Consider the following 288,358-nt stretch of genomic DNA (forward strand, 5'->3'; position numbering starts at 1 on the left):
TGACACATAGAAAAGACAACAGGTTTCTAGATGACACTGCCCAGTGCTACGTGACGATGCCTCCCCAGCATGGCAGGTCACAGTGTCCAGAAAGAAACGAGGCTGCTAGGAAGGGCTGGTGTACACCCCAGTTTCACCACGACTACCTGGCGGGTACGACCTGGTTATGCCCATTTTATGCACAGAGAAACTGAGACTCAGAGAGCCCAAGGGACATGTCCAAGGTCATATAACTAATTAGGAGCAGCTTGAATTACAGGTGGATACTTAGGTTCTCACAAATTTTTTTTCTCCCTTTTAAAATTCCATCACTCATGTAAAAAAAATCACATAGAAAGAATGCAATTCCTATGCAAACAGGAAAATGGCTATTTGGCTGTTTATAATAACTCCCCTCTTCCTTCTGTATGGGCTAACAGGATGAGGGGTTGAAGGGAAGTCTTGAACATAGAAAAGCATTTCCAGTGACATGGGAGAAGACATATGAAATAAACTTCCTTTAATCGGTTTCAGCACCTGTATTAGTCAGGGTTCTCTAGGGAAATAGAATCAATAAGGGATATCTTTCCATAGTAAGAGATTTATCGGAGTCTCTCACGAAGCCGTGGGGATGCACAAGTCCAGGTTCCACCGGCAGGCTGCAACTGGGAGCTCCAATGAAAGTCCAGTGAAGATTCTTGACGAGTTCTGGGAGATGTTGGCTGTCCAAAGACGAGCTGGGAAAATCTCTTTCAATGCTGGAATCACTTCCCCTTTTAAGGGATTCAACTGATTGGGTTAAGCATCACTCACTGCTGCCGGCAACCTGCCTGAATGATGTAATTATAACCAGCTCTCTATGATTTACCACTGCAGGAAAGTCAATGGTGACTAAAGTCCACAGATGCCCTTGTATTACAGTTAGCCCAGTGCTTGCTTGACCGAACAACTGGGCACAATTACCTGGCTGAGTTGACACAATTAGCCTAACCATCGCAGCACCCATTAAGAGAAATACGCTTGTGACTGAAAAAAACACAAGCAGCTGAGGCCAGGAGGTGATGACTTTTTTATTTTTATTTTTTAAAGATTTATTTTATTTATTTCTCTCCCCCTCCCCCGTTCCTCCTGTTGTCTGCTCTTTGTGTCCATTCACTCTGTGTTCTTCTATGTCTGCTTGTATTCTCATTAGGCAGCTCTGGGAACTGATCCTGGGACCTTCTAGACTGAGAAAGAGGAGATTACTCTCTTGTGCCATCTCAGCTCCCTATTCTGCTACATCTTCTTATTTTCTTTCCCCTGTGTCTCTTGTAGCGTCATCTTGCTGCTCCAGCTCTCTGTCGGCCAGCACTCCTGCACAGGGCAGCTTTCCCGTGCTGGGCGGCATTCTCATGCAGGGCGGCACTCCTGCACGGGGTGGCACTCCCGCGCGGGCTGGCACTCTGCGTGGGCCAGCTTGCCCTCACCAGAAGGCCCTGGGCATTGGACCTGGACCTCTTATTTGGTAGACGGGAGCTCAATTGGTTGAGCCACATGTTTCCCACGGTGGCGGCTTTTGACCATACATCTGCTGAGGTTGACCAAGTCCCTGCAAGGTGCTGGCGAGACGACCCAGGAACAAAGCAGTATGAGCAGTTAGGAGCCACAAGGCACCTGCTTCTGCAGGACACCCCAGCATCTAGGGCAGGCGTGGAGGCAGCGAGAGGTCCCGGTGGATTCCACCCTTGTGGATGCCACTCACCCGCCCAGGCTCCAGTTTGTCCTTTATTCATACACCTTCCCCTTCACGCCCAAATCCCCTTCTGGACCACTTGCCCTGCTCACTTGAGACCCCCACACCAGCCATGGAAGATGACTAAGCAAACGCCCTCAATGTACAGACTCAAATGCCTATAAAAGTACAATACATAATAATACACATGGGATCCGGTAGTTTTGCTTCTCTGTTCTAACTCTGAGTTCTATCCCCAGCCATGTGCTGTATGTTTATAAAGTAACATAACTTTTATTATAGAAACAAACTTGATAGAGCTACAGATTGATTAAAAGTAAAAGGACAACAAAGTTATATCATGCAAACACTAAGAACAAGAAAGCTGCTATGACTATCTTACATCAGATAAAATAGATTTGAGGACAAGAAATACTGCTAGAGATAAAGAGGAATATTTCTTATATTTCATAATGATAAGGGGGTCAACTCATTAAAAAGACATAATAATCCTAAAAGTGTACATATCTGTATTAGTCAGCCAAAGGGGTGCTGATGCAAAATACCCGAAATTGGTTAGTTTTTATAAAGCTTACAGATACCAGGCCATAAAGCATAAGTTACTTCCCTCACCAAAGTCTATTTTCACGTGTCGGGACAAGATGGCTGCCCATGGCTGCAAGGGTTCAGGCTTCCTGGGTTCCTCCTTTTCAGGGTTTTGCTTCTCTCAGGGTTCAAGGTTCTTTCCTTCCCAGGGCTTGCTTCTTCCTGGGCTCAGCATTCCTCTCTTCCTGGGGCTGGCTTCTCTTTGCTCTGTGAGCTTACTTCCAGGGGCTCCAGCTTAAGGCTTCAGCATCAAAGTCCAACATCAAAATTCCAACAGCAAAAACCTTTAACTCTGTCCTTTGCCATGTCTTTTACCTGTGAGTTCCCACCCTATGCCCTACTGGGACAAGAGGTTTACATAATTACTTAATCAAGCTAACCTATGAATCCAATAAATCTAATATGCATAGAGGAAAAGATCAGTTCACAAACATAATCCAATATTTCTTTTTGGAATTCATAACCATATCAAACTGCTACAGTATCTAATAACTGAACTCAAAACACATGAAGCAAAACTGATAGAACTGAAAGTAAAAATAGATAAATCCAGAATTATACTTGGAGATGTCCTCACCCATTTCTCAGTAATTGAGAGAATAGACAGAAAATCACTAAAAATAAAGAACAACACTATCAACGTGACCTAATTGTCATTTATGGAAAAACAGTAGATACACATGCTTCTTAAGTACACAGCAAAATCAAATCAAAGCCCCAGCAGACTTTTTGGGAAAATTAAGCTGAGTCTAAAGTGTATATGGAAAAGCAAAGGACCTAGATGAGCCAAACAATCTTGAAAGAGAAGAACAAAGTTAGATAATTTATGGCATCCTGATTTTATGACTTACTATAACTCTACTATAATTAGAATAGTGTGGTATTACTGTAGAGACAGACAAATAGATCAATGGAACAGAAGGTCCATAAATAGAGCCACACTTATTTGGTCAATTGATTTTCAAAAAAAGGCACAAAAGCAATTCAATGTGGAAAGAAAACAGTTGGTACTAGACCAACCAGCTATGAATATGGAAAAAAATTGAACCCTGATCTGTACTTCACACTATACACAAAGTATTAACTAGAAATGGAACATAGACCCCAATATAAAACTTGAAATTATAAAGCTTTTAGGAAAAAGAATACAGGTGGATGTTTTTGTAACATTGGGATAGGCAAAGGCTTCTTATAACCCAAAGTCACCAACCATAAAGAGAAAAAAGTGACAATCTGGATTTTGTCAAAATTAAAAATTGCTCCTTGACCTGCTAGAAGAGCTACAGTGAAAAGCAATGACAACACTAAATGTTGGTAAGGATACAAAGCAACTGAAACTTTCAAACACTACTGGTGAGAGTGTAAAATAATAAAACATTTTGGAAATTGTTTCAGTAGTTTATCATTAATTTAAACATACCTTTCTTGTGACCCAGCAATTCCACTTCTAAATATTTATTAAAAGTAAATAAAACCATGTGTCCACAAAAAGGCTTTCAAAGGAGCTTTATACATAATAGCCTCAAATGGAAACAACCCAGTGTTCATCCAAAAGCAAATGGATAGACAGGCAGAAACAGCCTGGGGAAAAAATCTTCTAGGATTTAGGACACCCAGAAGAGAAAGGGGCAAAGGAAAGGAATCATGGCAGCAAATGGTGAGTTAAAAACCGCAGCTACAACTGCTGGCATCCTTCCCCACACTAGAGACACTTTTTAAAAAAAGATTTTATTTATTTATTTGTTTGTTTGTTTATTCATTCATTCCCACCCCCTTGTTGTTTACCCTTGCTGTGTCTGTCTTCCTTGTTTCTTTAGGAGGCACTGGGAACTGAAACTGGGACCTCCGATGTTGGAGGGAGGCACCTAATCACTCAAGCCACCTCCATTCCATTTGGTATGTCTCTCATTGTTTTTCTTCTTGTGTCTCTTGTGGCATCATCTATTGTGTCGGCTTGCTGCACCTGTCTGTCACACCAGCTCACTGTCTTCTTTAAGGGAGGCACCAGGTAGAGAACCAGGGACTCCCCATGTGGTAGGCAGGAGCACAATCACTTGAACCACATCTGCTTCCTGACACTTTTGAATTCTCAGGCTTTGGGGTCCCCTGAAGAGATACAGGATTTGAGACAACTAATAGAAAAGATGCATAAAAATTTTGAAAATCAAATTAGTGAGTTGAAAGACAATATGGTTAAAGAGATAAAGGACATCAAGAAGACACTGAGTGAGCACAAAGAAGAATCTGAAAACCTGAATAGAAAAGTAACAGAGCTCATGGGAATGAAAGACATGATAGGTGAAATTAAAAAACACATTAGAGGCATACAAAAGCATACTGGAAAGGATAGAAGAAAGAATAAGTGATACAGAAGATAGAACAGAGAAAGGCACAGAGAGAGGAAAGAATGGAAAAAATTGAGCAGGGGCTCAGGGAGTTGAATGATAACTTGAAATACAACAGCATATGTGTCATGGGAGTCCCAGAAGGAGAAGAGAAGGAAAAGGGGCAGAGAGAGTGTTTGAGGAAATAATAACTGAAAATTTCCCAACTCTCATGAAAGAAATGAACTTACATGTCCAAGAAGCACAGAGTACCCTAATCAGAATAAATCCAAATAGACCTACTCTAAGACGCATACTACTCAGAATGTCAAATGCCAAAGATAAAGAGAAAACTCTGAGAGCAGCAAGGGAGAAGCAAATTATCACAAACAAGGGATGCCCAGTAAGATGTAGTGCAGATTTCTCATCAGAAACCATGAAGCATGAAGTGGTATGATGCAATTAGGATAGTGAAAGAGAAAAACTGCCAGGTGTGAATTCTTTATCCAGCAAAATTGTCCTTCAAATATGAAGGTGAGTTTAAAATATTCACAAACAGAAACTAAGAGAGTTCATAAGAAAGAATCCACCTTTGCAGGAAATATTAAAGTAAGACTTACAGCCTGAAAGAAAAAGATAGGAGAGGCTTAGAGAAGAGAATAGAAGAAAGAATAGCAAAAAGGATGACCAAAAGAATAAAAAGACAGACAAAAATAAGATATGACATACAAAAACCAAAGAATAAAATGGTGGAAGTAAATATGCATTTACAGTAATATCATTGAATGTGAATGGATTAAACTCCCCAATCAAAAGATGGCTGGCAGAATGGATAAAAACACAACAAAAAACCATGAGCCATCCATGTGCTGCCTCCAAGAGATTCACCTTAGACCCAGGGATACAAGCCAGCTGAAAGTGAAAGGTTGGCAAAAGATATTCTGTGCAAATAGTAACTGAAAAAGAACAGGGGTTAGTTATACTAGTATCAGACAAAGCAGGATTTAAATGCAAAAAAGTTGTAAGAGAAAGAGAAGGCCATTATGTATTAATAAAAGGGGCAATCTACCAGGAAGAAATAACAGTCATAAATATCTATGCACCTATTCAGGGTGCCCCAAAACAGATGAGGCAAACTCTGGCAAAACTGAAGGGAGAAATAGACAGCTCTACAGTAATAGAAGTTGGAGACTTCAACACCCCACTCACATCATTAAATAGAACAACTAGACAGAAGATCAACAAGGTAACAGAGAACTTGAACAATATAATGAATGAGCTAGACCTAACAGGTATATATGGAAAGTTGAACCATACATTCTTCTCAAGTGCTCATAGATCCTTCTCTAGGGTTAGGTCACAAGGAGGTCTCAATAAATATAACAAGATTGAAATTATACAAAGCACCTTCTCAGATCATAATGGAATGCAACTGGAAATCAATAATAGATGGGAGAGAGATAAGTTCACAAATGTGTGGAGACTGAACAAAACACTCCTAAATAATCTGTGGGTCAAAGAAAAAATTGTAGGTGAAATTAGTAAATATATTAGGACAAATGAAGCACACAATTTATCAAAACTTATGAGAGGGAGTTGGATGTAGTTTAAGTGGTTGAGCACCTGCTTCCCATATATGAGGTCCTAGGTTCAATCCCTGGTACATCCCAAAAAACAAAAACAAGGAAACAAACAAAAACTTATGAGATACAGCAAAGGCAGTCTGAAGAGGGAAATTCATAGACCTAAATGCTTATATTAAAAAAGAAGGAGGAGCTATAATCAAAGATTTAATTGAACACTGGAGAAACTAGAAAAAGAACAGCAAACCATTCCCAAAGCAAGCAGAAGGAAATAAATAATAAAGATTAGAGCAGAAATAAATGAAATTGAGGGGGAAAAAATCAAGAGAAAGTCAAACAAAACTAAAAGCTGGTTCTTTGAGAAAATCAATAAAGTTGACAAACCCCTAGGAAGACTAACAAAGAAAAAGAGAGAAGATGAAAATAAATAAAATCAGAAATCAAAGCGACAGAGCTATGGCTGACCTCACAGGGAAAAAAAAAAGGATCATAAGAGGATATTATGAGAAACTTTATGCCAACAAGCTAGACAACCTAGATGAAATGGACAAATTCTAGAAATGCACAAACAACCTACATTGATGCTACAAGAAATACAAGAACATAACAAACCAACCACATTTAAAGAGATTGAATCAGTCATAAAAAATCTCCCAACAAAAAAAGGTCCAGGACCAGATGACTACACAGGTGAATTCTACCAAGCATTTTGAGAAGAATTAATACCAACTCTGTTTAAACTCTTCCAAAAAATTGAAGAGGAGGGAAAATTACCTAACATTTTATGAAGCCAACGTCACCCTAATACCAAAGGCAGATAAAGATGCTACAAGAAAAGAAAATTACAGATTAATCTCTCTAGTGAACATAGATGCAAAAATTCTCAACAAAATACTTGTAAATCGAATCCAACAGCATTTCAAAAGACTTACACATACTGACCAAGTGGGATTTATTCCTGGTATGCAAGGGTGGTTCAATATAAGAAAATCAATTAATGTAATACACCTCATTAACCACCGAAGGTAAAAAAACACATGATCATCTATCAATGCAGAAAAGGTATTTGACAAATCCAACATCCTTTCTTTGATAAAAATGCTTTGAAAGATAGGAATAGAAGGAAAATTCCTCAATATGATAAAAGCCATGTATGAAAAAGCCACAGCCGACATTATACTCAGTGGGAAGAGGTTGAAAGCTTTCCCTCTAAGACAGGGAACAAGACAAGGACGCCCTTTGTCACTATTGTTACTCAACATTGTACTAAAAGTCAGGGTCATGAGACTACTAGAAGAAAATACAGTATATACAAGACCTTGTAGTACATGGTGGTTTCTTGGACTTTATACCCAAAGTATGTGCAACAAAAGAAAAAAATAGATAAATGGGACCTCCTCAAAATTAAACACTTTTGCACCTCAAAGGCCTTTGTCAAAAGGGGGAAAAAGCCGACTCAATGGGAGAAAATATTTAAAAGAAAATGCAGACACACCCCACAGTCCCAAGTAGAGCCAGAAGGCTTGGCACAGCAGGGACAAGAGATGAGGTTTTGTAGCAGCTTCCGAGGGTAATTTCAGTCCAGAGATTTAGAGGGCAATTTCCTTTCAGAGCTTACTAAAAGGAAAGCTAAAATATGTAACGTGGGACTGTATAACATGGTAAACCACATGTGAAATATGAATATAGGTAAAATTGCATATATAAGACCATTTTTCTTTGCAACTGAATATATGTATGTTAATATGACAAGACCTTAAAATCAGACAAAAAAAAAGAAACCAGACAGAGTACTACATATTGTATGATTTCATTTATATAAAATGTAAATATAAATCAATTTATAAAGATAAATTAGGTCAGTGTCTATGTAGGGCTGGGGAAGGACTGCTAAAGGGTGTGGAGTTTTTCTTTTTGGCATAATGAAATTGTTCTAAAATTTTTTGTGGTGATGAAGGCACAACATTGTGATTACAGTATACTAAGAGCCATTGATTACACACTTTGGGTAGATTGTATGGTATGTGAATATGTCTCAATAAAACTGCTTAATAAATGTGCAAGAATAGCCAGAAATAGCAGCTGTGCATGGCAGGGGAAGCATAGAGAGATTGAAAGGTAAAGAATTTTGTTTGTCTGTCTGGTTTATTATTGTTATTGAATGTTATTGAAATAATGAAAATGCTTTAATAATGTTTGAAGTGATGAATGTAGAACTATGTGATTATACCATATACCATTGATTGTACACTTTGGATGAACTGTATGGTTTATTAATATGTATCAATAAAATTGATTTTAAAAAAAAGACTACCATTTAGCAATAAATGTGAACAACCTGCAGATAAGCACAACATAGATAAATCTAAAAAATGTTATGTCGCACAAAAGAAGCCAGATAACAAAAATGCACACGCAGTACTTTCACTTATATGAAGTTCTAGAGCAGGAAAAACTAATCTTTAAGGAAAGAAATCAAACAGCAGTTCCTGCTGGGAGGAGTTAGGGGAAGACTGGGCATGAGGGATCTTCGTGGGGTGACAGGGATGCTCTGTTATCCTGATAAGAGCAGGGCTCATTTGGATGTACACGTTTGTCTAAACTCACTGAACTGTACACTGAAGGTGCGTGCTTTTCACCGTATGTAAGGTACACCTCAAATTTTTGAAAAACACCTTGAGATAGGCCCAAGGAATTCAACTCTTTGGATATCTCAAGATTAAAAAGATAAAAAGGCGAACAGGCGCTGCTGTCTGTCAGCAGGAGAGCTGACGCCCTTTCCGGGAAGATGGAGAGACACGCCCACCACCCGGCAGCCCCCGGGGCAACGAGAAGTCCCATAATCCTCCGCTCCGGGCCGGCCCCCTCCGCCCGACTGCCCTGGGGCTTTGGGGAGCAGCACGCCAGAGCTTTGGAGAGCACATCCTCCGCAGCAAAATCTCCTCTGTCTTAGTGAAGCCCTTTCTCCAGCTCTTACGCTCACTTCTCTTGATCTCTTCTGGGCAAAGCACCACGTGGGCCTCCGTCCTGGGGCGCCTGTAGGGTGACTCAAAAGGCAGCCGGGCTTCCGGGAAGTGACTCCAGGAGACCCAAGAACTGAGCTCCGCCTACACCCCAGGCCCTGTCTGCGCAGCAGCAGCTGCCTGAATCCAAACGGGCTGGATCTGAATGAGGGGAAAGAAAGTGGAGGCTTGGCTGGGAAGGGGAAGGAGGCGAGCAGGGCTCAGGGCTCCACGCGTCCCCCAGCTGAAGTCCCATCCGTCTGGCAGAGCTGGTCTTGACCTGACGGGAGGCGACTGAAATTATTCAGAGAGCTCCTGAGACCCCTCCCATGGTCACCAGCCATTTTTCCAGGCTATGCAGAGCACTGGGGTCCTCAGACTTCGGTGAGCCAGGAGTCACCCCAGTGAGTGGGGCTCAGTAGTCTGGGGTATGGCTGGGTGTCTTCATTTTCAACAAACACCTCACGCAGACCTGGGCTTCCTGGATCGTAAAGATGACGAATTTGGGGACCTCTTTAAGAAAAAGAGTGTCACTTTACAATCTTACTTTACTTAATCTTATTTTCAAAAATGGATGACCACACAGGCAAGAGGTGCTCGAACCTGAGCCTCAGCCCTTCCAGGGAGCCCATCTCTGCACCCAGGGGATTCTAAAGCAGGAGGTGTGAAACTCCCTTGAAGGGAATAGCCTAGTGCCTCACTGGAATCATTTACTGAGCCACAGCCCAAGAAGGCAGTGTCCTTGCCCTCCAAAAGTCCATCAGCCATTAGGGCTGGTGGTTAGGTAAAGTGTTAAATGCTTGGAAGGAAGTGTATTCAGCTTTCAGTGGGGGAAATCAGGCAAGTTACTCAGCTTTCCAACCCTCCTCCTCTCGTCTGTAAAATGGCCCCATTTCTTGGGCTTATGTGAGGATTAGATGAGCTAGTGCTCTTAAGGCACTTAAATCGGTGGCTGGCTCGGAGTGAGCGCTCAGTAAATGGAATCTGTGTTTCCATACATTGTACCTGGGGTGACGGGCCTAGATGGACTTCAGAAAGGAGGTAGCCCTTGGGCTGAGCCTTGAAGGATTGTCTTGCCCTTTCCCTGGTCAGCAGGGATCAGGGACAGAAGGGCATGGCCACGTGGCTGAAGGGCAGAGGTCTAGGATGGGATGGTGCTGCGGAAGCAGGCAGGGCCAGAGCGGGAGCTCCCGGGCCCAGGAGCTTGGACTCTTCTCTGAGCACCCCAGGGAGTCACAGACAGGCTGTAAGCAGAGGAATAAGGTCTTCGTTCTGTTCTCGACAGACCACCAGGCAGCAAAGAGGAGGGTGTGGAACAAGTAAGGCTAGAGCAGAGGTTCTTAACCAGGGGTCCACGGATCCCTTGTGGGATTTCAGGGGTCTGTGAGCTTGAATTGAAAAAACTTATTATTTTTATTTTCTCTGACCTCTCACTGAAATCTAGCATTTCCCTCACTTATGAATGTATGAAATAAATAAATTACGAGTATTCTTTTCACCTGGCTGACAAAGGAGTCCGTGGAACAAAAATAGGTTAAGACCCCTGGGCTAGAGGGAAAGAGAGTGGGCAGGAAGCAATGCAGAAGACAGGGTAAGAGGAGAACTCAGCCCTGAGCCTGGGGGTGGGGGGCAGATGGGCCAGGTGGGGGCCATTTGTGCTATGAGGAGGGACTGCAGGGAGGCTGGGTGAGGTCTTAATACAGTAGGAACTTCACCAAGACAAGAGGCCATCTGGCCTGAAACCAGGTCCTGGAGACCCTGGTCGGTCTGGAACTGTAATCCCATTTCTAAGCACATGCACTCAATTCCCATTGGCTGGTCCCATCTGCCCATCCCTCTGTGTGCCAGTGGTCCCAAAATAATGTAAAGCACTCAGGACAGGCAGATTCCAGGATAAGGACCAAGGGACACTGGCTCTCCTGCCACACACTTGGCCTGGTCTGGTTTATTTGAGTTCAATTCTGCCTTTTCCCCCAGGCCCCCCCCCCCACCAGGACCAATATCTGTCCCCTGCCCCTTTGCATTTTAGCATCTGAGTCCCTTAGAGCCTAGAGAAGGTAGAGATATCCCCAGCTGGCTCAAGATCAAAGTTTGTATTAAAAATAAACAGAGCAAAACAAAACCAACCAAAATCCCTCTCCTACACCCAGACTAGACAGGGGTCTCAAACTCTTAAAACAGATTGTTGGGCTCCTCACCCGGAGTTTCTGATGCAGTGTTGGCTTGGGTGGGGTCCAAGAATTTCTATTTCTAACACATTCTGCTGGCCCCCAGAGCACGTTTGAGAACCACCATCTGTCAGGAAAGGGCTGAACTTCTCCCAGCTCATATCTGTGGACTCAGTTGTTTTCGGCTGACATTCTTTCTGATTGGTGGTTTCTAAGTATCTTGACTATCTCATTTGCCCAGTCACCAGGTAAGCAATGCAAGTGGGCTGGAAGAAACACATGGGCCCCCCAGTCCAGCTTGTCATGCTCCACTTTTGAGAGGTGTAAGAAATAGGGAGAAGCGGATGTGGCTCAAGCAATTGGGCTCCCTTCTACCATATAGGAGTCCAGGGTTGGATGCCCAGGGCCTCCTGGTGAAGGCAAGCTGGTGCATGTGGTATGCTGGCCTGCATGGAGTGCTGGCCTGTGCAGAAGTGCTGCCCCCCGCAGGAGTGCTGGCCCATGCGGAGAGCTGGTCCAGCAAGATGATACAACAAAAGAGAGACAGATGAGAGATAATAAGAGACACAGCAGACCAGGGAGCTGAGGTGGCACAAGATAATGAGTGCCTCTCTCCCACCCTGGAAGGCCCCAGGATCAGTTCCCAGAGCCGCCTAATGAGAACACAAGCAGGCACAGAAGATCACACAGCAAATGGACACAGAGAGCAGATGGGGGGCGGGGGGAGAAACAAACAAAGAAACAAACAAATAAAAAGAAATGGGCATTTCCCCTTGACACAAGGCAATGAAACCTGGGCCCCAGCGGTGGGAGGGCCGGAAGTGGTGGAGCTTGTCTTAAAGAGGATGGAGTGGAGTGGGTGGAGCCTCAGTGGTTGAGCACCTGTGTGGGAAAATAGCTTGAATTTGATTGTGGAACCTGGCTTGAAGTTGAAACGTTTCCATAATGCAGATAAGAAGTGTGGGCTTAGGAGCACTGGCCTTGACTAGATGGAACGCTGTCTGGTCAGCACGAAAATTATTTGCATGTGGAGGCATCTGAACTTTGTATGGCCTGTTCCCTAGTATTGCAGGTGCTGCAGCTTTAATAACAAGCAGCCTTGAAAGTAAACATAGATAACTACTGCTTTGTAATTTATAATAAATACGATGTGGAACCTAGGGTCGAGGCTCTCAGTTCCAGAAGCTGTGAGTCCCCTGGTCCCATCTTTATTTTCTCTCCTGTGTCTTTCTTTCGGTCCTTTTATTTCTTAAGTTTTGCATCACCTTCCCTTTGTGCAAACCTATTGCTGAGCTGGCCTCAGCAACTGGCACCCGAACAGGGACTCGAGGGGAAGAAGAATCGCTTCAAGAGAAATTAAAGGCGTTGTCACAGCGCAGAGCCCCACGTGGTTAAGAAGGCCTTCCAAGTCCTCGTTGAGTAAGGACACTCTCCGGTATTTTAGCAGGGTTACAATGGGAAATGGAGACAGTTCAACAAAGTATCAGCCATATGTCTTGTCTCCTAAAACAGCTCCTTAAAGCAGGAGGAGCCAAGGCCAGTGAGCCTCGTATTTTAGAACTCTTACAGATTATAGATACCACTTTGACTATTGTTAAATCTATTTTGGAACCCTTGCAAACAGAAGATGAGGAAGAGAAAAACAAAAATAGAGAATGTGAGGAAGTTCCTCCTACTGAATTTTTTGATAACACTAAATCTAAAGTTGTTTTGCCTTCAGCTCCTTCATTAACTGACTTAGAAAGTCACTTTCCCCTCTGCCGACACCTCCTCCCCCTCCTATACCTGGAGATGCTCAGCCAAAGTCATCAGTTTTACAACAGGGCATTGTACAGGCTAGAAGCAAGGGTGACTTGGAGGTGCTTCAAATGGCCTTTCCAGTCACCATACGAGAAAGAGTAACTCCCAGAGTGGATCCTCAAAACCGGAATAGAGTTTACGAGTTCACTCATGAACCCTACCCATTTAAATTTTTGAAAGAATTAAAAGCAGCTGTGCAACAATATGGTCCAAAGTCTCCTTTTACCTACAGCACAGTGCAGGGGATGGCTGAAGGCTCTAGGCTGACTGCAGCTGACTGGTCTGCATTAGCACGCATCACCCTAGGGTCTGGAGAGTGTTTACAATTCAAAACCGGGTGGACAGATCGTGCAGAGACTCAGGCTGCTCATAATAGCGCCCATAACATCCCTATTTCCTTGGATCACTTAGTGGGGGTGGGGAACTGGGCGGGAGTAGAACAGCAATTAACAATGGATGATCAAGCCATCGCAAAGGTTCATTGCTGTTGCTTAAGTGCCTGGGAAAAAATTGAAGCTAAAGGCCAGCATCTGGTGTCATTTCAAAAAATACTGCCGGGACCTAAAGAACCCTACCCTGACTTTATTGCCTGATTGCAAGAGGCTATCAAAAAACATGTTAATAGCTTAGAGGCTGCTGATATTATTTTGCAGCTAATGGCTTATGAAAATGCCAATCAGGATTGTCAGAAAGCTATTGGGATTAAGAAAGGGAAAGTGGATTTGACTGGATGTATTAAATTGTGCCAGAATGTAGGGACGGAGGGCCACTGCGCTACAATGATGGCTCAGGCTACGGCAGGGATGAAAATCAATAAGAAGTTCTCCGGAAGATGTTTTAATTGTGGAAAAATTGGTCACATGAGAAAAGATTGTCGGAAAAGGTCTGAGGGAAAAACAATGCCACTTGGACAGAATATTTCTGCTCAGAAATGACCTGAGCTGTGTCCCCGCTGTGGTAAAGGAAATCATTGGTCTAGCCTCTGTCGGTCTAATTATCCTAAGAGTGGCACCCCCTTGTTGGGGAAACTTCCAACTGGCCCACTCCCGGCCCGCTCCAAAAGGGGGCTTTCTCGGTTCAGCAGAGCAATCCTAGCACTCCTGGATTCTCTGCAGTGCCTGGATTATCCCCCGCCACAGCAGGAAGCACAGCCATAGATATCCCTATGGCAGAACCTGTTATTTTGCTTCCAGGAGACACCCCCGTCCATGTAAAAATGGGAATAAAGGGACCTTTACCAATTGGCATGGTTGGACTTCTCGAGAGAAGCAGTCTTATGTCACAGGGAGTTAGAGTGCATACAGGAGTAACTGATTGCGACTATCCAGGAGAGATTCTGTTTGGTTTTCATGCTAATTCTGATTGGGCCTATTTAGCCAAATTAATAAAATTAGTACAAAATTTTTATTAAGGTGTTAAAAGGAATTTTCGGTTTTGAATCAATAGCTTACTCCTGAACTTCAAGTCTTAGCATAGTCTTAAAGAGTAGTACCCAAAAAATGTGTGTTAACTGTCTGTCTAAACTGCTAAATAAGAGCTTAACAGCATTTATGCTGCTCAAGTTTTCCTAACTGGTTGCTGATTACTAATAAAAGTGTTTCCAAGAACAAGCTTCCATGTTACAGCCAACATGATTCCAGAAGAAATCGTAAAAGCAGTAAAATCTAAGATGTGAAATGATGGAGAACTTAAAAACAGCTATACCAGAAAAGTAAGAATCATGAGTCAAATCATAAACTTTATGTTTCTGTTGGTGTGTTGTAATTGTTTTGTGTTTGACTGTTTGTTCAATGTTAGTGTATATTTTGATACCTCCGGATGGTAATATAAATTAATAAATAAGAATTTCTAAAAGAGCTCTATTCAAATGGCCAAAAATTAAATCAGCGCTTATATTAATACATAAGTTTAAATGTTAATAAGATCTCTACAATGATAAAAATTGTAAGTCTTGATGAATGAAATTACTATATAGTTCTTGCCTAAATTGAAATGAATAGTTTATTTTTCTTCACAGGATAAAATGAAGGATGTAAAACTTAAATGAATATTTAAAAAGATAAAAATTTTGTGGGAGCGCTGACTGAAGTTTAATAAGTTTGTTCAAAAAGTGTGTTTTGTCCTGGCTGGTTTTTGTAAAATCAGAATGAGCATATGCAGGACGGGACTTAAATGCATGTGGCAAGTTGTAAAAAGTATCGTGGTAACATTAAGTAAGGGAGTGTGTTCTGTGAAGGTGAAATTTGTCTTAAAATAAAATAATTATATGGTTATAAATAATCATAAGAAGTTTGTAAAAGCATTGTTTGAATTATAGTGTTTAAATTGCTAATTCCAGTAAGTCATTTTATTTTATTTTATCTCTTTTAAAGATTTATTATTTATTTATTTCTCTCCCCCCTCCCCCCCCAGTTGTCTGCTCTCTATGTCCATTTGCTGTGTGTTCTTCTGTGACCACTTCTATTCTTACCAGCGGCAACAGAATCTGTGTTTCTTTTTGTTGCGTCATCTTGTTGTGTCAGCTCTCCATGTGTGCGGTGTCATTCCTGGACAGGCTGCACTTTCTTTCGCACTGGGGGGTTCTCCTTACGGGGTGCACTCCTTGTGCGTGGGGCTCCCCTACACGGGGGACACCCTGCATGGCACAGCACTCCTTGTGTGCATCAGCACTGCACATGGGCCAGCTCCACACGGGTCAAGGAGGCCCAGGGTTTGAACCGCGGACCTCCCATGTGGTAGGCGGATGCCCTATCCATTGGGCCAAGTCCGCTTCCCTCAGTAAGTCATTTTAAAAGACTGTTTCTAGTATTGCATGCTACTAGGTATTTGAAATTTTAAAAAGTTGTATTTGCATATAACCAATACTGAATTATTATTTTAACAAGTTTGTTTAGGGTTGATGGTAATTGTATGTTGTAAGAAGTTTGCTTGGAAACAGTTTCCAAAATCATTTTGGTAACTTATGTATGTAGGGTGTATAGAATGTGTTTTTATCATTAAAGAAACAAAATAATTTTGTCCTAAGATAAAATGATTGGTTATTAAAAAAGAGTAAAATGTGGGACAAAACCTGAATAAATACAGAAAGTGCAAAAAGTTTGTGGAAAAGGAATTTTTATGGGTAAAGTTAAGTAAGATTGATGGGTCTATCTATATAGTTTTAAAAGCTTTAGTATCAAATAGTATACTGATGCAAAGTTAAAATTTTGTTCTTTCTCTGTTAACTGTGACAAAGTTTCTCAAGTCATTAGTCTGTTTTAGTAAAAGTTTATAAAGAGTTTTTCTCCTGAATAATCAGTATACAAAAAAAAAAGTCTGTTTTATCAGAATAGCTTCTTATAGTTTAACCTTATCATTTCCTTGGTTTTTTTAAAAAGAAACAAATCTTATCACTTTTAAAGGATAATGGTCAAACCTCCTTTCTCAAAGTCAAATCCTGAAAAGTATCTCTTTATTTCAAACTCTTACAAAAGATTTGTTCTTTTACCTTAGAAAAAATTAATGTAATAAAATAGTTAAGTTCCTTTAACACGTTATAAGTTGAATGGAAAGTGTTTAAAAGTAATATAAAATTAAAAGGATTATTTAACCTCTGTTAATTAAAGTTGTATGAGTAAAAACTTCATATGAATACTTAAAGAGTGTATAAAATTCCTGGAAATTTACCAATGTTTCAGCATAATATTAGATAAAAGTACAATGTAGTTAATCATGCTTTTAATTATTATTAAAAATAGTATGTGTCACAGAAATAACCTCTTATCGTAAATTAAAGTAACACCATTGTAGTATGCAGCAGTCCCAAATATTGCTAATTTGTTGCAAGAAATTAATATCCAACTATGTCACTATCACTTTGTTTTAAAACTTGGTAAGACTTTCTTCAGCATCTTCTTAGGCAAATGAAGTCAGCCTGCATTCCCCTACCTGTAGAAAAACCAACAATGAATTTTTGCAGTGCCTCCCCAAGGCTGTGTGCATAGCCCAACCATCTTCCCTCGCCTGGTGGCAAAGAACCTGGCTGCACAGAAGACATCTATGGCTGAAATCCTTCTAATGACATTACGTTAACCAGTAATCCTTTTTTCAAAATTAAAAGAAACCTAAGAGACAATAATATCTTAAGAGCCTAAAATAGGCAACCAATTGGGACAGGCTGCAAGGTCCCTGTTGCTCTATTAAATTCTTAAATGTTGTTTAGTTGGATAAGACAAAACTCTACCCTCTGCTGTATTTGATAAAGTGCAATGTTTTCTCATGTTAATGTAGTTTGTAATATTGCTGGAATATTAAAAATATTTCACCCCTCACTTCGCTCAAATACTAAAACCATTGTATGTCTTAATTGGGAAAGATCCTTTATGGGAGTAGGAGGCCCTCCAGCAGGCTGCTTTAAAACATAAAAATAAAAAATGAAAGGGAGGGAGAAGGTGGACATTGACTTAGCCTGTGAATTGGATGTGGACAGCCCCAATATTGGCTTTGGGTGAGGTTTGTGGCAAAGGCAGCATTCTAAACAAGTACCCCTTGGGTTTTTTTTGTTTTTTTTCCTCTCCAGCACTCCCCCAAGTTGTCTGCTCTCTGTGTCTATTTGCTGTGTGTTCTTCTGTGACTGCTTCTATCCTTATCAGCGGCACCAGAATCTGTGTTTCTTTTTGTTGTGCCGTCTTGCTGTGTCAGCTCTCCGTGTGTGCGGTGCCATTCCTGGGCAGGCTGCACTTTCTTTTGCGCTGGGCGGCTCTCCTTACGGGTGCACTCCTTGCACGTGGGGCTCCCCTATGCGGGGGACACCCCTGCGTGGCAGGGCACTCCTTGCGCGCATCAGCACTGCACATGGGCCAGCTCCACACGGGTCAAGGAGACCCGGGGTTTGAACCGCGGACCTCCCATGTGGTAGGCTGACGCCCTAACCACTGGGCCAAGTCCACTTCCTACCCCTTAGGTTTTAGTCACAATTCCGAGATTGCCAAAAGTACAGTATAAAAAAGTAATTGTGTGCAGTATACCAAGCCCTGCTGAAAGTAAAAGATTTAACCCAATAGTGTCTGGTCACTCTGAAGACTTACATCCCTGTCTAGGGGTGGATTGCAAATACTAAAAACAAAACAGAAACAATGGACTGTTGTGACCTGCCCTCTGGGGGAGAGCTCTGCGGAAGCACATCTGAGACGCCTGCCAGCAGTGACAGGTAATTGTCATGTCCCTGCCCACTCCTCTAACACCCCTTTCAGGACTACTGCCTCAGATGCCTTTATGAAGATCCAGAGCCCTGCCACTGAAACCTGAGAAGCAGCAGAGTGGCTCCACAGGAAAGGCGAACATTGTGAGTACCAAACCTTGTGGTGCCTAGCCCAGCGGTTCCAGCTGCCTGCTACTTGCCAACAGCTCACGGACTTCACCATGAGTGTCCTTCATGCTCACTCCAATGACTGTGACATCGGACCCCTCCTGCTCTTGGGAGGGATGAGGTATGCTTTCACTGCTAGACACTGCATCGGGACTCTTATAACAAGACAGCTACTATTTTCTGACTAGAAAATGAATCATCACAACAATGGACTAAGTTTAAATTCAACACTGAGTTGTGGCCCCAGGTCCAGTGAAGCTGCTAAGAGCAGGACCAACAAAAGCATTGAAATTATGAGATAAACTTCCAGTTGCCCCATGGCCCCAAATGGGGGAGTAACAATAATTTGTCACTGTCTATGCCTCAGACTATACAAACTGGGGGAAATGCGGTCATTTTTGATCGAGCCCTGGCCTATATAGCCTTGCCGGTTGGGAATCTTAAGCCCATGAAAAATGAAAGTCTATTCATTAAATGTCTGCTAGTTGGAAGTCTTATTGTTTGCTGTTGTATAATCTACTGCAGTTATAGATGATGTATAAAATGCAGTTTTGAGCTTGGGAAAAGAATTGCAAACTGTAAACATTTGCTTATGCCTGCAATGTGATTGGACTATATCTAGTTTTTGTGAGACCCCCTATGTATATACTAGCTGTGATATTCCTTAGGAATCAGTGCAACATCATTTGTGTGGCCATAGAAACAATTTAAGCTTAGATATTTCTCAATTACAAGCCCAAGTGACACGCATTCAACGTGCTCATTTGCAATTGCTTCCTGCCTCAAAACTATGACAGGAATTGCAGGTGGATTAAGATCCTGACCCCTATGGTACGGATTAAGAGTTGGGGAGGGGTCTTCTAGGAGGTATGCTAATTATCTGTTCCTGTCTGTTTTGTATGTATTTAGTCCTCAAACACATGCAACAAACCCTCCAGGGTATGAAGCAGCAAGAAATCGCCAAATCTACTTTTACTGCTTTACAAAAACAAAAAAGGGAGAGAAGCGGGAAAAGAGCTTGAATTTCAATGTGGGAACCTGGCTTGAAGTTGAAACGTTTCCATAACGCAGATAAAAAGTGTGGGCTTAGGAGCACTGGCCTTGAGTAGATGGAACGTTGTCTGGTTAGCACGAAAATTATTTGCATGTGGAGGCATTTGAACTTTGGTATGGTTTGTTCCCTAGTATTGCAGGTGCTGCAGCTTTAATAACAAGCAGCCTTGAAAGTAAACATAGATAACTACTGCTTTGTAATAAATACGATGTGGAACCTAGGGTCGAGGCTCTCAGTTCCAGAAACTGAGTCCCCTGGTCCCATCTTTACTTTCTCTCCTGTGTCTTTCTTTCTGTCCTTTTATTTCTTAAGTTCTGCGTTGCCTTCCCCTTGTGCAAACCTATTGCTGAGCTGGCCCCAGCCCACCTGCTTCACATGATGTACAAGGTCCCTGGTTCAATCCCTCGGAACCTCAAAAAAAAAAAAAAAAAAGACGGAGCCTGCCGAGCAGGAAGGCCGCCCAGTACTGCCCAAAGAGGCCAGATTCTTACGTGAATTCTGTTTTTAAATGTTGGCCACTGAATTTAAAATACACTTCTTAAAATGCAGGTCAAACAAAACGCACTGTGGGTGGGGTGCTCTGAGCTGGGGGGAGAGTGAGGTGTCAGTGAGTGTCCTGAGACCAGGGAGGCTTGGCCCCGCGGAGATGGCAGCGCAGGGCGTGGAGCGGCGAGGAGCGCAGGGAAGCAGCGGGCAACGCAGGGATCGCTCCAGCGCAGCACGCAGGCGCGGGCCGCCACTCCCGTGAACGCGGGCAGCTCATCCTCTTCAACGTCAGTGTCCTCCTCTGGAAACAGAGACAAAAAGGCCTTCGTCGTGGGGCTCTCGACAGGGCAGGACGGCCTGTTGCAAGTCAATGTGCCCGGGATATTTGCAAAGTGCTCTACAAGGTGGTTGATGCTGCACCCTTATCCTGTGAGACCTTGGGCAAGTCGCAGAGTTGGGGAGACATGGGGAGGGGCAGGCACCCCTGCAGCTCTGCCTCAGGCCTCCCACCCTGAGGGAACGGCGCAGCTCCTGAGGGGGGTACTGACTCGTCCCTCCCTCCCAGCAATGGTCCCTTGGAGTCCAGCCCAAGGTCTGGGCTGGTTCAAGGTCATGAAGCCGGTGCCCCTAGTGCTCCAGAAACCTGGGAAGTTGGGTTAAGCGAGGGAGGGAGCGGCTCGTCCTCTGGGTCAGAGAAGGAAAAGGCGAGGGGCCCCGGGGGGGTGAGGCCCGGGCAGGGGCAGAGCACAGCTGCAGGGGGCAGCCGCGGGGTGCAGGCTGCTTTGGATGGAAGCGCCAACTGCCCGCCCTCAGCCTTCCTGGGCCTGGACATGTGAAGCGTGTGTACTGGGGTGGCTGGAGGCAGGTTAAAGGCTGCGGCAGTGAAGCGGGTGATTCCACTGAATAGTTCTTAGGGTCTGGGTGAGTGTCCACCGACTGGCGGCTGCTGACGTGAGCTGCGGCCCGTTAGGCTAGGGGCTTCGTGCAGCTATTGAAAACGCTGAATTGCCTCCCTGTACGTGGACCGGGAGGGCTGGCTCTGATATATGCCCAAACAAGTTTCAGGAAAAAAGATGTGCATGCTCTGATCTGTATGCGAGCATACCATATACGATGTATGGGAGGTGGTTGTTTCCTGAAACCACCACAAACCCGAACCCATGCTTGTATGCAATGCCGGGAAGGAAGAAGCGCCCCAGGCTTAACACTGCTGATCTCAGGACCAGAAGGCTGGGGGTTGGGGGGTGGGGAGGGCGTTATTAACACTTTTCTTGTCATTTCAGTAATGTTTGACATTACAATGGACTTGAATTATTCCTCTAACTTAAAAAAATCTAATGAAGTGGAAAAAAAATTAAGATGCCAGGTGTTCGTCAGGTAAGCCTGGTTTGAATCCTGCCTCTGCCACTTCCAAGCTGTATAACCTCTCTGGGCCTGTCCCCTCAACTACAAAATGGAGCTAATAAAATCACCTGCTCATAGAGCTGGGAGGAATAAATCAGAGCTACGCCCTGCTGTCAGCTAAGTCCACAACTCTACGCTTGCCACTACTATCAGTGTTACTAATACGTTTTAGACTAGTTTAACTATTAAAAGTAGACCCCAAAGGAAGCAGCTGTGACTCTATTGATTGGGCTCCTGCCTACCATACGGGAGGCCCTGGGTTCACATCCCAGGGCCTCCTTGTGAAGGCAAGCTGGCCTGTGCCCGTGGAGAGTTGATGGCCCACGCCCAGAGAGAGCTGATGCAGCAAGATGACGCAACAAAGAGAGACAAGTGGACACAGAAGAATGTGCAGTGAATGGACACAGAGAGCAGCAGCAAGCAAGCCGCAAGAGGGTGGGAATAAAAAATAAATAAATCTTAAAAAAAAAAGTAGACCTCAGGGGCTCAGACTCAATGGAGCTCTCTAACTGCTCACATCCCACCCTGGGCAAACACCTCCCGGCTCACAGCAGGTGCCCCACAAATGTTGACTCCCCTTCTGCTCTGCTGTCCTGCTTACTCCAACCTCCAAAGCACCTCTCTGTGGCGTCTTAGAAACTGGATTTGGAGGAAGGCCCCCTAGCCCCTGCCAAGGCTTCTCTGTAAGGCAAAGACACCTCCCAGCCGCGGGGCCGCTGCTGGCCTGGCTCGCCTGCCCGGGCCCGGGGCCCGCCAGGGCGGGGCCGGCTGACTGCTGCTCTGCGCGGGGGGCCTCCAGAACGCTTTCCTCCCCATTCCTCCACCTGCCCAGAAATACCTGCTTCTCATCCGGGGTAGCCACTCTCCCCCTGGCAGGAGCCCTTCTCCCGGAGCAGTCCCCAGCGCTCCTGAGCCCTCTACTCCTGTCCTCCCTGCCACCTGTCCCAGCAGGGAAGCGTCTCCAACACTCACCTGGAACGCACCAAGCAGACACGAGCCCCAGAGCACCTTGGGGTATAACTTTATTCGCACACTCCAGAGGCCCAGTCTGACGGGACACAAAGGGCGTATTTTCGCCAGTGACAAAACAAAACAATGGATACAGCACGTCTGTTAATACTAACCATTTTAATTTAAATTAATAGCATTTCTGGAAGACAAATGCAGTTGATAGAAAATATAAAAACTTTTACTGTACAAATTTTACATCACATTCAGAAAAGCGAGTGTGTCCCTCATGGCCGCAGGCTCCATGGGGTCTGCACGCACCGCAGACACCCAGGAGGACGTCGCAGCATCACACAAGCTCCCCGACCAGCTTCACATTTATGTCTCCCCCCACTCAGTACAGAACAACAAAGACACAGGCTGACAGAGCTCCGGCCCCTCTGTGACCACAAGGAAAAATGGCACGAGGCCGCAGAGGGATTCCAGAGCCCTGCCCGTGTGTTTGATTTGGCGAGACCTAGGTCAACCTTCTTACACATACAGCTAACCAGCAAGCAGCTAAGATTCAGGCCCCCAGGCTGGCTAGACACCGGGGTGGGGGGCTCTGGTAGTTGAAGGCAGCAGGGACGCAGACCCTCAGGTGCTGGAGGGGAGGCTGAGAGCGGGGGGCTCCACTCTTACAGACCCCGGTGGGCATCTCCACGGCCCCCTCCCAGCGTTCTCTCCAAGGAGGCCCCCTGGCAGCTCCATCCCCTTCACAGTTGGCTGAATTCACAGTATCTGTCATCCGTGTGTTTCCAAGGCAGCAGGCGAGACCACACAGAGGGCCGCGCGCTCCGAACCTCCACTCACAGTCACCCGAAGGCGAGCAGGGAGAGGCGGGACCTTGGGGGGTCTTCAGACATCTCTTAGCCCTCAGGCAGTGCAGGGGCGCAGACCTGAGAGCCCGCGGGAGGCTGCCCAGGGCCCCGGGGTGGGGAGCTCCTCAGTACCTCAGGCCCACCCCCTGGGGGGCTAACGGTTTCTGGGGTGGTGGCAGAGAGCAGGACCCAATCGTCAGTGCCTTAAGGGTGGGGACTGACCTCTCCCATTTCTGGGTCCAAAGCTTCTCAAGTTGAAGTGAACTGAGGATGTGGCATTTACAAGAAAGGGAAAAACGCAACAAAACAACAAAACCAAACAAGCTGCCTCTGTGGGCTGGGAGCCTCCTCTGGCCTGGAGGCAGGAGAAGGGGAAGTTCGAGCCTGGCTCTGTCTCAGCTGACTGGGGCTCACTGGTTCGTCAGTGGGGTCACCCTTGCTGAGGGAAGGCCAGTGTCAGCACTGAGCTGGGGCTTCAGAATGTGACCCCAGAAGGTAAGAGGCCAAAGACATGCAGGCTGCAACCCGTGGAAGGCACAGGTGTGGGGGGGAGACCGACACATCCACGGGGGTGGCAGAGACACACCAGGGGGCTTTGGGGTGGGGTCGCAGGGAGGGCTAGTTTGGGAAGCCATAGGGATGGTGGGGTGACAGGAGCCAACCACAGAGCTGAATCTAACTGGTTTGCAGCTCCTCTACCTTCCTTCCACTCCCTAGCTGGGGTTAAGGTGCTATCGTTTAGGGGTGCTGATGGGGGGAGCTATGGAGAAAGTCTCTGGGGTGTGTTTGCACTGCTGTACAGCTGTGCTCTCGAAGTAGTGGTCAGTCAAGGGGGGCCTGGCCAGAAGCGCGGGAAGGCAACCCCACAGGTTCTGGCTGAAGAGCCCATTTTACGCCAAGGCCAGATTGTGGTGCCTGGGAAGGCTCTAGAAACCGAGGGCCTGGCCAGGTGCACATTGAAAGGGGTGGGTGGGCCACACACCTCCCCATATCCGCTCAGAGCCGAGACTGAGCTAAGGTTTCAACAAGACTGAGGAAGAGGAAGAGGGGGGAGCCTCGGGGCCTTCTGGCATTACTGAGGACGCGTATCTAGAGAGCCAGTCACCACGTGGCTGGGAAGGGTGGGCTTGGGCACCACCCCCTCCCGTCTCCTCTTCCTCCCCTTCCCTTCCTTCTTCCCTTCCTTGTTCTCTCTGATTTGGCCTTCAAGACACAGCTGCTGGCTGGCCCAGGCCCCTGCTCCTTGGGGCCTTCCTGGGGGCCTCACGAAAGCAGCACATCTCTACAGGTAGGTGGGCGCTTCCTCATCTTGCAGGGTCACCTGCCATGAACCACTGGATCCGTCCAGGTTTTTGTTTGGATTCTGTCTGTCTCTACAGGAATGGGCTGGATTACGGGGTTGGAGATGAACTCAAGCTCTCCAGGACCTCCGACCCCTGTGATCCAGCAGGGCTCGTGGCTAGGTGTCCTCTGCAAGATGAAGAAAGGACGGTGTCCCTTTGACAGGCCTGGGGGAGACCCTGTAGAGGGAAATTCCCCACTGGTGGGGTTTGGGGCCAAAGCAGAGGCCAGGTCCCTCCTTGCGGTGTCCCCCTACCCCCAGAAGAGCCACGGTCCTGGTGTCTTTCTTCCTTCTGGCCTGGTATTCGTCCCTCATTGCCTGCAGGGTCCTCCAGAGGGGACGGCCACTTCCGCCCTCCCAGCCAGTAGTGCCAGTGTGCCTTGCAGACTCTGGGTTTTTTATTATCACCTCTTGTAAAACACCGAGTTCATGCAGCAGAAACGTACATGTAAACATTTGCTGTCTGGACAGGTTCGGTTGTAGGTGGCATCATTTTAAGAAACGGCACGTGTGGCTCCATCTCTGGAGTGCTTGAATGGTTCACGCTCTTGGTTTGCAGCGCCGGCTTGGGAGGAGGCTGGCATTTTGAAGAGTGTTTTTTTCCCACGGTGGTTGTTCGGGTGTTTGAGAAACACACAAAAAGAAACTGGCAGTGGAAAACCTGCACACCTGGCTACACCTTTGGATTACTGGACTCCAGGACGCCCAAGCCAAACCTTTCAAACCGGGGCACAACTTTGCTGCTGTTAATGCTGCAAGGAGGAAGAAAAACAAGGGTTACAGCCTCATTGGTCTTGCTCAGAATTAGGCTAACACTAGCTAAACAAGCAGTGGGCCAGCTCCAGAAGCTCGGCAAAGACCACCCACCAAGAAGGGGAAGTGACTGCACGGCTGCTTCTGGTCACTTGTGGCTGGAGGGGCTGAGGCCTCGGCCACTCTCGTCCCACGAGAGCAGGGACAGCACCTCACTCATCTCTGAATCCCTGGCACCCAGTAAGTTCAGGAACTGCAGTAAGCATCTGAGCACTTTTCTCATTTGCAGCCCAGGAAGACTCTTGTGTGTGAAACTGGGGGAGAAGAGAAATGGGAGCCCCAGAACTGAGAGGGGCATCTAGCACTCCTTTTGGAAATGACTCCCAAACTTTGGGGTGCATCAGGGGCATCTGGGGAGTTGGTTGAAATGCAGATTCCCAGAGCCTGTCTCTAGAAGCACAGGCCTCGGGAGGCCAGGGTGGTGCCCAGGAATCTGCATTCAGTAAGCACGCCAGTGACCCTGCTCTCCATGGGCTGTGGCCCACCCTCTGGACCAAGGCTGACTCGGCGTCTAAGGAGCAGATGAATCTCCTGAGCAGATGTAAAAGTGGTAAATTTGCAGAGGGGTGGGGGCAGAAGCTTTGTTTGTATCAGTGAAACTGTTTGGAGACAGGCACCCCTTGCTTCAGGAACTCTTCTGAGGGTGCCTCCAGGACCCAGGCCGCAGCGGGGTCCAGGGCAGCGGGGCATTCTGCTCTACCACTCCTGTGACCACAGCTCTTGGCAGCTCTGAGATCATTCCACTCCTTGTTGGATGAGACCCCCACGTGTTAGAAGCCACGCAGAACCCCTGCCTTAGGTGCGATGGGCACGCCCGGGGCTGGGGGATGCTCAGGGAGGAGGGGTTAATCTCACTGAGCCGTCAGCTCTGAGAGAGGACCACCCAAACAAAAACAAGACCACCCCGCAGAAGGAAACCGGGGAGAGCAGTAAAAGCTCCGTCCTGGGAGGCAGTTCAGAGCTGCTGAAACCACCCTGGGCGGTGTGGTTAGTGGGAGCTTCCTGCTGAGCAGTTAGGCACACGCGGGCCACGCGGAGAGGGAAGAGGCCAGCTGGACAGACAGGCAAGCCAAAGAAGAAGTCTCGGGGGAGAAGACTGGAGCAGCAGAGACGCCATCCCCGGGTTAGTGCCACATCTCGCGCCGCGTTTTAGCAGGAGTCACGTCCCGAGCGGTCGATTAGGAGGAAAGCCCCGGCGCATGCAAGGCAGCCAGGCCTACAACCTACAGGAGAGAGACGAGAGGGAGAGCGGCGTCAGTGCCCGCAGCCCCCACAGGGCCTGGGCGAGCAGCCGGGTAGGGGCCCTCCTTCCCTGCAGCGAAGGGAGGGCCGCTCCCGACTCCAGCACCCAGGCTGGGGAGCGGGGTAAGCTCGGACACAAGGAACCTTTTCTGGAATGCCCAGCGTGTGGTTGTGCCTACAGGAAAGGTGCCCGGCAGAGGCAGCCCCCAGGCCCCCCGACTTACTTTCTAACTAACAAGTTAGAGCTTACAATGTTTGCTCACTGGCCTGGACCTTTGGGCTCGGGCCAGACCAGGCCCCGGGGACTCGGACCAGCCATCCAAGGTTTTTCCCACCCAGGGATAAGCCGTCGGCCCAAGGTGTGGCCGCCACGGCTCGTGAACAGAAAGCGTGCCCTGCACGGGGTCTTTCCTCATAGCCCTTGGAGAGAAACAAACCCTGCGTGGCCCTGCCAGCCATTTCAGCTGAAAGAATGTCGCTTTGGCTGGTGGGTGTGAGACACGGAAAGAGGAGGAAGCGGGGATGCAAAGACAAAAAGGAAGCAGGGTGCGCAACGGGATAACGGCAACAGGCGGAAAACACACTGTTCTTCCAGAACCCGACAGGAGTGCTCAGAAGTCAGGCTGATTGTAACGTCCTCTCCCGCAGTAGCGGCTCCGCCAGCGGCTGGGGTGCCCACACCCATTTTGCCAGGAGTGGAGAGCGTGCAGTTGAGCCCGGGCCGACCCAGCGGGTGACGAGGCAGGTGGAGGGGGGCCGCAGGAGTCACGATGGTGGGCAGGGGGAGAAGATGGGCCAGGCCAGCGCACCCACCACCCCCGGAAAGAAAAAAGCGACGAGACCAATGGGAAAGAAAAGAGAAAGTGAGAATTAGAGGCTGGGTGTGTAGAAAGTGGAGAGTGCGACCAAAGCCTTGGACACAGACCCATTCGGGTCCCCTGGCATGCTTTGGGGCACGTAATTGCCTAAGAAATGACTCGGTTTGCCACCTGTGAAACGAGAAGGTGGGGACGGGCGGTCTTTGGGGAACCCTGCATCGTCTCCTGGACGTCCACACTCGCCTTCCCTTTGGCAGATGAGAAGTCCGAGGTGCCTGCGGTCTGACAGGACCAGGTTCGAGCTTGGCGTCGCCCCCTCACGTCACCCTCCCTGACACGCCTGCAGGTCCAGGACTGTCCCCGGCCCCTGCCTGGATACCCCCTGCTCAACACCCAGCTCCAACGGCCCCTCTTTTGGACTCTTCCTCGACACAGCCCCATGTCTTGGTGCGGCACTCGGCACACTAATCATCTGCCCGTTTGGTCGTTCATCCAAATGCCTGTCAAGCAACTACAATGCTCTTGGGACAGTGCTAGGAGCCGTTGGTTGGGAGGTGACCTGCCACCTGGAGGTTTCATTGCAGTGCCTGCCTGCTGCTCTGCCTCCCGAGACCAGAAGCCAGCCCTGGGTATCCTGGGGTGTTGTAGGTGCTCAGCAACAGCTAACCGGTGCCCTCACCCCAAATGGCAACATCCCAGCACCCTCTGTACTAGACCCTGACCATCTTGAGAGCATTGTAAGACCCGGCCTTCCCTAACTCCACACGGCCATCCATCAGGCCTCCTCCAGCTGGCCTAAATCAACAATGGGGACTATAGCTCTCCTGCTTGCAGCCCCTGTCCAGGCAGCCCTGCAGTGGGAGCCCTGGTTTGGTTCTTTCTCAAGGTGGGGGCTACCAAACTCAAATCTGGTCATAGGCTAAAAATGGATTTTGCATTTTAAATGATTGCAAACAAAACAAACCAAAACCAAAACAAAGAACACATAAATCGGGGGCCATATGGCCGACAAGCCTAAAATATTTACTATCTGGTCCTTTACAGAAAAACTCTGGCAATCCTTGCTCTATGAACACTCACTATTGTTCATCTTAGCTCACTGGTAACATTTTCACATGACGAAAGCTGAAGCCCACCTAATTCCATTAGAGGTTGATATACAGGAACATGACAAATCCAACATAAGCATAAAAGCCAAGAATGCCAAAAATAGGATGGATTTGTGCCAAAACTGCATGCTATTGCCAACTAAGCTGATGAAATGGAGCTACGCCACACACCTGGGCATAGGCAGCTTCTCTCAGGGGCTCTGAGTATAACACTGGGTGTGCACCCACCTACATGGGTACAGAGACTGCGTGTCTCAGGCTACCTGGGACGGTGGGGGATGGCAGCCAGGCCCAGGCCCCCCACCCCTATCCAGAGCAGCTCTGTGTGAGATTTCACTTTTGGAAAGTGCCCTGCACCTTTAAAGAATTTAAAACATTCACCTGGTCCAGGGGCAGCCTGAAGGCCAAATCTGGCCCATGACCTATTTTTATATGATCTTTGAGCTAGGAATGGTTTGATCATTTCCAAATAGCGGGGAGGGGGGGAGGGGGGGAGGGGAGGAATACTATTTTATGACATGTGAAAATGACATGAAATCCAAATTTCTGCATCTATAAATATGGCTTTATTAGAACCCTGCCACACCCACTGGTTTGCATATTGTCTGGCTGCATCCGGGCTGCAGAGCAGAGTTGCATGACCGAGACAGCCTGTGCCAGGGACACGGTTATAACTTGATTTTGCCCTTGGGCGCAAGGGCTAAAATAGTCATCCCCTGGCCCTTTACAGAAAAGGTTTTCAGACTCCGATCTTGCCCCAACCCCCTCCTTTTAGAGACCAGAAAACGGAGTCCAGAAAAAGGATAGGGCTTTCTCAGATTCCCGCCAAGGGCGTGTGGCAGGACCAGGGTCTCTCTTTTAGTGTGCTGGACGACGGGACCAGACGGATAGAGAGGAAAGCCTGCTCAGCAGGACCGAGGGGAGACGACAGTGGCCTCAGGGGTGGCGCCCAGCCCTGCCCAGGGGTGCACAGGACTGTGGGGCTAAACACAAGGGGTGAAGGGGCTTCCACAGTCAAAGCACCACAGAAGCCCAAGTGACCGGGCTCCCAAAATGGAGGCTGACTTTTTGTTCCAGAAAGCTCTTTGAGTCTGTGCCATTTTAAAGGCTACCTGGCGCTGCCTGTTTTGGCGATGCTCAGTACCCACGCGCTCTGACCTCCACCTGGCGCCATCCAGCTCCTTCCTCAGGCAGAATCTTCTTGTCCTGGCCTAGCCTGGGGCCAGCGTCAGCTCTGATCTGATAATTAGCCATGTGAGAACTGGAGACACTGGTCTTTCAAAAAGTCCTCAAAATACACTTGGGTAATTAAACCTTAGTATTACTTGGAGCAAGGGAATTGTTCACCTTCTGGCTAATCTGCTTTATATACTTTCCAGGGCAGAGTCTTGGGCAAACAGAGCAGGGGGTGCCGTCTAAGAACCAGGGCAAGGGCCTGACTCAGCAAGGTGGTACTTACTCAGCGGACTTCCAGAAGTGTCCAGGGTGGGAGAGCCGCCGGTTCAGCTTGGGCAGTTTCTCCAGCATGTCCATCAGCACGGTGAAGCTGGGCCTGTCCTGCGGGTCGAAAGCCCAGCACGCAGACAGGATCTCCTACAGACGGAGCCGGCATTAGTGGGCACGAGGGCTGGCTGCGGGCGCCCGGCTGGGGTCCTCTGATGCTCTCACCACCCCCTGGCTCGTAGGCCCTGAACACCCTGCCGACATGAACAGGAAAAGCCATTTCCTGGACTAGGGATGAGGATTCACTGCATTTCAGAAGAGTACTGGTGCCTCCAGTACAAAACGAAACACGTGAGCTCGCATCCCCTCCTTCCTTCTCTGACCTCACTGAAATAAAAGGAGTGGAGTTTACAGCTGGATAAACTAGAAGTGGGAAAGAGCAGAAATGGGGGTCACTGATCTTCAGTAGGCGGAACGTGGAAGGAAGCACACCAAGGGGTAAAACTGATGCTCGGCGTGTGGGCTGGCTGCAGTGGAGGCGGGGGCCTCGGGTTAGTGAGAAAGGAGGCTGGAGTGGCAGGAAGGCCCAAATATCAGGGCATCAAGTGAGAGTTGGCAGAACAAGCTGTCCCACTCACCCATACCCAGGCCTTCTTCCCACACAGATGTTAGTACCTCCAGAGCAGAGACCTGTGACAAAACAGGTATGGAAGGTGCTCCGAGGGAAGCGGACTTGGCCCAGTGGATAGGGCGTCCGTCTACCACATGGGAGGTCCGAGGTTCAAATCCCGGGCCTCCTTGACCCGTGTGGAGCTGGCCCACGTGCAGTGCTGATGTGCACAAGGAGTGCCCTGCCACGCTGGGGTGTCCCCGGCATAGGGGAGCCCCATGCGCAAGGAGTGCACCCCGTAAGGAGAGCCGCCCAGCGTGAAAGAAAGTACAGCCTGCCCAGGAATGGTGCCGCACACACGGAGAGCTGACACAACAAGATGACGCGACAAAATGAAACACAGATTCCCGTGCCACTGACAACAGAAGCGGACAAAGAACTCGCAGCATATAGACACAGAGAACAGACAACTGGGGTGGGGGGGAGAAGGGAGAGAAATAAATAAATAAAATTAAAAAAAAAAAAAAGAAGAAGAAGAAGGTGATCTGAGAACAGGGCAGAGTGCACCCCACGGCTCAGAACCAGCACTCGGGCCCTTATTCTCAAATACAACTGGACCCATGTCAGGAAAACCAGAGAGAAACCAAAAATAAATAGAAGCACTGAACTCTGAAGGAAGCGGCATCAGGGCAGGGACCTCCAGGAGCTACTGCATTCAAAAAACAAGATCAGAATGTATGGAAGGGCTTAAAATGAAAAACAGGACTTCTGAAACAAAATGCTCTTTGAAGTACTAGGAGGCAAAGCCACGGATACCCCCAGATTGTGGATAGGATGTTGTAGATAAGGATATAAAATCCAAGGTAAGAAACATGGAGACTCACCTTAACAGGACAAATTCTGTTTGATAGCAACCCCTATAAGAGAAAACAAAGATACCAGAGGACAGGAAATGATAAGATAAATAACAGAAGAAAACTTGGAAATTTTCTGAAGGGAAGCAAGAGTCTTCAGATGATAAGGGCCCTCACTGAAAAAAAACCACACAAATCTATATGCAGGCATAGCTCTATAAAATCTCACTGTAACAGGGATCCAGGGAAGATCCTGGACACTTCCAGAAAGAATAAAGCAGGTCACCTACGAAAGCCTGAGAATCAGTCCAACACCAGACTTGTTGACCACGCACTGGGCGGTCACTAGACAGCAGAGCAAATATTCAATGTTCTGAGGGAAAATTATTTTGAACCAAGAGCTCTGCTCCTGGTATAAGGAAAAAATGAGGACTTTTTAGGTATGCAAGGACTCAAAGATGATCTCCCATGTATCCAGTGGGAGGGAGTTTCTTAGGTTATCTGGACTGCAAAAAAAGAAAGGTGAAGACATAAGCTAACAAGAAATAGTACAACTGACCATGAATGAATGAAAATAAACAGAAGGATAACTGCTGTACAGCAGGCCCCAAACTCCTTATAAAAAGAATCAGAAGGCTCTGAGAATAGAGCAGATTCAATAGACAGAATGTGGAAGGAGCTGCAAGATCTCAGGAGTACGGAGAAGGTGTTGGCTCCTTCTCTCACCAAGAAAAAATGAAAGGCAATTAGAAGCCAGCAAAATTGGGGAACAATTGGCAGAGTGTAAGAAAAGAGCTGAACCCATGAAGAAGAAAACGTGGTCCTGGCTAGCCACCAGAGCAGCGGCTAATGACATGTAGAATTGATGGAACAAGGAAGGCGGGTGCCATTGGAGATGGTGCCTGGGGTGGGAAAGAATGGGTTGAAAGACTGCTGGGTTTCATGAACCCTCTGGCTTCTTGGTTCCCCCTAAGTGCAGGCAGACTGAGATAGGAGACCCAAATCATTGTGGCTCCCTCAGCACATGAAGCACTGCCCAGGGGTGAACTACATGGCAGCTGCCACTCAGAAGGCACGCCCTGCTTTTGACTATGACTCAGAATATTTGTATAGGGAAGCGGATGTGGCTCAACAGATAGAGCGCCCGCCTACCATATAGGTGGTCCAAGGGTTCAATACCTAGTGCCTCCTGGCTCATGTGGTGAGTTGACCCACACGCAGTGCTGCTGTGCACAAGGAGTGCCGGCCCACACAGGGATATCCCCGCGCAAGAAGTGGCACCTGCACAAGGAGAGCCGTCCCGCATGAAATCACAACCTGCCCAGGAGTGGTGCCACACACACGGAGAGCTGATGCAGCAAGATGGTGCAACAAAAAGAGACACAGATGAGAATACCAGTGCCACCTGATGAGAATACCAGTGGACACAGAAGAACATACAGCGAATGGACACAGAGAGTGGACAACGGAGGGGGGGGAATAAATAAATAAATCTTAAAAAAAAAAAAGAATATTTTATAGTCATTAGCCAACAATGTCCACCCCGCCCCTGCAAGAGCAACATATTAAAAACAAAAGACTCAACAAGAAAAAGAACTCTCATGAGCCAGCAGTCAAGTGTTGTAACATTTTCTTTCCCCTCACCTGCCTACCCCATTACCCCCTCTCCAAGCTACTCTTCAAAAGCTTCAAAGAAAGACCCATAACCTGGCACTATAGGGAATCCTTCCAAACCTCTAGCTCAATTAATTCAGAACTCTGGTTGCCTAATGGAAGTTACCCGAGGAGATTTGCTTAACAACTTAAAGTTACCAATGACAAGGCCAACTCCATCAGCATCCCTGGGGGTGAGGCCCTGGCACTGATATCTTTAAATCTGTGCAGCTAGCACGGAGCCCAGACTCCCAGTGCTGACAGCTCTGTACTCTGCTCCAGCCCTTCCCACCATGAAGCAGGCAGAAAGGTAGTCAGATTGTTTGAAGAACATTTTTTTTTCAGATAAAGGAAACATATACATACTCTGGCTTATATAAAGATGTCTTTAATAATTTTATTGTACAAGGTAAACATTGGAATAACCTAAAGTCTAATGACAGAAAAGTAAGTTACGATGTCACCATAGGAGAGAAAGCAGATTTGCTAATCATTTGAGGTAGAGTATACAATGCCACATGGGGGAAAAAACCAGGGGCAATGTAGGTAGATGGGGACAAAGGAAAGCATCATAGCCGCCAACTTCTGGTTTATAAGGATTGTCTTTCTTGTTGATTCTTTCCCTGTTCACTGAAATTTTTTAAAAAAAATCAGCTATCAGGTATGATCCTGATTTTGTTAACGATATAAATGTTTTAAATATCTTTAAAGAAGGCCAGGAGGCAGTAGCCGCTTCAGCCGCCATCCGAGCTGAGCCCAGAACCCGGCCATGGAGGCGACATCGGGAGCCTGGAGTCCTGAGCCCATGCCCCGCGCCTGCGCTGCCCTCCTCCGGCTCCCGAGGGTGCGCCTCGGTGAGGGCGGCGTGCACATGGCTCTGGCCCAGGAGGAGGCCCAGAAGGACGTGCCCAAGAGCAGCGAGAAGGTGCTCCCGCCCGCCCCGCCTACCGCCCTGCAGGGCTCCAGACAAAGTAGAACAAGTTGGCTAAGGAAGAGCCTGGTGCTGTGACTCCGGAGGGGAATCCTGCAGACCTCGGAGCAGCCCTGCACGGATATCCTGCCAGATGGCTGCACCACTATGGAGTAAAGCGTACCACCGAAGGGAAGCGCTCTGCAGGTGTCCCTGCTGCTTGCTACCAGACCAACCAGGAAAAAAGCGAGATCTTTGAAGGAGATGAGGCTGCATTCATCAGTGTGCCTGTCCCAGAGTTTGCAGACAGCGATCCTGCCGCCTCTGTGACTTGAACGTGAGGCTCACAGCTACGGTATTCCTGAACCTGGAGAAGTGCCATGTGCGCCCTCTGAACTCTTCCATTATCAGGCTGCCCAGATTCCTACTGGGGTTACTCATTAACATCAAAGCTGGAATCCGGGTGCCCCAGTCCTGCCCGACGTGTAAACACAGGCTTATCACGGATCACACCGCAAATACCGATGCCTGGGATTCTTTTATTTACCGACTGGGCTGTGGAGGAAACTTACTAACCACAATGCAGGGAAACCATGAGAGGCATTCAGAAACGTGCGGTCAGCACGTACCATGAGGCAGCATTTTGAAAACAAATTTGCCATGGAAACTTGAGTTTGCTCTTGAGCAGTGATGAAAACATCACGGAGAAAGACTGGCCACCACGGCATAAGCCTGTTTGTATTTTCTGGGCAGTGTCATGAAAATAACACACAGGGTTCACAAACTTTTCATCATCTAATTAAATTAAAACCGTGGCTCTGGGTGGGTGGGATGAAGACTAGCGGGAAATCCAGAGGCGGAGCGGATAGCTTTCGTGCTCTCTATGCTTCCCTGTTCTTTCCCCAATTTTCAGCAAAAGTGTATGGTTTTTAAGCTCTACCTTAGACCCCTGCGAGGGGGAGCCCCTCACTGGCCCCACATCTCAGGGGCAGCCAGGCAACGCGCCCCGGCCCCGCCCGCTGTCCGGCCTCCCTCGCAGCCCGCACGTGGCTACTCACGCCGACTTCCTTGCCCAGGCTGACCGAGGCCAGGACGCGCCTCACGCCTTCCCCGCTGCCGACCTGCCAGATCAGGGCCTCCGCCGCTTGGTTCTTAAAGGGCCAGTCTCTCGCCTGTAGCTCGTACCAAACGGTCCTGCGGAGACCAGGCACGCGGTGTGAGCCCCTGCCCCGCGGGCTCTGCAGCCAGAGGGCGGCAGCTGCAGGCCAGGAGCCAGCCAGAGGATCCAGGATCCTTTACCAGCCCTTCCTCACCCTGGAGGTGCCCTCCGGCTGCAGAGATGGCTGCTAGGTAGAAAGCCTGAGGCAGCACAGGCGCCGCACCTGACGGGGTGTTGGCGGGTGCTCCCACCCCCGTGTGAGCCCCAGCGCTGCGCGTTCCAGCCATGGGACCCTGTCCCGGCTGTAGGACCTCGTGGGGCTGATGCCAGCCTCGTGGCTGTGGTGAGAAGTAACTAAGTGTCAAGCTGTGCCAAGGCACACACGGACGCTCAGGAGAGGACACAGTTAAAGACCTGGGGATGAGAAGACGAGCCACCGGGTGGGAAAGACATCCTGAGAAAGGGCAGGGTGGCTGGGGGGGGGGGGGGGAGGGAGGCTTTAGGCAGACTCTCCACATTCTCTCGGCCTCCTGGAGTCTTATCGAGGGGAGCCCTGAGCCTGCACCGTCCACTCCAGGGGCTGCTCGCCACGTGGGGCCATCGAGTGCTTGAAACGGAGACAGTCCTACCTGGACCGGGCTGCAGGTGTAACATGCACACCAGATTTTAAAGACTTTGTGGGAAAAAGGATGTAACAACTCAGTGTTTATATTGATGACATGCCAAAGAGGTATTTTGGATGTGAGTTGAATAAAACACACCGTTAAAATGGGTTTCACTATTTCTTTTTCTTTTCTAAGGTGCCTTCCAGGAAATGTTACACTCCATCTGGGGCTCGCCTTATATTTCTGTTGGCCAGCTCCCTCGCTGTGAGTTTGCGGGGGCACAAGAGGCAGCCTGGCAGGATGCCCCGCCCTCCCAGAGTGGGAGGGGCTGAGCTGGGTGAAAGTTTCTCACTTACCCAAAAATCTTGGCCTTGGGCAGGGCTTGGTTAGCGCTGATGAGTGTGCTCAGGGCAAGGGGTGAGGCCAACAAGCAGTATTAGGCATTTTATACAATCATCCAAATTTAATCCCCATGAAACAACCCCAAGGCGGTTCTGCTATTCTCCCCGTAGCGGGTGGGGGGCCACAGAAGGCCAAGGAAGCAGATCCCCCCCAATGAGTGGTGGAGCCAGAACTCGAAACCCAAAGCCTGGGCTTTAAATGCCCCAAAACGCCCACTCCCCCAACCCTCACGGCCACCAGGACCCTCCTTCGGCCCCCTCAGCTCACCCGAACGCATAGACGTCGGCGGCCTTGGAGAACGGCAGCCGGTCCTCGTCCTTCCCGGGCGCCATCTCCCGCACGATCTCAGGGGCCAGGTAGCACAGCCAGTCATGGGACAGCTTCAGCTGGTTCTCGCGCCTGGGGGCCACCAAGCCAGGGCAAGGGAGACAGGCCCTTCAGCCGGCAGCAAGAACCCACCACCCACGCCCGGCCCGGGAAAAGCGCCTGAAAGGCAGCCCCTGGCTCCTGCACTAGCAAAAGCCCCGTCAGCTTGGGGGAAACGCCCAGAAGGGCGATAACCAGGCCTTTTCTAGGAAAGCACCAAAACGGGCCTCGGCAGGGAGCTGCCCCTGAAGGCGCCGGAGCCTCCGTGCGGGACAGCGGGGTGCCGCTCAACCAGGAAATCTCAAAACCTGGCCTGGGGCTGCACCTTCTTTTCTGTGTTCCCAGGTGCTTTGGGAGAGACCTTTCCCCTTCAAGATTTGGGGAAAGTAAAGCTCGATGCTCTTCCTCACACTGGGGTTCTTGAGCCCTGGGCCCTGCCCCAGCGGTGAGGGAGGGAAACAGCCTCTCTCGGGTGCTCTTGCCGGAGAGCCAAGTGCCAGGAGGAACTTTACATTTCACCCAAACCTGACTCTGGACCCGAGTATAGGAGCAGGACCAAGGAAACCCGTTCTTCCCTGCCGGGCTGCCCTCGGGGACTGTAGCAAGCGCCCTGGCCCTCCCAGACCCCGAGGCCCCACCACTGCCAGGCCCCCCAGACCCCAAGGCCCTGCCCTCGCCCAGGCCCCCCCAGACCCCGAGGCCCCGCCCTCGCCCAGGCGCCCCCAGACCCCGAGGCCAGCTCACCGTTCCTCTCGGACCACGCCCGAGATCCCGAACAACCCAAAGTCTGTGATGACCACTTTGCCGTTGTCGTAGAAGACGTTCTTGGATTTGAGGTCCTTGTGCACGATGCCCTTGGCGTGCAGGTAGCCCATGCCCTGGAAGACGTCAGGGGGCGGGTGGAGCAGGCCGGACTTGGAAGATGCGGAGTTTCCACCCTGGGCCACGCACTGGGCTGCAAGCGTTGCCCGAACCCTCTAGTTCAACCTTCCCAAGCCTAGGCAGTACCTTGTCCCCATTTTCCAGAGGAGAAACCTGAGGCTCAGAGAGCAAGAAGTCACTTGCCCCAGGCCACATAGCAGTTAAGTAGCAGCGCTGAGATCTCATCTCAGGCCAGTCGTGTTCTTCGTGTGCTACTGCGCTGCCAAGCAGCCACCTGAGACTGGGTCCTGTGAGGCCGGGGGGTGGGGTGGGGGAGTGAAGACATGTAACGAGCAGGCGGTACCTCTGTGTAGGTCAGGAGGGGCCCAGGTGAGCTGGGGTCCCTGTGAGGCTCTGCAGGCCTCTGGTCTCTGCCCTCAGACTGGGCAAAGTCTCAGGTGGGAGAACAGAGAGGGGGTTCCACAAGGGTCCCAGGTTTGGGCAACCCCAGGATCCGTGCTGTAGAAGCAGCACTGGATGAAGACGGAAGTCCTGGGTTCAAGTTCCGTCTTGGCTCAGCTTCTAGCTCTCTCTGTGACTTCAGACACATTCCTTGGCTTCTCTGAGCTTCAGTTTCCTCATCTGTCAAGTGAGGGGACTCAGTGGGAGGGGGTTGATTTCCAAGCCACGCTCTACTTGGACTGAACCATGATGAGCAGGCAAATGGGTCAAAGCTGCCCTCTAGTGCCAAGCTCAGGACTCCCCTGTCCCCCAACACACGTGGGAACCAGCCAGAATGTCATGACTGGGGCAGTCGCTGCCAGCTCAGGAAGAAGCAAATGTAAATCCACCTCTCAGTCTCCCCAATCACCAGGTCCCTCACACAAGTGCAAAACCTCCGTGGCTTCAAAGTCATCTGGGGTGAGGGGTGAAAAGCTGAGGTCTGGGGCAAGAAAAGCTACTTTCAGGAAACAGAAAGAATGAAAACTGAGGCAGAGCCAGAAAGGGCTCAAGGCCCGGCAAGAGCTCAGTGCCAAGAGGGTCTGGAGCGCATCAGAGAAGAATTCAAGCAAGGCCGGGGGGCACGTTCTCTTCTGAAGGGGACAGGAGGGTGAGGCCTGCTGAGAGCTGTGGTCCTGAAATGGAAGCAGGGAATTCCAGGAAGGAGTAATTGACTCCTTCCAAAATGCCTTCCTGAATGCAAGACAATCCTTCTTAAAATACCTGACCATTTCTCACACCAAACCAAGGCACAAGCCTTCCCCAGTAGACAGCGTCAGAGACTCCACGCCTGGATGGACAGGGACCGGCCGTGTGGCTACAGGCAACTGGCTGTACCTCCCTGAGCCTCTGCTCGTTCATACTTTTAAAAAATGTGCCAAGCCCTCAAAGGCCAGTTGAAAGAGACATGATGCAAAACACCTTCTTCCCTTCCCATAAGTGCACAGTGTTTCCACAGCAGTGTAAAAGTTATAAATCCTCCAGCCAAGGGTTGTGCCCTGTTTCTTTTGTTCTGAGCCTTGAAGCATCAGAGATACATATAAAAAGGAAGTGGCTCAGAAATTTGCAGCAGAAAGAGGTAGTGGGTGATTTCTCAGCAGCACAAACACCAAATAAAGCCAGCGGTTTCTGGCTCTGCAGCTCCAAAACCTCTTAGGGACTTCTCTCCTCCGTCCCGGAGTCTCTCCAGACGGCTCACTCATCGTAACTCAGCCAGTTAGCATCCACGCACAAATGCCCCCAGAGGTCTGGTGATAAGGAGAGCAAAAGTTGGGGGCTGGAGGATAGAGTGAGGGAGATATACAGGAGCAGTGGCTAGCAAGTTTGGGGGAAATGAAGTCCTGCCTCCAACCTCCTGAAATAAGACCACAGTTGGATGCATGCACGTGACCGTTTGGTTGTGGTCTTCAAAAAGTTTAATTCATTAGTTTAGGTGCATGAAAATGACATGGAAATTCTTGGTTAATCCACAAAATCACTGTGATTTTTTATCAAGAAGAAAGGGAAAGAGTGAGGAGAAGAGAGAAGGAAGGAGAAAATGGAGAAAAAGAAAAGGGGGAAAAATCTGGGTAGGGACTGGAAGAGGAAGTTTTCCAAGTAAAACAGTTATTAAAAAAAAGGGGGGGGGGCGGGGCGGGAATCCTTACCCCGCAGTATTCTACTTTTTACTTGGGCCTGTCTGTGGTAAATAAAGCAACAAATGAGCTTTCCTCTCATTCTTTTATTCAATGACTTTTTAAAAATATGATGAAGGAAAGCAAAAAGTCTTCCTGAATTGAGCCCGAGTGCCTTCATGACACTTTGATTCAGAAATTTTAAGAATCCCCTCCCCACCATGTCCCTAAGAGACTCTTCCTAAGTCCAGGCCTGGGGCTAAATGCTCTCTACGTGTATTACTCCATTTTATCCTCACCCCAGTCCAGTGAAGGAAGCTGTGCTGTTACCCCATTTTATAGAGGAGGAAGCAGAGGCTCAGAGAGGCTAGACAACCTGTCCAAGGTCACACAGCGGGTGGGCCCAGGACTCAGGCTTGCGCTTCCTGGTCCTTAAAGCTGACTCACATAAGCCCCTGCCGAGTTCCTCCCCCAGCGATTCAATTCTAAGAGAACAGACTGATACACAGCTTCCAGCTCCAAGTGGACGAGACACAGAGAGAGGGAGGAGATGGGGTCCCGCCCAGGTGGAAGGGGAGACAGCGCAGGGAGGGTGACCAGGACTTCTGGGACTGGCCAGAAGCCCGTGCCCTGGTCCTTGGCAGCTGATGCTCCTTTACCTTGACGATCTCCTGAGCGATCTGCCTCGTCTTGTTGATGTCCAAAGATATCTTAGGATCCCTCACGAATGAGTGCAACGTCCGCCCCTTGCAGAAGCTGTCGAGAGTGGCAGGGTCAGAGTATCACTTTTTAAACACAGTTTGCACCCTGATGATGGGAGTGTAACTTGGTGAACACCTTCTGGGCAATAGTCACCAAAATGTTAAATATGCATACTCTGACCCAGTCCACAAATATTCCCACAGCAGTTCACCAAGGTCTAGGAAGGAGGATGCTCATGACGACAAAGTGTCCGGGAGAAGAGGACTGGCTAAATCAACTACGGTGCAAACAGCAATCGGCTGGCGGGAGCAGAGCCGACTGCAACTCTTTTCCCAACTCCACTCTACTTTCAGCGACACTGTGTTGGTAGCCTGAAATCGACCTTGGAGGAGGATTTACATCATCAGAACTGCCAAATGCTACCGCCTAGGGCTTCCCAAGAGCACACCAGTGGGTTCAGCCATGTGACGGAACACTATGCAGCTGCAGAAAATAAGGACTGTGTCAGACCTGCAATCACGCGAAGAGAGCCAGGGGGAAACAGTATGGTCTTTTCTACCATTTTTTTTTTTTTAAAAGGGACAAATAAAAAGGTACAAATAGGTGACTATATACAAATGTCTGTGCTGTAATGGAAAAAATGTTAAGGAGTCATTTACAGGCTCCACTTTGGGGAGGAGCACCCGGTTGGGGTAGGAGGAGACCAGCCTTCACTTGGCAACTTTCTGGAAAATTTGAATGTTCTCTCACCTTAGAGAGGTGCAGTTTTGTTTTTTAACCTCGATGGGGTTAGGCGAATGGGAGATTATGCCCCACTATTTGTTTCGTCTCTGTCCCACTTTATACTAAAACTTGCACAGAAACAACAGGGCTCCTGGAGAGGGAGGCTGAGCCAGCCCCGGACGCGGGTGGGGGGCGTACCTGGTGATGATGGCCAGGTGCGGGGGGTTCATGCAGGCCCCCATGAAGAGCACCACGTTCTCGTGCCGCGTCTGCCGGTAGTTCATCACCTCCTTCTTGAACAGCTTCAGGTGGTCCTGGTTGTGGCCGTCCATCTCCAGTAGGCGGATGGCCACCTCGCCGTGCCAGCGGCCGCGGTGCACCCGGCCCCAGCGGCCCTGCCCGATGGGCTCGCCCAGCTCCACCTGCTCGAAGGGGATGTCCCACTCCTGCAGGTACACGCTGGTCTGGCTGGCCTTGCGAGAGATGGGGCCCCTCCAGGGCCGGCGGGAGGTCGGCAGGTCGTCCACCTCGTCCTCGTCGTCTTCTGCCTCCGACTTGCCAGCCTCGGGCTCCTCAGCCTGAAAGAAGAGGAGGAAAGGATAGAAGGAGCAGCAAGATCCAGGCTCAGTCAACTTCTCTTTCCTGTCCCAGAGTCCTGGTCGGGCAAGAGAAGGGAACGAGGCATGGGGTCAGAGGAGCCATGTTCTAGCTGCAGCTTGGACTGGTGTGCTGTGGACAGCGGGCAGGTCACTTAACCTCCCTGGACTTCAATTTCCTCATCTACGGAAGAGAACGGTTGGCCCAGGTGATCTCGGAAGTCTTCCCCTAACATTCCAAGACCTTCCTATGAGCAACATCTCATCATTAGAGAAGGGTGTTAAAAAGCCCTGGCAAAGAATTTAACCATGTTCCTCCTTTCTGGGCATTGCTTTGTTCAAACACAGAGTTTCTGACTCTCCCCCGGGCAGGAGTAAATCAGTCTGTAAACCTTCCCTAAGCCACACTTCACTGCAGGGAGCCAGGATTTGTGGACGCTTCTGTTCAAGGCTAAAGACGGTGGTTCTTGGCCCTGGCTGGAAGCAGAATCAACTGGTGATCTTTGAGAAAATACGGACGACTGGCCCCCCCCAGACTGACTGGATCCCCACCAGCAGGGCCGGGGATGAGAGCCACAGGCGCCAAGAGCCTACTGAGTGAGCTTCAAACCAGAAAAGCAAAGGGCATCTCGCTTCACAGCCTCCGCCGCGTTCTTCCCAGCTGTGCGGCAGGCACTGGCACAGCCAGCCAGGGCCCAGCAGCCCTTCACTCCCAGGGCCTCGCACGCCCTGCACGGGCGAGGGAGAAGCCGAGAAGGGGGACTGCGCAGGGCTGAGCTCCATCACGCTCACTCACCTCCACTTCGTGATCCTCCAGCACGCCTGCTTTGGGCTGGTCATCGAGCCTAAGAGCAAAAGAGGCTTTATCAGGGGGACCCCCTCAGTCGGCAGACCTGAGGCAACAGTCCTCGGGCCTCAGGCCTGGAGTCTCCTGTGACCCCCGGGGCAGTGTGGGTGTGTGGAAATGGAAAGGAGGCTCGGGACCAGGTCCTGCCTCTTTCCTTCTCCAGCCCTGGGCCTTCTCCAGGCTGACTTGAGGGTGGTGGGGGCTGAGGGCGGTGCAGGGACCACAAGGCCCCTTTCCAACCTGACACCTCGCTACAGGATTCCAAGCACACACACTGGACCTGTGCTGGAGAACTGGTTCTGTCGTTTCCCAGCTGTGTGAACTTGGGCAATTTCTTAACCTCTCTGAGCTGCCATGAGGATGACACAGATGTCAATACCTACTTCCTGGGGCTGAGACCACAGCAGGGGAGGTGGGTCAGGTGCTGCCATGATCAAGGCTCCAAAAGTAGGGGTGGCTTTTAGCAGGCATTCTCTGACCTCTGGCTCCTGGGGCACAGAACTGCTTCAGGTTCACGTGCAGCCCCACCCAAAGTTGACCAAACGGAAGCAAATACATCCTCCTGAGTTCACTGGGTGAACGCAGGTGCATTTGTGCAAGGAGTTCTCTCCTGGCTGGCTCAGAAACATCTCAGCGTCCACAGCGAGAGGGGCAGGATTTAAAGGTGGGGGGTGGTGGCGTGGATCCGGGTCCAGTCTCATCGGGCCCCTGTTAGAGAGGAGGGCCGCCGCGTGGGGACGCCTACCGGGTACTGTCGGCAGCATCGGAGGGCAGGGCTGTCTGCGGAAAGGCCGAAATGTCTGGCGGAAACAAAACCATTCAAAGTATGAGACCATGTTTCCACTCCTGTAAAGCCACGGTGCCTGAACTCCAGCACATGCAGGGACCGCCATCCTCCCCATGTGTGTTCAGGCTGTGTCTACCAGTGCCAGCGTGTGCTTTCCCCCAAAGCGCTGCATGGGCTCGGCCACTGTAGGACTTGTTTGTGCTCACACAGCTCTGCCCAGGAAGGGACTCCAGGGGTGAGGTGGCCGAGACCCCATCAGTGCCATTCCCCTGTGGCCAAACTGCCTCGGAGGAACAAGTGGTAAAAGCAAACTGGTTATTTACTGGACCTGCGGACCTGACCCCCCTTCCCTGCTGGCTTAGCCCGCAGAGGTGGAATGCAGGGCCTGCGGGCGGCTCACGGGCGCCCCCTGGTGCTGGCACAGCTGCTGGGAATTTCCTACCAGAGTCAGGGGCCTCACCCCTTCGGCTTCTGGGTTTGGGACTCATTTGGAACAGCTCTCCAGGGAGAGGAAGGAATGAATCCATGGGATTGGGCAGCTGGAGCTGACCCCAGCCTAGGGCTTTCCTGTTTTAGCACTGAAAGCCCTGTGTCCCGGGAACTCTCTCAGTCCAGGCAAACCACAAATGGGGATGGTCATCCCTGTGTGGACCCAAAGCGCTGGAGAGGAAACCCTCTGCAGTTCTTTCCTCTCTCTTCCTGTTCAGGGCGGCTGGCAGACGCTGGGGCTGCTGGTAGCTGGGGCTCAAGCTATCAGAGGCCTCGGCCCTGCCACCTCCCTCAGCCCTCAAACCTCCTCCACCCGCTCTCTAGAGCTTTCGCCAAGGCCACCGCTGAAGGGCATCTGAACCTGAGGTTCTCGTCATCCTCAGGACCTTATAGACTTGAGACTGGAGCAGAGGCCGTGGGTTCTTATCAGGGAGGTGCACACATGCCTCCAACATCCTGGGCATGATTTCTGGGGGACCCTGGCTGCTGGGAGCCTCTGCTTTTAAGATCCTCCAGACAGGACTACATCCTGTCCACAGCCTGCTGGGGGCGGCCCGATACGTCTAGTACCCAACGCTGCTCAAATGTCTCCACAGAAGATAAGGACACCTGTTGGGGAGGGGGCTGGGGCCCAGGGAGGAACAGCACTCCAAGGGGGGAGAAAAAATGTCCCTGAAGCTTTCTGGTTTTCCTTCAAGGTGTATTTTTGCATTCTGCTCCCAAATGTGCCTGTTGTTTTAATTAAGAGCTACAATTTCCTTCCGTGTCTTCTGAGCAAAACGGACACTTCTGGAAAAGTATCACGTTTTCTCAATGCGTCTGGGTACTCCCCGGCACACCATCCTAGAGCCAGCAACCAGGAGCCTCCTGGAGGGGAACTGCAGCAAAAACTGGGGGGTGGGCCACAGAGGGACCTCAGCTATTCCCAAAGAAGCCTCTGCTGGGCAGAGCCAGGCCCCTGACCCCCACCACCCTGGAGCAAAGCGGTCTGAGTGGCCCTGCAAGGATGTACAACTGCTCCAAGTCACCCCCTGATGTGCTGGGAGGAGGGAGAGAAAGACCTGGGCGAACCAAATACCATGACCTCAAAACAGGTCAGTCTAATTCAGGAAACACACACTGAGCTACACATTGTTACAGAGAACTGCCCAGCAGCTAAGGTAGGACTTGAAAGTTACAGATTACTTGCACTAATGCTCGTCACCTTTAGCCTGGGGAACAAGTACTAATCTTGTAAATTCCTTAGGGACAGAAACATGGTCAAATGCAATGGTGGGCACATAGGTGTGCAAAAATCTTTTTTGTGGAAGGGAATCAATGAGATTCTCAGTTGAAAATTTTTTTCCTTGAAACTTTAAGCAATGAGGAGGCATTTCCAGTGAAGGCCAGCAGATGGCATTGTGTGGTAAGACTTGAAAAGGTGGAGCCTGCAAACCTTCCCAAACTGGTTCCCCTTCCAAAGGACAGCATAGTAGCTTCCCCGTCATTAGATAGGGAGGGAAGTGGTAGAAGATACTCATAAAGCATCAGCAGAAAGTCTTCTCTCCCCATTCTGAAAATCCAGATTCTAATCCTGCTTCTGTCACTCTGAGCCACTCTGGCTGTGTGACTTAGCAAGTCACCTGCAGTCTCTGTGCAAGAGGCTAGACTGGACTCTAGACCCTCCCAGCAAGGCACTGTCCATGTGAGGAATTCGCCTCAAGGCCACTCCCCCACCACACACACCCTTGCCCAGTCTTGATTGTCAGAATTCAGCTCTCAAAATAGGTGGGCCTGAGACTCAAGCAAACTCCACGGTGCCCAGGGAGAGGGCAGCCAGGCGGACTGGACGAAAGGGGGTTGCAGCGGGGGACAGTTAGTGAAACCATGCACAGGACTCACCTGGAAAGATAAACTGCTGTCTATGATGAATGAAGTAGGCAGCTTTAAACAGAAGAGGAGGTGAGTCACACAGGCAGAACGGCACACACAGCGAGGGGCGGGGGGGGGGCAGGCATCGGCTCCCCTCTTGGGAGAAGGGGCTGGCTACTGCCGGTACAGCTCCCCACCTGCCCCACCCCAGGTGGGCCCAGCAGGAATGGGGCGATCCATGCAGGAGGGAGAGGAAGGGCTGGGAGGAAAGGGGTGCCTGCAGGACCCCCAGGGGCAAAGGGGCTGGTCCTGGAGGACAGAGGTCCACAGCCCATTCCTTGGCCTCCCAGGCCCACTTTTCTGTGAAATGCATGTGAGCCCAGGGGGCGAAATACAATGGAGGAGGAGAAAGTGACCGTGGGAAAGGGTTTCTGTGTGTGTGTGTGTGGGGGGGGGAAATGGCCTCGCCCCCTCAGCTCCCGCCTCGCTGTTCAGGGGTACTGCAGGGCTTCAAGTCACCACGAAAAGAAAAGCCCTCTCTCAGGGGTGACTGAGAGGCCACAGCTCCACCTTTACTGGGCTTGGCACCTTGGGAAGTTGGTTAACTCGTGAGCCTCAAGTGCCTCACTGTGAAACGGGAGGTTTCCCCTGGAAGATAAGCTGAACTGCTGCCCCACGGCACTGAGTGCGGACAGCAGGAGCAGCTACTTCCGGTTAGTGGCTGTGCTGCCAGATCAGAGGGAGGCAACTGTGGACAGAGCAGGGGCTCTGTGCAGCGGACAACAGGGGCCCAGCCCGGGGACATCAGGGACAGCTGAGCAGGTCAGGCTGACATTGGAAAAAGGTCAGTTTCTGTGGCTGTTTTTTAAAGAGGCCCTTCCTTTTAGGAAACCCAAACTAGGAGGTTTGGCAAAAGGCACGGTTTCAGAGCACAATGACAGCAGAATTCGAGAGGAGGTTAATCGAATGGGCCCCACTCATCCGTCGCAGGCAGGGGAGGTGTGCTCAGGACGATGTGTTAACAGAGAGCCAGCCACGTGCGTGTTAAAGCAGAGGCACAGGCAGAGGGGGAAAGGATTCCTACGAAATGTTTCCCTCCCCTCCTTCTCCAACGTCGTCCCTGGAAGCCTGGTGGAGCGGGCCCAGAAATGCTACACGGGGAGCTCGCGTGCGGCCCCACGGAGGAGCCGTGCCTCGGTCCTCCTGGGCCTGGAGCTCTAGGGACTGGCGACTGGTGACAAGCGGTGGCCTGGCCTGGACAAGAGCCCCCTCCCCCGCTGGAGAGGCAGCGGGCCTGGGGCTGCGCCCAGGGCTTCCGGCCACCCTCCTTCCTCCAGAGCTGCACACGCAGGCAGATGAAGCGAGGGCCGAGGCAGGCTCTGCGAGGCGCTGCCAGCCAGGCCGCCGCTCGGTCCTGAAGCCTGCGAGCGGCTTTGCTCTGCTGGACGTCCCGCCCTTCCCCGTGGCCCAGGGCCGTAGGTGCAGGAGGCCGAGGCAGCTCTGGCTCCGCTCCTGTCCCCCAGGCCCCCCTCTGGGCCTGGTCCACACGACGAGGCTATCGTCATCCCGAACTCACGCGCTGTCCCCGTTTTTTGGAAAAGGCACGGACGGTCCCTTTCCACAGCTTGCCCAAACCACAGAGCGGGGAGGTGGCAGGGCCTGGCTTCCCTCTCCTCGCCTGCCCTGCTCTGCAGGCGGCCAGCCCCGCGTGGGTGGACCCCAGGAGATGCCGCCCCAGCCGCGCAGCCACCCGGCGTCACGTCAGCCCGCTGGCTCTATGACTGGCCAAACCGCTTCCTCTCTAGGAACCTGCGTCCCCATCTGTAAAATGGGCGTGACGGCAGCACGACCCTGGAGCCGCATCCAGTTTAAACATGGCGCTGGTTCCCAGCAAGTGCCCCGTGAACCCCGTTCTTAGCGGCGGTAGTGTGTGGCCTGGAGCCTGCTGGGAAGGGCCGGGGGAGCCCCGAGGCCTAGTACCTGGGAAGTTGAATCTGCTGTCCCGCTGTCCAGGCGAGGGGTTCGGCGGCGTGGTGGCACTGGATGGGTTGGAGGACGTCGGGAAGGGTGCTGGCGAGGACGGCGTGGAGGACGTGGTGGACGACGGGTTGCTGCTGGAGTCCAGGTGGTTCATGGCCGGAGGGTGCTCCTGCAGCCCGGAGACGGCGGTGGGCCAGGGCGCTGGCAGCGCAGCCCGCCCCCCACCGCACCAGGCCCTCCCTGGGCCACAGACTCCCTCTGAAGTGGTGGCATCAGGCCAGGGGATCTTTAGGGTCCCACCTTCTCCTGTTGACATTTTACGAGTCTAATATTTGGGGGGGGGAGGGCACAGAGACCCCACCTCAACCCCGCCCCGAAGGATGCCCACATTTCTCCATCTCAGCTCAAATGGCCCTTCTTCCCTGAAACCTTCCCCGACCCCTGCCGGGCCCACGCCTCACCTCGGCCTCCCCTAGCTCCCAGCACCTATGTTGGGGCCCTTGTCTTACTGTCACCCGCAGGCGTCCCCAGGCGCTCACACGACACTGTGTACTCTGGGAGGCACCAAGCCCAGCACACAGTAGGGTTTTTCACTGAATTAAACCCAGCCCAGGGAAATGTCTATTTAGGTTCTCCCACGTGCCAGGCGCCCTGCGAGACGTGGGAAGACGGTCCCTGTCTTTGCAGAATGCGGCTGTCCTGAAGATGGTGGAACTTCAAGAGCCCACACTCAGCGCTAAAACCCTGGAAGAGGGGACAGCTTAGGTTGGTGCCAGCTGACGTCTTAGAATTCCAGAGCTGGGATGAACCTTCTAGAAGATGACCACAGGCCCTGGTTTATCTGGACAGACCTGGCTCATGCCTGTTGTCCTGACCTACATGGACACAGGATCCCCTTCACACCCAGAAGCATCATTGAACAAATGACACGCCCCCAATGACAGATGGTGAGGGCCACAGCCGGCCAAGGGATGGAGGTCTCGCTGGGGACCGTGAGATGACGGTGGGGGCCTCTGACAGGACGTGGAAGGGCACCGAGCCGCAGGACAAGAGCCCCTCTACCCACCGCAACTGGCCAAGGAGAAAGCCCCGTGGGTGCCCATCGGGGCTCCCAGGCCAGCCACCCTCCTTCTTAACAGAGGGCCAGCGGGAGGGCGCAGCCTTCGGGAGCACGAGGCCCACGTGGAACCCAGACGGCTTTAAGTTTAACCTAACAGTTACCTTCTATTTATGGTGCGTGACACTGGTTTTCCTTTATGAGTGACATAAATTGATTAAATAAAAATGAATTCCTGAAAGTAAATATGAGCTCCGATGGTGGTGCCCAGTGAAGACATGAAGCTGGGGCAGCGCTGGTGGCAGGATATACCCTACCCGTACCACCTACCACCCACTGACACCAAGGCCCCACTTCGGAGCTCAGGGAAGTGGCGCCCCCGGGGCAGGGGCTTGCTCATGGGTGGTGGTGGGAGGCCTGGTCGGGACCCAGCACAGATGAGGTCCCCTGGAATGGCTCTGACACACGCAAGTGCCTGGGCGAGAAGATACCAGGCGGCCACTGGGTCATGAGGGGGCTTGCTGTACTAGAAACGGACAAACAGGAGGGGACAGGCCAGCAGAAACGGCACTGGGTTTGGAGGCGCGTGGGCTGGAATTCTCACGCAGCTTCTATCGTGCCCGAGCTGGATGGCTTTGGGCAAGCTCCTTCCCTTCTCTGAGCTTCCATGTCCTGCACCACCACGTGAAAACACACGCGAGGGACAAGCGTGATGAGCAGGGTGACAGCGGTGACGGGGTGTGGCACACAACCGGTGCCCAATACATGCCTGCTCCACTCTTCTGCAGACACTGCTTTGGGCCCTTGGAAGGCCAAAGGACACAGAGTGAGGGTCGTGGGGGATCTCCGTACAGCGGGACCCAGGCCCAGGCGCCGACTCCTCAGGGGCTGGGAGGAATTCCTTGGTCTAAAGCATTTGGGCGAGCTGGGTTAAACCCTGGCCCTAAAAGCCCAGGTGCGCACAGAGGGCTCCGAACCCACCAAAGCTGGCACGGGCCTCCCTGTCCAGGGATGAGCTGGCCCCGGTGTGGATCCACTTTCCTAGACCCTGTCCAGGCAAGGCCGCCTTGAAGTGGGGACACAGAGCAGAGGCCTGACTGCCCCGAGGAGGTAAGTTCTGAAAGGTGCCTGGGAAGGGGTGGCTCAGGCAAGGGGACGAGGTGGCTGGAGCAGGACAAGCAGCTGAAGAGGCCAGAGAGACAGGCAGGCCCCTGTGAGGGAAACGGGATAAACACATAGCCCTCGACACAACCGCGGCGCCCGGTGAGGACCCGGTAAGCACCAGCTCTGTTAGAATGACATCGACAGGGAGACTGGAACAACCTACCCAGCCGCCACCCTCAGAGCCACGCGGGATTCCCAGGGAGACTCCCAGGGAAGGCACGGCGCGCCCCCAGAACCGCGCCAGCTACAGGGTGGAGCAGGGGCGTGCAGGAGGGCTCGGGGCGGGGTGGGGGGTGGTGCTCGGAGGGCCGGGGGGTGTTGGGGCAGGTGTCGGGGCAGGAGCAGACGTGCCAGTCACGAAGGAGGTGGGAAGGCGAGGGCGTGTTTGGGGCACGTCCAGGTGTGCCCAGGTGCGGCTTTCAGGTGTGGCCGCGGAGGGAGGCGGGAGGGCTCGGCATGCTGGAAAGGGGCGAGCGGCACACCAGGGAGGGCCCGGGACCCCCGCTGAGGAACTGGGCCTGTTTGTTGGAGAACAAATACTACTTGGCCTGAGGGCACTGCTCCTGAGAGCACTTTCGCAAACCTCCTGCCACCCCCACAACACCCGAGAAGGAAGCACCAGTACCCCCACTCTGTAGAATAGGAAACTGGCTTGGAGAAGTGAAGCAACTCACTCGAGGCCATAGAAATAAGAAAGGGCGGTAGCAGGACTCGAACCCAGGGCTCACTTTCATGGCGGGAGGCCACTGTCAGAGGGAGGATGTGACAACCAGCAGAGGGGAAGGCGAGGAGGCGCAAAGGCACGAGAGGGGTCCCTGAGGGACAGCCGGGTCTGCGGGGGCGGGCCTCTCTCTTCCGAGGGTAAGATGGCCCCGAAGCTGCACCCTCGGGACGGTCAGGTCCCACCCCCACCCCCACCCTGGCCGCCTACGGGCAGCCACCCGCCTGCTTCCTCAGCGGGAGGGCAGTGCCTGCTGGGCCAAATCCCAGTGTGAGGCGGGGACCCAGCACACGTAAAAGCACCGTGGCCGGAGGAGAGCACTCAGCATGGGGGCAGCGCCGCAGCGCACGGGGCCCCGTCGGCCTGCAGCCCCTCTGAGACTCGGCCGGCTCGGCAGGGGCCTGTCTGCACTAGCCAAGCAGAGAGGTGCACTTAATGTGCTTCTCCAGGGCGCCCCTGGAACGGGCACGAGGACAGCGCTGCTGAACCGCTGACGGCAAACACGCTGCGACCGGGGGCCCTGGGCTCAGTTTCCCCCTCTGTAAAATGGAGGCAGTTATCAGGTCGGGACTTTCAGAACCCTTGTGAGAATCAAATAAAGTTCCACATGGAGAAAGTTCTCGGCACCTAGCAAGCCTCAGGAACTGTGAGCTCAGCGGAGGGGGCGGGCAGGGGGCGGTGGGGACACCGCGGCCACGTAACTGCAGTTTTGATGTAAACATGAGGCCTGGAAGAGGCTGTAGATGTGGTCATCAGAGGCCACCGTCTGGGCTGCAGGGTCCCACTTCCCTGCTGTGGAGCCTCTACTTCGGGGTGCTTTGCAGGAGGGATTTGGGGTGGGTTTCTCCGCTGCAGAAGCGGCAGACGCTGCCCCGTCGCCAAGCTTACCTTCTTTGTCAGTGCTTTTGGGAGGGTTCCAAAATGGGGCTCGGCTGCTCTATCCACCGGGTTGTTGATGTCCGAAGGGACAGACTCGGTCCTCCGAAGCCTGGATACTGCTTAAAAAGGTGGAAAGTCAGCAGGGGAGAGACCAGAGCGGGGACAGAGCCACCCCCAATTCAGAAGGCAGAGGCGGGAAAGAGCCACAGACTCACGAGGTAGGAAGGATATTCTACAGGCGGGCGCTTCTTTCGTACACTTGTTGTGGCACTTCAACCTGATGGAGGAGGCAAAGTCAGCGCCCACGGCCACGCGGGGGCTCCCGGCATGCACGGGGCATCAGGGCCACTGCCCGGCAGCCGAGGATTCGCCCGCGCCGGCCTCGGCTTCTCCACCAGTGTCAGCCCAGGCGTGTGGAACCAACGCCCCGGTGCCGGCAGAAGACCGGCCCCCGCGGGCGCCCGCGCGCCTGCCCACTCTCGCCCATCCTCACGGTGCGGGAGGCAGGAGGGTCCCCATTTTAACTGGCCTCAGGCATCTGCTTCTCTTTTCTGAGAAGGAGACCCTCCCCCACATTCAGAAAGCTCGAGAGAAATCTGAACCTACAAAAAGGATGAATGAGAAGGCGACTGTTGGCAGGACCTGAAGGATTAGAGGGGGTCCTTGAGAGGCAGCCCCTGCCCCTACCTCCCAACATGGGGGCCAGTGCACTGAGGGCCAACACTGGGCCAGGAGAGAAAGGTCTGGGTTCTTGCTTCGGTCCTGCCTGCACCTCAGTGTTCTCATCCGTAAAATAGGCTAATGGGGTGCCTGGCCAACCTCACACTGCAAGTGCCTCAGATGAGGCTAACCGGTCATCAGGTGCTCTCCAGTAGAAGGCAGCTGGGAGCCCTAATAAAGAGCCAAAGGACCAGGAGGCTGAGGCCAGAGAGAAAGCTCCAGCATCTCCCTGGTGGTCAGGAGAGTCATCAGGAAAGCATAATCTGTCCCACAAGCACATTTTTGGAAACACAAGCCCCACCCCTAACTTCTGATGGGAGCCCAGATGCTTTCACACACTAGCTCAGATTCTCAGAGCAATCCTAATGGGCCAAGAGGCCTGGCATCTTCCCAGACCTTCAAGAGGCAAAAACGAGGCCCTGAAAGGGCACGTGCCTTGTCCTGGGTCACACAGCCATACAGCAGCAATGCAGGCTGTAGCCAGGACTCCAGGTCTGCCCTGGATAAGGTGGGGGCAGCTGAATGATTTTTTCAACCTCTGCTCACCCCACACTTTTCCCTCTTCTTGCCCTTCTTTCCTCCCGGGAACCACAATGGTATAAGAAAAGAAAAGTTGGGTTTGTGTAGCGTCTACATTCTCTCCTCGCACTCTCACCTTCCGTAAATACCATGAGCCAGCTCTCTGCGCTCCCCGTTGCCTGGCCCCACTTTTGGCCCCTTGTATGTTAAAATGCAAGGCTTCAAGTCCTTAGAGTTCCCACATCAGGCCTCACACTCCTCCCTGCTTTTGCACAGGATGTTCCCTTGGCCTAGAACTTTGTTCTACCCTTGGCCCCCTAGTAAACTTCTACTCATCCTTCAAAGCTCATCTCCAATGTTCCTTCCTTCCAGGAGGGACTCACTTGATGCTTCCTTCATTTCCCAGAGAAGAATGATAACTCCCTGGTAGGAGGGATGGGACTGTGCAGAGTGGGCGTGGGAGAATTCTTTTGAATCCTTGGTTTAAGGCCAAGAATAAAGTAGTAGGACCCATCCAAAATGGCTGTGGGTAACCCCACCTCTGCCCTCTGCCCATCACCTGCAGTGCTTGCACTTCACTCCAAACATCATGCTCTTCTGGCACACATGGCAGACCTGGGACAGCCAGGACTTGGTGGAAAACCTGCAGGGGGGAACACATGCGCCCACTCACATTGGCTGGAGACCAGAGGGGGGCTGCAGGAGAGACCCCCGTGGCATTGGGAAGCCAGTGCTTCCCCTGCTCTCAAGCATTTCGATTTCCCCTCTGGAAAGTGATCATTGCCAAAACCCCAAAGTGGGTACAAGCTCTAGGGCAGGCAATTTGGCAACCAAAATGCCAAGTGTGTGTATTCTCTGACCTGGCAATTCCAGCCCTGGGAATTTCTCCCACAGACACTCTCACATGTGTCAATGGCCTAGGCACAAGGTTACTGACTGTGACATGTTTGTAAAAGACTAGAAACCACCTAAGTGTCCATCAACAGGCAACTGGCTAAATAAAGTCTGGTCCATCCATACAGTGGAGCTCTATGCTGCCAGGGGGGGAAATGCTCTGTTTGTGAAAATATGCAATGATCTCCAAACTACATGGTCAAGTGAAAAAGCAAGGTACAATTCTGTATGATTCCATTTATATGAAGTTGAAGTACAGGAAAACTAATCTACGGTCACAAAAGTCAAGTAGTGACCTCTGTGCAGTGGCCTACCAACTGGGAAGGGTCAAAGATAACTTTTTGGGATGGCAAAATGGTCTATATCTTTATCTGGGTGGAATGCTCATGTAAAAATTCCCCATTTGTGCTATTTACGTAAGTTATGCCAAATACAGGTTTGGAAAGCAGGATGGTGGTTGAACGGGTGGTGTTCTCCAATAAAAAAAAATCCAAGGTCATTCTATAGGGGGACAAATGTAAGGGCAGGAAAAACTCACTTTTTTGGGAAGAATAAACTTTTAAAGGCACAGTGCACCATGGCAACACTAGACCGAATGTCTATAGTATTCGGGGAGCAGATTGCAATGTGTCCACAAACACTAGCTCGCCCTATTGCTTCAATTAATCCAGGTGTCAGGCAGGTCTGGGATTCTTAGTCCATAGCTGAGGAAACGGGCTTGGAGAGGTCAGGTGACTTTCCCAAGGTCACAACTGAGGTGCTATGCAGCGGGGGCTGGAAGCACGTTGCACAGCACAGCTTCTCCAGCAGGGACCACTGGGGCAGTCACGGGCACCGCAGGCCTTGAGTGCCAAGGCAAGAGCTGGAGGCAGCTTGAGCTGGCCTCAGACCCCACCTCGGAGCTCTGCAAATGGGGCCAACCCTCTCAACCTCACAGCGATTTTGTGAGGGTCAAGTATTTGCTGTTACGTGTGTAGTGCCATGGAACAGAGATGGGAGCTCCTGGTGGCTAGGACAAAAGACCCCCGAGCCTGCCTCCACGGAGTGCAGTGAGCGAGCTGGAACGAAAAGGAGCCCAGGGCCTGCCCCCATGGACAGCCCACCTGGGACCCAGACACCCACAAGCTTGACGCGCTCTCTCTCCCGCACAGCCTCTCACGTGACACTGGGGGTGAGGGCACTGCCTGAAAGGTGTCAAAACCTCTACTAGGAAATGTGGAAAACAGGTCAAAATTCTTCTCAGGTCTGGGCCTGAGAAAAGGCAGGTGCTAGGAGCTTGGGGTTGGGATAATAAAACCCTGCTCCACCAGAACCTTCTATACTGGGGTCACGAGATGGTTATTTTCTCCTTCTTCTCTTACGATTAGACTTTGAGCTGAGAGGGGCCAGGACCATGGCTTTAAAAACCAAGAGGAAATGGCCATGGCCTCATCTGCCAGGCGTGGGGCAGGGCCACCCCGCAGTGTCAGAGGAGGGGCGTGTCCCAGCCTTGGGGCAAGCTGCTGTGGATCCTCTGTGGAAAGACAGTGCAGGAAGCCCTTGGGCGCCAACTGGCCCAGTCCCAGGTGTGCACAGAGACAAAGAGGAAAGGGAGCAGGACTCCTGCACAGGACCCCGCCTCGCCTCACGGCTGCCCTGGCTGCCCCAGGCGGGAGTCTCCTCACATGCAGGGGGGAAACTGAGGCTTGGAGAGAGGCTACAGGACTGCCTGCGGCTGAGGGGGGATGAGCGGGTTTCTGCCTGCAGAGAGCTGTTCTCAGCAGCTCGCAGAGCCCCCGGAAGACCACAGCCGGCTCCGGGGAGGGACGGGGAGCCACTCGGCCCTCCGCTGCGAAGCTCTGGTCTAGGTGTCTACTGGCGCCCAGACCACCGCCTCCCCGAGGCTCTGCGTACAGGCCCCAGCACAGACAAGACTCCAAACAGGACGGGGGCCCTGGGCTGGGCGCTGCCCTGCCTCCCTGCCCTTAGGCAAGTTAGCCTCTCCAGCCAGGGTCCTCCTCTGGGGTGAAAATGCCAGACCAGCCTCCCGCCCGAGGCTGGCGAGCAGCTCCTGCTCCCAGGGGACGTGCCAGCCCCGTGGGCTGCAGAGCCCCTGCCCAGTGCTCCTTAGTGTGCTCACACCTTCAACAGGGCGGCACCCACACCCGCTGTTCCTGGGGAGTGCTGAGGCCCAGACCTCCGGACACACCGAGGGCCATCGTCAGAATCACTGAAGCTGTGAAAACCCTGACTGCCGGGCCAAGAACCGCGGAGTAAGAACCTGCAGGGAATCTGGGTTTTCAACACGCTCCACAGCAGACCCCGGTGTGTGGCCAGTTTTAGGCCCCGCACGACAACACGCTGGATTCGGAGGACGCGCCCCGCTCCTCCGCCCAGGATGGGTGACCCTGCTGCCCGCGGGACCGTGTCCTAGGAAGGGAGGAGAGCGTCTTCCCTCAGCGGAGTGAGGAAGGGACCTGAGGAGGAGCCGCAGGCCCTGAGGGGCCCCAGGGCGTCTGTCCGTGGGGCCACTGGTGACAAGGCAGGGGCTCGAGGCGGGTGCAGGCTGTGGCAGGCAGAGACCAGAGGCCAGGACGGCTTCTCCACCGGGATGAGCGGCAAGCCCGCTGCAGGGGGCCCTGGAGCACGGGGGTCCTGGCCCACCCTCCCCGGCCTCAGCTGGACCTACCTGTGCGTCACGGAGAGCCCGATGTCCCTTCGTACCATCTGTGGGGATCCGTGCGGGAGATCTGCAGGGAGAGAGGCAGGGTGAGGCCTGGCTGGGGTGGCCTGTGCCTGTGCCCTCCTCTTGCAGCATCGCAGGCTCCGAGGGGGTGCACTTACTTATCGCACGGCAAGGAACGCTTCCCTGAACCCACGTCTAGCAGGACAGGGAAGGCCAGCGAGACCAAGGCGCGGCATGGTGGCTCTCGCGCTGGGCCTGCTTCCCCAGCCTGTCGCTGCCTGGCCTCCCCACAGCCCAGGCTGCCATCCCCATGTGTCTCTAGGTCAGGTGGGAGGCAGGCTTGAGAGCCAGCAGCTTGGGGTGGAAGTCACACGCACGCCACCCTCTCGCTTGCCTGTGGATACACCCGCAGGCCACCAGTTCACAAGGTTTTGTTCCAGCCACTTGCAAGTGGATAGAAGCTGTTTGACCTTCCGTGCAGGGTGCAAGGCTGGTTAGCCACGAGCTCCTCCAGCACCTTCCCAGGCATTCTGAGCACCACCGCTGCCAGGCCTCGGCAGAGAGGGCAAAGACCCTCTCCCACGGGGGCCCCGAGCCCTGAGATCACACTGGATTTGGAGGATGCTCCCCGTTCCTCGTGCCCAGGATGGGTGACCCTGCTGCCCGTGGGGCCGTGTCCTAGGAAGGGAGGAGAGCGTCTTCCCCAGCGGAGTGAGGAAGGGGCCTGAGGAGGAGCGCTCTCCCTTCTGAGTCCTGGCCTTCCCATTCTAGGCACCCCCGGGTTTAGGGCACCACGGGCTCAGGGGTACCACAGAGGAGCGGACCCTGGCAGCCCAGATGCTCGCCACCTCCCCCAGCCCACCACCCTCTACACTGCGTATCTCTGCCCAGAGCCGGGATTCTCAACTGGGTCCACGCGCTGGCTGCAGGGCGGGTTGTGAACCCTCTGGACTCGTAGGCAGAATGGCGAGGCTTTCCCCTAGAAAGAGCATTTGGACTTTCACCCAATCATTACAGGGACCTGTAACCCAGAAAGGTTGGGAACCCAGTGCGGGAGTGATCAGTGGCCGCCTCACGACCTCTGAGTCAGCAGGCCCCAAAGGGCAGCCACTGTGCCCCTGGTCTGAGTGCTGGCCTGGCGAGCGCCACACACCCCACCACGAGGAGGAGGGGATGCGGGAGGAACTGACCCCTCCCATACCAAGGGGAGTTCCTATCCAGACAGAAATAGCCACCTCCCAATGACCAGGAACCCACAGTCTATCACCTGCAGCTCTGGCACGTCACGGGGCTGATTCATCCCCATTGCCTCCTGGGGCCCACCCCATCCCAATCAGCAGCCGAGGCAATCAAAACACATGGACTCTCAGACCTGGAGGTCGGACCTCACACCTGCAGGTCAAAAAGTAGTTAGGCTGCCAGTCTAAGGAAAATGGCTATCAATCTTTGGAAGCATGCTATGATTGATTAGTAATGTCTGCCCCAGGCACAGGCTATGAGTGTGAGGGAGGTGAGATCAGACTGTCCCTGATCTAGATGGAAATAATGGCCTTGAAGACCTCATCCTGCCTCCCCAGCAAGACTGGGAAGCAGCCTCGCTGCTATGGTCTCTGCTTTACTGTGGCAAGTGGGAGGATGACAGGGCCAGGGCTGCCCTGGGGAGGGAGATGCTGAATTCTCTTCCAAGGCTCTCTGAAGGGCCCTGGCAGTTTCCAACTGTGTCCTGGGGAGAGGAAAGCACAGCTTCTCTCCTTCCCCTTCCCCATGCCTCCCTGGGCTTTCCTGCAGCCAGCTCGGCCTCGGCACAGTTGCTGCCTTACACCCCTGCCTAATCCCCAAGACCCTGCTAACAGCTACATCATTCCCCTCAGCCGGCTTTGGACAGTACTAAGATAAACTACTCTGCTCAGGCAAAACCCAGACATCTCTGCATCTCTGCTCAGACAAGGAAGAGCAGAATCAAGAGGCATGGCTCTTCCGCCCCTGCCCTGACTGATGGAAGAGAAGTGCCCCAGCACGGCCTCGTGCAAGAATCTGCTGGGGGTGGAGGATTGGAGTAGAAAGGAGGTCAAGAGTTGCTTGCCCCGCCCCCCGCCCCACCTTCCAAGGAGCCATCTGCATCCTGCAATTCCTCAGGGCCTCATTTGGAGCTGAGCCAATGCCCCTCTCCTGGAGGGGTTCCTGGGCTGTCAGCTGGGGTGTGGAGGATGGCTAGAGTCCACTAGACCCAGGAGCACTGCTTCACCACGGCAGCCAGGCAGGCAAATGCTCCTGCCGCAGACATCACTGAGGATGGAGGGTCAAGGCAGGGCTTGCCTGTGGGGCTGGCCATAGATGTGACACTCTCAAGGCCCCTGCTTCACAAACAGCAGCCTCATCCTGAGGCCATCTGCCTTAAAGCTAATTCTTGAGGTATTTGCCAGCAGCTCAGCTTCTGGGCTATCAAAAGGCCGAGTGGACTAAGAGCGCCAAAGAAATCTCCGCCCGATGGGGACAGCAACACAAACACGACTCGTGGGTGGCAGGGGAGATGGACAGGAATCACTCTTACCAAACCTGGAAAAGACAAAAGGGAGAGAAAGAGGGGTTAGGTCACCACGCTGGCTCAGTGTGTGCCCAGAGCGTTACCCCGGAAGGCAGCAGGCAAGGTGCTGGGGTGGGGGGTGGGAGGCTGGCTTGGGCCTGGGCTTGCTGAGCAGCTGCGAGAACCCCCTGCCATCTCTGTGGGGACCAGTCCCTTCCATGGGAAGAGCTAGGCGTGCCGTCCCGCTCCCGGGGGGCCTCAGTGCTACCCCTGCGCCCTGCACTTGAACACGTGAGCTCATCCAAGCCTCGCCAGCAACCGGCACGGTCATTTGGGTTCTCCCCATTTCACAGCTAAGGAGAAGGAGGCTCACAGAGGTCCAGCCATCTCCCAAGGCCACACAGCCAGTGAACGGGTGCTGGGGGGACAGGACTCTCAGTCTGCTCCCAGGACTCACTGAGGACAGTGAGGGGGCCTGAAGGTCTGCCTCGGGCCAGTTCTGGTGGTCCCATGGGATGTGGGGCAAGTCTTGGGGTCTGCCTGAGCCTCTGCCACTCCCACCCCCATCCCACCTGCCCTTAGGTAACTGCACGGCTTTCTCCTGGGGGTCCAGCTACTCAAAACCACCAGGGCTGTCCAGGGACCCCCCATAAGGAGCCCCAACAGCCCCCACGAGGGCAGGCGCAAGCCCCCTCACCAGGGTGGAGCTCACTGGCCAGGACAAGCACTACATTCTAAAAGGAGCACTAGTGCATCAGGAAGGGGCCGCTGCTGCGCGCCTGGCGAGTCACTGTTCTCCATTTGACATCAGGGCCTTTCCAAAATGAGTGCGAGGAATTGCTCTCACTTCCAGACTTTCCTTCTTTTCAGTAAAACTTTAGGAGGTGTTATGGGGGATGGGAAAGGGACAAAATCCTTGAACTTTTCTTTTGGCTCATGCCATTATGATCATGTACCTTTTAAATAAGGGGAAAGAGATGCTTTAAAGTGTTTTTTTTTTTTTTTCCATATTTTTCCCCATTTTCACCCAGTGGGTATTGTCCTTTTACAACATGACATTTTTGGGTACTGAAGAAGAGAGGCACCCATGGCAAGGAGAGAATCAGGAGCCTGAACCCTCAGGGGTACAAGAAGGGTGGAGACGCCCAAAGAAACCCCCTCCTTCCCGTCTGCGCTGCCCACAAGTGCAGTGATCTTTGTAAAAGGGAAAAAGGAAATGATCTAATCCAGGGGTCCACAAAGACTTCAGGGGGTCTGTGAGCTTGAATTGAAAATTAAAAAAAAAAAATTCTGTGGGGACATGTTGGTGCAGGTGTGATATGTGTATTAAAGAATACACAGTGTAGTGTGGACTTAGTAAGGGTCCACGGTTTCCCCCTGACTGGCAGAGGGGTCCTTGGAACAAAAAGGGTTAAGAACCCCTAATCTAAACTGTGTTCATCAATGTGCGTCTAGATAGATGATGGAATGGTACGCAAAAATTTAAAAGTATGAGGCAGTTTGAATCCTCATAGATACACGTAAACCTGCTAACCTGGATGCCTGAGAGGGGAACCAGGGACTAGAGGAAAATGGTGGGGTAAACACTGCACTGCATAACCCCAGGAAGTCTAACAGACACGCGCTAGGAAGCGTTTGCATTTTGTAAAATGTGACTCTTATTCAAAATACATAGATGAAAAATTTTAAAGAACAAAACAAAAAAGTAAGGTATTACAAGAGGTACTGACTTGAAGTTCTCAGAGATATCTAGGTAAGTTGAAAAAGCAAGTTACAGGACAGAGTACATGGCATTTGATAGTGATTTTAGCCAAATAGTCCAGTTCTCCCTCTGGGTGAAATGCATTTCTTGGCTCCCATGTTTGGGTAGAGCCATGAATAGTGAGTGAAACTTCCAGGAAAAGGCATTTAAACGACAGTGTAAGACTTCTAGAATTCCCTTTTCCCTCTGCCACAAAGGCCAACACTGTTCCAGATAGTGGCTTTTCTGTCAGCCTAGGACCTGAAATAACAATTACCCACACTGAAAGACATCATTATTGTTTCAAGACCTAGAAATCTGAGAGCTATTTGTTACTGCAGCGCAATCCATCCTATCCTGACTGTTACAAGGTATATCATTTCAGTTCTTTTGACGATAAATCAAAAGCCTCCTTTGAGCGTGTGTGTGTGTGTGTGTGTGTGTAGAAAGAAATCTAGTAAGATTCAGCCCAAACTGCTACAGCAGTGTGGGGAGGAGCCTGGGAGAAGGGGGCATCTGTCACTCTTTACTTTGCACACTTCTGCACTGGTTGATTAGTCTACTGAACACCAAGCCTTTTATAATGAGAAAACCGCCCTGAAGTTTCAGTAGACAGCCACGGCAGCACGGCCCGGCGGGGACACTCACCGCCCCGGGGAGACCTCGTCGATGCGGTTCCCCAGCTGCGACTCGTGGGACTTGCTCCGGGTGAGCGTGGGGAAGCTGGGCAGCAGCTGGAAGACCTTGCGGCTGGGGGGCGGCGGCGTCCGCGGCGGCTTCAGCTTGGCGTGCCGGCGCAGCTGGGGTGTGGTCGGGGGCGTGATGAAGCTGTGCAGGGCGCGGGGGGTCAGCCGGCCGCTAGCATGCAGGGGGACGCAGGTGTCCACGAGGCCCTCGCTGGGGCCGGGGGTCGGGCAGTCTGATGCGGGCAGGGCCGACACGGAGATGGAGCGTGGGCCCTGGGCGCCGCAGCCCAGCCTGCCCAGCGGGGCGCCCCCCAGCACCCAGGGCAGGCTGGCTGGTGGAAGGGCGTCTGTGGATGGCCCCGAGCCACTTTCCCGCCGCGAGTCCGGTGAGCTCCAGTCCTCCCTGTGCTCCCCTCCTGCGGGCCAAGAAGCCAAGTCAGGATGGGTGGTGCCAGAAGGGAACGCGGGCGTGGCCGCAGGGTCCAGAGAGGCGACGCCTGGTCCGAGGCTCCAGCACCCGCCCCGCTGCCCTGCCCGCCTTACAGAGGCCTCACACGCTGTCTTACATGTCACTGGTGGCCGTGAGGTCAGCAGATATTCCTACCTCCACTTTACAGACAGGGACAATGAGGGCCGGGGTGCTCCAGCGAGCAGGTCCAGGGGAACGAGCAGGGAAACCCACCTCACAAGTGGGTGACTTCAGGAAGCGAAGTGGTGAAGGAAGGTGGAACGCTACTAAGAAAATTCAAATGTGGGGAAAGGGGGCTGCTCCACCCTCCCAATTGCTATAGAGGGACCAACAGGCACCTCCTTCCGAGAGGAGGTCTGGGAGTGGCTTCCAATTGCCCGCCTTTGAGGGCTTACCCCCCCATGACCCCTGCCTGAGGCTCCTAGACCTTCATGCTCTGTGGGGCTCAAACCTCCTATTCTGTCAATTCACCCACATGTATGCTGGGTGTAATGGCATAAGAAGGGCACATCCTTTGGGTGTGAGGAGTCTAATGGGGGTGACAAACCACACAACACAGTGTGCTGTGAGCTAGAATAGAGAGATACTTAGGGCTGAGGGAGATCAGAGGGGGACTCCAAATTAGCACTTGTGATCAGGGAAGGCTTCTCAGAGGAGGTGGTACCTGGGCTGAGTCTTGTAAGATACACAGGAGTCAGCTAAGGAAGAAGGTGGAGAAGGAGTGTGAGGCAGAGGGAACAGCACAGGCAAGGATAAGAGAGTGTGCAGCATATTCCAGTAACACGAGTCCTTCGGGCTATGAGAAGTCAGGACAAGCCAGAGTGAGGCAAGAGATGAAGTTGGAGGGGTTGAGCCCAGCGGGGTCCAGATCAGGAAAGGCTTTGCGTGCCTTGCTAAGATAACGGGGTTGACCCTCCAGGAGATGGGGAGCCACCTAAGGGGTGGGGTCAGGAGAAAGGACCCCATTACAGATGGGGCTGCCTTGAGAATGAGAAGCTACCTCCCTCCTCTACAGTTTATCAGTGAGTAGGAAGTACAGGAAGGGAAACTCGGATGCAAGAAAAACCAGGTTCCATGCTGCATTCTTTCTACAATGCCTTATAAACCTTTTCTCATTCATTCGCCCACCAATCCGTGCTCTTCTCCCCAGTTACAGGTGAGGCACTGAGATCAGAGAGGCCACGAACACGGCCCGAGGGCAGACAGCGAGAGTGGAGTGGCGGCCCTGCCCAGCGCCGCGCTGTGCCTCCTCCCACGGCACCATCAGTTTTGAATAACCTGCAGTGGAACGGTTTTGGGGGGCCTGGGGCTCCCCGTCACCACGTGTACAAGGCTAGCCCACAGAGCCATTCATCAGGGGTGGAGGAGAACGATCAGCCTTCATTACGCAGGAGGATTTTTTATACATTCTACTCCCTTTTCCAACACCCTTCCTCCTACTTCGCTGCATGGGGACCATCTATTCAGGAATCAACTTGGCAGAATGAATGACTCACTCTCTGGGCCCCCAGAGGGTTGCTCTTTTAGAGCTGCAGCCACGACGTATACTTTTATTCATTTACTGGCCTATAGGAGGCAAGGAATACATGCTTCTTGTTGAATGAATACAAGAACGATTTCCAGGAATCTATAACTATATATTCATTGGAGCCCGCTGTCATTGCTAAGGGTAAATCTGTCACCAAAAGAAGGCCTCCGTTCTTCTAACTGCCTATTAATCATCACTGCTGTGGGTGAGCTCAGAGGTGGCAAGTGGGTCCTGGCTTGCGGGCCAACCCCAGCCAACCGGCAGCGTGACGCTGGGCCGCTGGGCAGGGAAGGAAGGAAGGGGAGTAGTAGCGGGCACCAGCGGGCACCAGCGCCCCCTTCACCAGCCACCAGCACCGAGAACCCTCCTCACTTAAGACCTTGCCTTTCTTAAGACCAGAGACCACGAGGAAGACGCTGTCAACCTTTTCTATCACCCCCCAGGCCTAATACTAAAAAGAGCTCCTAAGACCTAATTATGTGCCAGGCTCTATTTAAGCACTTTGCCTTAACTCATTTAATCCTCATGCCAACACTGTCAAAGGGGTGTTTGATCATCTCTGTTTTATAGATGGCGAAGGGGAGGCACAGCGAGGCTAAGACACAGGCGGTGTTCCCGGGCTCCGAAGTGGCTGAGCTGAGACTGAGCCCCGGCAGTCTGGTTCCAGTGTTTACTGCTCAGACACTAGGTGGTTCCAGTCTTTCCAGCACAGACACTGAGGCCTGAGCTCCCGCTGTCTGGTTCCAGTCTTTGCTGCACGTACACTAGCTGACTCTCCGCAGGCCTGGTGGACCGCGGTGAAGACTCACTGGGTGCAGGACCCAAGAGCGGGGGCCACCATGTGTGCTACCCAGTCTCACAGGTGCCCTTGAGGTGCAGCCACTGCCAGGCAGACGCGAAGCCTGCGCCCTGGACTGGGGTAGGGCTAGGGCCCTCTTGGGGCAGCAGGGGCACTACAGGCTGAGATCCGGTGGGAGATGGAACCTGGAACAGTCCTCTTTCCAGGGCCTCCTGCTGGGCAGAGTGGAAAACGCACCCTCCGAGGAAGAAAGACCCGCATTCAAAGCCCAGCTCTGTCCCTTGGGTCAAGAGACAACTCACCCAACGCCACTGATGCTAGATGCTGTGGCTGCAAAATGAGCTTCATAACAGCTCTTAAGAGGTAGTTGTAACTGCAGGTGTCAAGTGCCTGGCACACACAGTAGGTGCTTAATAAATCAGCGACCTCTGTACCCTGGCTCTGGATAGGCAGAGCAGCAGCCTTTGTTACACAATGGTCACCACCATAGCTGAGCCCTCCAAATTCTTTAAAAATCAGGCATGGAGGGGTGTCCCCCACATAGGGGAGCCCCATGTGCGCCCCATAAGGAGAGCAGCCCAGCGCGAAAAAAGTGCAGCCTGCCCAGGAATGGCGCTGCACACACAAAGAGCTGATGCAGCAAGATGACGCAACAAAAGGAAACACAGATTCCTGGGGATGTTGACAAGAATACAAGCGGACACAGAAAACACAGTGAATGGACACAGGGAGCAGACAACTGGGGGGGGGGGGGGCGGGAAGGGCAGGGAAGGGGAGAGAAATAAAAAATAAATCTTTTAAAAAATAAATAAAAATAAATAAATATCAGGCATGGGGAGGGGGGAACTAACGAGCAGCTCGGGTGGCTTGGGTGGCAAGCCCTTCTACTCTTCTACAGGCAGAAACAACCCTGCTGCCATCAAGGACAGAGGCGTGGCCCGCAGGTCTGCTGCCAACCATCTGTGGGCCAGCCCTCCTCTCTGGGCTCAGTCTCCACCTCTGTAAAATTTGGGGACAAGGGTTCTGACCACGTCTCCGTCATACTGAGCCCGCCCTCCCCCCCCTCCAGCACCTGGCCTGCTGCCTGGCCTGGCAAGGTTTTCTGGTTGAATGATGCTCTCTACACTGCACTCCACGTCCAGAGGAGGATTTGGTACAATGGGGACAGGGAGGAAGGAAATTGAGCCCAATCCTCTCTGAAGAAAAGAAACACAGAATATAACTCTGTGCCTTCCTTAAGCCTCAGGCAGCCTGAGATGAGACAGGTGGCTCAGATCATTAAAATTAGAGCTAATTCCATTCATTAGGCTCATTGTAATGCTTTATCTGCATGGTAGAGTATGAAGGCAGGCATTGAAACGGTTTCCAAGACAAGTTTTAGAGAGCCTGAGAATAACTTCCACAGAGCTCTTCCCAATGCTAGGATGACAAACTTTTCCAGGGACAACCATGTGTGTCCCCAGCTGAAAAGCCGTACATTTCCCTAATGTGCTCATTTCCCTAATTGTGCTTGACTCTGGCTAAGCCCAAATCAGCATGTGCCTTCTGAACACACAGCCTGGCGCCTCAGACGACAGGAAGGGGGGTGGGCAGAGAACGGAGGCGGGGGAGACAGGGTGGAGAGCGAGGAGAGGCCGGCTCCCAGGCTGGAATGCAGGAGGCTGGTGGAGGCTTCCCAGAGCCCCACGGCTGTGCTCCCCGAGGGGCCCTGCAAGGCTCTAGCAACGCCCCCGCCCCGCGGATCCCGCCGCCCAGACCACCGGGGGCTGACACGAGGTCCCTGGGAAAGCCTCCCTCTCCGTCAGCCCCATCAAGCACTTTCTGAATATCCACCCGGCCTCTTCAGAATGTAGCCGAAGCCCGCGCCACGCTCGCCCCTCCCCATTGTCCCCACCCAGGGGAACAGGAGAGGCAGCGGAGGCAGGGAGGGAGTCGACGCCCGCCTGCAGCGCCCCGTGCGCGCCCCACCTACCCAGGTGCGCGCGCCCCACCTACCCAGGTGCGCGGCCCCACCTAGGCCCCACCTACCCAGGCCGGTCACCTTCCGCAGGCAGGTGAGGGCGGACTGCAGCCGGCCGCACTCCTCCGCGCTGGCCCCGCAGCGCCGCAGCGTCTCCTTCACCTTGGCCTCGTCCATCTCCAGCAGGGCATCCAGAGTGAGCTCGCTGGGGATCTCCTGAGGGGCACAGAGGGGAGAGGCAGGGAGTCGGCGGCTGAGTGGCAGCGGGCAGCTGCGGGGCCGGGGCGCCACTCGCCCCCCCCTCAGCACTGCCAGCAGCAGCTGAGGCGGAGACGCCAGCGCCGGGGCGGGGGAGGGGAGGGAAAACCCAGAAAAGTTTTGCTAAGGCCACCTTACCCCTCTTGTTTCATTTTGTTCTTCTACAGAAGAAAATTATGAATTGTAACATTTTAGAAGTACTTCAAAGTTTTTAAGGTTTTGCTACATCGGACCAAATACGGATTTCAAGTAAAATTGGCTTAACAAGAGAAGGATAAAAAAATTAACCTTCCCCAAGCCCTGTGTAGGCAGTTACTCCCTCGCTTTAATTCTTGGTCAAAAACCTTGTATTCTGCCCACTTGTATTCTGCAGCTGAGGAAAAGAGGTTCAGAGAGGTTAGGTTATCTGCACCAGGTCACTCAGCTCTAGTAAGAGGAGGCCTGTGGGAGGCAGGATTGTAAGATGGCCCCAGGATGTTCGCCCCCTGGTGTTACTGTGATTATGAGTCCTTTAAAAGCAAACTTCTCTCTGGCTAGTAGGGGAGAGAAAGCCAGAGGTCTGAAGTGTGGGAAGGACTCGGTGCAGTGCTGCTGGCTTTGAAGATGGAGCGGGCCGTGCAAGGCAGGGCGGGGCAGCCTGAAGGAGAAAGCCTGGCCCGCGGAAACGACCTCAGACCTAGAGCCACAACCTGAAAGAACCTGGAAGCGGATTCTTCCCCAGAGCCTCCAGTCGAGAGGCCGGGCCTAAGGACCCCTGGGCTTCAGCCCTGTGAGATCCTCAGCAAGGAGTGGGAGCAGCCCACCCCAGCACACGCGCTTCTGGGGGCCGGTCTTCCCCTCCCAGACTGCTGACCAACAGAACCAGCGGTGATAAGCCCACCAAGTTTGTGGAATTTGCTATGTAGAGACAGAAAACTAATAACCAGGATAAGTGTTCAAATCAAGGCCTGACTGGCTCCTCTCATCAAGGAGGGAGGAGATCCCTCTGCTGTGACCATGTCTACATTGAGCCACGCATGATATCAAGCCTGTGGCAGAGACCAGAAACAATGGGACATGTACTTGACTTCAAGAGGCTGCCAGTCCAGTGGGGGTGATGGCCATGAAAACAAGTTACTATGCTGGAATGAAATAAGGGCCAGAAGAGAGGGAGCTCAAAGGACTATGGGACCAGTGGTAAGTTTGGAGATTTCTTTTTCTGCTTTACCCCTTTCTATATTTTCCAGATTTTCTGTAATAGATAAGGCCAGACATGCCACAGCAAATGCTTCATATAACACTTATAGTTCTTGAGAATGTAATTTGATTTTCAGTAACTTCAGAATGTTGTATCTAATTCTACTCTTAAGGAATAATTTTGTCATCCATTTGTGCTGCTGTACGTCTTAGACTCAAATGGCAAAACTGGCCTGATGAAGACGGTGGCTGTGAGTCCTTCGGGCAGTGGTGAGGGGACCTGGCGTAGCCCTTCCCTCCCGCACCACAGGACAGGGGGACGCCCTCAGGTCTTGCTGGAATATTCTCCAGGCTCCAGGGTTATGGGAAGGGTCACAGGAATCACACCACACTAAGAAATAAATAGGCCCATAAAAGCACCAAGAAGTTCAGTGGTTGGACAAATCCTTGGCTGTCAGAAATCCTTCCAGATAAAACTAAAGTGGCACAGGAAAACGTAGATAAGAACAGCACAGAGAAGGGAGGTTGATTAGATAATGGCCGCAAAGGCAGAAGCCTTTTTAAAAAACTTCAAGAATGCCTGCCCCACGTCCTCCAGTAGTCTTCTCCCGGCCCTGAGATGGCGCCCTGGTTTGTTTGCTCCTTGCCTGCTCATTGTCTGATTTTTTTTTCTTTAGGAGGCACTCGGGACATCCCATGTGGGAGGCAGCGCTCAACTGCTTGAGCCACATCCACTCCCAGCTCTTCTTCATTGAAATGTGGTTCTGACACCTTTCTCCCTGTTTTACTATGAAAAGCCACTTGGTAATATCCTCAGGGCCGGAATAAAGGCTACATGACCTCCTCACGCAGCTGCACCCGGCAGCCTTGTGGTCTGGAGCTGCGATGACCGCACAGTGCTCCCGAAGATGCCACCCCCCGCCTCACACCACTGGGGAGGCCGGAGGGGGGGGCACGAGTCGTGGAAACCCAGGCACCAATCGAACCACAATGCAAACAGGGCCTTTTTCTTGTCATCCCTCCCCACCCCACACCTCACCAAGTTTCAATTTCTCAAAAGAGCAGCCGCATTTATTATTACAAACTATGTGTTAGGTACAACATGACCAGCATTTTGTATACATCATGCCACTCAAACAAATTCAGCGATACGAAGCTCGTTTTACTCAGATTCAGAGCCCTCACCTCACACGGCTCAATAAATGGCAGGGCCAGAGTTTAAGCCCAAGTGTGCCGGATGCCAGAGCTCTTTCAGTGGTGATTCCACCTGCCACTCATAACCTGGCAAAGCCTTGGCTATGTTTTTCCCCCCAAAAAGTCCATTTCTACTGACTTTCTGAGAAAACTACACTGTAAAATGGAATATTGTTTATCCTCAAGCAAGTGCAGTAACTCCCTAAAAAAAAGAGAAAGATGGAATATATTCAAATCCATTCCTTAGAAGAAGTATTCTATAGCCTTAAACAAGCAAACTAGCTGGGAAGTTTCTCCTGCTCCCCTAGCACTTCGTCATCAGTCAGTCCACCTGAGGAAGGCACCGCGGCTGCTGTGTGCTCCCTCCTCGCCGCCTCTTGATGTTCCATTCCAAACTGGCACTAAGGGGTCAACAAGGTCAAACCAGGGGGTGCGGGGACCAATCCAGGATCCCATCATCTAACTTCACAGCCCCAATTCGGAGCTGGCCCCCTCGGGGCATCGCTTCCTCGGGGGTAAAGTGCATTTTCACAGGAGTTTTGTGCAGATACAAAGGTGGGAAGCAGATGTGGCTCAAGCAGTTGGGCTCCCGTCTGCCATATAGGAGGTCCAGGGTTCCATGCCCAGGGCCTCCTGGTGAAGGCAAGCTGGCCCATGTGGCGAGCCAGCCCACGCAGAGTGCTGGCCTGTGGGGAGTGCTGGCCCACAGGGAGAGTTGGCACAGCAAGATGATGCAACAAAAAGAGACACAGAGGAGAGATAATAAGAGATGCAGCAGATCAGGGAGCTGAGGTGGCACAAGAGAATGATCACCTCTCTCCCACACCAGAAGGTCCCAGGATCGGTTCCTGGAGCTGCCTAATGAGAATACAAGCAGACACTGAAGAACACACAGTGAATGGACTCAGAGCAGACAATGGAGGGAGGGGGGAGAAATAAATTAAAAAAAACAAAAAAAAACAAAGGCAGTACCGACACAAAGTACTTAAGAAACCACCCCGCACTGAAGATTACCATTAGTATTTCCGGGGCGCTGTTCCTTCCATTCTCTAATCCCTCCTCCCTGCGGGGCTGGATTACTGAATTGAGGGTGGGCAACCACTCTGACCTATTTCCCAGCAGCAGGCAATGAAAACATCCAGCAGTCAGCAGGCTCCCCGGTAGAGCGGGGGTCCCAAACACCAAACACCTAGGCTTTGGGAAGAAATGAGCCTGGGGTGCATGGCCCCCTCGATCAATCTGTGGATGGAGATTTGGGCTCTAGAAACCCCTCTCTTGTCGAGAACCTGGACGGCAGCAATGGTGACGCTAATCAGAAATCCAGCCTCTGCTGTCACCCAATGTTGGGGAGGGGGTGGCATGAGGGGAGGCAACAGGAGAGGGGGCCAGACCTTTTGCTTTTTCAAGAAATCAGAATTTTTATTTTAAAACCACCGAATTTTCCATGGTGACAATGAATTCAGATCTGTGCAGGCCAACCCAGTCCTGTCCATGGGTCACACGGAGACCCCAGTAGAGGAGCGGTATATGAAAAAGGTGATGCCATCAGAGGGGCTGCCCACTCAGCAAATTCTAAAGCCAGTGGAGAGAGTGGATGGCCCAGCAGCAAGTATAGTGGGTGGGAGAGCACCAACTTTGGGGTCCGCGGTTAATTGAGTCAAGAGGCAAAAGCCACAGAGTAGGCAGGCTTGAACTAGGAGAACCAGTATACAAAGAAAACATGCCTCCCAATTCTCGCCTGACTCCCAGGCTAGACAGTGGCAGGATGGGGGCGCTCAGTGCTTGCATGGTCTCTGGAGGTGGCCCCAATACCTCTGAGTAGCGTGATTCAAGTCACAGTCTGAGCTACTCAGTCCCCAAACCTCACACACCGACGGGACCACCTGTCCACAGTGACCTGCACAGCCAAGCCCGAGTTAGGAAGTTATTTCAAACCAGAGTAATTCACTTACACTTACCGCTATCCTCTACCTGTAAGCCAATTGGGGCAGCAGTTCCACCACCTGCTGAACTCTCAGGCCTGCCCAAAACCTGGGCCGTGAACCAGCTCTGAGAAGCCCCGAGACCCCAGGAGGGCATCCCGCCACCTGGGAGCACACAGACGAAAAGGTGCCAAGCTGTCTCAAGTCAGGGGCAAAGGGGCCCCCTGCTGAGCCCAAACCCTGGAGCTCTGGAGCAGGGATGAAGGCTGGGAGTCAATAGTGCTTCTTCCATCCCAGCTCTGTCTAAAGAAGAAAACTTGCAACTAGGAACCAAGAAGGGAGGAAATGGATGCCCAGCCCATAGCTGGAGATGCTGAGCCCTGCTCAAATGGGACTCAGAGTTAGCACGGGGGCACTGAGACGGACAGTGAGGACGTGGGACCCGGCAGGAGCCCCAACAAACCCCTGGCTCTTTGCCCCCACCTCTGTCCTGTTCCCTTGAGCCATAAATTGTTTTCCAGCGGATGTTAAGTTACTCTTTCTGGTAATAATTAGAGAGCGCGGAGGTCGCACCCCAGCTGTGGTAGAGGAGGTGGCTGGTCTCTGCTCTCTAGAGCAGAAGGTGAGGAGGGGTTTGGCCCAGCAAGGCTGCCCCTCCCTCAGCAGCTGGCAGGGGCTGGTGTCACAGGCAGGCTGGGTAAGCGGGCAGCTCCAGCCAGCGGGGTATCAAATGGTACACTGAGCCTTACCAGCAGCCACGGGGCTGCCTGACTCTATACTTAGAAACCAGTACCGGCTGTCAGCAAGGGTCATCGGGGGGCTTCACTGCCTGGGGGGGGGGGGGGGGCGGGCACATAAAGAACATGTCGCAGCTCAAGCCAGAACTCAGGCAAAGGCCCAGGTGGAGGGAAGACCAAAAGCAAACTCGTACCTTGTGCGTCTGAGCGGCGTACTGTTCCCAGAGCCAATGGCAAGCTAGCGAGGAAGGGCTGCTGCCTGGCTCAGGTCTGCAGGCTCGCCGAGGCCATTCGCAGAGCCTGGATTCCTGGGCCACGTGAGCACTGCATCCCCAGCTTGCCTGGCTGTGGGTACTAATTAGTACCAGGATCCTTAACCACAGATGCTTCCCCTGGCACAGGCCATGCCAGAGGGCCAGAGGTGGCCGGTGCACACAGACCCCGTACACCCCTCTGAGGCCAGGGCCCGGCATGCAGGGCAGGAGAGGGAGGCCGTGAAGGGCAAAGGGGTTTCTGTGGCAGCCCAGGTGGCAGCCCGCACACCTCAAGCTGCAAGGAAGCACCTGACGGATGTTCCTTCCTGCTTCTCCCACTGCTAAGGAAGAGGAAGAAGCAAGACTAGGATGACAGCAGCCAGGTACTCCAGGAGGCAATGGAGGGGCCTGGGTCAGTCAGCCCCTGGGGGGATCCTTGGGGATCAGCAGAAAGCTTGGGGACACTGGCTCGGCGTGGGGACTGCTCCTTAACCATCTCACCCCTGGGAAGCAGGGAGAACAAAGCTCCCCCCTGCCACCCTGTGCCACCCCTTCAGCAGCTTCCCCAGATCTGTACCCTCCCTGGCTCGTGTGCTGCCTAACACCCTTGTTGAAACAGCAGGTGTAAAGAGGAGCGAGCAGAGGTGGCGGGGGAAGAGAAGCCGGGTGGGCGGTGGGAAGAAGGAGGGTGGCTGCAGACAGAGGGCCACCATCTGATCACATCGCCATCCCCACAAGGACACCTTTGAGCGTGGGGGATGGTGTTGCTGTGAGTAGCTGCACCAGGACAACAGGCCTGAACTGGGACTGTCCCTGGCCAAGTGGGATGCCTGGTAATCTTACGCAGAGGGTGCAGGGAGCAAGGTCTGATTTGAAATGGGAAATCGCAGCTCTCCTCCAAAGTCAGCAGAGGCTGCCTGGTCATGTTTGCAACCGTTTTTAGCGGGTCTCCCAACTTCTCCCTTTCCAATTCTCCCCCGTCAAACACAGAATTAAAAAGAGACTTCTCAGACAACTCTACTCTTAACCTGCACCTCCAAATCTTCACGATGAAAGCCTGGGACTCAGCCAGTGCAGCCTGGTGGCCCCGCAGCGTCCAGGCTGGCAGATGGGCCACAGGGCACAGTGACAAGTCTGGGCTCTTGGTCCTGGCACATGACTGGCCCCAGCTCCTGCGGGGCTGGGGCCAAATCACAGTTCCATTGGGGCATGCATCCCAGGGTTGGACACATGAGGCTTGTCTGTCTGTCTGGGTGGGGGACGGGCTGGGGCACAGGAAGTGAGCCCTGAGCTGGAGATGTGAGAACCAGGCTCTGCCATCTGAGGACAAGAGCGGCGTTGTTTCAGAGCTACCCACGGGGTCTAACCAGGAGACCGAAACCTCTCAGGAGGATCTGGAGGTGGGCAGTCCCTCTCTGTAATTTTCCAAAAACCTGAAAACAACTCCTGCCCCACAGCAACAAGCTTCAAAGCTATGGGAGCCCAAGGGTGCCCCTGAGCGGGTGGCCAAGGAGGGCATTGCCATAGCTACCAGGTTCTGAGGGCGGGAAAGGGGGCGAATGAATATTCATGAGGTTGGGAAGACAAGAGAGAAGAACCCCTTTCTCTGCCAAGGTTAAAGTCGGAGTTCGAAGGGACCTCAGAAGCAATTGAGTGCAACATGCTCATTTCACAGAGGGAGCCAAGACCTTAAAAGGGGACCTGCCCAGGTACCCCAGTGATCCCCATTTTCCAAGGTGGACACTCCTTACCCAGGGGTAAAGGTTTCATTCCTTCCAGGTTTTCCGAGCTTGTCCAAGAGATGAGCCAAGAGGAAAATTTCTAACGAGGTCTGCCCTGAGAATGACCTCCCATGGCGGCTGGCCTAAGGGATACCGAGGCACGTGCTTGTGGGCCGAGCGCCCCACATGACCCAGAAACGGGGTCTGGGATCCTGCCTCCCCCAGAACCTGGCAGGTCTCCCCAAAGCCTTGGAGGCTCGGAAGATGGGAGGTGGGCAGAAATCCTCAACTCCATGTTCTAACCCACCCCCGCTCTGGTGACAGGGCACATATTTCTTCTTTTTGAAAGGAAGAGGCAAATCTACATCACCTGCTACCCCCAAAGACCCAGGTTCTGGAATGGAGCCCAAGACCCACAAGTGGCTGTGGCACAGATTCCTACTCGGCCTCTCCACATACTTCCTCTTTTCTAAATAAGGACTGTTGGTTCAGCTACCACTCCTGAGGCAGCCGAGGCACGGTGGCTCAGTAGCTAAGGAAACTGAGGGTCGGAGAGAGTCAGTCACTCACCTTAAGTCAAAACAAGTCAACGAGGGAACCTGGTCTGTGTGACTCCAAAGCCAGGACTCATAGCCTCCAGGCGGTTTTGCCTCACTGGCCGGAGAGGCAAGGCTGGGTCAGCTTAAGTTCGCAGTTTCTTAAGGTCCCTGCCAGAGCAGCATGCTCAAAACAAGCATGTGTCCAGTTCAAACCCAAAGCACTAAAAGACCAGAAACAATTCACTAGCCCTGGAGGGGATGGGGAGGAGCCATCTCAGGAGGAGTCTGACCTTTCCCCAGCCACTTTATCCCAGGACAGACAGAATCGAATAATGAGATGAAGTCACATTTTACCCTGAGCTGCAGATTCCCCCGCTGCGTTCCGCGGCCAGTTAGCAACGTAAGGCAGACGTCCCACGGCGGGGACCCCGGGAGGGGCTGTCCGAGCCCAGACCCTCTGCTTACCTCGCAGCCCTGCAGCGGGGGCGAGCCCAGTCCTCGTGCTTCCCTCAGCACCACGGGCGGCGGGGCCCCCGTGCGCCTGGCAGCCTTGGCCATCACCCAGCTCCACAGGCAGTGCATGGTGAGGGACCGGGCCCGGGTCCCCGGCAGCCCCGGCCCCTGCGGCAGTGTCCCAGGGAAGAACGAGGCGGGGAGAGGGGTTTCTGTTTTCATGACTGTAGTGAACAGTCACTGCAGCCAAAAATAGTTTGTGCCCGGAGTTGGGAGTCAGCACATACCTCCCGGAGCAGGTGCGGGGTGTGAGACACGCAGGCTCTGGAGGCGCTGTGCAAGGGGGCTGGAAGGCGAGCGCCCAGGATACCCGGGATACCAGGCCACAAACAGAGGTTTTTCCCTGCCTTGCCGGTCCCCTCCAGTCCCCTCCAAAAAGTAGGACCTGAGTCATCAAGGAACAGTATCATCTCCCTCCTCCAAATGAATCATCTGGGAAATCCCCACCCCGACGTGAACTCCAATTGCCCCCCAGTCCCTCGGCAGCTCTCACAGATTTGGGACCTAAACAGTATGGACACCCGCAGGGAGAGCCACACACACAGCAGTAGATCCCCGGAGGACCCATAAGACAGCCACTAAAAATGATGCTGGCTGTCAAAACTCCAACTATTCCCCCTGAACAGTGAATTTTATTATATGTAAATGAATAGTTAATTGGCTGGCTATTAGTGGCTGGAGGGGTTATGGGGGATTTTTTTTCTTTATTCAACTCTTCTGTATTTTCAGATTTTCTTACAATGAACATTTGTAATGACAGATTTAGAAAATGTTATTTAAAAAAAAAGATGCTCAGACATTGCAGAGGAGAATGTACATGATCCTAAATATGAAAATTAAGTATGTGTGCGCGTGCGCGTGTGCATGTGTGTGTATCTTGTGACCACAGCTTTGGAGCCAGCATGCCTGGGTATGAATCCTGGGTGCACCACTTCCCATCTAAGTGACCTCAGTAAGTGACACCATCACCAAGTCTCAGGTTTCCCTATCTGCATACTGAGAATGAAAGCATTGTCTGCCTCATAAGGTTACTGGGGATTAAACAAGATACTTACCAATAAATGGTTACTATTATTATTTTCTATCATTTCTATACGTCACACATTTTGAAAATGAACATGTAAACTACTAGGTATTAAGAAAAAACCTGGGGGAAGCGGACTTGGCCCAGTGGTTAGGGCGTCCGTCTACCACCCAGGAGGTCCGCGGTTCAAACCCTGGGCGGGCCTCCTTGACCCGTGTGGAGCTGGCCCATACGCAGTGCTGATGCACGCGAGGAGTGCCCTGCCACACAGGGGTGTCCCCACATAGGGAAGCTCCACGCACAAGGAGTGCGCCCCATAAGGAGAGCCACCCAGTGCGAAAGAAAGTGCAGCCTGCCCAAGAATGGTGCCACCCACACAGAGAACTGACACAAGATGACGCAACAAAAAGAAACACAGATTCCCCTGCCGCTGACAACAACAAAAGCGACAAAGAAGACAACGCAGCAAATAGACACAGAGAACAGACAACCGGGGCAGGGCGGGGAAGGGGAGAGAAGTAAATAAATAATATAATAATAATTTTTTTAAAAAGAAGAAAAGAAAAAACCTGGGAAAGCATGTGGCTCAAGCAGCTATGCACTCACCTACCACAAGGGAGGTCCTGGGTCTGGTTCCCAGTATCTCCTAAAGAAGACGAGCAAGACAGCGAGCTGATGTGCCAGGCTAGTGTAGTAAGCTGATACAACAAGATGATGCAAATAAGAGACACAATGAGGAAACGTGATACAACGAGTGGGAACCGAGGTGGCTCAAGCCACTGGGTGCCTCCCTCCCAAATGGGAGGTCCTGGTTTGGTTCCCAGTGCCTCCAAAAAAGAAGACCAGCACACAGTGAATAGACACAGATAGCAGACAGCTAGTGCAAATGATGAGGGGGTGGGGGGGGTAGGTGGAAAAAAATAAAATAAATCTTAAAAAAAAAAAAAAACCCCGAAAAGTCAATGACTATCTCTGATTGAAATTACAAGTGATTTTTATTTTCTTTACTTTCCCATAATTTCTAATTTTCTACAATAAAGTTTATTACTTTCATAACAAGGAAAAAGAAGAATGCTGATAAAAACAAAAACTACGGGGTTAAGGGGAGGGGGGTAGGAGGGATGGGCTCAGCTCACCCACAAGGCAGCACCCCAGCTGCCAAGTCTTTGACAGCAGCCATGGCTACATCAGGCCCACGGGAGCTCTGCTCACCTGTGGGTAAAGGGAGGCTCAACAGTCACACCAGGGACCCCAGGGACAGCCAGGTGACCCACCTCCACGGAGCCCTGTGTGTGTGGGGGAGGGGGGGCGCAGCTGCAGGAGCGGCTGTTGCTGCTATCTGCGGAGCGAGAGTGTTTTTGCTACTCCTTGAACAAGGCTGTCTTTCCTCTAGGAACCCATTCCTGAGAGCAGGTGGCCCTGATCCTCCAGGCCGCTCCACGACGTCTGCTATGGGCTGGTCTATCCCTCGGTGTGGGCCAATTGGAATGCATCATCTTTCTAGCCATGTGATTGGGTGCAGTATGAGCATGTGACCAAAGCCAAGCCAATCAGAACCCTAGCTGGGTTGTTCCTGCTACAGTTAGAGGGGAAGAATCTGTACATAGGCGACTACTGCTCTGCCGGAAGGAAGGTTCCCTTGCTTTGTGCCCTTCCTGCAGGCCACGTGGAGGCAGCCTGCCTGAGAGGTGGGCCCTAACAGCATCACCTGAGCCCCTGCAGGCATACTTTCCTGGGCTTTTATTACCTAAGCTGATAAAAGTCTGTTTTGCTTAAGCCAGCTTGAGGTTAGTATCTGGACTTGCTACAGAAAAGTTCTAACTAGTAGTAAGCGAAGAGAGCAGCCTTTACTTAGTGTGTGCTTTTTATGTGCCCTGGTACTGTCATCCCTCCACCCCTCCATTCAACAAATAGCTACTAAACTACCCACTATGTGCCAGGCATACTCGCCCTGGAGAGAGAACGGCAAACAAGACGAATAGTCTCTTTCCTTAGGAAGCCTACATTCCAATGGGAAACAGAGACTAGAAAACAAATTCAGTAAACAAAGTGTAATTGAAGTGTGTGAATAAGTGTTAAACAGGAAACGGCATGCTGAGATAAAGTGGTGTGTATGGGGGACATCTAATTTTAGTCAGGGTGGCCTCTGAGGAGCTGACCTCTCAGCTCCTGTCAAAGGATGAGACGGTGCTTGCCATGAGGGCGAAGAAGTTTCCAGGCAGAGGAAACAACTCACAAAGGCCCTGGCCTAAGACAGGAAACAACCCAGTGTGTTGTAACACCAGGAGAAGAGGAGAGGCAGGAGGGGAAGTGAGGGGAAGGCAGATGCCAAATACTCCAGGGCCTTATAGGTAATAAGGAGGGGTTTATATTTTATGTTGAGTGCAACAAGATACTGTCAAAGGATTTTACTCAGAAAAGTGAGTTAATCAGATTTGGGTTTTAAGAAATTCACTTTTGGCTAGTGAAGAATGGACTGGGGTGAGGGGGCAAGAGTGAAAATAGAAAGTGACATAGGAGGCTACTGCACTAGTCCAAGCAGGGGGTGATACCTAGGGCTAGGGAGGTGGCATTGGCAAAAAAGCAACAAATGGGACATATATTTGGAAACAGAGCCCATGGGATTTGCTACTCAAAGGTGAAGAGGCAGAAAGAATCAGAAATGTCCCCTGAGTTTCTAGCTAGAGCAACTGACAGATGAGTAAATAGGCTCGGGACCTGCCCAAGGGCACACTGTTGGCAAGTGGCAAAACCAGAATTTTGTCTGCCTCCCAAAGCCGGGTTCTGGGCCACCTACTTCCAGAGGTTATGATTTTAAGGTTATGGAAATCCTGCTTTCCAGAGAATTTTAACCTTCCCAAAGGCAGACATAGCTGGGAGGAGGGAGGGGTCGCTGGAATCTATGTGCTGAAGTATTTGGAAAAGAAGGGTAATGAAAGAAGAGACTCTTGCTTTTTAATAATTAAAACAGCGTGGAACAGTGTTGATATGAGAATTTCACAATATGCGGCAAGTCAGATCTGTTCTAGAGCAATCTTGCCTTTGGGGCAGCTCCTGGAGGAGGGACAAAACTCAGGTGGCAGCCCAGGATCTGGGTAGCCCCCAGGAAGCAGAGCCACTTCACGGCAGGGCTATAGGCACTCTCTTGCTCAAGGCCAGAGATAAGAGTCTTTTACCGGAGTGGATGTAGCAAGTGGCTGAGCACCTGCTGCCCATGTACGAGGTTCTGGGTTCAATCCCTGGTACCACCTTAAAAAGTTAAAAAAAAAAAAAGTCACCAACAGAAGCCACAGGCAGCTCAGGAGCCTGGTTCCCGACTCAGTATGCCATCACCAGTCAGTCAGTCTTCCCTCCCGATGGCCCTGCACTTCCATGTGCAGTGGCCCAGATGAAAAAGTTCCTGAAACATCCTTGGCCCAAGAGACCAAAACTCTTTACATAATCTTATTCAATTTCAGTCATTCAACAAGAACACCAGGGGATATGCCAGGCACCAGGGATAAGCAATGAACAAAACAGTCAGATCTCTACCCACATGACACTTCTAATCAAGTCAGTTTTCACTGAACTTGGCAGCCTGGAAATCCAAAGCATTGAGGAGATGGGCTCAATGTTCAAAAACACCAAGCAAAAACAAACAAAGAAACAAAAAAACACCAAGCAGTACAGGGCTAGCCAGGACATGCTCATGACTTTCCAGAGTTCTAGAAACCAAACGCACCTCCATCCCTACAAAGCTTAAAAGAGGGCACTTCTGCTCAAGAGCAGAAAAATAAATGATCTCATCATTGGAGAAAGTGATTTATGAAAGTTCTTTAGAGTAGTAACTCATGTTCAGCATCTGAAACAGTACTGGCTAAATCCACAGAAGGATGGATGGATGGATGGATGGATGGATGGATGGATGGATGGATGGATGGAAGGAATGGATAGGGGAAAATGCAGAAGTAGGCCCTTAGCTCTGTGTCTGACACATTTTACTCTTTCCTCCCTCCAGGCCCATCAGTCAGCTCTGCATCTGGGCACTTTGCAGACATGTACAGCCCACCATACTCTAAGCCCTCCAGGGCAGGGCTGCATTTTACTCATCATTTACTCCCCTGTGGTAACTAACTGGGAGCCTGGCACAAGGTAAGTTGTCAGTGGATGTAGAATGAATGGATATAAAGAAGGAATGAGGGGTGAGGAAAGGAAGATGGATGAGGGAGGAAGGAAGGGAGGCATACAAGGAAGAAGATAGGAGGGAGACAGACAGGCACAAGTGGGTCAATTCAGTTAAACAATTGCACACAGTAGCCCTGGGGCTATTCTGGATAAGATGTCAGATGGCAAAGTCAGGTTGGAAGAGACCCTGATTGTGAATGTTGGCTCTGGTGTCAGCTCGCTGTGTGGTATTTGACAAGTCACTCAACTTCTCTGAGCCTCAGTTTGCTCCTTGTGCCTCTCCCTCCAACCCCAAGGTATAAGGATTAGATAGGATGATGTATATAAAATGCCAGCTTCGTAGTTATCCCCCCTTTCTTCCATATTCCAACTTCAGCTTCTCCTCTGACCTGTTGGGGATGTGCACATGCCCACCACTGCTCAGACCTCCATTTCCCCATCCTGGGGAGAGCTCTGTGCCCAGCCTCATGGGACCGGTCTCGCGCCCCACTCCCAGGACCTCAAGTCCTCACTACCAAGGCAGCCCCGGACTCCTGGGGCCCATATATCCGTGCAGATCCCTGCAAGAGGCTGGCCAGGGGTGTATGACTGCATCTTGAGGAGATTTCCTGTTACCAAAGAGCAAGGCTGTCAGGACAGCTGGGCTTCTGCTCTCCCCCCACAGGAAGAGGGACGGGATTCACGAGGATTAATACCAGTTTGTTTTTCTGGTTCAGATCTTACATATCCTCCTTCCTCACTGCTGAGGCCTGAGCTATACTCCCAGTCAGTGAGCTCAGAAGTTTCTAGAAACCAAGATGGTGGCAGAGTCAGGTAGCTTCCTTTCCCATCTCCAAGAGAAGACCTCATCTTAAATATGGGCATTCAAGAATAGAGGAGAGGGGCAAGAGAGACTTGCCCAGTCAAGGCCACAGTGAAATTCCCCTTACCGGATTCGCTTGCATCTTCAGTTCAAAAACCACCAGCAGCAAGAGCTTATCCAGGGGAGCCTGTGTGTGGACCGTGGCACCCCCTGGAATCCTGGGCACCGCAGCACACCCCCTCTCTACTAGCACTGACACCGGCCAGCGCTTGCCACTTCCTTTAACAATTTCCAACAGGGAAACTGCTGAAGAAAAAAAAAGGGCTCCATGCCAACAGGCTCTGAAATCATTTCCTCGGCTGCAGCCAGAAAATGAAGCTGCATTTTTCTTAAGCTGTGGAACTTGGGGTGGCCGGAAATAGCCCCAGTGTGTGACTCCAGCTGTCGGGGTGGGGTGGGGTGTCCACTCTGAGCTGAACCTCATGCTCACCCCAAGTGCCTGACCCCTCTAACCCGCCATCCCCTCGCCCACAGGGCGCTCCGCATTCCCACACCAGCCGGGGCTGTCTCACCTCTCACCTGTCCCCGCCTTCTCACGGTTAGTAGTTTCATCTTCCTTAGAAACAGACCTGATTCATTCCCTCCCTCCCTCTCATGCACACACTTCTACTAGCTTCCCGACGTCCTCCAGATAAAACCTGACCCCTATCACCACGCCAAGAGTTCCATGAACCGACCCAGCTTCGTGGCCGACTCCTCCTAGACCAGCCCTTTCAAAACCATTCCCATGCGGAGGTCCCCGGTTCAAGCCCCGGGCCTCCTTGACCCGTGTGCAGCTGGCCCACGTGCAGTGCTGATGCGCGCAAGGAGTGCTGTGCCACACAGGGGTGTCCCCCGCGTAGGGGAGCACCACATGCAAGGAGTGCACCCCATAAGGAGAGCCGCCCAGTGTGAAAGAAAGTGCAGCCTGCCCAGGAATGGTGCCACACACACAGAGAGCTGACACAACAAGATGGCGCAACAAAAAGAGACACAGATTCCCGTGCCGCTGACAAGAATACAAGCAGACACAGAAGAACACACAGTGAATGGACACAGAGGGCAGACATCTGGTGGGAGGGTGGGGAAGGGGAGAGAGAAAAAAAAAACCCTTCCCATGAGAGTGGTACCAGCTTTGTCACACCTCAGGGTCTCCATAAACTGTTCCCGCCATCGGTGCACCCTTCCCTTCCCGCCAGGCGAACTCTCGGCTCCCCGGGAGGCCTTCCCGGCTATGGGTCTTTCCCTAGCTAAGGTGCGTTTGCCTGCTGACCCCACAGACCCCTGCCTGGGAGCTCCCGGGGCCAACTCTCAGCATAGGGCCCCCGTCCCCAGCAGGCTCTAGGCTGGCGCAGTCCCACACGGCACTAGCCATATGTCTGCTTAAATTAAAATTAATTAAAATAAAACATAAATTCTCAGTTGCACTGGGCACATTTCAAGTGTTCAACAGCCACATGGGGCTAGTGGCTACCACATTGGATAAAGCAATACAAACCATCTCATCAAGGCTGGAAGTTTTATTGGACAACGCTGCTCTAGATAAAGTTCTAATGTCTGGGTAAATATATGAAGGCGCCACCCAAGCTGTTCCCAGCATCCACAGACGAGGGAAGGATGGAGGAATTAGAGGCTGCACAGGTCAGAAGTGCCCACGGCAGGCTCTGGAGCTGCAGAGGCCGAGATCTGACACAAAATGGGAAGAAGAGGAAATAAACCCCGAGTTGCTTCATTCACACCAGAAACCTGCAATGCAGCAGTCGCCCTGCATCCACGTCCAGTTCTACCTGCCCTCTTTGTCCCGCAGAAAGGCATTAGGTCCTGGAAACTTTATGACTGCAAACACTATCCAATCTAAAGACAAGAGCTGAAATAATATTTAGATAACCCTATGAGGACTGACCCCAGGAAGGCAATACTGAAAAGGAAGAAGGAGATTACACACACACGTGGCTCGCACGCACATGATGCGTGCATGTGCTCCTGAGGGAAACTCGGGAAGCCGTGAGCAGCCTGGGTCAGTAGAGAACTGAGAGGCTGAAGGGACAAATGCCACCACACATAGAGCAGCCCTCGGGAAAGTCATGCTCGCGTAGTGACTGGCCTAATGCTTGGGCCCTTCAGCGCTGACTGCTGACAGCTTAGAAAACAGGACCTGCTAAACTTGGATTTGGACACCTTCAAAAAAAAACCGATAGAGACAGAAAGCTGAGAAAGACCCTGTTTTAAGTTTGGCACCCCAGCATCCATCCCACAGTGACTTCATTCATTTCTTGGTCACTCTACCCAGCACATGTTTCCCAAGGAGCACCCCAACACCAGGTGCTGTGCTGTGGGCATACAGTATGCCCCAGGCACAGGTTCTCAGCCTAGTTGAGGTGTTGGGCCACAGCAGACTACTGAGACATCACTACAGACACCTATGTAAGCAGGTGGGCACCCCTCAAGCACAAATATTCGTAAGGTATTTTAAAGAAATCATATATTAGCTTTTCTGCTGTTAAAGATGATATGAAGACTAAAACCTGAAAAAGGATATATATTGTATGACTCCATTTTAGCAAACCTGAAGAAGGATATATATTGCATGATCCCATTTTAGCAAACAAACAAAAAGAGAAACAACGGGGGAGTGGAGGTGGCTCAAGCAGTTGGGCACCCACCTCCCACATGGGAGGTCCTGGGTTCAGTTCCTGGTGCCTCCTAAAGAAGACGAGCAGACACAGGAGCAGGCACAAGGAGCAGACAATGAGCACACAGACGAGGGAGCCATCTTGGGGTGGGGGGAAGAATAGCTTTAAAAAAAAGGGAAACAAATTTGTGTGTCTTTGTAAATGCAAAATGCATGAATAGGTCTGGCAGGGGCACGTACCAAGTTGTTAACCACAATGTTTATTTCCGAGAGGTGGAAGAGGAAGGCAGGCCTCTGCTTTCTTACTTTGTTACATTTCTGTATCCCATTTGGTATTGGAAAAAATTTTAAACTCACATTTCTCATCAGCCATGGATATGTGTTTGCTTCCTAACCACTTCTTGTGTAGACTAGGAAACAGGTGAAGACACATAAGGATGATCTGTCCAAAATTTATGGGAGAAAACCATGACACTGAACCTGAGGGGAGGGAAGGGTGAAAGAACATCATTTAATCGATGTTGCAGAACTTGTTGGGCTTACATTACGTAGGGGCCCAGTGGGAAAGCCACTGCATTACGAAATCCTTCCTGAAGGAGAGTGGCCATACATGCTGTGGGAAAACAGACACATCTGAGATTCTGGGCAAAGCCACTGTTAGGAGGGCTTGGGGGAGGTGGGCCACCTCACCTAACACCTTTCCCTCTGAGAACCTTCACTCTTCAGAGGAAGGAAAGGACTCAAAGATGATCTAATTTGTCCCTGTCCTTTCTCATAGGGATAAACTCTGGCACAGAGAGCTGCAGTAACTGGCAGGGGGGCCTGCCCTAGATACACTTAACACCCCAGGTCCTGCCTGCTCCCTGCACCGGGTCAACCAGCCACAGGTATGCAGGTCAATCTTGCTTCCACCAGAGAGCTGCTCTGAGAGGCAGCAGGTACCGGTGGCACACCTGCAGTGCCCACACCGTGGCCGGCCTGCAGACGCCATGCTGCACCTTCCAGCCAGGTGGGCGTGGCATGGTTGTAATTCTTGCCTGGGAACAGAGGAACCGACACCAAGACTTCCCAGGCTCCCATCCCACCCCCATCATTCCCTCCTGGGCCTAGTGGGTCCAAATCTCCCATCTCCCTCCCTCTCTCCCTCCTCCATAGCACTCTCTCTCTCTCTCTCTCTCACACACACACACACCCACACACACATACACACACACAATTTCTTCAGCACACTGAGTTCTGGAGTCTGAACCACCACAAAGAAGACTCTCTCCAGGCCAAAATTTAGGGTCAGGAAAAGAGGTGGCAAGCTCTAGAAGGATCCTCCAAGCCAAGCCAGCTGCCCTGCCGGGATCCCTGAGGATCCCTCCCCACTTTCCAGCTGGGGGTTCTAGCTTCTTTCTAAAGCCTGCAAGAGGGAACCCCCCCCTCCCCATCCCAGGACTGAGCCTGGGGTTGGGTGTGCCATGAGGGTATCAGCAGGACCTCAGGTTCCTCCCCCCACCCCCCCAGTGAGACCCGAGCTCTTCTTTTTTCTTTTTTTAAATTAATTTATTGAAATATATCACCGAGACACAAACATAAACAATAAGTGTACAGTAATAGCTGTGAACTTACAAAACAAACATACATAACATCTGTTGGCCTTTCCGTGTCTCAAGCCAACAGGATGGCTAAGGCACTGAGGCAGGCCAGGAAGAAAAGGCCACTTGCCTTCCAGCCAGGGAGCTGCACCTGTCTGGGCAGAGCAGAGGATGTGCCATCCCGCAAAGGCCTGGGCACACTGGGGGGTTCCTGAGTCGGGACGCGGGCAGGCTCAGCACCACCAGTGAGCCTGGCCTCTCCTCTGCCTCTCTGGGTCCCATTCTATGTGCATGGCGCATACACGGTGATGGGTGGGGAGAGGGGCTCCCAACCAGCTCCTAACCAAATACAAGTTCAGAGCAGTACGTGTCTGATCTGGGGATATCTGGAATGAAAGCCTCTCTTTCCGCACTGCCTGAAAACGATCAAAAACTGTTCTGATTGTTTTATAGTGGTTTTTAAGGGCAATTTGGAATATTAATCCAAATTCAGCCTAACAATTTCTCTTCAATTCCAGGATTTTTCCCTGCACAAATGTACAGGTGTACAAAGATGTCCTGGATAGCATTGTTTGTCATCATAGAAAATATTGAAGATTAACAGGAAAAGCAGGTTGCTGAACCAAATGTCACACAAAGTCAAATACTTTGTGTGCAAAAAAGGGATGACACAAAGAGCCATGTGGTGCTTAGAAATTATTCAGAAGGGCAAGCAGATACAGTTGCCTGTGGTGACTCCTGAGAAATGGGAGGCAGGGATCTCTGTCACTTCATCTCCTTCTGTGCTGGATTTTGTGTTTTGCTTTGTTTTTGTTTTACAATGAATACCTATTTTCTTAAAAAGCTAACTTTTTAATGGTTCGCAGTGCTCTTTAGAGAAAAAGCTGATTCTAGGTTTGGGGCAGGGAAAATACAAGGTGAGTGTGGAGCATCTTTGTAGTTCCAGGAAGTAAGGAAGTGCTAATACACACACACGTACACACACACCCCAGAAGAATGGGGCATGTCACATGGACACAGGAGCCAACCTGAAAGAGTCCCCAAGAGCCAAAGCAGAAACAATTTGAACAACAAAATTAAATAACACAGAACTGGATTATAACCCAGAGTATAAAATAAGTACACCTAATCCATACTGATATAATTAAGTGACTAGGTAAACAAATAAATGGGGGAGAAGAAACAACGCTTACAGAAGAATTCCAAAGAAAATGGATAGGTACTCCCCCTCCCCCATCCGAGGGTGGGCGAGACTTACTGACTCGCTTCTACAGAGAGAAGGGAAAGGGAAAAACAGTAATTTACGGCGGAGAAACCTGCAAACACAACATTAGCCCAAGTGACGGAGGTGACATCCCCAGTGTTGTCACATGGATACCAGGTACCTCCTGATGTGATATGATATGACCAGGGCACTTCACCCATACTGCATTCTTTCCAAAAGCCCATAATCCCAACAAACAACACACACGGCTGAGATGGGGAGCTTTCTGCAAGACCGTCAAGGTCACAGAGATGAGAAAGACTGAGGCGCGTGACTAGCAAATGCAACGTGGCACCTGCACGGGACCCTGGAATTGAAAGAAGACAGTCGTGGAAGCACAGGCGAAATCCCAATCCAGTCTGGAGCTGAGCTGATGGTAACGCAGCAACGCTACCTGCTTAGTGTTTACACAGGTACCAAAGAAATGCACGATGTTAACAATGGAGGAAACTCCAAGAGGGGTTAGACAGGAAATCTATCTTTTCTGTAAATCTAAAATTGTTCCAAAATAAAGAAGTTTATTTAAGAAGAAGAAAACACTGGTTACTGACATTCAGAAGGCAAAGGATTCTATCTGTGAACCAACTCTGGAAAGACATCTGCTTGTTTTTTTTTTAAAGATTTATTTTTTATTTATTTCTCTCCCCGTCCCCTGTCCCCCCCCACCGCACCCCAGTTGTCTGCTCTCTGTGTCCATTCCCTGTGTGTTCTTCTGTGACCACTTCTATCCTTATCAATGGCACCGGGAATCTGTGTTTCTTTTTGTTGTGTCATCTTGTGTCAGTTCTCGGTGTGGGCGGCACCATTCCTGGGCAGGCTACACTTTCTTTCGTGCTGGGCGGCTCTCCTTACGGGGCACACTCCTTGTGCGTGGGGCTCCCCTACGCGGGGGACACCCCTGCGTGGCAGGGCACTCCTTGCCCACATCAGCACTGTGCATGGGCCAGCTCCACATGGGTCAAGGAGGCCCGGGGTTTGAACCACAGACCTCCCATGTGGTAGGCAGACGCCCTATCTGTTGGGCCAAATCCGCTTCCTGAAATCTACACCTATCTTTGATGGGCAGGACTTGTAGAACCCATTCTGACTGAAACCAAAGGACCCATCAGGGCCTAGGTCAGGGTGGGTGAGCGGCAGGTCAGCGTCCACCCACGGGCCCGGGCCGCTCGCCTCGGGGCCCTCCTGTGCCGTGCTCCCACCCCGGCAAGGATAAACGGGGAGGCTCAGAGCCCGAGGCAGGCAGGAGCCACCCGGGCAGGAGGAACTAGAACTGGGTTCACTAAAGGAAGCAGCCTTTTCTTTCCAGCCTTCAGAATATTCCCGCACTGGCCCAAGAACCCATGCGAGAGATGGGGAAAAGACAAAGAGAATCTTGAGAAAAAAGATCTGGAGAGTTCATGGTTCCTCGTGGCTCTTAAAACCCACACAGAAAGCTGCGTGCCTGCCCCCTCCAGCTCCCTGCCCCCTCCAGCGTCATCTCCCCAAGCCCTGCTGGGAGGAGCGCTCCGGGGGACGCTGGGGGCCCCTGCCTCTCCCTCGCACAAACCCCGGGGCCAACTGCCACTGTCTCTCTTGATGCAGAAACGGCCCCTGGCCAGCCCCTGCTCCCAGCCTTCCTTTCCCTCCCCACACAGCTCCTGAGCACAGCCGCCACGCGCAAGCCTCCACTGCTCTCTGTTGGGTCTGCCTCCCCCCGGGGAATAATACTCCCTCCTCAGTCCCCGTGGGCACCACCAGGCCTCTGACCACTTCATCCTCCCAACCTCCTCGGCAAGCAAGCAGTGTGCGGCCTCTTCCCCCGTGTTAGAGGGAAACTGAGGCTCAGGGAAGGAAAGGGCTGGCCCAGGTCCTCAGAGCCAGGCCAAGAACCTAGGCGCTCCTGAGAGCGAGGACCTGGAGAGTCAGGTCTGGAGGTGCATTCTGCTGTCCACTGGCCCTTGGGCCCTGGGCGAGCAGCTGCACCCCACTGAGACCCCCTTCCTCAGCCATGAAATGAGGGAAATGGCAGCTGCTTCACAGGGATGCTGGGCCAGTCAAATGAGACAACACATGTAAAGATGCAGCGCGGCACACCAGACATGCTCTGCGTGTGCTGGCTTGGAGGGGTCCCGGGACCCCACGGCAGGCACTGGGGCAAAACCAATAACCAGCCTGCAGAGGCCCCAGCGAGGGGCTGCTCAGGGTCCTGGGGGCCCAGCCCTGAACGAAGGGGAAGTTGGTATGCCTGAGGCCCCCGGGTACCCTCAGTCCCCCACCTTGCCCACCCCCAGCCTTCCTGAGAAAGCTCTCCCTCAGGGCACCGACTCTCCTGGGGCTCTTTTCCGAGGCTGACCCAGGGCAGCTGGGCATCATGGATGTGGCTTTTGGGGGGCTGTGGTCCCTACAGTGGCCTCATCTCTCTTCCAGGATTTTAACTGAGGCCAAGACTTGGAGTAACCTATGTCACTACCCACCCAGAAGCAAACACTAGGCTCCGAGGGACATCCACCACATCATTATGCTCACTCATTCAATAAACATTTCTTTATCTATCCGTCTATTTCAATCAGCTATGTCAGGCCCAACACTCACTGGGGATATTGTGGCAAACAAATGTAACCAGGTTACATGGATTTCATCGGGAGAGTCAGAGAGACCCTATACAACAAATATGCTGGATAACTTTGGAAAGGGGTGTCATTGAGAAAATAGACTAAGGTGCACTGATAGAGGATGCAGGGTGGGAGTGATCTTTAGATCAGATGATCAGGGAAGACTGCTCGGAGAAGGCGACAATCACCCTAATGCTAGAGTGATACCCGTGGGATGAGCCAGGGAAAGAGCACTCCAGGGAGGGGAAGAGCAAGTGCAAAGGCCAGACCAGAGCAAGCAAAGGCGTGGGCACGATGCGGCCAGACAGAGGCAGCAGGGACTAAGTCACGAGGATCTGGCTTTTATCCTGAGGGAAGTGGGCAGCACTGGAGAGCGCTAAGCAGGAGCCAGGAGCGTTGAGGTGCAGGCGCTCGCGGCCCTGAGCCTCCCTGTGGGTCTCCCCCACCTCACCCCTAACCCCCACCCCCTTACCCCACCCATGATAGGAACCAGCCAGAGGCTGGGAGAGCAGCAGAGGCCTGGCTCGGCCGTTTATGCTTATATCACTTCCTGTCAGGGAACCTCTCCTCGGGAAAAGGCCTAAGAATACAAATAGCTTCAAAAACAATAATGTCAACCACTGCGTCATATATAATAGCCAAGGTGGGAAGTAACCTCTGTATCCAACAACAGAGGAGTTCAGTAAGAGCACGTTAAATGAAAAAGGCAGGATATAAAATAATTGATTCCAGTGGTTCAAACCAGAAAACCATGTATGTCATCTTCCATTTCTATTAGCCATATTTTTTAAAACAAAATAATAGGTATATATGAAATTAATTTTAATATACCCCAAATAGCATTATTTCAACATAATATAAAAAGAAAAAGATATTTTACTTTTTTTTCTGTGTGAGTCTCTGGAATCAGCACCTCCTTGAATTGATAGCATATCTTCAAAATTATAGCACATCTCAATTTGGACTAGCCATGTTTCAAGAGCTTACTAGCTAGTGTCTACCATATTGGACAGAACAAGTCTAACCCATTAGAAATTTTTATAAGACCTGTGTGTGTGTGTGTGTGTGTGTGTGTGTGTGTGTGTGTGGAGAGAGAGAGACTAGAAGGAAATATATCAAAATCTTACTGATCACAAATTTTCTTTGAGTGACTGGAAAATGTGTGTGGTGATTTTTCCCCTGCTATTTCTTTATTTTCCATACAATGAATTCATACTACTTTTAAAACGACAGCCAAAAGAGTCAAACTTTTCTTTTAGAGCATCAGGTGGAGGCTTTAAATAACCTGACTGGGTGAACCGGGCCTGCCAAGCTTTGATTTGTTTCCACTCGGTGAGTGCTTAGTGGGTGCGCTGGCAGAGGGAAGAGGGCACAGAGTAGCAGTTAGAGGAGAACGGTAAACTCGGACTACCGAGTCCAAACCCACATACTAGCTGTGTGATTTTAAACTAGTTACTTAACCATTCCGTGCTTTAATTTCTTCAAGTATGAAATGGCAATAGTGATAGTAACTCCTAGAAGCTTGTGAGATTATCCAGAGAAAGCATTTAACACAATCTGCCACAGAGCAATGCCTCCAGAAATGCTGGCTATTTCTTACGATGGACAAATGAACGGATTGGACTGCCTTGGCTTATAATGCAATAAACAGTACCCAGGGCACTTGCTGAGCCACATGACCCCGGGTCCCTCCTGGCTGCTGTTGTTCCCCCACGCCCCCGCCCACCCCCAGGAGGAGAGAGCCTCACCCCCCAGGCTTTGCCAAAGTGAAGCTAGCCCTCAGGGTGTGTGTGGGCCCTCTGCTTCCCGATTCACTGACCGCCCCCACCCCACCCCACCCCCCGCACCAGCCCGGCAGGCCTGAGCCCTGGCCCGCGTACCTGCACCACCTCCGGCCTCACGTTGAAGGTGTACAGCCAGTCGCTGAAGCGGGGGTAGCTGTTGAGCTCCGAGGTCCTCTCGCCAGGAGCCACGCTCAGCTTGCACTGCCGCTGCTTGCAGATGTACCGGACCAGCTTCGCCTGCAGGAAATCCAGGAAGGAAAAGGCACATTCATTCACGGCACATGCGTGTGGCAGCCTCAGGCATGCTACGGGGCGCTCGACCAGACACGCGCAGCAGCGTGATGAGAAGAAGGTGTCTGCACTTCACAGAGCAACGAAGCAGGAACCGGGGTGGGAAGGGGCCTGGGAGAGCTGACCGAGAGCCCCGACAGCCCCGCTCCAAGGCTGGCTGGCCCTCCGAAGGTACCTGGGCAAGGCGGTCAGAGCAGAGAGCAGAGCTAAAATCAGAAGGCCTTGCTGCCTGGGTGGGGAGGGGGTGCTCCTGCTGCTGTACAAGACTCAGGGCTGGGGGAGGAAGGAATCCCAAACACCTAGGATGCTGCCAGCCAGGAATCAGGCTGCCTGGAGTGGGAGGTCTGGGGGCTCGGGGCCACGCTAGCTTTGTGACCTTGGACAAGTCACTTAATCCCCAGTAAAGCCTCAGCCTTCTCCTCCACAAAATGGGGATGACAGCCCCTCCCTCTTGGGAGACCGAGAGGATGAAATGAGAAAGCTCACGTGGCGCACTGAGCACAGGCCTGGCACAGAGTGAGCCCAGGGGGTGGTGACTGTCGAGTATTTGGGTAAGGGCCCTTGCCCTTGGGTCCGTGAACAGTCTTTCAGGGACCCACACCCTGAAGTGTGTGCAAATTCAGGTATATGAGTCTACGCACTTTCCTGGGGAACGATGTTCAAAGCTTTCAAAAGACTCTTAAAGGGCCAAAAACTGAGAACAAAATAAATTTAAACCTGACTGCAAGGACAGCCTGGCCTGCGCCAGCACAGCCCGTGCCAGCCTGGTGCTCTCTTTCATCAGCCGGGGGCCCGGCACCCAGCACGGTCCTGCAGGATGTGGCTGTGGAAGGAGGTACAGCCCGAGACCGATGAAAAAGAGGGGCGACGGCATTCCAGCTGAGGCCAGCCGAGCCCACTCAAGCAAGAAACGAGCCAGGCGGATGGTGTGAGCCACGTGGCTCTGCCGAGGGCAAGTGACCCAGGGAGCCGGTGAGGACTTCCAGGATGCTGATGGCCTCACAGTGCTGGTTTTCACACTTTCCCCGAGGGCACGTACCCTTCAGGGTCTCCATGAACTGCGCTATGTGGTGCCGCTTCCCAGGTGCTGCTGCCCCTCAAAGGGTGTTTTTTGTTAACACCTTTTTTTCCATATATAAATATCTCAGGATATTTACGCAAAAGATAAGGACTTCTTTTAAACATACGTCACAGGACTAAAAATAATTCTTAAATTCAAATATTTCCAGAAGGTCCCAATTTCCAATTAGAATAGGAGCTTGTAACCATTTGGGGGCCAATCTGGGGAGGCCCATGATTCCTTTCTAAGAATAATGCTGTTAAATGCATAAAATAAAATATGCAGGAATACAAAAGGAGTCAATTATATTTAAATACAGTTATCAAAGTATTTAAAATTATGATAGAGTAATAAAAGATTCTTTATTAAAGCACTAAGAAGATCTAGCAGTGAGTTTAATAACTACCATAATTTTGCAGTCATGACATGTATAAACTACTTTTTCTACTATCTCCACAACTATAATGTGATAGAAAACAGCTCTGATTCCTATTGGTGACCAAGTCACAGGTACCTGCTGAGATGACTATGCTTTATGCCTACATTGCCTACATGCTAAATTTCAGTTAAGGTTAGTGAAATAAAGATGTAATTTTTTCCCATTCAAGTTCATGAACTCCCTGAATTCCATCCATATACCTCAGTAAAGAACTCCTGTGAGGCATGAAATAAGACCCAGAATGACGACAAAACCACTGCTTCCTTGTCAGCCTTTCTGAAATTTCCCTCAGAAACTTCCCAGGCTCAGAAACAATCTGCCAGACCCAGAGTCAGCCTGCTCAGAGACACGGGCCTTCTGGTGTAGCCCTGAGCTCTAAGTTCTTCTATTTTCAGGGTGCCAGGGGACTTGGTGGCAAGAAGGGACAAGTGCTAGAAAGGGAACACTGAGTCAGAATCAAAATAACTCTACTCAATTGCTTGATGAAAACACTGACAGACAAACCCATAGCATTCCTGCGCCACATGCCACTCAGGTACCCAAAGCAGACATTGCTAATCAAACCTTCTCTACAGAGGTTCACAGATCCAAGCAGACATTGCTAACTGAACACTCTGCTGAGGCTTACAACTGTGAGTCGCCACATAAGTGCACCTAGTGTTCTATGATGGAACCTAAGCCCCTGCATGGAGCTCATCAACTTGAAAATGAGTGTAGCTTTTATCCTACAAGGCCAAGTAGAGGTACTCAGGTCCCAGCTCCAGGCTCACCCTACTCTTCCCTATCTCTGCCAGTGTCAGACGCAAATTCCAAAATCAGGGCCTCCACCTCCTTCCCAGGCTCATCTCCATCCACCCCAGGCTGGCCCCACCCTCCCCTCTAGATGTACACTCACCTGCTTGGTATTCCTCAAGTACCTCCCGTACTTCCCTTCCCTGGGCCTTTGCTCAAACTGTTAGCTCACGCACCTTACCGAAGTCACAGTGATCCTGGCCTCCTTAGTGAGAATGACCATCCCACTGCTCCCCCTTTCCTCGCCAAGTGCCCTTATCATCATGGGCCTGGTCCTAGAGCTTTTGTGCTGACTGTGGTCCCAGGGCACTGGACAGGGACCCACACACTTCTGAGTTGGGCAGATCTGAGTTCAAATCTAGATCGTAGTTTTCTACTTGCGTGATCTTGAGTCTCGGTCCTCTTCTCTGTAAAACAGGAATGAAGACGCCTAGTCCACAGGCCGTCGGGAGGGCTGGGCTATAGGACAGTCCCCCATTACCCACCAGGGCAGGGCCCAAGTCTGCCTCCTTCGTTATCACTTCCACATGCTTATTACTGCACCCGGCACATGACATGCGCTCAGCAATATCTGAAGGAGGAAGGAGGGAAGGAAGCAAGCGGGCCTTACCCACATGGTAAAACCTTTTCTTGGAGCCAGTTCTTCCCTCCACTCCAAACTGCTCTCAAACCACAGCTTTCGAAGGGCTGACCAAAGACAGGGCAATAAAGCAATTAACTGTCCTAACCCCAAACCACTCTTCTGCGCATTAACCGAAAAGGTCGGGCGGCTGGCATGAACATTAGAGCGACCAGCACCAGCTGTCACTGGCACCAGGGTTTCAAGGGCCATACTTCTGAGAACTGATTAATAACATACCTGCTCTGCATGAGACTTTGGCCACCGCAGGCCAAGATCAAGGATAGCCAGCCCAGCTCTTCCTGGGCCAGTGTGTGGCCTTTTCCAGGTCAGTCCTCTCCAACAGGCCCAGCCCTTTCCAGCCTCTGGCTTTCACTCCCTCCAGCAGTCCCCTCAGCCCCCAGAGCGCAGCTTAGCCATCCCTTCCTCACCCTTCCTCACCCTTCCCAGGGGCTCCAGCCCCCTTTCCCTTAGCATTCCCATCTGCCCTCCATCAGATCACCTATCACAGTTCTATTTTTGACTCATCTACTTCCCTCTTTACACTGTAAACTCTGTGAGGCCAGGAGCCGGGTCTGCTTTCTTGGCCACCACCAGATCCCCAATGGCACCTGGCTCACGATTTGCTATTAAAACTTTTGTCGAGTGAATGGACAAAGAACACACAATACATTTTGTAGCCTGGACAGGCACAGGCATTTAACAAAAGGAGAATAGAAGACAGATAGCAATTGGGCAAGTGATGAGTCAGAGGCCTGAGAAACTCAAAAACCAGGGCAAGTTCCCCAGAAGAGAAGTGAATAGTCTTTTTTTAAAAGGCTGTTAAAAATCCCCACCTGATAGCCCAAAGCAGACCTACGGGTAGGACTGTGCGGAATTTGAAGTGATTCCTCACTGCACCCAGTTAACAGTCCACAAAACTGCTGGATGGGCCTGAGATAAGGAGAGGGGAAAATGCAGTACACATGATCCATTTGGGTCTGGTATCCTGGAGGCTGGAATCTCCCGGAGCTCGTAAAGCTCTTAAGAAGAATCAAAACCTACATACCTGGGTTCTGCTGAGGGGGCGAAGCTGTTGGGAGGATGGAGAGGCCCTGCGTTCAAAAGCCCTCAGCTCTCCATCAGAGCAAACTATGGCTGCTCTCACTGTCCAGAAAGTTGGTGGGAGTCACAGAAGCACCAAGGGGCTACTTTCCCAGCCAAACCGCAGCAAGGCCTGCCAGCCCAGCCCCAGGGGCCAGAAGGGGACCTTTCATTGGTGGCATCATTTTCTCTTACCACAAAACCACAGGATATAAATTTTCCGGAATAGAAAAGCACCTGGGGTTTCGGAGATGAGACCAGCGGCAAGTGGGAAAGAGCCACGAGGACCAGGCCACAGGGGTGCCCCCTGTGATACTCCTTTGCCTCGTGAGTGTGTGCCCCACCCCTGGCCTGCATAGAGCCTGGTTTTCCCAACGGGCAGAAGAGCATCAACGGGGCCTGCAAACGTTTAGTGGGTGCTACCAGATCCAGGTTCACCGCAGGTGCTCGCCAAGTACCCTAGGCTCTCGTCCAGCTCTGACCTCGAGCATGGTAAGTCTTGGAGAAATCTCCCTGACCTCAGCTGCAATCTCACGACCTACAGAATGGGTATCATTTTATAGAGGCTGCGGCCAAATGATTTGCTATAAATGCAAGTTCTTAGAACAAGCAAAAGAAATATGAGTTTCGCTGGGTTGTCGTCAATGACTCCTACCACATCCGAGAGGCAGCGTAACTCCATGGAGAACAACACTGGGTCTGAACACAGGCAGATGTGGCCTTGAAGGCCCCCGCCACCACACTCCCTCAGCAGAGACCACGGCCAAGGGATTGAACCTGCCAGCCTCAGTTTCCTCACCTGCAAAATGTGGGTGACCTACCTCAAATAGCTGATGTGAAGATTTCCATGACAAAACACAGATAAAAAGTGTGCAGCAAAGTGCCTGAACAAAGAAAGCAGTTGCCCAGTGGTAGCTGCAGTGGGTGGTAGGTGGTGGTCTCATCCAGCTAAGCCTTCAGGTCACTCTTATCAACTCCCTACGAGGCAGGAACGACGTGGGCGTTGCAGGCCCATTTCAGGGACGGGGCTAAAGAAGACCCGGAGAGCTGGCAAAGGCCTCAGGAAAATGCTGGAGTATTCGTTCATTCACTCATTTTTTGGTACTTTTATTTTATCTGCATGAGAGCTGAGATCCAGACTCACCGGGTCAACTCCAGGGAACCTGAGCCCACCCCCTCCTCAGAGTGCGCTTCCCACCACCCTCAGCACCAAGGACATGGCCGGAGTGCAGCTGGCCACGCGCTTGCCCAGCCAGCACCTGGGCCCCTGAGCTGGCATCCTGATCACTGGCAGCTCCAGCGTAACCCCCACCCCCAAGCTGCTCCAGACACGACTTTGGTGTGGGCCTCCCAAATGGGGGCTGCCCTGAGCATTGCTTCCAAGGAGATGAGGCTTATCATCATCCCGTAAAAGGGGTGCGTGGACCACACCGAGCTTCCAGGTGCTCGGAGCACACCTGCTCCTGGGGTAGGAGGCGCTCTCTTGGTCAGACTCTGTTCCTTTACACTGGGTCCAAACCTCCTCCCAGGTGACTGCTGTGGGTCCTGGGTCCACCCTCCACAGTGCATCACAAGGTTCCCAGGCTGGTCGAAATGGCTGTCATGAGCTGAACCTGGGACACCGGGCTCCTGTGCGGCCACAGAACCAGCCGTGCCTTGGAGGCTTCCACAGTGGAGCTGGAGAGAGAGGCAAAGCTAGCCAAAATGGTCGTCCAAGCAGAAACCTCTCCTGGGCGTCTCCAAGCGCTGGATGAGGGCCAGCCATTGTGCTGGACTGGCCAGGCGGTACAGCGGCAGCGAGCAGGCGAGCATTCCAAGGGGTGCAGGGGGCGACCACACCCACCTCTTGTTTACCGCAGGCACCTGTTCCCACTGGCAAGAGCCAGCCCACTATGACCAACTGCTCCATCGCCCCTAGCGGTGAGCCCAGGCATGAGAGCCAGGCAGGGTCACTTTTCAGCTGTGTGGCAGGGACTTTACCTGTCCCTGTAAAATGTAAAATGGAGAAAATAACACAGGCCCTCTAGCATTGCTGAGAATTCACTGTGACATTCGTGTATGCAAGATGCTTAGTCCAATGTCAAGAACGCACAAAATGCTCACTAGACAGGATGTTGTGCAGTATGCAAGAATAGCCTGGAGGAGAAGGGGTAAGACTTTATTTAGGCTGGGCCATTAGCATTACACCTGACCCAGGCTAGAGCCCTTGGCAGAAAACACTGAAGAGTCTCTAGCCAGATAATTGACTTTGCAAACCAAGTCAGCTCCACCCTGAAACTGCCAGGCCTGAGGAGAGGTTCTTTAACTCCAGGGGACCCCCAAATCCATGGTCCAGGACAATGGAAGATATGACCAGATACTGAGACATTTGTCCAGTAGCCCAGTTCTTCTCTCAAGAGGGTTAGGTGGGTCAGTCTATGGGACAGAGGTGACAGATGTTGAAATATAAATGGACAAATGAACCCAGGTACAGGCTGAGATAGAACCAGATTCCCAAGTGTAGCAGAGGATGCCTTCGACGACAGAAGTCATGTCAATACTCGGGTATCAACCCTAGTATTAATAATAATCTCTTCCATTTGCATAATACACCATCACTGTTTCTTCTGGGCTTCTCATTAAATTCCAGGAGCTAGGAATACAGTGGATCCTTGGCAGCTCAAGGGTGAAGTCCCAACATTCACACACCCCTAAAGCTGCAAATACCAAAGCATAACATTCACCCACACACCTGTCTAACTTTCTCAAATCCCATGGCTAAAGAAAGGATTCAAACAGTTTTTAGACCCCGATCCAATGCTCTGCTTTTAAGTACTGGTACCGTGCTGTGGCCCAGCATAATGACTCCTGCTGTCTGCTTAGCTGCATCCAGTTCGGAGCAGCACAGGCAGGTGGCAGCAAGCAGGGTCTATCTCCCTTCCAGCCCAAAGCCCAGGATCCAGCAAGACAGAGACTGCCCCAGGCAGCAAATCCTCAGAGTAAGAGCCACAGCCTTCCCCATCCTCTCCAAGTGTGGCCAGTCGCACAACTGCAGTCACAGCCTCTGGGCTGGACCCCATCCCTGTGCCCTCAGGTAATGGTTCCAAATCAGCCTTCCCATACTCGCATCTCACTAGAGGATCCAGCAGGCTGAGACAAGGCACCGGGATGGCCACTTGGCCTCGTCCATCCCCTCCCTCTCGGCTCTCTTAGCCCTGCAGGGGACAGGGACAGCTTTGCACCCGCTCTGGCTCATCAACATCTATGGGACCCTAACTCCTTCCCCGCCAGCAGGCAGCGCTGTACTCATTAGTGGACGCCAAAGCCACCCTGCGAGTAGTCTCCAGGCCCTGAATACATCACCAAACCCTCATGACTTGGGGCTGCAGAGGCGGCGGTCCTCCTTCCCTGGCTCTGAGCTGCTCTGCCCCCGCCCTGGCGTGTCCCCCTCACATCTCCCACCCTCTCCCAGGCTGGAGTGCATTTTCCTGCCAACCCAGCCAGCTAAAGTATCTGGTCTGGCTGCCATGGCCCACTTGTTGCAAAATGATTTCTGAGAATGTGCGGCGGACTTCTGGCAGTCATGGTGCAGCCAAAGAGTCCTGTGCAGGCGGGCGGGGGGCAGCACGCAGCCCAGACTGCACTGGGAGGGCCCTTGGCTCCAGCACTGCCCACCCTCCTGGATCTCTCCATAGCACCCGTGGGGCTGACTGACCTCAGGGGCCAAGAAGCAGAGCAAGAGAGAGCACCAGGGAAAGTGGGGTGAAGCGAGAAGGGAGGACAAGCGACCCAGATCCCTAAGCTTAGTGTTTCGCAACCAACCAGCCACCCCTGACTCCATCCCGCATCTGTCTCCCCCAGGGAAGCTGCCAGGCATGTGCATTCCTGCAGAGACCACCTCCCTGCTAAGCCTCTTGCCAGCAATCCTGCCCTGACGTCAAACTCAAGAGTTGGGGAACTTCAAACACAAACAAACACGTCTGCCCCAGACCACAAGGCGGGACGTTTCCAAGGAGGCCAAGGGTGAGAGTGGCTGCAGCTGGGAACTCAGGGCTTCCCATCCTGCCTTCGGCTCCACTGGGGCTGCCAACACCAACGGCCTGATGACAGGCTGCAGATGGGAGGTTCATGCTCAGGCCCAGACAAAACAGGAGGGCTCTTTGGCCTTGTGAATGGGTGAGAGTGTCCTCCTGGAGCCGGCACAGCAGTGGGTGCAGGAGAGCCTGCCCAGGAGCACAGAAAAGCTAGTTCAGTGCATCTATGCAATTAGCATTCATTAGGTAATGCCACATTTTCTAACTGCACAGGTACTGACTGTGACTATTCAGGAAGAGGGGAGGCTGGGGTGGGTTAGAAGCATTCTGAAGCTTCCTGGGAATGACGGAGCTTGGGCTAGGCCAGCGTGATGACCAAGGACCTTTGTTTTCTCAGCAACACCTGGCAACCCATCTCATGCTCCACTGAGACTCAACAGGAAAGGTGTGCATGAGGAAGGGACTTCCCTGACCTCAAGATCCTAGGATAGCTCCCACCCGAGAAGTCAACTGTGAGCAAAGTACGAAGTGGTGCCCTTCAGAGAGCAATCTTTACCTTGAAAAACCAGTGACCAAACTGCCTTGGGTCTGCCTTTCAAGTTTTGCATCCTGCCTCATTTCAATACTACAAGCCCCAACATCCCAATGTTCTCTGGACCAAGCAACCCTTGGGGGCTGCAAGGACAAACTCAACTTAATCATGAGAAAGCAAGACACATCCTCTGGGACCATCACCTTAACTCCTCTGGGGCCGAAACAATTGCACGTGGGAAGGGAAGAAGAAGCCGAATCCATCATTAGTTCATTCATTCACTCAACAGTCAGGACACTTCTTCCCAATGCCAGGCCACTGAGCCAGCTTACTCCCCAGCCAACCCCTCAATCCTAAGAGGTAATTCCAGACTTTCCTGACACTGGACACCGGAAGGAACCTGGAACACGAACTACCAATCAGAGGCCTGGAAGAGGAGGCAGAGACCATGCCTAATGGCACAGGTGGATTTTTGCCTCTTACTGATCCTTATCACCTGTTCCCTTGGAAGCCTCTAGAAGGGATGGATATGAGGAAGGGAGGGAATACAACGCTCATATGAATGCGCTTGCTGTGTGTAGGAGATTGAGTCAGAAGCTGGAGAGATAAAAAGTCTTCTTTTATGGGAGTGACTGTTGGCCTGGGAAGCCAGGCCATCACAGAAAAGGATAAGGGGTCATGCAGGGCAGCAGGGGTCAAGGGCAGGCAAGAGGCTGAGATCGTAGGGGTCAACCAGCGTGATGACAAACTCCCATGGAATGACAACAGGCAGGAGAACAGCCACCTCCTCTTGGGTACTGAACGAGGCACTGTTGCTTGTCTACCTGATCGCCATTCCTGGCTTCTTCCTTGCTCACAGAATCTGACTTTCTTTGGGGCAGCAATGTGCCCAGTGATGAACTGGTCTGAGCCAGTGGTTGTCGACCCTGCCTTCCCATTATAACCCCAGGAGCCTCAGCCCCAGAGTCCAGTTTAGTTGACCAACCAGAATGACCCTGTCCCACTTCCAGCTTCCCTTGCTGCTGGTACCCGTGACCGGTCTTGGCCAGTGAGCCACTAGGATATGACTGCCAGGAAACTGCTGGAAAAACATTTGCTTTTCTCCCAAATCGGACAGTCTCCAATGCCCACCACGCTCCTTCCTGCCGTGGGTATGGACAAGCCACAGCAGCCATCTTGCAACCTTTGGAATGACGGAGAACTGCCAAGAGAACCACAGAGAGACAGTCCTGCCTGTGGCTGAACCAAAACAAGGATCATCCAAACCCAAGTGTCTTGTTGGAGGAGAAGCACAATGGCCTATTTGTCTAAGTCACTTTGGTCTCATTTTTTGTTCCTTGCAACTAGCAGTACTTACTGCTAACATTTATTAAGCCTGCACCATTTCAAACCTTTCCTAAGGCTAATGGTTTGGAACATTTCTGTTGGCTTCCAGGAAATCTACAAGAGGAAAGAGAAGTTAAGTTGTCATTACATAAAGCTTCCTCTAAAAATCCTTCCAAATTTCAAAGAGCAGTTCTTAATTTTTATGAAGTCCAATTTATCAATGTTTTTCTTTTTTTTTGTTTGTGCTTTTTTTGTCCTAAGAAATCTTTACCAAACCCTCCATCACAAAGATGTTCTCCTGTTTTTGTTCCAGAAGTTTTACAGTTTCACCTTTTTTGTTTAGGTCTGTGATCCAATTGAATTAATTTTTATATATCAGAATGGAGGGAAAAGGGAGGGAAGACACTCCAGGCAGTGGGCACAGTCTAAGCAAAGGTTAGGTCATCAAAGAGCCTTTTTTTATTTTTTATTTCTAAGGAAATAGTGAGTGGCTGGAGACAAGAGGAACAGGGAAGGGGAAGGAGAGCAGCACCACAGCACAGGGCCAGCTCAAGCAGGTCCCAAAAGGATGCACTAAGGCATTTGCACTTACGCTCAACAAGGAATGTGATCAGATTTGCATTTTTGAACAATTATCATTCTGGAAACCATGTGGAAGACAGATTGAAGTGGGTGTGGAGAAAGCAGAGACAGGAAAATCAATTAAGAAGCCACCGCAATTCAGCAAATGATGAGAACAAAAGGTAATTTAGTTAGTGGCGGTGTGGGTGGAAAGGAAGGAACAGATTCAAGAGATGTTTCATTAGCGTTTTACTCTAAAGACAAGACTTCCCTTCTTGCTTGTCCAGAGAATTTCTGGCATGCCAGTACTCTGGAATGGAGGAAGCTGAAGAGCTGAGGTTTGCCAGCAAATGAGCCAAGCAAGCAGAACCCCATTCATTTGATTTGTTAGAGCTGGAAGCTTCAATGGGGAGGAGTCCCATTACCTCCTGGAGGCCTTCGGCTGAAGGTCCCACCTGGCAGGGGCCCCTCAGCCCACAGGCATCTCCCAGCCCAGGGAGCTCCTCACTTCTGAGCTCTGCCCCCACTTCCTCACGCAGAGGGGAACTCAGAGCTCGCCAAGAGCAAAAGTCATCACTCCCAACAGTTCTCTGAAACATCCAAGGGTGGGTCAGACAGAAAGAGTCTGGAAAGAGGCAACATGCACCAGAGCAGCCAGACCCGAGACAGCCTTCCTCAGCCAGCCTGGAGGGTTGATCTGTCCAGCCCCTTCCGCCCATATGCAGTGCAGGACACACTTCTCTAAAAAAGGAGAGTGGGCCTGGGTGTGTCTGGCACGGGGGGGGGGGGGGGGGGTGTGGAGAGAGAGAGAACTTCATCTTAGTCAGAAAGATCATGGGGACTAGGGTCAGACAGGCCCAAGTTCAAGTCCCACCCCATCTCCTACCAGATAAGGGATCAGGAGCAACAGACAGAATGTTTCTGAGCCTTTATTTCCTGTTGTTAATGAGAAAGAAAAGATCCACCTAAACAAGATCACTGTGAAAACAAAATGATATAATATACGTATAGTAGCTGGCATGCTGTAGGCACTCAGCAAATTCTAGTTCCTTCCCTGTAGCCTTAATCATGGGAAAGGCTGTGGCTTTGACAGCCGACAGGAGAATGGAGATGAATGATGGGGGGTGGACTTCAAAGGGCAAGTGTCCAAATGAAGGATCTCGATTGTCGATCCATTGGCTTGTCGCAGCTCCCCATGAAGAAAACATACAACAGGATACAGAAACAAACACCTATGAGCAGGAGGGCAGAGCAGCTCCCACATCCTTTTTATAAGCCATTGTGCAACAACACCCCTGACATCCAATGATCAAGCCAAGTTTCCATTTTGCAGCAAGGAAAGGAAATAAGCACCCAAGACCAAAATGACCCTCTGGTGACATAACTATTCATTCTTGCTATGAAACGTAACTAACAGGATGACTATGTTGCTTATGGATGCCTTGGTGGAACACTTCACACTTTGTCAAAGCACTTCACAGTTTACAGAGTGCCTTGTGAAGACATCATCTCATTTGATCCTCACCACAAACCTGGTAGGACTGTCTTCTCTGTTTTGTAGAGATGAGGAATCAAGGCTGAGAGCCCCGCCCCGATCAAGATGGCAGAACGAGACACTTCAGGGTTCCGTTTGAACAACCAGAAAGAACTGGAGGAAGCATCTTTTCAAAGTTTGAGAAAACAGTTAAACACTTAGAGAAACAGGAAGAAAGCCAAATCAAGAAAAAGGATTCTTAAAAGCAGTAGGATCTCATGGCGCCTTGGCTGGCCCCTCTCTCATCCCTCTCCAGCTTACCAAAGAGCTGGGCTGCACTACCAATGTGGGCCCCTGGGCCAGGTCCCAAGGGAGCAGCGCAACCCTCTTGCACAACTAGGTGCTTGTATGTCTGGCACAGGCTGTCTGATGGCAGCCTGAGAGACTCACCATCCCAGAACTAGCCCTGCATATAGGAGGCAGCTCAGAGTCTCCTACAGAACACTGTAGGAGAGCAGTCAGGTCATGACCTCCTGGATCAAGGGATTGCTCACTGTAGGACACAGAGTGTACTGCCCAGAACTATGGGGAAACTATTCCCTAGGGAAGAGAGAACATTTGTATCTGTATACAGGCAGAATTCCTAAAGCCACGTGGATGGATGCCCGAGACAAGATGCATGTGCAGCAAGGATCACAAGGCCGCGACACTTTGACCTGGAGCTATTTGCTAAACTCCTTGTATGGATAAGCTCTGACGGAGGGCACTTGCACAGGTCAATCTACAAAGATGGAAAAGTTGCTCTCTCTCCTTTTCAAATTTTTTTTAAAAATTAGCTCTTGGCATTCAAGGAAAGCACTGCCATAACACCAGCTGGATACAAATTTAAGAAGCCTCAGAGTCTAAATTCCAGCAAGAGCACATTAAAATATCAAAATGTTCAGGTTTAAATAAAAGATTACAAAATATACAAAGGCACAGGAGGTTATGACCCAGGCAAAAGAGAAAATTAAAGCAATAAAAACCATCAAGGAGGAGGACCAGGGATATACTGGTTAAAAGATGAGGACTTTTTAAAAAAATGGCCACGAATATGTTCAAAGAGCCAAAAGAAGGCATGAACAGAGAATAAAGAAAATCAGGAAAACAACAGATGCACACAAAGGGAATATTAGTAGAGAATTGGAAATTATGAAAAGGAACCAAGCAGAGGAGAAAACCATAGTAACAGAAATTTAAATTCCTTAGAGGTGTTCAACAGCAGTTTGGAGCTAGCAGAAGAAAGGATCCATGAACGTGAAGATAAGGCAATTGAAATCATCCAGCCTGAGAAGCAGAAAGAAGATAAAATAAAGAAAAGTGAACAGAACCTAAAGAACCTTTGGGACATGATCAGCTGTATCAATGTATGCATTGTGGGATTACCAGAAGGAAAAGAAAGAAAAGGGGCAGAGAGAATATTCAAAGAAATAATGGCTAAAAACCTCCAAATTTAATGAAAAAACATGACTATACACACCCAAGACACTCAAACTCCAAACAGGTTAAACCCAAATAGACCCACGTGTGACATACTATAATCAAACTGTCAAATACCAAAGATAAAAAGAGAATTCTGAAAGCTGGAAGAGAGAAGCAACATGTCATCTACAAGGGAGCCTCAATAAGATTAAGTGCTAATTTCTCTTAAGAAACCAGAGAGGCAAGAAGGAAGTGAGATGACATATTTAAAATGCTGACAGCAAAAAATTACCAACCAAGAATTTGACATCTGACAAATCTGTCTTTCAAAAATGAGGGTGAGATTAAGACATTCCTAAATTAACAAAAGCAGAGGGAGTTCACCAACACTACACCAGCCCAACAAGAAATGCCAACGAGGGAGTTCTGCAGGTTGAAAGGAAAGGACATCAGGCAATAGATCCAACCACATGAAGAAATATGGATCTCTGTAAGGGTAATGGCTGGGGTAGATATAAATGCCAGTTCAATTGTATTTTTGGTTTGTAACTCCACTTTTGACTTCCTACAGGATCTAAAAGGCAAATGCATAAAATACAATGAGAAACATTAGACTCATAATGTATAAACATGCAATTTGTGACAAGAAGTACATAAAGGTGGGGGTTATAGAGGGGTAGAGGAACAAAGTCTGTGTCCATTGAAGTTAAGTTGGTATCTAAGTAAATGAGAATGTTATAGATTTAGGATATTAAATTTAAGCCCCCTGGTAACTACAAAGAAAATACCTGAGACTGTGCAAGCTCATGGAGACAGAAATTACAGTACAGGGGCAGGGGGGCAGGGGGAATAGGGAATTGGAGCACAATGGGCATATGGTGTCTGTTAGGGAAAGTTTTAGTAATGGAAGGTACTGAAGGTACTGCAATCGTGTAAATATGAGTAATTCTACTGAATGGTATGCTTGGGAGTGGCTGAGATGGGAATTCTTATGTTGTATATATGTTCCCACAATAAAAAAAAAAAAGGGTGAGCAACTAAAGACACAGTGGCAATTAAACGCAGTTTATGACCCTGGACAGAATATAATAATAGAGGGGGAAAGCCCAAGAGGATATTATTAGGACATATGAAAAATTGCACAGAGACTATAAACTCTGTATCAGTGGTAAATTTCTTAAACTTGGTAACTATACATATGGTGGTTACATAAGTGAATATCCTTGTTCTTAGGAAATGTACATGGTGGTATTAAGTGTACAAGGAGCATGATATATATATAACCTACACTCAAGTATTCATTAAATGGGTTGATAAAGAGACACACAGACAGATGGATAGATAGATTGGTGAAGAGATAGAATGATACAGCAAATGTGGTTAAATGTTAAAATTGGTGGCTCTGGGTATCTGGAAGGATATGGAGTTCTTGGTATGGAGTTTCTATTATTTTTGTAACTGCCCTATAAGTTTGAAAGTGTTTCAAAATTAAAAATTAAAGAAGAAATAAAGAAAGAAACCTAGGCTCAGAGGGTGAAGTGACAAGCCTAAGGTCACACATTGTGTAGCGCTGGCTTCACACCAGGGCTTCCAAGTCCAGAGGTCAATGTTCTCCTGCCCTGAGTGGACTCCTCCCTGTGGGGAAGACAGAAGCCGGCATGACTTTATAGGTTAAAATTAAGCCCTCCTGAAACACTGAGACCCACCTGGGGTCATTCCCAGCAGATGTCCCTTGTGGAAGGGAGGCTGTGGGGGACAGCATGAAGACATCCATACCTTTATATAAGGGATCTGCAAAGACCATTCAATTTCCCATGGCCTTCTCCATTTAGAAGCCCCCCAAAGGAGTTGCAACACCTATTCTCCAGTTCATTAGACTCACCCAGAACAAACAGCAAAAGGATGATGATGGACAACGCCATCCCAAAAAATAGAGTATCTACAATGCAAGCAAGACAGTTCCAGCCATCTGCCCCATGGGATCTAAGCCCTCTTTTAATTAGAAACAAAGCGGGCATCACCACCCCAAAATCCTCAAGAATGAAGAATGAACAAACCTAAGGGGGAATGCAACTACAGACTTGAGTAGACTTACAATTATTCTAGCAATGGGAGAACTTGTATCATCGAAGTAAAGGCACTGGCCACGTGTTCTGAGGGGAAAGAGAGGGAAGAATACGTGTAACATGGGGTACTTTGGAGTCATTGGAATTGTCCTGCACGACATTGCAATGACAGATACAATCCATTATACATTTTGTCAAAACCTATAAAATTGTGTGGTACAAAGTGCAAACTATAATGTAAACTATAGACTCTGGTTAGCAGCAATGCTTCAATATGTTTTCATAGATTGTAACAAATGTGCCACACTAATGAAAGATGTTAATGGGGGAAAATGTGGGAGGCGAAGAGGGTGGGGTATATAGGAATCCCCTATATTTTCGATGTAACATTTATGTAATCTAAAGCTTTTTTAAAAATAAAAAATTAACTCAAAAAAAAAAAAAAAAGCCCCCAAAGCTCTCTTCTTAAGGGTCCACTTTGTCTAGACAGAAGAAGATGTGCAGTTTAGGTGACATAAAAAAGAAATCAGACGCAGACCCCAGGAATGGAATCGCGGCGGGGCTGAGGTTCCGTCATGTCTGGAAGGAGAAAGAGCACAAGGCCACCCTCCCCAGCGAGTGGTGGCCAGAAGACTGCAGCATTCTCCCGCCGAGCTCCGTGTACCTCCAAGGGCTTGGGTGAGGGGCTGTGGCTGCTGAGCAATCCCAGGAGTGCTGGCCGCAGGTGGTGCCATGAGGGATGGCCGGGTGCTCAGGCCTCGAGTCCAAAAGACCTGTGTTCAAATCCCAGCCCTGCCACCGACTAGTCATCTGAACTTAGGTTAGTTACTCAACCTGTCTGTACCTCAGTTCCCTTATCTGTAAATGGGGGCGTAATAGCCCACCTTTGCGGGAAAAGGCTGTGAAGTGCCCAGCATTGGGCCTGAAAGCTCTGGAGCCTCTCAGTAAGGCCATAAAAGAACACGCGGCTTTGCCTTACTTCCCGGGAACATACTCTCTTGGAGCCCTGAGCTGCCGCGAAGAAGTCCAGCTGCCCTGAGGCCACCAGGCCCTGAGGAAGCCTAAGCTACAAGATAGGGCGAGCGGGGCACTCTGAGCCCGGCCTTGGCGTTAAGCGTCCGGCATCCCACACCTAAGTGAAGAGGCCCCAAGCCATTCCACTCACCCACAGCCACGCGAGTCCCCTGACTGAGACTGCAGCTGTAACGGATCGACAACAAGCCATCCCTGCCACACTCTGTCCAAATGCCTGATCCCCAGAATTCGTGAGCATATTGGGCGGTTTTACACTGTTAACGCTGAGTGGTTTGTGACTCAGCGATAGACAGCTGGACCACGCTTAGATTTTCGTAGATGGTGGGTATACTAGCCAGCTTGGTCAAAAGTACTCTTCTCTACAGATTTCCTTTTCTTTTTTCGTTAGAGAAGTCGTGGGTTTATAGAACAATCATGCATAAAATACAGGAGCCCGTATGCCATCTTATTAGTAACACCTTGCATTGGTGTGGTACGTTTGTTACAACTGTGAAGCACGTTTTTATAGTTGTACTATTAACTACGGTCCATGGTTTAACTTAGGGTTCACTGTTTCCGTTGTGTAGTGTGTGTGTTTCCTGAAAAGGATCAGATAAGGCCAGGCCAGGCAGGCCTTCCCAGCCCTCGCTTTATGCCTGGGGGGGGGGTCTCAGGCACTGGGAGGAGGCAAACAGAATCCCAGTGCCTACCCCCTGTGAATGGGTGTCAAACCAAGACAGCGACTTGCGCAGCCTGAGGACGCAAGCCGCAGAGGCCCTGGTGGAGCGGGCGTGGCGGCCACCAGCCGGACACACGTGCTGTTGCAGGAGCTGTCCTCCAGGCCTGGGGCGGTGACACAGCTGGGAACACTATGCACACATGCACACATACATGTACAAACACGCACACACCTGTCACCCTGGACAAGCTCAGACTGAGCAGAGACGGGGTCCATTTCAAAAAAAAAAGAGGAGTAGACTGCCAACCTCCCAAGAAATCAACTGGCCACAACGTACTGAAGAAATCAGGTAACAACAGCTACTACTGACGAGGCATTTACCATGTGTCGGGCACAGCGTACAGTGCTTTATGCATCAACTTCACTTAATCCTCACAACAAACCTGTGAGCGAGGTCCTAACGTTATCTCCATTTTACAGAGGGGTGAACTGAGGACAAGGAGCAAACAACTTGCCCAAATCACCCAGCAACACCCCAGGCCTTGTAGCAGGCCCCCCTTGCCCCAGGCCCCTGGTTCCAGCGCGGAACCTTCTCACTGCAGTCCAGCAGCTCTGCTGCAGATGGACATCTCACTGGCACCGGCACACAAAGCCGGGAGACGCGCTTCAGGAGCTGCTCTGTTTTCTGGCCAGGAGAAGGTCAGAACCTCCGGGAGACCTGAGAACCCAAGAGAAAGTCCAGCAGCCTCCAGCTCCTTCCCCAGCAAAGAGCTCTCCTCATTGGCATCTGCAAGCCACATCCAGCCCCTTCCTGCCTGTCAGCCGAAAGAACCAAAGCAAGGGCTTAGGGCTAATTCCCCGACGGCAAGGGCTCCGCGCACTTCTCCTCCTGATGTAACAGCTCGAAGCAGAGAGAGAAACACACACGTTCTTACACAATGCCTGATTACGCTCACACACAGACCTCGGAGCAAGCACCCAGCTCGGTGGGGCTGCAGACAGGCTGGGCACCGAGCAGTCTGCACGGCCTGATGGAGACGCGGCGCAGCTCTGCCTGCAGGACAGTGGGACAGCACAAGTCTCGCATTCCCAGGGCGGCGGGACTCCCACAGCCAGCTCACAGGGGACCCAGACACTCTAATTAACCCTCCAGGTGGGCTACTGTCAGCACTAACCCACCCTGAGATATCTGAAATACCTGTAAATCACAAAATTCTAGAAAGTTCCAAGATGAGAAGGGCCCTCAAGATCCTCTAAAGCACAGAGATGAATAACTGACGAGGAAACTGAGGCCCAGAGAGAGGCAGCGACTTACTCAAAGTCACACAGAAAGCCAGAGCCCCAGTCCCCGGCTCCCATCGGGAGCCACCCCCGCGCCCTGCTTGCTTCAGGAGGGAGAGGCTTTGCGCTCCGGGCAGCAGCGAAGGCATCGCGGGGCGTGAGTTGGCATTATTGTGCGGCCGCCTGAGGCTCAGGACTTGAGCTCTCCTCCCGAAAAAGGAAGCCATTTCTCAACAAGTTGCTACACCCTGATACTGAGAAACCAAGAGGCAAACGGGCCCTTAGGAAGGGGGTGCAGGGCAGGGCCTGGCCAGGGCCCTTGGGAGGTGGGGGCTGGCTAAAGAAATAACGGGGAGACCACCGTGCAGAACTCACCCGCCCCGTGGGCGCCGACAGGCCAGCCCCAGTGGAACAGCCCAGAGACCCAACAGGGGAAGCTTTTTAAATAAATGATGGTAAAAACCACTTAATATTTCAAAACCATTTTGAACAAGTTTACAAAAACATGGGAACATTTTTGTGTTATTTAACCAAGTGACAAAAGCAGGACAAAGACTGAACAATCGATGGCTGCAAGTATGTAGAAGAAAAACTCAGACACTTTTGCCTAGAAAAATATGACTTTAACAAAAAACACAGCCGAGATGTCAAGCACGAGTGGGAAGCCCCTAGGGGATCCTTTTCTTGCTTCTGCTTGCCTGTGTTTTCCAAATGGTCTGTAATTACTATGTACTGGATTTATAAGGCTATTAATGATAATAACAACCTTTAAAATGTTGAAAGGGGAAAAAGGGAGCGTGACAGGGATTCTTCTCCAGCAAGGGGAGGATGTCCTATTGCAACTGGAGTCCTGCTGGGGGCCCACCAGACAGCCCTGCCAAAAAGCTGGCTTCGAGGCTGTGCTGCCTTTAGACGGGGCAGAGCCTCACTGATCCAGAAGGGGGCGAGGAGGAGGAGGAAACAATTTGAAAAGATGGAACTGAACTCATTTTTATCAAAATGCAGTTATCTCAAGGGCGGCAAGTGTCTCTCCACCTAAAGCCATTCAAGAGCGAGGAGGACCTGCCAGATCCCCACACCGCCAGTCCCTGTAGGTAAAATGGAAGTGAGCAAGACCCATTTCCCACCCTAAAGACCTTAGATTCTAAGAGCCGCCAAAGAGATAAAATTGTTACACAAAGGGATATTTGACATGGGTTTTAAGATACGAGCTGCTCTTAGAATTCAGAGTTGAAAATAAATTCAGCTTGAGGGAAAACAAAAAAAAACAGGTGTCAGGAAAGGGGTCAATGGAAAAGATGGGACCTGAGATGGGGCTTGAAGAACGAATGGGATTCCATAAAAAGGTCAGTAAAATAAACCAAGGAAATGCACGTGCTTATCTCAACAGAAGACTTTACAGCTGCCAGCAATCATAACAAGCTTCTCCACCTTAATAATAAGCAAGGAAATGCAAATGAAAACAAATGGGCAAAAATTTTTTGCAAAGCTGGTGGAGTGACTCCCAAACGGTCCCTGGTGGACGCTGCGGTGGGAAAGGCAATTGGCACAGCCTTCCTGGAGGCCGGCCAAGAAACATGATACTGCAGCAGAAGCTTTAGAAAGTGGTACACACCCTTTGAGCCAGTAATTCCACTTCTAGGAACTTATCCTAAAGAAACAATTAAGTGTGTGCATAAGGCTATTCACAGAAGCATTACTTAAAATAACCAACCCGAGGAAGTGGGAAACTAAATTCTGGTGTCTATTTGGTAGAAAATACATAGCCATTAAAAAATCCCACTTTAAAAGAATATCTAGGGGAGTGGGTGGAGCTCAGTGGTTGACTGCCTGCTTTGGGTCCCGGGTTCAATACCCAGTGCCTCCTTAAAAATTAAAAAATTAAATGAATTTTAAATGACAGGGGTAATGCCCATGATATTATAGCAAGTTCACAACTTGAGATAAGAAAATTACATTTAGAGTATAATCCCGATTTATCCTTTTTACTCTTAAGCAAAATTTATTTTTCCTTCTCTATAGCATTATAGAGGTTAATTTATGTTTTACAGCAAAATAAATATATTAAAGCATAAACATCAAAGACACAGGATTTTTATTGTGATGTTTTTACTTTGTTGTTTTTTCCACAAAGAACTTGTATCATTTTTGTAATCATAAAATCATATTATTCAAAATAAAGGAATAATAAATGGGATTTGAATGGGATGTGCAAGGGCACCTTAGGCTTAGGAAACTGCAGAGGCCAGAGTCAGAAAGAAACAGGCTCAAATCCAGGTTATACTAAGTTTCTAGCTGTGTGACTTTTAAGACATTATCTAACTTCTCCTGAGCTTCAGTTTCCTTCGAAGACTGACTGCACTAACATATAAAGAACACGGACTAGGTACACTGGCTAGGGGACCCCCTCTAGCCACTCAGGAGCCAAGGTTAGAGCTCTTTCTACCGACCAATAAAAGAAAATCCTACCCTGGGCGGCAGGACTATTCGCCCTCATTTATAAGACACACCATCGATGTAATAACGGCATTTTGAGAATATGAAGAAATGCTATACCGAAGCCATTGTACAATGCATCCCCGTTTCTGAAATATTAAACTACGAAAAAGATGTCTGTTCTAAAATCACAGAGGTATGGTTAAGTTGTGTCTTCTAAAGCCGGTGATGGAGGTGGAGTTTGCCCAGTGGATAGGGCGTTTGCCTACCACATGGGAGGTCCGCGGTTCAAACCCCGGGCCTCCTTGACCCGAGTGGAGCTGGCCCATGCGCAGCGCTGATGCGCGCAAGGAGTGCAGCCCCACACAGGGGTGTTCCCCGCGTAGGGGAGCCCCACGTGCAAGGAGTGCGCCCCGTAAGGAGAGCCGCCCAGCGCGAAAGAGAGTGCAGCCTGCCCAGGAATGGCGCCGCTGCACACAGAGAGCTGACGCAGCAAGATGACGCAACAAAAAGAAACACAGATTCGCGTGCCGCTGACAACAGAAGCGGACAAAGAAGATGCAGCAAATAGACACAGAGAACAGACAACCGGGGCGGGGCGGGGGGGGGGGGGGAAGGGGAGAGAAATAAATAAATCTTTTAAAACAATAAAATAAAGACGGTGACGACCAGGATGAAGCATTTGGTTAGAGTTCAAGATATCGAGGCTGTTCTCACACTTGCTGCACAGTCTGATTCGGGTCCAAAAGGAGGGAATGGACAAGGAGTCTGCGTCCAGCTCCGAAGACGACCCGTGTGCCAAGTGGGTAAGACCACGCCTTCCACTGAAACGTTTCCTGAGAGTTGCTCTAATTCCTGGAACCCACATCTATTCCTCCTGTTTGCTTTTAGGGTAATGATTTAGGCAAAATTCTGCCCTGCAAGCCTGTCTGGGGCTTCCTGGGCTCAAACCATCCCACCCTCCTTCTGATGACGAGGGTTAGGGCATCAAAAGCCCCAATGTCAGGTGCCACAAGAAGAGGCAAGCTTCAGCTTTGGATAGAACCATTTGGGGAAAAAGCTTTGGCAATCCCTACAGATAGGCCTACAGAGAAGGGGCTGTGGTAGGCTCAACCCATTCCCTGCAATAATCCTAGCAGCTAATGCTTACACAGAATTTACCATGTGCTGTAATCGTTCCAAACACTTTACATGTATCTGATGCACAGAGAAGTTCTGTAACTTGCTCAAGGTCAGGGCCAGAGCTGGGCCAAACGGTGCCTCTGTGCAAATTAGAAGGCGGCAGAAAGGCGCCCCTCCCTCTGCAGACAGCACAGTCTCACACTGGATACACTGCTGACAAATGGAGCAAAGCAGCCCCTCCCTCTTGAGCATTCCCAAGCAAGGCCATGTTAACTTACATTCATTATGTTAATATTAAATATTGCTTAAGTGGTCTGAAAATTAATGCAAGCCAAGCTATATGGTAGCACTGATTTGGGTGACTAAGAACACAAGCGCCATGTCTAAAATGGTCAGATTTTCAGCAATGGTGGGGAAAATTCTGATTGATGACTTCAGGGACCAAGGCTTTTCTGCTTTTTCACCATTTCTAAATGGAAATATTTCTTCAACGTATCCCACCCTTCCGTGCCTTTTAGGACAGATTTTACCAAATGTAATTTAAACTTGCTTGAACGACACTCACACACACACACTCCAACCTCCCAGTCGCCGTGCCTTTTTCCTGACCCCCAGCCTGCAGCCTCCTGATCCTGGAGAACTGATTTTTCCCTGCTCCTGTAATTGCTCCTGGAGAAAACTGGATGTGCAGCTGGGCTGAAGCCATTCGAAGCTTTGGCCTTTACCTGGTTCCTAGGCTTACAGTACTTTCACCTGCTCCCTGCTAATTCCTGTTCTTTCCAATGCTCGGGGGCACTCCCACCATCCCAGGCTCTGCAGAATCCTACGTGGAAAAAGTTAAGACCACCGCCTGAACTCCGCGACTCCTCGGTCCCTCCTGGGAACTCAGCGCCTCCTGGGTGACCTCCTTTTCTCAGAGGTGGGGTCGGGGAGCATCAGGGTCCCCGCTGTCCCGTTTAAACCCTCATTAAAGTCTTTCTGACCTTAAGAAATCACTTTCCCTCCAGCTTTCACCTTCTCTCTCCTTCCCTTCAGGCCCAAAGGTCTTGACACATTCTCCCAGCGGTTCATTTCTTCACTTCCTCCCCGCTCCCCCACCCATCTCAGCCTCTGCATTTTACAGAAACTCCTTCTGCAGTAGTCCCCAGGTTCCTGCTTCTACCCTCAACCCGCCTGACTTCGCTGGGGACACCTGGCCGAAGGCCCTCCTGCCAGACACGGTCCCCTACAGCTTCCGCTCCCCGCTTTCTTCCAGGTCTCCCTCCACTCCTCTGACCACTCAGCAGCCTCCCTCCCAGGACTCCTGCCTCCTAAAACCAGGAACTCCAAAGCCCACCCCTCACCAGCTCCAGACTCATTTATCCAACTCCCAATGAATGGCCTGCCTGTTTTGCCCAGAGGCATCTCAAACTCATCAGGTCTGAGCCAAATTCATTCTCTTTTGCCCTTAGTTATCCAATTGCCTCCCACTTTCCATCCTCCCTTCTTATTAACGGCATGCCGTTGTTCAGCTGGCCCATTTTCAATTAGTCACACATGGGGCTATATGACTAATGTCTGATCAATGACATGGAAAAGGCAGCATCTTGGGGTAATTTCAGAAAGAATATTTAAAGGAGGTATCCTTTTCCAATCCTTCATTCATCCTGCTACCTGGAAATTCAACAGGATAGCTGGAGCTCTAGCAGTCACATTGGAACATGAGGACAAGGGATATATTCCCAGGCATGGGAGAAGAGTAATCTTCAAGGAATCTGACTCCTTGGTGACTCTGTAGAGTTCACCCTGGGCTACCTACAAACTTCTTTTCCTTCTGATCGGCAAAAAAAATAATTTGTTTGAAGCATTTATTTGGTGACGTTGCGATGAAATGAAACTGAACTAGCTAACACTCCATTCAAACCGGTCTCCCTGAGCATTCCTGATCTTGGTCAGCATCAACATTCACTACTTGGGGCCCCTGGCTGTCAGTTTTTCCCATTAGACTGTAAGCAACTTCAAGGCAGGAACATGGCTCTCATTTGTTAAATAACATATTTTAAACATACAAAAAAATACAGGGAGAACAATATAACACATATCCATGTATCCACCACCAGATTTAATATTAACATTTTATCATATTTTCTTCTGACACTTTCAATAAGAAAGTGCCCACTGGATGGAATGGGGGAGAGTATGGGCCATGATGTGGACCATTGACTATGAGGTGCAGAGGTGCCCAAAGATGTACTTACCAAATCCAATGGATGTGTCATGATGATGGGAACGAGTGTTGTTGGGGGGGGAGAGGGGGGGTGGGGGAGCGGGGTCGAATGGGACCTCACATATATATTTTTGATGTAATATTATTACAAAGTCAATAAAAAAAAAAAAAAAAGAAAGTGAAATTGAAGTTCCCTTTATAACTTTCCCAGATCCTTTTCTTTTTTAGAGAAGTTATATGTTTACAGAAAAATCATGTAGAAAATACAGAGTTCCCATATACCCCTCCTCATATACACAGTTTTTCCTATTATTAATCCTTTCCATTAGTGCGGTAGATTTATTACAATTGATGAGACAATACTATTATAATTATGCTATTAATTATCATCCATAGTTTGCATTAAGGTTCACTGTTTACATTATAGTCCTGTAATCTTTTTTTTTTATTTGAGTAACATATATACAACCTAAAATTTCCCCTTCTAATCACATCCAAATATGTAATTCTGTGGTGTTCATTCACAGTGCTGTACTACCATCACCACCCTCTATTACCAAAATTATTCTCTCATCCCAGACAGAAACTCTGAACTCCCCACTCCCTGTCCCCACCCAGCCTCTGGGTTCTAGTTTCTGACTCTATGAATTTGCTTATTCTGCTTGGTTCATATCAGTGAGATCACACCATATTGGTCCTTTTGTGTTTGACTTGTTTCACTCAACACAATGACTTCAAGGCCCACCCCTGGTCGCATGAATCAGCACAACTGGCCTCTGTCCTCTCAGAACCTTTTACCCACTTTCCCTCCCAGAGAAAGCAAAGATGGTGGGAGTTTATAGTGCCACCCTGTTTTGATTTTTTAAAATTTACAGAAATAGCATCATAAGTACACATTCTACAACTTGACTTTTTACCAATCTTCGTTCTAAATGCAGCTGCAATGATTCATGTAAATCAGATTTAACCACTAAGGCTACTGTGCTGTGTAAATACGCCATCACTGATGGATACATTTCCTTGCTGGCAGGCATTCAGGTTGCTTCCAGCTTTCCATCATCACCCACATTGCTACACTACATATCCCTATTGATTTCTCCTTGAGCACCTGTGTGGGAGTTTTTCCTAAGTGCCTAGAAGTGAACTTTCTAGCTGCTGGTTATGTGCATCCTTAACTTGACGAGATATAGTCAGACTCCTCCTCCTGCAGGTACCGGACCAGAGAGGAGGGAATCCAGCTGTGCCATATCTATCTCTGAACCACCAGTTCCTACCTTGCATGATGGTAGCAGGATTCTCTGTTCCTTGTTTCTTAATTCTCTGAACTAGCTACAGCAGGAACCCAGAAATCCCCTCTGCCTGAGCCTCATCTCTTCAGAACGCTGCCTGGCGCCTACCTTAGGATGGGCCGTCCTGGCAAAAGCCTGGCAGCGGGGCAGCCGACACGGGGAGTGGGCGCATGCCTCGCTCTCCAGGCAGCCCTGCACGGGGGACATGGGCTCTGCCCTGAAGAGTTTGGGGAAAAAATTAGTCCTCTGCCTCCACCGACCCCAAATTATCGTATATCAAATCCACTCCCTCAAACCCTCCCCAAATACCAACATGAGGACAGAAGAGGACAATCAAAAGGTGTTGACCCACCCACAAAGCCCATTCTCTTTTCTCCACAGCACTCCGGCTGCTGGAAAGGAGCATCTCCTCTCAGATGGTGGCCTGCGAGCATCTCCCAATAAAGGAAAGTCCCAGGCAGAGAGAGGGGCCAGCTTGTTTATTTCCAAACACAAGCCAGATCCCAGCAGTGTCACGGTCACTGGATCTGCTCCCTGCAAATGGGAGCTGGGCAGAGGGCCAAGGAGGGAGGGCAGGCTCTACACGGGAGGAAAGGGGCCTGTTTACCTTTGGGTTGGTGAGCCAGGCTTCCCGTAGTCAAGTTCACAGCCCTTCCCAGTCCTCTTTCCTCTTTGTCTGGCCGAGCACTTTAAATGCAGGAGAGCTGCCTCCACCCATGCAGCCTGAGGGCTCGGAAGAGGGCCAGCACTCCCTCCAGCTTGATGCTCAGGGTCTGGTCCACTCTTCCACTCCACAAACACCCACCGCCGCCCGTTCTGCCCAGGCGCCTCGGTGAAGGCTAAAACCCAGAACGTGCAGGAAGCTCACAGCCAGAAAATAAATCAGTGGAAAAAACGCCCTGGTAAAGGGAGCACAAGGAACCAAAAGATGAAACACTAATTGGGAGGTCTGGGAAGTCTTCCTGGAGGAGGTGACTGCTAAGCTTGGTCTCCCTATCAGCTTGGATGGTGAGCGGACGTTTTATAGTCAACGTAATTCCAAATGCCTTCCTTTTCCATAACCGTGAAAGTGAGGAGTAGCAAGGCAGCCGTCGGTATGCTGGGGGAGGCTCCCAGCTGGCCCACAGGAGACCTGGTTCTAACCCAGTCTGCTCTATCTCAGGAGCCTCTGCCAACTCATCATCCCTCTCGTGGGTAAACTGAAGGGTGCGGTAAGCATCTTGGACAGTTTTTGCAGCTCCAGCATGCTAACTGGAGGTTCTCAGCTCACTAGGTATCAGAATCACCCTGCAGGGGTATAAAAACCCAGACACCCAGGGTGGAGATCCCCAGATACGAGATTAACTGGCTTGGGGCCGTGCTCCCAACAGCAGCAGGTTTTAAAGGCACCCAGGTGGGAAGCAGATTTGGCTCAACTGATCGAGCATCCGCCTACCACATGGGAGGTCCAGGGTTCAAACCCAGAGCCTCCTTGACCCGTGTGGAGCTGGCCCACGCGCAGTGCTCACACATGCAGGGAGTGCCCTGCCACGCAGGGGTGTCCCCCGTATAGGCGAGCCCCATGGGCAAGGAGTGTGCCCCGTAAGGAGAGCCGCCCAGCGCAAAAGAAAGCACAGCCTGCCCAAGAATGGCGCCGCACACACGGAGAGTTGACGCAGCAAGATGACGCAACAAAAAGAGACACAGATTCTCGGTGCTGCTGACAAGAATGCAAGTGGACACAGAAGAACACACAGCGAATGGACATAGAGAGCAGACAACTGGGGTGGGGGGGGAGGGTGGTGGGGAAGGGGAGAAAAAAAATCTTTAAAATAAATAAATAAAAATAAAAGCACCCAGGTGATTCTAATGTGCAGCCGCAGTTGGTTCTAAACACCATTTCCACAGGCAGCAGCCCCCGGTGCTGCAGGGCCTGCCAAGCACAGTCCTGACGGTGCCCTGAGGGCCGGGCACCCCACTTCACAGACATAAAACAGACTCGAGACTCAGAACCTGCCCAGGTCAGGAAACCAGGGGTGGGTGGAGGGCGGGCTCGCTGGGTCAGCACCCGGCCTGGTCTCTTCTCGGGCGGTTGTGCGAGGCCGCAGCGTCCGACCCCAGCGGGGGCTCCCGCTGTCTCCAAAGCTCACCCCCTGCTACCCGCGCTGCGCCAGCTCGCTGCCTCCGTCCCGGGTGCAGGCCCTGCTCTCTCCAAGAAGGCAGCATCCTGGGTCCCCACTCCGGTCCCCTCCAGCCACTGAACGGGGGACGCACCGCCCTCGGGGAGCCCCTGCGGCCCAGAGGAGCTGGAGGCGGGGCCTGGGAAAGGCGGGCCGGGGAGAGCCAGCGCCCAGGGGCCTCTTTCAGACAAAGGGGGAGCAGAACAGAGCTCCATTGTCCCCGGCCACGGAGGAGCCAGCAGCGCCTGGGGACTTGGGGGCCAAGGGCATTCACATGTCACTGATTTATTTACTTTCATTTCATTTAACAAAGGCCGAGTGGCCCCTTACTATGTGCTGCGCCCGGGTCTAAGGTCTTTCTCTAATTTCTGTTGATTCTGTTGGTCACAGATCCAGAAGTTTTCCAAAGTTAACGAAGTTAACATCTGGAGAAGGGGAGAAAGGACCTCCCCCCTTCACAGGCAGGTAAACAAGCGAAGGGTGGCTTTTACCTCCTGCACTGTTGCTGCCTGGCCTGTAACTAGACACAGATGCCACCTGGAACTAGGAATGCGCCCCAGGGTGTGACCCAACGCCCTTTGGTGACATTTGTGGGCAGCATCTTCCAAAGGAGCAGACATTTTCTCATGGTGAGGAGGAAAACATTGGGGAGTCAAACTGCACTTGCTGTGTGACCTTGGACGTGCTCCTTAGCCTCTCCGGACCTGTCTCCTCATCTGTAAAATGGGAACCGTGCAGCCGACCTCAGAGGAAATATCGTGGGATGAAATGCAACTAGATTTAGTGCTTCGAAAAGCGCCCACTGCCCTCCACTGCGGGCACGTCTCCAGCCGGGCACCACACCTTGCACCCTTTACCTCTCAGAGCCCTGTGAGGGCCAATGTTCCCATCCCTGGGAGAAACTGATTGAATGTCTCCCAAAGCACCCAGCTCGTACGTGGCAGAGCCGAGATCCAGAGCCTGCGCCAGGGAATCTGCTTGGTCGTGGCCTCTGGGTCCCTCCCTGCTGCCCCCGGCCCCACCCAGGTTTAGACAGTCATAAAGCTCAGAAAATCCCCCCACTTTTTTGTTTGGTTCAGTTTTAACCATAGCAAAAATCCCCCTACAGTCCTGACAGTTCTAGACATCACACGGCAGCCCCCACTGGACTGGAACTTGGGCTCTTGCCTGGGCCAAGGCTCCAAGGCTGTGCAGAGAAGGGCAGTCCCCGTAGGGTGACGGCTGGAGCCCTGTGACTTGCAGTGTGGGGCAGCCTGCCCGGCATGTCCCAGGTTCGTGCCAACAGCGTCAAACCTGCCCGGAGGAAATGGCACCAACACCACAGAACCACCGAATGCTTGGAGTTAAACAAGCCTCAGTCTCCTCGGCTGTAAAATGGGCAGGGGAGAACGGTGCTGAGCTAAGCAAGCCTGAGTGGGATTTCCCATCCTCCCGCCCCTGGGATCCCTGGGGTTGTAGTGGATTCCACCCCACCTCTGCCCCGTGCTCGAGCCTCCCGGTGGGCCTGAGCCGGCGCACGGAGAGCAGGACTCCACGGTCCGGAGAAAGGCAGCACTTGCCCAGATCTCCAGCTCCGAGGAGCGTGGAGCTATTTGGGATTGGCAAGAGTGGGAGCTGTCCAAGTCAGGTGCAAAGCATCCTGATTTAACAAAAACCTCCTCCCCAAGCGGACGCTCTATCAGTTGAGCCAAACGCGCTTCCCGGCTTTATTTTTTTAATATAACACTTTATGTAATCTTTTAAAAATAAATAAAAAATATATAAAAAGTAAAATTTTATTTAAAAAAATAAAATGCTACACGGTAAAATAGGGACACAAGGAGACACCTGTACACAAACATCCATAGCAGCATTATTACCAATAATCAAAAGTTAGAAACAACCCAAGTGTCCATCCACAGATGAATAGATAAAATACAGTGCATCCATACACGGAACATTATCCAGCCATAAAAAGAAACAGATGTCTGATACATGCTACGATGTGAATTAACCTTGAAAGCATGCTGAGTGAAAGAAGCAGACACAAAAGGACAAATACTGTATGACTCTACTTATGAAACATCTAGAATTAAATGCTAAGTAGGATTAATAACACACCACAGGATGCAGCACAGGCCCCAGTGGATGTCTGTTCCCTTAGGGCGCTCTATCCTGTCTTCTTTCCCCTGCAGCACAACCTGGAAAGATGAAACTTTCCTAACACTAGCAGGGCATTGTTCTGATATACTTTCCCTCCCCTTTGAACGCCACACCTCAAACTTTCCCCATTCCTTCCGGCAGAGTTCTTGCTCCCATCGCCACTTTCTCCCAGAACTTGTCATGATAGACCATTAATTAGTAATGCCCTCCAGGGTCCCGTGAGGGCAGACGCTGTGCCCTGCCAACATCTGTATCTCCAGCACACTGCCTGGTAGAGAAAGGGCTCTTAGAAGATGGATGGACAGAAAAACAGAGAAGTGGATGGGTAGGTGGATGGGTAGATGATGGGTGGGTGGATGATGGGTGGGTGGATGGGTGGGTGGATGAACTGTCAACACCAGAGTTAATAAAAATTATTTCTTATGATGTTATGGAGGAAAGTCTACCCTTCCCAGAGAGGGGACAGAAAAACTTAGGGTGCTTTCAAAACACATGCTTTCTGCCATCTCCTTTCTCTTTAAGAATATTGAAGTTCAGGACAAATTTCACAGGTGCAGCTTCCCCACCCAGTATTAAATGGTTTAAGAAATGAAAAGGTGTAGCTGTTGCTTCATCTTGCTGCTAATCTCATCCATCACACCCAGGCCCTGCTCACCTCCACCAGGGATGCCCTTCCTGCTGAAGAGCCTGGGCTGTTCCAATCACCTCCCCCTGCCCCCTAGGAAAGCCCGACCCCCTCCTCCCTGATGCTCCCTCTGCGGTCAGGATAGATTTCAATCAGAGCTTCCCTAACAATTTACTACATTCACTGATTTTTTTTTTTAAGTTTCTCACCCACTGGACTGGAAGCCCCTTGAAGGTACAGTCCATGTCTCATTTTCTTCAGTATCAAGAACATCCATGTCATGCCACATAGTAGGTCTGGCAATAATGACTGAGTGTATTAATATGTAGCTCAAACTGATTGCTTATTGCTTACAATGCTCCCACTTATTTATGTTCCTGTCTGTATCTGAAATCATACCAGGACCCCAAATCTACCCACAATCCTAGCTTGCAATGTCACAATCAGAATACAGAACCTAACTGCACTTCACCCATCCCTTAGATAGACAAAAGTAAGGAGATAAGGGAGGATCCCCTAGGATCACCCAGGAAAACCAATCAGTCTTCAATTCTCAGTGGTCTTTCCTCTAACCCCAGGTACAAAGCCATGCAACGGCATGCACACGGCTGTATTGAACAACTTGAGAGCCAACTTTTGATTTGCTGATGGATGAAAATGGAAGCAGTTTACAAAGTCTAAAGTACAGAATGGTCCCACTTTTTTAAAAGTAATCTCTCCATATGGCTTTTTTTTAAAAGAGATGATTTAAATTTTTTTCTTCATTTTTCAAATTTTCTACAATGCACATTAATATTAGTTTTTAATCAGATATGAAAATTATTATGGGAAGGAAAGAGGGAAAGGAGGGAAGGAAATCCACACTTTCACGGGAAGGGAAAAGGGAAAAGCCGCACTAAGACATCTGTTCTCTGGCTCACTGGTGGTGTCCCCACAACAGACTTCTCTCTGTCATTAGGTAAAGAAGGTTCAGATTGGTCTCTTTCCAAACACCTTGCCAGCCTGGCCCAACCTCTAAGATAATGATAATATTATAATGAGAGTTTTTATTCTTTTATTCACCATAGACTATGTACTAAGCATTGTCCCATTATGAAATCATTTTCATTTAGTTCTTACAATGACCCCTGAGGCAATTATTATCCACCTTTTACAAGAAGATAAAACAGGCACTGAGAGGTTAGATAACTTGTCCAAAGTCACACAGCTACCTTTTCTTGATATTCTCCTTTGGGCAAGATGTAATAAATCTTTATAAAACCGGATTTATAGGTGGTGTGTTTATAAAATGGGGATTTACATTCTCAGAGACAAGGGAAGCAAGGAGGGAGTTCTGAGTGGCGATTAGTCCGCCATGGGAAAACTGATACTGTCCTATATCGCCTTGATTGGAGGACATGGTTGAAAACTTCACTCATTTTGGGAAAAATAAAAAGCATAATAATTAATTCTCGTATCTAGCAGTTCAAATGCCTTTGAAAACAGTCCCACGATCTAGTCCCAAAGGATCCAGGTGACCCAGAGGGAGACCCTTCCCTGTCTCACCCAGCACCTCCTCCCTCAACCCAGGGGCACCTCCGTCACACTGGGTTACTGGGTTTCTCCCAGGCAAAGAACACAGAAAGCGGAAAACGTGAAGGCGAGAAGGACCACAGCGTAGAGAGGTGAGTGTACAGACACCACAAGATGTGAGCGCAATAACGGAAGAACTGGGAAAATATTACAATGCAGACCCAAGATTCAAAATGCATAATTTCCCAGGACCATTATGTAAGGCACAAAGCAACACATCAAACCACATCTCAGTAGAGCCAGGCACTGTGAAAAAGGAGGGGAAAATGATTAAATTGTTTAGAAGAAAATGTGTGCACCATCTTGGAAAAGGTTTCATTTTAAATGATTAAAACACATGTTGGTGTTTAAAGAAGTAATTTCAGTTACCAAGGAAATTGACTTCACGTGAAACCACTTGTTCCCGATCAGTGCTAGGCAGTGAATCACGGTGTGTGCTGTTAGCTGGCTCTCTATGTCCCTTTTCCTCTTCTTTAACTTAGGGGAAAGGCTAATTTTGTTCAGAGTAACAATGTGCTCAGTTAAAAAAACAAAACAAAACTTAGATTTCCCAAGATCCCTTGCAACCAGTGGTTACCGCGTGACCCAGCTCCAGCCAATGAAAGGTAAGAGGATGCCTGTTGCTTGGTACTGCAGGCAAGTTAGTTTCCTCACTAAAATCGACGGAATCAGTTAGCAAAAGACCTCCCCCTTCTTCTTGCCTGTAGACGTGGAGTCTAGAGAAAGCAGCCATCTTGACAACAGGACGAAGACCATACGATGGGGATGAGAGGACAGAGACAGGAGGCGGCAGCAGGGGCCCTAGAAAGGGCTGCCTCGGGACTTCTTGTTTCATGAGAAAAATAACTCCCTCATTTGTTTAACCCAGTGTTATTTTGAATTTTCTGAAACATGACGCTAAGTGAACCCTGACATGACTATCAGATTATAATTCCAGGGTGACAAATATGACTCCTAAAGTCAAATATGACTTTCTGTGTTCCTCTAAGTACCCTGCAAACTATTTTTTGTTTGGGGAGCCCCCATGAAACACTGGCTGGCCAATCGTTACTTACTGGGAGCTGGCCTAACTGCTACAAATGGCAAATGGCCACTAATTGGTATTGTCCTCTTCGCTAAACTGACTTGCCTTTGCCACTTGGAATTCTGTTAGGAAACAAAAAGTGCTTTATGGCAAAGGCGTTAGTGCCACAAAAGGACCTTTTTGCTTTGATTATGAAAACACATTAAGAGCTTAGCTGGGAGACTCAGCCGGGGCCTCAGCCTTCCTGACCACTCTCTAGATATGCAGAAGGGCACTAATGCCTCTCGGTAGGACCAAGCTTAAACCAGCAAGGGGCTGGCACTCAGGCCCGCTCTGGGGAACTGTGGTGGACAGGCAGTGACCCCACTCAGCCTAGACACCTTCCTGATCAGTCGTCTGGCATCAGCCACATGCCTAGACGCCTTCCTGATCAGCCATCTGTCATCGGCCACACGCCGCTCACGTGTTCCAGCTGCAGAGGCACCAGCAGCGCACAAGCTTTGGTGCCTAACTCCCCGCAACACCTGTTAAAGTGCTATGTCCCCACGGCAGCGCGGAGGCCACGCAGGGCCTTCAGAGGCGGGGCGGTGAGCAAAGCTTCCCAGGGACCCTGAGAAACCAACCCTCCCTACCTGCTCCTGCTGATGAGAAGATGGAACAGGATGCTGTAATCCCACCACCAGGAACACCCAAGAGAAAGCACATGCACACGTACACACGCACACCTACACACACGCATACCTACAGACACGCATGCTCACCAAGAGGCATGTACAACAATGTTCACGGGGAGTGGATGTGGCTCAAGCAGTTGAGCGCCTGCCTCCTACTTGGGAGGTCCCGGGTTCAGTTCCAGTGCCTCCTAAACAACGACAAAAACAAAACAAGCAAAACAAATTAAAAAACCAACTCGGGAGCCAATGTGGCTCAGTGGGTTGAGCACTGGCTTCCCACATATGAGGTCCCGGGTTCAATCCCGGCTCCAGTAGCTTAAAAAAAAAAGTTCACAGCAACCCCTTTTATAATATCCCTAAACTGGAAACAAACCAAATGTCCACCAGAGGAGAATGAATACAAAAATTGTGCTAGTCGTTCAACGGAATAATACACTGCAGTGAAAAGGAACAAGTGACAGGTACATGGCAGGGAGAAAGAGGTGTAAGTTTTGCTGAGTCTTCAGAGCAAAGGCTGGAGCTGAGTTGGCAGGCAGGTCCTGAAGGGGGATCTGAATGGGGGGGCAGGGTCCGGCCCACTCCCAACCCTGAGAGTCAGCTCAAGCAAACGTATGCACACACGGTTGCCATCAGTCCCACAGAGCCGCGTCATTATCTTTAGGTCAGACCCTGCCCTCCTGGGTTCTGGGTGAATCAGTGTCCTCCCCCAGGTGAGCAGAGGCTGACACTTAAGCACGTGTGTGCTCGGTGAGCTTGCCCTTACCTGACACCTAAAAGAAGCTTGAAAAATTGCCGTGTTTGTGGCACGGGGCAAAGACGTGCAATGTGCGCGGCTGACCACAGCGACGGTCCTGCCGACAGGAGAGAGTATGCACAAGTCTGCGGGCCCAAGGCACTCTCCCCTAGGCAACCTTCCGGGGACGCTGCCGAAGTTTGACTCAGGACCACAACCTCTCCCAAGCTCCGGGGGCCGGCCAAGCCACCTTCAGATCACACGCTCTCGCTAGAGAGGCAGCTCAGTGGAGTCACAGGCTCAGGGTCACGCAGGAAACCATGCCCACCTCTCCCCAGGTCCCTCGCGGGTGGAGTCGATCTGACACCTCCAGAGGGCAGGCCGCTGTCCTCTCTGAACTCTTCAGCCCCAAGTGCCCCCCACTCCCTCCCCAGGCAAGATCCTTCCCAGCAGAGCGCAGGCGGCCCTCGGTCCCCAGCCCACGCCCTCCACTCCCTCCCCAGGCAAAACAACCTTCCCCAGGTGCCCACCTGCCACCTCCCCAGAACTCCCAAAGCGCTCAGAGGGAAACAAGAGTGGAGGCCCTGCCGGCTCTAAGACACCACGATGCTGTCTACGTCCAACAGGGAGCTCCCCAGAGGCGCGAGGGGTTATCCATGGCGGTTCTCTAGCCCAGCCGGCTGTCCCCACCAAGCCAGCACAACTTTGTTCCACCTCTTCATAACCAACCACTCTGCAAGAGCAAAATGTACATAAAATCTCCAGGAGAACCCTCTCCCCTTTCTCACTTCTTTCTGAGAAAGAAACAAATAGCACAGGAAGCTCGCAGCAAGGCTTTTTAAAGATTCTAGCTCATCTTCCAAGAGCTGTGCGTGCAGGCATGTGCACATCCCCATCTGTGAGACCCCGTCTTCTTAAATGGGAATAATGGTAGTCCTGCCGGCTCTCGGGACAGCTTTTAGGATCAGGGGACGTGAAGGCACACTGCAATTTACAAAGATCCGCTTATTACAGGGGTAGAGCAGCTCTCAATCCTGAGATAGCCCTGGCTCCAAAGTGTGCCTGGGAGGCATTTCAGGATGTTCAAAAAAGGATTAAGGGAAGCGGCTGTGGCTCAATCAATTGGGCTCCTATCTACCATACAGGAAGGCCTGGGTTTGCACCCCAGGGCCTCCTTGTGAAGGCAAGCTGGTCCGTGCCCACGGAGAGCTGACAGCCCACGCCCACAGAGAGCTGGCACAGCAAGATGACGCAATAAAGGGAGACAAGCAGACACAGAAGAACGTGCAGCAAATGGACACAGAGAGCAGAGAGCAAGCAAGCCACAAGGGGTGGGGGAGATAATAAAATAAAAATAAATCTTTAAAAGAAAAAGAAAAGGATTAAAACTCATCCACTGAAGAAAAAAAAACTGAGCCAGGAAATGATATTGGTAAACTTTTAAAAGATGTTACACAAACATTCTAATCAGAGCACCCACCAGCACTCAGGAAAAGGAGACCACTGAAGCATCTCCAAGGACCATGCCAGCACAGGTACTCACACAATCCCTCTCAACCACCATATTCAACGGACGAGGAAACGGAGGCTTGGAAAGGTTGACATACCTGAGGACACTCAACTACTCAGTGGTAGAGCTGGGGTTTCTCTAGCTCCCAAATCCCACATTCTTTCCAAAGCCATCCTGCCTCGAAAATGTCCATGACAATATACAGTACAACCACTCCCGCAGGCACTGGTGCTTTACTGTCACACATTCTCACTTTGTTCTTACAACTCTCCGGGGTGTGTTCAATCACCACCAATATCCCCTTTTACAGAGGAGGACACTGAGGCCCAGGAAGGGGAGGTGGCCTGCCGAGGTCACTGAGACAGACGTACCGAGGAAGAGCAGTGGTGGAGAGCAGCCGCCACCGTCCCAGGCTCAGCAGGGGTGGCTTTCCCAGGCTGTGCGCTGTGCCATGACTCAGCCCTCAGAAGGAAGGACCGGAAGTCCGTGGGAAAAGGGAAACCTCAGAGGTCACCTCAGGTGAAGGTGGGGCAAGCAGGAGTCGCCCTGCCCAGGTGGATTCACATGAGACACAAGATTGCACAGTTCCCCAGAGACTAAGAGGAAGGGGGAACGGATGCTGGCATTTGAGGTACTGGATTATGCGATGACACCTCTCTCGTGGCCCCTAGACAAGTGGGTGGAGGCCCAGGCGGGGTCTGCCCCTCCTCCCCCAACCCACACCTGGTAGAGGGCTCTGGCCTCTTTAAAGGATATCCAGTCAGTGTTTAAAAGCAGCGCTCTGCTCAGGACACCTGGGCTTTCTCCCTTTCACCCTGCAGAAGGTATCGGGGAGTCGGGACTGGTTGGGTTCTCTGATGGGTCCCTGTAAAATTCAGGCTAAACCTTAGTTAACACAGGAAGAGGGGCCAGTGGGGACAAATGCATCCTCCCCCAGACGGGTGCCCTGATTGTGAAGCCTGCAGCCGTCTCCATGAGCAAGTGAGGGTGGAAGGAAAAAGAGGGACCGAGCCCCAGCGAGAGGTGGTGTGGGGCCAGACGGGGTCTCACTGCAGGCTCCTGCCACTGACTAAACTGTGGTGTCACCAGGCCGTCAGTTATCCTCACACGCAAAGCGGGCGGCGTGGCGCCTGCCACCAGGGCGGGTGGGAGGAGGCGGCAGGATGGTGACGTGCCCAGCACGGGGCCTGGCCCACGGCAGGCGCCGATCGGCGGCAGCCGGGATTCTAACTGCTCAGGGCCGGGATTCCAGCCGGGCTCAGGACGTCCTGTCCAGCACAACACCTTGGGCACAAGCCCACACCCCCGACGTCCTCCCTAAACCAACAACTCCACCCCAGAGTTGCTCCCACAGTGGCCTTGACTTCCCGTTCCCAAGACCCCAGGTGGTACCAAAGGGGCTGCCACATGGACGCTCTGCCAGGAAACGGTGGCAGATCTGGGAGCAGGAGGCCCTGGGGGAACATGGCAGGAAGGGGCTGCCCAGGTGGCACGAACCAAGTCAGCCCTTGGTGGGGACAGCAGCCATCTGCCTAAACTCTCCAGAACATTTCTCTATAACGAAAGTATAATGCCAGCCACTGACATAGTTTTGTACTTTCTAGTAGCCACATTTAAAAAGTAAAAAGAAACAGGTGACGTTAATTTTGATTACATATCTAAAAAATTATCATTTCCATATTGTAACCAATGTAAAAATTTATTAATGAGATACTGTACATTCTTTTGTCCGTACGAAGTCTTCTAAATCCCCTGAGGGCGTTATAGTTGGAACACATCCCAATTCAGACCAGCCACATTTCAGCTGCTCAATAGGCACATGGGGGTGGTGAGCGCCCTGCACTGGAAAGCACAGAACGCTTCCACTCTCACGAAACTGGCTCTAGAGACCAGAGCGTGTCTTTCATTAAATCCCGGGAGTTCCTACGCCGGGCGGCCCGCATGGCGCGGCTCCTTTCTGACTTTACAAAGGGCATATTTCTCTGGCCCACAGCTGGGGGCTGACAGGAAATACCTGTTGGTCTGGCTATGAGAAAGCTTTCCCCTTCCTCCTTTTCAGGCATGGGCAGGGCGGGGGGTTTCCAAGGCACCTGCAGGGCCATAGCCCAATCCCCCAGGGAGCTGAACTAAAACCCAGACCACAGAAGAGAAAAATCCAGACTGGTGGGGTGGGGTGGGGACGGGGCGGCGAGGGAGAAAGCAGATCCCAGCAGGCTCAGGGCAGCTTGTTAAATGGCCAGTCCCCTGAGGACGCCAAGTTACCAACTGCAAAGGGGCAGGTTCGAGTCCAGCTCCACGACCTGAAGGGCCCTAGGAAACAGACATGCCAGCCCTCTCCAACAGGGGGCTCCCAGCTGCCAGCCCAGGACTCCTCCCTCTGGACAGAGGAAAGGTGTTCGATGGAAACACCCCAAATTTTCAACCCAGACACAGGTTCAATGAATCAGGCTCTATCCATGCAATTGATTATCAGACAGCGGTTAAAACTCTACTGTGAACATGTATAACTTTTCTAATAAAAAGTATACTTTATTAAACAAGCACACTGAGATTTTTATCTATGCTATCTCTTTTAATCATTGCCACAAAGTCATGAGTGTAGGAAAATATTTCCATGCTACAAGAGAGAGTCTCTGCAAAAATAAATTAACTTGCCCGAGATGACCCAGTTGGCAAGGGGCCGAGGCCACATTTGAGCCAAAGCCCACCAGACTCCAAACCTAAACTCATTATATACTAGTGCCTTCCAGTGTTGCGGGGGGTACATCTTCAAAAAGTATCCTTGTTCTTTAATTACAATATCCATTACAACACTGATCTATCTCCTCCTACAGGTAGGAAGCATGGAAATAGGAGGACGGTTTGGGTTGGGGGAGTCCATAAGCAAATTATCTTTTTATATTCTTATGTTGTTTAGGCAATGTATCATTTTTTAAAGGAGGCCATCTTCTGGGAAACGAGAACAGTACCAAGAAAGCCAACCATGCACAAAACTGTCCTGGTCATCCTCGCCTGGGTCCCACGACTCCCACCCCGGGAGGAGGCGAGGGAAGGCAGGGCCCCTGCCTTGATGCCCTGCGTGGACGAAGCCGTGTGTGACCACGTGCCCGACTGCACCCCATAAAGTTCAGATCTCTCAGGGCAGAGCTTACACCTGATTCAGCTCCACATGCCCGCAGTGCCAAGCCCAGCGCCTGGCAGCCGTGAATTTCTAGAAAGCCGCAATTTAGGGGAGGTGCTCTGGCTGGGGAGATGGTGGGGGGACTTGAACTACATTTGTATGGCACTTCAAGTAAGACTGAAAAAAGCACCAATTATTTTGATCTAAAGACTGGAGTGGCAGCACAGATGATGGCCACCCCCTTGGTGACACCAAAAACCAGCACAAAATGGGAGAGATGGCTAACGTCGTGACCGTGGCTCAGTGTGGTCGTAAGCACTCTGCACATACTCGCTCGTTCAAATCTCCCAGCAGCGCCACTGAGGTAGAGACCATTATAGCCCCTGTTTTACTGTCAAGGGAATGGAGTCATGGCAAAATCAATAACTTGTTCAAGATCACCAAGGCTGGGATTCAAACCGAGACCCTTGGGCTCCAGAGCAGGGCTCGTCACCTCTATGCCAGACCACCACCTTCCAGCACAGAATCTCGATGATTCATCCAGCCGAGTGGAGACTGCTGGCACCATCTTGGATTAAGAACCAATCCCAGGAAGCGGACTTGGCCCAGTGGATAGGGCATCTGCCTACCACATGGGAGGTCCGCGGTTCAAACCCCGGGCCTCCTTGACCCGTGTGGAGCTGGCCCATGTGCAGTGCTGATGTGCGCAAGGAGTGCCGTGCCACGCAGGGGTGTCCCCCACGTAGGGGAGCCTCAAGCGTCAGGGGTGCGCCCCATAAGGAGAGCCGCCCAGCACGAAAGAAAGTGCAGCCTGCCCAGGAATGGCACCGCACATACGGAGAGCTGACACAACAAGATGACGCAACAAAAAGAAACAGATTCTGTGCAGATGACAACAACAGAAGCAGACAAAGAAGAACATGCAGCAGATAGACACAGAGGACCGACAACTGGGGTGGGGGGGTGGGGAAGGGGAGAGAAATAAAATAAATTTAAAAATCTTAAAAAAAAAAAGAACCAGTCCCTCCTGGATTAATTAGGGCAGCGGAGGGGGATGGGGCAGACACAGGACACACACACTGGGCAACTGGGGAGCATTATGGGTCAACCCCCAAGGCAGAGTCCCCTAGAAAGGGGAGGCCGGGGCTGTGGGAAAGGAGGACAGAGCCCCCCACAGGCCCGGCCCACAGGAGGCAGGTGCTGTCATCAAAGTGGGCCCCAGTCTCCATCTCAGTCTCTCTGCAGGGAGACTAAAAGTCAGACTGGACACATGAACTGAGTGGCAAGAGACGATGTCTGCTCCCTCCTCCCTTTACAGCAGAGTCCTTCCCATGCCTGGCTCGGTGGAAGGCAGGTAGGGCGTGCTCTCGATTGTGCCCATTTTCTAGATGGGAACATGGAGGCTCCTAGAGCGTGAGTCCACCTGACTTTGGCTCCGTGCCAGGCTGGGGCTGCTGCTGGCACTGAGGGCTCACTCCCCGAGGTTCCGAAGGAGATGAGCAGAATTAATGAGGCTTTGGAGCACTCGCTGTTCAGTGACCCCTCCCCTGGGCCCCAGCCCCCAGGGTGCATGCAACTCAGGTAAGAGAGTACCTGCTCAGGGAAAGGGGGAGGCCGGCGGCCTTCTCGGGAGGACACCCCACCTTACACTCCTTCACAGGGTCTCTCGGGATTGGAGTGCTTCCTGCTGAGCTGAAACCCAGAAAAAAGCCAGAAGTGCCCTTGGCTGCCCCCACCTTGGCGCTTTCTCCTCTTTCCCCCACCCCAACTCACTCAACATTACTGGGCCCTTGCTGCACAAGCGAGGGGAAGGTAAAGGTGGACTTGGCCCTGGAGACATTCAGACACCTGGTAACTGGTTGAAAATCTTTTACAGAGCTGGGGGAGCAGGGCTCACTGGCCCAGCCTCCCAGAGCCATGGTCTGGACATGGCTTCTGGAGCTCAGCAGGGGCCTGGGGACGGCTGGCCAGGCCCTCACTCTCCCGGACCTCACAGGTTCTAATAGGCCTGCCTGATCTCCAAGCAACCTTCCATTTCTTTCGTGAAGCAATCTGCCAGCATCTCCAAGCCTCGCACATGATTTGCTGGCAAAGGTTTTTTCAGTTTCACTGAGATCCTGTTTATTTGCTTGACTCAGAACTGTCTAAAGGGGCAGTTTTCTCATCTGCACCATGAGGACGGCGCTGGTGCCCACCCCACAGGGCTCGGCTGAGGGTGAAGTGAGCAAACGCCCGTCAGGCCGTCGGCACACACCGTCACTGTGGCCTGACAGCTCTAACTCTGTCACCGCAACCAGCAGTAGTGTTGCTGGCGGTGAGAAGGGACAGGCATGGGTTTCCTTCGGAGAGCAGCGGGAGCCACTCCCATAGGCCACAGTCATCCCAGCCCCACCCACCACGGAAGCCCCCCGCCAGGCGCCTGCTGCAGAATTCTTGCCTTGTGCGCCCCAGCCCCCAGCGCTCAAGCCAGACAACTGTGTCGTGATGGCACCCAACAGACGAGCTAGGTCAGAGGATGTGCTGACACTGGAGGGTGGGCGTGCAGAAGAGGATGGGGGAGAAGTGCTCCCTCCAAGGATGGGGGGGAAAGAGGCTGTAAATTTTAAATTGGGGAAAGGAAAAGGAAGAGGCTATGCAGAAGTGTCTGATTTTCAATCAATCGGGGGAGGGGCTCTCCAAGGTCGTTGAGCCCACCCTCTCCTCCCCACCGCCCCCCCCCCCCCCCCCCCCGCGCTGCCCAGATGCTCTCTGTGGTGCACTGACAGCCGGCCCCCATGTCCCTGTGGGGCCACTTCCAAGTGTGCATCCCGCACTCATGGTTGCGATGAACCTCGGCGCTGGGCAGCGGCACCAGCTCCGGACCCGGCAGCCCCATACTGCGACCCCAGGCCTGCCGTCCACGAGCTGTGCTGCCCCTGACCTGCAGGGCCATCACCTGCGCAGTGCAGCCTGCGCTGGGGCAGGAGTCAGCCCACAGGATCCTCACCGAGCCCGGCAGCCAGGCCTGGTCCACCCAGAGGGATGCCTCTCGGTAATCTGCACGGAAGTGCTGAGCCCGCTGCAGTGACCCCGCTGAGCCTCAGAACCCCATCCAGAAGTAGGGATGATAACCCCCAAATCTCCACGGGGTTATTACGAGATGAGTGATGCTGGATGCAAGGTATTTAGCAGGACCTGGCATCTAGAAAGTACTCAGTGATCACTGTGACAATCAATAATTCCCGATGATGAAACGATGACTTAATTTATAGCCTTGGTCAATGTTCTGCCTCTGAGGCAAATGCAACAGGCCTAATCGCTGCCCAGTGGGACCACAGTGAGGCTTAAATGAGACGACGTGCAAAGGTGCTTAGCGCCGTAGGAAGGGCTGGCAAAATGTCAGCAGTCGTCACTGCAGTCTCACCCAGCCACTGCCTCCTGAAGCTAGACGAGTGTAACTTTAGCACAATGTCTGGCACACAGGAAGGGCTCGATAAATGCCAGAGATGATCATTCCAAGCCTTAAGTAACCTTTGGTCTGAATTCTGCATCTTGGAGCTTCAGGCAAGTGTAATCTCCTCCTGGGAAGGCTGCACCGAGATGAAGCACCAACACCTGCCAGGGCGGGTTCCAGGCCAGTGGCGTCACAGCCAGGACCTCGCAGCAGCCGCCTCGCCGCCTCCTGGCAAGAGCGGGGATCCCCGGCCTCCGCAGGCCTCCCCTTCCTGGTTCTCACACAGCTTCTGCACCCCAATCATCACTATGTTTGTCAACATCCTTTCTAAAATGTAGCTCCCAAATTTTCCTAAACTTTCAGCTGTTGTAACTTTTAGAACTTTAAAATATTCTTCTAAAGCAGTGGGTCCTAATTTAGCCAACTAAATTAAAATTAAGTGTGGTGCCCAGAATGGCATAGGAAAACCCAGATGAGGCTGGGCTGGTGCTGGTGGACTGAGCCCTGACAATATTCCAGACACAAAACCTCACCCAGAATGGCCCAAGATGCCATTTGCTTTTCCTGGCAGCCACCCCCGCCTAGACTTTTCTGGTACATGGCAGCAACTGAAATCTGAGTCTTTTTCACACAAGAGGCTGTCAACCCTAGACTGTCCCATCTGGTACTTGCACAGATGCCACTAACTAGCTGGGTGGCCTTGGGAATGTCATTTCACCTCTCCAGCCTCAGATGAACATAGGGGCTACTTCTGATGTCAGCAGTCACTTCTGACTGTCATGGGTTGAACTGTGTCTCCCAAAAAGATAAGTCAAGTCCTAAGCTCCGGTCCTGAGACTGTGACCTTATTTGGAAATAAGGTCTTCAAAGACAGAATTGATTAAGGTGAGGCCAAACTAGATTAGGGTGTCCTTATAAGAGGAGGCAAATTTGGACACATAGACAGACGCAGAGGGAAAGGCCATGTAAAGACAGAGGCAGAGACTGGAGGGCTCTATCTACGAGCCAAGGAATACCAAGGATTTCCGGCAAACACCAGAGCTGGAAGAGACCAGGAAGGTTCTTCCCCAGAGGCTTCTGATGGTGCACGGCCTTGCCCACACCTTGGTTTTGGGCTCCAGCCTCCAGAACCATGAGACAACACATTTCTGTTATTTTAAGCCAGCTGGTTTGTGGTACGTTGTTACAGGAGCCCCAGCAAGTGCAGGCTTCCTTCTGGCTGTTAAAGTCAGGCTTCAAGGGCATCATTTCTAGGAACTTGGACCAGGTGCAAAGCTTTCCACTCATCGCCGTGTGTCTCTCAGGCCACCACTCCGCCAGGCGCTCTTTAAAAGCCTGGTGGCACCACCTTGCTCAGCTCTCCCAGCGTTGGGTCTCACACAACGTCAGCAAGCAGAGCTTTATCCAAGGAGCTGTAATGATGCCAAGTGGGAAGGCCAATGGTGCCGTTCTCCAGACGAACACAGATACAGTGACAACATCAGGGGTGGCACAGACACGGCAGAAGGCAACTTCAGTCCCCACAGTCTCCACCCGTCCTCCCAGGCGACCCTCAAATAGCATTCATTTAAACGGCTCATATTCCTGCCACACGGTCATTCTTTGACATAAATCCATATTGCCTCCCTGCCAAGGAGAAAGCCTCACCAGACCCCTTCTATACCATATTTTAGGGGCCCCCTCTGCTTTGGAGGTACTGATTTATTTACTCTGGAGCCACATGGCTATATCTCATTCGCCCCCAATGTCCCCATTTTTCCACGAGGATCTTCACAAATGCATTCACCAACCAGGTAGGGAGGGCCTGCCTGAGCCAGACCTGGCTTCGTTCTCAGGAAGCCTCTGAGTAAGACACCTGAAGTGCTTCGCCACAGGCTTTGCTGAGAAACCTACCAGAACAGGAAAGGCTAGCCTGGTGGGCCTCGTTCCCAAAAAACTCAAGCGGCCACCATTACCACCCAGGTGGGGCTCACCACGTGCTCACGAAGCAGCTGCTCAACATGCTTTCTGGAAGTTTCTGGGAAATGGAACCTAAGCTCACAGGCTATTGTGTCTGGGATTCACTTTTTCCTAACTCTTCAAAGCTGGGCCAACATTTGCCCCTTCCAGCCTCCCAGAGCCCCACTCTCCCTCCACAGCTCCTTAAGCTGACCCATGTGTAGGGACCAAGTTTCCAAGGACTCAGGAAAACAAGTCCTACGGATGAGGCAGGGTGGCCTCAGCTTGAAGCGGCCGGGTGCTCTCCTGCTCCCGAGGGGTGACCCTTGCCACTGAGGTAGCGACCATTATAGCCCCGGTTTTACTGTCAAGGGAATGGAGTCATGGCAAGATCAATAACTTGTTCACCAAGGCTGGGATTCAAACCGAGACCCTTGGGCTCCAGAGCAGGGCTCGTCACCTCTATGCCAGACCACCACCTTCCAGCACAGAATCTCGATGATTCATCCAGCCGAGTGGAGACTGCTGGCACCATCCTGGATTAAGAACCAATCCCAGGAAGCGGACTGGGAGGACACCCCACCTTACACTCCTTCACAGGGTCTCTCGGGATTGGAGTGCTTCCTGCTGAGCTGAAACCCAGAAAAAAGCCAGAAGTGCCCTTGGCTGCCCCCCACCTTGGCGCTTTCTCCTCTTTCCCCCACCCCAACTCACTCAACATTACTGGGCCCTTGCTGCACAAGCGAGGGGAAGGTAAAGGTGGACTTGGCCCTGGAGACATTCAGACACCTGGTAACTGGTTGAAAATCTTTTACAGAGCTGGGGGAGCAGGGCTCACTGGCCCAGCCTCCCAGAGCCATGGTCTGGACATGGCTTCTGGAGCTCAGCAGGGGCCTGGGGACGGCTGGCCAGGCCCTCACTCTCCCGGACCTCACAGGTTCTAATAGGCCTGCCTGATCTCCAAGCAACCTTCCATTTCTTCCGTGAAGCAATCTGCCAGCATCTCCAAGCCTCGCACATGAATTGCTGGCAAAGGTTTTTTCAGTTTCCTGGCTCCATTTTCCCACGTGGCCCTCTAAATCTGGGCCTCTCTGAGGGTCTCCTTCACGGCCACACTTATTTCTCTAAAGGCCTGCGCTGTTAATACCTTTATGTCTACATTGCGAGCATTCCCGGCTGGTGGTAAAACTTCCCCAGGTGTCTCCATCAGGGTCAGCGGGCCTCAACGGGCCCACACAACAGAATCTCCTGCAGAGATTTCAACACTCCCAGTGCCCAGGCAACCCTGGTACAGCTTCCCTGGGGTGGGGTCGGACCTTGGGATTTGGCACAGTCCTCCAGGTGACTGCACTGTGCAGCCAGCGTCGCGAACCACGATCTAGACCAGGGCTTCTCAAACACTGGGTGTGACTCAGAATCATGTCAGAGCAAACAGGCGCCAGGCCAGAGAGCCAAGTAGGGCAGGCCCCGAGCCTTTGTCTTTCACCAGGTTCCTCACGTGTTCCTGACAGTGCGAAAGTTTGCGAACCACTAGGCCAGGGGTTCTTAACCAGGGGTCCGTGAGCTTGAACTGAAATTCAAAAAACATTATTCTTGTGGGGACATGTTGGTGCAGGTGTGATATATTTATTAAATAACATACAATATAGTGTGGACTTAGTAAGGGGTCTGTGGTTTTCACCTGACTGGCCAAGGGGTCCATGGAACAAAAAAGGTTACCCACCCCCCCCAAAAAAAAGAATCCCTGCACTAGACTGTCTGGAAAATGGGATGTCAAACAGTTTGGAAGACAGATTTAGCCAATCGGGCCCTTTCCTCAGAAATCCCTGAGCTACTTGCCTGTGTTTAAAATCACCTAAATAGAATTGTTGCGTCAAGTAGTGTATAAATAGAGGCAGTCAGGAGGCATCTGTAATAGCAAAGTTCTACTATTGTTGAAGGAGAAACTGTGCATACACACGTTCCCCAACTTTGTGGCAAAACCTGTACAAACCTGTCTGCCCATCCCGGAAAGAAACAGCTGCCCTGACAGCCGTGTGTGAGGACGTGCGTCTGCTCTGCCAGACTTCCCAGAAAGATGGATTTCCCTCGGCCACTAGCTTAGCTTCCTTGCCAATAATTCTGACCTTCCTTGTTGCGTACATATTGCTGTGGACAAGCAGGGTCCCTCAAACATTGGTTGTTCACCGTTTGGGGCATATACCACCTATATTATTATTAATCTTTTTTCCTAAATCTACTCACTCTTTTAAAAAGGAAGCTTTATATTATCGCCAAAAGGGAATCCCCCTATCTGTGCCATTCACAGAAGATTTCCATAAAAACAGAATGACCGCATGAAATCTAGCAGCCACTGTTGCCTGCGGACGGCTGGGATCCCGAGCCAGTGTCCTCCCAGCCCCCACTCCTTGCTTTTTCAAAAGGGAAGAAGTCACTAAACAGTCGGGGCTGTGGGAAGGACTGGGAGGGAGCTGTAAGGAAAACCACTTCTTCGCTAAGGGACTGAAGGGCACTGAAGTCACAGCCAGGCATCACCAATCATCCTCCAATTGCCTGGGGTGCCCACTGGCCCTCTGTCCTTAACTGAGTTCTCTAAAGCGGAGTCCTGAGAAGTGAAGGACTCCGGGAGAGTGGCCCCAGGATGACGGGCGCCTGAACCCCTCGGCCTGGCACTTGCTTGCCCATGTCCCTCCCCGGCCACAGCCTCAGGCCTCTGCGTGAGGCAGGCGCTGTTCCAGCTCGTGGCAGCGCTGTAAGCAAGAAAGCACGCAGCAGGCCCTGGGGAGGCGTGCCTTCCCCTTAGAAAGGGACTGAAAACCAAATATCTGCTCCTCTGCTGACCTCAAAGAGCAGCTCCGCACCCCCCTTTCCCAGTGGGAAGAGAGGAAAAGACCGCTTACTGGCCCCTCTAGAAAATGCCAGATTGGTTAGGATCTGATACTTCCTATTTACATAAAAAAGAAGACAAAATGGGCATTTAAAGCTATCTGTGCAAGTGACAGAAGCTGAACCTCAGGGCAGGCCTGGGTGGCCCCTCCAGAGCTGGAACCCTGTTTGTCCCCACGCCCCTCGCTTGTCTGTAGAAAATCATGTGGCTTGGATGTGGCTGCCAGCAAGGCCACTGGCCTGCTGAAAGTCACATTCCCAAGCACCACCCCGCCGGCCCCGCAGTAGCCCACCGCAACAGGATTCATCTTCACTCAGCCTGAAACGCTGACAGAAGTAAAAGGGACCCAAGCTTGGCTGGGTCTTGGCCCATCTGAAACGCCAGGAAGGGCTCAGGGCTCAATCATTAACCGGAGCCTCCAGCGCTGGCTACCACGGCACCTGCAGTTCCCAGCGGTCCCCACCCAGCACCCTGATTCTCAGTCGGGCCCTGCCAGCCAGGCGCCCAGCTGGCACCCACGTCACGGTGAGGCCTCCCCTCAGTCCAGGGGAAATGAGGAAAGAAGGCCAGGTGAGAGGAAATCTGGCTGTGGCAGATCCCAAACACTCAGAGTTCACACAACCAGCCACACGGCTGCATAAAACAGAGCGAAAAGGCAGCAAATTATCTAGGTTTCTAAAATTCAATTCTTGTGTTTTCAGGGTTTCTAATTTTAGGGAAAATTGGGGTTTCATTAAATAGAAGTATCTATTTATTACACGCACTGCACCACCACCACCACCACCCCCATCCTATTAATTTCAGACGAACAAAAGAAGCCCCATGGCTGTAACTTTCTGGTCACAACGAGTGATTGGGAGATAAGCCACCTCCCTCAGCCAAATCTAAGACACCTTTGCCTCGGTCTCAGAGCCAAAGACAACTTGTTAAGATGGCAGGTAGTGGAGGAGAGGCAGCCCCCCCGAAGCCTGGCCTGAGTGGACCCAAGGCCCGAGCCTGACCATGAGGTCCCAACAAGCCTGGGGCTCCTCCCAGCCAGGGGGCACAGCCAGGCAGGTTCCAGAGGCATTTCTACCTGTTCACAGGAGACCTGGCCAACAGAGAGGCCCTGGGCCATGGCGTGCCACCCTAGAAAGGCCATGTCTTCCCAGCTCACCCCTCTGTGCTGAATTTCTGGGCTCCCAGGAACATTCAGCAGCAAAATTTTACTAACCATAATGGGAAAATGCAATCCCACCTTTAGAAATAAGATGATTCTAGGCTTTGAAGAGAATGTCTGCCCCGATCGGTGACAGACATCTACAGGAAAACTGAGCCGACTGTAGACCTGTCACCAACTCGGGTTCCACGGGGATTGCATGATCAACGAAGCAATGAGGCCTCTGTGAGAACTCGCCCTGTTATTCTGAAATAACAGTGATTAAAATACCCGCTTGGCAGTCATGTGTTACCTGGCCGAGACTGCATCGCTGGACAACACTGCATGTAGGAGCTCAGCAGCAGAAGGGACATTCATTGCAAATAATTGCCAAGCCTCCCTCTCGTAGCCATCTCCACCTCTAGGGGCAAATGCGGGGGCTGTGTACCAGGGAGACGAGGGAAGTCGCCCTAAGCCGACAGTGGGGTAGACACAGGACCCATGTCCTCAAACTCCTGGTCCAGCCTGTCCACTGTCCCCCTCAGGCCTCGGTGTGAGGGCCCCCTTGGCCTTTTCTTGAGTCAGAGAAAGAAACACAGTCACAACACACACACACAATCACACACACACAGAATCCCTCCCACACACAGACATCGCAATCTCATGCACACACACCCACACAGATAAACCACACTTTCCTGCCACCCAAGCCATCGGGCAAGGGCGGGGAGTGCGGGATCAGTAGAGACCTCAGGGGTAGAAGGAAGAGGGGCAGCTGCTGAGTGTACCCCAGGCTCCCCCACCTCTGGGGCATTCTTTTCAAAAGCCAATGTACTCTGACCCTGCTGAAACCCAGCCTACCCTCGGCTCACCTGCGGGCTCTGCAGTGCCCCCCTCCTCACCCACTCGCCCAGGACCCCCGCCAGCCACCGTGCTTACCAGCACCCGGGGGCCCCTGCCTCTGCGTCTCGGCTGCCAAGTCAGGACAGAATCGCCTGGGCACCTGCCTGTGGGCCGGGCCCAGGGACACTTCCAGGGCTGCCTCCTGGGACAGGGAGCCGCCCAGCTGGCCACCCTGACTCAGCAGCCAGGGTCCAAAACGGGCTTCCGGGAGCACTGGGAAGGGACACCACCCGACAGCGTTCCAGGGAAGGAGACCGCATTATCAGGACAGCAACGCGGAGACACTGCCAGCCTGTGAGACTGGCAGGGCAGCTTTGCTAGATTGAGAAACAGCTCAATCAAGACTTTTTTCTAGTTGGTTTTTAAAAGGCACAAATGCCAGAAATTGCCTTCCTGCTCTTTACTGCTTTTAAATGTAAATTAAAAGACCTGTTCACTCATGTCTCCAGAAACCAAAATATCCGTCCCTCAACTGGTCTCTGAGAAAACACTAACTCTATGAGCAGAGCTGAAGCAGCCTGGGCTGACGGAAAGTCAGGCATCCCCGAATCCTGGGGCCAGGTGGGCTGACCCCAGGGCTATCTGTCCCTCCCCTCCTTTTAAACACCTGGGACAGACAGGTCCTTACCAGGCCCACTCAGAAGAGAGCTTCCAAGTTTTTGCCACCCATGATGCCTTCCCATCTTCCCCTCCAACAGGCCCAGGATGCCCGCGGGTTCAGAGAACCACCCAAAACTGTACTTTCCACATCTCCAACCATGGCACATGCCCGCCTCTCCAGGAATAATTCTATATACTCCCCTACCTGAAGCCTCGTGGTATTTTCAATCTCAAATTTCAAGGCTCTGTTTAAGAATCTGGAAAAAAAAATCCCTATTTGTTCCTGAAAGCTCTTTGTACTCCTTTTCCCTGATGGGGGGGATTTGGGGGGAGGAGACCTGTTTCCCGTTCAGAGAGACCCTCAAGCATTTCCAGGCCTCTGCTCCAAACCACCCCAGACATCAAGGGGCGAAGCTGACTGTGGCTGCCCTGGGATGGTGGGGACGAAACCAAAGCACCTCGGGATCCCCAAGTTTCTCTAGGCCGGGCAGGGCGGGTGAAAGCCCAGTCAGTCATGCCACAACAGGGGCACCTCAGAGGCCTCAAACTGAAGGGTGTATTCAACAGCAAAAGCTTCTGGCCCTGGCTGAGGCAGGGGCTGTTCTGCTTTTCAACTTTCCCAGCAGCAGGCAAAAGTCTTCAGCCCTGCTACCGAATATAACCTGCGTAGCTTGGAAGGCTCCGGCGCCTCCATTATATCCTATTTAGTGCCCCTCCCTCTTCACCATACCCCGTAATTACAGAGACTTTAGGGTTGGGATTTTTTATGATGCTGCTTTTTAAGTGCGTGACAACCCAGAAGGAAGGGTTATTTAAATCTGAGTTAGAGGGGGGAAATCAGCATTGTTAAAAGGGCAAATTAGGAACACATTTCCTTGGGTTTTAGGTAATTCAAGGTCACTTGCAGGCCACAGGACATAAAACTGAATCGTCTGGCCCATGGAAACCAAGCTGTTCTCCCACCTCAAAGGGTCATGAGCACTGCACGGAGCTGATCCTTAGTGTCTCTGATTCAGGAACTCGACCAGATTAAGGAATTCGTGCCCACGGCTTCCCGCCTGACCCAGGCGTGCCAGAGCCTTTGCCTCCAAAACAGAGTTCTTTTTGGTCCCCCAAAGGACGCCGTGCCCTGAAGAACACACGTGAATGGTTAAGAAAAAGGACTTTAGGACAGAAAAGATGTAGCTCCAGCCCCAGCCTCCCCATTTATGGACTGTGTGGCCTTAGGTGTGTCACTTGACCTCCCAGAGCCTCAGTTTCTTCATTTATAAAATGGGGATAATAGTAGTCCCTATTACTTCATGGGGTTTCATGAGGAGTAAAGGATATTGAGGTTGTCACTTGCTCCACACATAGTAAATACTCAATGACCGTTTTAACCATGACAGAATGAAGGAGAAGCACAGATTGCTTTGGGAAAGACTGGCAAGTCCTAATGCCAGTGCTTTCTGAGAAGCAGCTCTGCGTCCTGGGGGCATTTATAAAGCAAGATAATTCCCAGTTCCCTCCCTACATGGAATATATGTTACCACTAAGACAAAAAGCAGGGTTGGGAATGCCAAGTTCTAAGTGTATAATATATTTAATGGGCATCTACCATGTGCCAGGAAGTTAACCACACTTCTTCCATGAATCCTCATCACACACAGCAAGGCGAGTAGTTAGCCTCATTTTACAGATGGGGAGCCCAGGTTCAAAAAGCATCCCATGGCCTCCTGATTCCAGGCCAAGGTCTGAACACCGATAAGCAACAGATGAGGACAAGCACTGAGGTGCAGCACCTTGACTGCTGGGGCCCACCAGGCCAGCCTGCAGCTTTCTCCCTGCAAGCAACATGTATGGGCATATTATTCAGAGAACGTTCTAGAGCTGAGAGAAACTGCAAAAGTCTCCTCCTCCAATTTCCTGATTCAGGAGTGTGAGAAACTCAGGCTGAGGGAAGGAAGGAGCTTGCCCGAGATGACAGGGCAGGTCAAAGGCCAGGCTGGTATTCGGGCTCAGGTCTAGGAACTTTCGAGAAGGACGTTGCCAATGGATGCCCGGTGGTTCCTAGAATCAGCAGCTAATCCAGGCAGAACAAACATCTAGCTGTGAACAGATGGCAATTTCACAGTAGTTCAAAGGTGGACTACGCGGACCCTCAGAGTTGGAAGAACAAAGCCTTTCTGAGGAGAGTGGGGCCCACCGTGTGCAGGTTGGTTCCCCCCTGAGCCACAGCCTCTTGATTATCAGTGTTGAAAATTACCTTCCTAGAGGCCTGGTGGATTTCTATTTTGAGGCCACCCACTCTTAGCTGCTGCATGCATCTTCCTGGTCTCCTCCCTCCTCCCAATTTGCAGCCAATCTGTTTGTCAGTACCGTCTGTCTCCAGCAAAGGAGATTCATCAGGTGGCTGACCTCTGTAAATAATTAAAGGGTGATCCCATAGCCTGGGTGGAGGCCTATTGAGAGAAGGGTTGCTTGTTAAATTAGACTTGGGGGGTGGGGGTTGCTGCTAGCAGCCTAACAACTGCTTCCTCAACAGATGGCGAGCAGGGCGTCTCGGGAACCCAGCCTGCAGAGGAAAAACACAAGGCAGGAGAAGAGGCCTCCACTTGGCAGGCTAGGCTTCAAATATCAGAGCCCCCGGATCAACCCCCAAGTCCTCTCCTTCCAACACTCAGTCAAACCTGGCTCTTCTCCCAAAGACCTGCGCGACCTTGGGCAAGTGCGCTCCCCTCTGGAGTTGTTCTCTCACCTCTAAGATCGCCTGAATACTTTTCTCTTCCTTTCTCTTTAATTGGAGGAAAATATCACATAGAAAACAAAATTACCCAAAGTGCCAGCCTTTTGGGGGCAGGGGAGAATTACACAAAGAAATGACAGTTCTCCCTCCATTGCCGAAACTTTAAGTACCATTAGCCATTTGGTCCAGATCTCCCCAGTATCTCCCCAGTATTGCTTCCATACTTACAGCAATAGAGTGTGCATGTGTGTGTATACACAATCTTATATGCAATAAGATCATACCCTATATACTGTTCTGCATATTCCTGTTTTTAAACTTAATATATCATTCAAATCGTTCCAAAAATAAAAATAAAATAAAATCTTTCCAAGAGAATCCATAGATTCACCTCGCCAGTTTAATGGTTGTACAGTATTTCATACAAGTGAGTCAACCTTTTTCCGATTATACCTTTTATTTCTAGACTCAATGCTGCAGTGAATAGCCCTGTGCATATACAGTCAGCACTCATTAGTCACAGTAGTTGTGTTCTATATAGACACCATGAGCCCTGAATTGGTGACACTGAACCACTGCTGCTAGGGGGAAATACAGGGCTAGGTTCCTGTAAGCCTCTGGCCACAGCATTTCCGTCAACCAATTAATACATAACCCTGCTTTGTGTGTTTCTGTTTTAAAACACCTTATTTAAAATATATTCTTGATTCATTAACACTGAACTCAATGCCAACAGCACTATAAACTCATGCCCGAAGGAAACTTAGAATGCACGTATTTTCTCCGTCAGTAACACAAACACAAACTTCTGGCACTTTGGAACACTAGATAGGACTTCAGCACTACACTTGGGGGCCATTTCAAACAGCAAAACCAAAATAAGCACAAAAATGAAAAAAGAAAAGGGGGCACTTATTTACAGCGTGAGAGCTGAAACAAGAAGGCAGAGCATCACTCTGTTCAGTGTCAGTTGGGAATGTGCGTGACTGGCTACTCAAATTTTTACTGCTCTGCACATGTCCATGAATGACCGTGAAAACACCACAAGTATTGGTTTTGAGCTTACAAATGAACTTTAGCAAGTAGGTGAATTTGCAAATATGAAAGGCAGGAATAACGAGGATCGACAGTCCTTGAAGGTGCAGCCTATGGTTTCCACAGGTCAGAGCCCCAGGAGTTGGATGGCTGAGGACTAAGGAATATATACGTTTTCTGTTTTAATACTGTTAAATTACCATCCAAAAAGATAGTACCGATTTTCACAACTGTCAACTATGTTTTGCAAAAAACTGCTCCCTGGACCACAAGGATCATCCCATTGCTAACCCTCTAGCCTCTCCTGGGCAGGTATGTGTGCCCCACTGCACAACCCACACCCTGGAGGAGGAGGAAGGAAGGACGCCAGGGGCAGATCAGCTCAACAGAAGAAGGTGCAAGAGGAGGCCTTAGCTCCTACCACCCCCCTACTTCACACTGGGCATTGTCCACAGGCAGAACTGGGGGAGAAAGGAAAGAACAAGCAGGAGTTTTGTAAGTGTGGACTGAAGCATTAGGCTATGAGGAATTTAAGTCTAAAGGGAGAGCTGAGGGAATGAAGAAAGAGAAAAGGAGAGCGGGGCCTTAGAGGCTGAGCCAGCGGAGATGCCAGCCTTTCAGACCCCTGGAACCGCTGTGCTGGGAGTGCGCGTGCGCGAGCCACAGCCCGGCGTGGGCTCTGAAGCAGGAAGCCTTCGCTCTTTCTGACTGCCCTTTGCTTGGGAATAGCCTCAGCCACGCCAACATCTGATTCACGTTTAGCTGCACAATGGCAGCGGGGAAGGCAACGCAGCAGAGCCCATACGGCCCGAGTGAAGGAGGCTGCAGGAGAGCAGCGTGGGAAGGAAAACGAGAGGCCGGCAGCACGTGCTGGAACACAGCCCAGGGCAGCACAGCTTCACCACGGGAGCCGCCACGACCAGTGAGGCACTCAGGCAGGTGACGAGCAACTTTCAAAACCAGCTCGGCAAGAAGGGGAAAATGTTCCGTGACTTTCCTTCCGAAGTCTCCAAGTGTGCAGGGAGAATGGCCACGCGACTCGCGCGAAGGATCAGGGTGAGTGCGGCTCCTGTTGGTGTTTGGGCAGTTGGCGCCCGTGAAGGGCAGATGTTTCAGAAAACCGGCAAACCTGTTTCACTCAGTGAGCGGAACCTGGTGGACTGCTGTCAGGCTGAGGGTAACCACGGCTGCAGGGTGGCTTCATGGGCAACGCTTTCCAGTATGTCAAGGACAAGAAAGACCTTGATTCAGAGCAATCCTGCCCACACATGGGAAGGGACATGGACTGTCACTGCAAGCATAAGGATTCCGCGGCCAACACTGGCTTCATGGGCATCCTTTCGCAGGAGAAGGCACTCACGGAGACAGTGGCAACTGTCGGTCCCATCGCTGTTGGGCAAGCCGTGACTCCTTCCAATTCTACGCATCAGGTGTTCATTATGAACCAGACTGTAGCAGCAGAGAGCTGGATCACAGAGTTCTGGAGGCAGGCTAAGGCTTTGAAGAAACAGACTCAGATAACAATAAATACTGGCTCATCAAGAACAGCCGGGGTAAAGGGTTGAGCATGAAGATGGCCAAAGACCAGAACCACCACTGCAGAACTGCCACCGCAGCCAGCTGCCCCGCCATGGGACCTGGTGGATGCATGGGCGTAAGGAAGAACTGGAGGACAGCATACCAGAAGAGTTTTATTTTAAAACTGACCCAACCCTTACTGTGTGGGATAAAACACTTGAATCACAGAGGAGCCAAGATTTGAATTCTGTGTGCTTCTACAATGGTAAAATGTTACCACTATTTAATTACTGTTGCAAAGAGCTTTGTGATATTATAACTCATTGTTTAATGCTGACTTGAATTTTCTTTTTTTTTAAAAAGGATGTATAGTTTTACTTTTTAAAATAAATTTTAATTTCATTAGTTAAAAAAAAGGAGAGGGAAGCGGACTTGGCCCAATGGATAGGGTGTCCGCCTACCACATGGGAGGTCTGCGGTTCAAACCCCGGGCCTCCTTGACCCGTGTGGAGCTGGCCCATGCACAGTGCTGATACGCACAAGGAGTGCCCTGCCACGCAGGGGTGTCCCTGTGTAGGGGAGCCCCACGCGCAAGAAGTGTGCCCCGAAAGGAGAGCCACCCAGCGCGAAAGAAAGTGCAGTCTGCCCAGGAATGGCGCTGCACACACAGAGAGCTGACACAACAAGATGACACAACAAAAAGAAATACAGATTCCCAGTACCGCTGATATGGAAAGAAGCAGTCACAGAAGAACACACAGCGAATGGACACAGAGAGCAGACAACTGGGGGGGGAGGAGAAGAGAAATAAATAAATAAATAAATAAATAAATAAATAAATAAATAAATAAAATAGGAGAAAGAACAACAGAGGAGCAAGAAAAGGGAAAGAGGAAATAAGAAAGAGGCAGCTGAGAAGCAGGCTTAGAGACAGTGAGAAGGACGGCCTCAAAACACAAACAGCCTGGGCCTGGACCCCCGGTCAGCACCCCTGCCTCACTCCTGTCAGCAGACAGATGAAAAAAAGCAGAACAGACCAGGCCCTTCACAGAGACATTGCATAATCTCGAGAAAAGGAACTTTTCTTCTTGGAATGAAGCCTACAGCGGAGCTCCTGTTGGCCTCTGCTCCCACACCCTGCACGTCAGCACCGCTGGGCTCCTGCACTCAGAGACCCCGGCCCAGCGGCTTCCAGGAAGGCGCCACATAGGACAGGAGACACGAGCACCAGGAAGGCGCGGGGATCGCCAGCTTGGAGTGTTTTCATGCTGCTTGGGAAGCGATTGGCAGGTCAGGGAGGGCTGATGAAATAAGAACTATTACAGCATATTTTGATTAAGGTCAGTTTCTGGAAGCCAGAAAAGAAATTTTGCAGCATGTTGGTAATGGCAAAAGATTGGAAACACCCTACGTGTTCAAGAGGAGATTCATTTAAAAATTAACAATTTTTTTTTAGAAAGCAACATTCATACAGCATAAATGTTATGCATCAGTGAAAAAGAATAAGAAAGCTCTATGTGGACCTATGTGAGCTAATCTTTCAAGACAAAGGAAAAAAAAGAAAAGTTACATAAAGAACATAAATAATATGCCCCCATCTGAGTAAAATAGGGATGGGAAACATGGAGGGATTCTAAGAAACTGGGACTACTCCATTTATTAATCTCAGTATTAGGTACACAGGTGTTTAGTTCACCGTTCTTTAAACTGTACATGTTTTATACATGTTTTTGGATGTATGGAATTTCACAATTTCAAATGTTAAAGGTAGGAACACGTATAAATTTGTGGGTACATATGAGAAACTGGGAGACAGTGGGATGGCATATATGGGAGTTTTTATTATATATCCTTTTCAAACTTCTCACTGTCTTTTACCACATGCATGAATTGTAGATCTTAAAAAAATAGTCACTGGCAATTCCCCAGGGTGTTTCAGCATCATAGATCAGGAAAGTACCCAAGGGGCCAGTTTCCCCATTTCACAGTTGAAGAACGCTACAACCCAGAGTCTGTGTGTCTTGGCCAAGGTCACACAGCGAGTGAGTGGTAGACCCAACCAAGAGAAACCAGGTCTCCAGAGTGCATGCCGGTGTTCTCTATCCCCTGCTGCCAAGCTGCTCAAACCCAAGGACCACCCACCTGGCCTGGTCAAACCTCCCACAGCCCCTTCCCCAGTGCAGTCACAGGTGGGGCAGGGACAGGCAGGAGAGGACCCACAAGTTCCAGGGTGGGAGTCAGGGCTCAGCCAAGTTTAGAGAGCCCAGCTCTGGAGCTCCCCCACCCCACCCCATGCCTTCTGGGCTGCCACCTCCCAGCCTGCGGGGACACACACAGACGGGCAGGCTCCAAGGCCCCCATCCCCACACTCTGGGCGCTGTTGGCCTGCAGGGCCATTCCTGTGTACTCAGCAGGCATCCTCCTGGCCCACTGTCACCAGCAAACCTGCTGGGGAGGTCCACAGCCCCAGCCACGCTGGCCACTTGGCAGTCCTACCACACCTGAAGGGGGTAGGAGGTGCTTACCCTCATGTCTTCATGCCAGCACCCAGACCTGGGCCTATGGGTGGGCACCCAGAGCCAAATCAGACCCCGACATTACATACCACCTTGTCGGTGTGTTTACGTTGAAGAAGTCCTTGAAGGACCGCACAGTAGGATCATAAAACCTTGGAGCAAGGAGAATTTAAGAAAACTGGGTGGTTTTCTCTGCAGGAAAAATCCAGCATGCTCTCTTCATTTATTGGAGGCCAGAAACAACTCAATCCAAGTTTTAATGTTTATTTCCTTATTTAGTGAATTCTAACAAACCCGAGTTCACACATTCTTTTCAGCAAGTAGTTCCCTACTGTAAGCCCTGCTCATCTGGAGCGCCAAGGGTAATTAGAAAAGCTAATATTTGGGAGACACTTACTATACTCTATACTCAGTCTTGGCACACAGTGCACCATTTAGTCCTCACAACAGCCCTGTGCAGGGAGGCTGTTATCCCATTTTACAGAGGAGGAAGTCAAGGCAATGGGAGTTAAGTAATTTTCCCAAGGTTGCAGAGCTGGCAAATGGTAAACTCAGGTCGGTCTGGTTCCAAAGCCCATGTCTCTACCCACTGCACCAGCCACAGCCCTGCCTGCAGAGATTCTGGGCATCTTCTAAATCAGGGGTTCTTAGCAAGGGGTATGTAAGTTTGAATTGAAATCTTTTAAAAAAACATTATTCGTGTGGGGATATGTTGGTACAGGTGTGATACATTTATTACATAATACACATTATAATGTGGACTAGCAGGGGGGTCCATGGTTTCCACCTTTCTGGCAAAGGGGTCTGTGGAACAAAAAGGCTAGGAACCCCTGCTCTAGACCCACTCTGCCTAAACGGGGTTGGTTGGGCCCATTGTGTCTCATTTCCCAGACTCCAAAGTCCACCGTCCGAACTCCAGGAAAGGAGCTTCCTGAGTGTGTGAGCGAGCCAGGCAGCCGAGGAAGAGGGAGCATTTCCCCAAGGCTCCCACATCAATCAGAGGCCCCGTGTCCACCCATGACCTGCCCTCTCTGCTTCGGCACCAGCCAGGCTGACGGCCTGGGAGGGGAGGATTCGGGGCGGAGAGGAGGGCCACGTTCACCACCAAGGAGCTGGAGTCTGCCGTGGCCAGGGCCCAAGGGGTGCCGGGGGCCCGCAGCCGCCGTGCTGGCGCCCTCCCCTGACCCGCCGCCAGCCCTTCCTGCAGGCAGGGGCGGTACTGCTGGGAGGAGGAGGGGCAGGGCATCGGAGCCGGGTTCCAATCCAGGCCCGAGCACCCGCCCCCTGTGCCTGTGGGGAATTCCCTAGACCTCCCTGGGACGCTCCGCGTCTGTAAAAGCCGGGGTAATAGCCCACCCCCAGTTCCCATAGGAAGGGGCTGGCTGTTCAAGGGACTTACTATAAACTTTCAAGATGAACTTCTTGAAAGAAACTTTTACAGGCGTGAGGAACCACTCCCCACCCAAGGCCACAGAGGGACTCTGCCTGCAATGTCCTCCACGCTCTTCTAACTGGCAACGCTCACCTGTCCAGGGCGCAGCTCAAGCGCCACCTCCTGTTGGACGCCGTCCCTGACCCCCGACCCCGGGGGCCGCTGCTCTGCGCACCAGCCCCCCCTCCCTCACAGGGACCCGGCGCACCTCCCCCGTCTTGGGCAGGAACCCGTGTCTCCCCGCTGGTTCCTCGGGGGAGCAGCGTCCTAGAGGGTGATGCCGCGCTACGGTGTCTGACGTACCCCAGAGGCTCGGTGGGTGCTTACCAAAACTATTTATTACTATCACTCTCTGAAACCTGTAAACAGGCCAGAACCCTTCTGGGGAGGGGGTTCCCCACGGAGGCCTCAAATGCTGAGACTGGCCAAGACCATCGGTCCCCAAAGCTCCCTGCACTCTGTCTACATCCGAACAAATGCTTCTCTAACCCAAAGACCAACTTGCATCCATAACGCAGGCCCACCTCGTCTGTATCAGGCATCAAGGTTAGAGAAAACGGGGATACAACCCCTAATGCCCCCCCTTAAGGATTTCTCAATCTAGGAATTCCAAGCCAGAGGCCTTTGAGGGAGAGGGAGGGGGTGCATGAAGAAAACAGAGCTTTCTTGTTATATATGTATTATAACGGATATGGTATAGTAGCCCTACACAGTATGTATATAACTGATGAGTGAAGATGCATATGTTGGGAACACGATCAATATTTCTTTACTGAGAGGTATGCAAGAACTAGACCAGAGGCCAGCGGTCCAGCCAGGAAATAGGCCTTGCCAACACAGTGAGGGCAAGGGCAGGAAGGGAAGTTTCTAAGGTTCACAGGGCAGGGGCCACAAAGGAACAGGACAAGGGAAGTGACAAGGATGAGATGCTCGGGACCCAGCACATTCCCCACTGGGGGAACACAGGGCAGGAAAGCGAAGGGAAACAGATGAGAGCAGTTATCCAGTGAGACAAGGAGGAATTCCAGGCATTCCAGGGAGAGGAGGCCTGAAGGCATGAACTGGCCAGGAATACTGGGAAATGACAGTTGAATGTGGCTGGGACCTAAAACTGAAAGAAGTGGGGCAGGAAGCCAAGACAGGAGACGGAGAGATAGGCAAGGTGCCACGCTGAAGACGCAGAACTTACCCTGCAAGAATAAGGAGCCACCCCTAACCGAATGCTAAAGGAAGCGACTGAATTCCATTTGCCTGTCTATCGACAAAGGGCCATCTGGCTGGGGTGACATTTTGAGAACACTGAAGGTAGCAGTAGAGCCCAGCACTCAGACAGCCCCTGGAAAAGACCGTTGAGGTCCTAGCTTCAGCAGAAGCACTGGTCCACTCTGGGCAAAGGTGGAAGGCCACTCAGGGCCGGGCTCGGGGCTGGGCAGCCTGTCCCCAGAGGTCAGTGCCCGTCTCCGGGAGAAACAATAGTAAGCCGGGACAGGAGGTGGATGCGGCGGGAGGCACAGGCGGAGAGGCAGGCAAATTTACCAGGCCTACGTCAATGCCCGTGACCGTCAGCTCTTACCAAGGACCTGGAGAATCCAAGCCGCTCACTCTGCACGTGCAGTGGGGGAAGGAGATGCTGGACTGTAATCCTGCGAGCCAAACTCCCCTCTTCCTCCTGACAGCAGGCATAAGCTAGAGCCGGGAGGGGTGTCCTCCTTTCTTCTCCACAACTGACTCACCTCAAAACCGGGGGTCTGAGGTCAGATTTCCCGAGACAAGAGCTCTGAGAAGATTTGCATGCAGGAGGCTTACAGGGAGTGGTCAACACGCATGAGGGAGCGCAGGAAGCAGGCCTGGGGGGGTCTCCATGCAGTTCCAACAGAGGCCCCAGCCCATCCCATGGGGACACTGGGAGCCAGGATGCCCGTCAGAGTTGCCCGGAATCTAAGCACGGGGCCAGTCGTGGTACTGCAGACTCGGGGTGGAAGCGGGCCCTGGGGAAGGGCTTAGCCTGGGAAAGGAAGCTCCCTTCAGTGGAGGACAATTCCTGGGGGGACACACGGCTATAAGCTGTCAGCAGCCAACACTCAGAGCAGTGGGGGCTGGAGTCAGCCTGGAAGGATCTGGGCACAGCATCACAGCCTTTCCAAATGGCTCAAACGGTTTTGTCCAAAACAGAAAATCAGTCCAAGGATCTCAGAATGAAATAGCACGTGAAGTCACAGAGGAAAAGCACTTGTCTGGTAGTTTTCTGTCGCTCATAACTGAGCTGATAGGATCTAACGTTCTCTTTCCTGGTCTTAGATTATTTTTAAGTATACATAATTTCATTTCAAAGAAGCTGGTGATGAGTTGCTCTTGAATTTTCCATCTTCTCCCCCAAGCTCAAGCTCCTAGCCACATATTTGGGGGCGGGGGGAGCTATTTTTTGATCTGTAGGCTCAAACCACATCATAAGAGCAGACATCGCATTAAGAAGAAGGCAAAGTCCCATGGCCCACTGGGTGGACTGGGGGAGATGTAAACTATAATGTGGACCATTGACCATGTGGTGCAGCAGTGCTCAGAGATGTACTCACCAAGTGCAATGAATGTCCCATGATGATGGAGGAGGTTGTTGTTATGGGAGGAGTGAGGTGAGGGGGGTGGGGAGTATACGGGGACCTCATATTTTTTTAATGTAACTTTAAAAAATAAAGACAAAAAAAAAAGGAGGCAAAAGCTGGATAATAAAATGGCTAAACTGCTACAATGAGCACAAAAATAAAACATGAGAGATGTTTGCTGCATTTTACTTTAAAAGTGCATGAAAACCCATCCAAAATATTTTTACATATGTAACAATTGTTCCCTGATACATGAAATGTATGTCTATTAAAGAAAAATTGGGAAAGAAAAGCACCAAGAGGAGAACAAAGCAACCACTAACCCACCATTCAAGGATGAGCTACAGGCACCATTTATTCACATCCTTCTCTTCTTTTTCTTCCACATGTTCACTTTTAGTAATCAACTAGGATCATACTGTTTAGTACCAATTTTTTTCTGCTAATGGAATACTGTGAACCTTTTCCAAGGGACAATTTTTTTGTATTTGTCTTTACATTTTTTTTATTTTTAAAAAAGCTTTAGACTACATAAATGTTACATTAAAAAATAATAATAATAAGGGATTCCCAGACACCCCATATTCTCCCCCTCCCACACTTTCCCACATCAATTACATCCCTCATTAGTGTGGTACATGTGAAGCAATTGATAAGTGACAATTCTTAACAGCAAGTGTTGGTGTTTTTAAAGATTATAGGTACCTAAATGTGCCCCAGTCTTACATAATATCCCAAGATTGTATGTTTAGGTTTAATTAGGTTATTTCTAATCCTTCATCAGTATAAATAATACTAAATTTACTTAACAGCTTGGTGGCCAAATTCTTTTTTAAATCCTAGTTGATCCTTAACACAAATCCCAGTGTCTACACTAACATAACTTTATTGAATGAACATCTTTTATTGAAGAAGCAGAGGCCAGCTCCCTGCCTGTGCTCTGAAGGATGGAGCCTTCTCTTTGCTGGTGATCTCCAGCTCCTGCCGCCTCAGGACGTGCTGATGGGCCAAGCTCCCCCCCCAGCGAGGTGCGTCTTCCAGCTCGATGGCCTCACATACCCTGTGGCACCTGTCTACAGGACAGGACACTGACTTCCCCCAGCTTTCCTTCCAATCCCACCTGCCACTTCTGCTTTATAAAGCCAAATGCCATTAACTCAGCTAATTATAGATCTCTTAAACTCAAAAATGTGTGTATAGATTACAGCTTTCCCAAGCAGCTGTTACCTCCTTTCAGCTTTTGGAGATAGACTTACCCCACACCACAACAGTTCTTCACCAGCAGCAGCAGCAGTATTTACTTTGTGCCAGCCTCCTTCCCAAACAGCTTCTGTGCAGTGTCACACTTAACCCTCAAAACCCTTCTGAGAGAAATTATCAACCCCACCCGATGGATGAGGAAGCTGAGTACAGAAGTCCTTCAATGCACATGGCTCACACGCCTGCAAGCAGGATTCAAACCAAATTAACTCCAAAGCCCAATGTCACCAAGTGTCAAAGTTTGACAATAAAATCTACAGTATTGGTGAAAGCAGGAACTAAAGCCCCGCATGGGCTGATTACTGTGGGAGCAAATGCTCGTGGCCTGGAGGGTTACGGTGTGGGCAGCAGGACAACAGGCTCCACAGGCCCCAGCCCCACTGAGAGGAACACGGGGGGCCGACCTGGATAAACCGAGGGGCCACAGTACCTTACCCACAAAGCACAGCAGGCTTTCATTGGCTAAAACAAGGTACATACATGCTGTCAACTTAAATTACGATCCACGAGGGCTAGAATTAAACGGCTGAAAGGATCTGGGAGCAAATCGGCTAGTCCGATTCCCTCAATTGCACAAACGGAAAACTGAGTCTCAGGGAAGCTGCGTCAGATCCGGTGCTCCCGTCTCCCAACTCAGTGGTCCAAGAGATAATTCACAGCCGTGCACAAGTCACAAAACTCATGAGAATGCTGCTAAAGACCAAAACATAAAATTCCTGGTTTGAGAAAAAGCCTACTTGGATTTTAAAGAAAACCAAGTATCTGATGCATAGGACTTTGTTCAGAGATTCAGGCCAATGTCTCTGGTATATTTGATGGGGGGGAGCACAGTAGAGAAAGAAATCAAGAGATAGAAATAACATCAACAACAGCCACAGCTAAAGACACAATAAACTATGTTCAGTCTAAGGTAGTTTTAGTTTTGAAGTCTTGTAAATTGACAGAGCATTATTATAACCTTAACCACAGAAGCCTGAGACATACCCAGCATTATCCTGGAGGAGAAATAAGGAGAGGTTCTGCCCAGCTCCAATGCAAGCCGGACTGGTATGTTACGATGACTCCAATTTTCCAAAATTGGAAAATTACTCAGTGGGTCTTTTTGTGCTTTGACAGCCAAACTGTGTTACATTGGCAGTTGTCTTCATAATTTCCTTTGTTTCTCTCTCTCACTCATTTGAATATTACTCAGGAGTCTATTCTGTTGAGATGCTGAGGCTGCATCCACGAATTAAACCGACGTCTGTCCCTACCCTCATGGAGCTTTCATTCCAGTGAGAGGAGAAACAGCCCGTAATCAAGGCATGGAGAGCGACGACCTCGCCGCGGAGGAGCCGGGGGTCCTGGAGCAGGCCTGTGGGCTGAGTGGGGGGGGGCCTTCCAGGTGGGACAAAGGCTCCAAGGTGGGAGCGTGCCGGGTGTGCCCAAGGAACAGAAAGGAGGCCCACGTGGTGGGGGCTGAATGAGCAACAGGGAGAGGGAGACAGAGTAGCAACTGGCCTGGACTTGGGCTTTTACCCTGAGTGGCCTGGCAGTCAAGACTGACAAGAGCTGACTTACATTTTTAAGCATCACCTTATCATTCAGCCCTTCCCAGAATTTTACCAAGAATTCCCACTCACTTAGAGATAACTCGCGCATGAGCACATACACACACCAAGGAATGCCTAGAGGCTCCCATTCTCTGGATTCCTCTCCCTGACACCCAGGGCCGGCCGCTGTGCAGGCACAGCCAGCTCCCTGCAGAGAGTGTCATCCCAGCCAGAGGGCCGCCCGCTGCACCTCGCCAGCCCCAGGCCTGCGGGGGGGTCTCCCGGCCCCTGGGCTGGCGGCGGCCCTGGGAGCAATGCTCTCAGCCATTTTGACCACGGCTGTGAGTCCCTCCTGGCCTTGCGGCTCACAGTCCACAGAAGCCCTTCCCGTCTTCCAAACGTGGCCCCCACCCCACTCCCCCGTGGGCCCCAGCAGAGTTCTGGGGTGACCCATCTTTAAAGGGAGACACGTCCTGCCACACTTGGAGGGGACGGAGGGGGCTAGGAGCCTGAGCCGGAAAACCAGGGTGAGGGCCAGCGTGGGTCCGAGTGAGGCCCTCGGTCATCTGCCCTGGGAGAGACACTTCCCTCCCCACGCCCCCACCTGCCTCAGAATGGGCAAAAGGAGGAGCAGAGAGCGCTGAGGTGGGCGAGGAGAGGGCTCAAGTCCAGGTGCCGCAGCTGGAAAGAGAAGCCACCAGTCACTCAGGGCTCCTCATTCAGCCACTTCCTACGAGCCCGCGGCTCGGGGCCCTGGGGAGCTCCCCTCCAGGACGTGGAAGAACAGCCGACGGGCGAGCCGGGCTCCGCTTACAGCGGCTTCTCCTTGCCCTCCTCCGGCAACGACTCCACGAAGCAGCTATGCCTGCTCTCGTTTCCCAGATTGGGAAATGGGCTCCAGAAGGTGAGGGGTGTCCAGGGCTGCAAAGAGGCCATGCTGGGACCCGGGCCAGGCCCACCCAAGGCTTCCCTGCCTCCAAATGCACCCAGTCTTCCTGGGGGGGTAGGACCCCACGCCCGACTCTGCCAACAGTGCTCCAAGGGAGAAGAGGGAGGGCAGGGAGACTGGTGGCATTCGATTTGGGCTCTGAAGCCACAGACTGGGCAGGAACCCAAGCTGGGGAGTCTCCCTAGAAGTTCAACTCCATTTAACCTTGTGCAATAAGGAGCAACGACAACTCACCTTTATCAAGTGCTTTCTGTACGCAAAAGCTCCATTCCGTGTGCTTTACCTGTAATCCTCTCAAAGCCCTACCTAGTAGGCACTGATTGTCCTCATCATACAGATGAGGAAACTGAGGCCCAGAAAAGTACACTGATTTGATCAAGGTTAGAAATAGTGAACGGCACAGCGACGTTTCAAATCCCAGCCCTCCAATCCCAGAGGCTTCCTCCTAACAAGGTATATATCACCTTTTGCATCGATTCATGTTATTTCTCTAGGAGAATCATGAAGTTAACTTAGCACCGACTGCCACCTACTCCAGAACACTCACTCAATTACTCAGCACTTACAATATGCCAAGCACTGTGCCAGGCCCTGAAGCTTGTGGACAAAAAGGTCACGAAAGGGGAAATCCTTCCTCGAATGCTCAAGGGCTCAGTCATCCTTCTTAGAGAAGGGGAGGCTGTCCCTGAAGCATTTAATTGGGGCAAGTGGAGGGGCTGCCCCAAGGCTAGGCAACAGCATCCTACAAGGGATGGGCTGGGAGGGAGAAGGCAAGAGCTGTTCATTCACCGCAGTTTCCTACGTAGTCAGATTTTTAATGTATACCACTGCACAGTCGAGCACTCGGGGGCACGTGCTCCACTCGGAACCTCTGCTTGTCGCCATCGGTGCGAGCCTGGGGGTGACGATGGCACCACCCTCCCAGGTGCCTGGTGGAAAATCATTTTCTCAGGGCTCTCTGAGCCCAGACATAGAGAGCATTCAATAAATGTTCGCTCCTGTAAAGACCGTCCTCACCACCACCGCCACCGACGTCCAAACACCCAGAGGACTTTTCCCAGAGTGTGGGCTGCAAGAGCGGTAAGTGGTTCTCCAACACTTAGATTCGGAGGTTTTCTGAGCCAACCACCAGCTTCCCAGCGCAGGGCCTAAGCACTGTTTACCCCGTGTGTGTTTGGCACCAAGGAGACCGTGCCCACAGCAGCAGTTCTCCTTTGTGGGATGGGCCCGCACAAAGAGGGCCGCGCGGTCAGAGGGCAGGGGTACTCCCTAGGAAGGCCGGGCCGTGCCGTGCCCCAGCGTTGCTCAAACCAATGGCGGCCAAGACTCGGGGAGCCCTCAGTGCCAGAATGTTCTTGCTCCCACGAGGGCTGCTTGCTGGAAATAGCCCACGACCCTCGAGAGGAGCAGCAGCTCTGGAAACTTCCTGCTTCTCAGCAGAATCTGGGACTGGCTCAACAAAGACCTGAATGCCCTGCAGGAGAATCTGCCCGACCAAGGCTCATTTTTATTCCAGAAAGTCTGAGTTTTGCACCACACCAAATCGTTCAGTCCTTGAGCGCTGCAGAGGGAAGGGGGCTGAGCAGGCAGAGCGTGGCGCGCTCATCTCCAGGAGGGCAGGGCCTTCCGGTCTGGCCCACCTCCCCATCCCCGCCACAGCTCAGAACCTGGAGCGCGGGGGGCATTCGGGCCATCAGAGGTCTAATGAACGACCTAAGGGGTGGGTGCCCTGGTAGGTCGTGGCTGCTCAATAAATGCTGCGGAATGAATAAAAGCAGCTCACCCACACGGGGGCTCGCCCGCAGCCAGCCCCAGCTAGGGCTCTGCCACTGCCCCCTGACTGGAAACAGAACTCCCTCCCCAGTGCTCTTCCAGAAAATAGAACTTGGGGCAGTAGGTTACTGCACCAACCCCCAACTCCACTTTTTAATTTAAAACAATCCGAGTGGACTTCCGAACTCTCTTGTACTCTAGAGGATGGAGGCCAGGCCCGCTGAAGGGAGGAGGGCAGGCCCAGGGCCCCTCTCCCTCATTCCCACTACCCTCCTCGGGGCGAGGACCAGGGGGAGGCTGCCAGGGGTCCAGGGCACCACTTAAGGTGGCACCTCCTCTCGGGGCAATGAGGGTGCAGGTCAGCACCTGAGAATGAGAGCCTCCTTAAACGGTACATGGGGCACCCCGCAGCCTCCCCCTGGCTCCCCACCCTTGCCTGCTGAAGGGTCTTCCAGTGGCCCGCGCTCAGCTCCTCCAGCCTCGGCACTCACTGTTCCCAGGACTCTAGCGCTCTTTGCCAGACACATCTCCAAGGCGCCCTTGTTCACCCTTTTGAGGTCTTTCCTCAGAATACTACCTTTTCTGCAAAGCTTTCCTGACCTTTTCTCTTTTTGTCATTTTAAGAGACGGTATTTATTTATTTGTAGGAGGTGCCGGGGATCGAACCCAAGACCTCCATCCAAGCACAGAAGCCCCCGTGGACCCACCGCACTTGCCACAAGAGCAAGGAGGCACCTGCTCGGAGACGGAGGGCAGGGAGGAGGTGGTGGGGGCATGCATGCCCCGGCGGTGAGCAGAGGAACAGCTAGTCTTACTTTCAGAACACGAGCGTGGTCTGGTTGGGCAGCCACGGGGTGACGGAGGCCAGTTTGCTGTGACTGTGGAATTGGGTACTAAGAAAACAAATCCCATCAGACCAGGAAACTGTGTAAACCAAACAGGGCCAGAGAGGAAGTTTAGGTTAAGCTGCTAGAAGCGGAGACGAGGTCTGGTCATCTGAGGCCACCTAAGTCTTTTTCTAAGAATAATGAGAAGCCCCTGCCTGCTTGAGGGCAAAGGGGAATGGTGAAGGGGCATAAGAGCGGTACAAGTGACAGAGTTTCCATTAATCGCCCAGCAAACCAAAACCCACATGGCTGTCTGTTCACAGGTATTGTGACTAAATGGCTTCTTTGGCTTTTGGTTTCTTTTTTCTTCTTAAAAAAACTACTTCCTAAAATTCTCAATTGTCAAAGATGCAGTTGTGATACATAGGCCAGTGGGACTGAATTGAGAGTTCAGAAATAAACCCTCACATCGACGGCCAAATTATTTTCGACAAGGGTGCCAAGTCCACTCAGTGGTAAAAAAACGGTCTCTTCAACAAATGGTGCTGGAAGAACTGGATATATATATGCAGAAAAAATGAAGTTGGACCCCTACTTCACACCAAATAATAAAATTAACTCAAAGTGGATCAAAGACTTAAATGTAAGAACCAAAGCTATAAAACTCCTAAAATGAAACTTAGGGAATATCTTCAGGATCTTGTGTTATGCAATGGTTTCTTAGACTTCGCACCAAAAGCACAAGCAACAAAATTAAAAAGAGATATATGGAACTTCATCAAAATTTAAAACTCTTGTTCATTGAAGGACTTTATCAAGAGAGTAAACTGACAGCCTACAAAATGGGAGAAAATATCTGATAATCATATATCTGGTAAGGGTTTAATATCCAAAAATATAAAGAACTCTTACAACTCAATAACAATAAGACAAATAACCCAACTAAAAAGTGGGAAAAGGGAAACAGACTTGGCCCAGTGGTTAGGGCGTCAGCCTACCACATGGGAGGTCCGCAGTTCAAACCCCGGGCCTCCTTGACCCGTGTGGAGCTGGCCCATGTGCAGCGCTGATGCGCGCAAGGAGTGCCCTGCCACACAGTGGTGTCCCCCGCGTAGGGGAGCCCCACGCACAAGGAGTGCGCCCCGTAAGGAGAGCCGCCCAGGGTGAGAGAAAGTGCAGCATGCCCAGGAATGGTGCCGCACACACGGAGAGCTGACACAAGATGACGCAGCAAAAAGAGACACAGATTCCCATGCCGCTGACAACAGAGGCGGACAAAGAAGAACACGCAGCAAATAGACACAGAAAACAGACAACCGGGGGGGAGGGGAGAGAAATAAATAAATAAATCTTAAAAAAAAAAAAGGTGGGAAAAAGAATAGACAATTCTCCAAAGAAGACAGACAAACGGCTAATAAGTACACAAAAAGATGCTCAACATCATTAGCCATCAGGGAAATGCAAATCAAAAACCACAACGAAATACCATTTCACACCCATTAGAATGGTTACTATTAACAAACAGAAAGTAACAAATATTGGAGAGGATATAAAGAAATACATAAATTGGTGGGAATGTAAAATGGTGCAGCCACTATGGAAAACAATTTTGCAGTTCTTCAAAAAGTTAAATATCGAATTAACGTACAATCCAGCAGTCCCACTTCTAGGCATTTACCCAAAGAATTGAAAGCAGGGGCTCAATAGATATTTGCACACTGATCACAGTGGCATTATTCACAAATGCCAAAAGATGGAAGTAACACAAGTGTTCATCAACTGATGAATGGATAAACAAAATGTGGTATATACATACAAGAGAATATTATTTGGCTATCAAAAGGGATGAAGTACTGATACATGTGACAAAATGGACGAACTCTGATGACACTGTGTTGAACAAACTAATCTAGACATAAAAAAACAAATGTTGTATGATCTCACTTATACAATATATGCAAAATATGCAAATTCAGGGTCAGAAACAGGTTATCAGGGGCCCACATGGGGAATGAGGAGTTAATGCTTAATGGGTACAGAGTTTCTGTTTGAGCTATGGAAAAGTTTTGGTAATGGAGGGTGGTAATGTTAGCACAACACTGCAAATGTAATTAAGACCACTAAATTGTATATTTAAAAGTGATTAAAATAGTTTAGGTTTATATATATAACCAGAATGAAAAAAATGTAAAAAACCAATAGAACTGTACAACCCAAAGGGTAAAATCCAATGTAAACTAAGGACTACAGTTAATAATATAATTAAAATAATATTGTTTCAAGAACCATAACAAAGGTACCAGATTAATTCAAAATGCTAATACTAAGGAAAACTGGAGGTGGAGGGTGTATGGGAACTCTGCTTTCTGCAAGATTTTTCTTAAACCTACAACAGCCAAAAAAGAAAGAAATTCTAAAACTGGCCCAGTGTGTTGTCTCAAATGCTCACCTCTCCTCATAAACCACCAAGCAACCACATAGAAAGTTTCCTGTCCCCTAAAAAGACAAGTTTCCATTCGCTGATGGAGTCTCCCTTGCAGTGTCCTCCTTCCCTGCCCCTCAGCCAGGGTCACTCAGGGCCAGCAAGGAGAATATCCCAGGGACTTGACAACTTCTTTCTTCTAAGATTTGCAACCAACATTTAAAATGCAACTGTACATGCAAGTCTTCTCCATCAGGCCCAACTACTCCACTGCCTTTCTAACTGGAGAACCCCAAAAGAGAAGCAAAGTTCTCTGAGGTGAAAATGCAGCAGCTGCATGGAATCAGATAAGGGCCTGTGTTCTGCCCACCACTTCTCTCCCCACCCGCCACCACATGCCGGGAACAAGGATGCTTCTCTCTCACCTTCCTTTGCAACCAGGGACCATCCACCTTTCATGTTGCCTCTTATCTGCAAATGGTCATCAACTAATCCAAACTCCGATACTCTTGTTATATTGTCCTGTTCACAATGTCAAGGTGATCCTGTTTCAAATGGTGTGAAAAAGGAGATTTTTCAAACCATTTTCCACCCAAATTATTTCTCCCAAAATGCTGAGCATTACCAAAGTCTTTTCTGGCCTCTCCCTGCCCTGGATAAGACCCAAGGTCAAGTGAATTTCAGAGAAGCCAATTAAATGAGCATAAACGTGAATTCAGACAACCCTAGACTTGAACCCTAGCTCCACCAGTTATTGTGTAACCTTCAGCAATTGCCTTGACTTCAAGTCTTATTTCCTTATCTGCCAAGTTATCATTACCAAGGAATTAACTGAGAGAACTCCTGGAAGAAGCTCATATATTCAAATCGGGCCAGTTACGAGGTTATCCATAACTCAGGGAGGAGGGGATGGGGAAGTCAGAGTATCACATTCCTAGGTCTGGCCTTCCCTTTCCACTTGGCAACAAGCCCATATATAAGGAACCCAAGCAATGGGTTAATCCCAACCAAAGCTGGCCCCCAAATCAACGGCACAGAGCACCCTTTGCCGAGGAGTCTTTCGGCCTCCTCCAAAGAAAAGGGGCAGGCAACATCCTCCAACAGGCCCGTTTCCTGGAACTGCCAGGAGGTCCACGGCTCACTAGGTAAATACGTTCTAGGCAATCTCAGAGCTGTGTGTCTTCAAGGATCTGCTGAGACCTCACACCGACTCTCTTTGCCTCACCCCAAAAGCAGAAAACGGTAAGAAGCACAATGTCCCCACGTCTATATTCCCAACAAGATACAGGAAATCAGAGCCCCCAGTCAGGCAAGAACCAGGCCGGGCAGTTCAGTAAGAAGGGGGTTTCCCACTTCTATTTCTCAGGCTTGTTTCCCACAAGTGGGTGCCTAGACACTCATACCTGGTATCAGCAGGCCCACTTCTGAGCTGGCAGCCTCAGTTCTCAGGCTTCCTTCCCTGGCAGAGGTTCAAGGTTCCTCCACCAGTCTGACACTGCCAGGCCTTACGTCAGAGAACTGAGTTTCAGTTAACACAGCGAAGGCTAGCAGCGCAGAGCACAGCTCGGGTCAGATCAAGAAGCGTTTCCCGAGAACCTACACACCTCAGGGTGCAGAGATGAGTCAGCCGAGCAGCGGGAAGGGCCTCCATTCGCACCTTACCAGCACCTTCTATTGGTCCCCTCATCTACAAAACTCCCCCACGAAGCCTCCTGGAACCCCATGCATCTTATCCCCTCTAATACCTGCAGAGTGGCTGGCACGTGACGGGGGCAATGACTATCTGTTGAACTAACACATTAATTCTTTACCATGGCCCAGCTTTCGGGAGACAGAAGCCCCGCCTGCCTCCCCGGCCTCATCTCCTAACACCCTCCCCTTCCCACTGGGTCCCAGGCAAGGGGCCGCCTCCCTGGTCCCAGGACACACTTCTGCCTCGGGGCTCTCGCCCAGGCTGTTCTCTGCCTGGAACGCTCTTTCTCAAGACTCAGCTGAAACGTCACCCCCTCTGGGAACGAGGCCTTCCCCGACCACCACCTGATCCAAAGTAGCCACCTTCTCCCCACCCCTGTCACTCTCTGAAACCCCCCCCCACCCCCCGTGGGTTTTCTTTTTCTCAGGTCTCTTCTCTCTGGCTATTGGTTTATTATCTTTCTGCTTCCACCAGAAGAATGCTCTGTCTTGTTCACTGCTCTTTCCCCATTGTCTAAAACTGTGCCTGGTACACAGTAGGCACTCAATAAGTAGTCACTGAGTGAACAGAGAGGAGAGAGAGGGAGAGCAACTTCAAGTTTGGGAGCGATTTAATAAGGCCAAAAAATGAAAAGAGGAGGAGGAGGAGGAAAAGCAAAAGGCCAAAGAGGACTGCAAAGCACATACGAGACAATTGACCCAGGAGTACAATTTTTAAGAAACCATCATTCAAAAAGCATAGAATGGAGAACAGATCAGCAACTCCTGTCTCAAAGAAATAGTCATGCTCTTTGACCCAGTAATTCCATTCCTGGGAATTATCCCAAGGAAATGAATTCAAAATAAGAACAAAAAGAAAGAGGCGCCTGTACAAAGACGATTCCAGTCACATTGTTTATAATAGCCAAAATCTGGAAACAACCGAAATGTCCAAGAACAGAGGAAACGCTTTGGTAAGTGACAGCATATCCACTGGGTGGAATATCATGCACCAATTAAAACAACCGAGAGGAAGACAAAAGAGAAACATGGAAACATTTTTCAGGGTGATGCCAGGGGGTAAAGGGTACAAAAAACACAGTTCCTTCTAAGTGCCAGGTACTGTCCAGTATACCTTCCACATCTCAGAAACTCCTCACAAGAGCCCTAATAAACCGTACTCTTGCCCCCACTTAACAAGAAAACCGAGGTGCAGAGAGCTAAGGAACTTGCCCAAGGCCGCCCTAGCACGGGAGAGCCAGGCTGGAACGCGTACCATTTTCACCTGAAAGCCCTGGCGCAGTCTCTCCCGCCCGCCCCAATGCCCCGCTAGGTGCTCGGGACCGTCCTTTCCCAGAACGGCATCACGGTGGTGTTGGGAGGTCACTCAGAGACCTGAAACAACGAGCAAGAACTGGCCTGGGCCTGGGAAACACTTGTAAGAGAATACAGCAAGAAATGAACCAAAGCCAGGCAGCACACGAAAAACAATGAAAAGCAAAGCACCCCTTCCAGGGCCAGGAGACGGCGGGGACGAGAACTCAGAGGGCAGTCAGCAGGACCAGGCTTGGCGGAGGACGAGCGGCAGATGAGGCAGGAGACACGGCGGCAGGGAGGCCCCTTGACGAGGGCCGGGGCCCCGCGACGGCTGGAACCACACAGAGGGGGCGCGCCGGGCGCCCTGGGGACCAGGACGTCGACTCTTCCGCCGGGGCCCGCCACCGCGTGCGTAGTAAATGTCGGTGGAAACACACTCATCTCACGACCCGTGGAAAATGCAACGAGAGAAGACAGACAAGGAGAGGCAAGAGCCGTGAGTATGTCTGGAAGTCCTGAGACCTGCTGCGCCGGGTGGCCAGGCCTGCGCCAGTCTCTTCTCAGTCTCACACGGTGCAGGGAAGAAGGAGACCCACCCCCGCCGACTCCACCGTCCGAGGACAGGTTTCAGGTGCAGCAGGAGCCTGGGCTTGGACAGAGAGGTGGAGCCCCCGCCCTGAGCCAGCCCCCAGAAGCTGGGAACCACCTGAAAGCTTCACTTCCCGGAAAAGCGGAAAGAGGGGCCTTCAGGCCTGCTGGGACAGGTGTAGCTCTGCCTGGAGGCAGGGGGCTGGACAAGAAGACCTCCCTGGGTCACTCTGCTTCCTTGAGGTCAACTGCCCACTGCCACAAGCCTCCAAACCAGGCCTCCTGGGGTGTAGACGTGAGAGATACAAAGCTGGCTCTTGCTGGCGTTGGGGGTTGCTGCTGGGAAGCTCATCCTATCACTCTCTCTGCTTTTGTACATGTTTGAGCATTCCCATGATTTTTTTGTTTTTGTTTTTTTTGTTTTTTTAAATATAAACTCAGAATCCAGGCATCCCACCGAAGAATCACCAGTGCCTGACCCAGGCTTGGGGCTGTCCTCCGGTGCTTAGAGAAAGGCCAGCAGAACCTTAAATAATTATGCTTGGAAAACAGACTTTCCCAGCTGGAGGGGAAAAGGGTTTGCAATCGCAGGCCAAGCAATATAGGTGGGTAATTAAGGCTTCTGGGCACAAGTCACAGCTCAGGCTCTCCTTAGCTGTGTGACTGTGGGCAAGTCACTTACCCTCTCCGTTTCTTCACCAGTAAAATAGTGCCTTCCACTTAAGGCCCATGAGAGGAGCGAATGTCTCGTAAAGCTCATAAAAAGGAGTAAATGCTCAGTAAATGTCAGCTATTATGACATACTCATTTTGTAACATGTATAGATAGATATTCATTTTGGAAATCACACATCCACTTGACTCTGTTATCTGGGGAAAATGTAAAGGGGTAGAGCTGGCACACCGTTTCTGAAACCACGGGCAGTGGTATGGGAGCCGTAGCTGGTAGCCTGAGTGGCCCCAGCAGGCCCACCCGCTCCCACCTCCCTCAGTCAAGGGGCCAAAGAGAACTCCCCCTTTCAAAAAGCCACCGCCAGAAACAGGAAGCTGCTTCCTTTCCTCTCCATTCTGAGCCAGCATTTCCCTTTTTGTTTTAAAAAGCATTCCTCCTCTGCAGCCCAGCCCTGCCCCTCCCCTCGGCAGCCCCAGGCTCCAACACACCCACAGCCATCTGCATTTCTCTGGAATTGTTTTCTGCCCACCCGTGGGATCACACAGTTCCTGGGAGACCCCGTGCAGAGCAGGCCCTGGGCACCAGGCTCGGAGGACGCAGGAAGTGAGTGCTGTCCTCATGGGCTCGCCACCGCGCCGCTGGCGGGAGCAAGTGAAAGATGTCTGCGAGCAGCGAGCTGCCCACGACTCCGCTTCTCCTTAACCCACCCAGTTTTTAACTGGAACTTCAAATGGGGCCTCGGTTTCATAAAAACAGTCGTGGAAACTGAGCCTACAATTTCTTTCCTCTTTTCCTGCTCTTGGCATAGGCAGTGCTTCCCCAACTGTGTTCCCTGGACGAATAAGTTTGGGAATCCAACCAGCAGGACTTCTCAGAGCCTTCAAAATACCAATCCTTGTCCTCAGGAACCTCCAGGGAGACGGCTGAGATGGCACTTTCTGAACAACACGAAAGCCCCTTTCACAGGAGCATCCTGTTTCATACAAGTGGGACAGGCTGCTGTAAGCTCTTTCCAGGGTCCCAGGCCAGGGTGAGAGTGGAGTTCTTAAGAAGTGCTTCGTAAGTGAGAATACTCTGGTCATTTTATTTTTTATTCTTGTTTTACTCGGCTCGTTTCTTAACGTTACCTCTAGCTGTTCTTTTTCTGAACCCAAACTCTGCAGGTACCATGAGTAAGGCTGGTCTGCTCATCCAGATCAAAAGTAAACCCAAATGAACTAAGTCAGAAATCGAAGCCTCCAGCTGCCAGGCGTGAGAAAGCCCCGTCGCTCTTGAGCAGTTTACCTCACCAGACTCGCAGAAAGCAAAGCCTTCATGTTCCTTATGTTGCCAATACAGCCCACAGCTGTCCGAAAGTTATGTATTTTTTCCTAATCATAGCTTATCTATTCCACATACTGCATTATTCTTTCTTTTTTTTTTAATTTGCATTTTTAACACAAGTCAATTCATTCTTGCAACTATTCTGATGGTAGAAAAATTGAAGGGAGGAGGAAAAATGGCAAGCAAACAGAATGACTTTAGCTCTGTTATTTTGAAAGGCAATCTACCCAGTTAAAACACACTGCCACCCATCAAGGCCAGGACAACAGAGAAAAACAGGTGTATATAAATATATAGGTTTTATATGTGGCGGCAGTTTGAAATGTGACTTTTTCAATGCAGATGAGAAACAGTCATGCCTGGGAATAAATGACAAAGCATTCTTTGATGCAAACAACTGTCCCCAGAGTATGCTGGGGTCTGAGACTGGAGATGTGGGGGGGGAGGGGAGCCACAACAGACACTAGATAAAATGCTGCATCTTCTGGAAGCAATTATAAAGAATTAATAACATTATCTTGACATTAAAACCAACAAGGATATAGAAGGCAAAAAATGGTACAGAATACAAAATCTGCATGAATTTTTAAGACAAACCCTAGGCCCTTTGGGTTCATCCATGTTCCGAGGGATCTTTTAGCAGAAAGACAGAAGCCCTTTAAAGTTCACTGTTGGGTCCAAAGATTCAAGACAATCACTCCAGCTGAACCAGCCCACTGGGCAGAAAGATTTGCAAAAAAAGACCCAACTCACAGAACACCCTAGACCACTCCCCAAAAATCTCTCCAGTCTCTAGGGGCCCTTAGACATTGAGATAGGACTGGAAAAGCAAACCCAGTTTGCTTCCTCTTGCAGGAAGCTCCTGGAGGTCAAGGACCCCACCACCACGGGACTGGTAGCAAGTCTGCAATCAGTCAACAGACCAGGGTCAAGGTAGAGTAAAGTCTCGCTCAAGGTTGAGAGACCCCGCGTCTGACTCTCAGCTCAGTGCTCCTTTATTAACCACCCATCTCTTCTCCAACTCTTGTTAATCTCCCTAATAGGTGTTCCTGGTAAGTCACTTCCTCCTCTGGCCTTCAGTTTCCTTACCTGCAAGATGAGAGGGTGGGACCAGAGGAATCTCAAGATCCTCTGCAGCCCTTACACCTCAGGAACCAGGTCTCTACTAAATCAACCCCATAGCCTGGCAATATTTGGGGTCAGTGATGAAATCGAGGCTACACTTAAGCCAAGCACCCTTCATGAGCCTCAAGTGATCAAGACCTCACCAGACAGCTACACACTGCCCAAGGCAACCTGTCCCTGGACCCAAGAGACCAAGAAATCCAGATGTCCTCTTCTCATCAGCCAGCCCACAGGGCCTCTCCTCTGACACTCGACGGGCTAGCTGCAAGCAACCACAGACACCCGCAAAACTAGAACCCACAACTGCTGACACACAATCCAGAACCTCAGCCACGGGGCCACGTCCTGTCTCCTGTTTCAACTCTCAAACCTCGGCATAAATACAGAGGCAGAGGCAAAGGGATAAATCAAAAGGCTGTGGTTTTATAAATTCTGGGATTCCTGACTAGAGTGGGGGCGGGGGGGGAGATTTTGAAGACTAGGACAAATGTTAAATGTTAAATGTGTTCATACATTTGACCCAGCAAATTTCACTTCTAGGAAGATACTAGATGCAGTATGATTTATAGTAGGGAGAGTTACAAACAGCCTGAATGGCCGGCATTAGGGGACTGGTTAGATAAATTTATGGTGTGAGCATACAAAGCAGTCACTAATGGTGATGCTGCAGATGTGTATGTGCTGATGGAGAAAAAAGACATCCATAAGGCAATGCACATGGTCCGCTCCACAAATATTCACATGTGCGTTGTACGCAAATGCACGGAATAAAAAGACTGGAAAGGTAACAGCAAAATGTTAATACTCTGAGAGGTGGCACGAGTGATTTTTGTTGTTGTTCATTTGAATTTTTTTTCCATAGTGATCATGTATCACTATGGGTATCTTTAAAATATCTGAATTAAATGTGGAAAGTTAAAGCATATACGGCTTATCAAAGGAATTAAAAATTGTTCAAAAGAACAAGGCAGGTAGCCATTAAAAAAATTATGAGTAAGTTGATCTCCAGGCAGCTTCTCGTTTCTCAGAACGAGATACAAGCACAGAGCTGGTTGCATCACAGTTTGCTGACAGAGAGAACCGTCTCTGAGGCTGGACTGAGCGGGACTTTAGGGAAGTAGCCCCGAGGCCGGAGCTCAGAGCCCGCGGCCAGCATGGGGTCATCTGGAGGGGAGCCGCCCAAGCACCCCCCGGCTGCCCTGTGCTACTGGCCGCTCCCTTAGTCTCACCAGCCATGACCCTGGCCAGAATCCGCCCACCGTGGGTTCTAGAGGCAACTGGGAAGAAAAATGGGTTCTGGAGACCAGTCACCCAGGCTCCACCACCTACTAACTGGGACAGCGTCTTAATCCCTCTGAGCCACAGTTTCCTTCTCTGTGAAAGGAGGGTAACCTCACAGGGCCACAGCGAGCATTAAATGGGACAGCACACACCAAGAGCCGAGGGGCGCACCCCTGTGGCAGCAACCCGGGACTTCTCATTCTATGTCAGCCCGCCCTCTGCTCCAAGGTCACTTTCGGAACCCCGAAATCATCCACGCAGCTCTCCCTCTGAGCTGAACCTGAAGAGACCCCAAGCAGCCTGTTCTGAGGGGACATCCTTTGACAGAGCACAGCTTGGACAGACGTGGCGGCCGCAGGCTTTGCCGCATCCCACCACCACCGCCAGCCCTGCCGCTGCTGGCCAGAGCCTCACCCCTCCACATACCGCAGCAAGCAGCCCCGGCCGGAATCCTTGTGGTGTGGAATGTGGCTTTCCCAGATGTTGAGGCAACCCAGACCACTCTGAGGAGAACTACCCCTGGAGGGGAAGCAGCTCAAAAGACCGGCGGGAGGTATTGCCGGCACAGACCCCGGCGGCAAACCAGGATCATGCTAACCCCAGCTGCAGATCTGCCAGGGCCTGGGCCCGGCACCCCCCGGCCCTCCCCCGGGCTCACGGCCCAGGGAAATGGCCGAGAACATCGGTGGCAAGCTTCACCAGGGAAAAAGCTGCCAAGGCAGAAGTGGGCACAAAGGGGGGGCCCCGCTCTAGTTTTGCATCCCAGACATGGAGCAAAAGCAGGGAGAGGCCACACGCAGAGGCAGCAGCTGGGGGGAGGCGGGTACCAGGCTTCTGATTCTGCCAGGGATAGGTGACTTGGGACAAGCCACCAAGACTCTGGGACTATTTCCCATCAATCTAGGAGGCTGGACTAGATAACCACTCAGATTCCCAATGCAGAGCCCCCTCCCCTCAGGGCTCTGATGAAGCCCTAGTGCTGGAGTTACTGGTTTCCTGCCCGGCTCCCCCATTAGACTCCAAGTGCCCCCACAGACCAGGAGAGCATCCTACCTACCTCAGAATCCTTGCCAGAGCGACTGCCAGCTGGGCACACAGCAAACCAGTGGCTAACTAAGCATCTGCCGAGGGGACGCCTGTCCACGCACGCTAAGACCTGATCTGAGAGGACAGAGGCATCCCTCTCCTTTCACGGCAATTCCCAGGGACCAGGGGACGGCTTCTGGCCCAGCCATGACGGAGCAGAGGAAAGTCAGGCCTCTCTGACCATCCCCAGAGCACCAGGGCCCCAGGTGCCTTCTAGCTCCAGGCACCGCCTCAGGGAGCAGCCGAGGTGCAGAGACTGTTCCTACCGCAGGCCCCCACGTCCCTTGCCCTTACTGGCAACGTCCTTGGGGATCCCCTTTAGCCAGGTCAGCATGCTTAAGGAGGGATTTTTCACCACAGGAGCACAAAGCAGGGAGACTTGGCGTGGCACGGCCTGTCTCTGGGCAGTTCTAAGAGGATGGCAGGGAAGGGCAAAGCTGTGACGTCCGCCAAGTGTTGTCTCCCCTGCTCTTCCCTGTCTCTGAGCCCTGGAGGCCCACAGAGGATGAAGGAAGGAAGCAAGTGTGCGGCCCCAGGCACACCTGGGGGAGAGAACATTCCCCCTGGCCTCGGCTGAGTTCTCAGAGCCCCGGGAGCGCCTGATGGAGACAGGGCACCAGGACCCGCCGGGATGAAGCAGCCTCACAACTTCTAGCTCCAGGTTTTGTCTCCCTCCCTTCCCATGAGCAAGAGGGAGGGAAGAAAAAAAATGTGTGTGATGAAGGTTGGTTGATCTCCAAGAAATCTTAGGGGCTTGAGAAGGGTCCAGCACACCGCCTGGCTGGTAGGAAGCAAACATTAAGCCTTGGCCTCCTCCATCCTTTTCAAGCCAAACTTGACCACAACATGGAGAAAGCCATTACCAACATGCAGAGCCCAGCAGGCCCTCACTACCCGAGCCCTCGGCCAGTGTCAGGGACTTCCAGGGACATTTCCTGTGCTGCTTCTCCACTGAGGGCTTACTGAATGAAAGCCACAGTAGGCTGGGGTTCCGAAGGTTTGGTTGAAAAAGCCAAACCCTCTTGTCAATCCCTTCTTCTCAAGCCAGGGATCTAATGTCGCAAGCCATGTCTCTGCGGGCCCTGGCTTGGTATGTGCGAGAACCCTCCAGAACGGGAAAGAGAGCCGGAGTGGACATCACTGCTGCCCCACCTGACCACACACTGCTGGGGGGGGTCTCCCCCACCCCCCACCCCCGGCCTGCTGGGATTGTTTCCGGCCTGTGTCACCCGTCTCTCAGAGATAACAGGCAGCTATAGAAACATTAAAGGTGGCCTGTTGCATGAAGCTCGTTTGACTTTCACTAGGGAAAGTTTATAGGCAGAATCTTTGAGAGGGTAGAGCACAGAGTTACAGGCCAATGACGACACTGCAGAGTTTAAGCAATCTCATCTCCATTTTACAGACAGGGACATCTGAGATTCAGAAGTCGAGGGACTGGTCCAAGGTCATGCAGACAGAACCCAGACCTGATTTGAAAGCCGTGGGTTTTCCATTTGCCTACAGCCCCTAACATCAACTTCTTTTAGTGATACATTTGCCCCCAATTTTATCAGTTCAATAAATATGGACTGTTAGAACCCTGGATATTCTTAAACAGGGATACGCATAAAAACAAACACAAATGTTTGATTCAACCCAGCTGTTTTCCCTTCACTAGATCACAGAATTTAGAGCCACAAGGTTCCTCAGAGATTCATTCCAACCCCCATATTTTGTAGGTAAGGAGGCTGAGGTTCATGGGGTGACATGATTCACCCAAACTCATTGGTGGCAGCCCCACAAAACTAGCTACAGGGGTCCAAATCCCCATTCCCAAATAACATCCCAGACCCTGCCTTTTCAGAGAATTAGGGTGACCCTGAATCCACATTGCAGGGGAGAGAAGAGGGAGCTGGGTATTAGCTCCCATTTCCACTGCAAATCCCTTTTAGGCCTTCAGATGGGTTTCCAGTCACCAGAGATGAACATACAAATAAACGACCCAAAGCTCGGGAGGAAGGCCACCAAATAAACCAGCTCAGAGACAAATAGCTGGATGCTTTGGAGTGTCATGATGCCACCACACCTTTGCCAAAAAGAGCAAGGACTTTTGGAAGTCAGGGTGCTAGAGGGCAAAGTGCCATGTCCAGAAAATGAGCAGGAAATAGCGGTCCATCCACTCCAGAGCAGCATGGGGGTAATCTAAGGGAGACCAACTCAGAGAATATTTTCCCATCCCAAACAGACACACACTGCCGACTGCCAGAGGACCCCTCCTCCAGGAGCTGTGCCACACAGGCCCCTATTGTGTCAAACTGAACTTTGCTGGGCAAACACACTCAGCTGTGTTCAAGAAGTCAGTTTCTCTAGCCACTTAAAAAACAACAGCATACATGAGAAGAGAGACAGATGTGAGGGAGGTTGTTGGGTTTTTTGTTTTTGTTTTTAAGCAAAGCCCTGGTCAAATACTGCTGCAGCAACTATAATAAAAATAATAATAGCCAGTACTGTTTGGATGCTGCCAAACATCCTTGTTTTTTGCTATTAGGAAAATAAAACTAAGAAGGAGAGAGTCACCCCCGAGCATTCTGGACCAAAGAGGGATGAAGGTTTGTGGTGGGATCCAGGCGGGAGGTTTGGTTTTGTAATTATAACCAGAAATCACTGGCTGGACCTATGACAGCTGGCACAGGCAATTAACAACAGCCAGGAGGGGAGAAAAGAAACTGAGGTTCTAATAAAACAAAACACCCTGAGACCTGCAGAAGGCCAGATGTGTCAATACCAGCTGGAGAGAGGCCCCTTCTTCAAAACAGTGCAGCTATTAAGCGGTCCCTAGAATTTCACAGTGTTTGGAGTCCCCGGCCAAAATAGTTGGGAATGGCACTAGTTTCTCTCTATTGTGTGTTAGGGAAATGGGGCAAGGAAGAGGCTCCCCTTTGGCTGGTTCTTCCAGATCCTCCGAATATGCACTTCCCAGCTATAATTTGAGAGAGGTGGGCCTGCGTTATCTCATCTCTTCTTTACGCTGGAGCCTGTCTCCACCAGAACCCCTTAAACAGAGTCACCTTCCCACCAAGGGATTCATTCCCCAGCATAATCCTTCCCAAACCACAGTCCAATGTGTGTGTGTGGGGGGGGGTACCTAGCAGGGGGAGTCAATAGGTAATTACACTTTGAACAACGCTAAAGGAAAGCACCAAATGCCTGAACAGCAAAAATGCAGTCTCAGCAGACACTTTTTGAAAAGTGGCAGACGAAAACCTGGAAGAGTGGAAAGGGAAGGCACCAGGCGCAGGACGGGGCGTGAAGCGCAGGCAGGGGACCGCAGGCCTGCCCTCACACTTCAGGGGAGCCCTCCACTGCACGTCACCCCGGCCCACGGCTGCCGGGCTCAGTCACACAGACAAAAGTCCAGCGTGTGACTCAGTGGGAGAAAGAGCCCTGCGGCTCCGCAAACTGGAAATGGGGTGGGGGCGAAGAGGGAGGCAGGGGAAGTACGCGCAGCCCACTCTTCCCACCAGCTCCCCGAGCCTGCATCCCAGGTCCCACCTCACGTCCCCTCACCCCCAATCCCGCCCAAGGTGAGGGGCTGAGTCCACAAGCTGCCGCATCTGCGAGTGGTGGAGGGAGAGCGACCCTCAAAGGGGCGACCCGGGCTCAAGGATAGGAACTGCGCGGCGAGGGCGGCGTTTGGACGCCGCCTCCCGGGCAGCCGACCCCCGCCCCTCGGGCCCAGGCGGGGTCCGCGACCCCGCGGCGCCGCGGCCCGCGTACCTCCAGGGTCCGGATCTCCTGCTGGGTGAGGTCGTTGGACACCGCGCACTTGGTGCGCAGTCCGCGCAGGCTGCCGATGGAGATGTCGATGAGCTTCTGGAGCTGCCCGCACTGCTGCAGCGCCCGGCCGGCCGCGGCCGCCGCGTCCCCGCCGCCGCCCTCCTTCTTCTCGCCCATCGCCGCCGCGCGCAGCGCCGCTCTATCCATGCCTCGGCATCGGGGCTGCGGGGCGACCGCGGCGGGGAGCCCGGGGACGGGGGCGCCTCGGAGAGAATCCCCGAACCGCGAGCGCTGGACGAGGAGCGCCCCGGCGCGCCACCCGAGCCGCGAGGAGGAGAGCCCGCCGCCGAGACCGCTCCGCCCGCCGAGCCTCGGCGGCAAAGCGAAAGCCGCGGCGACCCGACGGCTGCGGCTCGGGAGCCTTTAAGCGGCCGCGGGGGCCGGGTCAGGGCAGCCGCGCATGCTGGGACTTGTAGTCCGCGCACCTGCCGCCGGCCCGCGCCCCGCGCCCTGCGGTCCGCTCCGCGGCGCGCGCGGGAGGCGCAGCGGGGCCCTGCCTCCGCGTCCCGGGAGGGGCTGCCCGGCGCCGGCTCCTCCCACGCGCGCGCGCGGCGGGGGGAGCCTCGGCTGCTCGCCCCCCTCAGCCCCGCCTCCTCCGAGCCCGGGGGGCTTCCTGCGACCCCCGGATGGGGCGGGGGAGGGAACCGCTGCCCCTGAGCCGAGGGACCGTGCTAATCCCGCAATTCCTCAGCCGCAGCCAAGCCCCGGGAAATGGGCACCGCTAGCTTCCAGGCTTTTTCTGTGAGTTTAGGATCCACCAATCTAGTGGGAAGGGCCCTGAAGGTCTCGTCCTGTAGCCGGTCCGCCTGGTACTGTACTGTCGAGTGTCCACACCGAAGTGTACATTCAGGCGTGGAGCAAGCGGTGAGGGCTCTCTGCCGCGGCCTATGTGCCTCGCCCGCTCAACCCCCAGGCCAGCTCGCCACCCCAGTGTGGAGCAGCACACTGATGCAGTGTCCTGCAGGCTCTCTAGAGCAGTTCAAATTCTGGCTCCACCGCTTCCTAGCTGTGTGACCTCTGAGTGTCCGAGTTTTCTCATCCATAAAATGGGGTGGTAATAGTACCTACCTCATAGGGTTGATATGAAAGCAAGTTAACGAATGTCCAGCACCTAGACTGGTCACTGGCACATGTCACTGGGTCAGTGTTAGTAATTCTGACCAACCAGAGATCTCCTAAATATGGCCCGGGGCCCCAGCAGAGGACAGCAAGCAATGCTGCCATGGACTAGTAGTTGTCTGGGTGCATCTTTGGGTTCCTCCATTACCCAACATTCAAGCCCCAGCCCATCCGTTCCTTCCTCCTCTGCCGCCTGCCACCAGTCCACCTTTGTGCTCTGTTATCTGGCACAACTGAAAAAAATCAAGAATCTGCTAAAAGGTCCCACACATCCCTCCTTGCACCTAATACCAGACAAAAGAAATGTTTCCTCTGTGAATTCTTGTCTCTCATACAATCCTCTAAGCAAACTCCTTGACTGCAGAAGCCACTGGCTAACTTAACCACCCACTCTTCTACCTCCTCAGAGAGCCAAATACAAGTGCAAGGCCACAGCAGGGGCTCCATAAAGTGTTCAGGGGCCATTCAGTGAGTTCTTCCAGGCAGATCTATGCCATGTTTCTCCTGTCTCCCAGGCCAGTCAAACCTAGGCACTTGGTAGGTAATTTTTTTTTTTTTTTTTTTTTTTTTTTGGAGGGTGAGGATGGGTCCAGCCTAAGCTATAGACACTAAAGTAATCAGTACTGGTTGGCAATTTATTTAACCCACTTCCTCCCATTTTAATGCCCATTAAAATATTTAACATCATTTGAAATTTCAAAATAAATTGTCAGGTCAAAACTATGATACTTTTAAATGTGTTTTTTACACATTTTGACACATGTAACTCTTCCCATGGAGAGTTTCTGAAACAAAAGAAAAAGAGGTCCTGCACCCCAGCCTCTCCCATTAAGAATCACTGATCCAGTCCTCACTCAGTTGATAGCACTGCGTCTGCATCTAGGAATTCCCCCAACCCTGACTGTTGCTTTAACCCCACACCTCTTGCAGAGGACTAAGAACTGCCCTGAAAAACTGTAATAGTGCTTCTTAAACTTGAACATGCACCAGAATCACCTGGGGACCTTGCTAACAAAAATGTCCTGGACCCACGCCAGAGTTTCCCATTCAGTAGGTTGAGATCTAACAAATATGAAAAGAGTAAGCCAAGCTCCAGGGTAGGTATTGGGGATGCCACGATGAAGGAAACCAAATCCTTGACCCCATGGTATTATGGGAGTGAAGACTGGAAATTAACAAGGCAACAAATATATTACCAAAATAAACTCAAGAGAGTGCTACAAGGGGGGAAAAAACAATAGTTGATAGTCCCTGGGGCATGAGGTACTTCTTTAGATGGAGTGGTCAGGAAACTATTCTCCCACATGATTTGAACTAAGATCTAAATAAAGAAAAGAGTCAACCCATGCAGAGCTCCAGGAAAGAGGCATTTTAGGCATATGGGAACACCATGTGCAAAGGCCCTGAGGCAGAAAAAAACTGGGCACATTCCAGGAACAGAAAGAAGGCAAGCATAGCTTGTAGCATGATGAGAAAGAAAGGGGCTCACTTGGGGATGATGTGGGAGAGTTGGGCAGGGGCCAGGTAAAATTGGAGTTTGGATTTTTTCCTAAGTCTTTATCACTCCAAATGTGGTCCAAGAGCTATTGGGAACTTATTAGAAATGGAGAGTCTCAGGCCCCACCCCAGATCAACTGAATCACAATCTGCATTTTAGCAAGATCGTCATGCGACTGGAATGCATGGTAGTTTTAGAAACATAGCTCTCCTAAGTTCCCCCCCAAAAAGCCAGGACAGTGTTCTTTACAGGGGAAGGATTTTAAAGCTACCTCTGGGGGAAGTGGATGTGCCTCAAGCCTTTGGGCACCCACCTACTACATGGGAGGTCTCAGGTTCGGTTCCTGATGCCTCCTAAAAAGAAGGCAAGGAGACACAGAGAGCACACAGTGAACAGACACAGAGAGCAGACAGCCAGTGCAAACAATGGAAGGGGGTGGAATAGATAAAAGTAGGGACACAGGTTAGGAGTTCCCTGCAGTGGCCCAGGCAAGGTGCGGGCACAGGGTGGGAACAGAGGAGATGGAAGAAATGGTGGAAGTAGAGGAAACATTTTGGAGACAGAATCAATAAGACAAGCCTATGGATCAAATGTGGAAGGAAAGAAAAAAAGGATTTTGGCCATGGGGGTGGTTTGTAGCCCCTGCTCCTCCAAAGAGACAGCAGGGCACTGTGGGAGGAAACCTATCCTGCAGCCAGGTGGGGCCACACCCTGAGACACCTGGCCCCATTCCCACCTGTGCCCCGGCATTATCACAGGTTTCTGTTAGAGCTGGGGCAGCACAAAAGGACCTTTGGTTTCCTGGATTTCACCTCCAGTTAAGTCGTCCAGAAAATGTGTGGAGTCCTCCTGGAGATGTGAATTCTCCTGATAATTATCTATGCACCTGGACTCATTCATTCATTCATTCAGCAAATATTCACTGAGTTCCATATGTGCTCAGCCCTGTGCTAGACTCTGGGGATACATCACTAAACAGTACATCACTTTATCGTTTATAAAAGGACATGTCCTTCTATTTGTTTTATCTATTTACTTTATTTTTCCTCTATTTACTCCCCTCCCCCAGATGGTTCTCTCGACTGTCCGCTCACTGTTTGCTTGTCATCTCCAGAAGGCACCCAGAAACCAAACCCAGGACGTCCCATGTGAGAGGCAAGTGCCCACCAGCCTGAGTCCCATCTGCTCCCTGCTTCCTTCTATTGAGCTCCCTAGACCTGTGCTGTCTTCCTGAGGCCTGAACCACGTTGCTCCCCAGCTAGAAAACCCCATGGGCTCCTCTTGACCTCAGAGTGAAGGGTAAATTCCTGAGCAAGGCCTACAAGCTCCTCGCCGCTCGGACCCTGCTGACTTCTCCAAGCTTCATCTCCTGTCCTAGGCTTCCCCAAGTCAATATCCCACTTTAAGAATCTAATGAAAATGAGAAGCCTCTTTCCATTAAAAGTAATACACTGGCACCCACCAGTGTGCATGAAACTTCAGGAGACTCGTGGGGCCCCTGAAACTCATCCATGAACCCCAGGGCTACAGACAAGGTCAGGAATCCTGCCTAACTACTGATCCAACTCATCGAGTTTACCGAATGATCTTGGGTCTCACTGCGGTCATTTGTGACCTTTGCTCAGGCTGTCACCTTTGGTGGTGACTCCTTCCTCTCCATCACTCCCACATAAACGTCTCCCATCCTGTAGCTCTAACTCGTACACCCTCCAGTCTGCTCCCACAACAGAATTAACCTTTCCCTTCCAAATCCCCGCCGGAAGTTGCACAGGCAACATAGCTTTGATTATTTTCCTGCCTCTTTCCCTGGTGAGTAGGTGAGCAAGGATCTTAGAAAAGCTTGGTCTTTGGACTCAGATAGACCCAGTGTGGCCTTGGGAAAGTGCTTCACCTTTCCGAGCGTCTATCTTCTTATCTGTAAAAATGGGTGTGTTAATCCTTCCTCACTCACAGAGAGGTACATGAAGTAGTCTGTGATACCTAGCCCACAGCAGTGCTTCATGCAGCCCCAATAAACAAATGACTGAATGCATTTGACAGGGGACAAAACCTGGGCTTCTCTCTAGGGAGACAGACCCGTGTGGCCCAGAAGATACTTGTTCAAGGAGGCTCATTGCCACCCACTGTGCAGTGGGGTCAGCCTGGGCTCTCCGCCAGGCCATGGGAAGGCGCCAAGTTGAAAAAGAGCCTTCACAGCCCGAAAACTGAAGACACGGGCTTTTACAGGCAACCCAGCAGCAGAGAGGGTGGCTTAGAAGATGTAAAGTGAAACTGGTGCAGAGAAGAAGATGGGGGCGGGGGGGGGGGCCGCAGGCTGTACCCTCTGCCCCTAATTGCTTCTTTTTTTTTAAAGATTTATTTTTTATTTCTTTCTCTCCCCTTCCCCCCCACCCCCAGCTCTCTGTGTCCATTCACTGTGTGTTCTTCTGTGTCCACCTGCATTCTTGTCAGCAGTACTGGGAAACTGTGTCTCTTTTTTGTTACATCATCTTGCAGCATCAGCTCTCAGTGTGTGCTGTGCCATTCTTGGGCAGGCTGCACTTTTTTCCCGTGGGGTGGCTCTCCTTGCAGGGCACATTCCTTGGGCGTGGGGCTCTCCTATGCAGGGGACACCCCTGCGTGGCATGGCACTCCTTGCGTGCATCAGCACTGCCTGTGGGTCAGCTCACACATGGGTCAGGAGGCCCTGGGTTTGAACCCTGGACCTCCCATGCGGTAGGTAGATACTCTATCCATTGAACCAAATCTACTTCCCCCTATTGCTTCTTCCCAAATCATTTATCATCCTCCACTTTCAAAATCCTTGCTCCTTGGAAGCCATCAGGGTATACCATATGCCACTCCACCTCGTGGTCAGCACCAAGCTCCCAGTCACTTCAACTCGTTTAGCGTGGGCTCTAGCGTCTTTTCCACCCCATGCGTCATCAAAACCTCCAACCCATGGACCTGATTGCTTTTTTTTTTTTTTCTGCTGTCACCTACTCGTGTCCTCCTTCCCTCCTTACCCCATGCAGGTCCCATGCTCTGATGTGGCTGTCACTCCCTGGCTGACATCCTCAACACACTTGCTCCCTCTCTTTCCATCATCTGAACCTGGTAAAATCCAGCCCTTGCCTTCTCCAGGCCTGCTCTGGAGCAGCCGAACAATGCTGGAGAAAAGCACACCGTCCTGCTGACAGGTTGCCCTTTAAATGTATGACCACAAACTTCAAATTGGCACTCCTCGTGCCTGGCAGTCCTACCAGCCTTTCCTAGAAAGTTCGCTTTCCTGTTCTCCAAGGTGGCAATTTTGTATTTCCATCTCCTCAGCTGATGTTCTTGGCTTATCCTTCCTCAGGGAATTAAAGCTTTCAGACCAGCTTGACCAGCCCCCTGCCCCTATGCCCGTGCTTCCTGCCTCTCTTCTGGTACCCAGGGGAGAGGCATTCTGTTCACATCAGAGGCCCACCTCCCTCCATCTGGACTCAGCAGCCCATCCCCTCTAGCAGGCTTGAGGCCTTCATGTTTGCCCATTGTCAAGTTAGGGATGTTTCCTTCTATTCCTAGTTTCCTGAGTGTTTTGATCAAGAGGTGGTACTGGGGTTTGTCAAATGCCTTTTCTGTGTCAGTTGAGATGACCGTGTCATTTTGTCCTTCATTCTGTTTCTGTGGTATGCTATATTAATTGCTTTTCTTTTGTGTAACCACCCTTGCATTCCTGGGATAAATCCCCCTTGATTGTGGTGTATAATTCTTTCAATGCACTGTTGAATTCCATTTGCTAGTGTTTTCTTAAGGATGGTTGCATCTATATTCGTGAAGGATGTTGTTCTGTAATTTTCTTTTCTTGTGATATCTTTATCTCCTTGCCCATATTTTGATTTTAGACTCCTTCTAGCCCCCAAACCATAGGCCAATAAATTCCTGTTGTTTAAACCAAAACCAGTTGGCAGTATTTGTGATAGTAGCTCAGGCAATCTAAGACATAGAGAAAAGAGAATAATATGCAACTTGAAAAAATTGTTTGTAGTAACATATATACAACTTTCTATTTCCCATTTTAACCATGTTCAAACCTGCAATTCAGTGGTGTCAGTTACATTCACAATGCTATACTGCCTTCACCACTATTACCAAAACTCTTCCATCACTCCAAACAGAAACTCTGTACCCATTAAACATTTACTCCCCACTCCCGTGCACACACTTGCTCATATGTGTGTATCTATATGCACCAATACGACACAAATGATAAAACAAAAACTTGATAAATTGGGCTTCTTCAGAATTCAAAACTTTTGCTCTTCAAAAATTCCTATTAAGAAAGTGTGAAAAGATAAGCTACAGACTGGGAGAAAATATTTGTGTACACTTTCATTCCATCCCCCAAATCTGCTATTAACTATAGGAAATGGCTTTTTTCTCTCCACAGAAATGGAAGGAACAGAAGAGAAGAAACAGCTACAGAAACAATGGAAACTAGAAAGCTCATGGGCCAATGGGAAACCTGAGTAGCTGAGAAGCAAAATGAGATGATAACGAATTCTAGAGAAAACAAAAAGTTGCAAGAAAAGAAATTATCATTGCTACCATTTCATCTATAATTTGCATTGCCAACACTATAACAATGTAAATATTGAATGTTGATCAAAAAAAATTAGAATATAATACAGTGTGTATGGGAAGAATGGGCTTATGTGGTGGAGGAAGAGGGAGAAAAGAAGGCTAAGCCCTCATTTCACACAGTGTGATATCTATAAATAATCCCAAAATGGGGAAATCATGAAGTAGTCATATGAGCATGTTCTCTAAAGATAGGAAGGAAAACATCCAAATAATCAGTTAAAAGAGGTAATATATTTGGGAGTGGATGTGGTTCAAGCAGTTAGCCCCCCCTCCCACACGGGAGGTCCCGGGTCTGTTTGCCCATGCCTTCTAAAGATGACAAGCAAACCACAAGCAAAAACAACGAGCAAGGCAACGAGCAAACAAAGGGCAGACAAAAAACAAACAAGCGGGGAGCAAATGTGGCTCAAGCAGTTGGGAGCCCAAGTCCCACATGGGGAAAAAAAAGGCTATGGAAATTGTGCAAGAGGTGATGGTCATTTTGGATGAGGGGCTGCCAAGGCTGGTGGAGACAAGGGGATGATTTGAGGTGTGTTTTGGTAATAAAGCAGGCAGCCCCCGCTGACGGGTTGAAGGAAGGACAGAAGAACAGGAATCAAAGAGACTCCTACGTTCCCAGCCTGAGCCAGATGGAGATGGAGAAGGTAGGGGAGCTGCAGCAGCAGGTCGGAGGGGGTGCAGGAAAGTCATGAGGTCAGTGTCGCCCCGTTGAGTTTGAGATACCTACTAGACATCCAGGCGGAGGTGTCAAGGAGGGGCCTGGCACCTGAGCCTGGGCTCAAGCGGGGACCAAGCAGGAGGGGAGATGTGGGCGTCCACCCTGGGTAGACGGTTTCCACGGCCAGGAGCAGGGGCGAGATCCGGGAGGGAGGGCGTGTAGATAGAGGCAAGACGAGGACCAAGCCCCTGAAACTCCTGTCTGCGGTGCGCAGAGGACGCGGGTCCAGCAGTGGTCACTGCAGGCGCTGCCACAGGGTGAAGAGAGCCCACTGCCCCGCAAAGAGCCCACACCCAGCACAGCGCAGGCGACCCGCGGTATTTCCCCCAAGGCTTCCTACTGAGCAGGCTATTGCCTCTCTCTGGTTAAAAAAGTAAGAGAAATGCATTATCAGTAAGTCAACGCAAGGGAAATGCACCTGAGAGAGTAAAGGCTGCCCATTATCCCACCTCCCCACCGCCTTTAACAGACATTTCAGATTTGTTTCCTGTGCATATATTAACACTCTCGTGAGCACACAGACACACCATGTTTTCCTCCCCAAGTGGGAAATGCCTATCCTGTAATTTGCTTTTTCCTCTTAATACATTATGGACTCTTCCCACATCAGTACACAGAGAGGTGCCTCCTTTCATAGTAGGTGTTTAGAATTTCATTGTATGAATTGATTGCAATTTACTTAACCAATCCCTATTGATCTAGACGTTTTTCTGATTTGTTTGCAATTGAAATGTGGCAATGCTCTACTTTGTAGTTTCTGTACAACCTCATGCTTTCCTAGAAGTAGAATTGCGAGATCAAAAGAGCTGAACAATTTAATTTAATAGACATTGCCAAACTGCCCTCCAAAGAGCTCGTGCCAATTTTTGCCAAAAAGTGTGAGTGAGAGTCCTTGTTTACCCACGCTCTTGCCAGGATGATATCATCAATCGTTTTAACTTGGCCAATTCTGACCTAAAAAAGGAAATTTTTTTGCATTATTGTTTTAATACATATATCTTAGAATGTAATAAGATTCCTCATACTTTTTCATATTATATTCTCATTTCTCTGTGGGGCTTATTTTCTTTTTGATTTATAAGGCTTCTTGGTATTACAGAAGAATTAGACTCCTGTCTTACTTAGGAGCTGCAAGTACTATTTATTGTTTTGTTTGTTTTTATTTATCTTTATTTTTGCCATATAAAGATTTTGAATTTTATGTGGTCATACGTAGTAATATTTTTTCCTCAGATTTTGTGTGCCATGCTTATAAAAGTTTTCAATATTCCACACGGTTTTCTAAAACTCACTCACCCTTTTTCTAGAACTTTATTGGTTTTATTTTCTTACATGTCACCATCTTTGAACCATCTGGAATTCTTTTGGTGCTGAGAGGTAGGGATTGAGTTTCTCTTTGTAAATATTTATTGAGTGAATGAATGAATAAGACATTCTGCCGCCCTAAGTAGAGTTGGAGGCCTCCTGAGGGATTAGATTAGATGGTTAGTAAAGCAGTTTATTCATTCAACAAATATTTCTAAACCACATGCCAGTATGGTGAAATGCCCTGGGAATGCAATGGTGAGTAAAATCAGATACGGCTCCCACCCTCGTGGCTACTAAAGTTGATGGAGGGGCTAGACATTGGTCAGGTAACACCAGTGGATATAAAACCGACAGAGGAGACCGGTGCTCTGGGAGAACATATAATAAAGGAACCCACCCTAGCCTGGGAGATCAAAGATGGTGCCACTGGTTAAGAAAGTTTATTGGGAAGTGCATCCAGGATCAGCACCTCTGGGAGAGTTGAGGCACAGACTGGGCGGGAAGAGAAAACGGCACTGCAGTTGTGACAGAGGTCTCAGCCAATCTCTCAGGGAGCGCTGGTGCAGAGATGACCCTTGAATGTTGATCTGAATTGTACCCCACAACCCACCCATGCTCTAGGTCGTAGAAGCAGACTGCCCCCAGAGAGGAGCATACCTTGGGCCAGGCGGCTCCTTTCAGCCAGGGCGTTGCCCGGAGAGACCCATCTGTGTGCATCAGCCTCCAACCCTCCCAGCACTGGGCAAGCGAGGGTCCTAGCCCTGAGGCACCACAGCATCCTATGCAAAAGGTATCCCGAAAGAAAAGTTGGGGAGGCCTCTGAGCACTGATGGGTAAGTAGGAGTTATCTAGGCACAGAGCACGGGGACTTTGTCTAGGGGCAATGTGCTCTGTTAGCATCAGGGCGATGGGAAGCCCTGTGTGGGGCAGGCACGGCAGAAGCAGGGAGAACACTCTGGAGACAGTTGCTGGGCTCCAGGTGAAAGAGGAAGATGGCTTGGACCAGGGCGATGGCCGTACCCAATTTTTGACCCAAAGGAGTGATTTTTATTTGCATAAATTTTATCTTACTTTTTGCACTGTTAAATTCATGTTAATATTAGAGCTTTAAAATGTAGGCATGAATATGCAAGAAATTAGAAAGACTGAAAGGTTAAGTCTCCTATGAATCCCAGCCCTCAGAGACAACTGCTACTAATGTTTTAGTGTGTTTCTTTTCCATCTTTCCTCTCTGCATATTTGATTACGAAGCTAAGATTTTTCTGTAGATGTGATTTGGTTTTCTGCAAAAGCAGTACCTGCCAATTACTCAGAACTCAGAAAGTACAGACAAGTTAAAAAAGGAAATAAAGAATGCCCAATCCCTCCCCCCCAGCTTCACCCCTTGTTGACATATTGATGTGACATCCATCCAGAATCCTGTTTTTTTTTAAGATTTATTTATTTATTTATTTCTCTCCCCTTTCCCCCTCACTCCCCCACCCCGGTTGTCTGTTCTCTGTGTCTATTTGCTGCATCTTCTTCTTTGTCCGCTTCTGTTGTCAGCGGCACGGGAATCTGTGTTTCTTTTTGTTGCGTCATCTTGTGTCAGCTCTCCGTGTGGGCAGCGCCATTCCTGGGCAAGCTGCACTTTTTTCGCACTGGGCGGCTCTCCTTATGGGGCGCACTCCTTGCGCGTGGGGCTCCCTTACGCGGGGACACCCCTGTGTAGCATAGCACTCCTTGCGCGCATCAGCACTGCGCATGGGCCAGCTGCACACGGGTCAGGGAGGCCCGGGTTTGAACCGTGGACCTCCCATGTGGTAGACGGACGCCCTAACCACTGGGCCAAGTCTGCTTCCCCAGAATCCTTTTTTAATGCATATCTATATCTTGCTTTTTAAAGGGGGAGTCTAAACTCACTCAACTGTTTCCTTTGAGAAATGCTTCCCGGGCTGGCAGTCAGGAGCCCCAGTCCCCTGTCTGCCACCACCCAGCTGGAAGTGCCTTCTCTCCAGCCTGAGTGCTGACTGCGGGGGTGGCTAAGTTATTCCAGCTTGGACATGCTATAATCAGGAGGACGGGCGACCAACAGGCCTCAGGATTGCAGGGAAGGGTCAGGGTGAAAGGGAGAGCCCAGAAAAGCGGAGAGGCCTCGTTCCTACATATGGAAGACTTCACTGTCCCTGGCCTGCTGAGCATCCTCGAGCCTGGGAGGGGGCAGGACCACAGAGCCACTTTTGTAGCTGGAGTTTCCCATAACTCCTTGCAGCTCCCCAAGGATACAAGGGTTCTCTGGCCCACGCTGCTTCTGTTCCTGAAGTGTCTCTTCCCTCTTACTGACCCAGCCTGGTCAACTCCTACCGACCCTTCGAAACGCAAGGGACACCTCTTCCAGTGAGTCCTCCCTGCCTCCCCAGGCTGCCAGGCAGCTCCTCAGGTCTCCCAGAACACCTTCCACACCTATCACGGTACTTACCGCAGGACACGCGAACGTCCGTTTGGCCTCCCCCTCCCCTGGGCTGTGAGCCCCTGAAGTGTGGGAACCCAGCCTCACCCATCTCAGATCCTGGTGCCTGGCACAGGCCTGGCGTGTCGCGAGCTCTCTGCCAGGAGATGTCAAATGAAACAAGCTGAGCCTTCCAGACCGCTTTCCTCAGCAACCACTGCCCCCAAGTAAAATGCTTTACAGAGCCTCTGAGAAGGCCTCTGTTTCCTGGGTGTTCTCCAAATCACCCCCCTGGCACAGCAGCCTCCGCTGGAAGGCGTGGCTGACCCCAGAGGCAGAAAGATATGAGGACAAGAGGTGCTGAGGGCCGACTCTGTGGGCAGGCCGGGCGCTGCTTTAACACACGGGCAGGCGAGAGAAGAGCCCAGTCCCTGGGGCAGCACCCCGAGCCCCTGCACAATTGCCATCCTCAGCAGCTTCTGGCTCATTCTTCCTCTGCACCGCCTGCCTCTTTTTCCTGTTTCCTAGGTGCAGGGCTTCATGGGAGCAGACAGGGGCCCGGGCTGCTCTGCGTGGGGAATGGCCTCTATTTGTACAGCGGAGGTCAAGGCTGCCTTCAGAGGGTGAAGAAGATGGGCTCGATTCTGGAAAGTCAAGCAGACACCTCTTCCCCTGCTGCATGTGTCTTGGAAGAACATCAAAAGCGAGCTTAGATGCCCATGAAGATATTACGTATACTAGCCCAAATAACTTCCAGACAGGCAGGCAGACGAAGGGGCACGCTCCCCTCTCTTTTTGTAAAGGTTTTGCATCAAAGCCTAGGCTACAAGGATAACAGGGAGTGAGTTCCCCAAGAGTGGAGCATTCAAACAGGATGATGATCCTTCAGCAGGAATATCTTTAGAGGATTCCCAGAAAGAGCTAGACTGATGCCCTCCAGCGATCTTTTCACTCAAAGATCTTTTAATTGCTGCTAGGGAAGAGTCAGGAACGCCAGCTCCTAAGGGACATGGACGGTGCCAGAGGGACTGGACTCATGCCCGAGGGAAGCAGTGCAGAGCTGGGGGAAAGTATGCACATCCCGCAACCTCTTAGGAAAGCCCGAGGATGTGCTGGGGAAGGGGCCACAGGCGAGAGCAGGTGAGAGCTGGGCAGGAGGGGCCGCCAGGGCGCTCAGCCTGGCAGGAGCAGGGCCCACGGGCTCCAGGGAGCTGCCCAGAGGTGGGGTCTAGGGAAAGCTGACCAAAGCAGGCTGCGCGCCCGCACCCAGGCATCCGCTCCGCCGCCCCGTGACGCTCTCTGCTCTGGGTCTGCAAGCAGTGGACAACTTTTCATCAAGTTGGAAATGACAAGCAAAACAGAAACAAAAACAAAACTGTAAGTGCCGCCTCCTGATGAGAGCGCCCGCTTCCACGTCAAAGTGCAGTCCTTGAACTATTTTGCTCCGCTGCTCCTAGAATTATTAATAAGACCAAAAACCCTGCATGAAGCCCTTAGGCCCTGTGTGATCTGGCCCTGTCCCCCCTTCCGGCCTCATCTGGAGCTGCTTTCCCACATGCACTGCTTCCTCCAGTCACTCCAGCATCGTCTAGAAGGCACCGAGCCCCTTCCCTCTGGCCTCTCCTTTATGTTGTTTTGATGTGGGAACTCTCATCTCATTTACTTCCTTCAACCAGTTCCTTCGCTGGATAGTTCCTACCTAGTCTAAGGAGCTCAGCTCAAATATCACCTCCTCCAGGAAGCCCCTCTGGATACTCCCAAAGACCAAGATCCTTTCTCATAGCCCAGACCCCAGCATCTAGCCCAGAGCCTGCCAGAGTGAACACTAAAGGAGTACTTGTACAGAAAAGGAAGGAAGAAAGGAAGGGAGGAAGGGAGGGAGGGAGGAGAAAAAAGGGAGGGAAAAAAGGGAGAGAATAAGGGGAGAGCGAGAAAGAGAAAAAAGAAAGAAAAGAAGGAAAGAAAGAAAAAGAAAGAGAGGAAGAGAGGAAAGAAGGGGAGAGAGAAAGACCCCCAATAAAAATAGCATTCTTAGTAATAGAAAGATAATGGAACATGAAACATGATTAATTAAATCAAGCACATAGAGGTCCATATGTCAAGGTTCTATTTGTTCTGTGACAGTGCAAAAACTGCACATTTTTCATCAAGATGGAAACAACAAACAAACAAAAACCATGTGCACCATCTTCTGGTGAGCCCATCTGCCCCTCGTCAGTGTGAGCCTTGTGTGAACTAGGTCCAAGGAGGAGTGGGTGGGGCCCCCAAGAATAGACAGGCCAGGGTCCAGGGAGCTGGGGAGTTGAGACCCAAAAACCAAGCTGAAGTCCAGGATCCAAAGGCAGGGAGGTCGAGGTTGAGTGCCCGTCTCCTCCATGCCCACCCCGGGCTTGGCGGTGGGCATGTTTAATCCTGAAAATAAGTCTGCAAAGTGGGACGTGTTTTCCCCATTTTACAGATGAGGACATTGAGTTTCCAAGAGATTAGGGAATTTCATTAGCATCGCTCGTCTTAATAAGTGGCAGAACTATAAATTGCACCCCAATCCACCTGACCCCACCCCTCGTGCTTTTTTCCCCTGTGGATGTAGCTTCTCTAAACAAAGGGCAGAGGCACCGCCTGGCTCTGTGAGTTCAGGGCTGAGGCTTTGGAAGGCAACAGGCAGCACCTGCTCTTTTTGTCAGTCCTGCAGCCCTCCCCCTTCCAGGCACCACAGCCCTCCTTGCAGCATGTGGTCCCGGGGAGCTGACTGCCAAAGGCGGATGCAGGTCGCGTTAGAACGCCCCACACCCACACCCCGGCTGCTGGTGTAAGGGTGGGCATGGCACCTGCAGGGCCACGCAGAGGTCTTGGCTGGATTTTTGCACTAAATCTATTGCAAAACGTGGTCTTTTCCACTGAGGAGCTAAGGGGTTAGGAAACAGAATTGGGGCTGCCATAGGACATCTTTCCTGCCACACAAAGAAGGTCAGCTGGAGACTCAAACCAGCGGAGAGCGGGCAGCAGGAAGGAGAGGGAAGCAGGGCCTGCCCTGGGAACTCCCAGGTACATGGCTTGATACGTTCCCTTTTTGACCTGAGCAGGTGTAGTTTGCACAAAATAGGCACATGGGGATGGAGTAGATGGGAGGGTGGACTAGGAGCTCGGCAAGGCTTGGCCGTGTCTAAGCGAGACCGAAAGGGATGGAGAGTAGAGGGGAGGCAGAGTCCACTGCCTGATTCTGGACCATCCTTGTCATCCGCCCACCAGCCTGCCAGATGACTTTGTACCCATGGTGTACTTCTCTGATCTCAGGCCTGCCATCTGCAGAGGGATGTACTAATTTGCAAAACCGCACCAGAGACTGCTTGTTCCTGGGAAACAGCAGAAATGGGAAATTTTCCAGTGAAATAGATATAAAGAGATTTTCCCTATCTAGAGAGGGAGGAGGGGACAGGTAGGCTCACACCTGCTAGTAACTGAAGGCAGCTTATAACGCACGGCACTCACCCAGAAAGGAGGTACTTTGGAAATGACTGACAAATTTACCCCGATTAATCCCGCAAGAGTCCAACGAGGAGAGAGTTAGAGATGAGGAAACTGAGGCTTGGAGACAGTCAGAAACTCACTCAAAGCCACGGACTTAGGAAGTGTTCAAGGCAGAATTCCATGTGTGTCTTTCAGGCCCGAGAACTTGCATTCTTGCCATTGCCCTGATACCATCGCCTCAGCAGGGGGTGACCCTGGTGCAGGCCTCCAGGAACCTGGAGAGAGCAGACAGACAGACAGGTTAAATTTTCTGACTTATGTAAATAAGTCGGAAAAACTAGATGACAAAGGACATGTGACCGCTAACATGGAGAAAAAAGACACGCATAGGGTGGGGCTCCGGCAGCAGCCAGGAGGGTTCTGGGAAGAGGTGGAGGGAAGCAAGTGTTGAAACACAAGCGAGAGCAGGGAAGGTTTGGAGTGAAGGTTTTATCTGAAACCCTGGCCTTGAGGATGGGGCTGCTGCTTGTGTCAGGAGAGTGAAGCCAGGAGATGGCGGGGTCAGGAAGGTCCGAGACTGCCTGAGCAAAGTTTCCCCAAGGGACGGGAGAAACAGGGCAAGAGGGACACAAGAGAGACTCAGGCTAGACAAGGGGAGTTTTCTCCAGGGCTAGAGCAAGGGCGCCGTCGTCGGCTGGGTGGGTGGGTCTCAGAGTTTGTGGAGAGCGGCTGTGGGAAAAGCTGCTGTCCCGCGGAAAGATCTCTGGGCTCTGGGGCCAGCCAGCCTGTCACCGCCGTGTGACCCTGGTTACTGCTGAGCCTCCATTTTGGCATCTGAGAATCAGCATGTCTTCCAGGGCCCAGAGTCCGCACAGAAGGTCTTCGGCGAGTGTAACAAGGAAAACAACCAGCAGAACTGCAGCCTCGCCCCGGGGATGGCCCTGGAGGGGAGGGACGTCTGCCCCCACTTTTCAACATCGCCCCAGGCAGCTGGCTTGGGGACTCTGTTCTTTCTGCAGAGATCCCTAAACTGAACGGGGTGGGGGGTGGGTGGGAAGTCCAGGTACTTTAAACCCCGAGCCTTGTCTAAAACATTTAGCTAAGACTTTGGAAACTTTTTCTTCAGGGGAAAGAAGTGCTAAGGAGTTTCCTTGTTCTCTGTGTGGGGGGAGGAAAAGTCTTAAATTAGCTTTTGGGACACGGGCCCCTCTTGTTTCCGACAAACTCTTCTATGGGCCTTGGCTGAGTGGAAGTAAAACCCCGCCTGCGTCCGGAGTGGAACAGGACCAGCCACAAAAGGCTGCCTTGAAGTAGATGGACAGGGATTTTGCTCGATGGTGTTCTCTCTCTCTCATTTTTAAGAGGTAGCATGGATAGAATCAAGGTCCTCATATAGGGAAGCAGGAGCTCAACCACTGAGCTACATCTGTCCCCCCGCAGTGAGAGTTGGTTTTTTTCATTTGTTTGTTTTATTTTAGGAATTACGGGAGATCAAACCCAGGATCTTGTAATGGGAAACAGGTGCTCAGGCACTTGAGCTACGTCCGCTCCCCAATCAGCTGCATGCCCCTGTAAGTATTTATTTTTCAGGAGGTACTGGGGATTGAACCCCAGACCTTGTACATGGCAAGCAGGAGCTACACCCGCCTCCCATATTCTCCTAAGAAAGAAGGTTTCCCCCTCTTGGCATATAGATATGGATTATGCAGTTTGAAAAGTGTTTGGTTGTGGAAGAAGAGTGTGAGTGTGTATGAGTGTGGTGGGTGTAAGTGCATGTGTGCCATAAAAGGCAAATGTAAGTGCAAGGGGTGTGTGTATGCGATCATATTGTGTGGCATGCATGTGTTGTAAGTGGCATGTGCAGGTGGTGTGTGTACTGTAAGTGGTGTGTGCTGGGGGTGTGTGTGCGTGTGTGAATGTGGGGTGAGGGGTGTTCATGTGTGTGTGAATGTGGGGTGAGGGGTGTTCGTGTGTGTGTGAATGTGGGGTGAGGAAGGTGTTCGTGTGTGCGTGAGTGTGGGGTGTGAGGGGTGTTAGTGCGTGGGTGGGTGTGGGGTGAAGGGTGTTAGTGCGTGTGTGGGCGTGGGATGTGGGGGTGTTTATGCGTGCGTGGGTGTGAGTGTGGGGTGTGAGGGGTGTTAGTGCGTGGGTGGGTGTGGGGTGAGGGGTGTTTGTGCGTGCGTGGGTGAGGGGTGTGGGGTGTTTGTGCGTGGGCATGGGTGTGGGGTGTAGGGGTGTTTGTGCGTGGGCGTGGGGTGTGGGGTGTTTGTGCGTGGGCATGGGTGTGGGGTGTAGGGGTGTTTGTGCATGCGTGGGTGAGGGGTGTGGGGTGTTTGTGCGTGGGCGTGGGGTGTGGGGGTGTTTGTGCGTGGGTGGGTGTGGGGTGAGGGGTGTTTGTGCGTGCGTGGGTGAGGGGTGTGGGGTGTTTGTGCGTGGGCATGGGTGTGGGGTGAGGGGTGTTAGTGCGTGCGTGGGCGTGGGGTGAGGGGTGTTTGTGCGTGCGTGGGTGAGGGGTGTGGGGTGTTTGTGCGTGGGCGTGGGGTGTGGGGGTGTTTGTGCGTGCGTGGGTGAGGGGTGTGGGGTGTTTGTGCGTGCGAGTGTTCTCGGTGCGGGAGGGACCCCAGCAGATAAGGCCAGGCTCGCAGGAAGGATGCCGGGGCCTATCTCTACTTCCTGTTGGTGCTCATTTGCTTCTCCCACCTTGCAGCTCTCTCGTCGAGCCTTTAGCAGCGCTGGGGTGACCACTGCGCGCAGTCTTTGCTGCGAGGTACTGAAGGGCAGCCAGTGTCCCTGCTTGGGGCAGACCCACGGAGCGGGGAGCGGCCCTCCCGCCCTGCCCCTTCTCGAGGGCCGTGAAGGGGTTCAGGAGAGGAGCAGCCGCCAAGGGACGGGCTGGCGTGCAGAGGAGAGCAACTCCAGGGAGCAGGTCACCGTGCCCCAGCCTCGGTGCTGACGGACAGGGGACCAGACAGACAGAAAGTGCCCCCCTCCCTCCCCAAATACTGGAGGGAAGCGAACTTGAAAGATGGCACCTAGAACCCATAACTTCAGGGCACAGGGTAGTCCTCATAAGCTATTTAGACTATTGGTCAGGACTCCAGTGCAAGTGGCCCAATGAGTTGCTGTGTTTTTTTTTGTTTCGTTTTGCTTTTTTAGGAGGTATGAAGTATTAAAGCTGGGACCTCATACATGTGGAACATGCACTCTACCACAGAGCTACACCTGTTCCTCATATTAGCTTTAGACAAAAAAGAAATATATCAGTTCATGTAAGCAGGAAATCCAAGAGCCTCAGGCATGGCCAGATCCAGCAGTCATGGGACTCTGTCTCTCTACCTCTCATAGCCACATGCCTCCGGTCAATTTCATTTCCTAACAGGGTTTTATTCAGTAGTGTCAAGCGGACTCCCAGTAGCTCCTACTTTACATGGTCTTAGAGGTTGAAACTCCAGAGAAAGAGAGACTCTTTGTTCCAATGAATATTACCAGTAATGGGGTACAATGAGAACACAGCTGCATCTCTGTGTTACATCACCTGAATCTCATCATGAGTTAACATCAGCCAAACCCAAATTGAATATTTCACAGAACAACTGGCCATTGATCCTCAGAGGGGCCAAGGATTTGACAGTCAAGGAGAAGTCAAGGAATGGTTCCAGACTGAAGGAGACTGAAGTGTCAGAACAAGGAAATGCAGTGTGATTCTGAACTGATCTTTTTGCTATGAAGGATGTTGTTAGAACAACTGGCAACACTTGAAGAAGATCAGAGGCTTTGATGGGAGTTATGGGTCAGCATTAATTTCCTGATTTTGATCATCGATGTAGAGGAATGTCTTTGTAGGAAATATACATTGAAGTATTTTCAGAGGTGATAAGGCATTACATCAGACAAATTACTTTCCAATGATTCAAGGGAAAAAAGTTATTTGTCCTGTATTTTCAACTTTTCTATAGATCTGAAATTGTTAAAAAACAAAACCAATTACTACCTCCAAAAGGGTTCTGATTGGCCCTGCTTAGGTCACATGCCCTCTCTAGACCAGCTGCTGTGCCCAGGGGCTTGAGTTTCTTTGGCCATTTAAGTGTGTCCATTAGTTCTCTAAAGGAGGCGATTCAGAACAGACCAAAAAAAGTAACAGCTGTCTACTGCATTTAGGTTACACTATTATTATTATTAACTTTTGGAAAATAATTTAGTGATTTAAAAGCACATAACATTTGACTTGGTAATTCCATTTATGGAAATCTATTTTAAGAAAAGAATTCTGATATGGAGTGGGGGAGGCTTTATATTCCAACTTGTTGGTCCCAGTGTTATCTAGGGTACTGAAAAACTAAAGGCCACCTGTTGGTCCCAGGATAGGGCCCCAGTTTTGCAGAAAGGCTGTGGAACATTGGTCCTGGCTAGAGGGGCTGACCAGCTCTGAGGCTGTAGGCACACCATGGTCAGGGGGTCACTGGGAAGCCTAGTCACAAGTCTCCACATGTCCCCCAATCAGGTGAGACTGCCTCAGGCCACCCAACTTGTCAGAGCCTCACAGAGCACCCAGGCCTTAGCCACCACCCCCTCAAGCCATGCTCGCCTTCCCCACCGCCTCGCGCAGGTCCGGAGCCGATCTGGGTTGGATAGAGGGCGAGGTGGTGGCAGGGATGTGGACCCTGTGGTCAGCCCATCAGGCGGAGCTAGCACCTTGTGGCTGTGAGGTGAAAGCAAGAGATCCTTATAATCGTGACAACGACAGCAATTACAATGACAACAAAATCTACCAAGTGTGAAACATGCCAGGAACAGCTCTAATTTCATTTGCTAATTCATTCCATCCTCACACGTTAGCTACAAAGTAGGCACTATGCTAGTGTTATCCTCTTTCAGATGAGGAAACCCAGGCACTGCACAGCTAGAAAGAAGTCTAATGTACCATTAAAAAGACATACAGGGAAGCGGACTTGGCCCAGTGGATAGGGCCTACCACATGGGAGGTCTGTGGTTCAAACCCCGAGCCTCCTTGACCCGTGTGGAGCTGGCCCATGTGCAGTGCTGATGCACGCAAGGAGTGCCCTGCCATGCAGGGTTGTCCCCCGCATAGGGGAGCCCCACGAGCAAGGAGTGCGCCCCATAAGGAGAGCCGCCCAGCGTGAAAGAAAGTGCAGCCTGCCCAGGAATGGCGCTGCACACACAAAGAGCTGACACAGCAAGATGATGCAACAAAAAGAAACACAGATTCCCGTGCCGCTGACAACAACAGAAGCGGACAAAAAGAAGAACACACAGCAAATGGTCACAGAGAACAAACAACTGGGGCCGGGGAGGGGGAAGGGGAGAGAAATTTTTAAAAAATTAAATTAAATTAAAAAACACATACAGATCATTTTGTGAGCTCCTCCTCTGGGAAATTTCCCTGGGCTTACCCAGCTATTCTCTCCAATCTTCTAGAATCTTCTTTGACCTATCTTTTCAATACCAAACATTTTTTGAGGTGTAGTTGGCCAGGCATTGTGATAGGTGCTTGGGATACAGGAATGGAAAATAACAGGTCCTGGCCTCAGAGACTTTCTAACAGGGGATATGGACGTGACTATAGTAATGTAGCCGGGGAGCTGCTGGAAATTGAGGAGGATAAAGGGCTGGGGAGGAGAGACCAGGCATTCAGCTGGCCTTGCAGGCCGGGAAAGGCGTAAACAAGGAGGCGCTGACACTGCCGGGTGCTGGGCGTGGCTGGGCCTTGCTGGAGGAGGCAGCACGTGGATAAAGGTGCCGACCTGTGAAAAAGTTTGGCAATTCTTTCCCCTCATCAGGGAGGTTTGGTCGAATCAGTGAGAATAAAGTAATGTCCAAATGTTTTTACTTCACTGAAATGCTTTTTGTTGGACTTTATTTTTCTTTCATACAAGCAAATCCTTGCCTTAAGCTATAAAGCTCTTTGTTTCATAGGAATTTGGGGTTATTTTTGGAGAAGAAAGTGTCCCATGAGCATTCTTTTTTGCTTGCTTGCACGTTCCTCAGGAGGAAAGGCCACAGCCACACGACAGCCTGATCTCTTCCGCAGCACGTGGTCAGGAAAGTCCGGGTCACTGTAGGTGAGCTGCGGTGGAGATGAAAGTGGAAAAGAGAACAGACCCGGGTTCAAATCCTAACTCCCCTACTTATAAGGTATGAGAACCCCTTGGATCCTAAGTTTCCTCATGTGTGAAACTAGAAAGACTAAAGTATCTCTCCCCTCAGGTGTTGGCAAATTAAATGTAAATAAGATACCATATAAGCAAGCCCCTAAGGGACTATAACGCAGAGAAGGTGCTCAAAAAACCTTGGGTCCCTGCCCCCAAACTTCTAGATCGCAGGCTGTAGGCTGCAGAGGGTGTTTTGGCTTTGTAGGGGAGGGGTTCCCCACAAGCCCCCTGGACGTCTTTGCACCTGAGATTTAATCTCTCAGCCAGCCGCCACAGGTCACAGGACAGAGGCCTAGGGAAGCCGGCAGGTAGTGTTCCACCGCCCCAAAAACCAGCTTCCAACGCAGCCCGACCGAGCCCCACGGTCTTGTGTTTTCCTCGTCCTGCTCAGCGCTTTGCTCCCCTTTCACCTCTGCCGGAGGGGGCTCTGGCCGCGGGAAGCCAAACACAGTTTGGGCAAGGAGGGCGGCGAGAGGCCGACACCGTGACCAACAGGCAACTGCCTCTGGTGCTGGCATTTGTGCTCTCAGTCCAGGGCAGGCATTCTTCACCTATTTTGTCTCACGGACCCCTTTGCCAGTCAGAGGAAAACCACGGACCCCTTACTAACCCACACTATGGTGTGCATTATTTAATAAAGATATCACACCCACACCAACACGACCCCACGAGAATAATATTTTTTTGAATATTTGTTTCATCTTTCATATATGTTTCATCTTCTTAGCCTATTCAGATGCTATGAGAGGAAGCTTGATAATTAGTTCTGGGAGACAGAGTGTTAAGACAAACCTAACTGATCCTAAACCTAACTCAACTGATGTGCAAGGCTCAGTGAAAAAGATGATCACGCCCTACAAATGGCTATGCCTGTGTGGGGAGGGAGAAGGAACCAGCCTCTACCTCTATCCCACACCATACGCAGAGACGCAAGAAGGATCACAGGCCTCCATGTAAAAGACAAAACTCTAAAGCTTCTAGAAACAAAGACAGGAGAATATCTTCTTGACCTTAGGGTAGAAAAAAGATTTTCTTAGACAGGACACTAAAGTATTTACCATAAAAAATTGATAAATTGGACATCATCAAAATTAACAACTTCTACACACCAAAAAATAAGAAAGTAAAAAAGTACACCACAGACTGGGAGAAAATATTCACAAGAGGTATATCAGGCAAATGGCTCATAACCAGACTATTTAGAGAACTCCTATAAATCAATAATAAAGACAAACAATCCACCTTAAAAAGGGCAAAATGCTGGAACAGATGTTTTTTGAAAGACAATATATGAATCACTGGTAGGCAGATGGAAAGGTGCTCACCATCTTTAGTCATCAGAGTAATGCAAATTAAAACCACTGAGTTACCACTTTATATTTCTAGAATTAAACTAAAAACATTGGCGATTCAAGTATTAAGTAGAGGGAGCACTACTCAACAATAAAAAAGGAATGAGGGGAGCAGATGTGGCTCAAACAGTTGAGGGCCTGCCTCCCACATGGGAAGTCCTGGGTTCAGTTCCCAGGGCATCCTGAAGAAGACAAACAAACATGAGCAGGCAGTGAGCAAACATCAAGCAAAAATAACGAATAGACAATAAGCAGACAATGAACAAAAACAATAAGTAAACGGTAAGCAAAAAAACAAGCAAGACAATGAACTGGTAACGAGCAAAAACAAGCAGACAACGAGCAAAAACAAAGGAGCAGGGAACATATGTGGCTCAAGCAGTTGAGTGCCCATCTCCCACATGGGAGGCCCTGGGTTTGGTTCCCAATGCCTCCTAAAGAAGACAAACAAATAATGAACAGACAACGAGCAGACATTGAGCAAAAACAATGAGCAAAAACAACAAGCAGAAAAGGAGCAGACAAGGAGCAAAAACAACAAGCAAACCGACGAGGGAGCCATCTTGGAGGAGTGAGCAGGGAGGAAAGAATGACTGCTGTATGTAACAGCATGGATGTCTCTCTAAAGCGTTTCATGTTGGATGAAAGAAGCCTTACACAAGAGCACACACTGTATGATTCTATTTATATGAAGTTCAAGAACAGGAAAAACTAATGGCTAGTGATAGAAATCAGAACAATGGTTGCCTCTGGGGAGTGGGATACTGACTGGAAAAGGGCACTGGGGAAGTTTCTGGGCCAATGGAATGCTCTTCATCTTGATTTCGGTGGTCATGTGGTGTTGTGACCTATCAAGTTGTACATTTAAACTTTGTGGTGTTTTACTGTATGTAAAATATACCAGTATCTTAAAAGAATACTAGTGCTTCAACATGTGTTCATCAATTGTAACAAATGAACCACACTAATGAAAGATATTGTTAATGGGGAAAATTGTGGGAGGGGGAGGGGTGAGGTATATGGGAAATGCCCTATATTTTCAGTGTAACATTATGTAATCCAAAGCTTCTTTAAAAGTAATAATAATAAAAAAGGGAAACGGACTTTGGCCCAGTGGTTAGGGCATCCGTCTACCACATGGGAGGTCCGCGGTTCAAGCCCCGGGCCTCCTTGACCCGTGTGGAGCTGGCCCATGCGCAGTGCTGATGCGCGCAGGGAGTGCCCTGCCACACAGGGGTGTCCCCCGCGTAGGGGAGCCCCACGCGCAAGGAGTGCACCCGTGAGGAGAGCCGCCCAGCGTGAAGGAGGGAGAAGCCTGCCGAGGAATGGCGCTGCCCACACTTCCCGTGCCGCTGACGACAACAGAAACGGACAAAGAAACAAGACGCAGCAAAAAGACACAGAGAACAGCCAAGCAGGGGAGGGGAGGGGAATTAAATAAATAAAAATAAATCTTTAAAAAAAAATAAAAGTAATAATAATAAAAATTTTTAAAAATAATAAATTAAAAAAAGAAAAGACTTCCAAGTTCTGAAAGATAAAAGGAGGTGAATTTCCTCTGCATGGGGCTTAACTATCTGCAGTACGCTTTCCTATCCTCTGTCCTGGTATCCACAGCCCTTACCACGGCGTCTCTTTCCCACAGAATCTCCTGCCATTCCCCCCTTGGATTTCTCACTCACTCTCCCACAGACGTCCCGTCAGGGCCTTTGCACCGTGCGCTCTCAGTCTGGAATTCTCTTCTCCCAGAGGCAGCTTGTTCCCGCACTTTCTCAGAGAACAGCACGCCTTCCCTTTTCTCTCCTTTCTCCTGCTTTATTTTTCTTCGTAACCCTTATCAGCACCTGACGTTGTACCTATTTATTAGCTTCTTGTCTGTCTCCCCTACTAGAATGTAAGTTCCAAGAGGGCAGGAGCTTTGTTTTGTTCACTGCTGTAGCCCTGGTACCTAGTACCCACAATCAAGTGCTCAAGAAACATTTGTTGGGAAGTGGTTGTGGCCCAAACGACAGAGCATCCGCCTGCCATATGGGAGGTCCAGGGTTCAAACCCAGGGCCTCCTGGCCCATGTGGAGCTGGCCCATGCACAGTGCTGATGCGCATAAGAAGTGCCATGCCATGCAGGGATTGCCCCCGCATAGGGGAGCCCCACGTGCAAGGAGTGTGCCCCGTAAGGAGAGCCGCCCCATGTGAAAAAAGTGCAGCCTGCCCAGGTATGGTGCTGTACACACGGAGAGCTGACGCTGCAAGATGACCCAACAAAAAAAAGGAGACCCAGATTCCTGGTGCCACTGACAAGAATCCAAGTGGACATAGAACACACAGAGCAAATGGACACAAAAAGCAGACAATGGGGAGAGAAATAAATAAATAATAAATCTTTAAAACAAAAGAAAAAGAAACACTTGTTGAGTACTGGGTCTTGGCAAGCCCTCACAGCAACCCTGGGAGATTTTTGGAGACTGTTAAGTTTAAAAAGAATAATGATTATAAACAGAAGGCCTGGCATGAAGTAGATAGTCAATAAATGTTAGTTGTTTTCTCTCCCAAACTCTTCTCGAGGGTGCGTAGGGCACAGATTTATTATCTTTCCCTGGTGAAAATAATGGTTTGAATGGTTTGGTGACTTTCCTGCGGTCACACTGCCAATGGCAGGACTCCGATTTGAGTCTGGACCTTTCGACCTCAGTGGCCTTTAATGCTGGCAGCAGCCATCAGTTAAATGGCCAGACTGCACAGCGGAAGGCAGGGGTGTTAGCAAAGGACTACCTTGATGACTACTGATGGACACCAGCCAGGGAGGGACCTGCTCCCCAGTTCAGCCCCTGGAGACTTTTGGCAGGAAGCACATAACTATTAACCTGGTGGGGGCTGAGGGAGGTGTGGTGGTGATAAGAGATGCTAAAGGTTAGAGGCGTTTGACACCTGAACGCATCACTTGTTTTCTTTTGACAGCAGACTTCTCTTTCCCATTCTGTGTGACCTCAGTGACATTTACGTGAATTTGCACATCAAGATCATGTGGTTACAGGGCCTGTGAGTTTAGGGAGGTGGGATTAGGGGGCAGAAGTAGCTCAGTTGATTGGAGGCAGAAAATGGAAGGAGAAACACTTGCCACAACACACACACACACACACCCATTCCAGATCACCAGGCAGAAGAGCAAATCACGGTGAAGGAATAAATGAAGGCTCTTGTGAGTAGAGGGCCCGGCACTGCTGGGGCCCCGTCAGCTCTGCCCTTGGCCCATCCCTGGTCCTGCAGTGCTGCTGGCCTCTGCTTCCCTCTCACTACCGTTTTCATTCTGAACCACTTGCCCTGACCCGTTGAACCTGCTTCCCAAGTTCCACCGATGCCGTCACTCACCCTTCCGACCCACTGCTGAGGCCCTGCCCCCCACCACGACCATGCTTGGGACACCCCCCTCCCCCCCCGCAGCGGGCTCTGTCCACATGCCCCTGACCCAGGTTCTGGGAGCTTCAGTCCCAGTGCAGGCTCCGAGAGGGCATCTTGTATCTAGTAATGGGAACCCCAAAGCTCAGGAATTTTTAGTGGGAGTCATGAACCCATTTGGGAGTCTGATAAAAGCTACAGACCCTTTCCCCAGGAATAAGCACCTTCATACAAGAATTCAGGGGCTCCTGGACTCCAAGAGCACATCCACACAGGGTTAAGTATACCAGGTTTCAGTTAAAATCATCTTATTTTTCAGAGCCTTTGTTATATTTCTTAAAACATTTCAGAGCCAAGGCTTTTCAGTGTTAGGATGGTTGGGAATGTTCTCCACCTCCCCCTAATTACAGAGGACTTTGTGTTGGGAGAAGGCAGCTCTAATGGTAAATGAAGCTTCGGACTCGTCTGGGAGAATGAAGATAAAAAGAATAGCTCAAGTCTCGTGTTTTGCCAGAAGGAGAAAGAACACGGCGTCCTCACGCTCAAGGCTTGTTCTAAACTTAGCCAGCTCCCGTGGTTCCAAAGTTGGCAAAATGAGCTCCCGCCGTCCTAATAAACATGCTGTGGTGCAGTGACTCACGGCGATGAAGCAGAGACAGCAGCTCTGCAAGGGACGGGGCTGCTTCCAGCCAGCCAGCCGGGGGTCCTAGGTGGGCTGAGCCGCCGACACCGCAGGGAGGTCCAGCGCAGGGCTGGGTGTGGGCAGCATGGGTGCCAGGCTGCCCCGAGGAGCCCAAGGCCTGCCGGGGGCAGAACCCAACTTCTCACCTCACAGAGACGGGAACGAAGGGCCAGGGGTGCGGGTGGGATGGGGGGTGGGAGGGGACTTGGCTGAGGTCACAGGCTGACAGAGGGAGTCGTCTCGGTTGCTGGGACAGCATGGGCCATCAGGGCATGGAACTAGGGGGACAATGCCATGTCGGTTCCACGGGCCACCTGAGGGGATGGCATTCCTGGATGCCCGCACGCGGCGAGCATCCAGGGAGGGTGGCTTTTAGAAAGCGAGAGGGACAATGCTCCTGTGTCCACCTGCCTTGGTTGGGCCGTGCTGGAGGCTTGGGGTCAGCTCGAGGTGCTGCACTCCTGCAGGCATGGGCAGGCTCGAGGGGGTGGGTGGACCTGGGGTTCGCCCCTGGATAGGGGCAGCACAGAGATGTGTGGGCAATGTCACTGCTTCCCACGTGCTGGGGCCTGGCCAGGCACCAGGCTCCCTTCTGCAGAGGCTGGGATCGACCCCCAGGACACCACAGACTTAATGGGGGTGAGAAGGGAGCTCCTGGGGCCAGAGGTCAGGAAGAGTCTTCCCCTGAGCAAGCAGAAGTCACGGCTGGAAAGGGGAGCAGCCCAGGGAATCACCCACAGCAGGTTGGAGGGGTGATGGGAAGGAAGGTGATGGCACTGACGGATGCCCCAGGCCAAGGCGAGGGCAGGCCAAGGGGGCTGGGGGCTAGAAAGGTGCAGGACATTGGCCTTGGCCAAGGACAAGAGTAGACAAGCTTGCTCTAAGTGGGGAGTGGCCTCGTGGTAGTTAGGGAGCTCAGAGGGCCAAGTGAGGGAGTGTGTTGAGCATCCTAACAGGGGAGACTGTGGCTTGCAGAAATCCATCCAAAATATGGAAGAGCTTTCTAACAGCCATGGCTGTCCCAGGATGAAATGGGAGGTAGCGAGTTCCCTGGTCCCTAAAGACTACAAGTAAATACACTGGGTGAGGAGAACAGAGAGCAGACGCAAGCATCAAAGTCCCTTCCAACCTTGTCAGTTGTCAGCTTAGATCCCTCCAGAGCCTTGTTGAGAGAGAGGAGCAGAAATTCACTTCTTTTCCAAAGTGGGAAAGTTGAGACTCAGAAAGACAAAATGCTGCAACCAAGGTCACACTGAAAAATAGCAGAACTGGGAACGAAACCCAAGTCTGCTCCTTTCAAAACCCCAGACTTTCCCATCTGGTTTCCCAACTGGCTTCCCAGGCTGAGCTATTTTTGCCTGGCTCCTCTGGCTACGACAGAGGCACCTATAGGATGGGCACGGCACCGTCTGCTGGTTCCCACGTGAGGCTGGTACACCAACTCCGAAGGGCCTGTCCTCACTGCCAACTTGGAAGACTCAGCACATTCTTCAGCCAGTGGTCTGCCAAGTGCACGGAGAAATGGGGGTGACAATGGGCTATGCAATTACCCAGGCCCGGCTTTGTCCCTGTACCCAGCAGGAGGGAAAGGAATTGTGCAGGGCACTTACCCTGAGTCAGGCTATCTTGGCAAAGAAAATCATCTTGACTTTGTTCCAGGAAGTTCTTCAAGGCCCACAGGAGACTCTTGTCCTCCAGACAACTGGGGGCCCAAGGTGGCACGACTTAGATCTTTTAGTTCCTTAGAACACCAGTCCTTTAAAAAGCTCCTTGAGGAAAGGTGTTGTTTATTTGTTTGTGACGGCTTTATTGAGCTAAAACTCACATACCGTACACTATTTAAAGTGTACAAATCAATGGTTTTTTGTTTACTCACAGAGTTGTGCAACCACTACCACAATCAATTTTAGAATATTTTCATCACCTCAAAAATTAGCTATCACCCCCCAATTCCCCCACTCCCCACCCTAGGCAACACCAACCTACTTTCTGATCCTATATATTTTCCTATTCTGGACATTTCATAGGAATGAAATCATACAATATGTGGTCTTCTGTGGCTGAATTCTTTCACTTGGCATAATGTTTTCAAGGTTCATTCACATTGTATCATGTATCAACACTTCATTTCTTTTCATGGCTAAATAATTTCATTGTGTGGATAGACAGCATTTTGTTCATCCATTCATCAGCTGATGGACATTTGAGTTAGTTATTTCCACCTTTCGACTATTACGATTGAGGAAAGGTTTTGTGTTCAAATGAATTTGGGAAGTGATGCCAGCTCTATCTCAAGATTCACGATGTCCTTTAGCATAGTAAAGGGTCTGAGAAGTCCTGCAATAAAAACAGCTATTTATCTTTGCTTGGCCCAGGGTTTCCCAGATGTTCTTCACAATACTTCACACAGAGCAATCTCTGAAATTTGCGTGTCAAAGCTCACACCTGGGTAAAGAGTGATTTTGCTGAAGAGAAGCTGCCAACTTGGAACTCAGCTCCAAGGCAGTGGACTATGGAAAGCCTCCAGCGTGCCTCCTGCGGCTCCCTCTAGAGGGGCTGTTCTGTGAGCTGCAAAAGTCATGGATTCTGGGAAGTCCAGCAGTTGGGAGGCCGTGCCAGGATTCTAAGGCCATGACCAGTCCATTCATGTTTCTTTGGTCATTGAACATACATGGATTGAGCCCCTGAGGGGCTAGAGCAGAGAATTTGCACGTTTATGACCATAACCCACAGTACGGAATACATCTTGCTTCTTGACCCAAGATGGCACGCACACATGCACACACAACTGAAAGTACACCAAACAATGTTCAGCCTACTATGTGCAGAGCCCCCTGTAACTGACTATTCTATTCTATTTTGTTTAAACAAGAAAAATCTCCCAACCACTAAATCCATTTCATCACTCAATGGATCATTATCTGCAGTTTTAAAAACGTCTAAGCAACGAATAGATAAGCAAAATATGGTGCATACATGCAACAGAATATTCCTCAGCTGTAAGAAGGAATGCAGTATTAACACACGGGTTAACATGGATGAATCTTGAAGACCTTATGTTGAGTGAAGTAAGTCAGTTGCTGAAGGACAAATATTATATGATCTCACTGATAGGACTTACACAAATTGAGCAGACTCTCAGAGCCAGAGTCTAGACGATAGCTTAACAGGAGACAGAAAGGGAGAAGAGGGCGGTGAGCTGCTGCCCATATGGGCAAAATCTATGAAAAGGTGGAAGGGTGTTGTGGTTGCAGTGGATGGGCACAAGAGCGGTGCAGTGATATGGTTGGGTTTGGTGGTGCTGGTCTGTGAGAGGGAGTAGGGTGGGGGGTTGGGTTGGTCTGTCCATGGAACTGGGGGGAGAGTTGGAGGAAGGAGCAAGTGAACTCTGGGGATTTGCAGGTCTGTGGTTAACACTACAATGGTGGGGATGTTCTTTTGGCAAATATGGCAGGGGAAGGTTACTGGTTAGGGAGTCAGGTGGGGGGGGAGATACGCGGGATAGGGCATAGCTGGGCATGCCCCTATGGAGTATGTAAGTGTTCATTTTGTCATAGTGTGTTATCTCAGGGGGTGGAGACCCACACAATAAACAAGAAAATATTAAACTCCCATCCTGGGGAGTCCTGCTATGTTCTCAATTAGAGGGATAAGAATCTCTCGAGAACATAAGCAGTGCCTAATAAAAGAAAACAGACCAATATGCCAAGCCCTCAATATTATTGCAAGAAACTATGAATCTTATTCTTCAAAAATTGAAACTTAGTGGTTACTGTAAGTTCTGAGGGGAGGGGGAGGGAAGAATAGAATAGATGGAACCTAGGGCATTTGGGGGGTGTTAGGATTATTCTGCATGATCTTGCAATAATGGATACAGGCCATTTTAAGTGCTGTCAAAACCTATAAAAGTGTACAGTGCAAAATGTAAACCATTGACTATGGTTAGTAGCAATGTTTCAATATTTGTACATCAGTTGTAGCAAGTATACTATCCACATGTAAAGTGTTATTAATAGGGGAGAGTGGAAAAGGGGGAGAGCATGGGGTACATGGGAATCTCCTGTATTTTCTCTGTGACTTTTCTGTAACATAAATCTTCTTTGAAGATAAAATGAAAAAAATAAGACACTGGGGGAACATATGGAAGAAATTGTCACTGTACATGTAAGTTAACAGATCTCACAGAGATGGACACAATGAATTTTAAAATTTTATTTCAAATTTTTAAATTTTTAATTTTTGTATTTTATTTGCTAGTTTAAAATTATTGTTTTATTTCCTTATCAATTTTATTTGTTTGTTTTTTGGCTTCATTTTTGGAGGGGTTTTTGGATCACAGAAGGGTCACACCGTGGGGGGGAGATCACTGGGGCAGGGTGTTAGTGTGGGGAAGGGTGCACCTGGGTGTTCATGGAGCATTGTCTCAATGGGTGGAGCCCCACACAATAACCACAAGAATATTGAATTCCCATCCTAGGGAATCCTGTTACATTCTTTAATAGAACAGCCAGAATCTCCTGAGTACACGGGCAGTGCCTAGTGAAGGAAGACAGACTGTATTAGTCAGGCAAAGGGGTGCTGGTGCAAAGTACCAGAATTCTGTTGGCTTTTATAAAGAGTTTTTATTTGGAGTAAAAAAGCCCTAAAGAGTCCAACTCAAAGTACCATAAGAGGTACTTCCTCACGAAGTCTGTTGCCACGTGTTGAAGCAAGATGGCAGGCGATCTCTGTCTGGTCTCTCGGGACTTTTTCCTCTTCAGTCTCTGTGTGCCCAGCTTCTTCCGATCACAGCTGTAGGCTGGCATAGAGCTCATCTCTCTTCTCCGGGGCTTTAGCTGTTAGAGGCTTCTCCTTTCTGTTACATGGCAGGACCAAAATGACCAAGTTTTTTCTTCTTCCATGTCTGTGGAGAGCTCTATCTCCCTGTGTATCTTCTTCTGTATTCTTGAGTGAGTGTCCATTTATATCGGCTCACCAAGGCGGCAGGGACTCAACCCTGAGTCACGCCCCACTGATGTGGTCAAATCAAAGCCCAAATCTTAACGGGTAATTTAATCAAGACATGTCAGCTGAATCTAATGCATTCAAAGGGTATAACACCCAGAGGAACAGATCAGTTTACAAACATAATCCTTATCTTTTTGGGGGTTCATAAATAATCCAAAACTGCCACACAGACCATTACTCCAGGTGCTTGATATTGATGATTGTATTTATGAACATTTTCTTGTGAAATAGAAACTTAGCCTAGTGTTAGGTATTGTCTAAGTGATACTTCCTGAAAGCCTCCTTTTTGTTCAAATTTGGTCTCTTTCTAAGCCAAACTCACATATAAACTACCTTCTCTTTGGCCTGCGATATGACTCCCAGGGATAAGCCTCCCTGGCCCTGAGAAATTATTACCAAGTGCTAATTAGCAATGCATCTGGAAAAAGACCTAGACAAAAAGAGGGGCATATTAAATACAAATGAGTTTTTATGGGTAAGAGATTTCAAAGGGCGTCAGGAGGTCATTCCAGAGGTTACACTTATGCATGTCTCAGCAGGATCTCATTGCCTGCCACAGTAAACAGTACCTCAAACAGTGGGGCTACTGAGGGCTCTAGAGGCATCTAGACACTATAAGTAGGGCAGACAAGCTCAGGGTTTCAGCACCCTGTCAGTGGGCCTTATGTTGGAATTTATGCTCTCCAGTGTAACAGAGTTAGACTCATTTATAGTTTCCCTCATGTGGTTCCTCTGTCCCTATTATTTGAACCTATAATTAGCACTATACTTGTTAAATATATGTCCCAGAGGCTTAAATTTTTAGTCTGTTCATGTGCCAGTTGAGCCCTGAATTTCAGCAGAGTTGCAACACCTACTCTCCAGTTCATTGGACTCACCCAGCACTAACAAGGAGATGATGATGGATAACACCCATCCCAAAGGACAGAAAGTGTATGCAACTGCAAGTAAGATAGCTCCATCCATCTTCCCCTTGGTATGTAAGCACCCTCTCAATCAGAAACAGTGGGCTTCACCATCCCCAAATCCTCAAGATTGGGGAATGAACAATGGCCTAAAGTAGACGTTATTATTCTATTATAGACTTACTATTATTCTAGCAATGGAAGAAATTTTATCATTGATATAAAGGCAGTGGCCACCACATGTTCTGAGGGGAGAGAAAGAGGGAAGAATAGGTGTAACATGAGGTACTTTGGGGTCACTGAAATTGTCTTGCATGACATTGCAATGATGGATAAAGCCATTATACATTTTGTCATAACATAAAATTGTGCAGGGCAAAGTAAAAACTATAATGTAAACTATAGTCCACATTTAGTAGGAATGCTTCAATATGTTTTCACCAATTGTAACAAATGTACTATACTACTGAAAGATGTTGTTAATGTGGGAAAGTGTGGGAGAGGGAGAGGATGGGGCATGTGGAAATCCCCCATATATTCAATGTAACACTTAGGTTTTCTAAAGCATCTTTAAAAATTTTTTTAAAATTTTTAATTAAAATAAAAACCTCTAAGACAACAGACTAGGGGGAAATTTTGCAAAATATATGTTTGAAAAAGGACCTGTGCCCAGAATATATAAAGAAACATTACAGTTCATAAAGAAACAGAAGAAGAAATGAAAAAAAAAGAAGACCAAATTTGAAAACTGGGCAAAAGATTTTAACAGACACTTCACAAAGGAAGATCTATGAATGGCCAATGAGCCCATGAAAAGTCACTCAACATCAGCAGTCACCAGGAAATGAAATACCACTCAAGGGTGCAGATGTGGCTCAAGTAGTTGGGCACCCACTTCCCACATGGGAGCTTCCAGGTTGGGTTCCTGGTGCCTCCTAAAGAAGACAAGCAGACACAAAGAGCTGATGCAGTGAGCAGAGAGCAGATGCGGCTCAAGTGGTTGGGTACCCATCTCCCACATGGGAGGCCCCAGATTCAGTTCCCGGTACCTCCTAAAAAAAGAAGATGAGCAGAGACAGTGAGGAGACACAGAGTGTAGACAGCGAGCGGAAATAATGAGCAGACAGACAAAGGAGGCATCTCTGGGGTTGGGAGAGAGATACCACTCAACATCCGCTAAAAAGCTATAATGAAAAAGAACTGAAAATATCAAGCATTAGAGAGGATGTGGCGTAACTAGAACACTTATGTGTGGCCAGTGGGGATGCAACCTACTATAGCCACTTTGGAAAATAGTATAACAGTATCTTATAAAATTAAACACACATGACCCAGCAATTCCATTCCTGGTTATTTACCCAAGAGAAGTGAAAAAAATATGTCTACACAAAGACTAAAACACAAATGTTCATAGAAACATTATTATGCTGGTCAAAATTGTAAACAACTAGAATTGTCCATCAACTGATAAAGCAAATAAGCCAATTGTACTATGACCACATAAATGAATACTACTTGGCAATAAAAAAAGAAGTAAGCATTAATACACACCGTATGTATGAATCTCAAAAACATTATGGGGAAGCGGATGTGGCTGAAGTGATAGGGCTTCTACCTACCATATGGGAGGACCCAGGTTCAATCCCTGGGGCCTCCTGGTGAAAAAGAAGAAGAGACAGCGTGTTCACGGCGAGCCAGTGCCTGTGCGATGAGCCAAGTGCCTGCATTGTGAGCCATTGCCTGCGCAAATGAGTCACGCAGCAAGATGATGACACAAGATGATGACACAACAAAAGAGAGACAAGGGGAGAGTCAAGATGAAGTGCAGCAGAAACCAGGAACTGAGGTAGCACAGCTGAGAGGGAATCTCTCTCTGCATCAGAGGCCTCCAGGATCGAATCCCACTGAATGCTAGAGGAGAAAAAATGAGAAGAAAAGACAAAAAGAGAAATAGATACAGAAGATGACACAGCAAATGGACACAGAGAGCAAAAACAGGCAGGGCAGGAGGAGGGTGGGGGTGAGTGAAGAGGGTGGGGAAGGGGAAGAGGAGGGGGCAGGGGAGGGGTAGAAATAAATAATTAAGTCTTTTTAAAAAGCCTAAACATTATGATAAATGAAATAAGCCGAACACAAAAGAAGGCACACTGTATAATTGCGTTTATATGAAATTTGGGAGAAAGCTAAACCATAGTGACATAATGCAAATCAATGGTTGCCTGAAGCTGGGGGTCAGGAAAGGTAATTGACCACAAGGGGACACGAGGAAACTTTGGGGGGGGGGTGGCAACATTCTATATCTTGATTATGATAGGATACATGCCTGCATACGATCATCAAAATTCTTCACGGTGTACCTTGTGTGTAAATCATACCTCAACAAAGCTATTTGTTAAAGCCTCCGTGTTTGATTATTGGGTGGTAGAAGAATAAGCCAGGAGTGGGAGATGGGACGGCAGAGAAGGGGCGGGTCACAGTGGCCTTCCATGTCAGGAGGGAGCTTGCCCCGTGCTGAGGCAGTGGGGAGCACGCAGGGTTTCGGCAGGGGAGTGGCCCGATCCCACCTGTGCGTAGAGTGATCCCTCAGGCCGCGCGCGCGCGTGGGAAAGGGTTGGGTCTGAGGAGGGAGAGCTGTCAGGGAGCACCCAGTGTTCTGGTGAGATGGAAATCAGGCCTGCCTGAGGAGGCGGAGAGGAGCTGGAGGACAGAGGTACTGAGGCAGCAGCAGAGGAGCTGGGACAGATGAGAAGGGGGAGGCCGGGGAGGGGGTGTTGGAGGAAGAACGGCTTCATCTGACATTTCTGCTTAAGCGAGCAGGCGGATGGCACTGTCTTGGCGGCCGTCAGGTTTGCGGAGGAAGAGGATGCGTTAGGAGCCAGGGGGCCATCCCGAGGAGGTATTGGGGGGCTGTAGTTTCTCCTGGCCTGGGGCGAGAGCCATCCGGGCTGTTTAGAGTCTCGAGAGTCAGGGGTGAGCCCTGGAGGCGAAGGAGAGGCTGGGGGAGAGTGGGAAGTGCAAGGAAAGAGAGGCGAGAACACCATCTTGGCAAACCCTAATATTTGAGGAGTGAGAGAGTGGGAAGAGACGGAGAAAAAGAGGAGGGTGAAGGGGTCACAATAGTGCTGGTGAGGGGAGAAGGGCCACCTGCCACCGAGCAGTCACTGAGGGTGAAACTGAGGCAGGAGGGCGGGACAGGAACTCTATTGCAAGGGTTGTGTCAGTAGGAGGTGAGGACGTGAAGGCAGGACCTGTAGACACTCTTTGGAAAACTTTGACTGAGGGAAAAGAGAAAAAGGGGTCCATTCTTTGAGGAAAATAGAGAGAAGAAATGAAGACATGGGAGCCAGGGCAGGAGCCAGGCCCTCAAAGTGAGACGAGGGGCTTAGCCTGAGTCCCACAGGGAGAGGCTCAGCACCTGAAACCCTTCCCTTCTGGACAGGACTTTCCTAGGGTCTCTGGTAGGGAATTAGGAGGCTCCAGATTTTGGGGAAGGAGTGGGGCAGAGGGGACCTGGCAGTGGGGGTCACAGGGCGTCACACCCATGAGGGGAGATCAGCCTCCATGGTTTGGTGAAGTTGACTCCTCCCCATCTTCCTGGGCTCCAGGCTGAGTATATGACTCCCCTGGCTACAGTGATTGGCTCAAGGATGGGGAAGGGAACCAGACCGGTCAATGAGAGTAAATCCTGGAGGCTTTGCTGGGAAGCACCCGGGGTGGCTGAGCTGTTTAAGTGACAAGCCTGGAGCTGCTGTGACCATCTTTGTCACAATGAGGCACAATGAAGGGCAAGACTGCCTGAGAATGAAGTCAAAGAAGAGGAGATATATGTTAAGAGTCTGTATCCTAATGCTTTCCCCCGGATCCAGCTCTAGCTGAAGACACCATAACCCTGCACTTCCCAGCTGTGAACCAATACGTTCCCAATTTTGCTTAAACCAATCTGAGTGGGGGTTTCTGTTACTTACAATCAAAGCAGTCCTGACAATACAACCTGTTCAGTCAGCCTGGTACCCGGCCCCTCACAAAAGCTCAACGAAGAAGGCCTGGGGAAGTAGCAGCGTCCCCATGCTCGGCTGCTTTAACTGCGGTGAGTTGCCCCTCTCTCGGTGCAGTCCCTCTTAGCGCAGCACCTCCTCTGGCACTGACCCAGCCTTTCCCAGCAAATCCATACCTGGCACTTTCTTTGTTTCCTGCCTAAGTGCTGCTTCACATCCCCAACATCAACAAACAAAAGCAGCCTGCTTAAGCTTTCCCTCACAGAGGAGGCCGAGGTGCACTTTCTGGGGAGTCATCTGACAGCCCCCTCTACTACACCCCCAAGTGCAACCCCAAAGAGGGTGGGGAAGTCGGTGCCATGTCTGCCCTGCCCCAAGCCCGGACCTCTGGGTCTGTCTCCAAAAAAGGTTGGTAATGGGGAGCAGATGTAGCTCCAGTGGTTGAGCACCTGCTTCCCAGGTATAAGGTCCCAAGTTCAATCCCTGGCCTAAAAACAAATGAAAGAAGCAACGCTCACTGGGAAGTGGATGGAGCTCAGTGGCTGAGCACCTGCTTCCCATGTATGAGCTCCTGGGTTCAATCCCTGGTGCCTCATTAAAAAAAAGCTGGTGATGACATCACCAAGGCGCCAAGGCAACTGGAGATTGGGAGGACCTAAGTATGAGGGTGAAATGGACCGTTCAGACAGACAGGCCCAGATCTGCCTCTGCCCTGATCATAAAAGCCCCTAAGAGACAGAGCGCAGCAGGAAAAGCATGGTGGAAATAGCGCCTTGGTGAGAGCGGCGACACCGCCCCACAGGGGCAGCACTGATCTGTAGCCAGAAAACTCTCAGGAACCCTTGAAGAGATTCTGGAGACATCCAGTCTTGGGCTGCAATGTGGGTGGCCGCCACCTTCATGACAACATAGATGACATCAACAGTGATGCATGGAAAGCCCAGCAACTTAAAAACTACAAAGGAAAATATTCCAATAAAGGATCATATGACAGCAAATTTAAAAAAAAAACAATGGGGGGGTGGGCGGAGAGCACCACAGTCAAATATGCAAAGGGAGGGATAGGGAGAACTGGGAGCCCCCCTTTTTTTACTTGGTAAAAGCCTACATGGGTCCAGGTGATTGAAGGTATATCCGCCACAGAGTCTCGGGGGACTTGCCTTACACCTTCTCACTGCTCTGTCCCTGCTTCCCAATCTCCTTCCCCCTCTCCCTACTCCAAGCAAAGATGGGCCCCAGCTCTCAGCTGCTTACAGCACCTGACTCTGCACCAAAGTTTCCAGGCAACTTTCTGCTCCTGTCCCAGCTCCAGCTTGATGCTAAAAGCTAACAAGAGGTCCAGCCCAGCTTTATCCAACCAGGACCCCCAGAGGCCCAACCACAGGCAGCTGAAGCCCCAGACAGCTCCTGGAGGGGCCTGGCTGGGGCCTGGTTCTAGCAGGTTCCCCGGTCTTCCCGACAGAACCACAGGAGAACATGTTTTCTGCCCCACACTCAGGCACACAGACTCACAGCGATGCATGCACACACAGAAAGGGAAACGCTTGCACACAAGCAGACACAAATGCAAAGGCACGCACACGTAGACACACAGGCACACACCGACACAAATAGACACACACAGAGACTCTCAGGCACACATGCACACAGACACAAATTCACACATGCACACGGACACAAATAGACACAAGCAGCAGGCCATGCGCACTCAATTTATTTATTATTTAAAAATAATAATAACCCCAGAAAGTGTAAGAAGCAAGGAAAGGGGGGGTAGGGAGGGGAAATAGCCTGAACGATAGCATCCAGGAAAAACACAATGACATATATTCAGTGTGTTTCCTTCCAGGCTTTTACCGGCCTCAGGTTTTGTTGTTCTTTGCAGGAGCTTTTGTTTGTTTGTTCTTGTTTCCTTTTTTGGCGACTTTATTCCCGCTGAGGGCCCTTACAAGCAGGCTGGTGTGCTGGAGGAAGGAGCACTCTTGCCGCACACCCACCCCCAAAGAGGAGGGGCGGTGGGGGGTCCCAACACTGAATGAATACCTTCCGTGCACCAGGTCCCCCGGCTTCGCTCCCCCAGCTGTGGGGAGGGAGGTTTGTTGTCTGCAAGTGGCAGAGCTGAGGCGCGAACCCACGTTTGTCTGATTCCGAAACACCTGCGCCCTTCCCCTCACCAGCTGTCTCCCGCGAGGCAGAGAACTGGGTTCTAAACTCCGCCCTGCCTCTTGACCTCCTGTGGACCCTGGCCAGTCCCCTGCCTCTGTGGGCTGCAGCCTCCTGCCTGTAAAGTGGGGGAGGGGCTTCCTGGGGAGGGGAGCAGCAGGGACTGGTTTCACCAAGACGATTAGTTTGGAGATGGCCCAGGGCGCTCTGCAGGCATCACCCTGCCCTCCGGTGTTTCCAGTGAAATGGTGGGGCATCGGCTTCGGTCCACGGACCTCAGTGGGGCCCTGAGCGGCCTCTGCATCTTTATAAGAGTATTAAAGAGTAGCTCAGGGCCCGGCTTGAGAATCCTGGTGCAGCAGGTTGGAGATCTGGCTTGAATTTCGACGCCTGCCTGCTGGAGCTGTGGCATCGAGACCAAGTTACCCAGCCTCTCCTAGCCCGGCCTGTAAGTGGACAGCCTGAACCTGCCTTCTGGAGTGGTTGGGAGGGTGAAACGGGAGGAGCCACGAGGGGCGAAGGGAAGCAGGTAGCTTGGCCCAGGTGGCCCAGCTAAGAAGAGAAGCAGGATCCCGCGGGCAGGCTGACTCCAGGGCTGTGAGCCGGGAAGCCCTGGCCGCTTGGCCACGTGCCCTCTGCCTCCCTGCTGCCCTGGCCCACGGCCCCAATCCTAGCAAGGATTCTCCCCAAATCAGTCCACACGGGCAGGACGAGGGCCAGCCTGTCTGGAGGGCTGATGTGGCCGTCGAAGGGCCCCTCCGGTGGGCGCGTGACACCAGCTCACGCTCCCCAGCCCTGCGCAGGCGTCCCTTCCCTGTCTCTCCTCCGCGTTGGCAGCACTGAGTTCTTTAACCCTGCGGCTCATCACGTCCTTCCTCCCGAGAGGGAGAGCCCAGATCGCCCACCGTCCAGCACCCAGGCTGCCGGGAGCCTGAGAAGGCCTCCTCCAGCCAGGGGGCGGGGAGGGTCCCGATGAAGAGCCCCCTTGGGCCCGCCCAGGGGCCGCGCTTTCTGCAGTGACCAGGGCTCAGGTCTGAGTGTTTCTGGGACCAGCCGTTAGTTGTTCGTGTATGCTGAGACGTCCTGTGCGATGGTGGCGAGCCAGTGGGCGCCGCGCGGCCTCTCATGTGCGCCTCACCACAGCACCCCGAGGAGGTGGCGGCCACCCCCAACACGGACAAGGACGCTGAGGCGCGGATGTGCCGAGTGACTCACTCAGGACCACTTGGCCAGGGCGGCAGGCGCTGCCCCGACTCTCAGCCCCGGGTCAGTTCTCTGGAATCCCCAGGAGACGTCCTGGACCTGAATCCCAAAGGGCTCCGGAGCGGGCGCGAGGGGCTCTTCCTTCTGAGGGGCCTGTGGAGGACTCACAGGCCTGCCGAGGGCCCCGGGCTCTGGCCACTGCCCAACCCGGGGGCCAAGGAAGGACACTGAGCATGGACCGCGTACCCGGCCGGGGGTTCTTTACAGACCTTATTGCATCCTTAGATAGTAACAATAGCCCTGCAAGACGGGTCTGTGGACTTTGCTCGGGATCCTGAGCAGATACTCCCGGTGTCCTCTGGGGTGGGGGTGGGGGCTGTGATACCAGCACGACTGAAAGTGAGGCACGGAGGCCACCCTGACAGGTGCGGGCGGAGTCCCACACAGCTCTGAGAACTGCTGGCTTGGTCTGCCCAGCACTCAGTCCCCACTTAAACCCCTCTAAAGAGCACCCTTAGAAGCCCCAGGCGAAGACTTCGGCTTACATCTCATCGGCCTTCCTCTCTGCAGGAGAGGCTGCCAAATGTAGTTTGGTTTTGGCTGGGACCAGTGTAGGGATTCTGTTATAGAGGAGGAAGGGGAGAATGGATGCTGGGTGGGTAGCTGTTACAGAAGGTGACATGCCGAGGGAAGCGGAGAGGGACACTGAGTGATGCCGATGGAGTTCAAATTCTGCCTGTCCTCGGCTCTGTGGGCCTCTTTCTCCTTAAGCCAACTTGTCTTGGGACAGCCAAGCAACAGGAGAGGGTCCTTCTGCGCCCCCTGGCTCTCCATGCAGGGTCTCTCTCACACCTGCCCTTGCTACTTGGAGTAGAAACTGGCTCTTTTTGGTAACAAATCCACACTATTAATACCTGGTTGAGCAGCAGATTCTCATCTCCATGCCAACTCATTCCCTACCCTTCGGGGAGCCTGGCAGGAGGCCCCACCTTGGCCCTGTCCACTCCCCATCCAAGCAAGAGTGAGGCTGGGGAAATTGCAGGTCATTCCTGGAAGGCCCCTGGGTCCCTTAGAGCTCAGAGAAGGGCTCAGGAAACAGCGTGGGCCCTGGAAGGCCAGCTCACCAAGCCCCCCGTTTGGGTGCTCCCAAGGCCACAGTGCTGTCTCCAGGCTGCTGCGCCGACCCTTCCTGGCAGCTGGCCCCCGGGAAGGCTTGGTGGGGAGGGACGAAGAGCCTGGCCAACCTTGAGACCCAAGGGAAAACCTTCCCGCCAGCAGAAACTCACCGAACCCTCCAGCTGGAAGGTCCTTGAGACAAGGGAGAGATGATAAAGTGCGCTGCTCGTGACTGGCTGGCCAGCTGCCCTGGCTGGGATGGGGTGGGGCAGGGCCCAGCCCTGGGCTTCCCGCCAGGCTCCCTGGAGGGCGGGAAATGAGTCGGCATGGATATCGGAATCCACGGTTAATCCAGGCATGAGTAAGGGCAAAACGGTTGCCAAAAAGGGACTGATTCTGCTCCAAGGAGCCAGATTAGTAAGGAAAGCCCTGCACTCAAAGGCTGGAGCCAGGACCCCTTACCCACTTTGCTGCAGCCCGGCTCAGTGGCCCTGAACAACCTGCTTAACCTCTAAGAGCTTGGGAATTCCACCCATCACCCAGGACAGGTCTATGTTTGTCTTCTCATTCATTCATTCATTCACCCAACACCGTTTCTCAGAATCTGCTCCCTTGGAAAGGGATGTGTGGTGGGAAGAGCTAAGACTTTGGAGTCAGGACCTGGATTCACATTTCCATCTGGCTCTTCCTAGGCCAGTGCTCCACCAGAAAAAGGCCATGTACAGTCCGAGCGCAAAAATCGTGAAGCCCAATGGCGAAAAGCCAGATGAATTCGAGTCTGGCATTTCTCAGTCTCTTCTTGAGCTGGAGATGGACTTAGACCTACAGGTTCAGTTAAGGGAGCTGAATATAACAGCAGCCAAGGAAATTGAAGTTGGTGGCGGTCGGAAGGCTGTTATAATCTTTGTTCCTGTTCCTCAACTGAAGACTTTCCAGAAAATCCAAATCCAGCGAGCATGTGAATTGGAGAAAAAGTTCAGTGGAAAGCATGTTGTCTTTATTGCTCAGAGGAGAATACTGCCTAAGCCAACTCGAAAAAGCCATACAAAAAATAAACAAAAGAGTCCCAGGAGCTGACAGCTGTGCATGATGCAATCCTTGAAGACTTGGTCTTCCCAAGTGAAATTGTGGGCAAGAGAATCCGTGTAAAACTGGAGGGCAGCCGGCTTATAAAGGTTCATTTGGACAAAGGACAGCAGAACAATGTAGAACACAAGGTTGAAACATTTTCTGGTGTGTATAAGAGGCTCAGTGGCAAGGATGTTAACTTTAAATTTTCAGTTTCAAATGTAAGTTGAAATGACTAAATAAAGTATCGCTCTCAAAAAAAAAAATTCCCATCTGCCACTTACCCAGCCATGCAACTTTGTGCAAGCCATGTTATCTCCGTGTGCCTCAGTTTCCAAAATGGGAATAAGAATATCTACCTCACAGGGGAGATGTACAGATTAATGAAACCAGGGAACACAAGAGTCCCTGGTAAATGCCCAACACAGTGGCTGTCAGTAGAAAACAAACGGCAGCCTGATGATGATGACGGTAATAATGGTGGTACTGATAATAACCTGCAAAGTCCAAACTGGTGCCTGACGCACAAAAGGTGGTCAAGAAACTGTAGCTAATATTATTGTGGCTGTTGACACAACAATATCATTTTTTAAAATATATTTTTTAAAAGATACTTAGATTACACAAAGTGTTACACAAAAAAATATAAGGGATTCCCATATGCCCCACTCCCTACACTTCCCCACCTCCCCACCTTAACAACTTCTTTCATTAGTGTGGTACACTCATTACAATTGATGAACACATTTTGGAGCATTGCCACTAAGCATGGATTATAGTTTACCTTGTAGTTTACACTCTCTCCCCCACTCAATTCTGTAGGGTATGGCAGGATATATAATGGCCTGTATCTGTCGTTAAAATGTCATTCAGGACAATTCCAAGTCCCGAGAATGCCCCCATATGACATTTCTTTTTCCTCTCTCCCTGCCTTCAGCACCTCCAGTGGCTGCTCCACATCAATGATATAATTTCTTCCATTGCTAGAATCACAATAAGTCTATAGTGGAACACCAGTAAGTCCACTCTGGTCCATATTTTATTCCCCGGTCCTGGGGATTCTGGGATGGTGATGCCCACTCCACCTCTAACTGAGAAGAGGCCTTGATCCCATATGGCTGATGGATGTGACTGTCTTGCTTGCAGCTGTAGACTGTCTTGGTTCCTTGGTATGGTGGTTGTCCATCCTTACCTTCTTGTTAGTTGTTCTAGGTGAGTCCAATGAAGTGGAGAGTAGGTGTTGTAACTCCACTGAGGCTCAGGGCCCAGCTGGCACAGGGACAGCTCGGAGATTCAAGTCTCTTGGATGTACACCTACTCCAGCAACAACTATAGGTTCAAATAAAAGGGACAGAAGAGGTACATGTAAAGAAGTCACATCTGAGTCCAACTCTGCCACACCTGGGAGCACAAACTCCAAAGTAGGGCCCACTGGCAAGGCACCAAATTCCAGAGCCATCTGCCATGGCCATAGGACCTGGGTGTCTCCAGGCCCTCAGGAGCCCCACCATTTAGGATAGCATCTACTTGACAGTCTACGGGAGCGTGACAAGACGTGCCTAAGCGTTACCTCTGGGATGACCTCCTGACTCACTTTGAAGCCTCTTAGCCATATAAACTCATTTGTCTTTACCTTTTCCTCCCTTTATTCAAGGTCTTTTTCCAGTTGTATTGCTAGTTGGTGCTTGGTAGTATTCCCTCAGGGCCAGGAAGGCTCATCCCCGGAACAAGACCGTTTTATGTAAAGTTCTTAACATCCTGACATAGTAGCTGCTCTAGAAGTAGTAGCTATTAATGGTTGAATTTCATGATGGCATCATGATAAGCCGAATGCTCAGCGCTTAGTAGGTGCTTGATGCATGTGAATTTCCTTCCCTCCAGCAGAAGCCTCAGAGTATCATGACCCTGGCGACAGGTCCAGGGTCACCTTGGGAGAGAGTCGGGCACCCTCTGCCACCCAGGACAGGGTGATATGAATCCCAGGGTAGGCCAGCACCCAGATTTCTCTTCAGCTGCTGCTGGAGGAGACAGCGCTTTCTAGCAAACCCCATGTGAGATTCCAGAACCACCGCACTCCCCCCATGTTTCCCAGCACAGGAGCAAACTGGCCTCGCCCTCCCTGCCCAGGATTCACATTCCCAGCTCTTTATAACCCGGGCTCGGGGCAGCCGACGGCTGGGCCTGAACGGGTGGTGAGGACCATGGCCTCCCAGGCACGTGGGAAGGCCACGTGGCCCTGGTGACCCTCAGGGCTTTTCATCCAGACTCCCCTCAGCACTCTTCCTGCTTGCCTGGCTCTCCCCGGTCACCGTCCGGCTTCTCTGTAGCTTGGGCCACAGGTTCAGGGAGGGGTCACTGCATCTGTCTGATAACTGTCGAGAGTCTTCTGGCCCTGGGGCCCAGCTGTGGCCTCGAGCACTGGGCTTCCCTTTCAAAATGACCCCAGCGCTCAGGAAGGAGGCCGCCCCAGCTGTCTGCAGGGAAGTGGAGAAGACAGGAACGGTGTCCACCCACTTGAAGGGCGAGTGGTGGCTGTGGCCCTGGGCTGTCTGCAGGGTCCAGGGAGGGGGTGTGAGGATCAGAAGCCGCTGGAGAATGGTGAGGGGGCAGCAACACAGGTGCTGTAATCCCAGCTCTGTCCCTTCCTAGCTGTGCGCCCTTAGGCAAGATACTAACCTCTCTGAGTATTAGTTTCTTCCGCTGTAAAATATGGAAGATAAGTCCCACCACAGGCCGTAGTGAGGACAGTGCCTGGTACTTACTCGCTAGCTTTCTTCATTTCACCTTCCCTCAGACACTGACCTCTGGATTGCCAAAGCAGAAATATCTAAACCTACTGCGCCACGGGCTTTTCCCAGGACTTGCCAGGTGAAAGGGGAATGGACTCGAGGAAGGCAGCACCCGCTTCAAGTGCAGCAGAGTGGGCTCCCCCCTCGATTCCCCGCTTTGGAGCTGGGCTCTCAGTCAAGGGCAGCCATAGTCCCACCTTGGGTCCGAATGGCCAAAACCAGTCGGGCCTGTCAGCTGGAGAGGACGGGAGGGCATAAGCCCTGCCTGAGGACCTCGAGATCCGAGGAGACGGAGAGGACCTTGGTCTGTGGCCCCCTCTCTCCCCACAGGCGGTCAAGTCGCCCCTGGGATGCCGGAGACAGCTGGGTGGGGAGCGAGGAGCACCCCAGCTCTGCCACCTGAAGCAAGGTGACCTCAGACTCCCGACTGAACCTGTCTGAGCCTCACATTCCCCGGTACAATAAGAGAGACCTTCAGGCTGTCCAGCCCATGACGTTTTAAAATTATTATTAAATAAGTTATAAGGGTAAAAGGGCATGGCAGGGTCAGCGCTCGATATACGGGCATTTCCTTGGCAAGGCGGGGACGGGAGGGCAGAGCCAGCCCCACCCCCACCCCACCCCAGCATCCTTCCCTGCCTTCTCTTCCTGTCGCAATGCGGTCCCAGCTCCCCAAGCGGCACTGGCAGCCCCTGCGCTGGCTGCCGGCCAACATCCAGGCCCAGACCAGAAGCAGGCACCGCCGGACACAGCAGCGGCCACTCCCGTTCTTCCTCCACCCCCGTTCCCACACGCCAGCCCCCCACTCCCTCCCCCTCTCCTCTCCTTCTTCCTTCAGTGACTTCCCTGCCTCCCTTTGCCTCCCTTCTAGAAACTATTCCAGCCCACTGGAGAAAAACAAAGTGGAAGACGCCTCCCCATCCATCTTCTCTTCCTGGAGTGTTCACAGTCCCCTCCTCCCACCCGTGGGCCCAGCTGACGCCAAGCCTGACCGCATTCCCTGCTCTGAGATTAGCCCTGTTAGGGGAACGGACATTTTACCAGAAGGAAAACACCCCTGATTAGGAGGGAGAGCTCAGGGGAGCTGGCGCAATTCTCCAGTTCTGCTGCAGACCTCCGGCAGGAGCTAACCCTTTCTGGGCTTCTGTTTCTTTCCCTCAGAGCACAAACCCATTCATCCTCTCTAGCCTCTCACGCCAATCAGGCTGAGACGACGGATGCCCTGTCCAAACAGGGCTCACCTCCAAGAGGACCAGCCTCTCACGCAGTGATCTGAGCTCAGACCGCTGAGCCTCTGTTTCTCTAAATTTTTGTGTACCTCAGAGTAAGAGAAAACAACAGGTCTCATGTAATGAGTTCGAACTACATGTCAAGCATTGTGCTTTGAACTTTACATAAAGTAGCTCATTTAATCTTTGCCACAATTTTGTCTATTATTTGTCCCATTTTACAGATGGGAAAATTGGCATAGAGCAGTTTAAGTGACTTGTTGTCCAAGATCACATATATGTCAGAGGCAGGAGTCAAACACAAATCTCTCTGATTTCAAAGCTGATGCACTTTGATCAATACCTTTCTCAGGACAGAAAATGTACAAACTAATTTTTAAAAAATAGACAATAAATAAAATCTCCTTCTTAATCTAGATGGAGTAGAAAGAGTCTCGGGAAGCGGCTGTGGCTCAACCAGTTGGGCTCCCGTCTACCATCTGGGAGGCCCTGGGTTCACGTCCCGGGGCCTCCTTGTGAAGGCAGGCTCTCCTGCAGGCTGCCGAGCGCCTCTGGCCAACAGACACCATGGAGCATCAACTCAGCAAAGTGACGCAACAAAAAGAAGGGAGACAAGCGAGAACACAGAAGAGCATGCAGCTAATGGACCCAGAGAGCAGACAGCAAGCAAGTCGCAGGGGGCGGGGGAAACAAAATAAAAATACAGATACAGAAGAACATACAGCGAATGGACACAGAGAGCAGACAGCATGCAAAAAAGCCACAAAGGGTGGGGGGGAGATTAAAAAAAAGAGTCTCTGGGAGGCCCCACCAATGTCAACTGAACAGAAAGAAGTTCTGGGATTCTCCATTGATGAGAAAGGGATAGAGGTGTTGGAGTTGCTTAGGACTGGGTTTGGATCCCATCTCCGCTATCTGCTTGCTGGGTGGCCATGACCCAGTGATGTTACTTCTTTATGTCTTAGTTTTGGGGTTTCCTTCCAATATGACCAAGTAAGATACTACAGAACTGATTTTCCCAGAAAAAAACAACTCTTGACAAAATACAAACAAACAAAAAAACACTTCAAAGTGCTGGTATTGGAGAGTGAATAAAAGCAGGAAGACTCAGGAGGGGTATCAACATTGGAGAGGGAATGATGTGGGGTGAGTTACCCATTTTTTATGACTTTAATCTTGAGGACAGGTCACAATCAGCACAAAACAGACAGAAAACCTCTAGTCTTTTTTTTTTTTTAATTACAAATATAATTCTATTAATTTCACATTTAGTCAATGAAATTCTGGGCTTGGAGCCATTGGCTTTCTTTAAAGGAATCAGATAAATGAGGCTGGCTTAGTCGGGTTTTAACGTACATTGGCATCAACCCTAACCCATGTTGCACAGGTGACAATCTGATACCAGCATGTCTTGTTAGGCATTAGGAACATTTTTGTGGGTGTATGTTTGCTATGGGTATGTGAGATGATTAGAGAACTCGGACTCTCTGCTGTCAGAAAAGGCCCAAGAGGAACAGGCCACAACCACAGGTGAAAGGCAGTTAGCGAAACTTGTTATTAAATTTAATATTCTTTTTTTTTTTTTTTTAAAGATTTATTTATTTATTTAATTCCCCCCCCTCCCCTGGTTGTCTGTTCTTGGTGTCTATTTGCTGCGTCTTGTTTCTTTGTCCGCTTCTGTTGTCGTCAGCGGCACGGGAAGTGTGGGCGGCGCCATTCCTGGGCAGGCTGCTCTTTCTTTTCACGCTGGGCGGCTTTCCTCATGGGCGCACTCCTTGAGCGTGGGGCTCCCCCACGCGGGGGACACCCTTGCGTGGCACGGCACTCCTTGCGCGCATCAGCGCTGCACATGGGCCAGCTCCACACAGGTCAAGGAGGCCCGGGGTTTGAACCGCGGACCTCCCATATGGTAGACGGACGCCCTAACCACTGGGCCAAAGTCCGTTTCCTTAATATTCTTTATATACATATCTTTTTCCCATCCTCACCCACTCAGGAAAGAACAGTAGATCCCCCCACTCCCGCTTCCATTCTGGGGACTCCATGTATAAAGCCTGAGATGAGGAGGATGCGTATAAAAATACTATTTGCAAAGGGAAGACGGTATCTGGTTCCTGCTACTTTAGCTTTTGGACATCCCCAGGCCTCCTCTGCCGCTTTAGAATAACCCCTTGGGAATCAATTTAAGTGCAGCCTAAGACCCTCCTCCACAGGGGCACTCCCAAACCCCAACGTGGAGCAGGAGGCTCAGGGACGAAGTGAGGAAAAGAGAGAATGAAAGGATAGCACCTCAAATGCTAGCAGGGGAAGGACTTGGCACCCCATGACCTGCAGCCAGTCAGCCAGCCTTGGTTTAGTAGGTCCCTTGCAAACATTGACTTCTTCCTTGTGTATGTTCCTGCTCTTCCCTATTTCCTACAGAGCCTCCCTCACCTCCACTGGAGGCATCTGGTAACTTGGTCTTTTCTTTCTTCCCTTCTACCCTTCCTGTAGAAGGAGTGGGGAGGGAAAGGGAGGTCAAAGGTGGGACAGAGGGAAGTGGACTTGGCCCAGTGGTTAGGGCATCAGCCTACCACATGGGAGGTCCACGGTTCAAACCCCGGGCCTCCTGACCGGTGTGGAGCTGGCCCATGTGCAGTGCTGATGAGCACAAGGAGTGCCGTGCCACGCAGGGGTGTCCCCCACATAGGGGAGCCCCACGCGCAAGGAGTGCGCCCCGTAGGGAGAGCCGCCCAGCGCAAAGGAGAGTGCAGCCTGCCGAGGAGTGGCGCCGCACACACGGAGAGCTGACACAACTAGATGACACAACAAGATGACGCAACAAAAAGAAACACAAATTCCCGTGCCACTGACAACAACAGAAGCAGACAAAGAAGACGCAGCAAATGGACACAGAGAGCAGACAACCGGGTGGGGGGGGAAAAGGGGAGAGAAATAAATAAATAAATCTTAAAAAAAAAAGGTGGGACAGAGCCCATCTCATCTGCCTTGAGGTCAAGGTAACTCATTCTCCTAAGGAGAACCTTGAAAGGGAGGGCTCCAGTTCTTGGCCAGAGTGGGGTGGATTTCTTCCCCCAGGGCAGCGACAAGGCAGGTAGACAGTCCAGTAGCAGGACACAGTGGACTTGCTGGGTGATGCCATCAACACTGAGTGGCAGGGAAGGCAGGTGCGGGAGGCAGGTCAGTGCCTGGCACTGATCTCACCCTGACGGCAAAGACCAGCCCTGCACCATCCTCCCCAACTTGACCATCACCATCCAGCAGTCCAGTTCGCTGCAGCCGTGCAGAGGGGCCAGGCGCCCACGGCGAGATGCCTTCCCCAGGCCTTGGTGGACTGGCAGTGCTCACACCAGCTCTTCCAACAGGATGTCAATGCTCTGCACAGCCTCCGTGGGACTGGCACATAGGGCAGACACAGCGAACTTCCAGCCACTTCACCAGACACTTCCAGTGAAAGGCACGTTGGCATGGGAGCACACCCAGCTCATCCTTCCTCTTGAAGTCTTCCAGGCAGACTGCACAGGTCTGCCCATATTACTGCAACTTCTTGGCATCACCTTTGAGCACCACCTCCTTATATCCATATCACTCTGTGCCTGGTTCTGGAGTTTGCTGATAAAATAGCAGCAGAAGATGAGGCTGAGCATGAAGACAATGATGCTTGTGCCGAAGATGACCATGTAGATGTTGAGGGGAAGGTCCTGGAAACTGATGGGTGGCATTGAGCAGGACTTGTTAGTGCTAACCAGTCCCAGACCACAGAAACACCCTTTGGGCCAATGGAAGCCTTCCTCCTGCCCCCGCCTGTTCTTTGTGGGGTCGTCCTCACCTCACCCCAGTAGCTTCTTAGGACCACTGACTCCTCCTAGTCTTTCTGACTTTAAGAAACAGAAGACAAATTTCAGAGCAACCATGACTGCTATAAAGTGAAAAGAGAAATCCAGAAGGGAAGCTGCAGATCCTGTGTGTAAACTCTACCCAAATTTCTGGCTGACCCCTAAACCACACATACTTGGAAAAGATTTCATCTTAGGCAAAAGAATTGAACTGAGATTTGAGCTGCCAACCAAGACAGAGTTTGCAGTTAATTAGCTAATGAAAATAAAATTCTTTGGAGTAATAGAACAGAATCCAGAGTTCTCACAACACAATAGTCACAATGTCCAGGATATAATCCAAAATTACTCAACATACAAAGACCCAGGATAATATGCCCCTTCTAAAGAGAGAGAGAGAGAGAAACAATTAAAGGAGACAAACACCAAAATTACTGAGATGTTGGAATGAGCAGATAAGGATTTGTAGCTATTATATCTATGCTCAATAACATAAAACTATGCTCACAATGAATGAAATGACAGGACTTCCTCTTTCAACTCCACCATATGAAGAGCTTTGAAGTTTTCACTCCTGTCCTTAATAACAAGAGAAAAAGCCAAACAAACTGAAAATCTATGACTCTCTTAGACCCATCACAGATTTGAGATCACAGGGCAAACCACCACCCCTAAGTCTTGAGAGACAGGTGAATACAGAGAATCATAGCTGAGATCAGCTTACCTGGAGCAGAAGTCACTGGAGCCATAAACTGGTAGGAACATTTTTGTTCTTTTTGAGGAATTGCTGGAGGTTGTGGATTAGCTTGAGAGTGAGAAATTCTAGGGACCCCCAATCATAGGGGTCACCAACACTTTTGTGGGTTGTACCTCCAAGAACCCTGTAAGGTTGTCACGGTGAAAATCTGAGAAAAAGGCCTTCAGAGATTTGGGTAGGAGGAGGGAAAAGTAAGTATTCTGAAATATGCCCAGGATACTCTCCTTAAGAAAGGCCTACTTGCCAAAGAAAAATAATTTGTCAGAGACTTATCTGACCTGAAAGAAGGGAAATTAGCCAACTCCTGCCCCCTCTAGCCTTCTATCCCACCTTTGGAGGAAAAAGAGGCTAAAAAATACTTCTGAAAGTCACAGCCCAAGGCTCAGGCTCACTAAAAGATGGAGTCTTAATCATAAGATTATAGAAAACTTTCCCTTCCATATAACCTACCACCACATCACCAGGGCTCCAGTATAATAGCAATGGGATACAAATGAAATAGCTATAAGACACAAATCCCATGTCTTAGGAAAATCCAGGACAACAGGGGAGAAGAAAACAAGGACACTAGCGGAAACTGAAGCCTCTGGCAACTACAGCTACAACAAACAGTAAGCACAGCCCATCTCCTAGCCAATTAACATAAGACCTCACATTAAAGGCCCATTTACCCCAGTTCATATTATATAATACATCACGCCAGAGATTCAACAAAAAAATTACGAGCCATGCTAACAGACAAAAAAAAAAAAAAAGCACAGTATGAGAAGACAAAATAAGCATCAGAACCATACTCAGATGTGACATAGATTATAGAATTCTCAGATAAGGAAGTTATAACTATAATTAATATATTAAAGGCACTAATAGAAAAAGTAGACAACATGCAGAAACAGAAGAAAAATGTAAGCAGGAAGATCGAAACTCTAAGAAAGAATCAAAAGGAAGTATTAGAAATCAAAAATGTTGTAACAGGGAAACGGACTTTGGCCCAGTGGTTAGGGCGTCCATCTACCACATGGGAGGTCCGCGGTTCAAACCCCGGGCCTCCTTGACCCGTGTGGAGCTGGCCATGCGCAGTGCTGATGCGCGCAAGGAGTGCCGTGCCACGCAAGGGTGTCCCCCGCGTGGGGGAGCCCCACGTGCAAGGAGTGCGCCCGTGAGGAGAGCCGCCCAGCGTGAAAAGAAAGTGCAGCCTGCCCAGGAATGGCACCGCCCACACTTCCCGTGCCGCTGAGGACAACAGAAGCGGACAAAACCGCTGACAACAGAAGCGGACAAGGAAACAAGACGCAGCAAACAGACACCAAGAACAGACAACCAGGGGAGGGGGGGAAATTAAATAAAATAAATAAATCTTTAAAAAATAAAAATAAAAAAAATAAATAGTAGCTGTTTAAAAAAAAAAATGTTGTAACAGAAATGAGGAATGATAGGCTCATCAGTGGATTGGACATGGCTGAGGAAAGACTCAGTGAGCTTGAAGATATGAAGACATGTCACTAGAAACTTTCCAAACTGAACTGCAAAGAGAAAAAGGAATTGAAAAAAAAAAAAAAAGACAGACTATCTGAGAATTGTGGGGTAATTATAAAAGGTGGACCATATGAATAAGTGGAACTGAAAGGAGAAACAAAGGGAGAAAGGAGAAGAAAAAGTATTTAAAGTAATAATAGGGAAGACTTTCCCAAAATTAATGTCAGATACCAAACCACAGAACCCGGAAGCTCTGAGAACACCAAATAGAATAAATACCCAAAAATCTACACCTTGGCATAACATATTCAAACTGTAGAAAATGGAAGATAAAGAGAAAATTTTGAAAGAAGCTAGAGGGAAAACAGAAATACCTTACCTTATAGAGGAAGAAGCATAAGAGATACTGGAGACTTCTCATCAGAAATCATGCAAACAAGGAGAGTAAAGTAGAATATTCAAAGTGTTGAAAGAAAAATCACACAAACTAGAAGTTTTTTTTTTTCCAAACACAAGGTCTCACATATTTATTACTGAGCCAACTTATTTATGCCAAAGCATAAAAAAAAATTTTTTTTCTTCCTATAAAGTCCAATTGTTAAGAAAGAAAGGATCTCCTTCAACACGATGTAAGTGAACTCAATACAGCATAAACATGTGAGTTATTACATGTGCGATTTCTTACAGACCCAGCTTGGTTCTTCTCCAATGTCTTCTCTTGGAGTTGTACCTGATTTTATTGCCAGTTTTCATTCAAATCCATCGAGGAATGGTATGATTCTGTTTTTGTTTCTTGGCTAGGAATCGCTTGATTCTAAAAGTCTTATGAGAAGACATGGCAAAGCTGGAAGTCAATAGCTACAAGACACAGCTGGAAGTCAAACACACACACAATGGTGGACAAAGAGCAAGAAAGAGCAAAACTAGGAGTCTTTATCCAGTGAAATCCTTCAAACATCAAGAAGAAATAAAGACTTTCTCAAAGCGATAAAAGCTAAGGGAGTTGTTGCCAGTAGACTTGCCTACTAGAAATGTTAAAAGGAGTTCTTCAGAGAGAAGGGAAATTATATATGTCAGAAACTAGATCTACATAAAGAAAGGAAGAACACCAGAGAAGGAATAAATGAAGGTAAAATAAAATCTTATTTTTTTATTCTAAATTGATCTCGTAGGTAACTGTTTATTCAAAATAATAATAACAACAATATATTGGGTAATTATAATATATGGATGAATGAAATGAATGACAGCTATGCTATCTGAATGAGAAGGAAGAATTGGAAATACTTAGTTGTAAGGTACCTGCACTGCCCATGAATTGGTATAGTGCTATATGAAAGTGGATTTAGATAATTTATAAATGGATATTGCTAACGCTAGGATAAAAATCAGTTTTTAAAAGGAGTTTAATTGATATGCTAAGAGTGAAGAGAAAATGGAATCATATAAAATGTTCAGTTAAAATCAGAGAAGGCTGAAAAAGAGGGGAAGATAATAAAGAAACAGAGAATGAGTGCAACAAATATGAAAGTTACCAAATATGATCCATATTAATCCAACTATATCAATAACCACTTTAAATGTGAATGGTCTAACTACACAATTAAAAGATGGACTGTCTGGGTGCATAAAAACAAGAGCCAAACATGTGTCATTTATGTGAATCCCATTTAAATGTAAAGATACAGGGAAGCAGATTTGGCTCAACAGATAGAGCATCCGCCTACCACATGGGAGGTCCAGGGTTCAAACCCAGGGCCTCCTGACCCATGTGATGAGCTGGCCCATGCTCAGTGCTGATGCATGCAAAGAGTGCCGTGCCATGCAGGGATGTCCCCTGTGTAGGGGAGCCCCATGCACAAGGAGCGCACCCCATAAGGAAAGCTGCCCCACATGAAAAGTATGCAGCCTGCCCAGGGGTGGTGCCACACACAGAGAGAGCTGATGCAGCAAGATGATGCAACAAAAAGAGACACAGATTCCCGGGGCCACTGACAAGAATACAAGTGGACACAGAAGAACACACAGCGAATGGACACAGAGAGCAGACAACTGGAGGAGGGGGCAGGGAAAGGGAGAGAAATAAATAAAAAATAAATAAACCTTTTAAAAAACAAGCAAACAAATAAATAAATGTAAAGCTACAGATAGGTTAGGAGTAAAGGGGCCAGATGTCCTTGTGGAGAGTCGCCGTGGTTTCCTACTTCAACAGTGCTTGAACGGAACCCGGCGCTTGCCCCTGTCGGCCAGCCACCCCCAGCTGCCTTCCACGGTCCTTCTAGTGTCGTGCAGCCATCACCACTGCTCCTCAACTGCCTGCCATGGGAACCACATCCCCGTCCCAGGTGCGCCAGAACTACAACCAGGACTCAGAGGCCGCCATCAACCACCAGATCAATCTGGAGCTCTACACCTCTTACGTCTACCTGTTGATATCTTACTACTTTGACCGTGATGATGTGGCTTTGAAGAACTTCGCCAAATATTTTCTTCACCAATCTCATGAGGAGAGGGAACATGCTGAGAAACTAATGAAGCTGCAGAACCAACGGGGCAGCCGGATCTTCCTGCAGGATATCAAGAAACCAGCACGAGATGACTGGGAGAATGGGCCGAATGCAATGGTGCATTACACTTTGAAAAAAGGGTGAATAGTCACTACTGGAACTGCACAAACTGGCCACTGACAAAAACGACCTGCACTTGCGTGACTTCATTGAAACCCATTACCTGAATGAGCAGGTAAAGTCCATCAAAGAACTGGGTGACTACATAACCAACTGGCGCAGGATGGGGGCCCCAGATCCTGGCTTGGCAGAGTGTCTTTCTGACAAGCACACTCTGGGAAACAGTGTTGAGGAGAGCTAAACCTTATGTAGGCTTCCCCAGAGCCACAGGGTAGTGCATGTGTGTTGGGTTTACCTTTTCTATAAGTTGTATCAACCTCCACCAAGTTCTTTTATTGGTACCATTTCTACAAATAAAGTAATTTGGTTCCCCTCCCCCCCAAAAAAGAGTAAAGGGATGCAAAAAGATGTGCCGTGACAACACTAATGAAAAGGAAGATGGAGTAGCTGTATTAATTTCAGACAATGCAAAATAAGAATAAATCATAGGGACAAAGAAGAGCATTACATAATGAAAAAGCAGACAGTTTTCCAAAAAGACATACAGTTAGTTATTTGTGTGCACCTAACAGAGCATCAAAATACAAGAGGCAAAACTGATGGTACTGCAAGGAGAAATAGACAAATACACTATTACAATTGAAGACACCAGTGCCTTTCCTTAGTAATCGACAGATCCAGCAGACAGAAAATCGGTAAGGATACAGCTGATCAGCACCACCCAGCAACTGGATCTAATTGACATACACGGGATGCTTCATCCAACAACAGCAGAATACACATTCTTCTCAAGCTCACATGGAAAATTCACCAAGACTGATTACATTCTGTACCATAAAACACACCTCAACAGCTTTAAAAGAAAAGAAATCCTACAAAGTATTAAACTACAAGTCAATACAGTCACCCTCCAACCAGCAGCAGAGCTCCCGTGAGCTATGCACGTTACACCCTCTCCCGCCCTGCCCCATGCCCGCGGGCGTGCCCTGGCCCACCTCCCTGGAAATGTTCGCTGCCAGCCTCCTGGCAATGTGCGCGGGGGCCCAAGTGGTGCACAGATACTACCGGCCCAATCTGACAATACCTGAAATTCCACCAAAGCCTGGAGAACTTAAAACGGAGCTTTTGGGACTAAAAGAAAGACAACACAAACCTCAAATTTCTCAGCAGTAGAAACCTCAAAATTCAACTATGCCAAAATTCTATGAATAATATTGTAAATCTTAAATATGTATTTTTTTTCATTTATTGAAAGTCAAACTACTTGTTCTTAAGCATCTAATACAATGTTAACTGCAAGAGGAAGTGCTCAGTAGGTATTAATGGATACAAAGAGATTTGATTATTTTTTGGCCAATATTTGTTGAAAATTGCCCAAGCTTATATCATCAGTTTTCAAATGTGGTTTGGAAGATAGTCTGACTATTATCTGAGATAGAGTATTTACAAAGTCTTCTACCATTATAATTCTGGTTTATTTTTCTGAATAAGATTTGAATGTAATGGTGAACGGAAATTATAAATTAACTATAATAAAAGTGACACTGACACTTTTTAAAAAGTCAATAACAGAAAGATAGATGGAAAATCCCAAAATTTTTGGAAATTAAACCACATGCTTCTAAATAAAACACAGGTAAAAGAAGTCTTAAGAAATTTTTTTAATACTTTGAACTAAATGAAAACACAAATTTCCAAATTCGTGGGATGAAGCAAAAGCTGTGCTTTAAAACTGTACAGCACTGGATTCATATATTAGAAAAGAAGGAAGGTCTAAAATCAACCATCTAAGTTTCCACTTTAGAAAGCCCAAGACAGAAAAGCAATTTAAGTCTAAAGCAAACAGAACAAGAAATTACAGCAGAAATCATTGAAATGGAAAACAGGAACTCAATAGAGAAAATCAATCAACCAAAAGCTGGTTCTTCGAAAAATCAATAAAATTGATAAATCTCTAGCCAGGCTAAGATGAGAAAGAGAGAGAGAGAAGACACAAATTACCAATATAAAAATGAAGGCGGGGGGAGCGGACTTGGCCCAGTGGTTAGGGCGTCCGTCTACCACATGGGAGGTCCATGGTTCAAACCCCGGGCCTCCTTGACCGGTGTGGAGCTGGCCCATGTGCAGTGCTGATGCGCGCAAGGAGTGCCGTGCCACACAGGGGTGTCCCCCATGTAGGGGAGCCCCACGTGCAAGGAGTGAGCCTTGTAAGGAGAGCTGCCCAGCGCAAAAGAATGTGCAGCCTGCCCAAGAAGGGCACTGCACACACGGAGAACTGACACAGCAAGATGATGCAACAAGAGGAGACACAGATTCCCGTGCTGCTGACAAGAGAAGTGGACAAAAAGAATACACAGCAAATAGACACAGAGAACAGACAACTGGGGTGAGGGTGGGGAAGGGGAGAGAAATAAATAAAATAAATCTTAAAAAAAAAAAATGAAAGAAGGACCATTGTTATTGGTCCCAGGCACACTAAAAGTTTAATAAAGGAATATTATGAACAACTCTATGTCCACAAATTTAATAACTTAGATGAAATGGACCGATTCCTTGAAAGACACAAACTATCAAAATTTACACGTGGAGAAATAAGAAGTCTGAAAAGCCTAAGAATATTAGAGAAATTAAATCAATAATTAATAACCTCCTCAAAAAGAACATACCAGGCCCAGATGGTATCACTGGTAAATTCTACCAAAGATTTAAGAAAAATTGTACGAATTCTTTATAATTGCTTCCAGAAAATAAAAACTGAGGGAACACTTCTTATCTAATTCTATGAGGCCAGCCTTGCCCTAACACAAAAACTAGATAAAGATATTACCAAAAAAAGAAACATCCAGACCAATATTTCTCAGGAACATAGATTCAAAACTCCACAACAAAATATTACAACAATATATAGAAAGAATTACATACTGCAACCAAGTGGGATTTATTCCAGAGATGCAAGGCTGGTTCAGCATTTAAAAGTCAATTACTATAAACCATCATATCAACGGTCTAAAGAAGAAAAATCACATGCCCATACCAATTGATGTAAAAAAGGCATTTGGCAATATCCAACACACATTCATAATAAAAACTCTCAACAACCTAGAACTAGAGGGAGGAAACTTCCTCAGCTTAATAAAGAATACAGGTAACATCCAGAAACTGGGTGCTTTCCCTCTAAGATCAGGAACAGGCAAGGATGTTGCTTCTCACCACTCCTTTTCAACACTCCACTGGAAGTCTTCGTGCCAGAGACAGGAAAAGGAAATAAAAGGCATACAGATTGGTGAGAAAGAAATGAAACTGTCATTGTTCATCATGACGTGATTGCCTATGTAGAAAATCCCAAAGAATCAACCAAAAAAATCCTGGAACCAGTAAGTAATTATAAGGTACAGGATAAAGGGTTAACATACAAAGGTCAGTTGCTTTCCTTTGTACCACCAGTGAACAAATGGAATTTGAAATTATAAAGCATAATATCATTTACATTAGCACCAGAAAAAGAGAAATGCTCAGGTATAAATCTAACAAAATAAGAGTAGCATCTATATGCCCAAAACTATAAAACTCCAATGAAAAATATCAAAGCAGATCTAAAAAAATGGAGAGATACTCCATGTTCATATGTTGGCAGGCTCAATGTTGTTAAGATGTCCATTCATCCCAACTTGATTGCATCAGTGGAACAGAATTAAGAGCCCAGAAATAGTTCCACTCAGAAGACAGTTCAATGGAGAAAAGACAACGTTTTCAACAACTGATGCTGGGACAACTGGACATTCACATGCAGAAAAAAAAAAAGATTCTAGACACACATCATACCTTTCACAAAAATTAACCCAAAATGGATCATAGGCCTTGTTGGGGATTGACTCCTGTCCCCCACAAAAGGCATGTTCAGGTCCTAACCCCTGGTCCTAGGTGTGAACCCATCTGTAAATAGAACATTTGAAGATGTTAGTTAAGGTGAGCCCCAAATGAATGAGGGGGGCCTTCACCCAACATGGCTGAAGTCCCCATTCCTCATAAGCAAAAGAAATTGGACACAGGAAAAAGGCTTTGTGGAGCAGCCAGGAGCTGGAGGTCCACAGAACCTGGAAGAGAAAGGAGACGCTACCATGGGCACTGGGATGAGACGGAAAAGCCAAGGGCCAGCGGTCACTGGCAGCCAGCCCCAGAAAGCTGCATTTTTCAGAGAGAAAGCATTCATTGCCTTGCTGACGCCTCGACTTAAGGTTCTCTTAGCCTCAAAACCATGAGCAAAATGAATTCCCACTGTTCAAACCAACCCATTGCGTGGGATTTGTTTTAGCAGCTGGGAAACCAAAATGCACCTAAATGTAGAACACAAAACTATAAAACTTCTAGAAGATAGCATAGGATAAAATCAAGGGAATCTAGGGTTTGGTGATGCGTTTTCAGATACAACACCAAACGCAAAGTGTATGGAAGGAAAAATTCATAAGTTGGACTTAACTGAAAAAAACGTCTGCTCTGTGAATTAATGAAAAGATAGGAAATCTCAGCAGAGAAATAGAAATTATAAAAAAGAACCAAAAAGGGAAGGGAGGGCAAATAATAATTCAAGAACAGAGAGGTGAAGCAACCTGCCCAAGTTCCCACAGCTAAGGAGTGAACACACCATTTATCCGATTGTCTGGGTCTTTCTATGGCATCCATGCTACCAGCGGCCCTTGGTTAATTTACTCTTTAGCCCCATGCCACGGGTGGGCAAGAAGAATTCAGCAGGAGGAAAGAGAACAGATGTTGTCGTGGATGGGGAGGAGGCTGTACACACCCAGGGGGTGAGGGAGGGCAGGGCAGGCAGGAATTGGCGTCCAGCCTCCCAGGGAAGGCCCTGCTGCCCCAGACATAGGGACAGAGCCCCAGACAGGAGCCTGGTGTGTTCTCGGTCAGCAGACTGTCTTGTGCTTTTCCTGGCTGCTCCGCCTGCCCTCCAGCCAGCAGGAGCGACTGGCGGCAAGGGAGAGGAGGGACAAGCATTCCGCCCCCCTCCTGAGCGCTTACAATGAATCCTGGGCAGGTCACTGAGTTAATCTGCTAGACTCTCATCTGCCCTTGAACTGACCTCATTTATAAAGCAGTAGCTCAGTCTGGAGCCCGAAGGATCTTTGGCAAGTCCTGGAAAGGCCGGGAAAGAGAGGATCTTAAAAAGAAGAGAGAGAGAGGCAGACTCCAGGGCAAGGTGTGCAGCCCTGTCGTTATTCAGAGCCCCGGCCAAAGCCAGGTCCCCGAAAGGCCTGCCCCCCCCCACCTTCTGGTTGAACAGAAAGGCGGCTGGCGGGACTTGCCCACTGTGAAGCTGCTCCCTGGGGCTCTGCGATTTTAAGGTCAGGCAGACCGGGCTTCAGGTCCTCGTTCTGCCCTGGACAGCAGTAGGTGTCACTCCACCTCCACGTGCTTAGTCTCCACACCTGTAAAGAAGGGGGCGCGGCGGGCATTTGCTGTTGGCCTCCCTGGCCTCCACTTCCCCTCCTTCTGGTCACAGCCCTTGATTTTCATTTCTGGAGCTCCCACACCCCATTTCAGGCATGGAGCACTTGCAGGTAGCCTCGGTCCTGGGTGCCCCGCCTTCGTCTGGTTATCACGAGGGACTCCGGGATGGGCCTGTGGCCTGCGCTGGGCTAGTCAGGGTGGGTGGCAGGGCTTTGCAGGAGCTCCCTGAAAAGAGGCTCTCCCTCTCTCAAGCCTTAGAACTCTGGATACGAGCCTGCAGCATCTGGCCACCGCGCATGGAGAACCCAGGGCTGCTGGGGTGACAGTATGGCACCAATCCCAAGGAGGGAAGGACCGAGAGACAGGGCCTCCTGGTCTCCAGGAGACGTTGTTTGAATCTAGAAGCCAGCCAGGCCTGAAGCCAGATCCGTCCTCAGAGTGCCTGCTTCCCCCTCCTGGAACCTGTGCCTGAGACCCTCTGTAAAAGGGTCTTGGCAGGTGAATCAAGTTAAGGATCTTGAGTTGAAAGCATCCCGGATTATCTAGATGGGCCCTAAGTAAAATGACAAGTGTCCTTAGAAGAGACACACAGGGAGAAGAGGAGAAGGCCACGCGGAAACAAGACAGAGCCCGGAGTGACACAGCCCCAAGCCAAGCAACGCCTGGAGCCACCAGAAGCTGGGAGAGGCAAGGAAATGGTATCAATTTTTCACTCCTGCCATCAGGGTATGAGTTCCAGTTGCTCCACATGCTCACTGGTACTTGGCATTATCTTTTCTCTGCTTCTCTGGTCCTCACCTCTCACTCTGCAGATAACCACAAAGAGACAAAGAGCCGATTAATTCATGAGTCAGTCCCTCCCTCACTACTGTCTTCCTTCCTCTCTTCCTTTCTTCCTTTCTTCCTTTCTTTATTAAATCTTTCCTTTATACTTCTGGCTCCCATTTATGGAGCACCTGCATCAGCCAAGCCCTGGGTGCACACAGTAAATAACGCTCAGCCCTGCCCTCAGGGAGCTCACAGTCTAGCAAGGGACGGGGATCTGTAAACCAATCAGTCCAATCTAGAGGGCACAGGGCCCTGGGAGGCATCTGTCCAGGGAACAACGTAGCCAGACCAGCTTGGTTGGGGGCCAGGACAGGAAAGGGGAGCAGAAGGGAAGGCTTCTCAAAGGAAGTGAGGCAGAATCAGGGGTCTGAAGCAGGTGCTGATCGGATTACAGAGGAAGGATGACCCTGGCAGAGGGAGCGGCCAGCCTGATTCTCCTCTCCTTACCACTAAGTGGACATGACTAGGGGGTGAGTAGGAAAAAGAGAGCTGGTCAAGAATCAAAAACAAGGGGCCTGGCCCTAAGACCAAAGCCAGATAAGTACTTCAAGAAAAGTAGATTATAGACCAATTTCTTCTATGAAAATAAATGCAAAAATCCTCAACAAAACACTTGCAAATTGACTCCAACAGTATAAGAATTATACACCATGATCAAGTGAGATTTATCCTAGGAATGTAAGCATGGTTCAACATAAGAAAACCAATTAATGTAATACAACACTTTAACAAACTGAAGGGGGAGAAAAAACACGTGATCATGTCAATTGACAAAGAAAAGGCCTTTGACAAAATCAAGCATCCTTTCTTGATAAAAACATTTAGAAAAATAGAAATAGAAGGCAACTTCCTCAAATGATAAAGGGCATATATGAAAAACCCACTGCTGGGAAACGGACTTGGCCCAGTGGTTAGGGCGTCCGTCTACCACATGGGAGGTCCGCGGTTCAAGCCCCGGGCCTCCTTGACCCGTGTGGAGCTGGCCCATGCGCAGTGCTGATGCGCGCAAGGAGTGCCCTGCCGCGTAGGGGAGCCCCACGCGCAAGGAGTGCACCCATAAGGAGAGCCGCCCAGCGCGAAGGAGGGAGCAGCCTGCCGAGGAATGGCGCCGCCCACACTTCCCGTGCTGCTGACGGCAACAGAAGCGAAGTGGACAAAGAAACAAGACGCAGCAAATAGACACCGAGAACAGACAACCGGGGGAGGGGGGAATTAAATAAAATAAATAAATCTTAAAAAAAAAAAGAAAAGAAAAACCCACTGCTAACCTCACACTCCACGGTGAAAGACTGAAAGTTTCCCTCTAAGACCTGGACCATGACGGGGATCCCCACCGCCTCCATGTTATTCAGCATTGTACTGGAAGTTCTGGCTAGAGCAATTAGGCCAGAAAAAGAAATAAAAGGCATCCAAATTGGAAAGGAAGAAGTAAAGCTTTCACTATTTGTAGGTGACATGATCCTATATTTAGAATGTCCGAAAAAATCTTCAACAAAGTTATTAGAGCTAATAAATGAATTCAGGAAAGTGGCAGGGTACAAGATCAACATGCAAAAATCAATAGTGTTTCTATACACTAGTAATGAACAATCTGAGGAGGAAGTTTTTTTTAACTTTTATTTATAGTAGCAACCAAGAGAATCAAATATTTAGGAACAAACTTAACCAAGGAGATAGGGGTATACATAGAAAACTACAGAAATTTGCTAAAAGAAATCAAAGACGATCTAAATGAATGGAAAGACATACCATATTCAGAGCAGAAGATAAAATATTGTTCAGATTTCAATTCTACCTCAAGTAATTTACAGATTCAGTGCAAGCCCAATCAAATTCCAACAACCTACTTTGCAGAAATGGAAAAGCTGATCTCCAAATTTATTTGGAAGGGCAAGGGGCCCTGAATAGCCAAAACCATCTTGGAAAAGAACAAAGGTAGAGAACTCACATTTCTGACTTTAAAAGTTATTACAGGGAAGCGGACTTGGCCCAATGGATGGGGCGACTGCCTACCAGATGGGAGGTCCGCGGTTCAAACCCCGGGCCTCCTTGACCCGTGTGGAGCTGGCCCACGCACAGTGCTGATGCGCGCAAGGAGTGCCCTGCCACACAGGGGTGTCTCCCGCATAGGGAGCCCCACGCGCAAGGAGTGCGCCTGGTAAGGAGAGCCGCCCAGCGTGAAAGAAAGTGTAGCCTGCCCAGGAATAGTGCCACACACACGGAGAGCTGACACAACAAAATGACACAATAAAAGAAACACAGATTCCTAATGCTGCTGATAAGGATAGAAGCAGTCACAGAAGAACACACAACGAATGGATACAGAGAGCAGACAACTGGGGAGGGAAGGGAAGGGGAGAGAAATAAATAAATAATAAAATAAAATAAAAGTTATTACAGGGGAGTGGATTTTGCTCAGTAGTTGAGCACCTGCCTCCCATGTATGAGATTCTGGGTTCAATCTCCAGTACTTCCTTAAAAAACTTATTACAAAACTACAGTGGTCAAAACAGTATGGTACTAGCACAAGGATAGATTTATAGAGCAATGGATATCAAATCGAGAGTTCAGAAATATATCCTTACATCTGTGGCCAATTAATTTCTATCAAGTCCATGCAGTTGGGAAAGAATAGTCTTTTTAATAAATGGTGCTGAGAGAACTAATGAATCAAAGACCTGAAATAAGAGCCAGGATTATAAAAATTCCAAAAGAAAACATAGGAAAGCATATTCAGGACCTTGTTTTAGGCAATGGTTTCTTAAGCACAAGCAACAAAATAAAATAAATAGATAAATGAGACCTCCTCAAAATTTAAAAAATTTTGTGCATCAAAAGGTCTTAATTATGAAAGTAAAACGACAACCTACTCATTGGGAAAAAACAGTTGAAAATCACGTATCCAATAAGGGTTTAATATTCAGAATATATAAAGAAATCCTACAACTCAACAATAAAAAGACAACCCAATTTAAAAATGGGAAAAAAACGTGAGTAGACATTTCTCCAAAGAGTATGCATAAATGCCTAAAAAACACATGAAAAGATGTTCAAGATCATTAATTATTAGGGTGCAAATTGAAACCACAATGAGATACCATTTCACACCCAATTGAATGGCTATTATTTTAAAAACAAAACAAAACAGAAAACTACAAGTTTTGGAGATGATGTGGAGAAATAGGATCGCTCATTCTTTGCTGGTGGGAATGTAAAATGATGCTGCAGCTATGGATGGCAATTCTTCCAAAAGCTAAATACGGAATTATTGTATGATTTGGCAATCCCACTATTTGTTTTTGTTTTTATTTAAGATTTATTTTATTTATTTATTCCCCCCCCCCCCCCATTGTTTGCATTTGCTTTCTGCTCTCAAGTCTGCTCCTCTTCTCTTTGGGAGGCACCAGGAAGTGAACCTGGGACCTTCCATGTGGGAAAGAGGCATTCAATCTTGAGCCATCTCAGCTCCTGGCTTTTTGTTGTATCTCTCATTGTCTTTCCTCTTTGTTTCTCCTTGTTGTGTCATCTTGTTTCATCAGCTCGCCAAACCTGAACGTCGCATCAGCTTCCGGTCTGGGTTGTCTTCTCCAGCAGACACTGGGAACCGACCACAGGACCTCCCATGTGGTAGGCAGGAGCTCAACCACTTGAGCCACATCTGCTTTCCCCCCACTACTAGTTATATACCCCAAAGAATTGAAAGCAGGGAAGGGGACTTGGCCCAGTGGTTAGGGTGTCCGTCTACCACATGGGAGGTCCGCGGTTCAAACCTTGGGCCTCCTTGATCCGTGTGGAGTGGCCCACACACAGTGCTGATGTGTGCAAGGAGTGCCATGCCACGCAGGGGTGTCCCCCGCATAGGGGAGCCCCACGCACAAGGAGTGCACCCCATAAGGAGAGCCGCCCAGCGTGAAAGAAAGTGCAGCCTGCCCAGGAATGGCGCTGCACACACGGAGAGATGAGGCAACAAGATGATGCAAGAAAAAAAACACAGATTCCAGTGCCACTGACAACAACAGAGGCAGACAAAGAAGAGCACGCAGCAAATAGACACAGAGAACAGACAACTGGGGGGGGGGGCGGGAAGGGGAGAGAAATAAAAAAAAAAAAAAGAATTGAAAGCTGGGACTCAAACAGATATTTGTACACAAATGTTCATAGCAGCGTTATTCACAATTGCTAAAAGATGGAAGCAACCCAAGTGTCTGATGAATGGATACACATATTACACACAGGTATTACATACAATGGGATATTATTTAGCTATATTATATATATCTAAATATAAATATTGTAATTTATAATATTAATATTAAACAGGAATGAAGTTCTGATTCCTGAGGCAACATGGATGAACCTTAAAGACATCATGTGAGTGAAATAAGGCAGATCCAAAAGGACAAACGTTGTATGCTCTCACTGATATGAAATTATTAGAATAAGAAAACATACAGAGTCAGAATCTAGAATATAGGTAATCAGGGGGTTGGGCAGGGGAGTAGGGACTGTGGAGTTAATACTTAAATTGTGCAGAATTTCTATTTGGGTTGGTTGTAAAGTTTTGGTAGTGGAGGGTGGTGATGTAGTGAAGTCACCTAGTAAGGCAGGTGGATCTGGAACCTGGCAAGAAGTCCACGTGGACATCAGTAACCCCAAGATGGCTGCTGGAAGACCGTCCCTAAGATTCTGCCCCTCAGAAGAAGACTTCCTCTGGAAACCAGGAGAAACCCTGGATATTCCCCAAGGACTTTATCCTTGGGCCCCCATGGGAGTTTGATGGGAGAGATAATCAAAACGGGAAACAACTGGAACCTCCCCTGCCATTAGCAAAGGGGTGGGATAGTTAACAGTTCAAAAATGCAGGCACAGGGAAGCGGACTTGGCCCAGTGGTTAGGGCGTCCGTCTACCACATGGGAGGTCCGCGGTTCAAGCCCCAGGCCTCCTTGACCCGTGTGGAGCTGTCCCACACGCAGTACTGATGCGCGCAAGGAGTGCCGTGCCACACAGGGGTGTCCCCCGTGTAGGGGAGCCCCCCGCGTAGGGGAGCCCCATGCACAAGGAGTGTACCTGGTAAGGAGAGCCGCCCAGCGCAAAAGAAAGTGCAGCCTGCCCAGGAATGGCGCCACACACACACGGAGAGCTGACACAACAAGATGATGCAACAAAAAGAAACACAGATTCCCATGCCACTGACAGCAACAGAAGTGGACAAAGAAGAACACGCAGCAAATAGACACAGAGAACAGACAACTGAGGCGGAGTGGGGGAAGGGGAGAGAAATAAATAAATAAATCTTTAGGGAAAAAAAAAGGCAGGCACAGGGCCTGAGCTCTCTCTCTCCTGTGCTTTCTCGTCTGTGGTCCCCTGTTCCTGCCCTCTGCACACTGCTCTTACCGCTTTTCCTCTGCCATGTGGCCACGTAAGTAAACCTGAGGATTTATAATCTATAATGGAAAATTGTAGCCTGCAAATCAGCCCTCTTGATCACTTTTCAGCCCCTTCCTCTCTACCTGGGATGCCTGATCTGTTATTTTCTCCCATTTCTCATCCCTTCCTACCTGAATAAATGACTGGCCTAACTCACCCGATGTGCTCTTGAAATTTATTTCTGCAGCATTAGTCAAGAACCTAAATAAAATCCCATAACAGAAGCAAGACCTGGGAAGAGAGGAACCCAGGAAGCCTGAACCCTCACAGACGTCGGCAGCCATCTTGCTCCAACACGTGGAAATAGACTTCGGTGAGGGAAGTAGACTATGCTTATGACCTGGTATCTGTAAGCTGCTACCCGAAATAAATATCCTTTATAAAAGTCAAAAACAAAACCCAAGGGGCCTGGAACTGACACGATGGTTTTAGATGATACAGGCTACTGTGTTCTTAACTGCCAGCTGGATATGAATCCAAAGTGATCCTGCTAACAGGAGACTGAGAGGATTTCTCTAGGAGTAAGCTTCTTTCAGAGTCTCACCTATGGAGATGGTCCAAATCAGGGGTCCCAGGCAGATAAAGCAAACATATGCATCTGGCTGGTTGTGAGGCAGTAGGGAGTGATGGAGTCTGGGGGCAATGCGCTCTTTTGAACTGTCTACAGTCATTCAGATTCTGTTGTTTTCAACATGTGGTACAGGCCAAGCAGAACCATCTGGTATGTTGTTCCATTTATCCCCTGGCCACCACTTTGCAGCTGAGCTTATCTCAGAGCTATCTCCAAATATAAAAAGAGTGATTTTTCTAATTTAGTGTGTAGATGATGGGGCTGTAGCTCGCGAGCAGGGGTCACACAAGGTGAAGCGTACTCTGAGTTCCCCTCCTCTCCAGACGAAACCTCTCAGTGAATAAGGCCAACCCTGTGGCCTTTTCACAGGCAGAATTCAGAGGGACTGATTCCTTTGCCGTGGAAAAATACTGGGAATCCTTACAGATCTTAAACCAAGTTCTGGAAAATTCCAGATGGCCTAGAACCTTGGATGTGCAGTTGTCCCATAACTGGGCCAGGAAGACCTGTAGTGCTGGCAGGAGGAGAGCACCTTCCTCTACGTGCTGGGCCCTGGGCTCGGCCCTTAGCTCATGTAGTCCTCATAACAATTTCTTAGGATGTTTGGTATGATTATCTCCATTTTAGAGAGGGACACTGAGAAGCAGAAAGATTAAGTAACCTGCCCAAGTCTCACTGCTGGCACAAGGCAGAGCCCCTGCAGCTAGACCACCAGGCAGCCTGAGTCTGATTGATGACAACTCTATCCTTTAGAATAAACCTTGTCTGATCATCTAGAGCCCAGCTCTGAGAGGTGGAGTGACTCATTCAATGCTGGTAAGTAATGCTTTATCCATCGTCATCTATTTTTCTTTCAAAAATTATTGGGGACAATTCATTCACAAGCACTCTTGGGATACAACAGTGAACAAAAACATACAGCAATCCCAGCCCTCATGGAGCTTACCTTCTAGAAGGGGAAACAAACTATAAACAAAGAAACAAATAAAACATGTAAAGTATGAAGACGTCTTAAGTGTAGTGGAGAAAAATAAATCAGGGAAGGCGGATGGGGTGATGGGAGGTGGGAGGGCTGTTAAACAGGGAGATTGGGAAAGCCCCCACCGAGAAGATGACATGAGATAAAACCTGAGAAAGACAGGAGTGAGCCCTGGAGATTTCGGAGGGAAGAGTTCCCAGGCAGAGGGAACTGCAGCTGCAAAGCCCAGCAGCGAGTGGGCCTGGTGTGTCTGAGGAACAGCAAGGGGCCTGCGTGGCTGGGGCAGGGGAGTGCGGGGGCCGTGGGGAGATGAGGCAAGTGAAGGCATGGACACAGGGAGGGGGGCCAGACTCTGCAGGGTCTTACTGCCATCGTTAAACCTGGCTTTTCCTCTGAGTCAGTGGGAGCCACTGCAGGGATTTGAGCAGAGGAGTGATGCAAATCTACCTGCCTTTGCCAGGATCGCTCTGATGCTGTGTAGCAATAGACTCGAAGGGGCAAAAGTGAAAGCAGGGAGACCAGTCAGGAGGAAACTGTAACAACCCCGTCAAGAGATGACAGTGCTTACACCAGGGGATAGCCACAGAGGTTGTGAGAAATAGTTGGATTCCAGATAAATTTTGCAAGTAGAGATAACAAGATTTGCTGACAGATTGGATGTAACCTGTGAAACAAAGACAGGAGCAATGACGATGTCAAAGTTTTGGCCTAAGGAACTAAAAGGATGGAATTGCCACTTAATGAGGTGGTAGAAAGTGCAGGAGAAGTTCTGGATGAAATTAGAAGTTCAGCATTGGACATGTTAGTGTGAGGTGCTGCTGGGACTTCCAAGAGGAGATGCTGAGGTAGCCCGGTGCTGAGGACAAGGGGGAGGATCAGAAAGTGGGAAGTGTCCATGAACTAGAAGCACTGTGAGGCTAGTCGGGAAGGCTGGACACCCAGGTAAAGCTCCCCAGGGCCTCTTGCTTCCAGCAGGCACCCTGACATCCCTCATGGTCGCCAGCCTCCAAGATGGCCCCACCAGTCACTCGCCTGGTATCCATGTCCTAGATTATCCTCTCCACGCTGAATAGGGCTGAACTACATAAGAAGTAAGATATTGCAGAAATGGTGGGTTGTGGCTACGAAGGCTAGGTCTGAAAAGAAAACATGGTTTCCGCCTTGCTCTCTTTTGGATCACTTGCTCTGGAGGAAATCAGCTCAGATGCAGTGGAGAAGCTCAAGCCATTCTGGGAAAAGTCCGTGTGGTAAGGAACTAAGGCCTCCTGCCAATAGCCACAGGACTGAACCACCTTGGAAGAGAGTCTTCCAGCCCCAGTCAAGACTTCAGGTGGCTGCAGTCCTGGCTGTCATCTTGACTGCAACCTCACAGAGACCTTAGGCCAGACCCACCCAGCTAAGTTGCTTCTGGATTCCTGACCCACAGAAACTGTGTGAGATACTGTTTTATCTACTAGGTTGAGGGGTGATTTGTTATACAGCAACAGCTAACTGACACAGATTATTTTGTATTGATCTTCTCAAAGAACCAGCTTTTGGTTTAGTTGGTTTTCTCTAATTTTTGTCCTCAATTTCATTTATTTCTTCTCTAATCTTTATTATTTCTTTCCTTCTGCTTTCTTTGGGAATGGTTTGCTGTTATTTTTCCAGTTTCTCTAGTTATTCAGTTAGATCTTTGATTTTAGCTCTTTCTTCTTTTTTAATACAGGCATTTAGGGCTATAAATTTCCCTCTCAAGACTGCCTTCACTATATCCCATAAATTTTGATAAGTTATGCTCTAGTTTTCATTCATCTCAATATATTCACTAATTTCATCTACAATTTCTTCTTTGACCCACTGATTGTTTAAGAGTATTGTTGAGCATCCACACATTTGCAAATTTTCCTCTTTCCTATTACTGATTTCCAGTTGCATTCCACTATGATATGAGAAGGTGCTTTGTATAATGTCAATCCTTTTATATTATTTGAGACCTGCCTTGGGACCTAACATGTGGTCTATCCTAGAGAAAGATCCATAAGCACTTGAGAAGAATGTGTAACCCACTAATTTGGTATGCAACATTCTGTATATGTCTGTTAGGCCTAGCTTGTTTATCCTATTGTTCAATTTGTTTCCTTGTTGATCTTCTGTCTAGCTGTTTTATCTAATGATGTGAGTGGTGTGTTGAAGTCTCCAACTATTATTGTAGAGATGTCTATTTCTCCTTTCAGTTTTCCCAGTGTTTGTCTCATGTATTTTGGGGCACCCTGGTTAGGTGCATAGATATTTATGACTGTTATATCTTCCTAGTGGATTGTCTCTTTTATTAATATATAATGACCTTTGGTATCTCTTATAATTTTTTTGCATTTAAAATCTGTTTTGTCCAATATTAGTATGGCTACTCCTGCTCTACTGTTTGCATGGAGTATCTTTTTCCAACCTTTCATTTTCAGCCAGTTTGTATCCCTGGGTCTAAGGTGAGTCTCTTACACAAAGAATATGGATGGCTCTTTTTTTTTTCTTTTTGAGGTACCAGGGGCTGGGGATTGAAACTGGGACCTCATATGTAGGAAACCAGCACTCAACCACTGAGCCACATTGACTCCCCTGAGTTGGTTTTTTCACTTGTTTTGCTTGTTGTTTGTTTCTGTTTCTCTAGGAGGCACCAGGAACTGAACTTGGGACCTCCCATGTGGGAAGCAGGTGCTCAACTGCTTGAGCCACATCCACTCCTGGCTCATGTTTTTTATTCATTTTGTCAGTCTATATCTCTAAGGAGATTAATCCATTCACATTCAATTAAATTATTGTAAATGCATCATCTACTTTCACCATTTTATTCTTTAGTTTTCACATGTCATATCTTATTTTTGTCTGTCTTATTACTCTTTTGGTTATCCTTTCTGCTATTCTTGCCTTCTACAGTCTCCTTCAAGCCTCTCTCTCCTGTCTTTTTCTTTGGAGCTGTAAGGCTCCCTTTAATACTTCCTGCAAAGGTGGATTCTTTTTCAAAAACTCTTAGTTTTTGTTTATTTGTGAATATTTTAAACTCACCTTCGTATTTGAAGGACAGTTTCACTGGATAAAGAATTCTTGGCTGGTGGATTTTTTCTTTCAGGATCTTAATTGTATCATACTTCTCACCTTCTCACCTCCATTGTTTCTGATGAGAAATCTGTACTAAGTCTAACTGGGCATTCCTTGTATGTGATAGTTTGCATCTCCTTGCTGCTACAGAATTTTTTCTTTATCTTTGACATTTGCCATTCTGAGTAGTATGTGTCTTGGAGTAGGTCTCTTCAGATTTATTCTGATTGGGGTACACTGTGCTTCTTGGCCATGTAAATTCATTTCTTTCATGAGAGTTGGGAAATTTTCAGCTATTATTTCCTCAAATACTATTTCTTCCCCCTTTCCCTTTTCTGCTCCTTCTGGAACTCCCATGACACATATGTTGTTACACTTAGTGTTATCATTCAATTCCCTGAGCCCCTGCTCAATTTTTTTTCATTCTTTTCTCTCTCTTCCATTTCAGCTGTTCTGTCTTCTGCATCACTTATTCTTTTTTCTATCATTTTGAGTCTGCTGTTGTATGTCTCTAAAATGTTTTTTGTTTTTTTTTTTTGGTAAGATATAAGTAAAATTTGGATGTTAAAGTCACCATCAATTTTTAAAAATATATATTTTATTACAGAAGTTGTGAACTTACAAAACAATCATGTACACATGTGTAGAATTCCCATACAACATTCATTCACCAACACACCACACCACTGTGGAATATTCATTACAGATTATGAGATAATATCATCAGACTATTACCACTAACTATAGTCCATGGCATACATTTGGCATATTTTTTCCATATTCCCCTATTATCTTTGGGATTTATCTTTCCTACATCTTTGGGATTGATGCAGGACTATTACAGTATTGCTGTTAACTATAATCCATAGGTTACATTAATTGTATTTTTTCCATGCTTCTCCACATTCCCACCACCCTGCAATAGTCATGTACACCCATTCTAGTTCACAGAAGGACATTCTTGCTTTTGTACTATCAACCACAATTCTCATCCTCTAATGTGCTTTTTTCTTTTATCTCACTTGTTGTGTCTTTCATTCCCATAAGCTGTGTTATTTTTCTTTTCAAGTTTTCTAATTCTTCTTTGTGCTCACTCCTTGTTCCCTTATTATTGTTTATCTCTTTAGACAATATTATCTTTCAACTCATTCATTTGATTTTGGGAATTTGTATGAATCTAGATGATAATTTGTTTCAAATCCTGTGTCTCATCTGGGGTTTTGAGATATTCTTTGCTTGGGCCATTTCTTTCATTTTCTTAGCATGGCTTATAATTTTTTGCTGATGTCTAGGCATCTGATTATGATGGTGAGTTTACTCTGATGCTCAATTTCTCTCTCTTTCATAGGAATTTAGTGGTGGGAGGCTGTGTTACTGCTGTTCTTTGATTCTTGGTTCAATCTGTTATAGGTCTTTAGGATTGATGCTCTTAGTTGTTGAAATCTAGGCCTTGGACTCAGTAATGGGTTGCAGACCTGCTTCTAAGGGCTTTAGGAAGGGAGGCTGGAAAGGCTGGAAAAAGTTTCTCTTACTTTACTTTTAATTTCCTCACATGAACTTCCTTGGTTGGCCAGCAGATGGTGATCTTCAGCAGCCCTCTCAGGTCAAAGCCTGGTAGGAATATGTTCTTTGCAACTGGGACTGAAACAATATGACAGAGGACCCTCACTTGAGGCTATTCAGAGCCTCACAGTTCAAACTTTCTCAGAGGCTGTTCTCCAGACTTTGCTGGCAGCCTCCTCCTTTTTCACCAGTAGGAAGTAATTATATTCCCCTCTGTGTCCTCAACAACCATGCCTGGTCAGTAGGGAGGGTGTTTAGGGGTCAGATTTCTCTAGTCCTGTACAGGCACCCACCCATACCTGCTCCAAGGCAAACAATGGCACAGCCCATCCAACCTGGAAGAGCACTTGGGACAAAGTAGACCAAATTTATTGGCCAAAGATGGTTCAACGTTAGGTCACATCCTTCTCTCTCCTGTTTCCTGGGGAGGTGGATCCCTGTTGCCCCTCTGTAGCTGCCAGGCCAAGGCCAGAGCATTCAAAACTATAGTGAGACAGGCTAATAAAATAGGGAATCATTAGATGGATCTGGAACCTGGCGAGAAGCCTATGTGGCCATCAGTACCCCAGATGACTGCTGGAAGAACTTGTGAGAACTCATTCAAAACAAGAGTTCCTCCAGAATCAAGGAGGAACCCTGGATATTCTCCAGAGCCTTTATCATTGGGAGAGCTGCGGTAATCAATCAAAACAGCAAACATCTGAAGCTCCTTCCCTGTCATTAGTAAAGGGGTGGAATAATTAATAGTTTAAAAAACAAGCAGGGGTAAGAACCAGCAAGATGGTGGTGGAGTAAGGAGCACCTAGAGTCAGCTTCTGTTACAGGGCAGTTAGCAAACACCCAGAGCTCTCTGGAGCTAGCTGAAGCACCTGACTGGGGGCTCCAGGAGACCAGAAGAGAATCCTGCAACATACTCAAAGGAATGGAAGGAGGAGACTGCCCATTTGCAGAGAAGATTCATAAGTAGCATGCTCCACACCACGGAGGCCAGTGCCCATCCTCCACTGGAGGTACAAGCTGCACTGGGAGCTGTTCCATGGCTGGAACTGAAAGCTCCACTTCCCAAAAGAGGGGGAGGAAATGATGGTTGGGCACCATCTTCAGCTATTCATGAGTAAATTTAGCAGGCTAAAGTATAATCCTGAGAACAGCTAAGTTTGAACCCATCTAAGCCAGAAAGAGGCCACCTGGCATGAGGGGAAGCAGGGCGGACTGAAAATCATAATGCTGGTTGGGACTGGCTTCTATCCATCCAGGTCAGATTGCAGCTCTAGCCTAGGCCTCAACCCCACCTCTAGCAGGGAAGAAGCTAGGGAAACCTACGCCAGCCTCTCCAGGAAATTACTGGCCAAGCCACGGAGGCTGGTGATCATCCTACTTTAGCAGTACAAGCTGTACCAGGAGCTATTCTGTGACTGGAATTTGAAGCTCCATTTCCCAAAAACAGGGGAGAAGGAGATGGTTGGCCACCAATCTCAGCTACTGATTGGTGGATTCAGCTGGCTAGGTAGGAAAAAGGCTGGTAGCCACCATTTTTACTCCACCCCCAGCATGAGGGTAAGCCGGGCTGACTGAAAATCTCAGTGACAGGAGGAACCAGTTTCTTTCACCCAAATCAGTCTGTGGCCCCAGCCTGGGCATCAGCCCCACTTCTGGCAGGGAGGAGACTGGTGGGTCCAGCACCATCCTATCCAGGTAACTGCAGGTATCGTTAGCTGGCACAGACTGAATAATCCGAAGTCTAATGGGGCAACTGTGGTCATCTTGGATCCACACTGCATAGATTGCTGCCCACACCTGCAGCTCCATCCCCACCCCAGGCAGGGGAGAAAGGGGTGTGAAGTTTCATCAGTCTCTCTGGGCAAGTAGAGTCTAGACCTGCATGACTTGGATTATTCTACACAGCTGTGACTCTGTCCCTACCCCTGGCAAAGGAGAAAGTTGAGAGATGCTTCATCAGTCCCTGAAGTAATGAGGGCAGCTTGCACCTCCACAGCTTATAGCACTAACCATATCCTTGGTTCTACTGCACAACCAGCAAGGGAGAAATGGCAGGAAGCCCTAAACTAAAGAGAAAAACTGCACCCAGAATAAATACTCTAGTAAGCCAGATGCTAAGACACCAACAAAAAATTATAATCCACACCAAGAAACAGGAAGATATGGCCAGTTAAAGGAACAAGATAAGCTTCCAGATGACATAAAGGAGTTGAGACAACTAATCATAGATGTTCAGACAAACCTCCTTAATAAATTCAATGAGATGGCCAAAGAGATTAAGGATATTAAGAAGACATTGGCCCAAGTGCAATAGCAAAGACCAAAAAAGAAGGATGGTCCAACAATGAACCCTTGATACTAATGACTATGTTTGTGAGCCTGTGCGCTTGAAATAAGAACAAGGCCTAGAGCTGCAGGGTGCCTAAGAGTTACCTCCTGAGAACCTCCGTGTTGCTCAAATGTGGCCAGTCCTGAAGCCAAACTCATCATGTAAATGCATTGCCTTCCCCACAGTGTGGAACATGACTCCTGGGGATGAGCCTCCCTGGTGCCGAGGGATTACTACCAAGTACCAGCTGATGATGTAACTAGAAAATGACCTTGAATAAAAGGGTCAACTCAGACCAGCAGAATATCTCAGCCTATATATAATATCAGGAGTTAAAAATGCTTTTTGACCTGAATAAAAGGGGGAAATGGAAAGGACAAATGAGTATATGGCTATAAGTCTCAAAAAAAAGAGCCAGGAGGTTATCAGAGGAGTTGCCCTTATGCATACCTCAGCAGAGTCCCAGAGACAGATAAAGTAGATGCAACCCCAGGTATTGATTCTTCTGAGGGCTACTGAGACCCACAAATTCTATGGTCATGGCAGATGGAGTTCAATGCCATGTTAGTTGGCCCTACTTTGGAGTTTGTGTTTCTGTGTGATGGAGCTGGACTCAGATGTGATCTTTGTTCACAAGTCTCTCCTCTTACTTTTACTGGACCAGTGGTTGGTCCTGGGGTTTAGTGTATACCCAGGGGACCTGAATCTCTGGACTGACCATGTGATAGCCAGGCCCTGAGCCTCAACAGGTTTGCAACTCCTACACACTGGTTTATTGGACTTACCCCACTCAGCTAACATAGAAGTGAAGAAGGTCAACCAGCACACCAGGGAGCCAAGAGTGCCTACAACTGAAGGCAGAATTGCATCCATCATCCATGTGGAAGCTAAGCCCCCTCTTGATATAGATGTGGAGTGGACACAACCATTCCAGGGTCCACAGGATGGAGGAATAGAGTATGGATTAGAGTGGACTTACTGATATTCTATTCATGAACTATTGTGATTAATAATCAAGAAAATGTAGCATTGATGTGGAGAAAGTAGCCATGGTAGCTGCTGAGGGTAGGGAGTGGGAAGAAGAGATGTGATGTGGGGGCATTTTCAGGACTTGGAGTTGTCCTGGGTGGTACTGTAGGGACAGTTACCAGACATTGGATGTCCTCCCATGGCCCACTGGGTGGACTGGGGGAGAGTGTGAATTATAATGTGGACCATTGACCATGTGGTGCAGCAGTGCTCAGAGATGTATTCATCAAGTGTAATGAATGTCCCATGATGATGGAGGAGGTTGTTGTTATGGAAGGAGTGGGGTGAGGGGGGTGAGGGGTATATGGGGACCTCATATTTTTCAAATGTAGCATTAAAAAAATAAAGACAAAAAAGAGGAAAAAAAAGAAGACATTGGATGAGCACAAATAAGAATTTGAAAGCATACATAGAAAAACAACAAATCTTATGGGAATGAAAGGCACAATAAATTTAAAATTTAAAATTGGAATCATATAATAGCAAATTTGACGAGGCAGAAGAAAGGATCGGTGAGCTTGAAGAAATGGCCTCTAAAAGTGAACATACTAAAAAACAGATGAAGAAAAGAATGGAAAAAAAATTGAACAAGATTTCAGGGAATTAAATGATAGCAAAAGACATGCAAAAATAGATGTTATGGGTGTCCCAGAAGAAGAGAAAGGAAAAGGAGCAGAAGGAATATTTGAAGAAATAATGGTAGAAAATTTCCCAACCCTATCAAAGGACATATCCATGTCCAAGAAACACGACGTACTCTCATCTGAAAAAATATGAATAGACCAACTCTAAGACACATACTTATCAGAATGTCAAATGCCAAAGACAAAGAGAGAATTCTGAGAACAGCAAGAGAAAAGCAATGCATAACATATAAGGGATACCCAATAAGATTAAGTGCTGATTTCTCAACAGAAACCATGGAGGCAAGAAGACCATGGTCTGATATATTTAAGAGGCTACAAGAGAAAAACTTCCAGGCAAGAATCTTATATCCAGCAAGACTGTCTTTCAAAAATAAGAGTTTAGAATATTCACAGATAAACAGAAACGGAGACAATTTCTAAGCAAGAGACCAAATTTTCAGGAAATTCTAAAGGGTGTGCTAGAGCCAAAAAGAAAAGAAAGGAGAGAGAGGCCTAAAAAAGAGTCTAGAAATGAAGATTGTATCAATAAAAGTAATTAAAAGTGTCAAAAGAGTGATGAAAATAAAATATGACAGATAAAACTCAGATAATCAGGAATAAAGTTAAGCAACGATGTAAAGCACTGTATTCAGAAAACTGGAACTCAATGTTAAAAGAATCCAAAAAAGCCTAAATAACTGGAAGAATATTCAATGCACACAGATTAGAAGAGTAAATATCATTAAGATGTCAATTCTACTCAAATAGATATTCAGATTCAATGCAATCCCAATAAAAAAATCCACCAGCATTTTTTAAAATTGAAAACACGATTATTATATCTATTTGGAAGAGTAAGTGGTCCCGAATAGCCAGAAACATCATAAAAAGGAAAAGTGAACTCTCCTCTCTAAGTGAACTCTCCTCTCTAGTCTTTAAATTATATTACCTAGCTATAGTGGTAAAAACAGCATGGTATTGACATAAAGACAGACACATAGACCAATGGAACCAAACTGATGGTTCAGAAACAGACTCTCACATGTAAGGTCAAGAGATTTTTGACTAGCCTGTCAAACTCAGACAGCTTGGGCAGAACAGTCCATTCAACAAATGGTGCTGAAAGAACTGGATATCTGTAGCCAAAAGAAGGATCCCTATCTCACACCTTATCCAAAAATTAACTCAAAATGGATAAAAAAAACTAAAAGTAAAAGCAAGAACTGTAAAGCTTCTAGAAGAAATTGTAGAAAAATAGCTTCAAGACCTGGTGGTAAGTGGTGGATTCCTAAAGGAGATAAGAGGAGGACTGACTGATGTTTAATGTATGCAGAAGTTTTAATTAGCTTTACTCTAAAGTGTGGAACTATATAGAGTGGACGGTAACACATAGTAACAGCTAGTTTATAAATGGGGATGTGGATGAAAATGGTAGTCTAGGTATGTAAGTGCCAATTAACAGAATGCTAGAGAATATTCTAGGAACAGAATAGCACAGTAAACCAAGAGGTGGATAAGAATTGTGGTTGATGGTACAGATGCAAGAGTGTCCTTTGTGAGCTAGAGCAAATGTACATCACTATTGCAGGGTGGTGGGAATGGGGAGAAGCATGGGAAAGATACAACTGGAGTGACCTATGGACTGTGGTTAACAGTAATAATATAATATTCTTGCATCTATGCCAAAGATGTACTGTGTTGACAGTGGAGCAGTATGGAATATGTGTGCCAAATGTACACTACGGACATGGTAACAATCAGATGATATTATATTATTTGTAACAAATGTTCCAACACAGTGTGTTGTGTTGATAGAAGGGTGTTGTTTGGGAATTCTGCACACGTGCATGATTGCTTTATAAGTTTACAACTTCTTTCATAAAAACATATTTAAAAAATAATAGGGTGGTTGGGGAAAAATACACGAAATATATGGACTATAATTAGTAGTAAGAGTTTGACAATTTTCTTTCATAATTTGTAACAAACATCTCACCACAATGCCAGGTGTTGGTGGAGGGTTGATGTATGGGACCCCTGTGTGATGTTGTGCATGTTTGCTTTGTAAGTTCACAACTTTTACTACACATTTATTGTTTATGTATGCTCATATAAATGATATAAAGAAAATTATAATAATAGAGGGGGTTGGGGAAAAATACTTTGGTTAGTAGTAATATTTTTGACGATGCTCTTTAGTCATTAGTTAAAAAGGTTTAACAACAATGCAAGGTATTAGTGGTAGGGTGAGGTGCGAGAGTCCTGTGTGATGTTATATATGTTTGTTTTGTAAGTTTATAACTATTACTGTATACTTATTGTTTATGTTTGTTTATGTATGAGTGATATACTTCAATAAAGTAAAAAAAAAAGAAGCAAGCAGAAATCAAATCGGCCCCCAGTTCTTGCCTTCTTCCCCCCTGCCTGGAACAACATGCAAGTAAAACCTGGGCATTTGTAATCTGTAATGAGGGATTGTAGTCTGTAAATCAGCCCTCTATCACTTTTCAGCCCTTTCCCTCTATTTTTCTTCCATTTCCCTTCCCTCCCTTCCTTAATAAATTACTGGCCTAACTAACCTGGCTTGTTCTTAAAATTTCATTTTATGTAGCTTAACTGAGAACCTAGAGAAAATCTGGCAACACTAGGGTGGGGGAAGGGCGCCGGCAGCTGCAGCTGCAGCTTCTACTTAGTCTTTCTGTGAAGATGTTTTCCTGTGCCCCTCTCTCTTCTGGGTGGTGCCCAGCCTTACCCTGGTGTCCTAAACCCTAGAACATTTTTTCCAGGCCATTTCTGCCTGTCCTCTAGCTTTTTTTCTGGGAGAGAAGAGAGTCCCATGTCTTTCTATTCCACCATCTTCCCAGAAGTCTCCAGATTATGTTTGAATGCTTGAAAGTCTGGGAAGACCCTCTGAAGCACATATATGTCATGTAGCTGCCAGGCCTGCCCTGCTCCCACTTGCCTGGATCCTTCTTCAGCCCCTCTCCTGGGCTAGGTATGTGTTTAGCACAACTTGTGCAGCGCACCCTCTCCATCAAGGTCAGAGGCAACAAGGGCTGTCACAGCTTTCATTCCATCTTCGTGGCTTCCAGCTTGCCCTTGGCCTCCCCACTTTTCACCCGTCTTTCCTTCCTTCACCCGTCTGCCCTGCAGATGTAAAACTCCAGTCTCAGACATGAAAACAAAGGCTTCACAGAGACCGTTAGCACAAGTAATTGTGTAATATCAAATCCCTGGAGCAGATCCCTTTATATAGCTTAGAATGGATCTGCTGCTCTCACCGAACCCTGATGATACATTTCTTCAAGGCTCAGAGGGGCCAGAGGCAACGCGCCGGATGACTTTGGCTTTGAGGAAACTAAGGACATGTCCCCAAAGGCCCTTGCTCCCAGTCTTGTCACGAAGTCTGGCCTGAGTCTCGCGAGGGAAGGCACCACGCCTCGCTGCCCCGCAGAGCATCAGGAGGCAGTAACACCCGGCCCAGGCAAAGGCTTTGGAGTCCTCGGGCCCGGCCCCACTCAGCAGATACTGGCTTCCTGAGCTTGGACAAGTCGCTTCACCCATCCAACCTCAGTTTCCGCAGCAGTAAAACGGGGATTTAATGCCAACCTAATAGGACGGCTGACAATAGATAAGGTGTGGAGGTCCTTGGTGTACAAGGGCCATCCAAAAAATGGTGATTATTATGATGTGACCTCATGGGTCATGGCTGGCTAATTGGGACTTGGACGGGAAAACCCTGGCACTTTCCAGGTCCCTCCACTTCCCTTTTGTGAAATTCCCTTCTGGGCCTGATGGGAGGACAAAAATAGTTCTTTACATTAGTAAATGTCTTAAAGATGTTATCACAAAACAGAGGTTAGAAATTATAGTCAGATGGGTGGTCTGAGCTGGAATGGACCTTACAGGTCATCATTTTCAGTGTCTTCAACTTCTTTGTGAACAAGAACCATTTCTTGATAGCACTCAAGCCTTGAATTCAGCATGGGGTCAGAGAAAGTTGGGCCCAGGACTAGAAGGGGAGGAGGTTGGCATAGAAGTTTTCAGAAGAAGAGTGGGAGATTTTGGAAGGGAAGCTCATTTTAGCTGCGATTTCTACCTACCTATCTATGTATCTATCTAATTAGACGTGTATGCATTCATCTACTTCATATCTAGTTACTTGGTAAACATTTATTTAGTATTTGCTACATGCCAGGCACTGTTCTAAGCAGTTTACAAACACTGATTACCATTTATTAAGTACCTATGTATAAACTCAAGCACCTTGCATATATGTCCCATTCAATTCTCCCAGCAACCCTGCAAAATAGCTGTTGTCTGAGATGAGGAAACTGTGACTCAGAGCCCTGCCCGATGTTAGAAAGCAAATGGGGGAGCTGGGCTTCTGAGCTGTGTGAGCTACCAAAGCCCACACTTCTCCCCCCACTGCTGGGTGTGCCAGAATCCAGGTGGGGCTGAGGCTGTAAGGAGTAGAAAGACTCCACCAGTTTAGAGAGCTAAAGCTAAGATGTGACTCACAGCATCAAGGTTTAGTTTCCAAGTTCTTCCACATCTTAGAGAAGCTGTAGGACCTGCCAGCAGGTTTGGGAATAACTTTCCCACTCTCCTCTTATTAAAAGTGAAGAAAATAGGACTTGAGAGGTTAAGGGAGTTGTCCAAGATCCCAACTGGCTCTTTGAACAGCAACACGCTTTTCAGGAATGTTTTATCTCCCTAAGAGATTCAGCTGGCCCCCCAGCTGAAGCAGGTCAGAGAGTGGATGTTTTTTAAGCTCCTACCATGCACCAGGCATTGTATATACATTCTCTTGCAACAACTCTGAGAAGCAGTTATTTTTATTCCCATTTTATAGCTGAAGAAACAGAGGTTCAGAGAAGTAAAAGGATTCACTGAACAAGAGACAGAGGTGGGATTTGAACCTACATCTAGTTGATTCCAGTGTATCTTCCTTCCACCACCACTCACTGTCTCATTGGTGGGCAGCTGCTCCCCTACTGATGCAGGTTAGGTCAAAGCTGTCCTGTCCCTCAGAATGAAGTACAGACAACCCAGGTATGACTCCCCAGAATGCTCAGGAGAAAGCTCCTCTTCCCATGAGCCTCTGTTCCCAGGGCATCACGGCAGCTCAGTCAAGAATGGATGGTTCCAGAAATGCCCAATCCCTTGCTATTTCTGCTTCAGAGCAGCGACCTTGAGGTCCACCTAGCCCAGGCTTCCATCCACTAATGGATGCCCCTTTACACCATCCCCCCAGAGTGCTAGTCCAGCCCCTGCTTGAATGTTTCCAGGCTAGAAAACACACAACCTCCTGAACAGGGCTGCCCTTCCAAGCTGTATTAGTCCAAGTTCTCCTAGCCACTTGAGTCAGGTGACAGAAATAGTACCACATACAACAGTAATCAGATATCTCTGGCTCTGCCCCCAACTGGATTCCTGCAGACTTTCCTGGGAATCCACTGCAGTTATCTTGAGGTTACTTCCTGCTGTGAGTTGTTTTCCAGGACTCAGCCACCCATACTAAAAATGCTGTTTGGGGGAAGCAGTTGTGGCTCACTAGGGCCTCCTGACCCGTGTGGTGAGCTGGCCCACGCACAGTGCTGATACATGCAAGGAGTGCCGTGCCGCTCAGGGGTGTCCCTGCTAGGGGAGCCCCATGCTCAAGGAGTACGCCCTGCAAGGAGAGTCACCCCACATGAAAAAAGCGCAGCCCCTGATGCAGCAAGATGGCACAACAAAAAAGCAACACAGTTTCCTGGTCCCACACAACAAGAATTCAAGCGGACACAGAAGAACACATAGTGACTGGACACAAAGAGCAGACAACAGGGGGAAGGGGAGAGAAATAAATAAAATCTTAAAAAAAAAAATGCTGTTTGGGGAAGCAGTTGTGGCTCAACTGATAGAGTATCCACCTACCATACAGAGCGCCCAGGGTTCGATACCCAGGGCCACCTGACCCATGTGGTGAGCTGACCCTTGCACAGTGCTGCCAAGCGCAAGGAATGCCATGCCATGCAGGGGCGTCCCAAGTGTAGGGGTGTCTCATGTGCAAGGAGTGCCCCCTGCAAGGAGAGCCGCCCCATGTGAAAAAAAACGCTGCCTGCCCAGGAGTGGTGCCGCACACACGGAGAGCTGAAGGTGCAAGATGACGCAACAAAAAAAGTGACACAGTTTCCCGGTCGGTCCCACATGACAGGAATGCAAGAGGACACAGAAGAACACACAGCGAATGGACACAGAGAGGAGCAGACAACCAAGGGAGGAAGGGGAGAGAAATAAATAAATCTTAAAAGAAAAAAATGCTGTTGTGTTGTTTTTTTTCTTATCAAATTCTCAGTGTCCATAGCAGGTCTAGGACACATTAGCTCTGTGGATACACATTCTGGCATGTTCATGATACTGTCCGCTCCTTTCCACAGTGTTCCTGGGCACAAAAATACTCTACCCCAAATTACCCTTTCTCCTCACCCTGACCTGGAGCCTCTCAAGACTCTTGAACTCTCTTTCCTTAGGAAGACTTCTCCCCAGGAGGTCTTCAATCACTCAAGCCAGTAGACCTTCAAGAATTTTCCCATCTGGCCCTCAGGCATACTCTGACAGGCTAAATCCTAGAGTAGCTAGGCAATCATTATAGCTAACATTCATTCATCCATTCAAGTAGTTATTGGGCCCCTACTTAGCACCAGACACTATTCTAGATGCTATAGATAATAGCAGTGGACAAAGGGACACAAACAGACAGAATCCCTGGCTTTGTGGAGCCCAAGTTCTGGTGGGCTATCGGGTCCTCATTAGCTGCCAGGTACTGCTACAAGCCTCTTCCATGTAAGAGCTCATTTAATCCTCACAACGAGGAAGATGCCACTACTACACCCATTTGACAGATGAGGAGACCGATGCACGGAGAGGTTAGGTGATTCGCCGGATAATAACAAGCACCATGTACTGAGTAGTTACTCGGTCAGACCCTGGGGCGAGCGTCCTCAGGGCACTATTGGGGAGGCGAAGAGGTAGGGCAGGTCAGGGTTGAGCCTGTGGCCTTCACGTTTCTCCTCCCATGTGTTCTAAAGGAAGGCACGAGGTCTTGTAGGCGGTCTGAAATGTCCAGACTGGAGTGAGCTCCCTTGCCTCCCTGAGACCTGGGCAGGAAAGCAGAGCGGAGCAGACCAGCACGCTGAGCTGAGGCCAGAGGCGCCCCCAGGGCACGGGGATTGGGGAAGCAGGGGGTGCCAGCCAGGCGGAGGGCGCCTCCGGACGCCCCCGGATACCCCTGCAGACTGCAGCTGCTCCCCAGGCGGCGCCAAGCTGCCCTCAGTCCCCGCTCGTTCCAGGGGCGGCAACAATTACTCAAAATCTGGGGAGTATAATCTGCAGACGTTCCACTGGAAACACCACGAAGGTGACGGTGCCGGCGAGGAGAATAAAAGTAACTGCCTGTTCGTGGGAAAACCGCTAGCCTGGCAACCAAGAGTCCTGAACGCCAGTCCCCCCACTAGCCGCGCAGAGCCGGCTCTTAAGCAGGGACCCGCCCCCGCGCCCTTCGCCCCCTCCGGTTTCCCCCACCGGGAAGTGAGGGCGCTCCCTGCGGGCGCGCAGGACAGAGGTGGGGAAGAGCCAGGGCCGAGGCGGCCGTCCGCCCTCCTTCCCTCGCTAGCCTGGCCAGGGAGGGCGGGCCCGGGGGCCGAGGGACGGGCGCGGCCAGCCCCGCGCAGGCGCCGCGGGCTCCCGCGCAGGCGCCGCGGGCTCCGGCGCCCCCTGCCGGCCGAGAAGCGCCGCGCAGCGCCCGCCTCCCGAGGGGCGGGCCGCAGCCCCGGCGGGCCCTGCTGGGGGCAGGATTGTGTCACTCGGGAGAAAGGAAATGAGTCACTACTCCCCGAGGCTGTGCGACCGCCCGAGGCGAGTGCGGCGACGCGGCCGCAGGAACCCGGGACAATGGCGGGAAGTGAGAAGAATGTGGGCCTGGCCGCAGCCCCGCCGCCCCCTCCGCGGCCCCGAGCCCTGACGCTACCGAGGGGCGCCGCGGCAGCGCGGTCCCGACCGGACTTGGAGGAGCGCCGACGTGGAGTGAAGTCCAAGTGCCTTGGCTGGCCTATGACAAGACCTCTTCATTATGTGGTTTTTTTCAGTCTCACCTTTCCCCACTTCCTAGCCCTGCACACAAGGTCTAGCAAGATTGGACTGGGAACATTTGGCTGTTCCTTTCCTCTGTGTCAACACAGGCCATTTCCTTTAACTGAACTCCTCCGCCTCACTCCACTGCCGCCCAAATTGCTGGCGCCCACCTCCTCGGACGACCTGCCAGCCCTCCTACCCCTCAGCACCTCGGGCCTCTGTGTTGGCTCCAGAGGTACCTAAGAGCTGCAGGAAGGCCTGTGCCACACTGCTGAAGTGCTTGTTTGTTTGTTTGAAGTCACATTTATTTTGCTAACATGCAATGAGTTCCTTGAGGGTGGGAGCCACTCTCCATGGAAGCAAGTGAGGAGTCCCCGTCTGTGCAGGTTTGGCCCAGGAAGGGATGCGCAGGGGTTTTTGCGATGGAGGGAAGCCTGTCCTCAGAGGTTGTGCCCACCGACCTGGCACAGTGTGGTGAGCAGCTCAGCGCACTTTTCCAAATCTGGACTTGAGTTTTGAGCTTGAGCTCGAGGCTAGGGATCCCCCCCATACCTGTGGCAAATGTCATGGTGAAAATGAATGACCTTCATTTTGATCCAAGCTCTGCACTGATTCTGTGACCTTGGACAAATTACTTGCTCTGCCTGAGCTCTGTTTACTGGTCTGTGAAGTCGGGATAAGAAAGGTGCTAAATCAGACACTCTAAGATTTTACCTGTCCCTGAACCTTAGTCATCATCGTCTTTTTCTATTTTTTCCTCCTCCTTCTCCTCCTCCCGCTCCTCCCTCTCCTCCTCCCGTCCCCCTTCTCCTTCTTCTACTCTTTGGTCAATTTTTTTTTTAAAGTTAAATATGAAGTATTTTAAATAGAAAGGTACAAAAATACTATTACAGACAGTCATGTACTTGACCTTAATTAAAGGTACTTGACCTTGAATTAAAGGTTCAATGCGGATCAGCAGAATATCCCTGTCTACATATAATAACATGACTTTAAAATGCTGTTTGACCTGATGTAAGGGGGAAATGGAAAGCAGAAATGAGTTTATATGGCTACAAGTCTCTAAAAAAGAGTCTGGAGGCTGTCAGAAGGATTGCCCCTGTGCACAGCTGAGCAGAGTCTGGGAGACAGATGGAGTGGATGCAATCCCCAGGTGTTGGTTCCTTTGAGGGCTAAAGAGACCCACGGGTTCTATGGTCATGGCAGACGGGGTTCACTGCCATGTCAGATGGCCCTTCTTTGGAGCTGGTGTTTCTGCGTGATGGAACTGGACTCAGATGGGATCTCTTTTCATAAGACTTTCATCCTACTTTACTGGAATTGTAGTTGGTGTTGGGGTTTAAGATATATTTAGGGGATTTGAATCTCTGGACTGACAATAGGATAGCCAGGCCCTGAGCGTCAACAGACTCCAGGTCCTACAATCTGTTTTATTGGACTCACCTCACTCAGCTAAGATGGAGTGGAAGAAGGACAACCACCACACTATGGAGCCTAGAGTGCCTACAACTGAAAGCAGGAGGATTGCATCCAGTATCCATGTGGAATCTGAGCCTCCTCCTGACATAGAGGTGCAACAGACACAACCAATCCAAGGCCCACAGAGAAAAGGTGGCACTGGAATGGGAAAAGTGGACATGGTGGCTGATGGATATGGGGAATGGCAGAAAGAGATGAGATGTGGAGGCGCCTTTGGGACCTGGAGTTGCCCTGGATGGTGCTTCAGGGGCAATCACCGGACATTGTAAATCCTCCCAGGCCCACTGGATGGAATGTGGGAGAGTATGGGCCATGATGTGGACCATTGACCATGAGGTGCAGAGATGCCCAGAGATGTACTTACCAAGTGCAATGGATGTGTCATGATGAAGGGAGTGAGTGTTGCTGGGGGGGGGGGGGGGGGAGTGGTGGAGTGGGGGTGGTGGGGTTGAATGGGACCTCATATAATTTTTTTTAATGTAATATTTTTACAAAATCAATAAAAAATTTAAAAAAAAAAAAAGAAAGGTACAAAAATACTATTACGGACAGTCATGTACTTGACCACACAGACTTAACAATGTTAATATTTTGCCACATTCACTTCCTACTTCTTTATTTTTTTAAGGGAAAAAATGGAAAAATCTAAAGGTCTCCCATTCCTTCCCTTGTATAGATAACCACTCTGTATACTTTTACTACATGGCTCAATATAACATAGATAATATACTATGTAAATCCCCTTGAAGCTTGCTTTTTCACTCATTGTGTTTTTTGAGATTCTTCCATGTTAATACATGTGTATTTGATTCATTCTTTTTTTTTTATTTCTCTCCCATTCCCCCCCCCCCAGTTGTCTGCTCTCTGTGTCCATTCGCTATGTGTTCTTCTGTGACTGCTTCTATTCTTATCAGTGGTACCGGGAATCTGTGTTTCTTTTTGTTGCGTCATCTTGCTGCATCATCTCTCCGTGTGTGCGGCCCCATTCCTGGGCAGGCTGCACTTTCTTTCGCGCTGGGCGGCTCTCCTTTTGGGGCGCACTCCTTGCGTGTGGGGCTTCCCTACACAGGGGACACCCCTGCGTGGCACGGCACTCCTTGCGCGCATCAGCGCTGCACATAGGCCAGCTCCACACAGGTCAAGGAGGCCCTGGGTTTGAACTGCAGACCTCCTATGTGGTAGGCAGACGCCCTATCCATTGGGCCAAGTCCACTTCCCTGATTCATTCATTTTAAATGCTACATAGTCTTCATCACATAAAAAACCTCAGTTTATTTATCCCTTTCCTTACTGGTGGACCAGTGGCTGTTTCCATTCTTGTTATCACACAGCACTGGCAGTGAGAATTTTTGTGCATGTCCCTTGTACAAAAGTGTAGGGGTTTCCTAGGCATATAGCTGCTAGACCATGTCCATGTCCATGCACATCTTCAACTTTTACTAGATAACACCAAATTCTTCTCCAAAGTTTCTATGAAACCCTTGGGACCCTAGTGTTTCAAATTTTGGAATGTTCCCAATTTTAAAATTGTAATGTGCTATATGATTTCATTTATATGAAATCCTTGGACAGACAAAACTAGAGTGATGGGAAACAGATCCGTGGTTGCCAGGGGTAGAGATGTGGGAAGGGTGTGACTATTAAGGGAGAGAAGAAGAGAGCTTTTGGGTTAATGGGATGGTACCGCGTCTGGAGTGCAGTAGCTGCACAAATCTATATATGTGTTAAAAGTCATAGAACTGTACAAAAAAGAAAAAGGAAACAATTTTAGTGTATGATAATTTTCAAAATAAAGTTATTTAAATGTAATATGGTTGCTATTACTAAACATCATATTATATCTACAGTGGGTTAGGAAAGGACCCCATAATCAAACATTAATATTTCTTCAGCAAAATATATGAATATTCACATTAAATGGGATAAATTGAGACTAGAGATAGCCTCAATTTAGTTCAGATCAAGTTTTGTCATGAAATTAATTTGAACTAAACTTAGGAAAAGAAAATTTTCAATTTTCAGAGCTTTTGGATTTTGGAATAGTGGATAAGGGATTGTAGGCTTGTGCCAATTTATATTCCCTCCAGAAATTTATGACTTTCATTTCCCACATCTTTAGCAACATGATGTTGTCAGGTTTTGATTTTTGCCAGTCTGATGAGTGTGAAATAGAGTCTCATCATTTTGATTTGAATTTCCATGATGACTAGTGATGTTGAGCATTTTTCATTTGTTTTATGGCCACTACAGTTTTCTCCTCTGTGAATTCATGTTTAATTGTTCTTCTTTTAGTGATTTATGGGAATTCTTTATATACTGTGGATACTATAATTACAAATATTGCAAATATCTTGCCTTTTCATTTTTATGGTATTTTTGTCATAAAGAAGTTTTAAATTTTAAGAGAGTCAAGTTTATCAATATTTTCTTTTGTAATGTGAGCCCCGTGTCTCACACTTAAGAATCTTTCCCTACTTCAAGTTCATTAACACGTTCTCTTGAAGTTTTTTTTTTTTTTTTTTTTTAAAGTTTGGCTTTTTCTATTTTGTTGTTTGTTTGTTTTTAATCTGGAATCTATCTTTGTGGATAGTGTGAGGAAGGGATGTAGTTTTATGTTTTGTTTAGGTTAGCCAGTTGTTCTGCCATGATGTATTGATTTGTCTTTTTTTTCCTACCGATTTTTAGTAATATCACCTCTTCATAGTTCAAATTCCCATAAACATATGGTCCATTGCCAGGCCCTGTATTGGGTTCCAGAGTCTCTTTATCTACCTCTGCTAATAATAACTCTTTATACATGGTAGGATAAGCCTCCTCCTCTCTGCTTCTTCTTCAATAGTTTCTTAACTACACTTGGCCCTTTAGCCTTTACTGTTTTTTATAAAGTAAAGGAAATCTTGTCAATTTCCATAGAAAAACAATTGGGCTTTGATTAGTTTGGTCTCTGGGCCACAATTTCCCCATTAATAAGCAGAGATGAGGATTCTTTTTTTCTTCCCTCAAAAGAGAGAGGGCAGTCACACCTTGCTTATTACAAGATTACTTTTTGGCAACCTCCAATGTGTAAAAAACAAGTGAAAAAAGAAGAGGGCAGAAAGAGCCTCTGAGAAGCTCCTGGCACCAAAGAGCGAATGCAATAAACCGCACACACTTTGTTCACAGGAGACCTTCTCAGGCCTCCCTCAGAGCCTGTTTACTTTTACTTTAGTCACTATTTTAAGAAACTCAATTATCTGGTTCCCTGGCTTACTGCAAATTGAAACCTTCAGCTTAGAAGAGGAGGTACAGAGTAGAAAGCATGCTATTAACTACAGTCTCATAAAGATAGAAAAGTCCAAATAATTATCAAAAACAGATATATGGTATGGCATATGGGAATCCCCTATATATTTTCTGTAACATCTATGTAATCAAAGTATCTCTTTAAAAATTTAAAAAGTGTGGAAAAAGGCATTTAGAGGGGGAAAAAACATATATAGGAATATAAGAGGTAAGAAGAATGAGGCTACACACTTCTAGAACCTTGGAGACACCACTGTATGCATTGTGAAGAGCAGGCAACTCTGCTCCATGCAGCCATTCAAGCTCCACCGTCACCATGAGGTTTTCCAGGCTACTCTGGCTATGGCTATTCCAGCAGAGGCAAGAAGGAAAAGTGAAGAAGTTCAAGTCCAGTATTTCATCTTAAGCAAGTGAGATGGGAAGATGCATCCACCACCTGCAGTCCCATTCCATTGGTGGGAGCTTGGCCCTGTGACCCTACCTGGCTCCAGAGTGGCTCAGAGACCTAGTCCCTCTCTGGGAACCAAGTCCTGGAGCACCTCGTAGGCCATTGCCAGACTTTGGCCTTTATTCAGTGAAATGAGGAGCTATTGGAGGGTTTTAAGCCCAGCAGATCTGATTTGTGAAAGATCCCTCAAGCTGCTGTGTTGAAAAGGCTGAAGGGTTTGGGATGGAGACAAGGGCAGATAACCTCCTGTATGGTGTTTTCCTGACCTCCTTCCCTCAGGTGAAACAGACTTTTCCTTTTTGCCTGTGCTCCCACAACAGTCATAACACTTTCAGTACTTATGGACTGCTTGCCTAGCTTCTTCTAGGATGATGTATCCACAGCACCTGCCCAGAATAGGCCCTTAACAATCTGTGTTTCAAGTATGTTTGATGCAATTGAAATAACAGCTGAAACCTGGTGTGTCGGTTAGGATCCTTTGATGGCAAGCAACAGAAACCAGTGCTGACTGTCTTAACAAAAAAAGTAAAAGAAAGAAAGAAAAGAGAACTTGGGAGGAACCCAGAATCCACAGGAAGGCTGGAGAACTAGGCTTGGGAAAAGTACAGGAAGCAGATGGGAAGTTCCTTGGCTGTTCACACTGCAGGAGTGAACAAGCCAACTGCTTCTCCTAACCTTATTTCAATGTCTTGGGAAAGGGTCTGCCTGGAAGAACTTTAAATCATGTGTCCATGCTTTGGTATCACTGGGGCAGAGAAGAAGAACTATGGCAGAAGCTACCTCTAGAGACCTCTTTGGTTTCCATGTCGGGAGGGCCAGTTTCCCTGGTTTATTTTCTCATCCATGTTGCCTTCGCTAAGGGGAGGGAATGGGAATGGGATGCAAAGCGCTATTAGGGAAAATGACTGCTGAGAGGCCAAGTGCCAGGGAATGTTCACTACAATTTCCCAGGGCTGGAAAAGTGTTAAGGCATGAACTATGAACCTCCTAGGACAGGGCTGCATCAGGATCATCTTAACATTCCCAGTACTCAGCTAAGTACCTGGTGCTCACCTAACGTTTATATAGTAACTTGATGGATGGAGTGACCAATTGTGGAAAGCCAAGAGTCACTAGTATTTCTTGAAACATCAATTTTATGAATCAAAAGGGGATGAGATGGCAACAACCTCACTGAAGAAATGGCTGCCAAAAAGAAAACAGATTTGTCTCCAGGGGCAAATTGTAGGCCTATTAACCTAGCTCTGTGTAGGATTAACATCTCTTTAAAGAAATCGGACCCCGTGGGGTGCTGGCTGATTGCACCAGCTGCAGTGGAGGTCCTGGGCAGCAGGAGGTGGGCAGGCTTCCAAAGTCCCTCAGGAAGCTTTGGATCTGGGTCCAGGAGTGGGGCCCAGCAGCCCCAAGGGAAGAACAAAGCGGGAAGTTTTGATTGCATGTCCTGCAAAGCCAGCATCACCGCAGGACATCTCCCAGGCAGACCACCAAAAAGTGTCACAATCCAAGTCTGGAGAGGCCACACAGCCCAGCGGTCTCCAAACATGCTCCTGGGGGTCCCTGAGGGTCACAGAAGTGCCCTGAGTGTGCCCGGGGCCAAAGGGATGAAGAGGCTGCAATCTGAGACCCTTCAACCAGCCAGGAACACACGCTGGGATCTTCTATGGAGGATTCTGTTTACACAAAGTGTTCTGCTAAAGATAGGGAAGCAGATGTGGCTCAAGCGATTGGGTCCTCATCTATCATTTGGTAGGTCCTGGGTTTGGTTCCCAGGGCCTCCTGGTGAAGGCAAGCTGACCTGCGCAAAGAGCTGACGCAACAATATGACGCAATAAAAAAGAGACGCAGAGGAAAGACAATGAAAGACACAAAAAACCAGGGCACTGTGGTGGCTCAAGCAATGGAGAGCCTCTCTCCCATGCAGAAGCTCCCAGGATCAGTTCCTGGTGCCTCCTGAAGAGAAGATGAATAGAGAAGACAAGCAGACACAGAAGAGCATGCAGCGAATGGACACAGAGAGTAGACAGTGAGCACAAGCAGCAAGGGTGGGGGAGGCTAAACAAATAAAATAAATCTAAAAACAAAAATCCAAAACATAATAAGTCTCAACTGTTTAACAATAAGAACACCACCACCAAAAAAAGCAAGATAGCACGAGAGAGGAGAGAAAAGTTTTGGAATCTAGTTCACTAACATGGTGCACACCCCATTTTACAAAGTTCTTTGGTTGTGTATGGGGGGCACTTACTAGTTATATGACCTTAAGAAGCCTTAGTTTCCCCGTATATAAACTGAAGATAACTTTAGCACCTCCTTCGGAGGACTGTGGGGCGTTTAAATGGGTTACTGCATGCGGCAGGATATCGAGACAGTGGTTGTATAGTTTTTAATCCCTCTTTTCCCCATTCTTGTTCCTTTTCCACATTCAGTTTCAGGGATGTAGGGCAGTGGAGGGGGAGAGGAAGGGAAGCCAAAGTAGCCTAAAAGTCTTTACTAATCACTTAAGCCTTAGGAACACAGAGTCGATTTCCAGAGGAGATAAAGGGGGTGGGAGGATGTGTGCGATGTTCAAAGCACCTTGGCCAAAAGCACTGAGGGGAGGAGCAGCCACCAGAGCCAGGAGAAGGCTCCCCACCTGGCCAGAGAGGAGCAGAAGAGAGCAAGGGGTGTGTGGGCCCCAGTGCCCTTTCCCAGCAGCTCTTGGGAAGAGCCTGGGGCGGGCGGCTCTGGGACTTCTGGCCCGTGGCTGTGACCCCAACCAACCCCAATCGTGCTGAAGCAACAAGAAGAGCATGGGTCAATGACCATCTCAGAAGTGGCTTCAGGGCATAGCTTCTGAGGACCAAAGAGCCACCCCCAACCGAGCGACATTGTGTTATTGTGCTAGACCTCAGAACCACGGCATAACTCCTAGAAGAGGTTACGTATTTTCCTCCCACCAGCCTGATGGAAAGGGGACTCTGAGTCAGAAATGAGGCTCAGCTGTAGGAAACAAAGACAGTTCTATTTCTCACCCCCTGGGGTGTCAGGGCACTGAGACAAAGGTCCCCTGTGTGCATCTGAGGCGTGGGGCCAGAGGAGGGGCTGCACTTGCATCAGGCAGACCCTCTCCCGCTTTCGTCCCTGCTCTCTCCACTTAAAGCCACTCAGTTTTCATTTCCTTCCTCTCCTCCGCAGGCCCCATCTGTTCTGCAGTTACATCCCAAATTTGGCTTCCTCCAAGTGGGGTGGAGCCGTGCTCTGTGACCCCTGTGAAACATCCGTCTTCCTCTGGGCCAATGAAATCCTGGCCGGCCTGGGAGCGGTAGTGGGAGAAGGATGGGTAGTCAGTGCTCCTCGCACCCCCACCCCAGCCCTCACCTGGGACTCATGACCCGGTCCCCAGACTTGGCAAGGCAGCCATAGGCATTCTCCAAGTGAGAAAGGAGAGGAGGAGCCTAAGAAGAAAACAGCTTTGGAATGCCTGGAAATGTTTCCCAGACACATTAATCTTCTCCAGGATGATTTACAGGCCACAGAGCCTGGGGAGTTAGGCTCCAGAGGTGACTCCGAGGCCAAAGCACAGATGCAGATGCTTCCTCTCTGCACTCTGAGATGCATGTGCACGAGAGTGTGAGTATATGTGTATGAGTATATGTGTGTGTGTGAGTATGTGTGTGTGTAGTTTCAGTGAAGCAGGCTAGTAAAACAGGGAACCAATAGACAGATCTAGAACTTTGCAAAAAACCCACAGGAACGTCAATACCACCAAAATGGCAGCTGGAAGACCTTCACGAGAACTCCCATTCGGAATGAGATTTCCTCCAGAAGCCAGGAGAGGCCCGGGATATTCTCCAGGGACCTTATCATTGGGCCCTCCTGGGGGATTGATGGGTGGGGTAATCAGTCAAAACAGCAAACAGCTGGGACTCTGCCTATGCCACTAGCAAAGGGGCGGAATGGTTTAAAAAGCAAGGGGGAGGGAAACGGGCTTTGGCCCAGTGGTTAGGGCGTCCGTCTACCATATGGGAGGTCCGCGGTTCAAACCCCGGGCCTCCTTGACCCGTGTGGAGCTGGCCATGCGCAGTGCTGATGCGCGCAACGAGTGCCCTGCTACACAGGTGTGTCCCCCGCGTAGGGGAGCCCCACGCGCAAGGAGTGCGCCTGTGAGGAAAAGCCGCCCAGCGTGAAAAGAAAGAGCAGCCTGCCCAGGAATGGCGCCGCCCACACTTCCCGTGCCGCTGACGACAACAGAAGCGGACAAAGAAACAAGACGCAGCAAATAGACACCAAGAACAGACAACGGGGGGGGGAGGGGGAATTAAATAAATAAATAAATAAATCTTTAAAAAAAAAATAAAAAAATAAAATAAAAAGCAAGGGGGCCTTTCCACAGAGGGTCCACAAGGCGTTGTCCTGGGTTCCCGTCGTAACTTAAAGGGAAACTTAAACAATGTCCGGAGCCCTTGGTGTACTGCAGATGAAGGAGGAGGATGTCCTCAAATTCCTTGCAGCAGGAACCCACTTAGGTGGCACCAACCTTGACTTCCAAATGGAACAGTACATCTACAGAAGAAAAAGCGATGGCATCTACATCATAATCTGAAAAGGACCTGGGAGAAGCCTTTGCTGGCAGCTCGTGCCACTGAAAACCCTGCCGATGTCAGTGTCGCATCCTCCAGGAATGCTGGTGGGTGGGCTGGGCTGAAGTTTGCTGCTGCCTCTGGAGCTGCCCCTATTGCCGGGTGCTTCACTCCTGGACCTTCACCACCAGATCCAGGCAGCCTTCCGGGAGCCACGTCTCCTGGTGGTGACCGATCCCAGGGCTGACCACCAGCCTCTCACAGAGGCGTCCTCTGTCATCCTGCCCACCATGGCCCTGGGTAACACACTCCTCTGTGCTACGTGGACACCGCCATCCTGTGCAACAACAAGGGAGCACACTCGGCGGGTCTGATGTGGTGGGCGCTGGCCCGGGAAGTCCTGCGCATGCGTGGCACCATCTCCCGTGAGCACCCGTGGGAGGTCATGCCTGACCTCTACTTCTACAGGGATCCTGAAAAGATGGAAAAGCAAGAGCAGGCGGCTGCTGAGAAGGCCGTGCCCAAGGAGGAGCCCCAGGGTGGATGGACCGCCCCTCTCCTGAGTTCCCTGCTGCTCCGCCCGAGCTCGCAGGCTGGCCCGAAGGTGTGCAGGTGCCCTCCGCGCCTGCGCAGCAGTTCCCCACAGAAGACTGCAGCGCTCCGCCTGCCCCTGAAGGCTGGCCCGCAGCTCCCGCTGCTCAGGCCACCGAGTCGTGGGAACCGCCACCGAGTGGTCCTGAGCTGTTCTGCCACAGGCTCCCACAGGAAGTGGAAATGAGGGTGCCGGGAAATAAACATCAGTTTCTATCATTAAAAAAAAAATAGCAAGCGGGAAAGCAAGCCGCCCTGGCCCTGGGCCTGGCCCTCCCTGGCCCCGCTCTGGCTTTCAGCTCCCTGCTTGCTCCTGCCTTCTGCACCCTGCCCTCACGAAAGGCCACCTAGCGGAAGAGTCCATTTATAGGAAATGTTCAGAGTAGGAAAGCCCACAGAGAGAAGGCGGACTCGCGGTTTCCAGGGGCTGGGGAGGGGGGCAACGGGAAGTGAGGGTTAAATGGGTGTGGGTCTCTTTGGAGGTGCTGGAAATGTTTTGGAAGTAGAGGCGACGGCAGCACGACGCTGTGCATGGGCTAAATGCCACTGACTTGCACACTTTAAAGTGGTAAATTTTATGTAATGTGACTTTCACCTCAATTAAAAAAAAAAAAGGAAAGCCTCCACGGTCACTTTACGCACAAGGAGTGAAGAGAGGAGCCACAAGGCAGGTCTCCGGGGAGCCTGCACCCTCGTCTTCAGGGGAGCCACAGGGGAAAGGGGTGCGCCGCCTCCTCTGCGCAGAGGGTCCGCGGGCAGGCCCCCGGTACTCCGAACGCAAGGGGCCGCTAACCGGAGGCGCCCTCTCCAGGTGCCTCAGCGCGGGGGGCCGGCTTCCGGCCTCTCCGTCCCCTCCAGCCTGGATACCTCCATCTCTCCCGTGTACCTACATTCTGTGAAAGATCCTAATTCTAAGAAACAGCTGCTAGAGAGAAACAAAACCCCAAAGCCCACACCATCTATCTGAGAGCCACAGTTCAGCACTACGCCTCCCCTGACGTGGGGAAAACCAAAGCGGGCGCTGGCGGCTCAGAGCAGGAGGCACCAGCCTCGATTTCCCTCTGGTTCGCACGTGTTCAGGAGGAGGGGCCCGAGAACACGTAAGACAGGGAACGGTCCTGCTGCCCCCCCTCGGGCCCTGCGGGAAAACCCGACATTTTGGCCCTCTGGTTTCCCATCACATTTGGGCCCGCTCAGGCCTGAGCTTCACCCGGGTCCTGGGTGACCCTCAGTCGTGCAGGTAACTTGTCCCAGCAGCATTTGGGGAGACGCTCCTGTCCTTCGGGAGTTTGTGTTTTTCTCTTCCCTCTGCTGCCAGGTAGCTCCCTACAGATCTCAGCATCCAATAATAAATGGCAACTTTTAATGCTTTTCGATTAACATTAGCTTCATGGTAAAAAATTTTAAAAGATTGGTTTCATGTTAATTATAAATGCTATTAATTCTTTCAAGCACTTTCTTTGCTTGTTAAATTGAAAACTTTTATTTCAACAAGCCAGGGTGAGAAGCCTTAGGTCTGCTAGGAAGTTGCTTGAGAGGATTCTTGGGATATTGTTTTTCTTTTTAGAAATTAGCAAAGCGTTTGTGATGTCTTTAACTCTATTTAAGTAAATAGACGAAATGCGATGGACTGGCTCCCAGGCCTGGCAGCTTTGCATAGTTCCCTCCCACATTGACTCTGCCCCAGGACCTGCTTTGACTTGTGTCATGGGGCTTTGCTCTGGAGCCCAGTTGCCGTGCTGAGGAAGTCCAGCTATCCTGCTGGAGAGGAACAACGAGGAGACGCCCCGGAGGAGACAAGGGCCACATGGAGAGCAGAGGCGCTTGGCCCCAGGGCCCCAGGGAGAAAGAGAAGAGCCGCCGCCTTGGCCATCCTGCCCAGTCCAGCTGTCAGGGAATGCAGCCCCATGAGCCACCGCAGCTGCCTCTAGGTGGAGCGGAAGGACCACCCAGTCAACCCAGAGAACTGTGAGAAACAGCTTATCTTTGTTTATTTTAAGTCTCTAAATTCTGGAATAGTTTATTGCATAGCAATACATAACTAACACAGGTAAAACAATGAAACAGTGTCCTGACGATTCTTGCAGGTGAACTGGTAATAAACTTTTAGCATTTATCCTGCTTTCATGTTTTTTTCTTTATTTCTGTTTCTAAAAGGAAAAAATGGAAAATACAGGGAAAAAAAGGTACAAAGGAAAAACTGATGTTACTCATAACCCACACTAAGAAAAAAACTATATACCTTAATTACTGTCAGATTTTTTACATGTGAGACATACAATTTTTTTCCCAACAAACTAAGGATCATGCTCTGTATATGGTTTTGTGTCCTGCTTTTATTTTTTATTAAAAAATTTTATTGATGTTTATCATTTATACATGAACATACAAAAACAATAAGTATATAGTAAACATTGTGAACTTACAAAACAAACATGCATATCATACAAGGTCCTGCTTCTTTTAACACCATGTCACAAGAATTAGCTGAAGTGGCTGCAAGGATGTGATTCAAAACATCTACATCATAGTTCCCCATATGGATATAACGTCTTTTATTGAACTAATCCCCTAATGTTGAACATTTAAATTGCCTTTTTAAAAAAATAGTAAAATAACACGGCAATTAATATCCTGAGCTTGTGGCAGATTATTTTCTTAGGATTAGTGCCCCAAGGTAGAATTACTGCATCTTCTGGTTATTCTCCGTTTGTCCCCCAGATACACTGTCCTCCCTCGTCCCTGCTCTGTGCCCCGGGGAGCGGACTGGAAGCACTGCATCACTAGAACCCGCTCTCATGGGGTCCAGCCTTCACGGGAGAGCCGCCAGCCAGGTGCTGGCAGTGGCTGCATCTCTCGGGTTGGAACTTTTGCAGGGCAGGCCCTCTGGCTCTGTACTGGGTGTCAATGGCTTCCTGCTGTCCCACAGGCGTCACCTTCCCCTGCTAGTTCCCCGAACCCTGTCCACATCTCTGTAAATAATCGCTTTACCGAAAGATCTCTTCAAAATCTCAGCTGCGTGTGGGATACAGGAAAGTAATTCTAGAACCACCTTCCAAAATGAGCAAGTTCCCCTTTGCTGGTCCTCTTCCCAAATGTTCTTGGCTCCACTTGAATGTGACCTTTAGATTCACTGTGTGACATTCCCCCAAAATAGCCTTATTAATATTTTTATTAGAATTGCACTAAGCCTATATGTTAATTTGGTAAGTACTGGAATCCTTTCATTATTGAGATTTTCCATTTGGGAATATCATGGTTCTCCATATATGCAAATTTTATTGAATACCTCTCAGTAAGTTTTTTTATATGAAATTTGTTGAAGTATATCATTCATACATGAAAATACATAAACAATAAGTGTATAGTAAAAGTTGTGAACTTCCAAAATAAATATACATATCATCATACATGTCTCCCATATAACACCCCACCACCAACACCTTGCATTGTTGTGAAACATTTGTTACAAGCAATGAAAGAGCATCATCAAAATAATACAACCAACTATAGCCCATATCGTACATTTGGTATATTTTCCCCCAACCCACCCAATTAACACCCTGTATTAGTATTATATATTTGTTATAATTCATGAAAAAATGTTCTCATATTTGTTCGTAGTTCATCTTCCACCATTGGATTCCCTTTGTTACACAGTCTCAAGCTTTGTACAATCTATTCAAAGTTTACACACAGTGTAAACTTTTATCATTTTTATCACAGAGTTGTGCTGTCATCACCTCAGTCAATTTTAGACCATTTTCATTACTCCAAAAGGAAAAATACCATGCCCCCTTATACCCCACTGTTTTTGTCCCTTAGAATTGATAATACAATATTACTATTCTCTATTGTCCATAAGTTACATTATTTGTAATTTTCCTGTGTATCACCATATTCTTAACACTTTGTAAAAGAACATTCTTATATTTATACTATTAACTACAATCTTCATCCACTACCAAAATCACCCTAGATTATTCTCTAGCTTCCTTTCAATTGACATTTACATCCTTTCAATTGACATCCACAGACTACCCCTTTCAGCCATGATCTCATTTATAAATCAGCAGTGTTAGTTAAACTCACTATAATGTGTAACCATCAACTCTATTCATTTCCACACTTCTGTAATAAAATTTATTAAAAATTCTACACATATTAAACACTGTCTCCCACTCGCAACCTGCATTCTACCTCCTAGTAACCTATACTCTACAGTGAGTTTTTGTTGTTTTGAGACTCACGTATTTTATGTTAAGTTTATATCCAAAGATTTTCTAAATGGCCATTCACTCAACCTCAATAGCTTCAAAGAAATGCAGGCTAAGGGAGAACAATGAACAATGAGATGGTGTTTTTTGTCTTTCAGACTGGGACATGTTTTCTAAAATAATACTCAACTTTGGCATGGGTATAGCAAAAGGTCATTTCATACACTTCTGGTGGGATACAAATTAGCCTAGCTCTCCTGAAGGGAGGCTTGGCATTTTGTATTATAAGAACTTGAAATGTTCATGCCCTTTTAAATGAAATATTCCCTATTCAGTTTTCATCTGCAGATGCTTCACTGAAGGCTAATTTTTAGCTGAACTTTAAATAAAATGTTAATAAATGTCCTAAATCATGATCAGTGGTCTAATTCATTTGTTTTTTAACTGTCCATCCCCTTTGCTCAATGTTTAAGGTCAGTGTTCTCCAAATGTATTCATCAAATGCAACGAATGCACCACACTGATGAAAAAATTTTGTGATGTGGGAGGAGTGTGGGAGGGTGGGGAGTGGGGATATATGGGATGATCTTATATTTTTTAGTGTAACATTTTGTATGATCTACATACCTTTAAAAAAATTTTTGAAAATCTATTAATAAAAAATAAATAAATAAATAAATAGTGTCGGTGTCTTAGTTTGCCAGGGCTGCTATACCACAGAACTGGTTGGCTTAAACAGCAAGAATATTTATTGTCTCACAGTTTCAGAAGCTAGAAGTCCAAAGTCAAGGTGTTGACAAGCTCAGGCTTTCTCCAAAGTCTGTAGCATCCTGGCAGCTTGCTGGAACTCAGTCTCTGCCTGCCGCAGGGCCACCTGCCTTCTGTCTCCCCCTCGCGCCTCTACTGACTGAGTGTGTCTGAATTTCATCCGCTTTTGAGGACTCCAGTCATATTGGATTAAGGCCCACCCTCATTCAATTTGGCATCATCTTAACAGGGCTGTCGAAGACCCCACTGACAAATGAGTCCACACCCACAGACCAGGGGTTAGGACTTGAACATGTCTTTGTGGGAGACATGATTCAGTCTCCCACAATCAGGTATGTGCAAGAATTTAGTCTAAAATGAAGGTGGTGTTGCAAATCAATGAGGAAATAGTCTACAAAAAGAGAAAGGCTGAAAAATGGTCAACTATTTGGAAAAAGAAAAAAAAATCAGATCTTTACTTCACACAATCTAGCAAAATTAATTATGGATGGATTTAAAAGCTAAATGGAAAAGAAGAAGGAAGAGGAGGAGGCGAGGAAGGCAGAGGAAAAGAAAGGGGGGGATGGAGGAGGAAGAAAAGAAAAAAGAGAGATATCTAGAAGAAACTCGGGAATATTTATCTGATGTCCACATGGGAATAGTCGGGTAAGCAAAAAGCAAAGGAAGAAAGTATAAAGGAAAACATCAAAAGGTCAAACCACATGAAAATGTAAAGCTATGGCATGTCAAAATCATCACAAATCAAAAGGTAAACTCTAAGCTTAGAAAAATATTTGAAACAGATATGACAGACTTAACATTTTAATATGAATAAAGAGCTTCTATAAATCAATAAGAGTAAAATAAAAGATAGAAAAATGAACAGAAACAGGCCACTCACAAAAGGAGGAATGCAGATGTTAGCATCTATTTTTAAAATGCAGCAGACAGATGGTCTTTGGGAGGCAGAAAGCAGGAAGACAGACCAGACTTTCACAGAAAATGCTGTCACCCTCTTCCTAGCTAGAGGGCAATGGCCGACCGCCCTCCTCTGTACGAGGCATCCTGGGAGCAGGGGGTCTGGGATGACACATTTGCCCTTTCCCAGGGCGGCTGGGACAGGCTGGAGCTGCTGCGGCTCCGAGAAGGAACTGCATCCTTTGTTAAGGTTTTTCCCTAGGCAAAACCCAATCGTCCTGCAGGCAAGTGGTGATCCCTCTCCGGGTTCTTCTGGAGCCTCCGAGCGGCTGCAGGCTGGGGAGAGGCTTCCAGAGCCGGCTTCCCAGGCTCTCCTGCCAGGCCCCAGCCCCAGCGCCGCGGCCACCGGGGGGCAGTGCTGCCCAGGCAGACGGGCCCCTGGCAGCCGCAGAGCCAGGCGGGGCCCGGGCGGCTCTGCCAGAGCGGGGGAGACACACAAAGGCCCCTTTCTTACCCTCGGGGAGGTGAGTCACAGTCAGGCAAAGGCCGGACATCAGCCCATCCAATGACACTGCAGAGAAGACGCGAGTGGGGGCCACCGCCGGCCAGCGCGCCTCTGAGTCACCTTGGACACCCGCTCCGGGTGCGTCTGGCTCTTCTTGGGCTTGGCAGGGCACATGGAGAAAACTGGGTCAGGAGAGTGGCCTAGTTTGCTGGTTGATGGCAGCGGCCCAGGGGCAGGAGGAGGCTCATTCCTCTGACATATCTGAGGAGTCACTCCTGGGTGCTAGGAGGTACTGGCTGGTGAGGAAATGCTCTGACAAGCAGGTGTCCGTGAAGTGGTAAAGCCCAGGCCACGGGAACGCTGGGTGAGACGGCTCAGGACCCCGGTGCAGGACCTGCTGGTGTTTGTCTGGGCAGGCCCCAGTCATGGCCTTCTTGTCACAGGAACTCCTCGTCCTGGCCCTAGCCATTAGATCGCCTTGTAATCTAACCCAGCTGCCCACTCTGCCCTCTCACCCCACGGCCTGCTCACTCAGGCCCAGGCCTGCACCCAGGTCCCCGCCTACAAAGGCCCCCTGCCTTCTGTGGCCACCCAAGCCAGTCCGGTGACCCGCAAACTTCCCGGACTCACTGCCCACGCTTTCTGCTTCTGACTCTCCTGGGATGTCTGAGGACCACATTGCTTTTTCTTTCCAAAAATGTCACGTCTTGCTAATAAAGAGGGCGCTCGGCACCGGGCCCACAGGCAGGAGCCGCTGGGCCTCCGTGAAGCTGGAAGCAGATCTGCACAGGGGGCTCCTGGGGCAGGCTGCAGAGGCCCAGGCAAGACGGGCTTCTTGGGGGCAGGAGGGGAAGGGTCGGGTCAGGGAAGGAAGCGATGGCCCGAGCTGCCCATGGACCTCACGTGGGAGGGAGGGAGGTCAGCAAGAGAGGCCGGTAGACCAGGGACTGAGTCCAGAAGAAGCCAGCTCTTCCTCCCCTTCCTTCTGCCTCTTTCTTTCCTTCCTCTCCCCGCACTGGACAGAGTTTTGCTCAGACGGTGTCATCTTCCCCCATGTGGCCTGGGAGCATCTGAGATAGCTCTGCCTGCGCTAGAGGGGGGCACACTGAGGCTCAGAAGGGCCAGGTGACTTGCCAGGAAACTGGCCAACTCCACGGAGTTGGGGCAAAGCGGGCAAAGCCCTAAGCCTCCCTGCCCTCCCCTCAGAGGATGCGGCCAGGACAAACAAACAGCTGTGCCTTTGCTGGGAAGATGTTCATGAAAGTGAAGGCATCCATTTGTCTTTAGCATTTAAAAAAAAATTTTTTTTAATGTCTGCTGTAGAATCTCCAAATAATACAGAAATATAAAAAATAGAATCCAAATGAAATCTAATTTTTGTCCAGCTCACATCATATCCCACTGTTAACAGTGTGGTATAAATCCTGAGGCAAACTTTCTCAAACGCACACGCACAATTAACAGATGCATATCATCTCATTGAGCGTACCATTCTGGAACTCTCTTCACTTGCTTTGTTCTCTTGACTATGGCTCTACTCCTTCCTTGTAAAGGCTCCTGACATTCCACCGGGTAGTGAACCTGGCCCTGACAGACGGGAAGTTAAGGAGTTTTCCAGTCTTGCCTTTACCAGTGGTACACGTCCTTGGTGCACAGTGGGAACATTTCTGGGCAATAACTTTCTAAAAGTAGAATTTTATGAAAGCAAAGGAAATAATGCTTCTGCTAAAAGCTTTAATTTAAAAATTTGTAATCGCAAGGGGCTGATGGTGCAGGCCGAGCTGCGTGGAGCCACCACCCTAAGCAGTTCCAGATGTTGGCGTCTATCTATCCCGCCTTGGATATCTGCTCACAGGCCCCCTGGGCGTGTCCTCACCCCTGAGTCAGGAAGATGTCCCACCTAAAACCCTCCTGGAAAATCTGACCCCTTGCAAGTATCTTATTCGTCATCAAACACCCCACCATCCTCTGGCTATCAAAAGGACAGATGGGGGAAACGGACTTTGGCCCAGCGGTTAGGGCGTCCGTCTACCACATGGGAGGTCCGCGGTTCAAACCCCGGGCCTCCTTGACCCGTGTGGAGCTGGCCATGCGCAGCGCTGATGCGCGCAAGGAGTGCCATGCCACGCAGGGGTGTCCCCCGCGTGGGGGAGCCCCACGCCCAAGGAGTGCGCCCGTGAGGAAAGCCGCCCAGCGTGAAAAGAAAGAGCAGCCTGCCCAGGAATGGCGCCGCCCACACTTCCCGTGCCGCTGACGACAACAGAGGCGGACAAAGAAACAAGACGCAACAAATAGACACCAAGAACAGACAACCAGGGGAGGGGGGGAAATTAAATAAATAAATAAATCTTTTAAAAAAAAAAAAAAAAAAAGGACAGATGGACAACTGTCCCAGCATGGGGGCCACCCATTCAGCTCTGGATTCACAGGCTACTTTTGTACCCAAGTAGCTTCTTTCTGGTAGCTATGGTAACAAGCCCCCTTTAGCCCCCTTTTATCACAAAGATAAACGGCTTGTCTTCTAATGCAAATTAATCCACATTCACAGCCACAGAGCTGGGCTGTCAGGCCTAGCTCTGCCTTGGATTGTGAGTGCTTACTGGCTGAAAACGGGGTCTGGGTGTCCACCTAATGATGTCAGGTGCCGGTGTGTGCCTGTCAAGCAGTGTGGTTTCATGGAGCTCCTCCACCCCCTCAGCTCCGAGCCAGGCGATAGGGGAGAAAAAGAAGAAATAAAGAACATAAGCCCTGCTCCACTTTTTCCCCACTTCTGTGCGCTCTGAATATCTTTTTCAACAGAATGCTTTCATACCTGAGCATGTCCCTCACCCAGTATCCCTGCAGAAGAAAATCAAATAAAATGAGTGCAGGGAAACGGACTTGGCCCAGTGGTTAGGGCGTCCGTCTCCCACATGGGAGGTCCGCGGTTCAAACCCCGGGCCTCCTTGACCCGTGTGGAGCTGGCCCATGCGCAGTGCTGATGCGCGCAGGGAGTGCCCTGCCACACAGGGGTGTCCCCCGCGTAGGGGAGCCCCACGTGCAAGGAGTGCGCCCCGTAAGGAGAGCCGCCCAGCGCGAAAGAAAGTGCAGCCTGCCCAGGAATGGCGCCGCCCACACTTCCCGTGCCACTGACAACAACAGAAGCGGACAAACAAACAAGACACAGCAAATAGACACAGAGAACAGACAACCGGGGGAGGGGGGGGGAATTAAAAATAAATAAATCTTTAAAAAAAAAAAATGAGTGCATGTGATTCTTCTTCCACAGACACTAGCGTTAGCTACAGCATCATATATTAGCATCATATATATCAGGCCCACTTAGCCAGCCTCACACAGAGAACAGCCATGTGGCATCCTGAGTACCCTGTGTTACTGTCTGCGGTGGGAAGCAAGTTGGAAAATAGGATCAGCCTCACAGTCTGATCAGGGAGACAGATATGTAAAGAACTACAGTCCACTGCGGTATACCCAAGAGTAGACGTAGGGAAAAGGGGGGAGCTGGTGGTGTTCAGTGATGATGTGAAAACCTTGTTATCTGTGAAATGGTTGGGGGGGATGTTTCCAGTCCATCTTCTTTCCTTTTTCACTTGCATATTTCTACCGGAGGTTATGTGTCTCTGCCTGTACCTTTTGTTCTTGAAATCCTATTGCCTCAAAGAAACATTTTTAGATTAAACAAAGGCAAGATAGGAGCCTTCCCAGTTTAAGAGCAAGGTCCCTGTGACTCCAGCTTCCTCGGGTGCTGCCCACGCTGTCCTCTCCATCACCTAACATTTCATCCACCATTCATGAGCTTTTTCCTGCTCTCATGGACTTGTTTAGCATGCAGCCTCTAAGGAGGAAGAAGCTGCCTGTTAAACTCACTGGATACAAAGCCTCTTTTGGGGAATATAATGCCCAGTGCTGGTGAAGTTGTGGTGAAATTGTCACATCTACACACTGCTGCCTCTGGGCTGTGCACTTTTGGAAAGCGATTTGGCAATATGCTCAAGAGCTATAAAGCATAACTTAACCCACTAGTCCACCTCCAGGATCACAAAAGCAGTGTACATCATGGCACTATGGTGTATGTGTGTGTTTTAACTTTTTATTGTAGTAACCATATATACAATTCAAAATTTCCCATTGTAACACTTCTAAGTGTCCTGTTTAGTTTTATTAATTACATTTTAAAAATTGTGTAACCATCAACAGTATCCGTTGTCCCACCTTTTTCATTACCTGAAACAGAAACTCTGTGCCCATTAACCCTCTTTCCTCTACTCACCCTGTAACATAGTAACCTGGAATCTGCTATCTGTCTCTGTGATATTTGCTTCTCCTAGGTGTTTATATAAATGAGATCATATATTTGTCCTATTTTGCCTAGTGTCTTTCAGTTTTATTCAACACAGTGTCTTCAAGGTTCTTCATCATAGCATGCATCAGAATTTCATTACCTTTTACTGCTGAATAATATTCCATTGTGTGTACATACCACATTTTGTTTATCTGTTCATCTGTTGATGGACACTAGATTGCTTCCGCCATTTGGCTGTTGTGAATAGTGCAGCTACAAACATTGGTATATCTGTTCAAGTCCCTGTCTTAGTTTGCCAAGGGATGCCAACACAAAGTACCAGCAACAGGTTGGCTTTCATAATGGGAAATTTATTTGGGTAAAAGCTTACAGTTCCAAGGTTTTGAAAATGCCCAAAGCAAAGCATCATCAGAAATGCTTTCTCACCAAAGTCAGCTACTGGTGACCCTGGGGTCCAGCCATGTGGAGAGGCAGCTGATCTCTGCCCACTCCCTGCCTTCTCCTCAAGGCTCACCATTTCCCCGAGGTCAGCTGTGGACAACCAGGCACACCCTGTTTTCAATTCTTTCATCTATATAACAGGAAGTGGGAATGCCACTTCTTCTTATGGTTATTCTATTTGCAACTTTCCGAGGGACAGTCAAACTGTTTTCCACAGTGGCTGCACCATTTTACAATGCCACCAGCAATGCATAAGCATTCTTATTTCTTTGCATCCTTGTTAACACATATTATTTTCTGTGTTGTTAAAAAAATAATAATAGCCATCGTAGTGAGTATGAAGTAGTACCACATTATGGTTTCGATTTTTATTTCACAGATGACCAATGATGTTGAGCATGTTTTCATGTGCTATTGGCCATTTGTATATCTTCTTTGGAAATTTGCCCATTTTTTCATCAGGTTATTTGTCTGTTTGTTGTTCATGGCACCGTTTTTAATAGGTGAAAAGAGGAAGCAACCTTAAATGCCCAATCACAGGGCAATTGTTAATTAGACCGAAAGGTCCTTCAATATAGACACTTTTTCTTATGCATAAAGCCTAGCAAAGACTGTGGCTCATGGAAGTCCCTCAGTTAATGTTTAAGAGACAGCAAGGCCCAGACAAGTAGTGTGGTGTCATGGTTAGGGGCACAGCTCCTAGGTCCAGCCTGCCTAGTTCAAATCCCAGCTCTGCCACTAACTAGCTATGTGACCTAGAGAAAGTTATATCACCTCTCTGTGCCTAATTTCCTTCTCTGTAAATGAGGATGATGATTATAGTAGGACCAATCTCACAGAATTATTTTAATATAACCGACAACACTGTGAACATAATTCACAGCAATGAATTATATATTTGAATGTGGTTAAAACGGGAAGTTTTAGGTTGTATATATACCAGAGTAAAAAATTTTTTAAAAATAAAAGCATAGGACTGTACAGCACAAATAGTGAACCTTGTAAACTATGGTCTATAGTTAATAGTACAATTACAGTAAATTGGAAATTAGCACATATATTTGCCATTATTTTAATTGTTATTGAATAACCTAAAAAATCCTGAAATATTGTGTGGTGATTAAAAACAATAACGCTATGCAACAAAGTGGAAAAAATATTAATGATGTCATAGTCTCCTCCCTGTTGGCCCTGCCTTTTGTTTGCCTTCCCCGGTATATGCTTTCTCAGCCCCGCAGACTGCTGACGAGTAAAACTAACCCTATAGCTGCAGTGCTGGGCTGTTACTGTCTCAGTTCCCCTAAAATTCCTAAAAGCTGCTTCACATCTCTAGACCTTTACCATCTACCATCCCCTTTCCTTGCTTGGCACACCTGAGCATTTCTGCCTTCTCTTTCTGAATCATAACAATTGAATAGAGAGACAGAAAGGCTGTTGTTGGTCAGATAGCCATGCAAACAAATACTGTCATTGCCAATAGCAGACCAGTGTCCCTTTCTGGTCCCTTTATTTCTCCCCTCCACCCGTCATTGCTTTCCCAACTTCATCTTTGCAAACCACCGATACAATTAGAGCCATATCTGCCGATCATCTGTGCTAATATTTAGGTAACATTTCTAAAAATCGACTCACTTAAAAAAAATTATTCACAGAAGTGGATGTGCCTCAAGCAATTGGGCTCCTGACTAGCACATAGAAGGTCTGTGGTTCAGTTCCCAGCATCTCCTAAAGAAGACAGTGAGCTTGCACAGTGGGCAGGTGCGGTAGGCTGACACAACAAGACAATGCAACAAGAGAAACAAGAAGAAAAACATAATGAGAGACACAACAAAGCAGGGAGCAGGGGTTCCCGGTGCCTCCTAAAGAGGATGAGCAGGACGGCGAGCTGGCGCAACGGACAGGTGCAGCATGCTGATGCAACAAGATAATGCAACATATCAGAGGTTCTGGGTTTGGTTCCTGGTGCCTCCTAAAAAAACAAAGACAAACAGACACAGCAAGTACAAATAACAAGGGGGTGGGGAAAGATAAATAAATAAAATAAACCTTTAGGCAGCGGACTTGGCCCAGTGGTTAGGGCGTCCGTCTGCCACATGGGAGGTCCACGGTTCAAACCCCGGGCCTCCTTGACCCATGTGGAGTAGGCCCATGCGCGGTGCTGATGTGCGCAAGGAGTGCCATGCCACGCAGGGGTGTCCCCCGCCTAGGGGAGCCCCACATGCAAGGAGTGTGCCCCATAAGGAGAGCTGCCCAGCGCGAAAGAAAGTGCAGCCTGCCTAGGAATGGCACCACACACATGGCACAACAAGATGATGCAACAAAAAGAAACACAGATTCCCGTGCCGCTGACAACAGAGGCGGACAAAAGAAGATGCAGCAAATAGACACAGAGAACAGACAACTGGGTGGGGAGGGGAAATAAATAAATAAATAAATATAAATCTTAAAAAAGAATGTGAATATGGTATTGTTTTTAAAAATAAAATAAAATAAACCTTTAAAAAATTTATTTAAGGGGGAAGCAAATATGGCTCAAGCAATTGAGCTCCCACCTACCACATGGGAAGTCCTAGGTTCAGTTCCTGGTGCCTCCTGGAGAAGACAAGCAAGACAGTGGGCTGATGCAGCGGGCACGGCAAGTGAGCACAAGATGACTCAACGAGGAGACACAAAGATGAAGGACAATGAGAGACACAACAAAGCAGGGAGCTGAGGTGGCTCAAGCAATTGAGCGCCTCTCTACCACATGGGAGGTCCTGGATCTAGTGCCCGGTGCCTCCTAGAGAGACAAACAGACACAGAAATGGAAACAGAAAGACAGGGAGGACAAATAAGGAGGGGGAATAAATAAATAAAATAAAATTTTTAAAAACATATGTAAGACATCTTGGAAGGAAGCTGAAGGGCTGGCTGGATCATGAAAGGTAGAGGAGACAACCAGAGCAGAAGGAGGTGTCCACGTAAAGGCTAGAGGTCGGGAGCCGGGGCAGGACCCAGGGCAAAGGAACAAGTTTAAAGCAGCTAAGACAGGGTCCGATTTACACTTTGGGATGATACTTTGTGGTTACAGGGCAGAGCGGACAAGGGTCCGTGGAAGCAGCACCAGTAAGAGTGAATGAGAGGAGATTCTATCCAACATCTAGAAAATGAATTTGAAATCTGGAGTGCATACGTTTTTCCCTGGGGAGAGGCCTTCAGAGGGTGCTTGACTCCAACTGGGATAGGAACAGGGCAGGGACCTCGGAGGAGGGCCCTAGCCCTGCCTAGAGAGAGGTGCAGGCTGAAGCTGCCTGGAGGCGGGCAGGGCCAGCTCCGCAGTGTCAGCTCCCCCGCCTAAGAAAATTCTTCTGTCCTGGACTGTCTGCTCCCGACCTTGACCTCCCTGACCGGCTGGGCAGTGTGTGCTCAGACTCAGCCGCTGGTTGTTCAGCCCCTGATGGTCTGAGGCTGCTGCAGCTGCCCCTTCTCTCCATGCTTCTTCCGCCCAAGGGCAGACCCCTGCTATCTAAGGAATGTCTTTTTTTTTTTTTAAACCATATATGGCTGTTTATTTTTTCATACAGGGCTCTGCGCAAATATTTACATGTATTCTTTACAGAATAAGAAAACTGCCTGAAAGTAACAAAGATAATGCTTTCTTCTCACTGGCAGAGGAGAATCCTGGTGTCAGCAGAGGAATTTGTCTGGAGGGTTGTGACCTGCAAAAGTGGTCTTTGAAGCCAGGTAGGAAGGCAGATGGGCAGGACAGCAGGCAGGGCCCCAGGGGAATTTACCAGCCTCCTCCCTGGTTTTCTGGTGTGCTCCCTGGCTTTTTTCTTCCTGCCTTTTGAGGGTTCTCCATTGCTGTAGGGACAGCTGGGGCAATGGTTCCAACAACAGGAAAGAAAGGGAACAGTACTTCAGACCCAAGCCCTTGTCTGGGCTCTGCTAGTGACTTCCATCTTGTCTCGGTCAAGTTGACTGATGTCAGTAGAATTAAGGGGTGTGAACCAGAGCACACACGGGAGGCTGTGTTATGGATAAGACTCAGAATCTCCAGGGAAGGGGCCTGGGAGTTATGTTCTTAGAAATTCTACAATAACCCTGATGGCAGTGCAGACTTTAGCTCATCTCTGGGATCCCTTGTAGTTCACCCACTTTGGGGCGAGGGCCATGGGGCAACTCTGTAAGCTTGAGAGGGAGATGGGGCCTGTTGGAGGCAGAACCCAAGTGCTATACCAAGAGTTCAGAGCCCGGAAAGAAAAAAAGACTTAAACACTGCTGTGTGCCAGACCCTATCCCTGTTTCATAACTATCATGTTCTCTCATCTCCGTAACAACTCTATGAGGATGCTACTATTATCATCTCTATTTTATAGTCAAGGAAACTGAGGCACAGAGAGGTTAAGTGACTTGTCCAAGGTCCCACAGCTAGTAAGTGGTGAGCGGGGATTCCAGTGCCAGCAGTTAGGCTTCAGACTTGCATTGTCTTCCAGCTGACTCCTATGAGCTTAGCAAATAAAGCAGCGATTAGGGACCCTGCACCTGGCCCATTAAAACAAGTGTGGTGGTCTTCTCATTTGCTGTTTAGGAGTTTGCAGGTCTGGGAATTGCCTGCTAGAGTGAAATTCCTTGAGGACAGGTGCTATGTCACTGCAGTCCTGGCACCCAGCAGAGTCTGGCATGTGGTGAGTGCTCAGTTGTGGCTGAATGAATGAAAGGTGAGAACTGAGCTAGGGGGAGGCAGGGGATGCTGGGGAGGTCAGGATGGATGAAATGCCCCTGCCTGGGCAGTATCAGGCCTGAGAAGGAGGTTTTGTGCCCCGGTCGCAGCTAGACACACTCCTCCACAGCCCACCTTGAGGACTTGGCCCAAGTCCTGGTTCCTGCAAAAATCTCCAGGTGCCCATGGCTGCAGCCTCTGCAGTCCCACCTGGCTCTCTGGCCTCCTGGAGGAAGGAGACTCTGACTGCTCCAGGGCTGGCATCTTAAGGGCATGAAGCGGAGTTGAGCTGTTTGTTTACTTCCTCCCCACCCCACCCAGGCCTCCCGGATCATCTGACCACTCACGAGGCCCTTTGTGGGGTGGGGCCATTTTCAAGACCTTTGGCATTTGTTTCATGGGGAAATACACACACACACACACAAAACTGCTTAGCACACTAAAAAGTTTAACTAATTTGCTCGGATTTGTATGGGGGAAGGAGAACAGTAATCACAGACCCCCAAGGCCTGTGATGCAGTGGAGATACAATCTTTTAGGCATAATAACAAAGCATAACAGCTTGGGTGCTGGTACCATAGGCCAGGTCCTCCGCTAAATTTCATTAAACCCTGACAAGTAATCCTGGGCCTTAGGTCCTGCGATCATGTCTATTTCACAGGTGAGGAAAGGAGGTTCAGAGAGGTTAAGGATCTCGCCCAAGGCCACACCACTACAAAGTGGTTAGACAAGATTATAAAAGTTATTTCTTGGGAAGTGAACTTGGCCCAGTGGATAGGGTGGCTGCCGACCACATGGGAGGTCCGCGGTTCAAAGCCAGGCTTCCTGACCCGTGTGGAGCTGGCGCATGCACAGTGCTGATGCGTGCAAGGAGTGCCAGGGGTGTCCGGAACAAAAAGAAACACAGATTCCCGGTGCCACTGATAAGGATAGACACGGTCACAGAAGAACACACAGTGAATGGACACAGAGAGCAGACAACTGGGGGGTGGGGAGAGAAATAAATAAATAAATCTTTTAAAAAAATGAAACAAGTTACTTCTTGACTCTAAAGCTGATGAACTTACAGGTATACAATCAGACTACACCTTGGCCTTCGTCATTCTGATATATAACAGGATGTCCTCTCAATATTTATTTAGTGCCTGGAAAAATGCCAAAGCTCTAGGTGGTTTTCCATGTCTCTCGCTCTCTCATGCAAAGTAGGATCCCAGAGATGGGGGTCTCAAATTTATTTCTAGGAGAAGGAATCTTATGTGGTTTTTTGGATTTCTTTTTTGTACTTTTCTATGTAGCCTGTCTTTACTGTCTTTAAAAGCAAAGTGTGCAAAAGTGCCTACAGCTGCAAGCAGGAGAATTGCATCCATCATCCATGTGGAATCTAAGCCCCCTCTTGATGTAGAGGGGGACTGGACATAGCCATCCCAGGTCCACAAGATGAAGGAATAGAGTATGGATTAGAGTGGACTTACTGGTGTTCTGCTGGGGAACTATTGTGATTAGTAAGGGAAGCAATTGTAGCATTAATGTGGAGAGGGTGGCCACGGTGGCTGCTGATGGTCAAGAAAGGGAAGAAGAGATGTGGTGTGGGGGCATTTTCAGGATTTGGAGTTGTCCTAGGTGGTGCTGCAGGAATGGATGCTGGACATTGTGTGTCCTGTCATGGCCCACTGAGTGGACTAGGGGAGAGTGTGGACTACGATGTGGACCACTGTCCATGTGCTGCAGTGGTTCTCCAGAATGTATTTGCTGGGTGCAGTGGATGTGCCACAATGATGGAAGAGGTTGTTGATGTGGGAGGGGTGGTGTGAGTGGGGTGGGGGTATATGGGGACCTCATATTTTTTTAATGTAACATTTAAAAGAAAATAAGAAGAAGAAAAAAAGCAAAGTGTGAAGACATTACTTTTAAAATACATGTGGAGGCGGCAGACTTGGCCCAGTGGTTAGGGCGTCTGTCTACCACATGGGAGGTCCGTGGTTCAAATCCTGGGCCTCCTTGACCCGTGTGGAGCTGGCCCATGCACAGTGCTGATGCACGCAAGGAGCGCCATGCCACGCAGGGGTGTTCCCCACGTAGGGGAGCCCCACGCACAAGGAGTGCATCCTGTAAGGAGAGCCGCCCAGCGTGAAAGAAGGTGCAGCCTGCCCAGGAATGGTGCTGCACACATGTAGAGCTGACACAACAAGATGACCCAACAACAACAAAAAAGGAACACAGATTCCTGTGCCGCTGACCACAACAGAAGCGGACAAAGAAGACGCAGCAAATAGACACAGAGAACAGACAACCGGGGCAGGGGGGTGGAGGGGAAGGGGAGAGAAATAAATAAATAAATAAATCTTTAAAAAATAAAAAAATAAAAATAAAAAAATACATGTGGAGATTTATGTTTACTTAGCACTTATTTATTTTTCAACCTTTTTTGGTCTGGATGCCTGAAAGCTCAAAGTTGAATTTTGTTTGAATTGCACATTGCATCTTCTACGATCTTTTTTCCAGAGAGTAGAGAGTCTGGGTTTGAATACTGACTCTGTTACTTACTATCAGGTGGCTTTTGGCAAGTTAACCCTTCTGTGCCTCATTTTCCTCATTTATAAAAGGACTCACATATTAATATCCCTTAACTTGCCATGCCATAGACTGTGCTCACTGACTTTATAAATGAATGAAACTTGGCTGATTCTAATATTCCTGGGTTGAACATTCCTTCCCTCAGAACTTTGTTCTCACTACTGTCTTAGCATTGAGCAGTGAGCAATGAAGATGTCTCCCTTGTGGATGGCTTCCTTTTTCCATCTAGATTCCTGAAAATCTTTCTTTATTCTTAAAGTTTAAAAACTCAAGAAAGATATGTATTTTTTTGTTTTTTTTTAAGATTTATTTTTTATTTATTTCTCTCCCCTTCCCCCCCCCCACCCAGTTGTCTGCTCTCTGTGTCCATTCAATCTTCTGTGACCGCTTCTATCCTTATCAGTGGCACCAGGAATCTGTGTTTCTTTTTGTTGCATCATCTTGTTGTATGAGCTCTCCATGTGTGTGGCACCATTCCTGGGCAGGCTGCACTTTCTTTCACGCTGGGCGGCTCTCCTTTATGGGGTGTGCTCCTTGTGCGTGGGCCTCCCCTACCCAGGGGACACCCCTGCATGGCGCGGCACTCCTTGCGTGCATCAGCGCTGTGCGTGGGCTAGCTCCACACGGATCAAGGAGGCCGGGGTGTGAAACTTGGACCCCCCACGTGGTAGGTGGATGCCCTATCCATTGAGCCAAGTCCGCTTCCCAAGATATGTTTTAAATCTGTTTTTCCTAGAATACAGAGTTCTCTTTTAATCTGTAGAACGCATGCTTCCTTTCACTTTAGGGAAATTTTCTGCTAATATATCTTTGACTACTTTTTCCTATACTATTTTTTCAACTCTGCTGCAGGATCACCAGTTATCCTCATGTTGAATCATTTTGTCTTCCTTAGGGGTTTATCATCTACCTGATTGTTTTTATCTGTCTTTTCCCTC

The 288,358-nt window shown here is 49.8% G+C and overlaps 2 protein-coding genes and 1 pseudogene across 2 annotated transcripts; 2 read left to right on the top strand and 1 right to left on the bottom strand.

Annotated features, from left to right (window-relative positions):
• Positions 1-22,469: 22,469 nt before the first annotated feature.
• Positions 22,470-174,118, bottom strand: KSR1 (kinase suppressor of ras 1). Its single transcript, XM_058283821.2, has 20 exons — positions 173,683-174,118; positions 90,165-90,305; positions 65,943-66,090; positions 61,081-61,534; positions 58,719-58,723; positions 56,171-56,231; positions 53,168-53,251; positions 51,585-51,646; positions 51,379-51,485; positions 47,549-47,717; positions 45,599-45,640; positions 43,187-43,241; positions 42,391-42,439; positions 41,197-41,576; positions 40,233-40,329; positions 37,343-37,476; positions 36,500-36,631; positions 35,125-35,260; positions 30,056-30,189; positions 22,470-25,366 (listed from the first exon to the last, which is right to left on the bottom strand). Exons 1-20 carry the CDS (start codon positions 173,887-173,889, stop codon positions 25,288-25,290), a joined length of 2,676 nt encoding a protein of 891 aa, XP_058139804.1. The 5' UTR covers positions 173,890-174,118; the 3' UTR covers positions 22,470-25,287.
• Positions 174,119-215,575: 41,457 nt separating this feature from the next.
• On the top strand, positions 215,576-228,678 carry LOC101445476 (small ribosomal subunit protein eS7-like). Its single transcript, XM_058284983.1, is given in 3 exon segments — positions 215,576-215,941; positions 215,944-216,161; positions 228,310-228,678. Coding segments are annotated over 3 exon segments (939 nt in total). The 5' UTR covers positions 215,576-215,589.
• Positions 228,679-268,277: 39,599 nt separating this feature from the next.
• LOC101444131 (small ribosomal subunit protein uS2 pseudogene) lies at positions 268,278-269,364 on the top strand (annotated as a pseudogene).
• Positions 269,365-288,358: the final 18,994 nt, after the last annotated feature.

Source organism: Dasypus novemcinctus, chromosome 21 (genome assembly GCF_030445035.2).
Source record: "Dasypus novemcinctus isolate mDasNov1 chromosome 21, mDasNov1.1.hap2, whole genome shotgun sequence".
NCBI lineage: Eukaryota > Metazoa > Chordata > Mammalia > Cingulata > Dasypodidae > Dasypus > Dasypus novemcinctus.

Excerpts from the sequence above, each read along its gene's own strand:
- KSR1 (XM_058283821.2), bottom strand. The coding sequence starts at position 173,889 with ATGGATAGAGCGGCGCTGCGCGCGGCGGCGATGGGCGAGAAGAAGGAG. Across the intron at positions 42,440-43,186 it reads GATGCTGCCGACAGTACCCG|GCTCGATGACCAGCCCAAAG; the intron begins GTAGGCGTCCCC and ends TTTTGCTCTTAG. Across the intron at positions 30,190-35,124 it reads GCCTGGGCAAGGAAGTCGGC|GAGATCCTGTCTGCGTGCTG; the intron begins GTGAGTAGCCAC and ends CTCCGTCTGTAG.